The sequence below is a fragment of the Schistocerca nitens genome, chromosome 3 (genome assembly GCF_023898315.1).
Source record: "Schistocerca nitens isolate TAMUIC-IGC-003100 chromosome 3, iqSchNite1.1, whole genome shotgun sequence".
NCBI lineage: Eukaryota > Metazoa > Arthropoda > Insecta > Orthoptera > Acrididae > Schistocerca > Schistocerca nitens.
Genome location: NC_064616.1, coordinates 584480243 through 584768600, shown reverse-complemented (window position 1 = coordinate 584768600; position 288358 = coordinate 584480243). Strand labels below are relative to the sequence as shown.

The 288358-nt window shown below is 41.3% G+C and overlaps 1 protein-coding gene and 1 pseudogene across 1 annotated transcript; one reads left to right on the top strand and one right to left on the bottom strand.

The window, feature by feature from the left end:
* Nucleotides 1–69576: 69576 nt before the first annotated feature.
* Nucleotides 69577–199108, top strand: LOC126249666 (elongation of very long chain fatty acids protein 7). The gene is made up of 8 exons (XM_049951347.1): nucleotides 69577–69598; nucleotides 88306–88369; nucleotides 142800–142990; nucleotides 156964–157044; nucleotides 157246–157302; nucleotides 176262–176367; nucleotides 194421–194557; nucleotides 198232–199108. Exons 2-8 carry the CDS (start codon nucleotides 88309–88311, stop codon nucleotides 198385–198387), a joined length of 789 nt encoding a protein of 262 aa, XP_049807304.1. The 5' UTR covers nucleotides 69577–69598; nucleotides 88306–88308; the 3' UTR covers nucleotides 198388–199108.
* Nucleotides 178237–178354, bottom strand: LOC126250058 (5S ribosomal RNA; annotated as a pseudogene).
* Nucleotides 199109–288358: the final 89250 nt, after the last annotated feature.

Below are 288358 nucleotides of genomic sequence, written 5' to 3'. Positions count from 1 at the left end.
CTACGAGTAGACGATCATATTCCACTCGAGCACAGAATCCGCGTCAGCAATTTATCTGTAGCTGGAGCCAGGCGTGTACAATGTACAGCAGCTGGTCACGTGATGCCGGTTTCCTATCTGAAACTTCAACGCAGCCAGGCGTTTTACTGGCGCGATACACTCGCCTCGCCAGGTGAAACGAGGTTCGAAAATCGATGCCCTCCTAATCCCCAAGCCTTTGGGTGCCGCCGCAGCTGGGCGCTAGACAGCCCCCGCGCCACCAGCGTAACAACACAATGCCGCCTCATCTGACGCAGCAAGTCGAAGAGTGCCGACGACGCAAAGCCTTGGCACTACTGCCTCGTGACACCACTTCGCACCGCTCTGGGCCGCGGGATCGACGCCTGACCCCACCCACGGAACATGGACGTTCTGGGTTTTGTTCTAGATCTTTATTTCGATGTGCTGCGTGTCTGTGTTAAAGGAATTCATGAATGGGCAGTTGACGGTGGTGTGAAAAATTAGTCAAAGCCATATTTACACTAAAGTTGGGAAAGATCATTGGGCGCTTATGTAAAGAAGATATTCAAATGCCGTCTACCAGATATTACTCTAGAATTGGAAGGAGAATCAACATTGGTCGTATTTTTTTGCTTTATTATCCGCAAAATCGATTTTCGGTCACTTAGTGACCATCCTCAGTCATGTAATATACAATTAAAATTGGTAGGCACTGGTATCAACAAGCTTAGAGCGATGTGATACCAGCTGATACCAGTGCCTACCAATTTTAATTGTATATTACAGCACTGAGGATGGTCACTAAGTGACCGAAAATCGATTTTGCGTATAATAAAACAAAAAAAAAATACGACCAATGCTGATTCTCCTTACAATTCTATCCACTATTTGGTCGTGGTGCACAGAACACTCCATGGAGTCGCCAATCAATAAAGATATTACTCTGCTCGGTAACTTGGGGTTACTGAATTACACTATAAACAGAGGGCGTCTATATGTGCGACAACAAACCCACTCATTGCTCAAAAGCTAAAATAATCTCACATTCGTTATTTACATCTGTTATTTGAATATTTTTCCTAATCTATGTTTCTCAACTCATGTAATGGATATGGAATGTTTTCATTTTTTCCGTTAGCTAAGGAAAGACAAAAAGTATTAGTACTGACAGTTTTGTTTATGGGGGTGAGGGGGGTTGTAAGTACAGTTGAGTACTGCTTGTGAAATTTGTAAAACCTACATTTACATCTATACCGTACAAGTCACCTTACGGCGTGTGGTGGAGGGCACTTTGCGAACCACTGTCATTTCCCCCAGTCAATGTTCCAGTCGCGAATGGTTCACGGGAAGAACAATTATAGGTAAGCCTCCGTGTGACCACGAACCTCTCTAATTTTACGTTCATGGTCTTTTTGCGAGATATATGTAGGATGAAGCAATATATTGCTCAAATCTTCTAGAAACGTTCTCTCACATAATTGTAAAAGAAAACCACACGGCGATGCACGGCGTCCCACCTGCAGTGTCTGCCACTGGAGTCGCCTGAGCACTTCCGTGACGCTTTCGCGTTTGCTAAACGATCCTGTAACGAAACGCGCTACTATTCTTAGGATCTTCTCCATTTTCTCTGTCACTCCTATCAGATATGGATCCCAATATTAAAGTAATGGCCGAACAAAGGCTCTGTACCCGTGTATACACTGCGGAATGGTCATGTAACACCCCCTTGTTCCACGCCCGAAGTTACTTCTAGGTCTGAAGGCATCTGTTGGTTGAGAATGTTGTGGCCTGTTTACTACAAACTCTTCAGTCCAATCACACCCACTCTAATATTCCGCATTCTTTTATTTTGTTCGTTAGGCGTTAGCACGGAACTGTATCGAACGTTTTCCGTAGGTGAAGGAACACATCAACTAACGCGACGGTATCTACCGCTTTCTGGTTCTCGTGGACGAACGGAACGAGCTAGGTTTCACGGGACTGCTGTTTTCGTAATCCACGCTGGTTCCTCCAGAGCAGATTTTCGGTCTCCAGAAATGTCGTAATACACGAAAGAAGGAAAATTAGGGTTCAACGCCCCGTTAAGAACGCGGTCATTAGAGACGAAGCACAAGCTCGTATTACGAAAGAACGAGCAAGGAAATCGGACTTGACCTTTTCAGAGAAACCATTCCAATATTTGTCTCAAGTGGTTTAAGGAAATCAAGGAAAACGGAAATATTGATGGCCGGACGGGGATTTGAACCGTCTTCCCCATTGCGCCACCTGCTCGTAACGAGCATTAAACATGTTCCAACGTTCTACAATTCTACCACGATGTTATTACGCAAATGATACCAAGTAAATTACATACCGAAGGAGATGGCGTATCAGTTAAGCGACTTGACTCCGTATTCGGGAGGAGCAACATTCCAATCTCCATCCGCCCATCTCAATCAATTAAAGACAAAGCCGAGATGGTTCCCCTGAAAAGGACACGGCAGATTTTCTTCCCCACCCCTGCTCTATCCAGTCTTGTGCGCCGTCTCGCATGTGCATTTCGTCGACGGGCACTGAATCCTAATTTTCCTTATTGAAAGTTGCTACCTATTCGAAACAGGTTATGACATGATGTTAGAATTATGGAGTGTTAGGTCGAAGATATGAGTGCAATCCACTTGAGCTCTTTCGTTAAATTTATCTGTAATGTACTATGTAGGAACATTTGACGGTTTGCATGGTTCCCTGTAGGCGCAAACTATAGTATGAAAGGTCACTGCTGGTCCTTAACACCAAATAGCGTTACAGAGTTGGGCTTCACGCAGAATGTGAGAATTCGCAACTAGTTTCTTCCGTAACTATAACTGCTGCTACAGTGATGTCGAAGACCTGGGTAGGCTAAATCATAAACCAGGGAATGAATCATGAAATTTGGCAGAGCTTCATGTCGCTTGTTGGAACGTCACTGCTATAACTGCGCTACTGCCTGTCCGCGGAGTTAAGAAGTGTCTCCTGTGGTCTGGTATGCTTTCCACTAGATACCCCGGATGGCTGTGCCAAGGACTCTTGTCCCCACTCTAGGCTTTTTGGTGTGTTGTTTAGGATAAACTGTGTTTTCTGACTATTATAGCTTTAATTTAGATCGTCATCGTAGTCGAGGAACCACTTGAAGCTCGTGAGATATACATCGTCATTTAGGGCCATTCATACAACGCCATATAGCACAAAGCTAAATGAAATTCTGTTCCTCGAGGATATGCAGTGGTGTGTAAAACTTAAGGGTGAAAGTAACTTTCGCATTATGTGTCTCTGCCAAATAACGTAGCTCGACGAATCTTGGACAATAATTATTACACTGAAGTCACCGCGGTTCGTGCTCGTCCTCTGGACAATGTAAAAGGCGGGACGTGGTTCTTAATAGGATGTGTGATCACCGTGGCCGTGGCGTACATGCTCTGCAACGTGCTCCTACGCTGGCCACGAGGTGGGTAACGAGCTCTTGTGGTAGGGCGTTCCGTTCCTACACCAGCTCGGTTGACAACTGCTGGATGGTCGTAACGCATCCCATACGTGCTCGATGGGATTAAATCCGGGGGAAGAGAGCTCCTTCACCTGTGCAGTTCGATGCGGTCGCGCCTTGTCATCTATAGAAATGAAGTCAAGGCCGAATGCCCCCCACAAAAAATGCACATGGGGAAGGAGTACGGTGTCACAATGACATTGATAGAGGAGTGTACCCTCGCTGTATTATGCCTGCTCACACCACATCTAGTCCGATTATGTTCGACGATGTCCCTGTTTGCATTACGCGTCCCCGCCTCTCGCCATATGAGGGCACACAAGGCGCGATCGCATCGAAATGCGGAGGTGGGAGAGCTCTTGGAACAAAATTGTTTGGCAAAGGGACTGGCCTGCCCGTTCTCCCTACTTAAATCCCATCGAGCAGGCGTGGGTCGCACTGGAGAGACATACTGCAGCACGTCTATGTGCACAACCACCGTCCGGTTGTTGTCAGCCTCGCTGGTGGAATAATGGGAAGTCCTACCACAAGAAGTCTTTACCAACCTAGTGGCCAGAATGTAATGTACAGTGGACTTCAGTGTAATTATTGTCTTCAATTAAAAGTATCATTCCTGTTCGTCTGCGTATTTCTTTGAGTTACTTTCTGTACTATACTGCAGCAATTCTTTCTATGTATTTTTCAAGTTACATCGCTCTATGTGTCCGCCCCTAGTAGCTGAGTGGCCAGCCGGCACGATAGCTGAGCGTGTTCGATCAGACGTTAGCTACCCTCTGTATATATATATATAAAAAAAAAAAAAAAAACACTAAGTGAACGAATCAAAAAAAAAAAAAAAAAACACTAAGTGAACGAATCAACGAACAACCTGAACGGGTGTCATGAGACATCCGCCCCGAACATATACAACGAACAAAATGAGATCAATAAAGAATTAAAGAAAAAAAGTCAGCGCGTTGGAATGTCATACCTAACGGCCCGGGTTCGATTCCCCGATGGGTCGGAGATTTTCTCCGCCCAGGGACAGGGTGTTGTGTTGTCCTTATCATCATTATTTTATCCCCATCGACGCGCAAGTCGCCGAAGTGGCGTCAAATCGGAAAACTTGCGCACGGCGAAGGGTCTACCCGACGGGAGGCCCTAGTCACACGACATTTACATTTTACTACTCCGAGGATATTCGTCCACGGTATGAAAGTCTGCACGAACAGTAGCACGGATCGTTACAGACAAAGGTGTTTTCGCTTGAATATAACCTGGCGTTGCTCAATACGGAAAAATTCCAGCACGCAAAAACTAGCAGTAACAAATAATAATATTGGTCAGGCACTGTGTACACTTACGCACATATACACAAGATACACAGTTTATTTTCCTCCTGATAGCCTGTCAACGACTCAAACTTCTAGCTGAAGAAAGTGTAACACCGCTGGAGAGAGAAAACCAAGAAAGAAAGAGAGTCAGACAGCAGTGAAGTTCAGCATCGGATTATTTCTTGCTTACTAATAATGTAAAATGCCCAATACATATTAAAACTTCGACAAAAACCAGGAATCGGTGCAAAATGTTCGTAATGTATGTTCAGCAGGTGGCATGACAGATGCCGTCACTGCTGTTTCATCCACTTATTATCTATAATAATAGCAATGAGATCTATTGTACTCAAATATTTTCTAATTGGAATCTAATTGGAAAATTAAGGCGAAGTTGGAATAAGGTGAGTCATTCATTTGCGCCTTCCATTCGAATTTCTCTAGATAATTCTCAGTGCACGAGGCATTGCGTTGATGAAGGTGTAAGTTTCCTTGTGTGAAATCATTTCGCACTGGAATGTTTGTTTCCCATGCTAGTATGGATCGGTTGCTGAAGGAGTAAGGATTCTATCAGGATTTCAGTTGAGACACTAATTTTAGGTACTTTATTTGAGGCCATCTCTATCTGAGTTTGGCCATCTTCCTCTCTTTACCGCAGCTCACGTTTTCAAACAGATAGCGCATTCAAAATGCAACGCCTCCCATTTGCATTTGCTAGTTTTGTGCTGTACTCCTGTGATACCAATGCAGCCTATTATAATTTCGTGCCAGTTGCTTCGTTTTCCCCATTCCTCAAATATTGCTGCTCTTGTGCTATCCATAGTTCAAGGAAAATAGTGAAGTTTACTAATGTGATCTAGAAATTTCTTTTATGCAGCGGAGTTGTGTTACTGGGACATGCCACTGGATTACTACAACTTTACTCACTAACAACGAGAGCCTTACTAACAAATATCAGTATATCAGTACATGCTGTCATCACCACTTCTTGGATACCAGTACAGTTACCCATAACCTTTACATTACTTGCCGTGGATCATACTTCACATATCAGTAACGAATACGACAAAACAAGTCATAAATCTATAATATTGGAGCCATTGACATCAAAAATCATCTGTATCTAGATTTACACATCCTTATACACAACCACCAATCTTTGTTAATAAATTCTAATTACATAATACTGAAAAAGCAGGAGCACTACTAAAAGTTTAATATGGACTGAGAAACAATATAGACCAAGAAACTACGTCTTTACGAAGCTGAGAGATAATCTAAAAGAAACAACATACCGGAGTGACGCGTGAGAGACGTGCAAGACGCCCATTTTCGACTTCCACTTGACGTGATGGAGAGCTTAGTATCGAAGGGGAATTGATGTCATTAGTACAGTCTATGTGATTCCTGTGACTTAGTGCTCCAAGATTTATCAAAACAACAGATAAAAATGTAAATAGAATTGTGTGACAGTTATAGAACAGAATACATTACAGAAGTAATCGTAACAGTGAGCAATAGAAATTATACATTACGTAATTAATGGTGTACATTGACGGTGTAGTGTAAGTAACTGTGCTTTCTGAACTTCTGCCATGTGCGAATGGATTTGCTGGAGGTGTCAGAAGTGCGCAAAAATCGCTTTTACCAGTGGGAAAAACGCATGGTTCCAATAATAAAGCATTTGAAAACGTAAAATCTGATATAGGCTACATGTGAAAATTATATATGTGGACACTTTGCAAAACTTGGTGTGCACCATCAAGCCCAAACGACCAGGAACGACATTTTTTTTAAATTTATTGGCTTTTGGAACATGCACACACAGCCGTCTCAACAGTGTAAATGCTACGTTATAGATTACAGCTTGTTTTGACAATTCAAAGTACACATTAGTTTACGTCGTATTACGGTACGGAGTTACCTAGGCTGAACGAAGGAGTGATTCGGACATAAAACAAGTTTTACAACCATAGTACACTGAATCGAATAAATAAGACGAAAATGTAACACTGGATACTAGAGGTAGTATGCTATAAAAATTCTACTGGTAATACAATAAGAAATGATAAATCGCCGTTGGTACACATTTGGGATATTCCCAATTCAATCCATAATATTGATTCTATATCTAAACTAACAATAAAATACTCTTTTGTGTGTCCTGCACGAACTATTTCAAAACCTGTGAATAGAGAATAGAATATTTGTGCGAGTCTATAAGTACCACCAAGATACAAAAAGTGTACTGTTTTCAGACTTGCGCATTACGGCCATACGTATAGTTACACCAGTAATCAGACACACTCAAATATAGGAGATACGTAGTGACATACATCTAGTGGCTGAGCTTTCCACATTCCGTTGAGAATCACGTGGCCCAGGAAAATTGACGGACGGCATCATTCTGTTGTAGGATGATGCACGCCCACATGTTGCCCAGGTTGTTTCGACCACGCCGTAGTCCCTGGGAAGCCCTTACACGTCTTTCATACAGTTCCGATCCCTCCCCATACGATTTACATATTGTCTGGAACTCTGAAGAAAGACATTCGTGGCCGTCGATTTGTTTCGTACGAGGAGCACGTCTGGTTCCGTCGGCAAACGCAAACATGAAACCAGTGACCGTCTTCTCTCAGTGGGATAGATATATTAACAGTTATGACAGTTCCTTTTTAAATAATAAACAGTTTACTTACTTTTTTCCATATGCCCCGTTTTCATTTGATTACCTCATAAACAATTGGGCGTTACAGATACATGTTTTGAACAAATGACAATCGGATGGGAACCAAATGTCGAGCGTTGTTATGTATTATTAGTTGCATGTCATCATTACCATTATTCTGTTTCGTCCACTTTTAGATGAATGTAGCTTCCCGGAATTTTTGCGTGTTAGTCTACTCAGCTTTACGCTTGCAAGGTTGTCCTGCATATTTCTTATGTTTGTTACCCATATTCGACTGGTTCTTTGTCTAGGTAGTTTTCTACTGTGAAAAGTGCAACAAAAATATCCTTAGCTTGTTTTCAATCAGTTTGTACGAATAAAGTACAACATGCACAATAACATCTTTAGATACCGTTTATTTTTCCTTACCATACACATTTGCCTTCTCGTTACTCTCGCTATTCCCTAAATATTTCTATCGTGACCCAGTTTTCTATTCCCTTACACCCTGTCCATATATGGTTCGTGTATCACAAATTAATTTTTCGAGATAGCACTAAATTACCGAAATAGTGTTGTAACAATTTGTATTCGACTGTGTACTTCTGCCAGTGCTCAACCACTCGTTCTTGCCCCCCACGACACGAACTCCCTACTTCGATCACAGTATTACTAACTTTCATTTTCTTTGTGTCGGCAGTAATTAATTTTCATACATCCTCTCATAGTTCATCAATAAATTCTTCCACTACTTTTTATACATTTTTGTTGTCGAAGTAGGTAAAATAATCTCATTTGGATATTTACTCCAATTTTGTAACTTGACGATGTTGTTCCTAGGATAAGGAAAATTGTAACAAGGAGTCGACTGACATGACTAATTTTTCAATTCAGACTTTTGAAATAATGACAAAGAACTTGTCAAAATCAATACCTCCCCGACTAGCACTTTCAGCTTCTTTCTACACCCTTTTTTATAGTTTAAACATGGTGCAGTGTACAGTACCCACTTCTAAAATCAGTATGTTCCTTTTCTTCGTCAATCAATAATGCGTTCTTTGTTTCTCACTAGACGTCTGTTGACAGTTTCATTGAAAATCTTGTGTAATGCCGGTGAATAACTAACGGCCCTTCTTATATAATTATATTTTAACTTTTCCTTTTCTTGTGATAGGTAGTAATTTCAGTAATCATGCATCGTTTTCGCATGCGGACGCGCTGAAAAGTATTCTGCTAGTTTCACTTGCAGCTGAGTACCTGTACAGCATCTCTTTTATTAGTAATTCGTTTCTCTTTTTTGTCAGTTATCGGATTTTCTCTGGCATTTTACTGTACTTGATCGCCTAGATACCCACTAATGTTAACATAAACGCTAACTGCAAACTATATTACTACCTTTTTACAACTACAAATAAAATAAATAAGAAACCAGACAGCTGATGTAAAGCAGGTGCATTACCCTGAATGGCTTCCATGAATACAATAACATTTCTCCTGAGGCTTCACAGCACTAGTTGACGTTTCAGGTCACTTTGCTTTCCGCAGTATGGCATATATCCAGTGCCCGGATATTACTACAGTCACTCGGAATATTTATGTCACGCAGTCTTACCGATATGCGATACACCTCATCAAAATGCACCCACTTTCACCTAACAGTTTCACTACTAGCGGACGCAGAATTGTGTAACTAATTTCGCATGCGCCTCAACAATTTATTCCACTTCCCACGACAGTTGTCACGTGTTAAGAGGTGTAAACGCTTCCTTAGTTCTCAGTGTAACTTGCGCGAATCTCCTGTCGTCAAACAGACATTTCTACGCTTACGTAGCACACCGTTTATAACTCGATGTACTACGTGACAGATGTTCCACATTATCACGAACTGTTAATTTTGAGGAGAAAGAGAAAAATAAGTTAAATATAGACATCAAAGCCAACAGACATGAACCGAAAACTCTGTTGGACCCAGCTAAGAAATTTCACGGAATTACTCTGGTATTCACCTAAAAAGATTTAGGGCATCCACAATAAACCAACTGCACAAGACGCACGTAATTTAATTTTCGAATATTTCAGAGTCAATTAGATCTAATGAATCCAACTGGAAGCCACTTTTATCACAGTCTAGATACCCCTCCCCTTTAGAAATAAACAGGTTGCTTCAAGGGAAACGATAAAACATCTTTTTTTATTACTGACTCAGAACGATGAATTTCTTCACAATATTACAACACTATTTTCTACACCCGGTCGTGTGAATTATGCTGTATTCTCATAAATTTCAAGAACTAAGCCTGTTGCCCTCCTTACTTTCAGAATTTCTCACAAAATTTTTTCATAGGACACTATGTATCCAGATTTCATTTGGGACGCCTTTCATGATTCTATTTTCTAATGTAATTCCTTATAATACCTATAGGTGGTACAACCTTAAGTTCTTGTCTGAATTTTTTTGGTCGAGGAAAGAGTATCTTATGTAACGGTGGGAACCAAAAGCAAGGACTCGCTGTCACACGAGAGGCACTTGTCTTAATACGTTGGCGTGGCATTACGCCACGCTGCCCACGTGGGTACCGCAACCATAACCACGAACGCTTTACAAGTTTGTATACGTGTATTCGTGGTGGCCGCTCGACAATAAACTCGCTGAAAACAATTCTGCAAATTTCAATTGCAGATGAGCACCTGTTACAGCGTTTCTGTAAATAACGCGGCAGTTAATCTGGCCAGACTGAGCACAGAATCAACGAGAGATTGCGTCGGCGGCCGCTGTAGCGTGGACTTTTACATCTACACACATACTCCACAAGTCGCAGTACGGGGCGTGGCGGAGGATAGGTTGCGCCACTACTAGTGATATCTTTTCCTGCTCCACTCGCAAACAGAGCGAAAGAAAAACGATTGTCTGTATTCATCCGTACAAGATCTAATTTCTCTTCTCTTATGTTGCAAATGCCAGTTCTCTAAATCTTCTCAGTAGCGTTCCTCGTAAATAACGTCGCCTTCCCTCCAGGGATTCCCATTTGAGTTCCTGCAGTATCTCTGTAATACTTGTGTGTTGGTCGAATCTACCTGTGACAAATATAGCAGCCCGCCACTGAATTGCTTCGGTGTCTTCCTTTAATCCGACCTGTTGGGAACCCCAAACAATCCAGCAGTTCTCAAGACTGGGTCGCACTAGTGTTCTATAAGCGATTTCCTTTACAGGTGGATCACACTTTCCTAAAACTCTCCAAATAGACGGAAGTCGACCATTAGCCTTTGCCACTAAAATCCCTGCATGATGGTTGCATTTTATACTGCTTTGCAATGTTACGCCCAGATATTTAATCGACTTGTCTGTATCAAGTAGCATATGATTAATGATTCGTTCGAATACTACAGGATTATTTTTTCTACTCATCTGCGTTACCTTAAATTTTTCCACACTCAGAGCTACTTGGCAATCATCAGAGCAACTGGAAATTTTGTCTAAGTCATTTCGTATCCGCCTACAGTCACTCAATGTCGACATCTTTCTGTACATCATAACATCACCAGCAAACAACCACAGATGTCTGCTCGTCCTGTCCGTCAGATCACGTATGTATATAGAGAAAAATAGTGGTCCTATCACACTTTCCTGGGACACTCCTGATGACACCCTTGCCTCTGATGAACAATCGCCGTCGAGGACAACAAACTAGATTCTATTACTTCAGAAGACCTGGCGCCACTCACTTATGTGGGAACCGATTCCGTGTGTTCGTACCTTCGTTAACTCTGCAATGGGGCACCGTGTCAAAACCTTTTCGGAAATCTAGGAATATGAAATCCGTCTGTTGCCCTTCATGAGTAATTCGCAGATATTATGTGAGCAAGTTTCGCGATACTATTTAAAATTGTGCTTATTTGTGGACAGAAGCTTTTTCATCTCACGGAACATTATTATATTGGAATTAAAAATATGTTCAAGAATTCTGCAACAAATCGATGTTAACGATATTTTTCTGTATCTTTTCGGTTCAGTTCTTTTTCCCTTCTTATATACAGGCGTCACCTGCGCTTTTTTTCCAGTCGCTTGGAACGTTGCGCTGGACGAGAGATTCGCGATAAATGCAAGCTAAGTAAGGGGCAACTGCCATAGAGTACTCTTTGCAAAACCGAACTGGAATTCCATGCGGACACAGAGGCTTATTTGTTTTCAATCCTTCAGCTGCTTCTCTAGGCCACGGATGCCTGTTACTTATGTCCTCCATACAGGAGTCCGTGCGATGTTCAAATGAGGCCGCCATTGCTCAACCGTCGTTCTGACAGGACCGTCTGCTGGCGGTCCAGCCTCAGCACTGGTGGTCCTAGAGACAAACTGAGGCCTTCCCTGTCAGTAAACCACTGGGTATCTCCCAGCACCAAATGCTACCAGTCAGACACCGGACAGGGGTTCGCACCTGGACACCTACGTACCAATCACTCGCCAGGATTAGGGCACGCAGCCAGTGCGTCGTGCATTCAGCGTAGACACTGAATCTACCGCGCCAGCTCCTGAAGCAGTTCAGCTGCCCGGCTAGGAATGATAGCGCCGGGAAAGTCGGCTCACCATCGAACTGGGTGTTGCTGCTACTGGCGTCTTCACTACAACGCGTCGCCGGAGAAGGCTTTGGGTTAGATGCTCAACACCCAGTTCCTGCATGATGCCGACGTGAATTATTAATTCAAACCTTTGGGAAGAAAATAACAGACTTCTACTGTCATCGGGCTGCAGATGAATCACTCTGTCCCCCCAACCTCCAACAGATAATCCCCACCCTCTACACATATTACATCATGGAGGAATCTCAGTTCAGCTCACGGACTCGTCGTAATTGGTTGAACATTGCATTCCAACACTCAAATTCATGCTGCAGAACCGCAGAACGATAGCCTTTTAAAAATTAAGCAGGGTGTCGTGTTGAATGCTGTCTTTCAGTTTTCGTCACACTGAATCATAGAAATCCTTTCAGTCCTACATCACGTGCTTAAAATGATATCATAGAAGTAGAGAGGATATAAAATGCAGTCTGACAATAGTGAGAAAAGAATTTCTGAAAAAGAGGAATTTATTAACATCTAATACAAAGCTTAAGGGTTAGAAAGACTTTATTGAAGATATTTGTCTGGAGTGTAGACTTGTTTGGATGGGGAACGTGGACGATAAGTCGTTCAGACGAGAAAAGAACAGAAGCTTTTGAAATGTCGTGTTACATAACAATCCGAAAGATCGGATGGGTAGACCGAGTAACTAACAAGGAGGTACTTAATCGAACTGGAGAAAAAAGAAAATTATGGCACAACTAAAAGAAGATATCAGTTCATAGGACACATCTTGAGGCATTGAGGAAGTATCAATTACGCAAAAGAAGGAAGTATCGGAGGTAAAAATTGTAGAAGAAGACCAAGACATGAATACAGTAAGCAGGTTAAAATGGATATAGGGTCCAACAGATAATCAGAGATGAAGAGGTTTGCACAGGATACACTAGCGTAGAGAGCTGTGCCAGACCAGTCTTTGGACTGAAGCCACAAGAAGTGCTACAATTCATTAGTAAATTGAATAATCTGTCTATTTATAAAGTTCTTAGAGGAGACAGTTCCAAATTTCCATCAGGTTAATTTTAGTTGTTGACATTATCATTACACATTAGGATCAGTATGGTTTATGCATTTTTTGTTTCAAATACTTAATCTTATACGGATACTGTGCTGTGAATTGATCATGTGAATTTGTGGGTTTTGCAAATACCGGAAGAATGCGTCAGTGATTTTTAATTCATTATATGTAGCAAAGCATAGAGTGTTTGCTCATTGTAACTGAAGGTGATTTACGCTACTTTTCTACGGGGTTATTACCCACTTTAGCGTTTAAATAGCCCAGTAACAGAAAATAATAATTTTTTATTGAAATGAATCAGTGCAATTGCCAATTATGTTGATGTTTTATTCAAACAAACAGCTGCGACTCTGTTTTGAGTCACATTCGCCTGAAAATGAATCGTAACTGCGTGTAAACTGACTGTATGAAGGAAAAAAAACATAATTTTCAACATGGAAGTTTAATTTCAATAAGGATGGAATCAACAGTTGCAGAATAACTCAAGGGCTTCGAGGAATGGCAACTCGAACACTTTTTCGTAAGACAGTAATAAATCTTTATTAATTTTAAATACTGTTCTTTGAAGCCGCTGACAAACTTCTTTAGTGAATAGTATTATGTCTTCTTGTGGGACATAGATGGATGATAATGAGTCATATACACTATCGCCTTTAAACTTTAGCATTATCATCGCCGTCAACTATCTGGCATCCAATCCTGGCTGCAGGCTTCCTTCAGATCTCTCCACGAATTACTCTCTTCAGCTATACGCAGCCATGTTACTTGTACTATGACTGCAGTTCTGCATTGTGACATTCTTACTGCAAACCATGTATGATTATTTAATTGTATCACTTTGAATGAATCAGCGACGTGCAAAAATTATTCTCGTGCCCTAAATCCCATGGTCTTTCTGTTACAAAGTTTGTAATTATCCGTCTTCTGCACTTGAAGAGACTGTTTCCAGGGCATGCCAATAAGGTGGTCTCTTTTACCTGCAACGTGGTGGTGAGACCTGGCAGATTGTGCAGCTGCTTTCATGTAGACGTTTTGTGGGAAGACCATTAAATTAAATATTAAATCCACAGTTGGTCGTTTTGAGTTGTAAATTATTATTGTTCACTTTGCTTTTTCGGCGCCAATTGTTAGTATACTAAACTAGTACCAACTGTAGGAGAAAACAGGGTAAGATCTACAACTACATCTGCTTCACTTTACTTTTTCGGCGCAAATTGTTAGTATACAAAACTAGTACCAACTGTAGGAGAAAGCAGAGTGGGATCTACATGTACATCTACATCCATACTCCGCAAGCCACCTGACGGTGTGTGGCGGAGGGTACTTTGAGTACCTCTATCCGTTATTCCTTATATTCCAGTCTCGTATTGTAAAGAAAGATTGTCGGTATACCTCTGTGTGGGCTGTAATCTCTCTGATTTTATCCTCATGGTCTCTCCACCAGATACACGTAGGAGGGAGCAATATACTGCGTGACTCCTCGGTGAAGGTATGTTCTCGAAACTTCAACAAAAGCCCGTACCGAGCTACTGAGCGTCTCTCCTGCAGAGTCTTCTACTCCAGTTTATCTATCATCTCCGTAACGCTTTCGCGATTACTAAATGATCCTGTAACGAAGCGCGCTGCTCTCCGTTGAATCTTCTCTATCTCTTTTATCAACCCTGTCTGGTACGGATACCACACCGGTGAGCAATACTCAAGCAGTGGGCGAACAAGTGTACTGTAACCTACTTCCTTTGTTTTCGGATTGCATTTCCTTAGGATTCTTCCAATGAATCTCTGTCTGGCATCTGCTTTACCGACGATCAACTTTATACGATCATTCCATTTTAAATCACTCCTAATGCGTACTCCCAGATAATTTATGGAATTAACTGCTTCCAGTTGCTGACCTGCTATATTGTAGCTAAATGGTAAAGGATCTTTCTTTCTATATATTCGCAGCACATTACACTTGTCTACATTGAGATTCAATTGCCATTCCCTGCACCATGCGTCACTTCGTTGCAGATCCTCCTGCATTTCAGTACAATTTTCCATTGTTACAACCTCTCGATATACCACAGCATCATCCGCAAAAAGCCTCAGTGAACTTCCACTGTTATCCACAAGGTCATTTATGTATGTTGTGGACAGCAACGGTCCTACGACACTCCCCTACTGCACACCTGAAATCACTCTTACTTCGGAAGACTTCTCTCCATTGAGAATGACATGCTGCGTTCTTTTATCTAGAAACTCTTCAATCCAATCACACAATAATCTGGTAGCTAATACTCCAGTGCCCTTTGGAGCTAAACTGTTTAACCTAGAGATTTTCAGATTTAGTAAAAATAATCATTGTTTAATTGGATACAATATATTATTACTGAATACTCATAGCTTCAGTAATCTTTTAATGAGAGGTTATTTTACAGGAAAAATCAAATTACCTGGTCTTGCCTAACTAGTGGGTTAAGAGTTGGTACATATATTAACTTTATAGGATTATAGAAAACAATATTTTCAATGAAAAGTAGTAGAAAATCTTTATTGAAGAATAATTTAATTAAAAATATTATTCACAAATTCGCATGTAAAGTAAAACTCATCGTCTGCTCCATTACAGCTTTCTCGTGGGCCCAACAAAGACATTTTCCGCATTGAATCCACCCTTCTTCTTCCTCTTCTTCTGATACTGTGAATATGTCGTCACAATAGAAGCAATTGACATCTGATTTGTTTTTATTGACTTCGTCCATAAACTCTTTGTCAAGGGATTGTGAATTTTATGATAACACTCCTTTTTATGTTGGTTTGTCATATGCATCTCTTTTTGCTTGATTTGCTTTCATGATGTCTCTTTCAGCTTTTCTGAGTCTCCAAAAAAAAATAATTTTCTCTTCCTTGAGGAGACCATTACAATACAGTTTTATATAGTAAGACTGTTGTGCCTTTGTTTCTGTTTTCTTGTTTGCAACTCGAGGTGTTGGCGTTATACCATTTGGTGATATAACAAACACCGACGATGTAATCGAGTTGTCACTCCCGGAAGCTTGTGCCAAATGTTTAGAGCAGCAGGGCTCTTGGGTTCTAAAGGACACCGAGGCATGACTAGATTTCAAGGTTTATTCTTTCCTTCTGGTAAAGGATTTTCTGCTGCAGCTAGGTCCTCTTATGGAATGATATTGACCTGTGGAGGCAGGTTTATCTTCTAGAGCAGGGTTTTCTTCTAGAAGTAGGATCTCTCCTGGATTAGTAGTTACATCTGGAGGATCAGGTCTGTCTTCCATCTGGAAAAATAGTTTTGTTGAGTGGATACATTCCATTTATTGCAGTTTGTAATCCTGCTGCTTTCAGGAAGCAGCACCACACAATCTGGCTACCTGATGTATGGTCACAGCTCCTCCAGGATGCCGGCCGGAGTGGCCGTGCGGTTCTGGGCGCTCCATTCTGGAACCGCGAGACCGCTACGGTCGCAGGTTCGAATCCTGCCTCGGGCATGGATGTGTGTGATGTCCTTAGGTTAGTTAGGTTTAAGTAGTTCTAAGTTCTAGGGGATTGATGACCTCAGCGGTTAAGTCCCATAGTGCTCAGAGCCATTTGAACCATTTCCTCCAGGATGTGTTGCAAGCCATTGCTGTCGCTAAAAGTTGTTCAAAGAAACCATGAACGTCGAGTCAGCGGCTGCATTCTGTGGGAACTATGTGGCGGCAAGCACAATAAAGGAACATTGTTTTCTATGGCCAAGCTGGTCAGATCGAGGCTCTTCGTATGTGTGGCGTGCCCGTCCAAAATCAAGAGACCTTGTTTATCTGCAAATGGGTAGGAAAATGCAAGAAACTTTCGAAACCAATGCACATCAATTTCAGTTTGTATCCATCCAGAAGAATGATACTGAGCAAAGTTACCTTGTGGTGCTTCATAAATGAGCAAGGGGTTTCCGTCTTTCCAGAGAAAATAACCGTTGTTGGCCTAAAAAGTCCAACTGCGCTCGTACAAATTTTAGGGGTTATTAAAGTACCACGCTCAGTTGATGCCGGTGATCCATTCTGTTTTTTCCCTTGTAAATAAGAACTTGTGATGACTTGCTGGAAATTGAGGTTATTCCTGTTTCATCGACGATGTGTATATCACGAGGAGAAAATTTATGCTTCTCATATACATATTTTAACAACTCAAAAAAATTGTTACCAGACTGTTTACTGAAACCCATGGCTCTTGATATCGAAGTATTTTATGGAAATAATAAAGAATGATTGAAACTTGCAAAATTAGTTGCAGAATGTTTGCGGAAGGAGACAGTTCACCAAGAATGGAGGAGTACTGTAAATTTTAGCCTTCACTGCATAAGACATGAAAAAACTATAGATTTATCAATTTCCCCTGTGCAACGTTCGAGTTATTGGCAGACATTATCACTGACCGAAGAGGAAAAAACAACGATTTTGATTTTGATCAAGCTGGAGAACAAGCCGGCTTTAGAAATCTATGTAGCACAGTGGACAATCTGAAAGTGGTTAATGAAGTTACAGAACGATGCACTTAGTATTATTTAGCCTAGTGGAACTGTCTCCCTAGTTAATCCAATCAGCATAACTGGAAGTCTGGATAATGCCCATGTTCACGTAAAAAGGGGAAGTGTCCCACAGAAAATGTACGTGATGAAATGTTTGTCCCCGTGTGTTAGGATAATTTAAGTACAAAGGAACAATACACTTCCAGCGTGCGAACAACCCTGATCAGCCAGAAAATTATGACCCCGACATACTTCCGACGCAGACCCGTCCAGGTGATAGCAAAGTCACCTGGAGTGGAATGACTGCTAGTCAGCGTGCTGTTCGTTTGTATAATGGGGCTCTGAGTTTGACCGAGGGCAGGTTGTCATGGCGCAGAGTCTCGGCACGAACATTTTAGAAACTGCACGATTTGTCGATAGTTTGGCGACTGCTGTGGTGAGTGTCTTCAACATGTGGCGAAACCAAGGTGAAACCACGTCCAGACGTCGTCGATTTGGGCGGCCGCCCCTCATTACAGATGTTGGACGTTGTAGGCTGGGCAGACTGGTAAAACAAACAGGTGGTGAAACTAACATCAGACCTTAATGTTGGGCAGATTACAAGTGTGTCTGAACGAACAGTGCACAGAGCATTGTATGGTCTGAGGAATCCCGATACCTTCTTCATCATGCCACTGGGAGGGTGCGAATCCGTCGTCTTCCAGGGGAGCAGCTCCTTGACACCTGTACTGCGGGACAGAGACAAGCTGGCGGTGGCTCCATTATGCTCTAGTGAACATTCACGTGGACATCCATGGCTCTAGTGGAACTCGTGCAAGGCATCATGACAGCCAAGGAGTATGGTACATTGATTGCAGACCACGTACAGCCCTTCATGACGACCGTGCTTCCTGACAGCAGTGACATTTTTCAGCAAGATAATGCGCCATGTCACAAGGCCAGAAGTGCGATGGAGTGGTTCAAGGAACACAGTGGCAAGTTCCAGTTGATGCGCTGGTTCCCCAACTTGCCACATCTGAACCCAGTCGATCTGGGATGTGACTGAACGTGCCGTCAGAGCTCATCGCCTCCCTCCGCGAAATTTACGGAATTTACGTGACTTGTGTGTGCAGCAACCTACCAAGGCCTCAGTGCCTTCATGCCGCGAAGAATCGGCGCTGTTATCGTGCCAAAGGTTGACATACCAGCTATTAGGTAGGTAGTCGTAATGTTCTGCCTAATCAATGTATATTCGTTGTACCACTTTCAAAGTCGTGTAGGCCCATCGCAGTCATGGAATGAGTGTAGGGGAGCAAATAGAGAAAATATGCATCGCCGTTCTAGGTAAGGTCCTAAGGAAGATGGTTTGCCGTTGCATTCCTCCGACCTGTTATGAAGTCTAAAATGTGTACATTTGACTGGATGACAGTGATGCAGGATTAGGTTTCTGTTGTTATGGTTGAATGGAAAGGAGAGGACGAAACCCGGTGTTGACACACAGCCAACTCTTCTCAAATAGCGCCAATGGGGTTACCGAGCCTAGTGTCCTTATACCACGGACGGATCACCATCAACAGTGTCATATGCCGTCACTTCATGAAACACTGCAGAGATGTCTGGAATTTAACCCAGGACACTGACGCAAAGACTGGCGATCAGGAACTTTATGGTACCAGCCCTCCTCCCCTAGCTAGCTAAATACTGGCAGTGAAACTTTTCTACCACTAGGGCTCAAACTGGCATACATCCGAGACGAGTGTAAGCGCACAAGCGCGCGTTAGAGACCTTCATATGTCGGTTTAAGAAACCATATAACCTGCTCGTTACAGCCATCTTCGTTTTATCGTTGAATTTATGCTTCAAATTATATATATATATATATATATATATATATATATATATATATATATATATATATATTTGCAAGATCGTACGCTAATCGTGGGACATCTGTCAAAGTTAAAGCAAAACGCCTCTTCTCTAGCATTAACATATGATCGACTAATTTTCTGAATTGTTGTTCTGAAAACAGAAATGGTCATGACGTCAGTTGTCCTTTAATTGCCGCTTCCTCAGAAGTTAGGTGATTTGCCTTTGTCTTTTATAACCTCTGCACTCGGGGTAAGACCAGGTATGTTGAGTGGAGGCAAGACCAGGCAGTACCCGGACTTGCCCCACCATATAATATCGCACAACAAACTTTTATTGTTTTTTTCTTTTTTTTCCAGTGTCAAATACACCGAGAATTTACTATAGAAAGACAAACGGGCAGTTATGGAGCTAAGAGAGCGTGGAAGGGAAGTTCACACTGAAAAAAAAAGAAAAAAACAATTAAAATTTGTTGTGAAATATTATATGGTGGGGCAAGTAAGGGTACTGCCTCGTCTTGCCCCCACTCAACATACCCTGTCTTACCTCGAGTGCAGAGATTACAGATACGAAACAAAAGCATGATGTTGTTGAAGCAAATCCCTATAGTTTGCTAATTTACTAATCATGTAATATTGCTGACTAGCGTTTTATAAGTGTAATGGTTATGGAATATTCGCTGTTTAAAAACAATGCAGCGTTATTCAGTTGAAGCCGTAAAACAAACTTACCTTCACAATCGTGGTGAACTGAACAGCAACAACACGTCAATATGGTCGCCGTTTCTTCTCGATTAGTGGAGTGTAATTCTGCATCTCTCTACTAGAAGACATAAATAGTGATTTCAGAAACACAGTAACCGGTTTCAGCCCACTACCTGGTCTTACCCCACTTTGCCTAAAACCTTGATTGATTATATTAGAGACTGCCACGGTGGCCGAGCGGTTCTAAGCGCTTTTGTCCGGAACCACGCGACTGCTACGTTCGCAGGTTCGAATCCTGCCTCTGGCATGAATGTGTTTGATGTCCTTAGGTCAGTTTGGTTTAAGTAGTTCTAAGTTCTAGGCCACTGATGACCTCAGATATTAAGTCCCATAGTGCTCAGAGCCATTTTTGATTATATTAGACACTTTTTCTGAGATCACTTCTGTACTTGTTTCATTGTTTTGCCTAAAATACTCGCTCCTGTCTTGCACCCTCGATATTCTGTCCCACATGTTAATTTTATCCATACTTTTCACGCACTCTCAGGTCATTTGTCATCATACTCTTCACTGCTAACGTCCGACTCACACTGACTTAGTGTCCATTCCGCCGGGTGCGTTTACTTCTGTCACGCAGATTACAAAAGTGCGCCGCATAGAGAATCGATCTCGAGACCTTTGCCTTTCCGGGGCAAGTATTCTACCTATTTTATTTTATTTTGCTATTGTTCGTTGTATTTGGACAAGCAGACGTCACATGACATCCGTTGAAGTTCGTTGTTGATCCCTCCAACAGCTTTATTATCACAGACACCAGCCAGTTCTCTGACCGAACAAGCTGAGCTACCGTGCCGACTCCAACTGCGCTATCCAAGCGTACCTCACGACCCATCTTCACAGCTATACATCCGCCAGTACCTCATCTCCTACCTTCCAAACTTGTGCTAACAGTTCTTTAAACGTCTAGACGCTTACACACACATCACAAAAAGTTTTGCTCCACCCACGTTCCCAGAACTCCTGACGATAGACGTTGACTGTGGATATTGTATCACAGACACAGTCCCTTTGACCGCTCAGATATGTCACTAAACCCGCCCAAAGATGTAAACAACTATGCATATGCAGCGCCTATTAGACGGAGGGCGTCCGACGGCCGATCAGTTCCAGTCATTCCACCAGTAAGGAGGTACAAGGCTCGTGTTGTCTGCAGTTCAACGATGCCTAGACGGTCAATACCCCGGCTCGATCGCGTCCGCATTATTACTTTTTGCCAGGAAGGGCTCTCAACGAGTGAAGTTTCCAGGCGTCTCGGAGTGGGCCGCCCAAGGGCTACTCCTGCAGTGGATGACCGCTACCTACGGATTATGGCTCGGAGGAACCCTCAAAGCAATGCCACCATGATGAATAATGCTTTTCGTGCAGCCACAGGATCGTGTTATGCCACATACTGTGCCCAGTAGGCTGAATGATGCGCAACTTCACTTCCGACGTCCATGGCGAGGTCCATATTTGCAACCACGACACCATGAAGCGCGGTACAGATGGGTCCAACAACATGCCGAATGGACCGCTCAGGATTAGCATCATGTTCTCTTCATCGATGAGTGTCGCATATTCCTTCAACCAGACAATCGTCGGAGACGTGTTTGGAGGTAACCCCGTCAGGTTGAACGCGTTAGACACACTATCGAGCGAGTGCAGCAAGGTGGAGGTTCACTGATGTTTTGGGTGGCATTAAGTGGAGCCGACGTACGCCGCTGGTGGTCATGGAAGGCGCCGTAACGGCTGTACGATACGTGAATGCCATCCTCCTACCGATAATGGAACCGTATCGGCAGCATATTGGCGAGGCATTCGTCTTCATGGACGACAATTCGGAACCCCATCGTACACATCTTATGAATTACTATCTTCAAGATAACGATATGGCTCGACTAGAATGGTTCAAATGGCTCTGAGCACTATGGGACTCAACTTCTGAGGTCATTAGTCCCCTAGAACTTAGAACTAGTTAAACCTAACTAACCTAAGGACATCACACACATCCATGCCCGAGGTAGGATTCGAACCTGCGACCGTAGCGGTCTCGCGGTTCCAGACTGCAGTGCCTAGAACCACACGGCCACTTCGGCCGGCCGGGCTCGACTAGAGTGGCCAGCATGTTCTCCAGACATGAACCCTATTGAACATGCCTGGGATTGATTGAAAAGGGCTGTTGATGGACGACGTGACCCACCAACCAGTCTGAGGAATCTACGACGAATCGCCGTTGAGGTAGGGGACAATCTGGGCCAAAAGTGCCTTGAAGAACTTGTAGATAGTATGCCACGACGAATACAGGCATGCATCAGTGCAAGAGGACGTGCTACTGGGTATTAGAGTTACAGCAATCTATACCACCGCCTCTGAAGGTCTCGCTGTATGGTGGTACAACATGCAATGTGTGGTTTTCATGGGCTATAAAAAGGGCGGAAATGATGTTTATGCTGATCTCTATTCCAATTTTCTGTTCAGGTTCCAGAACTCTCGGAATCGAGGTGATGCAAAACTTTTTTGTTGTGTGTATATATTTGCCTCTGTTGTTAATTATTACGTCATCTGCCGTATTAAGTTCTGATATATGATGTCTGCCCAATATAAGGTCTTACTATTTATACAAATTCTGTTTTGAATCTCGTTTCGAATTTCCTTTTTCCCATCTCTCGCCGCGTAGCAGACATTTACAAAGTTTTGTTTAGCTCGCAGTCTCTTATTATTTACTACTGTCGTTTACTCCGAACCATCGTCTTCTCAGTAGCAGTTACCTAGTAGCATTCGAAAGTTTCTGTTTTTTTCCTGCTTTCTTCGAACCTGCAACGTTTTATATTCACATTAATTTGATATGGTAGAACTCAGTTTTCTTCAACAAATTATCGTAACCTACATTTCTGACACCCTTCATGAAGTATTTATGCGTTCCTAATATTGCGTCTATCCTCGCCATGGATGTTATAACTCTATGATTATTCAAATATCCTCATAGTGTTTTAAGACCGTCACATCCAGAACAATGTCCGAAAGTCGGGCATCCTGCGTACCGAGACCACCTAAGTGCAGTTGCAGGACGGTACGAAAGCACTAAAAAAATCATAAATCATAAGTAGAGAGAAATAGTGATTTAATCTCACTAAACGCGTAATAGCTAATATTTTAGATCTGGTAGCCACGAACAGACCAGACCTCATCGACGGTGTCAGTGTTGAGACAGGGATTAGTGATCATAATGTTGTCATTACGACTATGGTTACGAAAGTTAAATAGTCGGTCAAGAAGGCTAGGAGGGTATTCTTACTAGAAAGAGCAGATAAGCAGTTGTTAGCATCCCACTCAGTAAATGAATCGACTTCATTTACTTCCGGTACGATGGACGTGGAAGAATTATGGGCAAATTTTAAACACATTGTAAATCACGCATTGGACAAGTATGTGCCGAAAATGTGGGTTACGGATGGAAAAGACCCACCGTGGTTTAACAGCGCAATTCGGAGAATGCTCAGGAAGCAAAGGCAGTTGCACTCGCGGTACAACAAAGATCGGGAGAATGAGGACAGGCAAAAGTTAGTAGAGATTCGTGCTGCTGTAAAAAGAGCGATGCGCGAAGCATTCAACCACTACCACCGTCATACCTCAGCAAAAGATCTTACTGAAAACCCAAGGAAATTCTGGTATTACGTAAAATCGATCAGCGGGTCGAAGGCTTCCATCCAGTCACTCACTGATCAGTCTGGCCTGGCAATGGAAGACAGCAAAACGAAAGCTGAAATTTTAAATTTAGCATTTGAGAAATCTTTCACGCAGGAGGATCGTACAAACATACCGCCGTTTGAGTCTCGTACAGATTCCCGTAAGGACGACATAGTGATAGACATCCCTGGGGTTGTGAAGCAGATGAATGGGTTGAAAATAAATAAATCGCCAGGTCCTAATGGGATTCCAATTAGGTTTTACAGAGAGTACTCTACTGCATTGGCTCCTTACTTAGCTTGCATTTATCGCGAATCTCTTGCCCAACGTAAAGTCCCGAGCGACTGGAAAAAAGCGCAGGTGTCGCCTGTATACAAGAAGGGTAGAAGGACGGATCCTCAAAATTACAGACCAATATCCTTAACATCGGTTTTTTGCAGGATTCTCGAACATATTTTCAGTTCGAATATAATGAAGTTCCTTGAGACAGAGAAGTTGCTGTCCATGCATCAGCACGGCTTTAGAAAGCATCGCTCCTGCGAAACGCAACTCGCCCTTTTTTCACATGATATCTTGCAAACCGTGGATGAAGGGAATCAGACGGATGCCATATTCCTTGACTTCCAGAAAGCGTTTGACTCGGTGCCCCAATGCAGACTCCTAACTAAGGTACGAGCATATGGGATTGGTTCCAAAGTATGTGAGTGGCTCGAAGACTTCTTAAGTAATAGAACCCAGTACGTTGTCCTCGATGATGAGTGCTCATCGGAGGTGAGGGTATCATCTGGAGTGCCCCAGGGAAGTGTCGTAGGTCCACTGTTGCTTTCTATCTACTTAAATGATCTTTTGGATAGGGTGGATAGCAACGTGCGGCTGTTTGCTGATGATGCTGTGGTGTACGGGAAGGTGTCGTCGTTGAGTAACTGTAGGAGGATACAAGATGGCTTGGACAGGATTTGTGATTGGTGTAAAAAATGGCAGCTAACTCTAAATGTAGATAAATGTAAATTAATGCAGATGAATAGGAAAAAGAATCCTGTAATGTTTGAATACTCCATTAGTAGTGTAGCGCTTGACACAGTCACGTCGATTAAATATTTGGGCGTAACATTGAAGAGCGATATGAAGTGGGACAAGCGCGTAATGGCAGTTGTGGGGAAGGCGGATAGTAGTCTTCGGTTCGTTGGTAGAATGTTGGGAAGATGTGCTTCATCTGTGAAGGAGACCGCTTATAAAACACTAATACGACCTATTCTTGAGTACTGCTCGAGCGTTTGGGAATTCTATGAGGTCGGATTGAGGGAGGACATAGAAGCAATTCAGAGGCGGGCTGCTACTCGTAGATTTGTTACTGGTAGGTTTGATCATCACGCGAGTGTTACGGAAATGCTTCAGGAACTCGGGTGGGAGTCTCTAGAGGATAGGAGGCGTTCTTTTCGTGATTCGCTACTGAGGAAATTTAGAGAACCAGCATTTGGGGCCGTCCGGAGTGGCCGAGCGGTTCTAGGCGCTACAGTCTGGAACCGCGCGACCGCTACGGTCGCATGTTCGAATCCTGCCTCGGGCATGGATGTGTGTGATGTCCTAAGGTTAGTTAGGTTTAAGTAATTCTAAGTTCTAGGGGATTGATGACCACAGCAGTTAAGTCCCATAGTGCTGAGAGCCATTTGAACCATTTTGAAGCATTTGGGACTGACTGCAGTACAATTTTACTGCCGCCAACTTACATTTCGCGGAAAGACCACAAGGATAAGATAAGAGAGATTAGGGCTCGTACAGAGGCATATAGGCAGTCATTTTTCCCTAGTTCTGTTTGGGAGTGGAACAGGGAGAGAAGATGCTAGTTGTGGTACGAGGTACCCTCCGCCACGCACCGTATGATGGATTGCGGAGTATGTATGTAGATGTAGATGAACTTGTGCTACAGATGTTTTTTACCGCTTAACAACAAGAAAATAACAACAATTGTACTGTAGTAACAAATCTGTCATTATTACGTTGAAACATGTACTACAGGCCACTGAAGATGTTTCACAAATAAACAGAAGCAAACTGCGTATGGCACAATACAAACAGCCTTTCATTTAATTGCATTAGACGAATCACATCTCCAAGTATGATGTTCTTATTGTTTGATAATTCTAAGTTGACTTCATTGTTAGTTCCATTCCATCCTTTCGAACTTAATTTCTTACTTTTTATATTTCGTAGGTATGAGCTAATGACAGACAGTCGTGCTTCTTGGCAAATTCTAGTAGAGTATGAACTTTATTATTTCTAGTATGATGCCTAAGCTGTACTAGTGAATAATCATTCTTTAATTTCTGTCCTACTTTGCATGAAAGTATCCGACTGTCGTGTTATGTTAGGAATGGCTGTCACTTAACAATTTTGTATCCGTAGTGGATAACCATAATTTCTGTAACGATTTGTACAAGTCTTTTATCTCTTTATCAAAGATTCTTGCATGTTCTTGAATATTTCCATTCAGTATATTTTCTTTATTGCTGTTCTGTCTGATGTTCCTTCAATCCTGTAATACTGTCCTAAATTTTCTTGTTTACAATAAAACCAACTTCTGAATTTTCTTCCTGTAATAAGGTACATGACATTAAGTTCATTCTCTTTTGTGTTAGTTTTTATGTGCCATTTTGGTAACCCTACTGCAAAGTCCCTAGGGCTCTGCTAACATATAATCAGCATGCTAACTGGCCGCACTGGTTCCAGGCTCAGGTTCGTATGTACTCACGCTTGACCTGCGGCTGCTGCGATGATTGATCTATTGAGATTTAGCGCTATACACGTGTCTTGATAAACTCTTCAATCTGTGCTATGGTAGTGTACTGTAGGGTTGTCAGAGGTTTAAGTACAACGTTGATACAACGCCCCTAGTGGAACAACATTGGAAGTAGTGGACTGAAGGAATTCATTCAATGACTTCAGGCCACAGGATACGCCCTGCTAATTCTACGACATTAATTTGGTAGATGAACTTTTGCTAAAGAGAGAGTAATACGACGTTATAAACGCAACTGCTTCTGGCATTTTTTTTTTATTTTAGGACAATAAGTAGCAAACCTTCAGGTTCCGATGGTTAGTTAGTGAAGAGGAAAGAGAAGTTTGATAAGATTTCATTATTCTGTCGTTCACAAAATGATAGGAACGTGTGCTACTCTTCAGGTTTTCCTTATCCAACAGACACTTACGCAGAACAACTACGTTGCTGTGGTATCATTATACAGGATGGTCAGAAACAGCCTGAAAAATTTTTAAGGGTAGTGCAAGGTAGGTTATGATGCGAAACAGTTGTTACGGAAGAAAATTCAATAGCTTCCGTCCTACATCTTCATCTACATTTATACTCCGCAAGCCACCCAACGGTGTGTGGCGCAGGGCACTTTACGTGCCACTGTCATTACCTCCCTTTTCTATTCCAGTCGCGTATGGTTCGCGGGAAGAACGACTGTCTGAAAGCCTCCGTGCGCGCTCGAATCTCTCTAATTTTACATTCGTGATCTCCTCGGGAGGTATAAGTAGGGGGAAGCAATATATTCGATACCCCATCGAGAAACGCACCCTCTCGAAACCTGGACAGCAAGCTACACCGCGATGCAGAGCGCCTCTCTTGCAGAGTCTGCCACTTGAGTTTGCTAAACATTTCCGTAACGCTATCACGGTTACCAAATAACCCTGTGACGAAACGCGCCGCTCTTCTTTGGATCTTCTCTATCTCCTCCGTCAACCCGATCTGATACGGATCCCACACTGATGAGCAATACTCAAGTATAGGTCGAACGAGTGTTTTGTAAGCCACCTCCTTTGTTGATGGACTACATTTTCTAAGGACTATCCCAATGAATCTCAACCTGGTACCCGCCTTACCAAAAATTAATTTTATATGATCATTCCACTTCAAATCGTTCCGCACGCATACTCCCAGATATTTTACAGAAGTAACTGCTACCAGTGTTTGTTCCGCTATCATATAATCATACAATAAAGGATCCTTCTTTCCATGTATTCGCAATACATTACATTTGTCTATGTTAAGGGTCAGTTGCCACTCCCTGCACCAAGTGCCTATCTGCTGCAGATCTTCCTGCATTTCGCTGCAATTTTCTAATGCTGCAACTTCTCTGTATACTACAGCATCATCCGCGAAAAGCAGCATGGAACTTCCGACACTATCTACCAGGTCATTTATATATATTGTGAAAAGCAATAATCCCTCCTGTGGCACGCCAGAGGTTACTTTAACGTTTGTAGACGTCTCTCCATTGAGAACAACATGCTGTGTTCTGTTTGCTAAAAACTCTTCAATCCAGCCACACAGCTGGTCTGATATTCCGTAGGCTCTTACTTTGTTTATCAGGCAACAGTGTGGAACTGTATCGAACGCCTTCCGGAAGTCGAGGAAAATGGCATCTACCTGAGAGCCTGTATCTAATATTTTCTGGGTCTCATGAACAAATAAAGCGAGTTGGGTCTCACACGATCACTGTTTCCGGAATCCATGTTGATTCCTACAGAGTAGGTTCTGGGTTTCCAGAAATGACATGATACGCCAGCAAAAAACATGTTCTAAAATTCTACAACAGATCGACGTCAGAGATATAGGTCTATAGTTTTGCGCATCTGCTCGACGACCCTTCTTGAAGACTGGGACTACCTGTGCTCTTTTCCAATCATTTGGAACCTTCCGTTCCTCTAGAGACTTGCGGTACACGGCTGTTAGAAGGGGGGCAAGTTCTTTCGCGTACTCTGTGTAGAAACGAATTGGTATCCCGTCAGGTCCAGTGGACTTTCCTCTGTTGAGTGATTCCAGTTGCTTTTCTATTCCTTGGACACTTATTTCGATGTAGCCATTTTTTCGTTTGTGCGAGGGTTTAGAGAAGGAACTGCAGTGCGGTCTTCCTCTGTGAAACAGCTTTGGAAAAAGATGTTAAGTATTTCAGGTTTACGCGTGTCATCCTCTGTTTCAATGCCATCATCATCCCGGAGTGTCTGGATATTCTGTTTCGAGCCACTTACTGATTTAACGTAAGACCAGAACTTCCTAGGATTTTCTGTCAAGGCGGTACATAGAATTTTACTTTCGAATTCACTGAACGCTTCACGCATAGCCCTCCTTACGCTAACTTTGACATCGTTTAGCTTCTGTTTGTCTGAGAGGTTTTGGCTGCGTTTAAACTTAGAGTGAAGCTTTCTTTGCTTTCGCAGTAGTTTCCTAACTTTGTTGTTGAACCACGGTGGGTTTTTTCCGTCCCTCACAGTTGTACTCGGCACGTACCTGTCTAAAACGCATTTTACGATTGCCTTGAACTTTTTCCATAAACACTCAACATTGTCAGTGTCGGAACAGAAATTTTCGTTTTGATCTGTTAGGTAGTCTGAAATCTGCCTTCTATTACTCTTGCTAAACAGATAAACCTTCCTCCCTTTTTTTTATATTCCTATTAACTTCCGTATTCAGGGATGCTGCAACGGCCTTATGATCACTGATTCCCTGTTCTGCACTTACAGAGTCGAAAAGTTCGGGTCTGTTTGTTATCAGTAGGTCCAAGATGTTATCTCCACGAGTCGGTTCTCTGTTTAATTGCTGGAGGTAATTTTCGGATAGTGCACTCAGTATAATGTCACTCGATGCTCTGTCCCTACCACCCGTCCTATACATCTGAGTGTCCCAGCCTATATCTGGTAAATTGAAATCTCCACCTAAGACTATAACATGCTGAGAAAATTTATGTGAAATGTATTCCAAATTTTCTCTCAGTTGTTCTGCCACAAATGTTGCTGAGTCGGGAGGTCGGTAAAAGGAGCCAATTATTAACCTAGCTCGGTTGTTGAGTGTAACCTCCACCCATAATAATTCACAGGAACTATCCAATTCTACTTCACTACAGGATAAAGTACTACTAACAGCGACAAACACGCCACCACCAGTTGCATGCAATCTATCTTTTCTAAGCACCGTCTGTTCCCGAGTTAATTAGCATTGAAGTTAGCCAATCAGTCCGTTGCTCCTTCCTTTCGTTTCCTAAAACCGGGCAAGAGAGCAAAACAAAAACTAAATATAAGACGGTAGTAAAATTCTAACCTGGGCCAAAGGCTAAGCAGTCTCGAGCGCTATCACCTACGCTATGAGAACAACCGACACTAATGGTATATTGCTGGCCGCTTGAATTTGCGCTCGCAACGGCTTGTTGACTAACTTCAATGCTAATTAACTAGGAAACACCGTAACGACTCGAATTTTTTCGTAACAACTATTTCTCAGCACAACCTCCCCTGCAACACACTTACAAGGTTTTCAGACTGTTTCTGAACACACTGTAAATATTTGCTATTACTTTGATCCTTGTTATTTCTTTTTCGTTTTTCCAAAAGCTGCAGTTTCAGTCTTAGTGGTGACTGTCCGTCACTTTATCGAAGCCGAAGACATTTTTATTTCTCTTACAGGACACCGCTCTTGAATGTACCGAATTCGTTTTCTTTCTTCTCCGCAATAATCCCGTTTAGTGGGGGGTCCACTGCACTCAGAATTTGGCAGAATACATTTTATTTAACTTTGCAATGGGCTTCCATTACTGACGGAGAGTCGTCCGTTACCTGAGGGAGGGAAATCGTGTGAGCCACCTGTCTCTGAATTATGTAAACTTTTTTTTTTTTGTGCGAACTGATTTTAGTTGTTGTGTTTCGTATTTTCTGAGGGGCACACTGGCGACAACCAAGTATTCGCCTAAACGAGCGTGAAAAACTGTCTACACACCAGTCAGACCGATCGGTGCACCAGCCACGGTCGTTAATCCACCGTGAGAATTAGATCCTGGTCCGGCTCACCTTCCTGTCTGGCAAGCTAGTGCTCTGCGCGTTACGCTTTACGAGCAGCTCTTGATTGTACCACTGCCTCAGTAAGTGTAATTTACTTGATGTGTAGTTAAAGAGTATATTACTTACAATAGCTGTCACTACGTCTCAACATTCAGCGTTAAACGTAAGTCCACTGTTGGACAGTTCGAAACTGAGAGCTTCAAACAAAGGGTAAAAATAATTGGCGCAGAAAGTCAGGCCACTGTATTTGCGACTTAACAGATGAGTAACGATAGCAATGATGCTCCACCTTGGTGATAACTGTCACGGGAACAATGTTTTAAGATTGCCTGTTCTGACGTAGTGAGCTTCGTAAAATTGTCACTATTCATCCTAAAACGTGATTATAAAATAGGGTATACTGTAGTTACACAGAGATTCTTCATACATGTGTTGTACAGATATTGCTTAAAGTTGTACACATTAGTTTATTTAGTGTCATCATACTGCAGCCATTAGAATATCTGTTAATTCATACAAATAATGCACATGTAAGACTTTCATAATGTAAGGGGTGATCAAAATGTTTCCTTTCGAAGGCCGTACGGTGCAAAATCGGTGTAACAATCAGGCAACATCGCCGTGAACATTGAGGAAACAATCCCACCGGCGCAGCAGGTTGAAGGTATCCGTTTGGCAAAACACTGTGTCCTCCTGCGTGAAAAGGTCCGTAACTGCCTGCTGCACATCATCATCTGACAGCACTCGTCGACCCTTCAAGGCCTTTTTTAAGTGACCGAACTCGTTATAATCGCATGCGGAGAGATAAGTAGTACACGGCGGGTGCTCGAGTGTATCCCACTTGTGTTGGCGTAACTTTTGCGCTATGACATTTGCGATATGGGCACGTGTGTTTTCATGAACTTGGCGCACCATTCCACAACGGTGGTTTTCGGCAGACATTCTACCCCATACATGCTCTTCATTGTCCGATGGATGTCTACCGGTGTTTATCCTTCGGTAGACAGGAAATACAAAATTAGCGCGTTGGTCCTGTTTGTACGCATTTGATAATAACGTCGCCATAGTTCAAGTTTCCGTATTTACCGCACGTACGTTGGAAAGACACGAATGCCACACTAATTCCTTGCCTAAACGTCGGTGCTTATACACCCACATCGGAGTCGCGCTACGTTTCATATACGCTGCAGCAAAGTACTCAAACGGAAAATTTTCGGTCGCCCCTTTTAATAATATAGTTAGTTATAAGAGAAGCGTGCACCAAGAAAGAATGTGACATTGCTGCCAAACTAGACAGACAGTTACTTCATATCCAACAGTCAATCAGTTAGTGTAGTGTAGTAGAAGATACAACAATAAACACATCGAGACGTTGCGAATGCGGTGCAACCATGAAGGCTCCCGAAGGGGACTGAAGTGTAGTGGAGATCTTTCACAATTTGTGTTGAAATCTTAGGACGCACAAGATGGAACTGACGAATGTTCGTCCAATTAACTTGAAATCAGAGAGGATGTATTTATGGCCGGCCGAAGTGGCCGTGCGGTTAAAGGCGCTGCAGTCTGGAACCACAAGACCGCTACGGTCGCAGGTTCGAATCCTGCCTCGGGCATGGATGTTTGTGATGTCCTTAGGTTAGTTAGGTTTAACTAGTTCTAAGTTCTAGGGGACTAATAACCTCAGCAGTTGAGTCCCATAGTGCTCAGAGCCATGTATTTATGGACAGTTTGACGTTGTTACCTAGGTCCCTCATATCGGTCTCTTCACACGTGTTGGACTGAGTTAGAAGCGCTGTGAAAGACACTTGACTGGTAATAGTGTACACAGCAGTTTAGATGCCATCCAGCCATCCAGATTTAGGTTTTCCGTGATTTCCCTATATTGCTTAAGGCGAATGCTGGGATGGTTCCTTTGAGACGTAACTGGCAATTTATTTTCTAATCTTTCCAAAGCTGATCTTGTGCGCTATCTGTAATGAGCTTTTCGATGACGGGACGGTAAAATTCAGTCTTCCTTTAATTAGACATTTTGGGGTCTGTCAGTCCATAGCTCCAGGAAAACGCGGCGGTCAGGTCGAAATGCCCTCGCCAAGCCATTTCAACGGAGGAAATCTGTTGCCTATCGTCCCAGCACTCAGTGGCGACAACGAAGTACTTCGTTGCCGCGAATGCGTCACGGGAATATCTACTTTTTCAAGATCGACCGACTTGGGCTAATTGAATACCTAAGAAATGAAACTAGCGTATGGCATCGTTGGCCGGGAAGTTCCCAATCGGGGATGTTCCGCCACCAAGTGTGTGAGTTAACGAGCATTGCGCTCTCATTTAAAAATATGGCTGAAAGAGTCAGCCTACAGGAATTGTGAAACGAACCCTGTCGTCCAGTACCGCGTGCCACAAAGGGCGTAGATTCATAACGAGATGGGAAAATTCACAGGCGTCTATTATCTACTGAAGCCTAAGCATTGTAGTGTGCGAGTGAGACAGACGAGAACCTACGTCATAGGGAAAACAAGGCTTTTGTGGCTGAGGAGACGTAGCAGTGTTAAATATGGCGGACCTAAGATCGGCCATAAAGGGAAACATGTATGAAAACTATTTGATTCTGTAGTAATGCAGGAAATCAAGCCACAGTAATTTTAATCTACCATCCCCCATAAATTTTCATGGTGATCCCAATAAAACTTGAATATTGATCATATCTATAATAGTTTAGGATTTACTGTTAAAGTGAAAATACAGAGTTTTGTAACAAAGAGCTAAATGCTAGAGTCTGAACGCTTTGGTCGATCGTAACGACCGATATTTCATACCGAAGAGCATCATTAAAATGGCAAACGTTGTAAATATCAACTCTGTAACTTTGTTTGTTTAAAAGATATAGTAAACATAAATTATCAGTATTTCCAGTGAAGCATCAGGTCATCATTTCCTGCACACAAAACACACTGAACGAGGACAGCATGACACCTTATTGAATAATTAGGTAATAGAATATTTGTTGTAAAGTGTAATGCATAATAGGTACTTTTGTTCTTTATTTATTTATCAGAAAGCACATTGGTGCAAGGCTACTGGCCGTGACATTCATAGTTAAGAAGGAAATTGTATTGGTTTTATGTAAAAGAATTTAACGTTTATTATGTAATGGATATTATTGGTATTTTAATTAGAGCGTGAAAGTGGCCAAGCTCTGATTATTTAAATATGTTAAAATGTAAAGCAATGTAGAATAAGCTGTAGCCAATCAGATGGACGGCTTCAGGAAAGGGAACTGCGCTAGTCAGTTGAGCGAAGATGTTCGGCACGCGGGAAACGCGGTCGGAGACGAGAGGGGGACAGTTCTGTTCTAGACACCAAAGAGTACAGTTCGGCTGGAGACTCCAAAGGGTACAGTTTAGATTGAGACGCGAAAGCGGACAGTCGATCTTTAGGCAGCTAGCAAGTGAAACGACTTAGAAAATGTCGCGTTGTGTGGTATCATGGGACTTAGTCTCTGAGCGGTGAGCAACCGCGCGCCTGATGTGAACTCTAACTTTTCGTGTAAATAACGAGGTGGAGTATTGGACTTGGGTTTCGTGATGAGATTGTAAATGATCGAACTGCAACAAATGGATATGCGCTCGGGTGTAACAGTAACTCTAAATACGACCACTTTCGCTATTAGTTTGCATTTTGAATAAACATTATTCCAACCAAATCGCAACTGTGTGGCCTACATCATTTATGGGTCGTTAATTTAGTTCCCGATATAATTATTACTATTAACGTTGTATTTCGCAAACTTGCCATCAGCCAGACAATTTAACCAAAGGGTCACAATTGTCTAATTTAGGGCGTGTAATACCACACGTGCGGTTCAACCCATAGACGAGTTTGAGCCAAGACATTTCGACGCAGAGTAACCGCATGTGAGCCCAAACATCTTCGGGATGTTAGCTTGCAAGTGCAAGTCTTATTTCATTCGACGCCACATTGGGCGACTTACGCGCCGGTGATGAGGATGAAATGATGATGAGGACAACACGACACCCAGTCCACGAGCGGAGAAAATCTCCAGCCCGGCCAGGAATAGAACCCGGGTCCGCTGCACGGGAGGCAAGCACGTTACCAACCAGCTAAGCAACACCTAAGAGATAACTATCCATCCAGCTACAGCAGTTTTGTACTGTCGCAGGTAACCGTCGAGACTCGTGAGTTACTTCCTGTGTCCAATGTAGTGGTGTCTCATCGTGGCGGTAGACGCACTAAAACCAAGTCCTCCTGCAGGGCAACTGGCGATTACGACCGTTAGTGTTCGCAGCCAAATTGTTCTTGCAAGGTGTGCATTACGCTACTTCTCATTTTCGTTAAATCAGTATTCGTATCAAACGTATTTAATCTTGCGATAGAAATGATAATAATATTACTATCGGTAGTATCAACCCGTCACTCATTCTGCATTCATGTAGCTGCCTCACGAGCGGAGCTCAATGATCTGAACGTTTACATCCTAAGACATCATTTCTTCAGAAATGGCTACAAACTATATATATTGGAGAATAGGTGCTACTATAAGGTTTCAGTATTCAGGGGATGACGTTACCGGCAGTAGGTTTTATACAAAAAATGATCAGGGAACGGAAGGTTTAACTGAGCGATATGTGGCTGGCGAGTTGCAGTGTAATGGCCGGGCTGGAGAGATGAGCAAGAGCTGTCGCGCTGTCTGAGGGGCCGCACTGAGGCGAGCGGGATGTAAGTACTCCAAGCAGGTACTGACACGTCAGTAAGCAGAGGGGTGAAACTGAGCCGCGGCATCGATATGGACAATGAGTGGCATGGCGAGATTCTGAATGTGTCAAAAACTAAATCATATACATTCACCAAAAACACTGAAATCGTATCCAATAGAGCTACAAAAAATCTAATGATAACACTGCAATCGCAGGAAAGAGGCGAGTTCAGTAAAATTATAGCCAGGTTTGTACAATAAACATTCACAAAGGTATTGACGTTTATACGTGAAATTGTTGGTAATGACAGTAACAAAAGCTACAAACACGCTACAGTTGCGTATGACACGCTACCTAATAGCGCGTGGAGTCAGCTATAAAATGAGTGGGCTATATTCGTTGCAGTACAGAAAAGACTAAGAAATTATTATAAACAAATTGTTTAATAATTTACTTCCCACTGCAGAAAAATGAGTTTTCCACATTTACACTAAAAATCAAGAGCAACATTAATAATTTACCTTATAATCCTAATTTATTTATATGTATTTAATGTGAAAATATGATAATATCACACTGTAAGAATTTCAGTTGATTAGAGCGGTACTGTAGGGCGTGAAGGATAAAGATGTGAACTTGACTACCTTCCTGCAGTTGCGATTTACAGCTTAAAACAGTTATCCATAAACATGATTTCAGCTATATATAAAATTAATATGTTTGTTAATGGGACGCATATGAGTTGTAAGGATATTTTTTATTTGTTTAAGAATGGAATATGTTAAAAATTATGTTAATTCGAATGGTGGTCTGGAACTTAAGAGCTGACATGACAACAATGGTGGACACATGACGGAGTTGAGGAGGGAGCAGGCAGTGTGTCTTGGGGGTCTTTTAGTCGCTGTTCTTGGTGAGGAAAGGTGGTAACGTCTGGTGCGGCATATGAACCGCGAGTTTAAGCGATAGCGTGGTGTGCAGCAAGTTAGGACATAGTCATTTCGGCGCAACAATTAGCAACTTTGGGAATGCTATTTAAAGAATAAGTTATTGCACATACCCTGGAATGAACTGGTCAGACGTTAAGAATTTGTTCAGATTTACGATTTGAGGCACTAACACTGTCTTTGGCATACATCAGTTGTCGCCTGCGTACACTCGACTTGCTCTTTTAGGACAGTTATTTCAGATTTCATTTATAGTAGTGTGTGTAATATTATCCTTTGTAGGGTCATCATTCAAAGTAAATATGTGTCTTCTGTGAAGAAAATTTCAGCAAAGTCATATCGTGTTGTTAGTCTAGATTAATAGCCTGAGGGCTCACAACCTCTGTTTCCCTTTTCACTGAACCACTATTTTATTCATGCCTGTTTCCTTAGACCCCGCAGAGAATCATTAAATTCTTTCCTAAGGGCGCAATGCAACGGTGCACAATCAGATCCCTGGATTAGCAGTCGAGCCACTAAATTAACAGCCGGCCGGAGTGGTCGAGCGGTTCTAGGCGCTACACTCCGGAAACGCGCGACCGCTACGGTCGCAGGTTTGAATCCCGCCTCGGGCATGGATGTGTGTGATGTCCTTAGGTTAGTTAGGTTTAAGTAGTTCTAACTTCTAGGGGACTGATGACCTCAGAAGTTAAGTCCCATAGTGCTCAGAGCCATTTGAACATTTTTTAAACTAAATTATCATATGGTTACGTTCTCGCCCTCCAGTGGTTAGGTGCAACAAATTAGTATTATCTGACAGTTTCACGCTGTAAGTTTGTTACCGTAAACCATTCCAGGCGTTGCAGTCGAGTTGGCTCGTCTGGGATAGGCTTTAATTTGCATTCCATTTCAATATTTGTTTCGGGATCGGGTCTCACAACAATTTTTTAGGCCTCTGGGCAGTTAGTGTGAGCAGTGAACTAAAATACCACTCCAATACGTTTCGTAAGAACAGTTATACAAAGAATGAGCACCAAGCTATCCATGCAGAAGAGAAATAGAGGTATTGTAAATGCAAGGTTACAACTAATACAATTCTGTCGGAATTATTTACGAATAAGACCTAATCACCTACATTACTGAAAACAATATAAACTACAAAGAAACCGCATTTCGCCAGTCCACCATGTACTCCTCTCTATCAGACGGAGACAGATGTAAATGAGTAATTATTGGCCCCCCTAAACACCAAAATTCTAGCTTAGATTTAAGGAACGATCTGTTAAAAATAAATCGTCAAACACATAGCTGCCCAAAGGAAATTTATTTGCGGAAACTCAGGCACTGATGAAAGCTGATCAGGATGAGCTGCTCTCAGAAGAAACCACTCATATTCATTCATGAAATTCTAAATTTTCACGTTTCAGTTGTTGAAAATTCCGTGTTGCATATGAAACTGTTGGTCTCTTATGGATAAAAATACACTGACGGAAATGGAAAGTCTGAAACGATGAAGCACCATTCCGAAATTTATCAGCCTGTGGAGATGTTCATCACATAATTGGTATTAAATTATTAAACTTTCATTCCGCTCCAAACTGATGTCAACCATTAACATCAGCATAAGATGTGAGCCTCACGGGCACGAATACACCCCTATATTCGTTGTTATGTGGAAACATACACTCTCAGAATGTCATCCAGCGCAATTTGTCATGTCTGAAACGACAGTTCATCAAGACTGCTGGCTGAAGGCTGATATGATAGTCTACACTACCATCCCATCCCAGACGTGCTCCATAGTTGGCAAATCAAGAGACTAGGATAACCAGTCAAGGTATTGTAAATTCTTCAAGCCGTTTGTGAAGTAAACTGCAGTGTGAGGTGTTGCATTATCCTCCTGGAATGTGCCAGCTGCTACTCTAGTCATAAATGGTTTGACAACATGGTTTACCGTTTTTGCTGGATACTGGCTAAAATTGAGCCTCCCTTCAACAATTACCAAATCAGTCCTGTTGTTGTATCGAATAGTTCCCGACATCATAATTCCAGGAGACGGAAAGGTATATATCTCGACAATTGCTGCTTTCAGGTCATCTAGGGACAAGCTACCGTTGATCTAACAGCCACAAACAGAAGCGATACTCACCGCTGATTACCACGGAATACTACTCGCTATCCCAGTTGACTCTGACTTTTGCCCCGAGAGTCCTTCTGGTTGTGCAGTCATAGCACTACAGCCAGCTGTCTGTGCGGTCTGTAGATATGGTGCTCCTATGTCCCTCATGCCAATGATTCGACCATTCTTGAAGTCCGAAAAATGGCGATCGGCTGCACGTGTTTGTCCTGTGGACACGCTGTGTTGCGATCTCAACATGGAGAGTTCGAGTAACGTTAGACAGACCAAATAACCACCATGTACTCACACAACTTTTGTCTGTAGCAACAGCTTTTTCTCTGCACTAAAAATACTCAATATATAGATTAAATATTAATCAATATATCCTACAGGCAGATGATTATTGTAATACAGGTTTGATAGCGGTCGATAAGCTGTGGCTATACGACCGTCTAGAGCATATAACCACTTCATTTATACCACAGGTCATGTATTGTCGTTAAATCACGCATGTCAAGAAATTAGTAATCTTTGAGATACTCTCCCCGGAACTGTTCAGAGCTTCTGCAGTTATGTTACTCCATTTCTCGTTCAGTACGATTTGAAGATCACACTGATAGTTTGCGGAAAACAACTCCTGGGAGTGTCCCGTATATACTGTTTGGAGTTGAGATGTGGGGAACACATCGGCTCCTGGGTGCGCCCCATGTTCTCCCTATATGGATGTATGCGTGTGGGCTGCCATCCCACTGAACAAGGGAACAGTCGAATATATTCCTCCATCACCTTGAGAGTTTTCATTAACTCTGTTTGACTGTCTATGGTGCAGAGCGGTGAAGAGATATGCAGTGAAGTTATCGCACTATCGTGATGCTCATATAGGTTATCATTCCAGGCCCATCGTAATTCTCGTGGTTTGGATTTGGCAACGCGTTCCTCGTCCTCTCCACGCAGACTACGCTGATGCTGTACTCATCTGAGAACAATGGCTCAATCGCTATATCTCCTACACCACTGAAAGCAGTCACGGTGGAAGGTGGAAGTCAGTGAAATGCAGTATGAAGGTCTTCATGCAGGCAATCCGACAAGGTGTGGTAATCATGTAATGGTTCATGGAAACTTGTGGTTGCCTGGAAACTAAAAACGTCTGAAGCTACTTCCGCAACAGTATCATGCCTGGTTAATTTCGACATTATGGCTATAACACGATCTTCATTGTCTTGTAAATATTCCATGAATTTCACAGTCACCATATTATCCTCTGGTAACATCAGCTTTCTCTAATCCAGATATCACACTTTTTGACACATCTCTCGCACTCGCGAAGGTAATGACTTTCTGAAAGGACTCCAGCCGACGTATTATCCTTTCGTAATCAGCCTGGTGCCACTTTCCAACAGAGATATTAATCTAATGGAGCACTAACACACTAGGACTGATCGGTTAAGCTTTTGCGTTTTCCTGGGTTTACTGCATACCGACTGGCTGCCTCAGGATTGTTTTGAAACGTGATCTCTGTTATATCTGCTGCGCGAATGACACAAACAGGCTGCTTGTCAATAGCTTAACGCATATATGTCTCTCTCATCTATTAGGTATTAAGGAAAGTCAATTCTTCCCGAGGGGGAGGGAGGTGGAGGAGGGGAAGGGGCGCTCAATGGCGAGATTATCAGCATAATTGTTTCCAATAAGCTACCGAGCAGCACGCACGGATAAATCGTTAAGTCTTTAGCGATGGAGCATCGAATCGAGTCACGTGCTAGACCGCAGGTGCACTGCCTCTACGTGAGCATAAGTAAGTAGCGATCAGTGAGACATTTACGTTTCAAGTGGACATTGTATGTAAACGTGAGTAAATTTAAGGTCGTGACTGGGTGGCACAAAGGGGCAATCGTATTTGGCCGTGCCTATGGCCATACGGCGTGTGAAGTTACTGGCTTTGCTGGTGTTTTGCGGCGGACTGTTCAAAGTGTCTACAAGCAGTGGTGTAACAAACGCGGTCAAGAAACACGATCTCAGATTGGTGTTCAGAAAAGATCCTGACTGAGCGGGATCGGAGACGCGTTTCACGGCTTGTGAAGTAAAATCGCTTCCAGACCCAACATAACTGCTGCAGAAAGTGAAGGAAGGTCCATCCCAACCTGTTCACGAGTGAACATTACGATGGAAACGGCGTGCAATGAACATTTGGAGACTGTCTCCTCGCAAGAGACTATTGCTCACACAGGCACATAAAGACGACAACAGCAAAGTTCATCGTGCACGAAGGATAAGCGACTGGTTTCCTAAACACTTTCGATTTCTATTGGTTTGCAAAAAATCAACTGACTTTGAGACATGGTGGAAAAACGGCTAAAACTCCAACATCAGCATCCCCACAATTTCGTGGAACTGCGCGATCAAATCCTAAGCGAATGGCTTCATCGGGACGTGACGTAACAGCACAACTTTGTGGACTCACTTCCTAACCGAATACAGGCGGGAATTGCACATTATTAAATGATGGATGTAATGATTTCTCTACAGATGGTTAATTTTTTGTTCGGTGAGCTTAGTATTCTTAATTAAATTACTCGCCCACACAGATTCCCAGTCACCTTTGCAGGTAGCTGTGACTTTGCCAAGTGTAAGACAACTGGGATAATCCTCCAAGCCGTACATTTCTACGACAACATCATTACTCCGCAAGCCACCTTAATTTCCCCCCTCTCTGTTACATTCCCGATTGGAGGGTGGGAAGAACGGCTGCCAATAAAGTTCCGTATGAGCATCAATTGCTCTTATTTTTTTCGTCGTAGTCATTTCGCAAGACATATGTGGGAGGAAGAAGTATGTTGTATGAAACATTCTCGGACTTCTTGTCGCGGCAATTCAGGGTCGTCGCATTGAGCAACGATTGTAACGTGGAACGTAAGCATGATGCGCAATTAACAATATGGATATTAAAATGTGTTTCTTTCACTGGATTGTCGGCCGGAGTGGCCAAGCGGTTCTAGGCGCTACAGTCTGGAACCGCGAGACCGCTACGGTCGCAGGTTCGAATCCTGCCTGGGGCATGGATGTGTGTGATGTCTTTAGGTTAGTTAGGTTTAAGTAGTTCTAAGTTCTAGGGAACTGATGACCTCAGAAGTTAAGTCCCATAGTGCTCAGAGCCACTTGAACCATTTCACTGGATTGTTCATTACTTCTCTTCCGCATGTCCCTACAAATGTTTCCACAAAGTTTCATCGTCCTACGATCACTAATTTCTCATGGGGGATCCCTCAAGTAGAAAAAGTTTAATTATAACCAGCCTGTATTTTAGAACAATCATAGACTGGTGTGGCAGCTGTAAACTCTTGCAACTCACAAGCAAGTGTAAAGGTTGCGCTCATCTAGACTAAATTCCGGTGTATTATATGAATTCGCGATTGAATCAGTGACCTAATTTAAACGTTCTGAGGTGGCCGTTAGGAAAATCATGAAAAATATGTGTATAGTACATTGGGAAAGGCAAACGTTAGACAGAAATTTATATGGAGAATTTCAGTAAATTCAGTAAATTTCAGAAGCTCGCGATAAAAGCTGTCCGATTCCACGTAAATTATTCCAGCCGGACATCATTACAGTTCCTCGGCTGCCGTCATACAAGTAGGTAGGAGATGAGGTGGGTGACTGAGGATAGTGGAACGCTCCTGCACTCTATGGGCAGACAGTGACCGTTCCAGGCTCGTTAAAGAAGAGATGAGCTGCTAATGGTAAAGCAATTTAAAACAGGGAAAGAATATAGTGGGGCAAATTTTTATCAGTTGTGGTGATGGTTGTGTCCCGGCGTCACAGTGACAAACTGTCACAGTCCCAACAAAGATCTAGAACATATGGATCGATCACGTTTGAAAATTTGATTTGTCCTTTCTATAAAGGCGAGGAACTTCTACATAAGAAACAGATGAATGGAAAATCCCTTTGATGTCGGGAACAAAAGTGTATCCAAGAGTCACTGTCCATTACAATGGAAAGAAAACAACGTTTGAATACCAGATAGAAGCAAGATCTCATCAAATTGCATTCTTGTAGGCACACCGACAGCTCACAAAAGCAGAAAATATACATTAATAGGCTGTCAAACTTTCTGTTTGCATCTGCATTTAAATGAAGTAAATACCTGATTTATATCCTGACCTTCGATTACTTCTACGATGTATGACTACAGGCCACACGCAATCTGTTTATAACTCCACACGGAAGCAAGTGACTCCTCATCCACGAGAAATCCTGCTTGCATTACGAAATGTCTAGTATAATGTGTTTCCGCGTATCGCCTTTAAATACCGGATGTCGGACCTAATAGGAATGAGGCTACAAGACCACAACAACGTATCTTCACGGTGATATTTCTGTGTCATCACTTCCGGAAGATTCTTACTGCCATTTTTAACGAAGACTGTAAAGGTAATTTTCGGAGTACTCCAAGAAAGTGTGACAGGACCGTTACTGTTTATAATGTATATAAATGATCTAGTAGAAAGCGTCGGATGCTCTTTAAGACTGTTCAAAGATGACGCGGTTGTCTATAATAAAGTAGCAACATCAGAAGACAGTATCTATTTGCAATTGACCTGAAGTAGGCTGATGAACGGTGCAGGCTCTGGTAGTTGACCCTGAACGTAAATAAACGCAACATATTGCTAATACATAAGGAAAGAAATCCACTAATGTACATCTACACTATTCATGACACACAAACTGCTGAAACAGTATCTACCATAAAAATGTAGGAGTAACTATCCAGAGCAACCTTAAGTGAAATGATCACATAAAACAAGCAGTAGTAGCAGATACCAGTCTGAGATTCATAGGAATTATCTTAAGGAAATTCAACTCATCCACGATGGAACTGACTTACAAGGTGCTCATTCGACCGATTCTTGAGTATTGTTCACCAATAAGGCGACCGTACCAGGTAGGCCCGATAGAAGAGGTACAGAAGATTCGACAAAGAGCGGCGCGTTTCGTCACGGGATCGTACAGTAGGCGCGAAAGTTCTACCGAGATGCTCAAAAAACTTCACTGGCAGACGTTACAAGAGACGCATTGTGCACCACGGAGAGGTTTGCCATTGAAAATTCCATAGAGCACTTTCCGGAAAGAGTCGGACAACGTATTACCTCCTCCCACATTCATCTCTGGAAAATTCGAGCCATTACAGATGCTTCCCACGCGCCATTAGCAAGTGGAACAGGGTAGGGGGAATCAGTTAGTGGTTCCAGAAGTACCCTCCGCCACACACCATTAGGTGGCTTCCGGTATATGGCGTAGATTTAGGTGCAGGACCTTTATCTATATTTCCGACGTGGAAACATTTTCCTCGCCTAGAATACAAAAGATGGCTCTGCTCGTTAAGATGGCCTGTTATCTTGGAAATGTTCGATAATAATTCCATTAATAATAACAATAATAACATTATTTATAATAATTTCAATAGTAAAAATGACAAGCGTAACAACGTTGAATTCATATTCCAATATGGAAACCACTTCTCGATATACGAAGGTGACTTATTGCGGTATTTATGGTGAAAGGGTGCATCCTAGCTGGTGATTCATTCCATACATTGTGTCCTTTAATGTTCTAAAAAAAATGGTTCAAATGGCTCTGAGCACTATGCGACTTAACTTCTGAGGTCATCAGTCGCCTAGAGCTTAGAACTAATTAAACCTAACTAACCTAAGGACATCACACACATCCATGCCCGAGGCAGGATTCGAACCTGCGACCGTAGCGGTCGCTCGGCTCCAGACTGTAGTGCCGAGAACCGCACGGCCACTCCGGCCGGCTTTAATGTTCTAAACAACTTGTTGTGCATATCTCAGCCGGCCGAAGTGGCCGTGCGGTTAAAGGCGCTGCAGTCTGGAACCGCAAGACCGCTACGGTCGCAGGTTCGAATCCTGCCTCGGGCATGGATGTTTGTGATGTTCTTAGGTTAGTTAGGTTTAACTAGTTCTAAGTTCTAGGGGACTAATGACCTCAGCAGTTGAGTCCCATAGTGCTCAGAGCCATTTGAACCATTTTTTTGCATATCTCAATTCCTTCCTTCTCCTACAGTTTTTGTCCTCTACGGTTCTACCTACGACTGCGTAAATTATTCCCTGATGTCTTAATCTGCATCTACAAATACGTACAGGAGATGGAAAGAATATGGAAACACCAAAAACACAACACTTCGATGTCTAATACGATGTAGGAAAACAGTTGGCATTCGAAACAGTTTCCAGCCGTCTCGGAATATATAAATACATGTCTTGTATTTTGTCATGTGAACTTACGCAAGAATAGTGGTAAGTGCAGGTAAAGACCATGCAGGTGAATAATGATCACGCACCCTTTTCTCCACAGTAGACCACAAAGACAAAATAATATTGAGATCTTATGGCTATGATGGCCATGGTAAGTGCGACAATTCCTCCTCTTGCTCACAAAACCAGTCCTGGACGATGTAAGCTTTGTGAACAGGGGCCCTGCCGCCTTCGAACACCGTATCACCATTTGCGAACAACCATTGTACCGTGGGATGGACCCGATCAGCCAGAATGGCCTCATAACTCTTGGCAGCAATACTGCCATGCAGATTATTCATGGGGCCTATGGAGTATCGCAATATGGATGCCCAATTCATCACCGAACTTATGCCACCTTTCACTCTTGGCAGCAAGCGGTGTACATTGCAGGCTTGGGAAGGTGTACGCCAGACATAAACTGGGCCAGTAGTTGGAAACAGTGTGAAATAAGCATCATCCGACCAAATAACTTTATTCCATTTCTCCATGACTTTGGCATAATGTTTTCCTGTAATGGGCATTTTCATCACTGGTGTGTTGTTTTGGAATTCCTGCTCGTCTTGCAATTCCCTGCTTATGGAGCTTCTTTGTGCTGCTTTGTTGCTGGCAGGCTTCGCGAGAGCGACACTCGATTCCGCAGTGAGTTTTGCAGTTGTCGTCCTCTTATTTTTCACCACAGTCATCTCCAATGATCGTCCTTTACTCTCACTCAATACACCCTTTTGCCCGCGTTCTGACTTAGAGGATGATGTTTTTCCGCTTTCTTCGTATATGGTTTAAATTTTCTTCGTATGTGATTTAAATCTTCGATACGGAACTTTTTGAAACACCGAACACTTTGGTACCCAACATACGAGCACCAAAAATTTGACCAAGTTGGAATTCACTTTGCTACGACATAATGCACCCACAACTACCCAGTACACTTTTGTGACCGCGACTAACACTTGAAATATATTGAGGGCATTGCACAGGTGTCGTTCGTGGTTAAATTCAACAACGCAACTTGCAGGCTTGGATGATATCTGCATTGATGTTCAAGCATACATTCTCGCGGTGTTTCCATAATTTTGTCGAACACCTGCACAAACACCGCAAGCCATCATGCGGTGCATGGCGGAGGGTACCACTGCTAGTCATTCCCTCACAAATGGAGCTAGGGAAAAATGATTGCCTATATCCTTTTGTAGTAGCCTTGATTTCCCTCGTCTTGTCAAAAAAAATGGTTCAAATGGCTCTGAGCACTATGGGACTTAACTTCTGAGGTCATCAGTCCCCTAGAACTTAGAACTACTTAAACCTAACTAAGCTAAGGACATCACACACATCCATGCCCGGGCGGTCGCGCGGTTCCAGACTGTAGTGCCTAGAACCGCTCGGCCACCCCGGCCAGCTCTCATCTTGTCTTCGCGGTCTTTATGCGAGATTTACGTTGAATGCAGAAGAATCATCTCACAGTCGACCGGTCGTAAATACCTGATCTCTAAATTTTCTCCATAGTGTTTCGCGAAATACGTTTTCTCTCTTGGAATTCCCATTTGAGTTGACAGAGCATGTCCATTATACTGGCGTGTTGGTAGAACATACCACTAACACATGTGGCAGCACGCCTCTGAATTCCTTCGATGTCTTTCTTTAATCCTATCTGGTGGGGATTCCAAACACTCGAACGGCACTCGAGAATATGCCACAGAAGTGTTCTGCTCGAGGTCTCCTTTATATATGAGCTATACTTTCCTAAAATTCTCCTAGTAAACCGAAATCGACCATTCGCCTTCCCTACAACCGACCATACGTGCCTGTTCCATTTCATGTCACTTTTCAAACTTATGCCTAGGCATTTAATAGTCGTGGCTACGTCATCAGCACACCACTGATACCGTATTTGAACAATACAGTACCGTTTTTCACACTTATCTGCACTAAGTTACAATTTTTCCTCATTTAGAGCAGGCTGCGATTCATCAAACCAAACAAAAATGTTGTCCAAATCATCCCGTACCCTCCTACAGTCACTCAACGACGTACTAGCAAAAACTCGAGTATTGACTACCACCCTGTACGTAAGATGACTATATGTATACAGAAAACAAAAGTAGTCGTGTCACATTCTCCTAGGGCACTCCTGACGATACCTTTATCTCTGATGGGCACTCGCCCACCATGACTATGTACTGGGTTATATTACGTAAAAAGTCTTTCAGCTACTCGTGTATCTGAGAACCTTAGTGTTAACACATATCCCATTATCTGGCTCGTTCTTATAGTTAGTCTTCTTCTTCTTCTTTTTCTTCTGCACCTTTCCCCTTGTCCTACGCCACCGCTGTAAGTTGTCTTGCGGATTATACATATAGATGGAGACGTAACGTCCTTCAGCCGACCTCAAGAGTGAGACAATTTACAATTTTACTTCCATCAGAGTTAAAAAATATTTTAGTTACCCATGACGATATCTGATTCATGCAGTGAAGTCTTTGTTAGTGACTTAATCACTGTAATATTCGTATAGAATTTATTATTTTACGTAAAAAACAAATAACTCATTTTCTTGGCATTTACACATCACACTGTTTCAGTTGTACAGAGGCAAATACTACGCAGTACATAACCAGCGAAAAACGTTCCTACTGGAGCACAAAAAGGCGAATATGCTCCTGTTTAAAGCACACTGACTGAAAAGTGGGGAAACAATTTCCTCATTCTACCTTCCTCAGCACGTTTAAAAATTTTCTCAAAAATTTTGACATGCAATCATATTCGCGATATTTTAACATACACTCCTGGAAATTGAAATAAGAACACCGTGAATTCATTGTCCCAGGAAGGGGAAACTTTATTGACACATTCCTGGGGTCAGATACATCACATGATCACACTGACAGAACCACAGGCACATAGACACAGGCAACAGAGCATGCACAATGTCGGCACTAGTACAGTGTATATCCACCTTTCGCAGCAATGCAGGCTGCTATTCTCCCATGGAGACGATCGTAGAGATGCTGGATGTAGTCCTGTGGAACGGCTTGCCATGCCATTTCCACCTGGCGCCTCAGTTGGACCAGCGTTCGTGCTGGACGTGCAGACCGCGTGAGACGACGCTTCATCCAGTCCCAAACATGCTCAATGGGGGACAGATCCGGAGATCTTGCTGGCCAGGGTAGTTGACTTACACCTTCTAGAGCACGTTGGGTGCGGACGTGCATTGTCCTGTTGGAACAGCAAGTTCCCTTGCCGGTCTAGGAATGGTAGAACGATGGGTTCGATGACGGTTTGGATGTACCGTGCACTATTCAGTGTCCCCTCGACGATCACCAGTGGTGTACGGCCAGTGTAGGAGATCGCTCCCCACACCATGATGCCGGGTGTTGGCCCTGTGTGCCTCGGTCGTATGCAGTCCTGATTGTGGCGCTCACCTGCACGGCGCCAAACACGCATACGACCATCATTGGCACCAAGGCAGAAGCGACTCTCATCGCTGAAGACGACACGTCTCCATTCGTCCCTCCATTCACGCCTGTCGCGACACCACTGGAGGCGGGCTGCACGATGTTGGGGCGTGAGCGGAAGACGGCCTAACGGTGTGCGGGACCGTAGCCCAGCTTCATGGAGACGGTTGCGAATGGTCCTCGCCGATACCCCAGGAGCAACAGTGTCCCTAATTTGCTGGGAAGTGGCGGTGCGGTCCCCTACGGCACTGCGTAGGATCCTACGGTCTTGGCGTGCATCCGTGCGTCGCTGCGGTCCGGTCCCAGGTCGACGGGCACGTGCACCTTCCGCCGACCACTGGCGACAACATCGATGTACTGTGGAGACCTCACGCCCCACGTGTTGAGCAATTCGGCGGTACGTCCACCCGGCCTCCCGCATGCCCACTATACGCCCTCGCTCAAAGTCCGTCAACTGCACATACGGTTCACGTCCACGCTGTCGCGGCATGCTACCAGTGTTAAAGACTGCGATGGAGCTCCGTATGCCACGGCAAACTGGCTGACACTGACGGCGGCGGTGCACAAATGCTGCGCAGCTAGCGCCATTCGACGGCCAACACCGCGGTTCCTGGTGTGTCCGCTGTGCCGTGCGTGTGATCATTGCTTGTACAGCCCTCTCGCAGTGTCCGGAGCAAGTATGGTGGGTCTGACACACCGGTGTCAATGTGTTCATTTTTCCATTTCCAGGAGTGTACAACTCACCTCTCAATTCCACAAGCTCCCCTAACTGTAACTTGCTCACGCCCACTAGCCCATCGCATTAAGTTGCTCATACTCAGCCACTCCCACTCCCCCATTCTCGCACTCTCATTCAGCCCAATTGGAGATTGGAGGACAATGACTGTTCGCGTCCGTGACATTCCTTAAGTCATACGTGTCCTCTGGGTGGTGCTGAAGAACAGTCACTTCAAGGTAAATATCTAAAGCCAAGAAGAAGAGGCAACCAGGTAACCTCAAAGATCTCCTGGCTAAAATGAATTTGTCGCAAGACATGGATTCACACGGTTCTTCTCAGGACCTTCCAGCTATAAACTTTGGACCTCTTATCAAGATATGTCAGATCAATCTTGAAGGCATAAGTAACTCAAAATGCCAAGTCTTACACAAGAATTTATCGAAATATAACATCGATATTGTTGGTGTTCAGGAAACACATACCGAAAATAAAGAGCAAATGAATCAGAAAGGGAAAATGGCAGGCTTTAACTTACTACGAGCAACGTACCTCCGTACTTATGGAGTGGCAACATACGTACGATCGTCAGTCAAAAATGCATATCTATGCTCTGTGTCGAATCTCAATGATATCCACGATGTTTTAGTAGAAATTGGAGAACTAATAGTAATTGACATATACAAATCTCCAGCTAACTCTTGGTCTCCACGGGTCACCTCTGTATCACACCCCGCTACATATTTAGGAGATTATAAAGTCACCAACTCAACTGAAGTGTAAGGAAAGGGATGAAAATCGTGAAACCGTCGCGAAATTGGCAGAAAACAATAGCTTGTATTTGGTGGTTGATGCAAAGGATAAAGGAACGTTTGTATCGGAAGCTTGGAGACAGGAGTATAATCGTGATCTATGATGTGTAACAACTACTGAGAATAAATTACCTCTTTAGAGCTCACGGTCCGTATTACAAGACTTCCCACACAACCAACACCGCCCAATCTTGATTGAAATAGGGACACGTATCCCGCTGACATCATCCTTTCCACAACCTAGTTGGACCTTTAGAAAAACAAGGTGGGATGTATTTACTATAAATCTGGACAAATGTCTAGGAATCCCCAAAAGCAAAAAACTATGAGAGGCTAGTTGGAGCTATGATAAGTACAGCAAAGGAGGCAGTCCCTAGGTGATTCCAGAAGCAATATATTCCAGGATGGAATAAAACTAATGAGAAATAATACGACGAGTTTCTGAAATTCAATGACCCGGGAATAGCGGATAGCATACTTCATAATCTCGATACAGCAAGACGTTCCAGGTAGACAGAGACTGTTCAGTCACTCAGTTTTCAAACATCAAGTAAAAAAGTATGGTCATTATTAATGAAGTACGGTGGAAATAAAATTAAAGTAAGAGATAACATTCATTTATCAGCTAATAGGATTAGGTCTTACTTACTGTCCACATTAAGGGCACCAAAGGATAAAACTCATAAAAGATACACCACACGCAAACTTCCATTGATCAAAAATAACACTAATGAATAATCTGAGTTCTCGAGAACTTCCTCTGTATCTGAAATTTCTGATGCTCTTAAAACTCTAAAACCTAGAAAGACACCGGGAAATGATTAAATCCGTCCAGAATTTCTTCTGCATAGTGGGAACTATGCAAAAAGTTGTCTGACGGATTTTTTTCTCTGACATTATATCTGATTCAATGCCACAAAAAATGAAGCAATCAAAAATCATAGCAATACTCAAGCCAGGAAAGGTATCAGATCAGCCTATGAACTATCTCCCAGTCGCACTATTGAGCACTATTTGTAAATTCCATAAGGAATTCTATACAACCGGATTAGTCCAGTGATCTTTCAGAACCTTCCTATCGAACAAGCTGGATTCTGACTAGAATGGAGTTGCGCTGATCAGGTCTTATCTTGAACAACATTTATTGAAGCTGGATACCAAGTGAAGTAGAAAACATTAGCTGCTTTCCTTGAGCTAAGTGCAGCATATGACATGGTTTGGAGGCATGGACTGCTTTGTAAGTTATTACAACGTGTCCTATGCAGACAGACAACACAACTAACGGACAACATGTTGGCTGGAAGGACATTTACAGTAACTATAGCAAAGACACTAGCTGTCCAAATGCATTGAATAATGGCTTACCACAGTGATCCGTCCTTGCTCCTCTCTTATTTAATTTATATATATCCGATATACCTCAAACACAGTCTACAAAATTTGGCTGTGCCGACGACTGGACAATAGCCACCCAACACAAAACCTTTGACACAACTGAGCCAGACTTCTTAAGTCAATATTCTCATAAATGGAGGTTACAACAAAGCTCAGATAGAACAGAAGTTGCACATTTTCATCTGTCCAGTAGACTGGCAGCATAGCTCTAGATGTCTCTTTTGACAGGCCGGTGTGGCCGAGCGGTTCTAGGCGCTACAGTCTGGAACCGCGCGACCGCTACGGTCGCAGGTTCGAATCCTGCCTCGGGCATGGATGTGTGTGATGTCCTTAGGTTAGTTAGGTTTAAGTAGTTCTTAGTTCTAGGGGACTGATGACCTCAGAAGTTAAGTCCCATAGTGCTCAGAGCCATTTGAACCTTTTTTTCCACCACTCAATCATTTGGGGTTACACTCGTCTGGTATGAGACGTTCCCGGGGGCGTCCACTGGGGGCCGAACCGCACAATAACCCTGGGTTCGGTGTGCGGCGGTGTGGGGTGAGTAGACTGCTGTAGCCTGTTGAGGGCTACGACGGGGATGAAGCCTCTCCGTCCTTCACAATAACTGTTGCCATTTGTTCTATTTTACGTTAGAGAGCTGTGTTTAAATGTTGACATGTAGTATTTTTTTAATCTTTGTATAAGTGTTGCCTTAGGATAAATAAATTAACCCAAATCATTGTCATTATCGTTTTGTGTCTCTCCAACTGTCACTATCTCGTGTCTCACAGCCACAGACTCCTTCGTTCTGTCATACTACTACTGCCTCCTCTCACTGTCACTGTCTCCATCTTACTGTCTCATTCATTCGTTTCCACTGCTGCCGTATTTTCTCACTGTCACTCGCACACTCTCCCTCTCTTTCTCTCTCTCTTCCTCATTCTAATTCTCATAGACTGTCTCTCTCATTATCACTGGCTCTCATGCACTTCCACTTTCTCCAGCTGTTTATTCTTCTCCCATTGGCGCTGTCTCCTTCACTCTTTTCCTAGTATTGTTCTCATTGCTGTCCCGCTGCCACTGTGTCCCTCTCTTTCTCTCACACTGACACTGTCTTATTCGCTGTTTCTATACTACAGCCCCTGTCTACGTTTTCCAAGTATTTATTACTTTTCCGTCTCTATCTCACTTTCTCCTTCTCGCTCAGCATTAAAAAGCGCGAATACGTTCACAGGCCAAAATGTTTGGAAAAATTTCTAAAAGCACTGAGTAGGGTAGAATGAGACAACTGATACCCCTCCTGTCAAACAGTCTTTTAAACAGGACGATATGCGCCTGTTTTGTCCTCCGATAGGAGCACTTTTCGCAGGTTCACTTCTCTCCCCTGCTACAGCAGTGCATGTCACTCATGTGAAAAGAACTTTAAGGATCAGTAAAATTTTGATAGTTTACTTACGCGAGATTGAAATAAGTCAAAACTATTTTTAGACCGGATTTAGATCGGATTTTACTTGCACAAAAATTTCGCATGTGCTTCAACACTACAAAATGGGGTTTTTAGAATCCATCTGATGATAACTGAGACACTTTACAGCATATTTCGCCGTGATACATCACTTTATAGACTCCATTTTTGCCTCATACCTCATTTGACCTGCGTATTTTACGGGTACAAGTACGGTAACTTAGAACCTTTGTGTCTCGAAAACGGAGAAAGATATTAAGCAAAGTTTCAAGGTTGTTCTTTATCGGGCTCTTAGGAATACGTCGCAAAAATTACAGAATTTTGCTGTGCATAGCCGTCTTGGAAACCTCTGCTCGGTTTTGGTACCCAAAACTTGTTTTTGGGGTGTTTCTCGAAAACGGATAAAAATTTTTGAAAACGGAAAGATGGCTCTTCTAGATGAATGCATAGAGAATATTCCGTTGAAATTTGATCAATTTTCTGTGGTTAAGTGTTTAGATATCCGCTGCTGACGCCGAAAAATGGTGCCTCAACAAGCCCCTTAAGGCGCACCATAGACCACATCTTACGCAACAAGAACCAACCGATTTGCTCCATTTCCCTAAGCTGGAGAAAGCGTGCAATATTTAAACTGCGACTTGTTTTGTAGGGTATTTACAATAAGACGATTCTTCTGTTGGATATAAAAATGGTTCCTAGCCATGGGCTATCCAAAACACTTTACACTTGACCCTACCTTTCTATCACCAATAGAACCCGTTTGTATGCGCGGCAGCTTGGAACATGTTGCTATCGCGTGCTGTCGCATGCATATCGATCCAGGAAGTGAATGAATCAAAAGAATGTGAGCAGAACATCAGGAAGAGACTATTATATGTCATTATACTACTTTTGCTGAGCTCTGTAAAGAGTATGCCCAAAGGTAGATGCATTTGCAATACAACACACTTGTAGATGCTGCGTCATTATGGAACTCAGTGCTCTCAACAAATCTGAAGTACTTGAAATAACGCATTTCAAACCATAACTTTATTCCTCTACCGGTTTTGGTTTCACTGTAAAGAAAGGTGGACGTTGGTGATTTACACAAGCTTTACTATAAGCTTGTGTTTGTCTTGGCTCACATAATATTTGCTAATCATTACAGAAACCTGTGTTAAAATACCACGATCAAAAACTTGATATTCTTACGTAAGCTGCTGTAACGATTAGCAAATGTTCTATGAGCCAGGACAGAAGCAAGTTTACAACGTGATTCTTCAATTTCTCCAGGCGTATTTTATGACGAAATAAATCTCGGGTGAATAGCCTGGCTGATCACTCGAGATTTATTTCATCAAGTTTACAACGAGTTACCGTTGAACTGATATGTATGTGTAAATTACCAATGTCCCGCTTTCCCTCCATTGATGATGGTTTTGTGAATCGAAACCGGTAGAGGATTAAAGTTGCGGCAGAACAGCTGGTGATTTGCAGTGTATTATTTCAAATACAGGTGTAGGTTATTGCTCCTAAGAAAATTATAGATGTGAAATACTTATTTTACATATAGCAGTCGTTACTTCACTGTTTAATACCCTCCACAGTGTTTAGAACCTCATCGAAGATGAAATGTCTTACATGCTCCGAGTGTGAAAAGTATAGCAACGTCATATTAGCTGATCATGCCATAAATTTCTGGATAGGATTGGCACTTGCCTTTTCAGAAATGAGCAGTTTAATGCACCTCTTGCTACTGAACAGATATGAGCAGCACATCCATAATGTTGGAACCAAATCTATTGACGAATATTAAAAAGGTAATTTTCTAATAATAAGGTTAAAATACTTAGCAATATACCATCAGCAAAGTGATGGCTGATCACATATTGCTTAGTGATATTGTTTCATTTTCTGCTAATGTTACTTGGTTATTTGATCGAGAGTACTGGACATGTGGCCGTGGGAGGAAGGCTTTACGTCTTTTGCACTGCGAAGGTGCGTTCTATGGTCTCAGGTTCCTGTTGTCGGCAGAAGGCAGTCAGTGAATGTCCTTAGGAGAGGCGAGCCTCGCCAGGGAGATAGGTGGTTTTGGCGGAAGTGACGTTGCATCCTGCTTCGTGCTTTTGTGGGCAGAGCCAGCACCTGCCCTCTCCATTTCATAATGATTGCCCCCTGACTTTGAGCTCACATTCGTATCACATCGCATGACGAACATCGATGTGTTATATCTTGTCGAAATTGTGGAAATGTCTGCTTTTATGTGGTGAATGAATATTACATTTTAGTTGAAAAGAGGATGGCATACGTTATAATATTTCAGAGAAAGCGAGTTCTTTTTCGTCCATTTTTTGACGTGTGACAAATTTGAGAAGTTATAGAAGTCAGACCGCAATTAGGAGAAACATTTCCTTTGCGCAGTTTAAAGATACAAACATACTCAACTTCCAGACGAATTGTTGTTGCTTTCCAGTAAGATGTTTTGTCCTAATAATGGTGGGCGTAAATTGCTGCAATTCGTCTAACAGTGATATACATTAAAACGACGAAAACTGTAAATGCAAACAAGCTTTCACAGCTGTTATGTTTTTATGCACTTTAATCTACATAAAGAGCTAATATCACATCTTTAACTTATTTGCTTTTGCGTTTCTATGCGCTGCGTGGGTGCCGGACCTCTGAACAGTACTTCCACTTCATTGTTCCTTGTTGCAGTGTTTACATCTCGGCCTCCCGTCAGATAGGAAACGCTCGAGCTCCCATTCGTTGGCCGGCCGAAGTGGCCGTGCGGTTAAAGGCGCTGCAGTCTGGAACCGCGAGACCGCTACGGTCGCAGGTTCGAATCCTGCCTCGGGCATGGATGTTTGTGATGTCCTTAGGTTAGTTAGGTTTAACTAGTTCTAAGTTCTAGGTGACTAATGACCTCAGCAGTTGAGTCCCATAGTGCTCAGAGCCATTTGAACCATCCCATTCGTTGTTGTGCATTCGTGTGAGGCACTGCTCCTAATATAATTAGTTTCCTTGTACTTGGTTGAAACCATGCATCGTTTACTAAGTTGTGAGAAGTCTATGGCCATCAGTGCGCGTGCTTTCTCTGAGGTTGAAAAAGAACAGGGCGCTAGCAGTTCCATATCACAGCCAGTAAAGAGAACTAAATATCTCGGTATTAGTGAAAGTACAGTGAAGAGAATTTCGAGAGAATATAGAGAAACTTCATGTCTTTTATCACTAAAAAAGTGTTCTGGAAGAGACAGAAGTTTGTATCGGACGAGTTTACAAAGTGAGTCATAAGAAGAAAAATCCACGACTTTAATATGGGACAACAATTTTCATCAGTGGCAGCCGTGTTGCAGAAGTTGAAGACTGAAGTGGAAGAGTTTTCTGAAATGAGTGAAAGATCCCTTAGGCGTGCTATTCGAAAATTGGGCTTCAGATACAAAAAAATCAACAAAAATCTGTGCTGAAGAGAAATAACCGAGTAGCAGGAAAAAGAGACGAGTTCTTGCGGGAAACAGACATATGCACAACACTGGATGGAGTATTTATTACACTGATAATAGTTGGTGTAGTACAGATCAGGTTGGCAGGAACAAAAAATGCCTTATGCATCATAAAATGGTTACGAATATCACAGAGGAAGTTTTCAAGAGTGGAATGGCTGATAGGAGGTATTCAAATGCAGTCCGGTTCTGAAAAAAGGATTGCGTGCCACATGGGGAATGAAGATGATTTGCCGGCCGGAGTGGCCGTGCGGTTCTAGGCGCAACAGTCTGGAACCGAGCGACCGCTACGGTCGCAGGTTCGAATCCTGTCTCGAGCATGGATGTGTGATGGTCTTAGGTTAGTTAGGTTTAATTAGTTCTAAGTTCTAAGCGACTGATGACCTCAGAAGTTAAGTCGCATAGTGCTCAGAGCCATTTTTGAAGATGGTTTCGTGCAAAATGCTGGTTTATATTTTATTGAGCATAAAGGAGGTGCAGATTATCAATCTGAAATGAATGCCAGCCACTACGAAGAATTGTTTAGGAGCGTTCTCGAAAACTTACCAAACAGATCTGCGATAGTTTTAGATTCGACTCCATTTCACGCGATGATAATCCCAGTAACACAAAGTGCATCAACGAAATGGAGAAAGGACTCTATTACTGAATGGATGCAAAGCAATAATGTCGAGCTTCCATTTAATGCCACATCATGTGAGTAGTTTACTGAAGCTGTCTTACTGCAACATGCGCGACCGCACTTCAGGGCGCTGTCGCTCGGTGTAGCCGCGTGGTCCAGGGGCCACTTGCCACGGTTCGCGCGGCTTTCCCCGTCGGAGGTTCGAGGCCTCCTTCGGGCATGGGTGTGTGTGTTGTCCTTAGCGTAAGGTAGTTTAAGTTAAATTAAGTAGTGTGTAAGCTTAGGGAGTGATAACCTCAGCAGTTTGGTCCCATAGAAACTTACCACTAACTTCCAAATTTCCAAATCGCAGGAATACCTTTTGCAAAGTATGTTGCGATCAGTGAACACGGAAATTAAACTTCTGTGGTTGCCTGCACCGCACTGCGGATTGAGTGCCATTAATCTTATTTGGGCATTTGTCAAGAATAAGGTAGCAAAAGAGAACAAGAATTTTAAAATAAATGATACTTTACAGTTGTGTCGCTCCGCTCTGGAATGTGTTCCCCAAAGTGTCTGGAGGAATTCAGTGAGTCATGCACACAAACTTCAAAGCAGTTACTCCCAAAGAGCCCACTGTCTTGACATTGCAATAGAACCGTTGCTGATCCAAACAGACGAGTGCAATAACAGCAGCGAAACCTCAGCCAACAGCGAAAGCGATTAAGGTAGGTTTTATTTCCGTTATCATTCTACACTGCAAAATTTATTCGAGCTAACAGACTTTTCCATTTACTCTTGAAATGTGCTATAAAAGTGATCATTTATCGTCAGCTGCTTGCATATCGAGCATTTATTTGCAATTTCCGATATCATTTCCCTCTACTAGCAACAAAAACAGAACGCGGCAGTGCTGAACTGGGTCGGCCGGTGTGGCCGAGCGGTTCTTGGCGCTACAGTCTGGAACCGCGCGACCGCTATGGTCGCAGGTTGGAATCCTGCCTCGGGTATGGATGTGTGTGATGTCCTTAGGTTAGTTAGGTTTAAGTAGTTCTAAGTTCTACAGAACTGGTAACCTCAGAAGTGCTCAGAACCATTTGAACCATTTTGCTGAACTGGAAGAGCGATATTCTTGTCTGTCACATTGACAACAGCATTGAGTCATCACCTCCATGTAGAGCGAGGTGGCGCGCACTGGACTCGCATTCGGGAGGACGACTGTTCAATCCCTCGTCTGGCCATCCAGATTTAGGTTTTCCGTGATTTCCCTAAATCGCTTCAGACAAACGCCGGGATGGTTCCTTTGAAAGGGCACGGCCGACTTCCTTCCCAGTCCTTCCCTAATGCGATGAGAATGATGACCTCGCTGTTTGATTCCTTCCCCCCGAAACAATCTAATCCAATTCTTCTCGTAGAGTTCTTAGAAATTAGAGAGCTGAGGGAGAAGTAAGTTTCGTGGTATTCGTGTTCCAGCCACGGTTTATTTTGTTCCTAGTCGCCATCTGGTGCTGATTTTAGGGAAATGTAAGTTCCGCAGTCCACAGTAGCCTAATCCATACTTCAGCAGCTCTCTACTTACTTATTCTGGCACGCAACTTGAATTGCCCATTTGATTACAATTTGTGACTGTGTCTCATTTACGTTCAATCTGTGAGTTGCCCAGATAAGGACAACATGTTGCTTTTTCTCCATGTAGAGTTCCATGTAATTTGATAGCTCTCCACAGTGTTAGCATCAGTTTGTGTGAATTCAATCCAGATTTTTAGAAAACTTTCCTTTCTGTTATTTGCTTGTGTATTGTGTTCAATAATGAGAGCCAATAAAAATCTGCTTGACTTGATTTAAATTACAAGATCCTTTATATTCTTCTCCAACTTTTATATGGATAGGCGATCCACTAATAATAAATACAACATGTTGCACACCTAAGCTTGTTGTTCTCACTGTGACAGTATTATAATTGTGCAAAGTGACCAAACTCAACGATCATTCTCTTATGATTCAGTGAAGGTAATGAGCATGGCACTCGCTTCTCTTTTTTGATTATAGGTCTGTTTATTGACTGAAGAGAGCTAGGATTATAAGTTTATTTTATGTTGTTTCCTGACTAATTGGCTAACGATCTTGCACTGTTCAGAAATAGGCTAATAAGCAACAACATTTTATTGTAACGTAATAGCATAACGCGGGTCCTGGGTCACCACCCACGCTAACAGCTTAAACCTACAACATGCTGCCCGACTAAGCCGCACTAAACTCGCCCTCTCCACTGTCGTTGGTTGAACATCTGACGAAGTCAATGTCCGTTTCCTGTTGACCACTAATGCATGTATAGGAAATTTACATTCCCATGCTTTATTGAAGAGGCCTCATAAGTAAACAGTGTTTTGTCCACAAAATTGTAATCTTGCTGGAAAGCGCAACGACTGTACTGCAAACGATGTTGAAAGACTCCCGTGAAGCCCTTGATGTAGGAAAATATCAAACGGACTATACTTACGCTAATGAAAGATACACAGAACGGTTCTTTGGAAGCTAAAAATCTCTCCTTGTATTTGGCAACAACCAGTATGTGGATTTATAGCAGTACTTGCAGAAAAACTGCTCTTTCTCTGGTATAATTTCTCACTCGAATAGTTTTCTTTGAGCGTTCCTTCTAGTCTTATGGTGATATTAACCCTAGTTTATCCAATAGTTAATTGTAGTTATAGGGTCTCTTACGGTAAATCACATACAAAAGAAGTACAAAATACCCAGTTTTAAGCCGGCCGTTGTGGCCGAGCGGTTCTAGGCGCTTCAGTCTGGAACCGCGCGACCGCTACGTTCATACGTTCGAATCCTGCCTCGGACATGGATGTGTGTGATGTTAGTTAGTTTAAGTAGTTCTAAGTCTAGGGGACTGGTGACCTCAGATGTTAAGTCCCATAGTGCTCAGAGCCATTTGAACCATTTGAACCCAGTTTTACACCTTATAATGACAATACCAGATTGGCGGGAATCGCTAATTGGTACTAACTGCAATCTTAAATTTTAGGAGTAGGAGTAAGAAAGGACAGCGTGTACATGGGAACAGTTCTGCATACAGTGTCGTTGCTCTTGGTACACAGTGGTGATACAGTCTGGAGCCGCGAGACCGCTACGGTCGCAGGTTCGAATCCTGCCTCGGGCATGGATGTGTGTGATGTCCTTAGGTTAGTTAGGTTTAACTAGTTCTAAGTTCTAGGGGACTAATGACCTCAGCAGTTGAGTCCCATAGTGCTCAGAGCCATTTGAACCATTACACAGTGGTGACATTTGCTTCAAATTGAGACCATAGCTACCAATTTTTCAAGAGTAAAGAGCATGCTACTTCTGAAAACTATTTATACAATATCAACAATTAGAATAAGTGTTTTACAGGCAAAACACTGCAAAGGAATTGCAGTGTTCCTCATAAGAAACCTAAACTACTGCAATTCAGTCTTTTCCGTTAGAGTTGTAATAAAGTATCTCATGTCTCGACAACGCAGTTTCCCGCCGAGTGTGACGTAAACATCACATATCACTTGCCTCGGTGGTGCCAGTTTCCGTCGTGCGTATGGTTAACTTCTGGGCTGTGAAACATCCAAACGCACAAAAATCATGTACTCGTAAATCAATCTAGTTTCATGCCATAATTCCCTGTTCCACTTAAAAATAGTTATTTCACTAAATTTGCCTCATACACATCTTCTATTATGGTGCAAAAAATAAACTGTTAATGTCTGTATCTCGGTGACTAATGAAGCTGTGAAACCACGTAGGTATTTGTTTCGTTAGGGCTTCATCATTGTTCGTCTGGATGAAAATAGGTTGCAAATATACTTGACGAATCAACGTAATTGGAGGTGTATACTGTTTTATGTGTTACTTTATTATGTGTAACCACTTAATATTTTACGCGGTGGTTTCCTTGTTTTTTCGGCCGAACGGCGTTGAGACAGTCAACCGCTCAGAAATGCTGCGAATGAATGTGTAAGATTTCTAAGTGCTTATACATGAAAAACGCTAACCCTGTATATAATTACAGTATTTCAGTGAACCGTTTTAGTTATTATGAATAATTCACTCAGACTTCAGGTACAAGAGTCGAAGGACATGAAGAAGTAGTGAGAAAAAGCGGGATAAGAGTTTAACATCCAGTCGACAGCAAGTAGCTGAGAAGGAACTGAGATAGGGATGCAGTCTATCCATGACGTTTTTCAATGAGCTGTACATTGAGCAAGTAATAACGAATAGAAAGCAAAAGCAAATTTTGAAAGGGAAAGATTTGCCTATGGCATGATTCTGTCAAAGACGGTAGAGGACTTGGAGTAACAGTTGAGCGGAATCAATAGTATCTTCACAAGGAATTATAAGATACATATCAACAGAAGTAAAACACGTGTAATGGAATCTAATTGAATCAGATAAGACGATTCTGATGGTATTAGATTTGGAAATAAGTCACTAAAGATAGTAGATGAGTTTTGTTATTTCGGCAGCAGAATAGCTGATGGCCTAAGCAGAGAAGATATAAAACGTAGACTGGGAATAGCATTTCTGAAACAGAGGAGGTTATTAACACCCAATATAAATTTAAGTGTTAGGAAATCGGTTTTGAGGATTTTTTGTCTGGACTGTGACCCTGTATGGAAGTGAAACTTGGATGATAGGCAATTCAGACAATGAGAAGACAGAAGCTTCTGAAATTCATGGAAAATCTTGATTAAAAGGAGGGGTCGGTTGATAGGATACATCCTGCAGCATGAACTATTATTCCATAAATAGTGATTACTGAAAAGTCCTTTGGTGTTGCGTAACGTGTTCCTGTAAAATTTTCTTTCGGTGTGGGAATCGTGCGTCAGGAAAAATTAATCTCTGCAGAATGTATCAGTGAAGAAAGACACAGTAAAATGTAATTGCTGTACACGACTGATTCTAAGACGCCTGTCAGACACTAGAAAGTGACAACACAGCGGGATGCCCTTCGGCAAGTGATACGGATGAACGTCTCTTCTGTACCGCTGAATATGCTGAAAGACTGGTGGGTAGCACCGTGAACTGTAACTGAGCAATCAAATAAGCGTGTATCAAAACCATTTGCATCATTCTTGTAGAGGAGTCGGCCAAACGAAAAGTGTGTGAACGCTTTGTTCCACAAAAAAATGGTTCAAATGGCTCTGAGCACTATGGGACTCAACTGCTGTGGTCATAAGTCCCCTAGAACTTAGAACTACTTAAACCTAACTAACCTAAGGACATCACACACATCCATGCCCGAGGCAGGATTCGAACCTACGACCGTAGCAGTCGCACGGTTCCGGACTGCGCGCCTAGAACCGCGAGACCACCGCGGCCGGCTTTGTTCCACATATCTTTTCCTTATGCCAACAGGAACAGGAGGGTAGCAACCGGAAACATTTTTGAATTCGTTAATTCAGATCTAAACTTTATGAGGAGATATATCTGAGATGACGAATAACTGTGACATCAATGTGAACCGTCCGCAAAATGTTGTCTCCGAACTAATTTATTGTAAGACCATGAAGAAAGAGATACACATGGTGCTTTACGATCCTGATGGCTTAATCCATCGCAAATCTTATCTCAAGGACAGACTTCCTACATCTACATCAATATCCCGCAATCTACCTGACGGTGTATGGTGGCGGATGTTTCTAGTACCACTAGCTAATTCCCCTTACCCGCTCCTTTCGCAAATGGCGTGTGGGAAGAATGATTGTCGGTAAGTCTCTATACTGACTCTAATTTATCGAATTTTCTCGTAGTGGTCATTTCGCGAGATGTGTGTTTGAGGAAGTAATATGTTGCACGACTCTTTCCGGAAAGTGCTCCGTCGAAATTTCGATAGTAAACCTCTTCGTGATGCACAGCGGCTCTGTTGTAGTCTGGCACTGGTGTTTACTAGGTATGTCGGTAAATGCCAACGGCCTTCGCCTAGCGATGTCATGGAGCGATAGCTGAAGCACATTCAACATGTTAAAATACAATCCCGCTGCTTAGTTAACTTACCTGCTACGCGATCACTCGCACACTCATGACAAACCCAGCGTCACAATTTCAGTCAGTCAGGGAAAAAGGCTGGTTTAAATTGACTCTGGCATAGAAAAGTGCGAATTACGTAACTACGAAGATATTCAGCACGATTTGGAGATGTTCAGGGGAAAACAAAATCAATTTCTGGGAAGCTCTTGTAGACAGCGATATGTTATTTAGCGACTTCAGGATCTACATCTCTTCTAAACGAGCACAAGAATATTCAAAACGCAAAGAAAATGCTATGAATGTGGCGACAGTACTTTAAGTCGAAAAGTGAAATCCACAGTAAAATAGAAATACTAACCATCCTTATTTACGGTGAAATGTGTAGAGGGTGTGGGTATATCCTGGTGGAGGATGGTGGATAAGGTTGAGTTAGAAGCCGCTCGAATGTAGCACAGCCCCTTCATTAATTCACTACAAGCTCAGGCCCTCATCTGGCGTGTCATTATACATAACAACGTTCCCATTTTTGACAGTTTCAGATATCTGTAACACGGAAACCACTGAGAATAAACCATAAGTCTGTAGGATGTTTCGCCATCATTGTAGACCACGTCCTTTTCATCTCAAAACATCCTACACGAGACAATACATTCTATTAGCAAATCTTTTAGCACGTTGCCTATTACAGAGAAACATCGCTATCATGACCCGAAGAAAATGAAATCGATTAACAAACTATCTCATTCTTCCATCCAACTCTTTCGGTAGATCTGGCACCACTAAGCTTATCAGCACGGAAAGTGAAAATAACTATGGAGGCGAAGAGATGCCGCAACTATCTGATCTGCTTATTTTCTATGACACGGACGCTGGATACAGATTCAGTTGATGATTATGGAAAGGCCTTTTAATAATTGAAAAGCGGCTCTTATGCATAAAAAATAACTGTATTTGATGGTATTGGCTATTGTAGATTCCTATATATTTCAGAACTTACTGGAATTACGAGGGAAGGTGAAAGGTGGCTACACTGAGCCACAGCGCCAGAGATCGCTAGAGAGCATTGTTCCGCCGCCTCCACTGGCAGTGATTATTGAGATGTCGTAGTGGTCAGTGCTTGGGGAGAGCTCGTGGTAGTCAGTGCTTGTTAAGAACTCGTAGCAGAGAGTGTTTGTTGAGATGTGCTAGTAGGGAGTGCTTACTGAGATGTGATACTGAAAAGTTCTTGTTGAGATGTGGTAATAGCGAGTCGGTGTGGAGATATATTGTAATGATTAGAGTGATTTTGGTCAATATATGAAGGTAACGAAACTTGATTTATTTTTCATTATTTAATGTCGTAAATAATGCTTCATTACAGGTTCAGTCAACAAAGCATCTGGCTTGTGTTCTTGTATTAGAGTGTAATTCTGGTTTTCTTGAGTAATTATGGTATTTCTATTTTCTTTAATTAATTCAGTATAAATGATATTTAAAATTTCTTGTGTTATTGAAGAAGAACCGTGGCAGATGCATACGTTGAGTCATACTTCCACACACAGAACAGTTACACTTGTGCTTTGGTTTCGTAGGTTTTATAGTTGCTGGGGACTTAATTAATTAATTGTGTTAATGAAAATTTCCATTTCATTCTTTGTCATTGTTCTATGCAGTCAGATTGCAATAATAACAGTCAGGGCCAACCGTTTACGAGACATAGCGTAATCGGACAAACAGCTACTAAAGCAAAAATTAAAATTATTTGCATTATATAATAACTAAGCCCCCATGCAAAGGTCAATGGTGGTTCTGAACTATGTAGAAAAAACGAAGCGTATACTTACTCTCAAATGTCCACAGAGAAGGTACAAGTAAAAATCTAACAGAGATGGTATTAAGTGGGTTTGTATTATAGAGTTATGTAGGTCAAGGGTGGTTCTGAACTACGTAGAAAAAACGAAGCGTATATTTACACTCATATGTCCACAGAGAAGGTACAAGTCAAAATCTAACAGAGATGGTATTAAGTGGGTGTGTATTATAGAGTTATGTACTCGGCTCTGGTTTTCTTAATATAATTTCTTTAATATATTGTTGGAGACTAAACGAGTTTATTGTGTAATATAACACAAATTACCTATCAAAGAGTGTGTGGGTAACTTTAGATTATGCCTTACGGGAAACTATTGCTTTCCTACAGCAAAATGAAGCGCATTTACTTTCGGACGCTGTACTCTTGTAAATGCGTCATTTCAGTGAAACAAAATGAAGAAACAGTCAGGGTATTTTTAATATCTAGGACTTAATGTAGATGCCAGCCCTACTTGTGGGTTTCACATTATGAAACTTTTCACCATGAGTATGATATCTATCAGTCACTGATACTGATACACAAGTGATTGTGAACTTAGTTTACATTCATGTTCATTCTATTGCGTTCTTTGCTATCATATTCTCGGTAAATTTTGTACATTCTCGAAGAATATTCTTAGTTATAAAGGTATTGTTACAATTTTATGTCCACGAACGTCTTGTAGGTTGAAATTTACATGATTTGCACTTGGATAACAGTCCCTTAGGTATTGTACAGAATGGACTACGCTTTTCAGCAGGTTCGATTTTCAATAGTCTCCCATCAGAATTAAGAAACGTAAGGAATGAAATTCATATTTTCAAATCTTAGTCGAAAGCTTTGCAGAAACACGATACTTTTACTGTGAACAAGGAAAAAATCTAAGGCTAGGATTCAACGCATAGTCAACATTAAGGTCGTTTGATGCAGACCTCTAGCTTGAGGAGAAGTGGAGAGGAAATCGACAGCAACCTTGTTGAAGGAACTATTCCGGCATTCACTTCAAATATTTAAAGAAATCGCAAATAAATGACTGGTCCAGGTTCATTTGAACCCGCTGCTCCGGAATATATTTGCTGTGCCATAGACACTGCGTCATCTCTCTCGAGATTTTTTACTGACCTCCTCATAAAATCCATTCCGCCAGCCTCTATTACATGAACTAACCTAAGGACATCACACACATCAATGGCCGAGGCAGGATTCGAACCTGCGACATTAGCAGCAGCTCGGTTCCGGACTGAAGCGCCTAGAACCGCTCGGCCACAACGGTCGCCTATTGACGATGGAATTTACAGGGTGTTTCAAAAATGACCGGTATATTTAAACGGCAATAAAAAATAAACGAGCAGCGATAGAAATACACCGTTTGTTGCAATATGCTTGGGACAACAGTACATTTTCAGGCGGACAAACTTTCGAAATTACAGTAGTTACAATTTTCAACAACAGATGGCGCTACAAGTGATGTGAAAGATATAGAAGACAACGCAGTTTGTGGGTGCGCCATTCTGTACGTCGTCTTTCTGCTGTAAGCGTGTGCTGTTCACAACGTGCAAGTGTGCTGTAGACAACATGGTGTATTCCTTAGAACAGAGGATTTTTCTGGTGTTGGAATTCCACCGCCTAGAACACAGTGTTGTTGCAACAAGACGAAGTTTTCAACGGAGGTTTAATGTAACCAAAGGACCGAAAAGCGATACAATAAAGGATCTGTTTGAAAAATTTCAACGGACTGGGAACGTGACGGATGAACGTGCTGGAAAGGTAGGGCGACCGCGTACGGCAACCACAGAGGGCAACGCGCAGCTAGTGCAGCAGGTGATCTAACAGCGGCCTCGGGTTTCCGTTCGCCGTGTTGCAGCTGCGGTCCAAATGACGCCAACGTCCACGTATCGTCTCATGCACCAGAGTTTACACCTCTATCCATACAAAATTCAAACGCGGCAACCCCTCAGCGCCGCTACCATTGTTGCACGAGAGACATTCGCTAACGATATAGTGCACAGGATTGATGACGGCGATATGCATGTGGGCAGCATTTGGTTTACTGACGAAGCTTATTTTTACCTGGACGGCTTCGTCAATAAACAGAACTGGCGCATATGGGGAACCGAAAAGCCCCATGTTGCAGTCCCATCGTCCCTGCATCCTCAACAAGTACTGGTCTGGGCCGCCATGTCTTCCAAAGGAATCATTGGCCCATTTTTCAGATCCGAAACGATTACTGCATCACGCTATCTGGACATTCTTCGTGAATTTGTGGCGGTACAAACTGCCTTAGACGACACTGCGAACACCTCGTGGTTTATGCAAGATGGTGCCCGGCCACATCGCACGGCCGACGTCTTTAATTTCCTGAACGAATATTTCGATGATCGTGTGATTGCTTTGGGCTATCCGAAACATACAGGAGGCGGCGTGGATTGGCCTCCCTATTCGCCAGACATGAACCCCTGTGACTTCTATCTGTGGGGAAACTTGAAAGACCAGGTGTACCGCCAGAATCCGGAAACAATTGAACAGCTGAAGCAGTACATCTCATCTCCATGTGAAGCCATTCCGCCAGACACGTTGTCAAAGGTTTCGGGTAATTTCATTCAGTGACTACGCCATATTATTGCTACGCATGGTGGATATGTGGAAAATATCGTACTATAGAGTTTCCCAGACCGCAGCGCCATCTGTTGTTGAAAATTGTAACTACTGTAATTTCGAAAGTTTGTCTGCCTGAAAATGTACTGTTGTCCCAAGCATATTGCAACAAACGGTGTATTTCTATCGCTGCTCGTTTAGTTTTTATTGCCGTTTCAAATATACCGGTCATTTTTGAAACACCCTGTAGCTCAATTTTAATTCTTACACTCATAGTAGAAATTTAAAATTGTCAAAAATTTGTGTCAATGTTTTCTTGTATCTGATGGTTTGTTACTTCTACTTCGACTGTAAATTTGAAAGTGTAGCTAAAGCCTTTTGTAAAAATAATATACTATATTTGATTTATTTGGAATTGTAGTATGTAAATATTTTCCTGTTATCATTGTAACTACCAACAAAAGGCAAGACTGATGAAAAGGCGGCGTTTTAGTATAAAGCGAAAACGTGTATGGTTTCATCTCCCGCGCAATTGTCGGAAATGTATTCAGACTTTTAAACAAATGCGCGCCCGCTGAAGATGAAACTGTTGTTGTTTTGGTCTTTAGTCCGAAGACTAGTTTGATGCATACGATACTGCAGTGTCTGTGTTATTATGAGTACGATGCAAAGTTCCTTTGCACATGCATGCACGTCCAAAGGAACAGACACTGCGCCGACCACATATGTTACGAAACACATCAAATGAATTCGCAGTTGCGTATAAGGATTATCATCAGCTGTAGAATGGAATGACGACAATGAAAATGAAACCGTATATACCGCTTATCGCGAGCTATCCCCTTACTATTTGGCTATCCGTGCACGATTTACGGCAAGACTCAAACTTCCATACGTCGTCAGCCATGCGTCTACGGCCTGCACTCGTATATCCATCATCTTTAATCCCGTACATCCAAACGTTGTACTTCAAAGTCGCTAGCCCGGTATCGGCAGATAAATACGATATTGCAGCGCCCGTGTTGTTCTGTATACGATGCAAAGTTCATTTGGACATGCATGCATGCAAGCGGTCTGGCCGTGAGTCGTGCACGGATAACCAAACGATAAGGCGACCGTTCGCGGCTAGTGGTAAATCCGGGTTCGGGTCCCCGTCCGGCACAATTTTGCATTGTCGCCATTCCATTGTACAGGATGATTCAAAAAGAATAACACAACTTTAGGAATTTAAAACTCTGCAACGACAAAAGGCAGAGCTAAGCACTATCTGTCGGCGAATTAAGGGAGCTATAAAGTTTCATTTAGTTGTACATTTGTTCGCTTGAGGCGCTGTTGACTAGGCGTCAGCGTCAGTTGATGCTAAGATGGCGACCGCTCAACAGAAAGCTTTTTGTGTTATTGAGTACGGCAGAAGTGAATCGACGACAGTTGTTCAGCGTGCATTTCGAACGAAGTATGGTGTTAAACCTCCTGATAGGTGGTGTATTAAACGTTGGTATAAACAGTTTACAGAGGATGGGTGTTTGTGCAAAGGGAAAAGTTCTGGACGGCCGAGAACGAGTGATGAAAATGTAGCACGCCTCCAAGAAGCCCTGATCTTACCCCCTGCGATTTTTTCTTATGGGGGTATGTTAAGGATATGGTGTTTCAGCCACCTCTCCCAGCCACCATTGATGATTTGAAACGAGAAATAACAGCAGCTATCCAAACTGTTACGCCTGATATGCTACAGAGAGTGTGGAACGAGTTGGAGTATCGGGTTGATATTGCTCGAGTGTCTGGAGGGGGCCATATTGAACATCTCTGAACTTGTTTTTGAGTGAAAAAAAAACCTTTTTAAATACTCTTTGTAATGATGTATAACAGAAGGTTATATTATGTTTCTTTCATTAAATACACATTTTTAAAGTTGTGGTATTCTTTTTGAATCACCCTGTATAACTGATGGTAGTCCTTATTCGCAGTCGCGAATTCATTTGATGTAGTTTGACGCAGTTCTCCAAGCTAGTCTGTCCTGTGCACACCTCTTTGTTTCTGCATAACCACTGCTACCTAGGTCCGTTTAAACCTGGTTTTTGTTCCTAGCACTTACCTCCACACCAAATTGACGATTCCTGGATGGATATGTCCTCTACAGCGTCGAAGCATGTTTGCACCATAAGAAGGTAAATACACGTATTTTGCAAGGTGAACCTCTACGAATACATCTTATTGTTGTACTCGCAGATCATAGGTTATCATCAAAACAGGCGCCCGGTTTTGGTGTGGGAAGCGGAGCAGTCACCCCGCGGTGGCCTGTGGGAGAAAGTGGTGTCCTAAATTTGGGCAGAAAGGGTAGCAGCAGAAGGCTGTGATGCGGTTTCCCAACAGCGCGGTGAAATGCACCTCCCCTCCCTGTGAGCCGACGCCGGCCGGCGCCGCGGCTGTTGGCTGGCGGCTGTGCGCATTAAGCTGCGTGCCGGCCCCGCGGACACCTCGCGCCGCCCGGTGAGTAGCCGCGCGCTAATCCGCCCACACGCCGATCCCGGCTTTTGCTTACCGCTCCACCTGCAACTAGCCGCGATCTTTCACCTTTAATTGCTGGCGACGTTCCCTGTGTCCTAAAGGCAATGAAATCATTTTTTTAATTTTTTTTATTCATTTCTCGGGATTTCACGTTTGTTGACAACGGAGACATTAATCACATATATGTTCCGTTGCTCCATCCTAGGATTTATCTATCACTTATCACTTTAGCCACCTCTGGCAATGTATATTGATGTGAAAAATGCCTAGTTGCACCGTGGTTCGGAATCTGCATAAAACTGTAGGTCCCCCTGTAACTAGCAGGGTAGGTCAGCTTCAATGGTCGGAGGACGTAAACGGCATACAACCTTCAACAGGACCTTGCCCACTGTGTTGTTTAAAACAATCTTCGCCGGCCGTTGTGGCCGGGCGGTTCTAGGCACTTCAGTCCGGAACCACGCGGCTGCTACGGTCGCAGGTTCGAATCCTGCATCGGGCACGGATGTGTGTGATGTCCTTAGGTTAGTTAGGTTTAAGTAGTTCTTAGGGGGCTGATGACATCAGATGTTATGTCCCATAGTGCTTAGAGCCATTTGAACCATAAAACAATCTTCGGATTGGTGACTACGTTACTTTTTACTCCATCCTAATGAATGGAAATAGCAGGCTCAATTTGTTTCGATAGGAAAGACACCTCAAAAAACAGATTTGTTGGGGAGCCGATTGAGGTGGCGGAATTCTTCGTGCACAGGAGCGATATTCCAGAATAGCAGGGTTCGAATTTCCTTGTGATCACCCTGTTTCAGCTTCTCATGCTCGCCCAAGGTAGCATTAGACGAATCCTGGGCACGGTTGCTTTATATTGGTCGTGACTGGCATCTGCTCAGTACTCGAAACTGTAAGACCTTGAAGTCCAGAGGACGACCGTGATCACCATTCCTCTCCCTAATCTGCTAGAAACTGATACAACTGAATTCTTCGAACATGTTGGGTAATTTACTTCGTTATCCTTGATGTTTATGAAACACTGGCGAAAGACGGCGACTGTGTCATATGTTTGATCAATCAGAAATACTTTAGCCGGTAATGTTTTTATTCTCGCCATTTTTCATCAACGACGCGTTTCGAAAAGGTCTTATCCTATCTTCCAATGGGCAACAATGTTTTTACATTCACTTTCCGACATCTGAGTGTATAGAATTTCTCGACCCGTGTCATTTGTGTCGATATCGTTGCCAGAAAAGTCGTTCTATTTATTGCGAGCTAACACACACACAACACACACACACACACAGGCATCCGTGCTCTCACGCGTGAGACATGGTTCGTTTCAGAGATTCCATACATGCAGAAATCGCAAGTCGAATGCAAGGTAAATATGGCCCACCTGAAGAAGATTAAAAATCTTTTCTAAATGGGAATAATAAACTTCATTAGGATGATAAATTTTCAGTGATCAAAAGTAAGTTAGAGATTTAAGATATTTCAAACAACCTTCCATACGCCCATCCCATTTCATCATATTAAACTCCGTACTAAGCAGGATAATTGTAGGTAAATTTTTACGAACCTGTAGACATGGATGTCATAGAGCCACCACACAATCTAAGTAGGAACGTGCCTTGTTGATGGAACTATTCCTTTATTCAGCTGAAAAATTATTTAGAAAAATGTCAGCATCATAACCGGATGAGCAACTGAACCCTGCTCATCCACATTGTAAGTCACCTCTTCATCTTTGCGCCCCGTTGGCCTGTAAACAAACAACTTCTTCACTTCACTTTTTTTAAGAACCTTGCGCCATTTCACTGTAAATTACAGTTCATTGATCCCACACAATCATGATATCGGCTTTATAGCTATTCCCAAGTTCTAGTTGAAATATTACATAATGTCTGACATGCCAAAGTGACAAGTCATCGTCGAAGTCACATATATCTGGTCTTATAAACTAGTCGTCCTATTACAGGATATGACTGCACATCAAAGATACATAATAAGGCTTGCATTGTTCACAGCGAATAAACATTAACAAACTGCGAGGCATGTTTGACAGTCAATGTACTGCTGTGACCTGCATTCATAAATCAACTCTGTGATGTATGGACGTGATGAATTCAGGTCATAGCAATGTATTGGCTCTCAAATACGCATTACAGATCGTTAATGTTTGTTCGCTGTGCTCAATGCCAGCCTTATTATGTATCTTTGATATGTACGCATATCCTGTAATACGACGACTGGTTTTTAAGAGCATATATATGTTACTTCGACGATGACATGCAATATAGGTACGTCGGTCATTTTGTGTTACATCAACTTGCACTTGAAAATAGCTATAAAGCCGAAATCACGATTGTGTGAAGTAAATGGATGGTAATTTACAGTCAAATGGCGCAAATTTCTTTCAGACAGTTTCGTCATGACTGTAATACCCGACGAAGGAAAAATCATTCTTCAGTTTAGGATCAGCATTAGTAAAACCATTCGATAGTGAACGGAAATAACTTGATATCGTTGAAGACAACGTAGTAGCACAGATTTATAAAACACAGTACAAAAATCCTAAGTTTCATTTTGAGTACCTAACACCGTTTATTGAAATCTGGTTCCTCTTTATGTATTTATCTGCAGAGTAAACGAGGTTTAGCTTTAATATGAATCCATCACTGGAAGCAGTCGTCCTGGAGATATAAAATGAGAAGCATATTTGCACTGAGAAGCTCCTAGGTATCCCCTCCCTTAAGAATGTCATTGTCATAACATATATGTCCCGGGTCAATAACTTCAAGGATACTTGGTCACTTTATCTGGATTGACGCTCGGTTGCCGCCCTGTAGAAGAAAGTCACCGTTGCAAAAATTTAGGAGAACTATGCACTATGTAAACCAAAACGGCTGGCTCAGAATCTTAACCCAAACCTTTTCAGTACGAGTAACATTACTCCACCGCTTCACTAGCTTACTGCAGTACTTGAGAGCTGCGTACGGTCACCTCTGTGCTTTATACCATCAACAACTGTGGTCACAAATTTTGACTATCAAAATTTTATAAAAATCTGCCCAAGCAACTGGGGTGTTATACTGAAGCGCTTTTGTAAACCACAGTCTGCTTCGGACTAACTCATAATTTGATGCAGTGATCGAACTCCGGGAATCATTTCTTTGTCAAACTAGAGTTACTACACAGAACTCATGTTCGTCAGGGACGGAAGTCTTGATTTAGATTCTCCAAGACTCTCCTAAATCTTTGCGGGCAGTCGTCGGGTGGATTCCTCGGACAACACGACGCCCTGTTTCCGTACTCAGCCTTGACCACTTCTAACAACGGCACCGTCAAGTACACTCGTTGATAACAAAACGATAAATTTAGATATTCCTAACCAAATTCCAGCCAGACCGTAGGGTAGAAATTCTGAAAAAAGTAGAAATTCGGCTTTGCAACTCATTGTGAGCTGTGGGTAAGAAAGAAAAAGAGTCCGTAACAAAGATACACAATAAACACTGAGAGGAATCAGATCTAGAGAGTGACGTAACCTCATAGTTTCTGTGGACAGCTGTTTCAGTGCCACACAATGTTCATCACATCAGTGCGCAACAACTATTTGAGAGGAAACTGTGTGTGTTGAACTCCGTATTGACATATGGACTCCATACTGCCTTACATAATACGATATCTGAATTAATTCAGAGTTATTCATAAACTTCTAAAATGCTTATAGTAATACCCAGTGGAAAACTAACAACACAAAGTAAATTGCATAAATAATTTCAACAACACAATGACGCATCGGTAAAATTTCAGTATCCCGTGAACTTATTCTATCGGTAAGAAAGGATACTGCGAGAACGTATCTCGTTTTTTAGAGGAGCGTATCGCACATTACGATCGAACCATCGTGACTGGAATTTTCTATCGTTTCCATGAATCATTTAGGGTGAATGCCTTAACGGTCATTCAGCCACGTCTAATTCCCTCCCACACCCTTTTCCATTTCTAATGATGGTTCAAATGGCTCTGAGCACTATGGGACTTAACTACTGTGGCCATCAGTCCCCTAGAGCTTAGAACTACTTAAAGCTAACTAACCTAAGGACACCACACACATCCATGCCCGAGGCAAGATTCGAACCTGCGACCGTAGCGGTCGCGTGGTTCCAGACTGTAGCGCCTAGAACCGCTCGGTCACTCCGGGCGGCTCTCTAATGATGCTCAGTCTCCAGTGACCTCCATATGAACGGGTGTAAAAATTTGGGTCTCTGGAAACTGATGTTTCGTGATTTAATTGGGTACTTTTATAGCGTGCGGCTCGCTGACAGAGTCGAATAGCATCAGATTATTGGAAATTGGAGATTTGTGGTAAGGTCTTATGGGACCAAACTGCTGAGGTCATCGGTCCCTAAGCTTACACACTACTTAATCTAAATTAAACTAACTTACGCTAAGGACGACACACACCCTTGCCCGAGGGCGGACTCGAACCTCCGACGGGGGGATCCGCGCGCACCGTGACAAGACGCCTAAGACCACGCGGCGCATCATATTACAAATCTACATTTGTTCCCCGCTTGGTGTTCTAGTTCTTTCTAGCACTTGTGATTTGTTTCACCTCTGGCAATGATTTGTACAGGTAAAAAATATCAAGTTCTTCGCGATTCGGAATCCACGGTAAACTATAGGTTCAACACTAACTGGCCGGGTATGGTAGTTCAAAGGTCAGAGGAAGCCAGAGGGCCGGCCAGAGTGGCCGAGTGGTTCTAGTCGCTACATACTGGAACCGCGCGACCGCTACGGTCGCAGGTTCGAATCCTGCCTCGGGCATGGATGTGTGTGATGTCCTTATGTGAGTTAGGTTCAAGTAGTTCTAAGTTCTAAAGGGCTGATGACCTCAGAAGTTAAGTCCCATAGTGCTCAGAGCCATTTGAACCATTTGAAGCCAGAGGTTCAAATGGTTCAAATGGCTCTGAGCACTATGGGACTTAACATCTGAGGTCATCAGTCCCCTAGAACTTCGAACTACTTAAACCTAACTAACCGAAGGACATCACACACATCCATGCCCGAGGCAGGATTCGAACCTGCGACCGTAGCGGTCGCGCGGTTCCAGACTGAAGCGCCTAGAACCGCTCGGCCACATCGGCCGGCGAAGCCAGAGGCGTACTGGCTCTAGTTGGTTGGCTGGTTGATTTGATCAGCGAGATCATCGGTCCCATCGGATTAGGGAAGAATGGGGAAGGAAATCGGCCGTGTCCTTTCAGAGGAACCATCGCGGCATTTGCCTAAAGTGATTTAAAGAAATCACGGAAAACCTAAATCAGGATGTCTGGACGCGAGTTTGAACCGTCGTCCTCTCGAATTCGAGTCCAGTGTGCCGACTCCAGTAAATCCAAGTTTAGTAAAAGGTATTTTGAAGTTTAAATCAGCCCTAGTACTGAGATAGCTTTAACTTACTTACTTTTGTAGAAAGAAGGTAATATTAATATTGGGTCCTCAAAGTGCAATAGTTTGCTAGAGTGATCGTACTAACCCATTAGCTGCCGTGATTTCCATTTGGGGATTACATACTGTAACAGGCCCAGTAACGCTATCTGTGTGTCTAGGACCAAAACTGAATGTTCTCTGCTTCCAGAGGTTGTCGTGTGTCGCAGCGAACTTAAAGTGATTACGTGCGTGCTTTATGTTGAGGACGCTTTCTCTTTTCAACCTCCACTGACTTCTTCCTACGACAAATGAGTGAATTTTGAAGTCAAATCAGACTTTACATTTCGAGGCTTATTTTGCTCATCGTGATTTTTTTTCTCGATTGCTGGTGGATGTTGATTACTATAGTAACACTGATTTTCATGTCGACATAATTTTCGTGGCTACGGTGGACACAAATCTCCATTTGGGGGCTTGACTAAAATAACAAAATTATCAAAAAATTTGGCTGCAATACCGGAAAAGAGGTGTCTTACTATTTGTGTATAAAACAATAGTAATAAAGGAAAAAAATTTTAAAAATTATAATTTGTAGTTAATGAGTTAACATAGAGGTATCAACATAGCTAGTTCTCCTTTTAACTTGTCGCACAAGACACAAGGGCTGTCCGAACGACCATGTCTTTGTTTGATCGTTCAAGTTTTCATGCTTAGGAAAGTCCTAGAAGTACTATTTAATGATGGCTATACTTTAGAGCATGTGTCGTCACCAACTGATTTCGACCCAGTAGTCTTGTACTGTCTTACCCACCATAGCTTTGAAGACACATAGGAAAGTACAAACGTCAACAGCCTCACGAAACATAAAGATACAATGAATGATAGAAATTTTATGTTTCAATATGAGACATAAAAGTTGATTGTAATAATTTTTGTTGATTACGATTTCCATTTGATATTTAATTTGTGAGGAAAAGCAAAATAATGAGCTATTACGAACTTTCGATACATTTCATCGCCTCTTGGTGGATATTTTTGCAATTCTCTGTTGCTGTTGATTTCATTATTACTCTTGTTCTCATTCTTATACTTGTCTCCTTGCAGACTCAACGGCCATCATTGTCTTGAAAATACAAATATGTATCACGCGGATTTATACTTACACAGAAATTAATGGAATATTTTTAGTTAGAATTTGAGCTGGTCAGCCTAAATAAATGTATTATCGAACAAGTTTGCGCAAATAAATAATAGGGTTTGAATGACACTAAATATCCACAAAGCAATTTGTGCATCTAAAAATCGAGCAGCAGTAGGACAAAATAGCAGCAAGAGAAAGCATCTGAGGAACCAGACAGAAACATACTTACACCACCAGCTTTTCTTCCGCTATGTGCGTTCCATCATTTTCAAAATGATAAGCAACTTCTAGCCACGTACTTTGTAGACAAGAAAGCATTCGTATAAGAATTACCCTGTTCAGTCATTGCTGCACAGACAGTCCGATCTAGCAGGCTTTGTTGGTGAGTGTGGCATACGTATGTATAAAATTCCACGACGTTCTCTTCTCTATTTCATGCGACACTAGAACTTAAACTTTCGTAAACATTAAATAATTATTGGTCTTCTTAAACTCTATAATTAGTGCAGGCGCTACTGAATAAAATGTAATAACTTAGTCAATTTTCTCTATGTACTTAGCGTAGCGATTTTCAAAGAGTGTTGCTCGTTTCTGATGCGAATTCCAGTATTCGTGCAAGTTTAAGTCGCGTCTTCTACTCTTCGTATTTTTCTTATTAAACTGTTTCACTTTGTCCGTATTGTCTTCTCGGTATATTTATCTTGATCGCTGATTCTGCAGCGTCCCGGCTACTCAGTTATAGAACCCCTAAGCTTACCTGTATTTTTATTCTACTCTTTGTTTTTCAGTCTTCGAAATATGTAGTTTTCCTTGAAAGCGTTATCAAACCATCGCAGTGAAAGTGACGTCTGAAATTGTCGTCGTGTTGACATAATTGATCACTGGTACTGCATCCAGGAAATGTGCAGTCACAGTTTGTTTTCCGTGGTTTGTTAAGTAAACAATGGAAAATTATTGTTGCTTGTGAATGTCAGTATGGCTCGTTAAAGAACGCTAGTGTTAAGTCTGTCGTCTATTTTCCTCGAGAGTAGCTAACGATTGGTCTCTAAAGTTCTTATTGTTTCCTCCTTCTCCAGGAATTGTGAACGAAGATATTCCTGGCTTCCTCGGTGTAAAACAGAAAAAAGTAGGATGGTGTGGAGACTTGCCTGAATATCAAGGAAAGCAACCAGAACGTCATGGCATGGCATAAAGGCCACTAGAAAGTGGTATAAATCAAATATAGCTATACTTAACTTTATAGTCGAACAGAACGTGCCAAAATCTGAACGCCTTGTTCTTCGTAACGAATGGCCCTAAAGCCATTCTACTAAAGACGATTTTCCCTTTGGCTTTGGTAAACTTGATTGTACACTTGCAGTTGTTTGCCATTAAAACAATTATTTTTAAACTCTGGGAGTTACTCCGAGTTGATAGAGTGACGTCCCCCATTTGGTTTTCGTCTTGAGCCTCGTTTCCTGTTTAGTAAACGACAATTATTCTCTGCGTTGCTGCGTTAGAGAACTGTTCTGTTATTTAGAGCAACAGAGTGCTGACTGCGGGGGAGAGGGGCAAGTCTGGTGAAAAGGAGAGTGCGGGTGTTTATAAGAGTGTGGCAGTGGTTGGGTGGAAGGCCACGGTTTGTGGTGACGCGGAGTGGCGCATCGTTTCGCCACCCCGTGTTTCTTGTTTCTCGACCGGCCGCCGCTGCCCGCTGTCGCACAGTAGCGAGTACGTAGCGGCGCCTTCCACATCGCGCGACAACCCGCTGCCCGAATGATGGACTCGCTGCTCCTCCACCTTGTCCCCACTATTGTCGACCAGGTAACAATACTGCTTTTGATTTTTAAATAGACTTCTTTCCCGTAAAGTTCAACATAAAATTTAAGTACTGTATTTAAAAATAAAAATGAAATTTTATTTCGTTCTTCGGTGGCGTTCTCTCCAAATTTCGTTTACTAAAAAAATATCCAGAGAAAAACTGCGACACTATCTTGAGAAAATGTTTCTGTTTTATATTTTTGTGTATTGTGACGATTTCTTCTAAGAATTGTTTCTCGTTTTTTGGCTCATCAGTTTTCGACATTTTGTGTGACATGGAGACAAGATTCTTATATGAGATTTTCATTGAAGTTGTGTAATTGAGAGAACGCATCATTGCTGTCACTCAAGATTTATTAATTCAACTATAAATTTTTAAAAACATTTTTCTTGAGTTTGAAGAATTACTTTTAGATAGAAACGGCTAAGAAGAGTATAGCTAGTCGAGATACCTATGGAAATTGCCCTTGAATGTGTTCCAAATCTGTTTTGCTGCTCATCACAGAATTTTAGCAGATGGTCGATTTCCAGCCACCTCGCGGGGTTCTCACCGAGTGTAGAAAGCCTCTCCCGCCACTTCTGTACAATCTAATAAGTACTAATTTGTAAGCAGAAATAGATTACTGTGACATTTTATTTCTTAGAGTTTCTATTTAGCCCTCTAATTCATATCTAAAACGATGCCGAACAACACATTTCATATCGACTTGTTGCATCCTGGAGGAGCTGCAGCAAACCAATTGTCTCCACAAACTACGTCGTGCTCTAAGTACCTTAGAGAACCACCGACATTGCATGCTAAGTCATAATGTTATGTCATCGCTTCACGTTTCCGTTAGATGCTTACAACGATACGTTTGCATCTGGAGTTGCTCGGGACATTTGTTTCCACGAAAACTGTCCCTCTACCTAAGATCCATTATGAAACATTGTCAATAGACGGAAAGTAGTATCGAACTGCCTAAATAAAGATTTGCTCTAGCAACAAGTACAACTGAAAGTTGACCTAAATGGCTCATCGGCTGTAGCTAATTATGAGTCTTTTTCTTTGAACGTTTTTTAAATATTAGTCACATTTATTGGCGATCTGGTTTCATCAATAGGTTACCACTAAATAATCTATATTTTAAGTTGTTGTTCTTAATGGTGACATTTATATGCGACTGAGCTATGGTAAATCATTGATTTTGGAATAAAGAGGACGTTATTTCAATCTCATTCCATCAATTCTGGTTCAAATTAACAGAGGCTTTCATAAAGACAAGTGAAACAAATTAGCCCTCGGTCACAATTTTTTAGTCTTATTAATCAGGTTTCAACACTTCTAAGAGTGCCTTCATCAGAATTTATACATTTTAAGTGGTCTATAAAATAAGTACAAATTTGTGGGAAGACTCTCCGAGAAATCCGTTGCAACTTGTTGCTGTACAGGTATGAGCAGCCCTTAGAGGCTCGCCTTCACACATTCCGTTTAAATATTTTGTGACTAAAGCCCTTCTGGCCTGTTATTTATTTTATACGTGACATGTAGGTACTGTCTCTGTCTTGTATTGTTAGTCAGTACTTACACGTTTTTATATAAAAATATTTTTTCTTCCCACAAATTCGTAATTATGTTATAGACCACTTTTTTTAAATGTCTAAATTCTGATGAAGGCACTCTTACAATTGTTGAAACCTGGTTAATAAGACTAAAAAATTGTGACCGAGGCCAATTTGTTTCAATTTTAATTGAAACAGCCATGTTCAAAACTTTGCGTTTCATAAAGACGTTCACATTAATACCTTGTCGGATCAGAGAAAGCTCCCCATCAGTAAAGACCTCGCTCTCAGTGGAGGACTAAACTAGATATAATTAAAAAAAGATAGTCAAAATATTACAAAAAAATAGAGTTTAGGTTACTGATTCAAAAGTATTTCAGACTGGAACTCTGTTGAAAATTATTTGTTCAATTCGTGTCAGGATAGGAAGAAAGTATGTGTTTTAATATAATTTCTTCGAAATTTCTGTCAGTTTACGCTTTATACAAGAACATACTCTTTTCTTCTCAACTTAGCCTTCTAAGACAAACTGGTATCATCTAGATTTCTTCTCTCACGAGTAATAAGAATTTATAAAATTTTATGCGATATGAGAGTAACGCTTCATGGGAGTGACGACAAAGTCAGATCGATACGAAGTATTCAAATTTTATGAAATGGAAAATAAAATTGGTATTGTTTTTTCTTCGAAATCTGCGATCTCTGTACGAGAATACGAGAACAAGGAATCAAATGTAACCTTACAAATAAGTTCAATGGCAGATGCAATCTGCCACTGGAATTAATGTCATACCATAACCAAATTTTGAGTTGCGGTAACTGTAAGTCTGAGTTCAGTTACCTATCGATGTGAGAGAGAGAGATTCAGCAAGCAGAGAAAGGTCCGAGTATTATGTGTGGTGTACTGTACGAAAAAGCACAGTCGTCAGGTAACAAAAGTAGTGTTTGGAAAGAGAATTATCATTCCCTAAGGCACCAAAGTTTATATATTTGGCTCGACCTGTGAATTGTTTTTAACACCACTACCTCACTGTTGAGTTTTCTCGATACGTAAATTTTGTACTACCTGGAAACACGAAGGAAACAAATTTTACTGCAGTCAAATAAAAAAAGTTTTGACCACAGTACGACTGCTGACGAGAGCGAGCTGGAGAAGAGCAGTTTACGAGGGCTGTGAAGCACGTTGCGCAGTCCTTGTTGACGGAAAGGGCCGGGCAAGTGCGAGACATCCTTGAATATGCGCCCCACCCGCGCAACCAAGGACGCAAGCGCCAGTCCTGGCCCCGCTTCCGCCTTCTAAAACCCTTACCTGTGAAATCTGACAACCTTCACCATCTGGTTCTTGCTGTAAAGCAGAAAATGTTTCGGAATCCTTACTTACCACTCCTCAAATGTGCTAAGGTTTCCTTTCTAGGAATAGCGATCTATTATACTTCGACCACACGGAAACTTGTTTCTGTTTCTTTCATCAAGTTTCTTTCTGTTATTTGTCTTATACTCCACGTCCCAAAAAAAAACAGTTATCACAGACTATGAATCTGCGTAACTGTGAATTGGAGAAGAGGGAGGATTTCAGTCGCATAATGTAGGAAATTTACACCATACTGATATCAGAATGGTTGGACATGTGTCTAAGCTATAGTCTTCTCTGGTGCAAGTTCATTGGTTTGTCAAACTACCAGTGCCCTTGGCCGTCACTAACAGTGTGGTGCGTAGTGAGCCAATAGTCTGATCTACTAAATGATGAGTCCATCTTCACCTACAACTTACATAATAGACTTGTTTCTATTGATGGTCAGTTTCTCTTGTCCGATTAAACTTCTGAATGCGGGTGTTAATCGTCTCATCCCAACATTCTGAATCTTCAGTTTACATGTACCGCTTACTCCAACTGCTTGTAAATTTCAGTAGGTTTTCAATACAATGACATATACGAAGTGCGCTGTCCATATCTCGTTGTCGATACGAAACCTTATTCACCGTTAGTCGTCTTCCGACTTGGTAATTCCGCAGCATCTACTAAATGCACATTTTAACGCTCAATTCATTTAATGTATGAGGATACATAATTACTAGTGTTATAGTGTGATATTTAGCTACCAAAAAAGTCGTTTCGTTAAAAAGTGTTACCACACATCCTTTATTTAAAAAAACACACACGATAGTGATACAAAAGTATGAATGAAATCTTTAAAATAAAGAAGTGAGGCGTAACAGGTAAATATACAAAATAAGTGGCTCCATCCTTGCACAGGATCAGCCGGAATCATATTAATGTAAATGAGCTACTGAGATAACTTTAGACATTTCCCGCGAATCGGCTGCTGGGAAAGATGGTACGCCTGAGTTATTAGGGACAGCTGAGATTTGTCTTAAATTCAGAGATAACAAAAAGATGTAAAATGAAAGTGATGTTGAATGCTAGAGAAGATTACCAACAAAAAAGGGCAGTTTTGGTGCAACAGAGACAATTTGATTCTCACTTTTTTGGTCCAGTCACACATTACGAAGATGGTGTATGAAATTTCTGTTATTTCATAATCTTGCAAAATAGTTACATTTCATAAATAAAATAGACGAATATTCGTTTGTATTTTGGTCAAAGAAACGTATGAAATAAATACTGATCTCAATAAGGGAGTTCTGTTTCGACTTCTAGATTCAGTTTTTCACATTGAGTATCTGCGCTCCAAAACTGAAAATAACCATCTTAATACAGTTATGGTCGCTGATATTGGATTAGATCAAGCCAACGTTTGAAATAGCTGGCTACAAGATAAAATAATAGACTTTCAGTATTGCAATGAAAAATTTTTGAGACAAGTGTCTATTAATGGTTTTAACTTTTACGTTTTGGACCTTTTAATATTTGACAATTTATTGAACTTAACATATTTTATGGAAAAGATATTCTGCAACATTATTTATTACAATTAATTTTTACTAAGAAGTTAAATAGTTACTTTACTTCATTTATGTACAGCATTACTCTTATTTCGCAACAAAACTAAGTTACTGAAATTACTGGTCGAAAGTATTTGAAATCTATTCGGAAGGAAATCACTTTGATATCTTTTGACACCCTTGAGAAGACTTGACATTGATTCACGGACACGACCTGGGCATAGTGATTCATTGCTTATTCAGTGAAAAATTAAATCGAATAAGGGAGAATTCAATTACTGTCTGAGGTCAATGAACTGTATAGCAGATGCAGCCAGAGGGCAGGGCATCGTTTTCATGAGATCACCCGATATTAGTCACGGAAGTATGTTACGTGAGGACAGGAAGATTTCTCAGGAAGTAGTAACTTTGAAAAGACTTAAAAAAAAGTGTTTCGAGTACAAATTCTTATTTTTTTTAAGTCTCTTGATGTTAAGAGCAGCAGACGATGCAATAAGATAGTGCATAGATCATCACTGTACAAACACTAACCACACAAAAGGGCTGAAGACGGTCACTGTACTATTACGATTTCAAATATATTACATTTCGATATGTGTACACACCCAAATAGCAACAGGTGCAATACCATTACCAATTTAAAATATTTTGGAGGATATTAATGTACGCTACCAACAACGTCTGTAACACATTAAACAATTGTTAATCCACCTTTACATAAGCATTGTATTGCCTAATATGTTTAATAATTGTTACTTTATTCTCAAATCTGTTGTAACAGATTTCGACTGCTAGGCTTGGGTAAAAATTACTTATATATTTTGTGAAACTTTTGGAATTATTCAAGTAGAACAACTCATCTGTGTAGTAAGTCTTTAGATTCCTTTTGTCACAGAGAAGAGTTCAGATACTGACGTGGTTATTTTGCTGTACTTATGATTTAAATGGTTTTCTTAAACTGGTTCCAAATAAGTTATGGCTGGTTAGTTCACAAAGACTAAGGTCAATAATTACCCCTTCATTTTTTTTCAAGAGTAGTTGCTACTATGCCTAGAAGGATCACACCGACTAGAGAACGATAGACCTAGTTCTTTTTTACATCTACATCTGCGTTCATACTCTGCAAACATTTATGAAGTTCAAGACGGAGATTGCTTCCCATTGTAGCAGTTGTTAGGGCCTCTTCCCATTCTATTCAAGGAGCACGGGAAGAATGATTGCTTAAACGCCTTTGTGCACACTGTAATTAGTCTAATCTTGTCTTCACAGTTTCTAAGAAAGTCATATGTATGGGGTCGAAGTATACTCCTAGATTCCTCACTTAAAACTGCTAAGATCTTAAGTATGCTTCTAAGAGATAGTCTGCATCTATCTCAGAGTGTCACCGCTTCAGATTTGTCGACATCTGTGTCACTCCCTCCCACAGGCGAAACAGATCCGTAATTATTCATGTTGCCCTTCTCTGTATACGTTCATTACCCCCTGTTACCCATATCTGCTGCGTGTCCCACACAATTGAGAAATATTCTAAGATGGGTCCCACGAATGATTTTTAAGCATCCTGCTTTGTAGACTGATGTCATTTCCCTAGTATTATACCAATAAAAAGAAGTCTGCTCTCTGCTTTACTTGCGTCTGAGTCAATGCAATAGTTTCATTTCATACCCTTGTATGTATTGTATTGTATGCTAACCGGGACCCAGAAACGACGGAGACGCTCCGTCCCCGCCGCAGCCGCAGTGGTCCACAAACCCACGACGACTTTTCATACCCTTGCAGCGTGTTACACACAAGAACTTGCATGAATTGACCGAGTCCAGCTGTGACTGGTGGATACTATAGTCACAAGGAACTACATTTTTTCGTTTTGTGAAGTGTACAGTTCCACTTGGAAAGCTTATCAAGATCTGACCAAACATCAATGCCCTAACCCATTTTCCTGGGGCAACCAGATGTTGCTTCGGCCTCTGTGCTGGCTCTCGATCCGAGATAACATGTTGATTCCTTCCTACCAAAATATCCTCAGTCCAGTCACAAATTTCTCTTGATATCCCATTCAATCATACTTTCGACAATAAGCGTACATGTGGTACTGAGTCAAATAATTTTCGGAAATCGAGTAATACTGCATCTACCTGATTGGCTAGGATCTGTGCTTTCGTCCAGCAGCCGGGAACGGTATTTTTTTCGAGGGATTTACGGTAGATATTAGTTAAAAGAGGAGCGAACTAGGCCGAAAATTCGGTACATAATCTGCTGACGATTCCATCGGGCCCTGGAACTTCGTTCGATTTTAGCGGGTCGGCCGCTGTGGCCGAGCGGCTCTGGGCGCTTCAGTCCGGAACCGCGCTGCTGCTACGGTCGCAGGTTCGAATTCTGCATCGGCCATGGATGTATGTGATGTCCTTAGGGGAACCGCGCTGATGCTACGGTCGCAGGTTCGAATCCTGCCTCGGGCATGGATGTATGTGATGTCCTTAGGCTAGTTAGGTTTAAGTAGTTCTAAGTCTAGGGGACTGAGGACCTCAGATGTTAAGCCCCATAGTGCTTAGAGCCATTTGAACGATGACTAGTGAACTTAGATTTTCTCTAACGTTTTCTGTTACATCAAGAGGTGAGTCTGGTGGTTGATAGGAAGTTCCGATTATAAATTTACGTTCACCCTGGGTACTGAATCTTGCCCAGATAATCCAGCATGCAATTTCAGTTTCTATTTCGCGATATTTGAGTTTCTTTTTTACTGTGACAAATAGACCACCTAGATTTGTAATTAGCCTATCCTTTCGATATACGCTTAAATTTTCCCCAAAAATCTTCCTGCTTTCAATTTCGCCTTTTAATCATCCTTTTATTGCTGGTATTAACTGAGTTACACGGCGTTTTCGGAGCGCTTCGAACTCGGTACTTTGTTGCGAATGCTTCGGCTGTGAATCACTGGAATTTTAAAAATCTCCCTGCAGGGGTATTTCTCCGGATCTTATACTGACACAGATGAGTGCCCTACAACTATTGTTGTCTGCACTGGAGGGAGAGTCGCCAAATCTAAGACACCCTTGAGTGCAACCCACATACAGCAGTCCGTGATGTGTAATGCACACCTGACCCCTTAGGGAGTTCCTACATTTCTCAACCTTATGGGACAAGTCCAAGTAGCCGCAGCCTAGCTCGCCATAGTACATACGAAGTTTTGGCTCAGTCCTCCCACTCGGCTCAAACCCAGGCTGCCACCGCCAGTTCTGGCGACAGTGCTACAAATTGTGAAACTTGTTGAAACTCTGCGTGCAGGGCTGGTCTTCATACCTTCCTCTGCCGGTCTCTGGAATGATCTAAATGCGACCTCCGAGCTCAGATGACAGATATCGTAAGTTGCAACATGCGCCTCAATCTGCAGTTGTTCGCACCCCGTTCCCTAAATGGCTGAATCAGGTCCCCAGGCATACACACTGAGTGCGCCTGGCGTTCCTTCCCATTAGTGGACCATTAATCGCTGTACGTTTGAGCTACCGACGATTAATAGACCCCACCATTTTGCGTTTGCCTCCTCTTGACACAGAATGCAGCAGGTTTCCCATCAGGCGAAGTGAGTCTCACTGATTTAGTTTCGCTTCCAGTGGATGACAGCACCTCGAACATGTTCGTTAGGAGGATCAGTATAACACTCTGAGTCCTCCTTGATCCCTGTCCCCCCTACACAGGACGCCTAGCCCTACCACTGAGACGCCACTCACAGTCAAGTGGACGAGTTGCGACAGATCTGTTACTTCCTCTAGAGGAGACATGATGCATAGGAGGGGATAGTACAACAGGTATCTCTGGTATCTTCATGATACATGACTCTCGGATGCTCTCTCAACACATCCACTCGCAGCAACTTCCAGTCGTTTGCAATATTCAGGCCTATTTCCATCTGCTTGCGAACATCAACTGACTCATACCATATTCGAGAAAAGCGTTCACAGGGGGCTGCATTGTGCCTGGGGAATGTTCTAGGGAACAATAAACAGATAACTTAAAAATAAGCCTGTAGAATCTCTTTTAAATTCTGGACCTGTTAAGCTAAAGGTATTGATATAATTCCGTTTATGAAATCAAGAGATTCGTCCGCAAAACGAGATATGTATTAAGGCAAATGAAAACCCTGCGATAAAAGTTACTAATATCATGAAACTTTTTTGAGGTTGTAGTCGCTAATAAACTAGAAAATAGTGTTAATTTATGATAAATGGAGACAATATACACTTGAAAGGGAAAACTAATTGTAACACAATATGTGCACAGTTACTAAATCACAAACGTGAAAACTGTTGCCAAAAGTTTCTGAAAAACACAATTTAAGTTCACAAATGACGATATAGTACGAGATTTTCGCCACACTCGGAAATTTTCGGAAGCACACAGTATAACAAGAAACACATAGGTATTGAGACAATCATTAAAAGGTTATGAGAAAACAACGCTTAGAATATTACAATCTAAAATTTCGTATCAGCACTTGAATCTGGCACATGCTATCTCACACAAAGGAAAATCCAGAAATCGGCTTATATATGCAAATAAAGGTGCAAATTGTTTGTATTTTTTACTTAGCTGAATTTGTGACACCTTCCACACTGTCGTACCACAGATGAATTCTGCAGAGTCAGTTTGTTGCAGTCAGAATAGCGAAAATTCTACAGCAGCAAAGCATGTTATCCACGTGCTACGGCTAACAATGAATTCCTTTTTAAACTCTTTGGTTTTCTGTATCCACTCACTACTACGTCACCAGAACCCTATCATGTGACTTAATTAGCCATCAAAATAAGTATTTATCAGATATCAACCTAATTAAAGAAAAATTTAATGCAAATCTTATACTGTTTTTTTCTATCGTAATCTGATTCATTAATGACCAGAAAGCTGTACTACTGCAAGGCCAGATGTAAATATTACCCACAATGCGAGACCCTTTTTGTTTTGATTGTGCTTTGGAATCAGTTAAAAATCCTATCCTGAACAGCGTCATGAATTCAGTCTTTATAAAAGAAATGGTATTATTTAGCTGTCAAGATGAGGATGAAAATTCAACAAGTACAATAAGTTCTTGCACGATCTCACGCATCTAATTAAAACCAGGAAGCTCTCACCGAAACAAAATAACATTGACTTGGTAATTTTAGAAAGCGGTAATGTTATTAACATACAAACAGGACCAGTATAGGAAATGTCGTTGGGTTCTATCGACATGCTATTTCAACGACGGCCGCAACTTTCGTTTAACTTTGTATGGATTTATGCTACGCCTTCTTTCTGACACAGCGTCAACCGATTTCCGCAGATGAAGCCTATATTTGCGCAGTAACATAATCTTCTAAAATTACGTCATGTATATCTAAGATTACAATAAACAGAAATACTTTAACTATGGATTCGTTAAAAATATTCTTGAGACACAGCGAATCCCATATTGTCCCAAACACATCGATGAAGAAAAAGGCTGTAGATATATCAAAAACAGTCCGAAAAAAGAAAGATTTATCATTCGATGATGATTAAAAATTTGAATATTCATTGGCAATAGGTGTCTAAAGACAAATCCGTGATTTCACAAGAAAAATAAACTTCTTTGCAATTTGTATCAAGGATTGTTGCCCTCATTTGAACTAGGAAAATATTCTTCTCTTCCGATATGCTCCAACTTCATATTGTTAAACTGATGTGCTGATGTATAAAGAAGCAAATGAAAAAATTATGTTACATAAAATGCTAAAAGTATAAAAGTAAGAGTGAAAATAGTATAGTTCATTGTGGAACACTTTCAGTTGTATATTTTTATACTGGACTAAAAAATGTTATTGGAGTAAGACTGTCAAAAATAATATTTATCTTTATTGTGTTTCAGAAAATGGCTAGCCTGATGCACCTGGTCGTCCACAATTACAATGAACTCATACAACATAAAAAACGTAAGTAGCGCTATAAATTAAATAAGAGTTATATTTGGCGTCAAAAGCTGGTGCACTTTCTTCTTCATTAACACTGACAGAGTACTTAGCTTTGGAATTAAGAACAGTAAACATATAATACTAGTACCGCATTAAGCTTCTAAAGAATCACTTTGCGTTCTTCTAGTATAAAACTTCTTTTCCGAGTAATTTATGATAAAAAGAGATAGGAATTTTGAAAAAGTCAATGATTTCCATTGTATTCATTGGGCTTAATTTCCTACTGGCCTTACCGCTACGCTTTGCAATGTACGGAAGGTCCAGGAGCAATAACTTACATAATGAAATCAACGTGCTATGTCACCATGTACGTGCAATCTTCGTGACGTTTGTTTTGAAAAAGATTCATAAAATTCTGGGTCAACTCGTCTTGTAGCAAAAATAAATTATGCAAATCGTAAGCTTAAGGTTTCTCAATTTTAGTTATAATTTCATTTCCTAAACTAATATGGTTCTTACTGACAAGTTGGACATTGACAATTGTCCCTCTCTTTACCACCATCGGCCGGCCGCGGTGGTCTCGCGGTTCTAGGCGCGCAGTCCGGAACCGTGCGACTGCTACGGTCGCAGGTTCGAATCCTGCCTCGGGCATGGATGTGTGTGATGTCCTTAGGTTAGTTAGGTTTAAGTAGTTCTAAGTTCTAGGGGACTTATGACCACAGCAGTTGAGTCCCATAGTGCTCAGAGCCATTTGAACCATTTTACCACCATCGTTCCTTCCAGTCTTAAAAATTACTTCATTGGGATGTACTTACTGAGATAATTTATCAGATTCAGACGTCACCTTAATTTTCACAATGGATCAAAATCCGGGTAACAATTAGTAACATAAATTTATGTGTATTATGTGTAATATTAAAAATAAAGTGTTTTCGTCCATACTAGAGGATTCTGTGGTTGATATTCTTCCCACCTCCTTAATACTACTACTTACAGCGAAAGTGTGATGAGTAAGCAGTCATACCATGTCGATGCAATAAACGCAAATCTACGGATGGATGATCACGATGACGTCGTAGCAAAAATTATGCTTTTGAAGTCAATTACTGAGTACTGTGAACGTATACCGTACCGTACATTCAGATTATGTCAGGTTTTAGTGACGTTGGCGTCTTTCTTCGGCCTGTGAATGACGTGAAATGCATGGATAGGTAAACGTCGTAATTAATTTTGCAGTTTAAAACTGTATGTGCTCTATTTTGGAATGATATGAAAATATAAAAGATACAGAACATGGGTCCCGGTTTCGGTACGTAGCACACTACTCCCCTATCACGTCAAGGCGTTACAACCCTCGATTTGTCAGCCTAATTCCACCGATGAAAATATTTTTTACTACAAACACTAGTGACAGCTTAACCTTACCCGAACACCCCCACCCCCCACCCCCCTCGCGTTAATAGGTTTTATTCAACTCTGTCATGAAGGCTGTTGCATAGCGAATTACCTCATTTGAGAGAGAGAGAGAGAGAGAGAGAGAGAGAGAGTGAGAGAGAGAGAGGGGGGGGGGGCGTATTACGGATAAACAGGTGTTAAATAGAGTCACAGAGATCATGAAAACAGAGATGCGAGAGAGAGCAAAGTTCTGTCTACAGGAGTATCAAAGAACTGCACGTAGTTTTAGTCATATGCGGAACCAGTAATTACATAAAATTCTCTTTTCAGTCCGCCGTAGTACTTAGAATAAAGGAGTTTTCTTTCACCAATGTACTGGTATCATTCTTCTCGATCAATGTACTGACGCGAATATTAAAACCACAGAATATAACAGAAACTAAAAGCAAGGCGTTCGGATCACGTTAAATTTTTGGTTGAGTAGGTTACAAAGCCGTCATCAAGTTAAGAAATAGCTTTCGGGAGGGCTCTCGAGCCACTACGAGTATCACGTGAACAGAAGAAATGGAAGACAGGTAAAAATACTGGCATATTCAAAAATTTTCAAATTATTTATTGTCCGTCGCAGTCTCGGGTGGGAGTGAATCACGGAATCTGTCTCAATGGCTCAGGATAGCCGGTGACAGACGAAACCGGTAATTTGATTGTGAAATTGTTCTCCTTGTATCGAATAATAAATCATATTCAAAACAAGCACTCACTGGCTATCCAGTACGACTTAAATTTCATTTTTTTTCCCCCAAAACATTCAAACAATGTCAGTAACAACTGGACACTTAGTCTCCATTTGGCTGTAGAGTTCGAGAACAAATTTTTACTTGAAAATGACAGCTTTCTTTGAATCTAGTCAAATACTCTTCCGTAATAACCGCAGATTTGTGATGCAATAATGTTTTGAAGTCCAGCTCGAGCCCAGTACTCACGAGATCCATAACGAATATCCGTAGGAATATTCATGCGGATGCCATGTTTATTTACTTTCATGCTGTTCGATTAATCAACAATGAGCACGCTTACAGAACGGATGATGTAGCAATATATTGACAATTTATTTAAGAACTCAGCATGTAGGTGTAGACAACGAACCACTTTCGGTAACGAAGGTTAGTGTCTTGTTTTTGATAAGTGTTTTAAGAACGCTTATACATATAATGCTCGGTTAATCATTCATTCCGCTCTTATGTTAGATATTGAAGGAAATGACATCTCGACATAAAACTTTTATGTCGACTGACTCTGGCCGCGGAAGCCTACGCAACGAAATGACATCTGTTCAAGGTATGAAATCCAAATTTACTTACAGGTTTTTAAAAATGCAAATATAAGATACAAGTTATAAAGCAAAATCTCTTAAAAATTTCGTTTTTAAAGTTAATATTAATGTACCACAAACCTTGATTACATACATTATTTTTAGTTTTCGCGCAAGAATAAATAGGAGCGCTAGGGGTGTCTTAACGGCACAGTACTTTTTGCTGGATAGTGAGCCATACATGTGCCACGTTTAGTTGCAATTTCCTCCATGTGTTTCAGAGTTGTGCTTACCTGTCACTTCCTTCTATCCCTTATCCCACAGTCACCGCGGTATTTTTTATCGATTTGATAAGTAATGTATGTATCAAGCCTAGTCGACATTGATGATTCATGGCAGAGTGGTACTTACATGTCACCACTTTTCCACTTCCACCACAAATATGCGATGGCTGTCTTACCCCAACGGCAATTATGTCGTGGTACTAGATCATATATATAGCAAGATTGACTGAATTTGCCCCAGAAATTCATAGCTGAGCTGGAACACAGATAAAAACACACAGATTGCTGTCGTGATAATCACCGGTCGAGATGGTGCAGTTGTAGGACACTGGACACGCATTCGGAAGGACGGTGGTTCAAATCCTCGTCCGACTACCAGTATATAGGGTTCTCCGTTGTTTGGTTGAGGCACTTAATACAAATGTCAGGGCGATTCCTTTCAAAACGACAGTTATGATTTCGTTTCTCAGTCCAAGCCCGTGCTCCGTCTGCAATAGCCTCGTCGTCGACGGGACGTCAATACATAATCTTCCTCCCGTCCTTTCCTTCTCATGATAATGATACCAGTTTCGAAATTTTAAGAAAATCTGGATTTGGTGCAGAGAAAGATAAGTAATTACGTTGTAACTTACAGAAATTATTGTATTGTGATTTCTGAGTCTTTTCCGGCGTGATTATTAGAATATACGAGTACTTCCAGGTGTCCAGTCGGTTTTATTATTCCGTTTTCCTGCATAGTATTTAGACTACTGATTGTAGGTCACTGTCAGATGCTGCAAGCAATTATTTTTGACGTGCTTCATATCTAAACTTCAACCAGACTGTATCCCGACATCGACTCGCAAACGCGTCTTTCATTCGTATATATTTCTGTTCCTTGTACAGCATAAGTGTAGAAATAGCAAACTTTCATTAGGGTCAATGACATAGTTCAGATGCACAGGAATGACAAAGAAAAGCGATGTATAATGGGTCGACATTGTGACTGAAACAATATTAATGAGGGGCTCTTACGAGCAGCAATCTGCATGACATCAGAGAAGGCCAATGTTGAATATACTTCACCTGTCTAATAGCACTATCAAGTCTATAACACTGATTGATTAGAAAAAGGTGTATGATTCGCAGTGGCTTTATTTGCTCTGAATGAAACTCTTATACAGTTGCTCAATAAGTTCCAACGGCAAACTTTACGAGAATGATATCGTTTATTTCACGAAGTAATACAATCCAAAATCAACGAATCTTTCTTCACAGAAAAGACATCTTAGTCTCTCCTGAACATATATTCCACAAAAAAAGATCGCAGTATGTATACAATATAAATTACGATACACACACAGATATATATAAAACAGTGAAAACAATCTTAATGTCAGAAAGAAGTGCTCACTGCCCTATATCGTACGGTTAGGCCGGCCTTAGTGGCCGAGCGGTTCTAGGCGCTACAGTCTAGAACCGCGAGACCGCTACGGTCGTAGGTTCGAATCCTGCCTCGGGCATGGATGTGTGTGATGTCCTTAGGTTAGTTAGGTTTAAGTAGTTCTAAGTTCTAGGGGACTGATGACCTCAGAAGTTAAGTCCCATAGTGCTCAGAGCCATTTGAACCAATTTTTTATTTATTTAAGACGTCTACGGTGGTAGCAATATTGTCTGATTTCCGCTTATTTCTGAAACTGTCATCTCTCTGCACATTTTCGACGATTTGGCACTGCTTTTAGTCATATTTCTCCTTAGCTTGCAGCATTACACATTTCCTTCACGTACAACACGATAAAACGACGACTTTCATTCAGCTTGTGGTTCTGGAGAATATGAGCACGAATTTCTTGAATTTCTTTGAGTTATGTTAGCTAATGAAGACCAAATTCATCTCTTTCATTCCAGACACTTTCCTCACTGTTATAAAATTGCACTGTTACCAATTTGTGTAAAAAAAAAAGAAGAAAAAGAATCAGCAGATAGTGTGCCAGTTGCTCGCTTTATAGAGTGTCTGTTCACATCTATTTAATAGGATGCTAAATACCAACGAAAATTATGTAAGTTGCAGAAACATTTCCTGAATTCTGAGATTTGATACGTCGAGAAAAATGATTACACGACAGTAAAAACAACAGTTCTACAATGAAAAGCGGAAGCCTGCACGAAAGCAAGAAAATTGCAACTAAATTTATGCGTCCGTTGTTCTGGTCAAACAGTGTATCAGCAAGTTATGAGACACACACTCGGGCTTTTCTTCCCAGCACAGTTCTCAACAGGTAATTTATAAGTTTCGTTTCTAATGTGACTACTTCTTATTACGTTACAGTACAGAATTTGCGACGTGAGAATGAGCTCCGCGTTACATTTTCAAATTCTTTGCTTTTTCGAAATTGATGAATGTTTTTAATATCTTTGTAACACCACAGCCCTATAATATTGCATAATACGTCTTAGTCATAATTTTTGACAGAAAGTAAATATCTTTTTCAATTGCTTTTTATTTATTTATTTCAATGTTTCCAATCTAACGTAAAAGAAAAAGAGAAAAATACTATAGAGAGACTATAAAATTCTTGAAGATGCAAGTGGAAAAACTGAATCGTGGACCACTATTATTTTTCTGACTTGTAAACTACATGCACAAAAAAATCTATGAGCTGTGCATGTCAACACACTTCTTTCAGGGCAACTATTAACATGAATTTTTTATGAAATTTAAAATTCTCTTAAAAAGCTGTAACAGTGACAGCTCGGCACTATGCGATTCCTTCTCAAAGAAGGAAACATTTTTAAGCGTTCTGTGCTGTGTAACTTCGTTCGAGATCCGGGAACCCTAAAGCAGGGAGCAACACTTTCCGATGTGGGAATTCCGGGCGACGTGATGTTTGTGGGGAACACCGTCAACAACCGTTACTCGCACAGCGACGATATCTTCGCACTTTCATTGCGAGCGGCGGTCAGCCAACGTTCAACAGCTTTCATGCCATAGTGACCACTGCGATGCGATCTCCACGCGGGATCAGAAACCAGCCAGACACTCCCTTCCCTCCTTTTTCTGCTTTACCCAAAATAATTTTAAGAAAACGCTAAATCTTTAAGAGCATCCGGTTTCCCTCAGAATCTTCTGTTCACTTTTGCTTACTAGCTATTGACATAGGCTGACAAAAAAGCTTTTGTATACAATAGATCTAAATAAAACTACTATTCCGGCAGCTGACGCAAACATTTCCCAAAAACTTAATGACCAGCTTTTCCAAAAACCAGCACTCGGATCAGTTCCAGATATGTTCACAAGTGCCATTATTTTGTGACCTGCAAAGAAATGAAAATAGTGTTGAGAATGCAAACAGTCAGAATAAATTATTAAAGCCTTTCAAGAAGTTAATTTCGTCTTCCAGGGTGACAGTCACGGTTTGCAGAGCACCAATTAGTAACTGTCCAGTTATTGTTAGAGTTACTGTTCCTCATTTCAGGACAGGTACTTCAGTGGACTGCCATATAATTTCCAAATAGCTTCACTGTCGCATTCAAGCTGTAGGAAGAGTAAATGAATAGCAATATGAAAATCAAGTGAAAGAACTTCTGAGTTATACGGATCGAACAAGGACTCCATCGACAAAATTTAGGAAGTCGTTCAGGAATATTTTATCAGTAATTCGGTAGGAGGGTCACGTGACATCCGGTGGCTCGTTATAGAGTAATAACGAAATTATGATTTATTTGGCTTTGTTATCAAAATTTTCGTTGTTTCTGTGAAAATACTTTCATAACATGAAAAACCTGTCTTACCCAGTCACCCAAACGTAGTAACACGAAAGGATCCGATTTTTCTTGGGCGCTTATGTTCAGATGCAAAAGGACTGTGATGTGGTTGCCGTCGCTTCGGGAATAGCTGACACATGTGATTATACTGTCGTCATGCTGCTACCCCATTGGATTCAGTGAACTCGTACACGAGCTGCATATTGGTCGACTTATTATCGGTTACTTACGTTCTACTGTGTATCACCGTTAACAACACCGTCCAAAAAAAGCGAAACCCGAGACATAACCGAACAGTGTTGAATGCAAGCTTGAGGACCGACAGTGAAGTAGACATTGCTGTTGCTAATAAGTGGGTGAATAGAACACGTTTGTTTCCAGGCAATACACACTGCGCATACTGTCGACATTTGTAATTTTGTGTAGATATTTTTAATGTAATCCTGATACAAAGGGTAAGAAACCAAGAAACAAGTAATTATCTCTGTAACGAGCCACCGCGGACCCTGGGGCCATTGTACCAAAAATTCGGAAAATATCCCTGAAAATCCTGTGAAATTTTATCGATGGAGTTCTGATTTACACTATATAAGGGTGAATATGGCTCAACACCCAATCCTATGTAACAAATATAAATTTTTTATTGTTTTCCAAGACGAAAATCCTTCGATGGTTCTTTTAGTAGCGTCGCAGCCCATTCCTTTTACTATCCTCGTTCAAATTAATTCGTGCTCCGTCATACTGGCACAAACAAAATTTTAAAAATTAACTGTTACTACTTTTTTAAATTGACAACAACGGATAAGTACTTAGGAAAATTATACTTCTGTGCAGAATTGAAAAACGGCAAATTTTTCATGACTGGCGCGAAACGTTCAGACGAGAACGAGGAAAAGAATATAGATTGGCTTATATTTGAATTCCACAGCAGAGGTTTTTATTGACATAATTGAATGTATTTGTGTAAATTTCATACTCATAAAAGACGTGTCATTAAAATTAAATTACTGGAAGAATTTAAAAAAGCTAAATATGTTTCGTAGTTGGACTGGTAACTTTTAGCTATTAAACACTCTCTCTACCCTTCTTATGTTGTTATCAAACAAGACGAAGTTTAAAAACATGGCAAAAGTAGAACTGTTGTGTCTCTATCGAGCTAAGTGTGACAGTAACACACACTACGTTTTATAGCGGTTCACCTCCTGCAATCCGAATTTTCTAAAACAAATAAGTATTCTATGTTTGAGAGATAGTACACGCTCATTATGAGTTTGAAAAAACTTTGAGAGAAAGTTATGTTGACTCTTTAGTACCGTTGACGGTTATTAAACAGGAAAGCAGAAGATGAAACTGAGTTTGAGGGTAATCAATTACGATTTTTTCTACACCTTCGTACGAGAACAGAATGTAATTTGGGTGCGAGAGGCTCCTGCGGCATCAGGTGCCAATGCATAGATTATTAGATTCGGTCTATTATTTAGTTTTTTTTTCATTTTGTTTTCCCGACAAGGAAAATAATCATCGTTCTATGAACATATATCTGTCACAACATATCTGTTAACAGTTAAACTCATATAAAGGCAGAATTAATACGAAAATTTGCAATAAAATAGTAGTCAACATCATGAATTATGAACTTAATTGTGTTTTAGACTAAACAAATTTAAACATTCTGCACAATGCGCAAGTTCCAATGAACACTGCCTCTACTTCAAATCATGGTCTCTATAGGTTTAGTTTTCTTGTATTCACACAATTTCAGCGAGGAGAACGTGAGAAGTGGGCTTATTCTCTTTCTGGTATAAGTGACTGCTTCGTAACAATGCAGCCTTCGGAGAATGTGTGTGTCTGCGGCAGAAATGTTGTGATGGGTTCAGCATAATGCTTCCTGCTGACGTAAGCCGTCTCTCAACACGTGCCGACGATGCTGCCGTGCGCGGCGTAAACTAAAACTTGCACCTTTGCTAAAGACTGGAAGAGAAAAAGAAATGTTATGTAGTCCTATTAACTGCCAATGTATAAGTAGCGTGCTGTACACAAAACTTGACGTTCTGTACCGGTGTACCTCCCGCAATCTTAATTTTTTTAACTAATGCGTATTCTGTGTTTGAGAGATAGTATACGTGCATTGATGAACGAAAGTAGCTACTATACAGCGGAGTTTGAGGTATTTCCGTTCGTTTATTTTTGTTAGATAATTCTTGTCCATCACTAAAATTTGCGAGTAAATTCCGAAAAATAATGTTGAACTAAAGTAATTATTATGTTTGTGAGTCATACATTTTGATGTTTTATTACAAACTACAACTGTGTGAGCATGTTGAATCAGATACTAAGATCTCCAAGAAGCATGCGCCTCGTTTCCACTCCTAGCACCACTTACTCCATAAATATGAAATTTACCAAGCAACAATGATTTCATGAAACTAGTTTTCGCTAGTTTGTTTGGTGACCACATAGTGTGTAAATTTTTGTGCAGCAGACAATTATCTGAATCCTTTAGCGCCTTTGCCCAAAGTACCATTGTAATAAAATGGACTGAGGTATTTTAACACCATCTTTTCAATTTCATTTTAAAAAATGGAACGTACTTCTACTTTTCACTGATATCGATCCTCCTGATACATGAAATGTGTGTACCATACTGCAATTTTAAAGTAGAATATCTGTGTACTGGAATACTGCAAGTCTGAATCGGTTGGTAGAGTTACCATCGAAAGGTAAAGGCTGGTGTTAGAATTTTAGTGTAGTGTGTCGTCTAATGTAAAATCAGCTATGTCAATACCAGTTGACACTCTTTTGGGGAGAGAAAGCTTCAGCTAAGAAGACAGTGTCAGACTTTGTAAAAACACATTCGACATCCTATTATTTTTCCGGGGAAATAAATTTGGGTCAGGAACACGCGATCTGCTGACTCCATATGAAAATTACCACATCTAGATATTGCAACAGAAATGAAACAGGTTGCAAATAATTCAAGGCAGAGCCAGTTGATACGAAATGCATTCAAGTTCTGTGAGCCTGAGAGAAAATTATCAGCAAACAGCAGAAGTATATTGATTAAAAAATCGCTGAGTGTTAAGTTTCAAGTCAAAAGCCATTGTTCCAAATATAGGGTAAATGTACCAAAGAGTGCGCAGTCCCTTAGAGAGTGCAACTTGTGTTTCTGACAGTTGACTTAACTGATCGGCTCGCCGCCGACGTGTCTGTGTACAGACTGGTATCAGAAACACCTTGTTGAAGTTGTGTGAAGAAACCCTGTGTTTCGGAAGTGAAACAGGTAAAAATCACTTTTCAGCTTTCCTGATGCAGTTCTGGTACTCTGTTGCATAAGTTATACACAGAATACTCGATCAATAGCCTTTAATTCTTGACTGCAGTTAGAAATGTTGACTTGACTGCAGTTAGAAATGTTGACTTGCGGTCTACAATACAGCATCCACATATTTTGGAAATGTGAAGTGTGCTGCCATCTATTGACTTCGCTTGGAATCATTGTTTCTGCACGAAAGAGAGCGCTTATAGCGTCCCCAAAGAGTGCCTGCGATCTCTTTAGGGCCCAAATGCAGATTTGTGGTGGTGGTGGTGGTGGTGGTTGTTGGGATGTTTAAGGGGGACTAAACAGCAGATTTGTGCTTCTTGAATGTGTTGTGGACTCCGAAGTGCAGGTTTTATTTCTGAATGACTTCAAATTAGGCTGCTGCTGCTCTTGGTACGAAGGAATCTGCTTTAAGGAAAAGACTGAAAGCTATGAGTAGAGAACATAGATTTTGGTGTTTCCAGAGGACTGGATCCAATGCATTAAGTGTGGGAGATGGTGGCACGAAGAGTTCTCTTTATTTGAGGGTGATATTGCGTTCATTTGCGACATTTGCTAAATGCGTACTCTTTGGGCATGTTTTGTGTACTGTTAAGCGCAGGTGAAGGAAAGCGTGCGCATTTCCCGTTTTTTATTTTTGAAAAGTTCAATAAAAGTATTACCTCTTTGCTGTTGTAATTTTCTGAACATGTAGATTTTGTGTTAATAGATGTAAATCTAAAATGATTTTGTTTTCCTGCTGATAATAACCCAGACATTTACGGCTATTCCTTAACAGCGCACTCTTAATGTGGTTCCATTTGTTACCACAGATCGAAACTAACACAGATTATAATAATTTCCTGTACATATTTACGTCTATGCAGAAAGCATAACGGTGAAAGTTCTTTCCTTCCTGTTATACTGTAAAGGCTGTGTTGTCTTTAACAACAAATGTGTTTGAAAACACTGTGAATACTTGTGACATACTGCTGTCGGAACCGTCACGCTCTTATGTGACGCCTGGGATAATGTTTTACAACTGAACCTACTTTTGCACGTGCTTTGCGCAACTAAATCCTTCGTGTGTTCAGCTGCTTGTAGCCAAGTGTCGTTACAAGAATTACGTGCAATGAGTGGATCTCCTAACTGTATCTTGACACTATGCGTAATAGATTTCTTACAATCAGTGGTTAACACATCAAATGCTAGTGCAGTCATGATTTTGTTCGTCTGTTTGACTGGCTCCGTCAGTACTGTCCAGAGACCGTATTTTTACGGTATTAAGAAAGTGTTCTGTAAACCGACAAGAATCCTACGTCAAATACACTCACGTTCAGAGAAAAAGGAACTCCTTGAAAGACTAGAGGCAGGAAGTTCATATCTGCAGGCCGTGTACATTAGCATGTTCTGCAGAAACGATTAGCATTGGAACCATGTCGGTCCTCGGGTTCAGGGTCAAGATCGATATCGCGGCTGCAACGCCACCTACTGGTAAAATGTGCCTGCAGCTCTCATTGTCGCTTTAAACGGAAGGTAATGGATCAGTGTGACTTGAGCAGGCGTGCAAGATGCCCCGCAAACGTATGCGCGAACCGTACCATCAAATCGGTGAGTTTGAAAGAGGGCGCGTTATTGGCAGAATGGTTCACGGAAGACCGTAGAACACGACGAGATGGATCAAGTCGTACCACCCAGCTCAACTCCCGAGGAGATCAGCACCTCGCCCGAACGTCCATGCAGGACAGATCTGTATCTTCCTTGGCTCTGGCCCAACAGTGGAATTGTGTACCACATTATATACTATCATAGGTGACAGACGGTCTCCGTTTATTGCGGAACGAGTTACGTGGGCCTCATCTACTTCTGCGCCTACCTTCGACTAATGTGCAGAAACATGCTAGACGGCAATGGGGCAATGGTGTATGGAACGTCAACACTGGGGATGGGAGTGGCATCAGATAATGTTTTTGGACGAACCCAGGTTCTGTTCGTTTGAAAATGGTGGCTACATTTTGGTTCGGCGCAGTCAGGGGGAGCGGCGTTACAGTGACTGCATTTGCACAAGACATCGGCGCCAACTCGAGGCCTTTTGATGTGGGGTGCTATTGGGTACAACCTGCGTGTGCAGGATACTGTGACCCGTTTGACCCACGTGAGTGACATCCTGCGACCCGTAGCCATACCGTTTCTTCACGACAACCCAGACGCCATTTCTTAGCAAGACAAGGCATGGGCACATGTTGCTGCACGAACATGTGCCTTCTTCATGTCACAGGATGTCAGCCTTTTGCCCTCGACCGCCAGATCACGAGACTTGCCGCCAATCGAAAATGTCTGCGAAATAGTGGAACGACGGGTGCAGCTCTGTGACCCAGTGGCAACAACCACAGATGAAAATTGGAACCAGGTGAATGTATCATGGGTGGCTATACCACAGGACTCCATTCTCGCTTTATATGCGTCGATGTCATAACGCATGAAATAAGTTATCAGGGCCTATGGCGGATCCTGTGCCTACTAGGCAACAGCACACGTACTGAACCTAGGTGACTGAAATGCTAATCATTTCTTCAGAATATAATAATGTACATGTCCTGTGAATATGAACTTCCTATCTCTAGTCTTTCAAGGTGTTCTGTAGTTCTGAACATGAGCGTAATATTACTTGATAAAGCATAAGTACAGACATGCAGAACAGGTTAGTACTATTTATAAAGAAACATAAGGTATTTAAAAATGAAGCACCTGAAGCATTTGCACGACAAGGACGTAATAAAGTGATCCGCCATCAGCTTATTTCAAATACTATGTAGACCACGCTCATCCAAGGATTGCGCCCGGCGGGCGCGCCCGCGCCCCGCGGGTGCAAGGCAGTTTAGTTCAGCGGCCCGTCCGCGACCGTGTGTCGCTAGTGTCGCCATAGGAGCTGCGCTGTCCTGGACTGTCCCGCAGTCATATCCAACGTAAACAAAGTAACAGAGGAAGCCCACCTCTGTAAAAGAGGTCGATGAGCGGTAAAAAAAGCAAACCATTTACTTTTTAGGTAACAACTAGCGTTCGTGTGGCAGAATTACAACGCAAAGCTTTAGAAAACGATATCCAAAACAAGAATCGAAGAACATCTGAGTTGTTTTCTCACCCACAGGTTCATTCTAATAGTTCTGCACATGCACACTCGTCATTATGTACAATAGGCGTCTTCTGAAAAATATATCAGTTTCTTAAATGAACTAGAGTCATAAATATTCTATTTTAGAAATAATTTCATGTAAGGGATATAGAGTCTCATTCTTACTGTTAGCAGTTACAAGTAAATATTTTTTGTTTTACTTCGGGCTACACCTTTTTGTATCCCTTTTCAGAGTTTAGAAATCGGATCCTTAGTTTGCTGTTTTGTACGTAATAATTTTAACCGACCAAGTTTGAATACTTATTAAAAATAGAATTAAGGTTATAAAGCTCGATAATTCTCACAATCAACATTGTTAAAGTAGACAATTACGTACGAAGCGCGCGTACAGCGGCATGGCGAGGCTCGGCGGGCGGTCCGCACGGCCAGCTAAGCGACACGGCTCTGCCACCGCGACAACAAACGAATTCGCCCGGGGCGCTGGCGCTAGCGCCCCAGGGGCACAGTTTGGACGAGCCTGATGTACACCAATGTTGTTCAACAAGATAAATAAGGCTACACAATTACAGTTAATAATGCAAAGCTCCCTTACACTGTTGTCCGACTCCTTAGCTGAGTGGTAAGCACGGCTAACTGTCATGCGGGGGACTCGTGTTGGATTCCCGGTGCTGCCAGTGTTTTTTCCTCGGTGGGAGGAATCCTTGCGGGATGAACTCAGCTCATGAGCCCAACTGATGAGCTACTCGACCTATTAGTAGTGGTTCCAAGGTCAAGAAACCCGACAACGACGGAGCGAACGGTGTGCTGAAATCATGCCCCTCTATGCTGTATCTGATGACTCTATTGGCAGAGGATGACACGGCGAGCGGTAGGGCCCGACTGGCCCGTCTAGGGCCAGAAGGCGCAGTTTCACCCCCCCCCCTTTTCCCATACACTCTTGTCTTTCTAAAATGCCATGGATTTGTGTTTTCGTATCTGAAGCGAAAAGGTAAATCAGAATATACATTCTGCGACCAAAACAGTCATGTCAGATTTGTAGTATGTTCTCTTAGTCCGCCACATTGCAGTGGTTGAGTTGTTATATGTTCTTCTATCCGCCCTTACACAGCTATTAATCCCTTCTAAAGATCCACTTCAGGTTGGCACCACATCTCGTTACTCCAGCGCACTGCCCATACTTGTTGATGCGTCTTGCTAACTCACACAGACTGATCAGCGAAGATCAAAAACGTACGCAAGATTCGCATACAGTACTGTAACCAGATATTATGGGAGGGAGTGAGGGGCATGCTAATACCGTCACATCTAGAGAGGTTTCATAAAGTCATTCTCACACTATTCGTGGAGCTGGAGCTCAGTCTTGGATCGTACAAAGGCGAAGAAGAAGGTCGGCAGTGGCGTTTCTAAAGGAACCATTAGTACATCTGCTCACGTGATGTAGGAAAAACCACGACTAACCTAAATCAGTATGGTCGGACGATGGACTGAACACTGGTTTTCCCAAATGCAAAAAACTCTCAGGAGCGATGGGGCGTTGTAGACTCTCTGGTCTTATAGCTTTCTAGCAAAGAGCTAAATGAGTACGAAAGAAAAACACTAACTCATGACAGGTCCCTGTGGTGGACCATGGCAGTTGTAAACATTTTATTATATCCCGAGAGTAGTCTCACGGACTTTAACTGTACACCACTAAAGAAAGGTATGACTTACTTCGTGGTTTTTGTAAATTCGTGTATATATATATATCCATCAAGGTAAACAGATATTCATCACATCTCGTCAGTTCAAGGCGAGCTTGTTCCTTACTTCGAGTGCCAAATTACGGTGTTTCTGCACTCATCCTAAATTCTAAATTCTGTGCTCTCTGACTTTCTGTTATCCATAACAAGCGTGGAATAGTGTGGTCTCTGTACTCTATACCCAAGAGATAAGTATGGATGGCACACCCACTCATATGTAGAAAGGACATTAGGCTTAATATCCCGTCGACATTAATAACGACCAATCACAAGCTGACACTGGAGTAGGTAGCGATGCAATAGAAAACTTAAATCTGGATGATTGGACGGGAATTGTAACCCTGTTCTTCTCGAATCCTAGTCCGGTATTTACATCACTGCACCAAGTATGAAGTCGTCGACCAGCATGGGAATGTAATGTAGTTTGGTGCACCATGTGGCTATATTAAAAGTCAGTGCAAAGCTTACATATTTCGCCGTCACTGAAAGCAGAAATGTAAAAGCAGTCGGTAAATAAGTCCTTGAATACAAATCATACCTCCCGTATATTACTCGTTTCATGTTACTATAAAGCCTTGTTTTCTAATAGCTGTCTATCCTTAATTTCTCACAATCTGTAATAACATAAGAAATATTTTCTTTCCTACTTCCCCTCTCCTCCTCCGCCACTTTTTACCTTTTCCTCTTTTCCTTATGCTCCGTCGGTTCCGCTTCTGACTTTCTGGTTGAAAACACATTCTAGCGTCAATGAGGCAATACAGTTATTCGTAATCTCACCTCTGATCTAATATGTGAACTGCTTGTACTCCTTTTTTGTCATTTTTACTGATTACGAAGAAGGTAGCACAAGGTAAAGACACAGAAGACGTCCGAACCGGATTCATTGCGATAGCGGAAATATCTCCTAAATACTCACTTCTGGACATTCATCCAGACGTGAGGAATACGTCGTCTCAGAGCACATTTGCCTATCGTTGCTACGATATTATCAGCGGTCTAACGACTGTTTAATGGACAGAAAAGCCAAAACAGAAGGCTCTTTCAGCACAGAATCGGGACTGTGAGGACGAACTTCTGATTTTTCTTTCTGAAAGCAGACGTTGGTAACAGCACGTTGCAATATTGAATGACTTACAAACTTTGTGGGTATTTTGCTGCTTTGCAGATCTAAGTGCGTTTATTCTTTATTTATTAAAACAGACTACGATTTAGGGAAATATGATGAAGTGAAATGATAGCTTAAATGATGTTTATCCGGGTTATTGTCTCTTATCGCCAATTATTTTGACTACAGTTTTCTGGGAGATTACGAGTTGTGCATGTCAGTCGAATTACAATTTGATTCTTCTCTGTTGAAATAATGTCCGGGCAGGGAAAGACCTGTGAGGGTGAGACAGTGATGGATTACCATTTTTCTTGTTTGTGCAGGAAATACATACCTAATCAACTGCATCCTTTTATGCGAATTTGTAATAAAGGTAAGGATCCAAAGTCCCGTCAATGATAGGGTCATTACATGTGCATCACAAGCTTAAAACAGCTATGTCAATTTCAAACAACCATCCCTGTTTCCGCCCTTTAATCTGATTAAGGGAACAATTGATAAAGTAAATCAGGGTGACTGGGCTAAGATATGAACCTCACTACTCCGATTGAGAGTCCAGTGTCTAGCCGTTGCGTCACCTCGCATTGTGTTATAATCTGACAGAGCATTCCCTCGAGGCAATTACATGAAATTGTGGAAAGTCCATTCCAATAGTTTCATTTCAAATTAGACTTTGGGATACCTTGAACGTATTGCTAATATTATCCAGAAACCTTCTTCCAATTTCTGCCTCAAAATTTATGATAGAATTTAGCAGTTGTTATATGATAATGTTAGACAGAGCTCCATCGTTATCTGTCAACGACTATCGAGTGTTACAAAAAAACTGAGTAATATGGTACTATATCGACGGCATGAACCGTTGTCGTTGGTCGTCACTTTTTTTCGTGAATACAATTTTCCACATGATTATTCCCAACGTATTGCGCGTATATCTTTCGCGTGAGTATAATGCCACAGTTTCACAAAAACTGGAGGCAAGGTGCCAGAGGTGGTTAATAAGCAATGCAACACGTTTTTTTGTGTAAGCAGATTGATTTTATTGAGGATTCCAAAACACCATATTATTCCACACTCGTTTGGCTACAAAACCCTATTTTATAACATAATCTCCGTCCAATACGACCGCCTTACGCCACCTTAGTGGGAGGGCCCGTATGCCCGCATTGTACCACTCCTGGTCGACGTCGGAGCCAACGCCTTGCTCCATCAATAACCTCCCCATCATCAACGTACTGCTTCCCACGGAGTACATCGTTCATTGGGCTACACACATGGAAGTCGGAAGATGCGAGACTCGTTCTGTAGGGTAGATGAGGAAGAACATTCCCATAAAGTTTTGTGGGCTCCTCTCGGGTGCACAAACTTTTGTGAAGCGTTGTCATGAAGCAGGAGAATTTCGTTTGCATTTTTGTGGTGCCGAACACGCTGAAATCGTTTCTTCTATTTCGTGAGGGTAGCACAATACAATTCCGAGTAGGTCGTTGCACCATGAGGGAGGATATCAAACAGAATAACCCCTTCAGAATCCCAACATCGTCGCAATGACTTTACCGGCTAAGGTTGAGGCATTAAACTTTTTATTCGGAGGCGAGGTGATGTGATGCCACTCCATGGATTACAGTTTCGTTTCCAGTTCGAAGTGGTGAATCCATGTTTCATAGCCTGTGACGATGTTCGATAAAAAATTGTCACGATCAGCCTCGTAACGTTCAAGCAATTCCGCGCAGATGGCCCTTCGTTGTCCTACGTTAGGCGATGAGGAACTCAGCAGGCACACACCTTTGAGTACCCCAACTGGTGGACGAGCATGTCAGCACTACCAACAGAGACGTCCAGTTGTGCAGCGAGGTGTTTGATCGTGATCCGTCGATCACCTCGTATGAGAGTGTTCGCACGTTCCAACACTACAACAGCCTAGCTGTGTGCAGCCAGCTGGCACGAGCTGAGATCGGGCAGGTTTGCGCGGCCTTGTTGCGATGACATGCACCTTGCCCAACGACTCACCATGCTCTTGTTCACTTCCAGGTCTCCCAAGCGGCTATGCATATCTGCCACACTCTGGTTTTCTGCAAAACTCAATGACAGGTCTCTGCTTGGAACACACCTCCATTACAAACGCCATATTGAACGATACGTACATCGCCGCCACCTACATCTATGTCTACATTTATACTCCGCAAGCCACCCAACGGTGTGTGGTGGAGGGCACTTTACGTGCCACTGTCTTTACCTCCTTTTTCTGTTCCAGTCGCGTATGGTTCACGGGAAGAACGACTGTCTGAAAGCCTCCGTGCACGCTCGAATCTCTCTAATTTTACATTCGTGATCTCCTCGGGAGGTATAAGTAGGGGGAAGCAATATATTCGATACCTCATCCAGAAACGCAACCTCTCGAAACCTGGCGAGCAAGCTACACCGCGATGCAGAGCGCCTCTCTTGCAGAGTCTGCCACTTCAGTTTGCTAAACATCTCCGTAACGCTATCACGGTTACCAAATAACCCTGTGACGAAACGCGCCGCTCTTCTTTGGATTTTCTCTATCTAAAAATGGCTCTGAGCACTACGGGACTTAGCCGGCCGAAGTGGCCGTGCGGTTAAAGGCGCTGCAGTCTGGAACCGCAAGACCGCTACGGTCGCAGGTTCGAATCCTGCCTCGGGCATGGATGTTTGTGATCTCCTTAGGTTAGTTAGGTTTAACTAGTTCTAAGTTCTAGGGGACTAATGACCTCAGCAGTTGAGTCCCATAGTGCTCAGAGCCATTTGAACCATTTTGAACTACGGGACTTAACATCGATGGTCATCAGTCACCTAGAACTACTTAAACCTAACTAACCTAAGGACAGCACACAACACCCAGTCATCACGAGGCAGAGAAAATCCCTGACCCCGCCGGGAATCGAACCCGGGACGTGGGCGTGGGAAGCGAGAACGCTACCGCACGACCACGAGCTGCGGACTTTTCTGTATCTCCTCCGTCAACCCGATCTGGTACGGATCCCACACTGATGAGAAATACTCAAGTATAGGTCGAACGAGTGTTTTGTAAGCCACCTCCTTTGTTGATGGACTACATTGTCTAAGGACTCGCCCAATGAATCTCAACCTGGAACCCGCCTTAGCAACAATTAATTTTGTATGATCATTCCACTTCAAATCGTTCCGCACGCATACTCCAAGATATTTTACAGAAGTAACTGCTACCAGTGTTTGTTCCGCTATCATATAATCATACAATAAAGGATCCTTCTTTCTATGTATTCGCAATACATTACATTTGTCTATGTTAAGGGTCAGTTGCCACTCCCTGCACCAAGCGCCTATCCGCTGCAGATCTTCCTGCATTTCGCTACAATTTTCTAATGCTGCAACTTCTCTGTATACTACAGCATCATCTGCGAAAAGCCGCATGGAACTTCCGACACTATCTACTAGGTCATTTCTATATATTGTGAAAAGCAATGGTCCCATAACACTCCCCTGTGGCACGCCAGAGGTTACTTTAACGTCTGTAGACGTCTCTCCATTGATAACAACATGCTGTGTTCTGTTTGCTAAAAACTCTTCAATCCAGCCACACAGCTGGTCTGATATCCCGTAGGCTCTTACTTTGTTTATCAGGCGACAGTGCGGAACTGTATCGAACGCCTTCCGGAAGTCAAGGAAAATAGCATCTACCTGGGAGCCTGTATCTAATATTTTCTGGGTCTCATGAACAAATAAAGCGAGTTGGGTCTCACACGATCGCTGTTTCCGGAATCCATGTTGATTCCTACAGAGTAGATTCTGGGTTTCCAAAAATGACATTATACGCGAGCAAAAAACATGTTCTAAAATTCTACAACAGATCGACGTCAGAGATATAGGTCTACAGTTTTGCGCATCTGCTCGACGACCCTTCTTGAAGACTGGGGCTACCTGTGCTCTTTTCCAATCATTTGGAACCTTCCGTTCCTCTAGAGACTTGCGGTACACGGCTGTTAGAAGGGGGGCAAGTTCTTTCGCCTTGCTTTTCTATTCCTTGGACACTTATTTCGATGTCAGGCATTTTTTCGTTTGTGCGAGGATTTAGAGAAGAAACTGCAGTGCGGTCTTCCTCTGTGAAACAGCTTTGGAAAAAGGTGTTTAGTATTTCAGCTTTACGCGTGTCATCCTCTGTTTCAATGCCATCATCATCCCGGAGTGTCTGGATATGCTGTTTCGAGCCACTTTCTGATTTAACGTAAGACCAGAACTTCCTAGGATTTTCTGTCAAGTCGGTACATAGAATTTTACTTTCGAATTTACCTAGCGGAACTTCATGAAACTACAGGGAATGAGGCGTGAATATTCCAGTATGTCACACTACAAATTGTGCATTTTCTTAGCCAAAATTTCCCGAACAAGAAAAATGTTGTATCACTTATTGAAAGCCCCTCAAATATCGCGCCGAGTGAATGAAGCCTTAGCGCCGACGGCTAGCGACGCTTACGTGTTTGTGGCTTGACATTTTGGCGTGCGCCACGCTCCAAAAGGATACAAAAATCTTGGCGATATATTCCGTGTATCTGTATAACACATCAGTTGCTGTTTGTTCTAATGCTGTGTATAAGATGTAAATAATGTAATCTACAGGACTTTTCTCTATGCAGATTTGACTGGGTGTTGTGTGATGTCCTTAGGTTAGATAGATTTAAGTGGTTCTAAGTTCTAGGGGACTGATGGCTGGCTAAATGGCTCTGAGCACTATGGGACTCAACTGCTGAGGTCATTAGGCCCCTAGAACTTAGAACTAGTTAAACCTAACTAACCTAAGGACATCACAAACATCCATGCCCGAGGCAGGATTCGAACCTGCGACCGTAGCGGTCTTGCGGTTCCAGACTGCAGCGCCTTTAACCGCACGGCCACTTCGGCCGGCAGGGGACTGATGACCATGGATGTTAGTCCCATAGTGCTCAGAGCCATTTTTTTTCTCTATGCAGATTGTGCAAGTGCTTTTTGGTTTCTTGTTGATTAGTGGTGAATCTGTTATACGCATTCCTGTAACAGCTTAATAATTGTTGCAGCTCCTCTGGTGTGAGTGTCGTCTCTGAACAACAAACTTCAACTCTCAATTGTTGCTTCCTTTCTGCAAAACGAAAGCCTTCTCTGCAGGAATCAACATGGATTCTGCAAACGGCTGTCTTGTGAATCTCAAGTTCCTAAGTACGCCCATGCCGATTTCCTTTGACTCCTAAAGATATTCAGAACAATTCCGCATTGTCGCCTAGTGAACAACACACGAATTTACGGAACGTCGTAATGGCTTTGTGGCTTCGTGCTTCTTGTCAAGTAGAACGCAACACTCCAGGATTAATTCACGGATGTAAAATTAAGTTACCCAAAGAAGTTTTATACGCTCGTTAACGGTATAAATAAATAAACTAGTGAATAGCATCAGAAGCTTCATGAGGCTGTTCGCGGGTTATCAATTTGTATACAGACAAGTCGCAAAACCAAAGACGGGAAGACAATCAGCGCTTGAAGCGGGGGACTTAACGTTCAGCACAAAAATTTAACGTATTGCCCATAATTAGGTGAAAAGACCTATTATTATTTGGTTACAAAATTGGCAGTCAGTCACTGGAAGCAATCACGACCGTTAAATACCTAGGACTATGCGTGCGAACAGTCCAACGTAGAACGGCCACATTAAGCTAGTTGTAGGAAAATACCACGACTTAGATTCACTGGAAGAATTCTAAGGAAATGTAAGTGACCTACTAAAGATCCGGTTTATATAACCCTCGGTCGGTTATTGGTAATAATCTTCAGTGTGGGACTGTTAGGAGGTAGGATTAATTGATGAGGTACAGAAGATCCATAGAAGAACAGCAAGTTTTCCCATGTGGTCGTTTACTGAGAACTGGCTGTCACAGAGGAGCTACTGCTAGAAGTCTGGCAGCTGACTCTACAACTAAGACGTTGTGCATCACGGAGAGATTTACTACTCAAATTCCAATAGCATGCGTTCTAAGAAGTGTCGCGCTATATATATTACTTCCTTCCACATAAATCTTGCGAAATGAGATAAATTTGATCTCATTCGAAGGCTTAGCCATCGTCATAACTTAACGTAAAACAGTTCGCGATTTTAACAGAAGAGTGGATCATTGACGTACCTATAAGTTCTCTCCGCCACTGACCGAAAGGTCACTTGCGGACACAGAAGTAAAAGAAAATGTAGAATATTGGAGAACTTAGTCTACGTACATCTTGGTACTAACAGTTTGCGATGGACAGCAATTAGTGCCAAATACACACATCAAAAAAAGTTTTGCATCACTCCGGTTCCCAGAACTCCTGAAGATAGACGTTGACTGTGGATTTTGTATCACAGATACAGTCCCTTTGACTGTTCAGAGATGTCACTAGACCCGCCCAAAGATGTAAACAACCATGCACGAGCAGCGCCTATTAGATGGAGGGATCCGACAGCCGATCAGTTCCAATCATTCCACTAGGAAGGAGGTACACGGCTCGTGTTGTATGTAGTTCAACCATGCCTAGACGGTCTGCGAGGTGCCGGGGCTAGTAGTGTATTTATCACTAAATTCTACTAGAATCCACATGTGTAAATCATGCTCTAAGCCCCCCCTATTCTAACTCCGACTTTTGCTGTTGCACAAGGATAAAAAAAATACGCGAACTGACTCTAATCAACCCTGCTAGTGGAGTAGAAGAGAGTTTGGCACCTGCAATAATTTAATTTGATACATAAGTTAAATAAACAAAGGTTTCATTAGCATAGTGAGGAATGATAGGGTTGCTCTATCGATTAACAGAATGAAAGTTCTGTTCAAAATAACAATATGATTTATTAAGCTTAAACACAGAATAGTAAAAGAAACACAGGAAATTTATAAATCATCAAATTGGCTAAAATTGGAGATTCATACAAACACTATAAAGGTGAAGTTGTCCCTAACTTAGATCCTGAGGTTTAAGACGAAGTGGTATGTGGAGCCAATTCCTTTCCACTCAAATCTCAAGAGAGACACACAGCTAACCCAATAGTAATTGCTGTTACTCGAAACTGAACACAGTTAGAAAAGGATGAACAGGCGCGCTCTGCTGAGCTCTGATTATCACCTAGGAAAAATCCCTATCTGCCGGTGCTGCGGACGTACATTACCAACAGTCTTCTTATCTCCCAGAACACGATCTGGCGTACCGCAGGCGAGGGCTGGCTGCTTCGACGTCCTCGACCGAAAGGCGACTGCCGACTACTCAGAGCACCCGTACAGGCCGAACACCGAACATTCCCGCCCCCACGACAGTGGCCGTGGTTACGTTCCAATCAGCAACTCGAAAACCGGCGGAAATTCCACTCCATTGCCGGAGCACTACCATTCCACCAATGGAGATTCTTGGCGCCAATTTCTGTGCTGATTTTGCAGAAAGTGCGGGAATTTTCCCGCCACAACTGCGTGGGTACACAAGTCATTCCCACGCCTCGCTGGTAGCCCGCCAGAAAGTGTTTTCGCAAAGTTTCTCTGAAGTAACGGAACCTCTAGCCCAGCCGCTACTTCACACCCCAGCGGGCGTGTCTCTTGACAATGTCGGCGTCTGAAAAGCATTCACTCGACTGCCTCACACACGTCGGCTTAACTCTCTCCAGTTCCACCGAGCCCGCCTGTCACCGGCCCACCCGGGTGACGAGAGACGCTGCGTGGGAAGTACGCGTGTTAAGGAAAAGCAACCCTCCACCGCATGCAACTAGAGAGGAGAATCGTAAGATAGAAATATGAGAGGGGGCTCATGCCACCTCTCATTGCCCCTACGCCATTTTAGATTGTAATTGGTGAGCGGTTGGCTCACTTAGGAGCAAGGTAGTGAGTCAATCGCCCAAGAACAATCTTACAAAGTGACTCCACATACCGCACTCTATAAAAAAGATCATTGCAACTGAAAAATGCAACTCATAGAGGGAGGATTATTTATGATGTAGCCAACTTCACCTTCTTAATATGGAACACTAACACTCACATCACACATCCATACCCAGGGAGCCCCTTCCGAACACCGATTCACGCAGACATTCACGCTCTAAACATGGCCCGGGCATCTGAGCCAAATATGGAGCAGTTTATTCTTTACAATCAGAGTTGGAGTGCTCCGCAATTAAATGCCCAAGATGTTACAACAATTTTAATCATTAAACTAACCTGACCTCACTCACACATGATAATATTTAAGTTAACAATCTCTTTGTGAGTTTTCAGAATCTAGTTACAACCTCCGATTCATTCTGTCTCCCTGCAGCAAGAATAACCTTTACAAAATGTTCCCTGAACTGATGGTCCATTCACAATGACAGTGGTGGTATCTGCTTCAGTTTATGGGGACTTCAGGCACACTGTTAGCATACACACAACAATAAACACAAAATACAAAAAAAACATGATGTGGAGAACAATACAGTAATCTGTAATAAGAATTACAGTGTAAAACACAAACGCATACAAGGTATAACATACATTACAGAAACAACATAAGAGAAAGAAATTTAAGAAAAACAAAAAAAACAAGGTTCATGGGGCATCAAATTGTGCGTGCACATTGCACAAAGTTCACGACTGTGCTGAGAATGAGGCACTAAATCACATTGTTAGAAATATCCGTGGCACTTCACTGATTCCACTGTACTGACATCACATAAGGCTAAACGTCGGTTGTAGTTGCTACGTTGTGGCAACAGCAATAGGGAGTTCTGGAGTGTCTGCAGTACGCTGTTGAGATTGTAGTCAGACCCACGCATATGATCACGGCCGTATGGTAGGAAGACACAGTGATAGGCTCTCCTCACGTCGATTAATTGTCTCTGAGGTCTACTCGTTGGGATACATCACTAGTCTAGGTCTCTTCTCTCGCTGGACAGAACTTTATGTTTCCCAATATTGCAGTTCGACGAGGGATGATGGCACGTGGAGTGACTCCACAAGTGTGTGAGGTCATCCATACAGGATCGAACTAGGAGCGACTATTGTTAAAAACTGCTCTCTAATAGAGAGGAGAAGTAAGGCATGAGACCATACATTTGTTAGTGTGGCACGATACTGCTTTGTGTATGCAGATCGGCCAATGCTAGTGAGTTGTAAAAACCCAAACAGGTGAGTATAGAGCGTCCCTTTCTGTCCTGAGGCACATGAGGCGCAGGTTCTGACACGATATGTGATCTTCTTCGTGTACTCACGACAACGTGGTCTGCCGCAGGGAATCCCTCCAAGCGGCTGCCGCGTCCGGAGAGCTAGCAGGCTGTCGCGTGTCAGGGTCAACGGCCAGCCCCACTTTCGCTTGTGGCGGGGCAAGGGTCCCGTGTAATCCCTCAGGTAGGCAGCCGGGTGACTGTCAGCGTGTAGGACGGGACGCTCGCCCTCTAGCAGGTAGCCGAAGACCTCTTGTTTTTGCGCTGGCTGGCCTCTGCATTGCCACGTTCCTCGTCATCTGTACAATTCTTACAAAAGTCTTATGCCTAACTTTTTCCCATGACCTTCTATGTTATAATAAATTTACCTAATGAAACATTGATGGTCTGTCATTTCAGACACTCTTATTTTACTTTTATAGTTATTAATCTATGGCAATCATTATAACATCTAATCTAGACATGGAAATAATTTATTTTGATATACGTGTAGAGACCGATCTCAGTAAGTACATGGTGTGTGATAACTGATGCTTTGTAGTGGATGAACAACTAAATGTGCGGGCCCGCACTAATATTACTATTAATTATATAGATCGACAGTAGACATGCTTCAAGAATTAACTACCATATCCCAACGATCTACATTCTACGTCTTTTAATTAAATTATGTTGTTATGCAGGTCTAAGTTTTACTGTGCTATAAAGAACATGCAACTACGCTACTTTCGCTCGCCCGTCGTCCCTCCATCTCGGGTCTGTGGTTTGGTGACCTGAAAAATAGCAACTCAACAGGCGCGCGCCACACTTGTGGTAGAAAACCCCCACAATATTAATCTAGTTATTGTTAAATCCTACAGTTTAACTTATCCTAGTATCGTACTTTCCCTTTTATTTATTTATTTATTTATTTTATTTTATTTATTTATTTATTTATTTATTTATTTATTTTTTTATTTACCTTATACAATACCCTTACATAGTTCCTGTTACGCTGAGATGTCTTGCTGCTCGCCGCTATTGACGACAGTGATGTGCGCGCCGTACGACATGACCTCCGAGTTTTCATTACGCCTCACTGAAACTCCAGAGACTGGGTTAGCCATGGCTATACACGACAATAAATTTATAGTTGCAACTTCCTTCTCTATGTGAAGCGGTTTTCGCGATCGAAGTACACCTTTCCAGAAGCAATGTAATATGACCAAGCCAGGACTGGTTCCTGTTGAGGATTCAGACACCCAACACACGCCAGCTACACAGTATGTCACGAATATCCAAGTACAATTCCTTGGTGATTCATCTGTGACAAAAACGAGCAGCACGCTAAATCCCCAACCAGCACATTAGCATGGTAGGCTTTTATGCCCTCATTTCTCTCGTCTAGGGCACCATTAGAGTCAAATGCTCACAGGTTCACCCCGACTTGCAAGACAACGATACCGGCGCAGCTCTGCAAAAACTATACTGCCCATATTCACCCTCGAAATCGCGCAATATACCACAATCGTACAGTGCACTGACGCGTGCCTGCAAGCATTGGTATGAACGTCTCACGAACTGGTTGTGGCCGCTATGGAGCGTATCACGACCTCTCAGAACGCTTCTAAGAGCACGTTCTTGTATGCGCCCGTTTGTGCGACGTCTCGTCACTCATCCTTATCCCTTAACATGGACACCAGATAGGAAAGGACAAAAACATTGCTCATGAAAAGGTAGTGTCTCCTACTCCATCGACATTGGAGATCGCAAACATAAACAAAAAGAGGATAGCAGCAGTAAATTCTTATGCAAGACAACGCAGCGTGTTAATACTTTAGCAATCTTAATCTATTAATGTAACGATTATTGTTCCCCGAACAAAGGTTCATATATTTGCCTATTCTACTATGTACATTTCTTACACTACTACTATTCTACGAACTCCTTTATGTGAGATATGTGGTGGAGTCCTATGGACTTCTTTCCTTTCAGCGTCTCCAATTCATAAGCATTGTGGTGAGCTGCTCTCCTTATACGGTACGGGCCGTTGTAAACAGAATAGAATTTTTGGCATTTCATTTTTTGTTTGTTCGAAAGTCGGAAAGACTTAACGAGCACCTTTTGTCCAATTTGGAAGTGTCGTAGACGAGCTCCCCTGTCGGCACGTCTCTTCCTGACCTCTGCTGCAGCCCGTATCCTCTTGAGAGCCAAATCCACTATGGCTTGGTGCTGCGTTCGCGCCCTTGGTGGGAAGTTTACGACCTTGGTTATCAAGTCCTTAGGAATCCGGTTTTTCAGTACTGTAATGGGTGCCAATTTTGTTATCCCATGGGGTGCCTCATTGATCACCTCCTGGAAGTCTTTAAGGAAAACGTCCCATGTCGTGTGCTGTTTGTTACAGTACAACCGGCACAAGTTTCCGAGTTCTTTGATAACCCGTTCTGCAGCATTCGAGCTCGGATGGTGTGAAGATATAAAAATGGGATCAATTTTACATCGACGCAACATCTCCTTCCATGTTTTTGACTTAAACTGTGGCCCGTTATCAGAAATGATTCTACTCACATGACCAACCTGTGGTAGGAAATCCCGGATGAGGGCTCGTGATACAGTTCGTCCTGTCGCCCTCTTCAGTGGCGTAAAGGTAACGTATTTGGACGTTAGTTCAACAAACACTAATACGTAAGTATATCCTCTTCTTGTTCTTGGCAAAGGTCCCATCAAATCTGTTGCTGCTAATTGTCTTAATTTGGTCGGTACGATTGGGTATAATGGTGCCTGCATGCTCACAGTGGTGTGCTTAGCCTTTTGGCAGTCTTTACACACCGACAGTACCCTCCGAATTCGACGCTCCATGTTTCGAAAGTAACACATGGTCCTTAGCTTGAGATTGCACTTGCGTGGTCCGAAGTGTCCATAGCTAAGGTGAGTATGCCATATAACCTTGTTTATTAGGTGTTCAGGGATGCATACCCCCCATTCAGTGTCATTGGTATAATTTCGGTGGAAAATTATGCCTTTACGCAAGAGGTAGAACTGCCTGATGGTGGCGTGTCTTCTGTCTATCCATTTCTGCTTCAATAACACTAGGGCAGGGTCCTTGTCTTGCTCCTTCTTGATGTCCTGCATACTACAGGTAATAAAATTCTCAAAGGCTACTTTCTGCATATAGTAAAGGCAGTAGTGATTTTCCTCTAGATCTTCTTCCATGTTGTGCTCAAATCCGATCGGTGACCGTGATAAGGCGTCTGCAATAATGTTCTGACTGCCGGGGATATATTCTATCGAAAAGTTGTACTGCTGTAGATATGATGCCCACCTAATGAGCCGCCTGTGATTAAGCTTTGCAGTCATCAAGAACTCGAGTGCCTTGTGGTCTGTGTAGACTTTCGTCTGGCGACCAAACAGAAGGTATCTGAATTTTTCAAACGCCCATACAATAGCCAGCGCCTCTAACTCGGTTACTGAGTAATTCCTCTCACTCTTGGCTAGTACTCTGCTAGCAAACGCAATTGTCTTCCACACCCTGTTTCCTTCATGTACATAGTCTTGGAACACCATGACACCCAGACCGGAGTATGAACTGTCCGTTACTATGCAAAGCTCTTCAGCTAAATTAGGGTGTGATAGGATGGGTGCTTGTAATAATGCGAATTTTAATGTTTTCCATTCGGATTCGGCCGCCTCATCCCATTCCCAAGGAATCTTCTTTCCTGTAAGTTGATGCAACCGAGGACTGCTCTGAGTTTTGACATGTATAAAGCGGTTGTAAAAATTTATGATCCCCAAGAACCCCCTTAACTGCTTCTTTGTCGTAGGAATGGGAAACTTTTCAATCGCTTCGATCTTTTCGGGATTTGGCGCAATGCCCTCACCCGTGATGATATGTCCTAGAAATTTCACAGAGGACGTCCCAAAATTCGATTTTTCGATATTGATAGTCACACCGTATTCCTTGAATGTCGCTAGGAGTTCACCGAGGACCGCATTGTGCTCTCCCCAAGATTTCTCCGCGATCAGCAAATCGTCCACATAGCTGGTGACATGACGTTTCAAATTATCGCTTAGTATGCCGTCCAGCCCCCGAATGAATGCGGCAGATGAAACGTTCAAACCAAATGGTAGACGACGAAACCGGTAACATCTTCCAAATGCTAAAAAGGCTGTGTACTGTCTGCAATTTGGATGGAGCTCGATCTGCCAGAAACTCGATTTTAGATCAACTGATGAGAAGATTGATATTCCATGGAAGTTTTGTAAGAGTTCCTCTAATCGTTCCGGTCTGTCTGTTTCGGGTTCTATTATGGTATTAATTTGTCGCGAGTCCAAGACTAAACGAATACTACCATCTGCCTTCTCGACTACTCTTAACGGGTTATTATAGGCTGAAGCCGTAGGTTCTATTATTCCTTCACTCAGCATTCGCGTAATTTCAGCTGCTACTTTCTGTCGATATGCCAAGGGGATTGGATAGGGTGGCACACGAAACTGGTTGTGCGGACGTACACGAAATTCATATTGGAAGTTCTTTATTGATCCTGTCTTGGGAAGGAAGACCTCCGCATGTTCTACTAGTAATTTATGAAGTTCTTTGCGGTGTTCGCCCCTTATATTCTTTATTGCTTCCACTTTTTCTCCTATTTTCTCCTTTATTTCTCCCATTATTCCGACTTCATTCTCATCCGTGTCCTCTCCCCTATCCGCAACGTCGTCCTGTTCTTCCTTTCTGTCTTTCAGACACGCATAGTTTATCCGAACACAGTTAGACGGTAGTTGAGCTGGGATCAGCTGATCGTCGAACTTAATGTGGACGGGATTCCCTTTCCTCAAAACCACTTCACCTCGTCCTAGATCAACTATCGCTTCATGTTCATTTAGGAAGTCCGTTCCTATTATCATGTCGATCGCCAGATTTGGCACGATCCAGAAGTTAGACTCTATTTTGTGTCCTTGGCAGGAGAATTCCAGTCTTGTTTGTTGGGTGACCTCCGTACATTTACCCGCTAATGCCCCTTTTATTTTGGTTTTCTTAACCGATAGGACAGGCCAGTCCATCTCCTGAGAGCACCTCTTGTATGCTGCCTCAGATATTGCTGTTATGTAGCTTCCACTATCTATTATCGCATTCAGACTCTTTTCAGCTATTGCTACTGTGATAAGAGGCTGCCGATCATGTCGAGGAGTTGCTTTATGTTCCTCGAGCAGGATTTCTGATAAATCTTCGTAATGTATCATCCGTAGTTGGCCAGGTCCGAGATTACGTGCGAAATTCCGGCGGCCTGTGTTCGCACTAGTCTGGCGTCAATCCCTAGTTAGGCTCCCCCTCCTCTGACGTGCATTAGGATTTGCGGGTCTGGTTTTAATCTCCTGGTTCCACCGTTGTCCTTGGTTTCGCTCTCTCCAATTACGGTCGCTTTGCCGTTCGTTATTCCTTCTATCCCAGATTCCTTGTCTAGATTGACCCTGCTCCCTGACGTTCTGGTTTCCGTGTCTTTGGTTTCCATAACCTTGAATAGCGTAACCTTGACTTCCGTAACCCTGGTTTCCTAACTGACCAGTGCGATTATGCAATCTGCTGTCGTCTTCTGTTCCTGGCCGGTGGTATTTGTTACTTTGCCCCTTCTTCCTGTCCTTTGCGTCTTGTTTATCAAAGACTACTTCGAGTTCGCGCAATAGAATCTTGAATGCTTCTATGTCAGCTCCACACTTGCCGACAAGTGTCTGTTGGTACCTAACTGGCAATTTGGAAAAGCAAAATTTAATGATTTCTCCGTTACTATATGGACTATCTAAAAATTGATTCTTCTTGAGTAAATCATCAAGAAATTTGGTTGCGCTCCTATGCCCGGACACTTCCAGTTCAGGACAAAATATTATTTCCTCTTTAATCCTATCTTGCGTTTCCTTTGACCAGTAGGTCCGCAGGAATGCACCAACAAATTCCTGATAAGTCCGACACGTCACTGCCACACCCCGCATCTTTTCCGCGGCTTGGCCTTCGATGTGTCCACACATGAATTCTAATTTTGCCTGGGTTGGCCATGATGCCGGTAATGAATTTGTAAACTGCATCACCCAGCTCTTCGGATGCATCGACCCTCCATTTTCTTTGAACTTCTGGAATTTCAGTATCGACAGGAAGTGATTGTGATCAAAATCCTGTCTGATCCTCGCACTGGTGTTGTCACTCGTTTCCGATACTTGCACGTCTGCTGAGTGTCCTGTTCTATCTTGCTGATAACTGTGATGTGCAACCTCTGTATCACAGTGGAAGTGGCACTCAGAATTCACTCTCCTAAGTGGGCTATAATTATTGGAGCTATTACTTGCTGTTTCTGCGTGTGCATTGTTAGTTCCGCACTCTGTCACTGGGCTAGAGCACGGCGGGCTTTTCCTCGGAGACACAATTCTGTGTACTCCATCATGGGTATCCGAACGCGCAGTGCTCGTGTGCCCGTTTTGCTCTAGTTTTGCTATCCGACTCTCTACTTCTTCCATTCGTTTCGTGGAGTTCGCAACCGCGATATTACCTTGAGTTTTTAAGAATGCTAGGGATTTTGAGTGGGATTGTGTTGTACGTCGCAAGCGCCCTGCGAGTTTAGAAGTTGCTTCCGCGACTTTCATTGCCCCTGTTGCTGCAGTTTTGGCAAGGCCTGCTACTTTTTGTGCTACCGTTGACATTTGTTTTGCTTCTCCACATTCTTTCTTTATTGTTAATAATTCCCCACGAATTTCCCCTATATGCGAAATTATTGCCTCCGTGTCCTTCTTACGCTGTTCGTCAGCTTCTTCCTTCTCCTTCTTACGTTGTTTCTCCTCTTCTTCCTTCTCCCTCTTACGCTGTTCGTCAGCTTCTTCCTGCTTCTTACGCTGTTCGTCAGCTTCTTCTTTCATTGATCGTAGGAAGCTCAGTATTGGGTTTACGTCATCTTCTTGATCCTCTTCAAACATGGGCGATGTAACTCTGGACACCTGGGCGCTAGAGCTCTGACGTGACCGAGCTGGCCTCTGTCTGCACTCGTTCGTTTGACTATAAACTTCTGCTACCGTCTCGACCTGTGTGCCTGTCTCTGTTTCATCCTCTACTTCACTATCATAATCACGGCCGCAACGCTGCTCTGAGATCGCGTCCAAATCACCTTCCTCATCAATGCCCCTGGCGTCCTGTCCTGCTAAAAATGTGCCCATCTCATCTCCGAACCTATTCCCGTCAGTAAACTGCCCCTTATCCATTATGCTATCCTCTTTTGTTTTAGCTTCGCCCGATAATAGTCGTGCCTTACTTCTCGTTATCATTCATAAAAACAAATTCATCTAAAATGCACAATAAAATTAATCTACTCCATATATTTTTTACACATAAACATAAAATTTCAACAACGCTGTTCCAACGCTGTAATCACAAACACAATTTGATGTGGTACAGAAACCGCACACAAATCCGACAAAGTGCGATGCGGTACAGACACCACATCAGCGAAACACACAAAAAAAACAATGAACAAAAAATATATACACTGAAAACAAAAACTGTAGTCATGCGCCGCTACTTAAAACTAAACGCGGAACTACCAAAAAAAACTTGGGTATTAATCATTAAAAAAAATAGAGAGAAAAAAAATTGAATGTTCCTACTAAGAATCCTGTTTGTTTATCAGAGATTCACAGGAAAGATCCGAGGCCAAGGGTCGCCATATTATGCGAGGTGCCGGGGCTAGTAGTGTATTTATCACTAAATTCTACTAGAATCCACATGTGTAAATCATGCTCTAAGCCCCCCCTATTCTAACTCCGACTTTTGCTGTTGCACAAGGATAAAAAAAATACGCGAACTGACTCTAATCAACCCTGCTAGTGGAGTAGAAGAGAGTTTGGCACCTGCAATAATTTAATTTGATACATAAGTTAAATAAACAAAGGTTTCATTAGCATAGTGAGGAATGATAGGGTTGCTCTATCGATTAACAGAATGAAAGTTCTGTTCAAAATAACAATATGATTTATTAAGCTTAAACACAGAATAGTAAAAGAAACACAGGAAATTTATAAATCATCAAATTGGCTAAAATTGGAGATTATACAAACACTATAAAGGTGAAGTTGTCCCTAACTTAGATCCTGAGGTTTAAGACGAAGTGGTATGTGGAGCCAATTCCTTTCCACTCAAATCTCAAGAGAGACACACAGCTAACCCAATAGTAATTGCTGTTACTCGAAACTGAACACAGTTAGAAAAGGATGAACAGGCGCGCTCTGCTGAGCTCTGATTATCACCTAGGAAAAATCCCTATCTGCCGGTGCTGCGGACGTACATTACCAACAGTCTTCTTATCTCCCAGAACACGATCTGGCGTACCGCAGGCGAGGGCTGGCTGCTTCGACGTCCTCGACCGAAAGGCGACTGCCGACTACTCAGAGCACCCGTACAGGCCGAACACCGAACATTCCCGCCCCCACGACAGTGGCCGTGGTTACGTTCCAATCAGCAACTCGAAAACCGGCGGAAATTCCACTCCATTGCCGGAGCACTACCATTCCACCAATGGAGATTCTTGGCGCCAATTTCTGTGCTGATTTTGCAGAAAGTGCGGGAATTTTCCCGCCACAACTGCGTGGGTACACAAGTCATTCCCACGCCTCGCTGGTAGCCCGCCAGAAAGTGTTTTCGCAAAGTTTCTCTGAAGTAACGGAACCTCTAGCCCAGCCGCTACTTCACACCCCAGCGGGCGTGTCTCTTGACAATGTCGGCGTCTGAAAAGCATTCACTCGACTGCCTCACACACGTCGGCTTAACTCTCTCCAGTTCCACCGAGCCCGCCTGTCACCGGCCCACCCGGGTGACGAGAGACGCTGCGTGGGAAGTACGCGTGTTAAGGAAAAGCAACCCTCCACCGCATGCAACTAGAGAGGAGAATCGTAAGATAGAAATATGAGAGGGGGCTCATGCCACCTCTCAGGTCAATACCGCTGTTCGATAGCATCCGCATTGTTACTTTGTGCTGGTCCCGGCAGAGGTTCGTGTCCTCCCTCGGGCATGGGTGTGTGTGTTTGTCCTTAAGATAATTTAGGTTAAGTAGTGTGTAAGCTTAGGGACTGATGACCTTAGCAGTTAAGTCCCACAAGATTTCACACACATTTGAACATTTTTTTGTGACTTTGTGCGAGGAAGGGCTCTCAACAAGAGAAGTGTCCAGGCGTCTCCGAGTGAACCAAAGCGACATTGTTCGCACATGGAGGGGATACAGAGAGACAGAAACTGTCGATTACATGCCTCGCTCAGGCCGCCCAAGGGCTACTACTCTAGTGGATGACCGCTACCTACGGATTATGGCTCGGAGGAACCCTAACAGCAACATCACCATGTTGAATAATGCTTTACGTGCAGCCACAGGACGTCGTGTTACGACTCAAACTGTGCACAACAGGCTGCATGATGCGCAACTTCACTCCCGACGTCCATGGCGATATTCATCTTTGCAACCACGACACCGTGCACCACGGTACAGATGGGCCCAACAACATGCCGAATGGAACTCTCAGGATTGGCATCACGTTCTCTTCACCGATCAGTGTTGTATATGCCTTCAATCAGACAATCGTTGGAGTCATGTTTGGAGGCAACCCGGTTAGGCTGAACGCCTTAGACACACTGTCCAGCGAGTGCAGCAAGGTGGAGGTTCCCTGCTGTTTTTGGGTGGCATTATGTGGGGCCGACGTTCGCCGCTGGTGGTCATGGAAGGCGCCGTAACGGCTGTACGATATGTGAATGCCATCCTCCGACCGACAGTGCAACCATATCGGCAACATATTGGCGAGGCTTTCGTCTTCATGAACGACAATTCGCGCTCCCATCTACATCTACATGACTACTCTGCAATTCACATTTAAGTGCTTGGCAGAGGGTTCGTCGAACCACAATCGTACTATCTCTCTACCATTCCACTCCAGAACAGCGCGCGGGAAAAACGAACACCTAAACCTTTCTGTTCGAGCTCTGATTTCTCTTATTTTATTTTGATGATCATTCCTACCTATGTAGGTTGGGCTCAACAAAATATTTTCGCATTCGGAAGACCCAGCAGATTACCTATTTTGATCTTAATGGTGGGACCTTCGCATCGTGCACATCTTGTCAACGACTATCTTCAGAATAATGACATCGCCCGACCAGAGTGGCCAGCATGTTCTCCAGACATGAACCCTACCGAACATGCCTGGGATGGATTGAAAAGGGCTGTTTATGGACGACGTGACCCACCAACCACTCTGAGGGATCTACGACGAATCGCCATGGAGGATTGGGACAATCTGGACCAACAGTGCCTTGATGAAATTGTGAATAGAATGCCACGACGAATACAGGCATGCATCAATGCAAGAGGACGTGTTACAGGGTATTAGAGGTACCGGTGTGTACAGCAATCTGAAGCACCACCTCTGAAGGTCTCGCTGTATGGTGGTGCAACATGCAATGTGTGGTTTTCATGAACAATAAAAAGAGTGGATATGATGTTTATGTTGATCTCTATTCCAATTTTCGGTAAAGGTTCTGGAACTCTCGGAACCGAGGTGATGCAAAACATTTTTTGACTTGTCTATATCTAAGTCTTCTTCATCTTCCTTTTCCTGGCCTTATCCAGTATCCGCTGAAGGATAGAAAGTTAATCTGGATGTGATCATGTTAGTGGCAGAACGTGGCCCCCGCTCTGCAAAGAAATTTGTGTACCCCATGGGTCAGCATCTAGTGTTATCCCAAGTGAAAGTGTGTGAACGAATTTCGAAATGATTAAGAATCGCATGAGCGACGTGGGACGTGGGTATTAGTCCCGTATTCAACTTGTAGGATGTGAAAAACCGACCAAAACACCACATCAAGGTTAAAAATCACACATAGACCAAGAATCACATCTTGGCTGGTCGGCACACCAGTCCTCGTTATCAATCCGCCTAGTGGATTGGACCTGCGGCCGGCACGCCTGCCCGATGTCGCAAGAGGCGTCCTAACGCGCATATATCTGGGCGTGTCCAAATATATCCAAGCTGTAACCTACCATAATAGCTAAAACAAATTTATCTTGTAGAAGATAAGACAAAATTTCGATTTTGGAAATGATGGTGCAAATATTGGCTTTCCTCAACAAATTATACTAACTACGTGAAAGAATGGCAGGAAAGAAAATAATTTCCTTACCCTTATCGTGCGTGATGACAGTAGACTAACAAATATTTGACACATACATTTTGAAAATTTTGCATTTTTAAAAAGTTAAAATAAAATAATTATAGATCCGCTTCAAAACGTTAAGAACGTAAAAATAATACTAAAAGGTTACAATGTGAGATTATTTGCAAAAATCGTAAGGTGCTCGTTTACTCGTTATGTGCCCACGTTTCACGCTGGGAACACATCACTTCAAAGTCTCCCACTGAATCTTCAGATTAAAGACATTACAAAAAATGTAACACGCGTTCTTGTTGTTTGTGATATCTTCTTCCGTATCTCAGTCTCTCTTTCACAGTCATCCCTCGGAACATGTGATTGTTTGAAATAATTTTCAGAATCTGTAGGTTCTACGATGCATTTTGAAGATTTTTCCTGTTAATTTTGTTTTTCTAATGTACCTAGTCTTCATCTTCATCTTGTGCTAGCTTAGTACACTGAAAAGTTCTTCGTTTCTCCTTAGTATCCTACTTATCGTCAGACTTGAGTTTTTCTTGCTGTTATTGAGTGTAGTTATTTCAAGTGATGCAGGCAGAGCTTCATTGTATAGTGTCCTGTGATAAAAGAAGACCCAGCAGATTACCGATTTTGATCTTAATGGTGTAACCTTCAAAGATCTTGCAAAGACTGACTGTTAGGGCAGTTTCGGCTTCAGAATGCTGCAGAGATGTATGGGAAGTCTGAGCTGTAGAGATTAGAAGGTATACAAAGTTCTCTTTGACTGACATGTATGATATTTAGTGGTGTGTTACGTGCCTTCTGAACTTCAATCTCAGAAGCTTCGTTACCACTGCCAAAGAAAATACTTTTGTTCAGAGAAAATACTCCAGTATTTCTAAATCCGCTGACTATTATATGACTAATCTGCACTTCGAGGTACGCGTTTTCAAACAGTTCTACGATGTCAAATGCTATAGCTGGTCTCTGAAACTGTCGTATCCATTTTCGTAAGTCTTCAGTCTAAAGCAGTATCAATAGACCCGTGAAGTTTTTATCTTCAAGCCTCAGCATCGCCAGGCAGCACTGTCATTGGTCACGGTGCATGCACGGTAGACTCCTCTACGGCTGCCGGTAGGACACTCTTAGCGCAATTGTAGTCAAACTGCAAGAGATCTTCCGCGACTGAGTGATCCCTGTTCATGACCACAATAAATCTCGACGTCAGCGCGCAACTATCATGAGCTGCGTCATGTAGTAGTAGTAACTACCGTGACCTAAAGATGTCGAAGAAATAGTGTTTGAGGTACATAATGCCATCCGGCGGCAAACCCGAGAAGTGTAGTTGCAATATATGTGCGAGGAAAGCCTGAGAAGTCACAGCAGTCTTTTTATTTGTAATGGTTGAAGGTTGCATTGAAGAGAAAGTGAAATAAGTCATTTGACTGTCTCTAGCAATATCAACAGCATCTACATTCCGAACACGGCTATAACGTCCATCCAAAATAAGTCGGACAAAATAATTTTTTACCATAATTCTTGCAGGAAATGAGTGAACGTTTCTTTGCACCTATTCTGATGGGTGGGCTTTGTCAATCTATTACTCATTTCTTCATTACCATTTGGCCCATGTTCGTCTGCGTGAAAATTAAAAATGGAGGGTTCAGGAACTAGTTCTCTGTTGTCGGCTTTAGCTAGTTTTGCGAAAAAAATTTCAACATTTTCCTATGTGAAGCCCAATGTTCCACAAGTTATACGAAAAGATGAGTCTTGTGCAGTTGGATAAAAAGACTTACCCAAAATCTTCCAGTTTCATACTCTTTGAAAGTAGTTTGCAGACTATTCCTAAGTGATAGCTTATAGGCCATGTGACGCTAGTCACCCTAGTGCCCAGAAACAATTTTTTTCCATAAATAACAAATATGAAACTAACTGTTCCTCTACAGCTGTATCCACATTTTTGTTGTGTGTTTTTTCCAGCGTAAAGCATGCTGTTTCAGTTGGAACAAGGCCAAGATGTTGCCTAAAAAAAACTGTTATGTACCTAGTACAACCACTCAGAGTTCAACAATTCCCGTTTCTTACTCTTAACGAGACTAATAACCTTTTCCATATTCATTTCTTTCCAACTTTTGCTTACCCCTATAGAATGTATACAGGAGTGCTTTTGGGCAGCGGTTTTAATAGTTTTAAAGAAGTGGTTTTAATATGGGCCAGCCTATATTCAGAGCACAGTATATAGCCTGTAAGTAGACCAAAAAGCATGATGTTTAAAGGGGTACCAGCCATTTGCAAGCTACAATATTCCGTCAAAAATGCATGCTTCCAAATACCCTGGATGTCTGTAATGACACACTTACTACGAAATGGCATCTACTTGAACAGATTTTCTAACAAGAAATAGACTGAATATACCTCCAAGAAGTTTCAGTATGGAAAAACACACAATATAGTGCACTTTGAAACACTGCACGTGTACTTCAATTCCCTATTATTTCTCAACTGTTATTAATCACTCCCTGCGTGCCAGAGTTTTGATGTCAAATGGTACCTACCACACCAGTCTGTAGCACCAAATCGTGCCACCACTCCTTATAGCTTATGTTTAAACCATACACTACAATGCAAAAAAGTATGGTTCACACCCACATTTCTGTTTTAACCCATGAATAATATCAAATGATTCAGACATGTTATGGCCCCACCACGCCTTCACAGGGGCTCCAGAGATTCATCCAAAGCGCTTATAACAGTTATCCAAACCGAATCAGTAATCACATAAGTACGCATTTAAAAACAGGACAGATTTACGTTTGCATGTAATTCAGCTGCTTAACGATTAAATGTCTTATTTTCCTTCTGATACCGCAAACTTTCAGCATAAGGTGCCTGTGCATATCTGTGTTTTCCCATGGCTTTCGTTATCCACCACACAGATTAAATTTCTTAAGTATTATTGCAAAGTGGCCATCTGCTGTCCCATGTATAACAGTCCACATTTTTGAGTTACATTTCCTAGTCTCTGTACATTGTACTTTGTGACTATCAGCGTTTGCCATTCAACTTTCAGTTATAATCAGACTGACGTGACAGGCATTTCTCACTGTAGATCTGAGGTCCATCGTTGTAAGCATACGTCCATCACATATCGTTTACTCCCACAAAACACGCAAAAGAGTGCTGAATAGAGTTACTGTCTTGCTTAGAGCTGCTACCATATTACAACTGTTTCGCCTTCACTAACGTCAATTTTCGCGTGTCAAATGATATCCGGCGAAGCAGTGACAACATAATCAAGTCTGTCAATGGAAGTATATGAAAAACTGACAAAGTGATGGGTGAAGGTGTTTCGGCCTATGAATCTGCAGCACGCTATGAATTAGTAAGAAATAATAAACAAACGTCGCTTCCTGTTGGTTGATTCGTGGGAGGGAACCAAATAGCGATGTCGTTGGTCCCATCGGATTAGGTCAGTATGGGGAAGGAAAACGGCCGTGTCCTTTCAAAGGAACCATCCCGGCGTTTGCGTGAAGAGATTTAGGGAAATGACGGAGAACGCGAATCAGGATGGCCAGACGCGGGTTTGAACCGTTGTCCTCCCGAATGCGAGTTCAGTGTGCTACCCATTGCCCCACCTCGCTCGGTCAATGCCATTTCTTTCTGATTATGGTGGTCGAATATTGAAGCGGTTTGCTACGATCAAGTGACGTCAGAAATCATTAGGCAACTCTAAAAACTTATTTCCGCCACGGAAGTCACGCGTGGGCTGATACACATTTCCATCCGCGGTCGATAACGTCCGCCCCTGCACTGCCAATCGGACGAAAGCTACGCTTCAGTGATTTGGTTAGGAAACATTGCAACATCCTCCATACAGCATGGACCGTTCACCGTGTGATTTACACATGGTTAGCGACCTGAAAATAGGCATGCGTTGACGACGGTTTCAATGGGACGACGCCGTTGCTGTACAGCGGGTTAGTGATATTTCTAACAAAATCAACAGCCTCGCATTGCAAGGTTTTTATGAGTGCTGCATAAGCTTAGATACTTACAAAAATGTTGCGGGCATTAATTCATAGCGTAAAACTGTGAATACTGGTCAATGTAGTGGCAGCCTTTCTTTCCTATCGTTTATACCATAGTAAAAAGTCCGCAGTTTTTCATCGCTAGTCAAATTTATTTGATTTAATTTTGGGGCCAGATGCCATCCCTAAGGCCACAGTCGTGTGCGACATCTTTGTGTAAACTTTGTTCTATGTGTTACCGTATTTTAAATGTTTCTGTAACGTATTTTCTGATGCAGAGACTGGTGGCTAGCACAGCATTTGATTAGAAGAACGTGGAAAATCCCCTTAGGACCACACTCAGACTGTTACTGTACCATACCAATGGCGGTTAATCCGTTACCATCAGTCTATATTGTGACAGTAGCTCACAAGGATAGACGCTGTGCCCCGTTAACAAACACATCTATACTGCGTGCCGAATTTCAGTTCGAAGGATCGAAGAAAGATTAGGGTTTAATGTGCCGTCGATGACGACGTCATTAGAGACGGAGCACTAGTTTAGATTGGGGAAAGATGGAGAAGAAAAGTAGCAGTTTTCTTTCCAAGGCATCGTGGCATTTGCCTTAGGAGATGTAGTGAAACGCGGAAAATATAAGCCCTAATGGCTATAACCGTATTTCACCTTTTGTCCACCGTAAAATAGATAGTATCTTACCAACGAGCCACCTCTACAGTTAATCTAAAATCTGAGCAACATAGATGTCTGGAATTAAAGTTGCACTCTTATGGTGTTTTATATGATAGAAATTTAACAAGTTTGGCTACTTAAATGGCAAGGCAAGGCAAGAAGATGTTCAAGGACAATGTGATATCACCCCAACATCTTCTCCTGGACTAAAACCACGCAAAATAAATAACATAATTCTCTTGTGGTTTTCTTTTATGAATCTTCACTAAGTAATTGATATAAACGCCTTGAAATTAAGTGCTTCATTGATCCGAACTTGGCACATCACTGTGTATATCTGTCATACACAGAGGTGACAAAAGTCATTAGATACCTCCTAATATCGTGTTGGACTTCCTTTTGCCCGGATTAGTGTAGCGACTTGACGTGGCATGGTCTCAAAAAGTTGTTGGAAGTCCCCTGCAGAAATATTGAGCCATGCTGACTCTATAGACGTCCATAATTGTGAAAATCTTGCGGGAGCACGATTTTGTGCACGAACTGATCTCTCTATTACGTCCTATAAATGTTTTATCTGGTTCCTGTCGGGTGATCTGGATGACCAAATCATTCGCCCGAATTGTCCAGAATGTTCTTCAAACCAATCGCGAACAACTGTGGCCCGGTGACATGTCACATTGTCATTATTACTGGGTATAGATTCCGTCTTTTATGCAAAAACACTGTTTTTTCTTGTTACCCAAACACGTTTCGGTACCTTTGTGCCATCATCAGTGGGTTTTGTTTACTGAAAACTGTAAAAAGTGAGAATATTTTAGGTTGTATTAATCTAAGAAAGTGAAACCTAGAGAAAGTTTCTGTTCGTTTTTCTTCTTACCGTGATTTTACATTATATGGTTTTGCAGGACCATCTTTATGGTGTCCCGCACTGATATCTTGCCATCTGCAAAAGGCGGAACCTATAACCTATAATTAACTACAAACACGGAGAGAAAGACTAGAGCTGCAGATCCAAAAGATTAACACATTGTCATCCATAACAATTCCCCCGTTGATTGGATGAAAATGGTCTCCAGGTAGCCAAACATAGCCATGTCCAGTCAGTAATCGATTCAGCTGGACAAGAGGGCCCAGTCTATTCCATGCAAACATAGCCCACATCATTATTGAGCCACCAGCAGCTTACACAGTGGATTGTTGACAACCTGGAACCACGGCCTAATGGCATTTACGCCATACAAGAACTCTATCATCCGCTATTACGAACTGAAATCTGGACTTATCTGAGCAGGCCACGGTTTTCCAGTCGTCTAGGATCCAACCGCTATGGTCACAAGCCCAGGAGAGGCGCTCCAAGTGATGTCGTGCTACGGTCGCTGGTTCGAATCCTGCCTCGGGCATGAATGTGTGTGATGTCCTTAGCTTAGTTAGGTTTAAGTAGTTCTAAGTTCTAGGGGACTGATGACCATAGATGTTAAGTCCCATAGTGCTCAGAGCCATTTGAACCATTTTGATGTCGTGCTATTAGCAAAGGAACTCGCGTAGCTCGTGTGCTGCCATAACCTACTAAGGCCAAATTTCGCGCACTGTCCTAACTGATACGTTCTTCGTACTTCCTACGTTGACTTCTGCTGTTATTTCACGCAATGTTGCTTGCTGTTAGCACTGACAATTGTACGCAAACGCCGTTGCTCTCGGTAGTTGGCCGTCGGCCACTGTGTTCGCGGTGAGATGTTATTCCTGAAATTTGGTGTTCTCGCCACACTCTTGACACTGTGGATCTCGGAATATTGAATTCCCTAATTATTTCCGAAATGTGGTGTCTCGTGCATCTAGTTCCAACTACCATTCCGTGTTAAAAGCATGTTAATTCCCTTCGTGGGGCCATAATCACGCCGGAAACCACTTCATATGAATCACACGAGCAAAAATGACAGCTCCGCCAACGAACTGTCCTTATATACCTTGTGTAAGCGATACTACCGCCATCTGTAAATGGGCAGATCGCTGTCCCATGACTTTTGTCATCTCAGTGTAAATTTGTAGTCTAATAGAAAACAGTTCAGGAACTCAGTGTTTTGATTGTAGATTTTCTCTGTTTTATTTTGCACGTCGTGTTGGGCACGTTGATGTAATGTTTTTACATTTCATGTAACTTAACTGCTCGTCACTTCCTACGGAATCACTGTAACCTTCCCCACTACAAAAAGAATGCGCCTTCTACAATTTTCTGAGTTTCTCCATTTATCAGCTTTGAGGTACAAGATTAGCTGCTGTTATGACGAATATACTGGCTGTAAGAGAGGTTATTATCAGGACTTTGCACATTAAAAAAAAAATGGCTCTGAGCACTATGGGACTCAACTGCTGAGGTCATTAGTCCCCTAGAACTTAGAACTAGTTAAACCTAACTAACCTAAGGACATCACACACATCCATGCCCGAGGCAGGATTCGAACCTGCGACCGTAGCGGTCTCGCGGTTCCAGACTGCAGCGCCAGAACCGCGCGGCCACTTCGACCGGCTTTGCACATTAAATTTGTTTCCTATGTTTAGACTTGTCCTCTGAACAATTCCAATAGCTCATGATTATCAACTCTGGGATCTGGGTACCAACTGTGGGATAATCTGGATCTATACTACAATGTGATTCAGTTTAAAAACAAATATACCGAAACAAGGCAAAAAAAGAAAGAGTAAAGCAGGCAGGTAGGTAGAGAGATAAATAGGTAGACAGACAGATTAGAGTACCCTACACAATAATAAACATCTAAATTAAGACATTCTCGCGCTGTGAAATCGTGAAAGTTACATGAAGTTCCAGCCGTCTACTGTCTCTATATAAAGAAACATCTGCAATTTAGTCTACAGTATAATTATTTGAAGTAAATCACAAGCTAGGAATATAGTGCAGGCAGTTTCTATAGTTGAGATTTACTTCTAACACTCACGTGTTTGTATCAGTGCCTGTGTGTCATTTGAGTTCATCTAGATTTTCATCAAAGAGTCTTTCTGCGTAACTTACTGTTTATGACCGTTCTTCAGTCTTAGTGGTAGAAGACCCACCACCTCCGTAGTCTATTGTCTCCAGGTAATGGAAGGTCTTCATCCCGTAGGACCAAGTCCAATCTCCAACTCACAATCACAAATTCTTTTTTCTTCGTCATTAGTTATAACTGTGACATTTGTAATGGGATGTATTAGTCAGGTGGTTTTGCTGTTTTCCTGATGTTCCTGACGGACGCTGCCGTTGATTTCACTAACGCTAAAGCCTCTGCGCTGTCTTTCCTACTATCTTGAATTTCATTACCGATGTCATTTTTTTTCAGCTTCCTCCTTCAGTTCAGTAACTCCCGCATCTTGACTCACAATCATATTTCATCACGTCTTAACAGATAGTTTTACAGCTCATTACGCGATATAATATTCATTACTTGATGATTAGCCCACTTTACGCAAATCCTTAAGCACGTGACACGTTGGATTGTTGGGGACCTCAACGTGGAAAACACTGAATGTAATCGTATGACACATATTCCGACTAATACGTTTTCTTAACCCAGTGCTACCGGTATACCTTCCTTCTACGTACTCTTTAGATGCTAATGGGAGTGAAACTGCTCTAAAAGGGCAGACTTGTTATTCGCATTCAGAACATATTCTGGTTTAATGGAAATTTCCGTCTTACTTTTTTATGAAGCATTGTATCAAAATAATCTGGATGTACAATAGTTCTCTAACCCCAATAAAGAGTACAACAATTAAAACACAATTAATTCACTGTCTCAGAGGATATAATATACACACATCAAAAAAAATTTTACATCACCTCCGAGAGTTCCGGAACCTGTACAGAAAATTGGAATAGAGATCAACATCAACGTCATCTCCGCCCTTTTTATTGATCATGAAAACCGCACATACATGTATTACCACCATACAGTGAGACCTTCAGAGGTGGTGCTCCTGATTGCTGTACACACCGGTACCTCTAATACCCAGTAACACGTCCTCCTTTATTGATTCTTGCCTGTATGCGTCGTGGCATTCTATCCAAAATTTTATCAAGGCACTGTTGGTCCAGGTTGTCCCACTACTCAATGGCGATTCGTCATAGATCCCTCAGTGTGGTTGCTGGGTCACGTCGTCCATAAACCGCCCTTCTCAATCTATCCCAGGTATTTTCGATAGGGTTCATGTCTTGAGAATATGCTGGCCACTCTAGTCGAGCGATGTCGTGATCTTGAAGGAAGTTATTCACAAGATGTGCACGATGGGGGCGCGAATTGTTATCCACGAAGACGAATGCCTCCCCAATATGCTGCCGATATGGTTGCACTATCGGTCGGGGGATGGACGGCACTCACGTACCGTACAGCTGTTACGGCGCCTTCCATGACCACCAGCGGCGTACATCGGCCCCACATAATGCCATCCCAAAACGGCAGGGAAGTTCCACCTTGCTGCACTCGCTGGACAGTGTGTCTAAGGCGTTCAGCCTGACCGGATTGCCTCCAGACACGTCTCCGACGATTGTCAGGTTGAAGGCTTATGGACACTCATCGGTGAAGAGAACGTAATGCCAATCCTGAGAGTTCCATTCGGCATGTTGTTGGGCCCATATGTACCGCGCTGCATGATTTCGTGGTTGCAAAGATGGACCTCGCCATGGATGTCGGGAGTGAATTTGCGCATAATACAGCCTATTGCACACAGTTTGAGTCGTAATACGACGTCCTGTGGCTGCACGAAAAGCATTATTCAACATGGTGGCGTTACTATCAGGGTTCTTCCGGGCCATAATCCATAGCTAGCGGTCATTGACTGCAGTGGTAGCACTTGGGTGGCCTGAGTGAGGCATGTCATCGACAGTTCCTGTCTCTCTGTATCTCCTTCAAGTGCGAACAACATCGCTTTGGTTCACTCCGAGACGCCTGGACACTTCCCTTATTGAGAGCCCTTCCTGACTCAAAGTAACAATGCAGACGCGATCGTACCGCGGTATTGTCCGTCTAGGCATAGTTTAACTACAGACAACACGAGCCGTGTACCTTCTTCCTGATGGAATGACTGGAACTGATTGGCTGTCGGATCCCCTCCGTCTAATAGGCGCTGCTCATTCATCGTTGTTTACAACTTTGGGCGGGTATAGTGGCCGCTGTGGCCGAACGGTTCTAGGCGCTTCAGTCCGGAACCGCGCTGCTGCTTCGGTCGCAGGTTCGAATCCCGCCTCGTACATGGATGTGTGTGATGTCCTTAGGTTAGTTACGTTTAAGTAGTTCTAAGTGTAGGGGACTGATGACCTCAGATGGTAAGTCCCGTAGTGTTTGGAACCAAAAGGCGGGTTTAGTGACATCTCTGAACAGTCAAAGGGACTGAGTCTGTGATACAATATCTACAGTCAACGTTTATCTTCAGGAGTTCTGTGAACTGTGGTGATGCAAAACTTTTTTTGATGTGTGTATGTAGTCTTCATCGCGCAATAAATTACATACAGTAACTTGGGTACATATTGCATTTCAAATAAAAAGTGATCGTATGGCATTCATGGCTGGGAGTCCCCACCTGGGGAAGTTCAGCCGTCGACTGGTATTCTTCCCAGTTGATGCCACTTTGGGCGACTTGCGTGCCGATGATGATTAGGACAACACAACACCCAGCACCTGAGAGGAGAAAATCTCCGACCTGATCGGAAACCAAACCCGAGCCCCCTGCAGGGCAGTCAGAAACACTGACCACTCAGTTAAGGAGGCGGCTTGAACCAAAAAAATATCACATGAGATTTTACAATACAGTTTTAGTCCTAGGATTATTGCATTGCAATGCGAGTACTCCTTGACCGTGTCAACGGTCGTTTAGGACCATGGAAATCATAGAAACAATTCGTCGGCATGCGTCATGGAAAAATTAATGTTAACTCATCAGCAATGTACCCTCATTTTGTACACCACTCTATCCGCAGTTATCAATCACTGTACCTCTTGCGGTCATGAAATGGATTACAGCAACATGGGAATGCTTTTCCAAACGTCGGGCCTCCCATGCTGTCACTGAAGAGACGTAGAAATCGTTTGTGACATAACCTTGTCGGACTTCATGGCTAAGTAAAGCGTGGGATGTACTCGTCTCAGTAGCAAGGACGGACGTCGACTTCAATTGTGATCGCGTTCGCCTTACTGGGTGAGGCTCATCAAGAAGTCATTACATTACTAAAATTCCGCGCATAATATCTGACTGTTCTATTGTTCCTCCTCGAAGGCCACGGCCGATTCCCTTTTCAGCCCTTGCTAGGCTAGTGTTAAGGCTTGTCACTAATAACCTTGACATTGCGGGATGTTAACCTCCAGATTTTTTCAACAAATTTTGCTGTCCATCTAGGTTTAATTCACTTGCTGGGCAGTAAAATTTGTCGTACGAAAACTGACTGCGCGTTTCTCCCCCAAAAACGCAATATGTCAATTTTTTTAACCTTTTTACTGACTTTCATATCCAGTAATACCAGAACAGTTTGTAGCAATTTTCCATTAATATGTTACAAAGTCAGAACGATTTTAGGTGCACATTTAAGAAAATGTATCTGCTGGAAACAAGAGCAGACCACCGGGCGTAGCACCGCGTTGATTCAGACAGCGATCTCATTATGAGACCGATCCAAGGGGCACAGAGGTTAAAACACTGAACTTACATTAAGGAAGAACAGGTTTCAATTTTTCGTCAGATAATCTAGTTTTAGGTATTGAACAGTTTTCCTAAATCATTTGAGGCAAATGCCTGAATGCCTTTGAAATGGGCCCAGCCGATTTTCTTCCACATCCTTCTCCATTCTGTGTTTGTACTCCGTCTAAAATAACCTTATCGTCGGCGGATCTTTAAACTGTAATCTTACTTCCTTCGTTTTTACGTCCAGAAGGAGTGGCGTTCAAATTTCCTTCCAGCATTTCTGATTTCGGTATACGTGACATTCTTGAATCATTGAAGGATTTATTGAAAACGGTCAGGACCTATTCATTCCCAGATCTTTTTTTAGCAAATGTATATCTAAGTCTCTAATGATTTAGATGTTGATGGTATCGAGAAGATTTAAGTAATGATATTTCCTGGAAGATGGAAATTGTGTGTCGATTTCGAAGCCTTGCTTTTCGAACGCCTTACCTTTACGCCGAACATATCCGGCCGCGTTGTACGAGGGCTATGTTTCTTTATTATTATTATTATTGTTATTATTGTTGTTATTATTATTTATTTTTCAACTCTCCAATCGGTGGTGAAATTGAAAGCACAGTGAAAATCAAACATTTTTATTTGAAACATTGAGACACACCTTGGATGAGAATTCCGCCTTATGCAAGAAACCTTTCGAGTTTTGTTTTACCCAGACATGTTACAGCACTTTTTGTGCTATCTTCAGTGGGTTACTTCATTTCCTTCCTATAAAACAGTTGTTACATATTAAAGTTTAGAGAAAACATTTGGTACAAAATATTTACATCTGTAATTAAGTGACTTGTCATATATTATACATGGTTTGTTTACAGTTCACTGTTGAGATATGTATTACTGGGCTGATGCGTTGTACGTCGTTTATTACAATATGTCTAAAGTTCTAGTTTTATAGCCTATTTGCAAACGGGGGTGGATGTATGCATTAGTTTATACACCTTACCTGAAGCTGTTGAATGTTTATGTTGGTAGCTATGAGGCCGCTACACAGTCTACAACCTGTCATCTGCAAATAGCAAATCGTAATTTTTATTTTTGTTTATTATACATTTCCTAACGAAAAGCCGTAAGTAACACGCAATACATAATAAACAAAAATAAAAATTATATTTTGCTGTTTGCAGATGAAAAGTTGTAGATTTTGTAGCAGACCCACAGCTCCACCATGAACATTGAACAGCTTCAGGTAAGGTATCTAAACTTATGCATACATCCATACTTTTTTCCAAATAAGCTATAAAACTAGAACTTTAGTCATATTCCAATAAACAAGCTACAATGCATCAGCCCAGTAATACGTATATCAACTGTGAACTGTAAACAAACAATGTATAATATTTGATAACAATCACTTCATTCACAAATGTAAATATTTTGTAACATATGTTTTTTCTAGACGTTAATATGTAATAACTGCTTTACAGAAAGGAACTAAAGTAACCCACTGAAGATAGCACAAAAATTGCCGAAACATGCTGTTTTTTAGCAAGCACGGAAATAAGAAGAACTGCAACACCATTAAATGATTACTGAGATACAGCTTCCAGCTACTTCTCTTCGTAGGCGCCACTCCTATTTAGACATTTATCGCAACATGGCCCAACCTTGCCAGTACCCTCGCCATAGACGGCAGCCACCTGTGCTTCCTGGCAATTTCCTACGCTGGTCTGCAGCTCGCTGTCTGTACCAAAATGCTGTCCTTGTAGCCAGCGTTTCATGTGAGTGAAGAGATGAAAATCAGAGGGAGCGAAGTCCGAACTGTATAGCGGGTGACCATGCACGTCCCGTCAAAAGCTCTGCATAGCGTCTTCGTTGCACCTTCTTTGTGCGGCTGTGCGTTGTCATGAAGATGGAATTGCATGACAGTTATGTTATATAGGTTGCGTGAAATGAGGCGAAAACCCTCAGCAGGAACTTCACACTTTCGGTAGACACTACTATGCTAAGCATCTTACGGGCTCACTGTTCTCAGAATTGAAAAGTGCGACATGACGTGATCGACGGGCATACTAGAGACATTGCGCAACACATCTGTGCAAAGTTGCATTGGATTTTCACTAATTTCGCGCCCGACTGGAGATTGAGAAATCCTGCTGTTATCTCTCTCCTGTTACTCGAATCATACAGAAGCTTTCCAGTATCCTGTTGAGCTGGTGTAGTATATCTTTGCCCGGAAAAGTTAAGAGTTCAGATTTGTGCCCTGGTGCTACATACTATTTTATTCTGTCAAGTATTTTCGAAGCAGGTTACACTTTGCTGTAGTGCGAAAGATTTAATCTGCAATTATAACTGGTTATTAATTTCTGCTGGATCCGCCTCGGTAGCTGAGTCGTCAGCTGCCATGTGGGGGACCCGTGATCGATTCCCGGTACTCCCAAGCAGTTTTCCTTGGTGAGAGGAATGCTGCGGGGTGCACTCAGCCTCTTGATGCCAACTAAGGAGATACTTGAAAGAGAAGTAGCGGCTCCACGCTGCAGGAGCTCGATGTGCTGACCTCATGCCCCTCCATATTGCATCCGCGTGAGACCGCGAGCCAGAGGATAATACGGCGGCCGGTCGAAATCCCTTGGGCCTTCACTGCCTGGACGAGGAGCTTATTACATTCTGGTGATCGTTGTCACCGAGGTGATCGATTTATGTAATTTCCTAAAGATCTAATTATGAATAAAATGGTTCAAATGGCTCTGAGCACTATGGGACTCAACTGCTGTGGTCATAAGTCCCCTAGAACTTAGAACTACTTAAACCTAACTAACTTAAGGACATCACACACATCCATGCCCGAGGCAGGATTCGAACCTGCGACAGTAGCGGTCGTGCGGGATTATGAATACTTAGTGATAGTTATATGTATTTTTAATATAAACTGAAGAACCAAAGAAACTGGTATACTTACCTAATATCGAGTAGAGCCCCAGCGAGCACGCAGAATTGCCACAGCACGAGGTGGCATTGACTCGACTAATGTCTGAAGTAGTGCTGGAGGGATTTGACACCATGAATCCTGCAGGGCTGTCCATAAATCCGTAAGAGTACCAGGGAGTGGAGATCTCTTCTGAGCAGTACGTTCCAAGGCATCCCAGATATGCTCAATAATGTTCCTGTCAGGAGGGTTTGGTGGCCAGCGGAAGTGTTTAAACTCCGAAGAGTGTTCTGGGAGCCACACTGTAGCAATTCTGAATTTGTCGGGTGTCGCATTGTCCTGCGGGAATTGCGCAAGTCCGTCGGAATGCACAGTGGACATGAATGGATGCAGGTGATCAGACAAGATGCTTAGGTACGTGTCACCTATCAGAGTCGTATAGAGACGTATCAGGGGTCCCATATCGATGATGTTTCGTTCAATGGTTCTCACGCTGACACTTGTTGATGGCCCAGCATCGAAATGTGCAGCAATTTGCGGAATGGTTGCACTTCTGTAACGTTGAACGATTCTCTTCAATCGTCGCCTGTCCAGTTCTTGCACGATCTTTTTCCGTGCGCAGCGATGTCGGAGATTTGATGTGTTACCCGATTCCTGCCATTCACGGTACACTTGTGAAATGGTCGTACAGGAAAATCCCCACTTCATCGCTACCTCGGATATGCTGCGTCTCATGTTTCATGCTCCGACTATAAAACCACGTTCAAACTCGCTTAAATCTTGATAACCTGCCATTGTAACAGCAGTAACCGATCTAACAACTGCGCCAGACACCTTTTGTCTTATATAGTCGCTGCCGACCGCAGTGTCGTATTCTTCATGTTTAAATGTCTCTGTATTCAAACACGCAAGCCTATACCAGTTTCTTTGGCGTTTCAGTGTACATGGATTTCTTTTTTTCGTATGGCAAGCCTATCATAATCTTGTTAAGCCTGTGATTTTCTAAGAACGTTCTTGGCATGGAAAAGTGCTATCTCCCAACCATTCTAAGCATTTTAACAATCACATTGCATTCATATATTCGTTCTGGAGTTTGTGGATAATGATGAGGACACATAAAAAAGAACTACAGAAACCATTAAGCAAAGGTTTGAAAGAAAAGTGAATTGTTCTTATACACACCGTCCTTTAAAATCTTACAAATAAGGATACATTTCTCTGCTGGTTCTATTTTCTATATACATACTCAGATGGTTCTACGGAACCTGAGGCACATTATGGTAAAATGGCTCTGAGCACTATGGGACTTAACTTCTGAGGTCATCAGTCCCCTGTAACTTAGAACTACTTAAACCTAACTAACCTAAGGACATCACTCACATCCATGCCCGACGCAGGATTCGAACCTGCGACCGTAGCGGTCGCGCGGTTCCAGACTGTAGCGCCTAGAACCGCTCGGCCACTCCGGTCGACTGAGGCACATTAACAATCAAAATAATCATAATCAGTAAACGATCCATTTCTAATGCCCATTGGACATAGTTTCTTGATTAACTGATGAACTACAGCTGCGAGCCACTTTTAGGTACTTAATTTCGCTGTGGCACCTTCTACGACTTCGCTCAACTGCAGCTAGTGAAATCCAGAAATGCGCCATAGTAAAATATAGTACAAAAAGTGGTATGGCTTTGTATGTCTTCAACTGACTGAATCCACTGTTGCGGTTCTCAGACAGCGCCCGCATGAATGTAACAGTAATTATTTCTTTTGTGCTCCTGGCGTTTCTGTACTTAATTACGAGACGTCCAGTTCAAAAAAAAATGGTTCAAATGGGTCTGAGCACTATGGTACTCAACTGCTGAGGTCATTAGTCCCCTAGAACTTAGAACTAGTTAAACCTAACTAACCTAAGGACATCACAAACATCCATGCCCGAGGCAGGATTCGAACCTGCGACCGTAGCGGTCTTGCGGTTCCAGACTGCAGCGCCTTTAACCGCACGGCCACTTCGGTCGGCCCGAGAGGTCCAGTGAAATAGGTTTACTTCGATAGTAAATCATTAATTTTATACTTACAAGGGGAGGCCGCCAATTGTGAAATTCAGATTCCATTCATACTGAGCATAATAAAAGCTCATGGCCAGAGGTGTAATGTGGCAAAGCACCAAGATACACTTCTCAGCCGTTGTCGAGAAAATCGACAGTTAAAAGAAACCGTTGCGGTGAAATACTTTCTACGATTAATTATTTTCTACAGCGTCGTGGCGCGGCGGTAAGCGCTCGGGTCTGTAATCCGAAGGTCGCCGGATCGAATCTCGCGCTATGCAATTTTTTATTATTGGTTTTTTGTAATTCAAATATATATATATACAGGAGGCGGCGTGGATTGGCCTCCCTATTCGCCAGGCATGAACCCCTGTGACTTCTTTCTGTGGGGACACTTGAAAGACCGGGTGTACCGCCAGAATCCAGAAACAATTGAACAGCTGAAGCAGTACATCTCATCTGCATGTGAAGCCATTCCGCCAGACACGTTGTCAAAGGTTTCGGGTAATTTCATTCAGAGACTACGCCATATTATTGTTACGCATGGTGGATATGTGGAAAATATCGTACTATAGAGTTTCCCAGACCGCAGCGCCATCTGTTGTTGACAATTGTAACTACTGTAATTTCGAAAGTTTGTCTGCCTGAAAATGTACTGTTGTCCCAAGCATATTGCAACAAACGGTGTATTTCTATCGCTGCTCGTTTAGTTTTTATTGCCGTTTCAAATATACCGGTCATTTTTGAAACACCCTGTATATACTATTAATGAATTGCTTATGCATGTTGGTGAAGGCGAATCGCTCTCCAATTGTACCGCCTCCATTTTTACGTTTTTTTAACAGGGTGTACCAAAGCTCTCCCGTCCGCACTGATTTTCGACGATGTTATAAGTTGCGCTAGGGACCGCATCTACCTTCTTTCGAAGTTAGCAGGCAACTGCGCTGTTATACGGCGACTCGTTTTGGCCCATTCAACATCTGTCCTTCAAGTGTAACGAGCGAGTAACTGAGTTTATATTTCATACCTGCCACAGTAAATTTGTGTTCGTGGGGTTTCTATTCTAATTCGAACGTTTGACTTACGCTATACGTATTCGTTTCGGAATATCGTTTCTACGTCTTCCGTTAACTATACGTGGTTAACATTATGAAGACAATTAATAACATTTGTGAAATACAACTTTGTTTGCGGAAAACATAATGATGTTCGAAGTCGCCAGTTTTTCCACGACAAACGACTTTCAACAACTTATTATATGCATAATTGTTGCAACTGATTGCCGGGAATTATATATATATATATATATATATATATATATATATATATATATATATATATATATATATATATATATATATATATATATATATTTGAATTACAAAAAACAAATACTAAAAAAAAAGGTTGCATGGCGTGAGATTCGATCCGGCGACCGTCGGATTACGAACGCGAGCGCTTACCGCTGCACCACGACGCTGTAGAAAACTATTAATCGTAGAGAGTATTTCACCGCAACGGTTTCTTTTAACTGTCGATTTTCTCGACAACGGCTGAGAAGTGCATCTTGGTGCTTTGCCACATTACACCTCTGGCCATGAGCTTTTATTATGCGCAGTATGAATCGAATCTGAATTTCACAATTGGCGGCCTCCCCTTGTTAGATACGAACAATGATTTCCTTGGTTAAGTTTGATATTCCTAATCCACATCTAATGCGAGCAGATTGCTAACAAATGGCACGGCTTAAGCAGGCAATTTACTTGCGATAAAGAGAGACGTAAAGTAATGCGCGAGTGTTTGCAGACCCCCTGGTGGACCAGTGGCTGCTGATGGACTCCCCGGTGCCACTGCTGCTCATCCTGGGCTTCTACCTCTACTTCGTGCTGAAGCTGGGGCCCGCGCTCATGGCCCACCGCAAGCCCTTCGAGCTGCAGAAAGTGCTCATCTTCTACAACGCCTACCAGGTCGTCTTCAGCGTGTGGCTGTGCCTAATGGTAAGTAGTGTGCTAACTTTCGCTTGTCCTACCCACGTGCTACTCTAAGACATAAGGAAATTTCTTAGCAGACGATCCCTTCCAGGGTTTTTTTTTTTTTCCTTCATGAAATCAAGCTCTGTCTCTGAACTTTTCACCATTGTAGCAACAACACATCAGGTCTTTCCTTTTTGAATGTATATAGCTATAATTATACTGAAGGAGGCCAAAGGGACACATCTCTCCTTACCTGATGTACTAAGTGCCATAGTTGTTTTGGCTTGGCGAGAACAATGAACATTTCGTCATGGAAACAGAAAGATAGCATCTACCGGTTTCTCATGTTCTTGGTTGCACTAACATACACTCTAATTTGTGGATGTGCCAGCCATAAGACGAAATGAAGCTTGGCATTTACATTACGTTTTCTTATATCTAACAGAGAGGTACTTCGAAATTGATAACTATTTTCAGAGCATACTATGACAGCCCAAAATGTTACTAATCTCCTGTGTTCATTAAAAAACATAAAGCAATTTCTTTCCAACAGTTAACAAAGAAAAATATAAATAATCAACATATCACATTAAAGGTAATTCAGACTAAGAAACATTATCTGAAAGAGAACTTTGATGAAACAGAGAAGTTGCATAAAAAATTATGTTATCTTTGGAGTTTATTAAAGATTAATAAAATTACAGGAACGGGAGAAAGGAAAAAGCCTAGTTTAAATCACAAATAAACAAGGAAACTTAATTCTGGATATTTCCCAGAAACTTAGAAAAGGGAAAGAATACAAAAAAGAACATTTTGAAGATCACAGACACGAGATGAAAGACGAGGTAGCAGTATATCATCTACCCAATACAAAAATCTAAGTGGAATAAGCACTGAAATGCGCAAAGAATGGAATGAAATATAGTAGAACTCATAAAGCGGACAGAAAATGACGAACTACAAATGGTTTATTCAATACTGTATACATAATAGGACGCATCCCAGCATAGCTAAATGACACCGAAAAGATAGAACGATGGGCTTGATGTCGAATACTCTAAAAGCTATATTCAAAATCATTCACAATCTAATATACGAAAAAAATTAATAATATGAGTGAAAAACAGTTTGGATTTAGTAACCGCATGGTTACCAGAGAAGCCCGATTTGCAGTGAAAATTTTGATATAAAAACTCCTACGTATGGATAAGAATGTAGTGCTGTAGTTCACCGTGAGAGATGATAAACTGGTGATTCTATTAGAAGAAAGTGAAATCGGCCAGCGATATATTAGAATAATTAAAAACATGTACTGGCAACAGACCGCTATTATCAACTGCGACGGTCAGACGTCAGCTGAATGGAAGGAGTAAGACAACCGTATGTACTGTCTGCACTCCTATTTAACTATTATTCGGAGACAATATACAGGTAAGCTATATAAAACATAGAAATAGAAATGAAAGTCAGTGGAAAAGTGATTAGCAAAAGACACTATGCTGATGACGCCGCACTAGTACTGCAAACCGTTTAACACAGCTAAAGACACTATTTGAAAAAAAAAAAAAAAATTGTTGAGTGAACAATGATTTTCACCTCAAAAAGGAATTTAGTAAAACCAAATACATGATTATTAGCAAAACTACAAAAATCTCCTCCGGTGTTACTATTTACACCACACCAATTGAAGGAGTACCAAAACACACTGCCGGCCACGGTGGCCGAGCGGCTCTAGGCGCTTCAGTCCGGAACCGCGCGACTGCTGCGGTCGCAGGTGCGAATCCTGCCTCGGGCATGGATGTGTGAGATGTCCTTAGGTTAGTTAGGTTTAAGTAGTTCTAAGTTCTAGGGGACTGATGACCTCAGATGTTAAGTCCCATAGTGCTCAGAGCCATCTGAAGCATTTGAACCAAAACACACTCTGACGGAAAAAAAAAAAAAATCGTAATACCAACATGGAGTTGTGCAACATAAACAAAAGTTGGTAGGATGTTTCTTCACCTGAAAGAGGATTTATATTAAAATTTCGCACCAGCCGCATTAGACGAAAACCGATTTCACTTTCTTCCAATAGGATCATTATGCGGATGCAAATCACGCTGTAACGATCGTGAATGTTAGTTACCTTTGAGATTGGACGTGACGAGCTTATGCTGGTCAAGAATGCCTTTAAGGCGACAAAGACATTATCAACGCCTTACTGAGTAAGGGGTACGAGAAGCTGGATGTTCCTTCTACAATAGTGCAGAAAGCCTTGACAGGAATGTAGCCACTGAACATGATTGCTGGTAATGATGGTCATGAGAATGTACAGTCGCAAGAAGACGGATTCCAGACGGCCACGTGGCACTACCGAGAGGGAAGACCATAGTGTTCGGCGTATGGATCTAGTGCATCGCACTACATCTGCAGCACCAATTTGAGCAGCAGTTGGTATCACAGTAACACAATGAACTGTTACAAATCAGTTACTTCAAGGACAACTCCGAGCAACACGCTCTATAGTATGCATTCCACTGACCCCAAACCACCACCATTTGGGACTTGTCAAGTGAAAGCTCGTTTCAGGGCAGGGTGGAGGTCTGTTGTGTTTTCTAACGATGAAGATTGCGTTATTAGAAATGTGGCTAGATCTAGAAGTGTTAAAAATATCCTGGACACAAAGAATTACCGGTGAAGAAGTTCTAAGGAGAATCAATAAGAGTAAGAAACTCAGGAACACAATCAAAACCAGAAAACTACAATCATTTGGCCATATTATGAGGAGAAAGGTGCAGTATTCTGAGATTGATAAAGGAAGGAAAAATTGCAGGGAAAGCATCAGTAGGAAGAAGACGAAAATGGTGGCTGCAGAATCTGAGAGAGTGCTTCGGATGGCCTCCCGATAACTGTTTAGACAGTCAAAGTCAAAGAAAAAAATATTTGCCATAATGACTACCAACCACCGAAAAGAGATAGTTCCAGCAGTAGTTATTAAACGATACAACATCAACTGTACGCATGCAACATCACACGCTAACAATACGTTCTAAAACGCCACGCATAAAAACGGGATTTATCCAGGACTCACACCTCGGGTTTTGTTGGTGATAGTAAGGTAGGGTCAAGTGTTTTGGATAGCGCCTGAGCTAGCGAAGCCGGCCGGTGTGGCCGTGCGGTTCTAGGCGCTACAGTCTGGAACCGCGTGACCGCTACGGTATCAGGTTCGAATCCTGCCTCGGGCGTGGATGTGTGTGATGTCCTTAGGTTAGTTAGGTTCAAGTAGTTCTGAGTTCTAGGGGACTGATGACCTCAGATGTTAAGTCCCATAGTGCTCAGAGCCATTTGAACCATTTTTTGAGCTAGCGACCATTTGTTTACCCAACAGAAGGATCGTCTGAATCTATCCTACAATACAGGGTCAAAGTATGAAAGTTACACACTTCCTCCTGCTTAGGCAAATGAAGATAATGGGTTGGTTCTTTTTGCACTGGATGTCGTCTACGGTATGCCTTAAGGAATTATGGAGGCACCATTTAGTTCATTGGCAGTTCCTGAGAAAACCCAGAAAAAAGGGTTTTTCACCATTTTTACGCGATCAGCAGCGGATATCTAAATAAATAACGGCCTAAAATTGCTCAAATTTCAACGGTCTATTCTCTAGGCACTTATTTAGAATTGCCATGTTCCCGTTTTCAGGAATCTTTGCCTCTTATCGAGAAACACCTCAAAAACATGGTCTCTGGGTACCAAAACCGAGCCGCAGATTCCAAGACGGCTATGGACAGCAAATAGCTGAAATTTTTGCTATATATTCCTAATATAACTATCTCAAAGACCTTGAAAATTTTCTTGATATCCCTATCCGTTTCCGAGATACAGAGTTAGAAAGTTACCCTACCTGTACACGTAATCGGTATGAGGGGCAAACGTGATTTATAAAGTGACGTAGTACGGAGAAATATACGGTAAGGTGTCTTCATCATCAGCAGAAGGGTTTGGGGACCACATTTTGTGGTACTGAAGCACATGCAAAACTTTGTTGCACGTAAAATTCGATCTGATGTATAAAATTAATTCTGAGTTTTTTTGTTTCACCTAAGTAAATCACCAACATTTTACTGACCCATAAAATTCTTTTCATATGAGTGATATGTCACGCTGTAGCAGAAAAAAGAACGGAACCAGCGGAAAAATGCTCCTATCAGAGCACAAAAAGGCGAATACATACCTGTGTAAAAGAGTGACTGAAAAGCGGGATTCCAGTTGCCTCATTCTGCCTTCTTCAGCACATTTAAAAATTTCTCAGAGATTCTGGCATGCGAACGCATTCTCGTTTTTATCCTGAGAGAGAAGGAGACAGTGGCAGTGGGAAAGAGACGGGAAAGTAATAAATACTGGAAGATAGTAGATAATCATTGTGGCATAGAAAGAGCTACGGAGAAAATGGCAGCGTGAGAGAAAGAGAAGGACAGAGTGGCAGTGGAACAGTGACAGGACAGTACCAGGGAAAGGGTTAAGGAGACAGTACCAGTGGGACAGGGGTAAAGAGAAGGAGAAAGTGGAAGTGGGTGAGAGCTAGTGATAATGAGAGACAGTCTATGACAGTGAGAACGAGGAAGAAGGTAACAGCTGTAATTTAAAGCAAAAGGGAGAAGGTAACACTGAGAGGAGACAGTAGGAGTAGGACAGAACGAAGGAGACTGTGCCTGTGAGACCGGTGACATGACAGAGAAACACAAAGAGATAATGACAGTGATCTGGGCGGAAAGAGTGAGTGTGAATGAGCAAGTGGGAGTGGGTGGGTATGGGCATGTAAATGGTTCAAATGGCTCTAAGCACTATGGGACTTAACATCTGAGGTCATCAGTCCCCTAGACTTAGAGCTACCTAGACCTACATCACACACATCCATGCCCGAGGCAGAACGCAAACCTGCGACCGTAGTAGCAGCGCGGTTCCGGACTGAAGCGCCTAGAACCGCTCGGTCACATCGGCCGGCTTGGGCATGCACAGCGATGGATTAGTGGGTGTGAGGCAATTGTAGAAAGGGGGAGCTTGTGGGAGTGAGAGGTGAGTTACATGTTAAAACGAGCACAAATATGTTCGCATGACAAAATATTTAGGAAAATTTTTCAAGATGCTGAGGAAGGCAGAATGAGGCAGCTGGTACCCCAGTTCTCAGTCTGTCATTTAAACAGAAGCATATTCGCTTCTATCGGAGGATTTTTCCTCTGCTTTCTGTACAAAACTAGTTTATTTTTAAGGAAGTTCGATGGAAAGTGGATAGTTGGGGTTGGGTTGTTTGGGGAAGGAGACCAGACAGCGCGGTCATCGGTCTCATCGGGTTAGGGAAGGACGGGGAAGGAAGTCGGCCGTGCCCTTTCAAAGGAACCATCCCGGCATTTGCCTGGAGCGATTTAGGGCAATCACGGAAAACCTAAATCAGGATGGCCGGACGCGGGATTGAACCGTCGTCCTCCCGAATGCGACTCCAGTGTCTAACCACTGCGCCGCCTCGCTCGGTCGAAAGTGGATAGTCCTTTCATAAAAAGCAGAGTGTAGGAAGGAGAGCTACAGCAACTGCATGTTTATCACTTCGTCTAATTGTACTAAGAGGGATGTTTGAGGACAATGGTTCCTTCGCTTTCTAAGAATTATTAGCAAATGGTCCAGACGCAAGATCTGACGTATGAAACTTCCTCTGGATGAAAATGTGAGGAACACATGTTGCTGACTGTCTACTGCCAGACGATATGGCGATGTAAGACAAGGAATACCATCAATATCTTCACTCTGAATTGGTCGAGCAGTTTGTGAATAATCGAACTGTGAGTGCATGTGACCAAGAGGAAGTCAGGCTGGAAACATGGCAGTTAAAGGAAATCACTTTGGCCAGACAGAATTATCGCTGAAGTGCTGCCTTACTTAGTATACTACATTATTCCATATCTGACAAAGTTATTAAAATCATATCTTTTGCAGGAATGGGTATCCAGAGTTAGGAAGATCTCGAATATCATTATACCAAAAACAGGGAGAATACAAAGTCCTAAGAAAAATGTAATACTACAGTCCGATTTGTTTGGTAAATGCTCTAAACAAAATACAGGAAAAGCTCTTATGCAGCCATCGGAGGTATCCCTGACAGCTTGTTGCCATGAGTCCACTGCAGAACGATTTCAAGTTAGAGTCAGCGCTTTGGTTAGTTGATTGATTCGGGGGATGGGAGCAAACAGCGAGGTCATCGGTCCCATGGGATTAGTGAAAGATGAGGAAGGAAGGCGGCCGTGCCCTTTCAAAGGAACCATTCCGGCATCTGCCTGAAGTGATTTGGGGAAGTCACGGAAAACCTAAATCAGGATGGCCGGACGCGGGTTGGAACCGTCGTCCTCTCGAATGAGAGTCCAGTGTGCTAACCACTGCGCCTCCTCGCTCGGTGTAAGCGCTTTAGACGACAATTAGATGATAACGATCGATATAGCTATCGCGTTCGATAAATCAGTGCAACAGCGAAAATATAAATTGCATGCAACCAGTTAATTCTTATCAGTTCCACTGCACTGATGACGATGTTGATGTTTGGTTTGTGGGGTGCTCAACTGCACGGTCATCAGCACCCGTACAAAGTCCCAATTTTTACACAGTCCTAATTTTTTCACAGTCCAGTCTAGTCGCTGTCACGAATGATGACGATAAAATGATTAGGACAACACAAACACCCAGTCCCGAGGCAGAGAAAATCCCCAACCCGTCCGGGAATCGGACCCGGGAGCTCGTGATTCAGAGGCAGCAATGCTAACCGCCAGACCACGAGCTGCGGACTGCGCTGATGACGAATGTCACGAAGGAAACTGAAACTTATTTCTCGTTTTTGTTCTACGAAGGTTTTCATCCAGAAAAGAAAATACAGGACATGTATTGGCAAATTGTGTATGTTTGTTACATATTAGAAGAATGAAATAATATAACAAAGCTATTATTAAATGCTCATTTCAGACAAGTTCATTACTTACTTCAGTGAGTATTGCAGGTAGTTGCGATTGTAATTTTTCCCTGTTTTCTAATCAAGTGGTCTTTATATAACCAATGAAAAATTTTGTAAAGAAAATAAATCAAGAAGGTGAGGCCTGTATGCAGGAGAGAATACAAAATCAAAGGGGCTATATTCGTTGGCCCACAGATTCTAGAGCTTTTCGGAGACAAGCAATTCGATGAAATTATACATGACGATGAGAAATCTGCCTGGGAAAGTTTTAAAGTGTTTGTTTCTCTTTCTTAGAAAATAAGAGCATAAAATTATAAGACGCATGTGGGTGAACTGTTGCCATTTTCCGAAAAGCTTGGCTGTAACATGTCTCTGAAAATACACTTCCTTCGTGTCCACCTTCACTTCTTGCCTGAAAATAGCGGAGCAGTTCCTGATGAAGATGGTGAGAAGAAGTATGCAGGCAAGTGACCTCAGGCTGGTTTCGCCAACTCTTGCTAGAGATGCTCCAGAGGTAACATATAAACGCCAAGTCAAGCAGGCACACGCAGCCGATTTACAGATAATTCAAAAATCCTTCAAAATGTAAGATAAAAACACTGTTGATGGTAAAAGTGTTTGTAGTACTAAATATTATGTTATGTTCTTTATTCTTCATAAATCAATGTATTTTTGTTTGTGTATTTTTGATAATTTATGTAAGAAACTACTCAAACCAAGGAAAATTCTTCGGTTTCTTTTGGTTGTGTATAAAAGTTTTGTGAGGTAATGTTAATGTTTATCGAATTTTATCAGTTCAAGTATAATATAGTACTGTTAAGTGAATATAGCCATGAGGTGAAAGAAATGTACCAGAAAATAGACAACTGTGCGCGGAGGGTTGGGCTAAAAGTGAATCAAGACAAAACAGAGTTCATGCAACAGCGGAGGAATGAACAGCAAGGAAAGAATAGCTGTGGGAATGAAATACACGTATTCCCTCAGAGTCAATATCAGCGAGCATTAAGATGAGAATCAATGACATTGTGATATGTCCAGCAGCCATGTACGGTTCAGAATCCTGTGGCATTACCAAATGAGAAAAGGAAAAACTCTTAACATTAGAAAGTAGAGTAGTGAGGAAGATACAGGGACCGGTCTCACATAAAGGAGAATGGAAAAGAAGGAAGGACGAAAAAATCTACCTCTTGATGCAGCAACCAACAATCCTACAGAAGCTGCAGAGCAGAAGAATCCAGTGGGCGGAAATAAAAAGGCATGCTTTGAGAGAGTATAGCAAGTAACTGGGGACAGGTAGAAAAGGGAGAGAACCTACCAGGTACTTCCTTGTATAAGAGAAAGAGCAAGACTATCGTACTTCTCGTGGACCAAGGGAGTAATACATTACCTACCGGGACTTGGTACATGTCCCCCCTATATGCCAAAAATACGCCAATACATCACAGACACCTGGGAATGTTCACCAATACGCACCCTGGACTACATCGTCTGAGAGTGTTTTAATAGACAAGATGTTACAGGTCAGGACAGGAACATCTCTGATAATTAAACAGACTATAGTATAGTAAGGGATGTCGAGATGTAGCACAGGCCGAACATGTTTATAGTAAAAAATTGGGTTACAAACCGCTAGCCTACCAGACCGAGAAGCTGATAAGAAGAAGACACGAGACGCACCAAGGCAAAATACCCAACCACAACGTCCTTCAGCCGGCTGGTGTGGTCGAGAGGTTCTAGGCGCTTCAGTCTGGAACTACGCAACCACTAAGGTTGCAGGTTCGAATCCTGCCTCGGACATGGATGTGTGTGATGTCCTTAGGTTGGTTAGGTTTAAGTAGTTCTAAGTTCTAGGGGACTGATGACCTCAGATGTTAAGTCCCATAGTGCTCAGAGCCTTTTGAACCCTTTGAATGTCCTTCCAGAAGCAACGAGGAGATGAGCTCTGAGAATGACAAGGAAGGGTTTCCTGAAGCCATGACAGCTATCTGACTCCCAATCTCTACACCCCGTCAGACGTGGCAGCACAGTCCACGTGAACGATTTTTGCTTCATATTTGGAAATTTGTGGTAAGATCTTATGGGACCAAATTGCTGAGGTCATCAGTCTCTAAGCTTACACACTACTTAATCTAACTTAAAATAACTTGTGCTAAGAACAACACACCCATGCCTGAGGGAGGACTCGAACCACCGACAGATGGAGCCGCGCTAACTGTGATAAGACGCCCCAGACCACGCTGCTACCAAGCACGGCTTTGCTTCCTATACCTATTACAGTGATGTATTTATCATATTTCAGTGTAGTTCTGATTAGTGTACTGCAGTGCAGAATTATAATTTACAACGTGTATTTTGTAATAGTGGGTTCAATACAGTAGTGCAGTAGCATGCGCCTTTTCGCTCTTAACACGTACGAGGGCTATCCACAAAGTACGTTACGTTCTGGAATTATAAATAAATAAAGTGTAGGAAAAATTTTTTATTATATACAGATGAAAGCCACACTTAAATACTACTTTTCTACATAGTTGCCATTTAAATTAAGGTACTTATCGTAGCGATGGACGAGCTTGGAAATTCATTCGTCTTAAAATTCGGCCGCCTGCGCCTTCAACCACGTGGTTACCTCTTCTTGAAGTTGTGTGTCGTCATCAAAACGCTGCATAGACAACCACTTCTTCACTGCTGGGAATAAGTGGAAGTCGCTCGGTGCCAGGTCGGGACTGTACGGCGGATGAGGAAACAACTCCCACTTAAAAGATTCGAGAACTTCACGAGTGGCATTTGCCGTGTGGGCCCGGGCGTCGTCGTGAATCAGCAAGATCTTTGAGCCCAACTTTCCCCTGCGCTTGTTTTGTATTGCTCTTCTGAGGTTGTGCAGAGTTTGGCAATACCTTTGAGAGTTTATTGTAGTACCTCTTTCCAGGAAATCCACAAAAATCTCACCTTTTCTGTCCCAAAAGACAGTCGCCATCACCTTCCTTGCCGACATTGTCTGCATGCATTTCTTGGGTTTTTGGGGGGAATTTGTATGCCCCCACTGCATTGACTGCAATTTTGTCTCGCAGTTCACATGCTTAACCCATGTTTCGTCACCAGTAACGATGCGATCGAGTAATGAGTCGCCATCTTTCTCGTAAGCGTCCAAAAACGTTAACGCTGCAGCCATTCGCTGATTTTTGTGAATCTCTGTCAAGATTTTTGGTATCCATCTTGCACCAAACTTGTGGTAACCAAGCTTTTCGGTAATGATTTCGTGCAACAAACTTCGTGAAATTTATGGAAAACTCATAGAGAGTTCCGTTATTGTGAAATTACGGTTTTCACGGACCGCGGCATCGACTTCTTCGACAAGTTCGGCAGTCACTATGTTGGGTCTTCCACTTTGCTCTTCGTCGTGAACGTTAGTTCGGCCATTTTTAAATTTTATGACCCATTGATGCACTCCACCTTCAGTGATTATGTTGTCCCCATACACTTCACAAAGCTGCCGATAGATTTCTATCGGTGTACAGTTTTTTGCAGTTAGAAACCTTATTACAGCACGCACTTCACACTTCGCGGCATCTTCATTTAACGCTGACATTTCAAACTGTCACAGTAACTCAAAGGAATACAGCACGAACCTCTCACTAGCACGGCAGGATGCCGACTGAGCGGCGGAATGCCATGACACCAAGATGGCCGCGCTAGCCCTGCCCCTAACGGACACAAACGAAAACGTAATGTGCTTTGTGGATAGCCCTCGTATTTACTCTTCCCTTCGTCCTCTTTTCCTCTCTCTCTCTCTCTCTCTCTCTCTCTCTATCTCTCTAGATTTCACTTCTTTCTTACTTATGTAACATTTCTCCGTTAAAATTCTTGACAGTGAGATACATCAATATGGTCTTAATTTCATATTAATATCTTAAATGTTATACTCGTACACAACTATATGTGCAACAAATGGTCTGTTTTAGAATTTTGATAACAGTCTAAAAGAAAACAGAGAAAAAGTTATATATAAACCCCAAAGCCATTGGTCTTTTTCCCACGGAATATTTAAAGTATTACCGTCAAACATTTCTTTCATTAAATTAAGATCTTGTGCTCACCATAAGAAAATATATACACTCCTGGAAATGGAAAAAAGAACACATTGACACCGGTGTGTCAGACCCACCATACTTGCTCCGGACACTGCGAGAGGGCTGTACAAGCAATGATCACACGCACGGCACAGCGGACACACCAGGAACCGCGGTGTTGGCCGTCGAATGGCGCTAGCTGCGCAGCATTTGTGCACCGCCGCCGTCAGTGTCAGCCAGTTTGCCGTGGCATACGGAGCTCCATCGCAGTCTTTAACACTGGTAGCATGCCGCGACAGCGTGGACGTGAACCGTATGTGCAGTTGACGGACTTTGAGCGAGGGCGTATAGTGGGCATGCGGGAGGCCGGGTGGACGTACCGCCGAATTGCTCAACACGTGGGGCGTGAGGTCTCCACAGTACATCGATGTTGTCGCCAGTGGTCGGCGGAAGGTGCACGTGCCCGTCGACCTGGGACCGGACCGCAGCGACGCACGGATGCACGCCAAGACCGTAGGATCCTACGCAGTGCCGTAGGGGACCGCACCGCCACTTCCCAGCAAATTAGGGACACTGTTGCTCCTGGGGTATCGGCGAGGACCATTCGCAACCGTCTCCATGAAGCTGGGCTACGGTCCCGCACACCGTTAGGCCGTCTTCCGCTCACGCCCCAACATCGTGCAGCCCGCCTCCAGTGGTGTCGCGACAGGCGTGAATGGAGGGACGAATGGAGACGTGTCGTCTTCAGCGATGAGAGTCGCTTCTGCCTTGGTGCCAATGATGGTCGTATGCGTGTTTGGCGCCGTGCAGGTGAGCGCCACAATCAGGACTGCATACGACCGAGGCACACAGGGCCAACACCCGGCATCATGGTGTGGGGAGCGATCTCCTACACTGGCCGTACACCACTGGTGATCGTCGAGGGGACACTGAATAGTGCACGGTACATCCAAACCGTCATCGAACCCATCGTTCTACCATTCCTAGACCGGCAAGGGAACTTGCTGTTCCAACAGCACAATGCACGTCCGCATGTATCCCGTGCCACCCAACGTGCTCTAGAAGGTGTAAGTCAACTACCCTGGCCAGCAAGATCTCCGGATCTGTCCCCCATTGAGCATGTTTGGAACTGGATGAAGTGTCGTCTCACGCGGTCTGCACGTCCAGCACGAACGCTGGTCCAACTGAGGCGCCAGGTGGAAATGGCATGGCAAGCCGTTCCACAGGACTACATCCAGCATCTCTACGATCGTCTCCATGGGAGAATAGCAGCCAGCATTGCTGCGAAAGGTGGATATACACTGTACTAGTACCGACATTGTGCATGCTCTGTTGCCTGTGTCTATGTGCCTGTGGTTCTGTCAGTGTGATCATGTGATGTATCTGACCCCAGGAATGTGTCAATAAAGTTTCCCCTTCCTGGGACAATGAATTCACGGTGTTCTTATTTCAATTTCCAGGAGTGTATATGCTGTACACAATTAGTGCCACCACGCAACCAAAGATAACCAATACCAGGCGTTCTCGACAGCGGTTGAGCAAGTACAGCTATCTCTGTCCTTCTGTTGTTTGGCCAGGAGGAGAGCAGGATTCCAAGCGGAATTTAAGCAGAAACTGCCGTCCTTATTAATACAGTCACTTGCAAATTTTTGCCGCCCCGAGTGGCCGCGCGGCTTGAGGCGCCATGTCACGGATTGCGCGGCCCCTCCCGCCGGAGGTTCGAGTCCTCCCTCGGGCATGGGTGTGTGTGTTGTTCTTAGCGTAAGTTAGTTTAAGTAGTGTGCAAGTCCAGGGACCGATGACCTCAGCAGTCTGGTCCCTTAGGAATTCACACACACATTTGCTAATTTAATCTCAACTTCGTCCTTAATAACACTAACCAAGTAACTAGAAATGCATGTCAGAATGTGTTGTATTTCATTGTATGACCGGCACCAAGGTATTGTTGTGCAGTCGCAGATTTGCTTGGTGGTTGTTTCTGCCTGGAACCCTGCTCTCTCTCTCTCTCTCTCTCTCTCTCTCTCTGCTCAGTTGACGCAGGGACACAGCGTTATTTTCTCACCTGTCGTTAATTCATATTTCGCTATCGTTAACGTCTGGTGTTGGTTATCTCTGGTCTTGTTTTGGCGCTACTTGTTGACAGCCTGTGTTTTCTGTTGGCATACGCCATCTTTTCTTTCTGAATGACACAGCTTACAACCGAGGTTTTAAGTTATGCACAGTGATCTCTCGTTTCACTTGTATCATGAAAATTGCGTGTTGTTCACCTATGGAAATATCAGCGGTTGTTGAGAACATTACCCGGTTGCATTCCGCTTAAGTTATTTGAACATTCGATACGCTGGGAGAAGCTCTAATTTCACATATGAAGGTACTGATCGATTAAACTAGTAAAAACTTAAACATGTCTAAACAAACCTTTCCTTCGTGACAGTTTATTGAGACCTGAGCAAAACTTTCAAATATATTTCAGAAAGGACACTTGTTTTTCGATGGAAAAAAAAACATGTAGTTCAGCCAGGACCAATATTTTCTATCCACTTAATTTCGTCATCTTGCGTATCAATAACTGCACATATCTTTATGTGTGAGCCGCTAATTACACTAACGATGCTATAAGAACACTCCTACTGACATCACTGTCATTGTAGAATGGGAGAAGGTAACGGAGAGACAACACTAATCCACCAACAGAAAAGAAAAAAATAGCACTGGCAGAAAGAAGTCACGTGTTCGTTCCTTAGATATTGCCTAACGAGTTTTAAGTTCTGACAGTTCCTTTTGAGTCTCGTTTTTCGCTCGAACTTTGCTGTGTCATTGTAGGTTTACGGAATCGATAACGCCTTTGCTGGGCTTCCTTGTGTTAAAACATATCTGACACATGTTTAAAACTTATTGTGACCGGTAATCTTAATGTAAGTGAAATAACACCAACAGTACTTACACTCACTTTCTTGTTGCAGCCAGTTCGAGTGGGAGCGATGGATTATCTTTTTAAGCATGTCTGTCAACCAATGGAACACAGAAATCCATTTGCGTACCAGGTAAGACCGATATAGTACCAAAAACTTCATTCAGTTAAAAATTGCTTCGTAAGTAGAAAAATTTCGTGTAATACTTCTCAGTATGTTTCATTTAGAATGTGCAATGAAATCTGAGAAGAAGCTTACGTTTATGTCATGAACGGAAATTTTATATTACAATCTCTCAGTGGCAGTAAAAAAAGTCATCATCTTTTCCCTTAGGTGTCGAGTGGGGCCTGGTGGTACTTCTTCTCAAAAATTATTGAGCTTCTAGATACGGTAAGTGCGAGAATATGAAAGTTGTTCTGCACACTCCTCACACATCCTTCCTTTCTCATTTTACTCAAGAGAATTATTTCACATGTTTATTAAATGAATATTTGTTCGTTGACGCATTCTGTGTTTCAGAATCTCTTCCTGTGTGTAAGGGGTTCCAAATACGGAATGTATCCCTAATTAATGAATTCAGTGTTGAAACGAAAAAAATTCGTTTCATAAACAAAAAATTACTGTGTGTCCAACACATTAATACAGAAGAGGTAGCTTTGTAACTAATTTTCATAGAACTCACATCGAATTTTCCTAGACCTTATGCATAAGCAATTTATAATTTAATAATTTCAACTAACATTAGTACAAGAATACGCCGGACGTCTGCAAATACTTATTTACTTCAATATGTTTCGTTTCCTTTTCTGAAAATAAACTTTATTGTAGAAATTTTCTAGATCACTGACTCCAGGTCAATTCATGAACATACACCTGGTGTGATAATGAGCTCCATTGGCTCTCCTTTTAATGCTGGTTAAGATATCTTTCTTGAATATAAATATGTCTTAAGTGCATGTACGTGAAATTCCTGATTTGAAATTCGCATTGTGAAATTATGCATATCATAGACTTTTCAAAATTTCACCTTTGTGTCAGACTCGACTAAATCACAAAGACGTGGTAGGTCTTGATAATAAAGTCTTTGTTGCGAATATAAATGATGTAATTTCCGAGACCGTTATTTGTCAGGGTACACACTATCTGATCAAAAGTATCTGGACAGTCCTATGTAATGCAGAAATGACCACTAGATATAACGAGAGGTGGAGACACCAGTATCAAGTGTATAATCGAAATTCCGAAAAAGAAGAAACTGGAAGCATTGGAAATGTGGTGCTGTCGAATAATGTTAAAAAATTAAGTGAGCAGATAAAGCATGAAATGAAAAAGTACAAAAACTACCAGAATCGCTTTTTGGTCAGTAGTACATTCGGAAAAGACTATGCTTCTTTGGCGTTAATTAGCGTGAAACTTTTAGCAGGTGCTGCGTTTGTGAACAACATAAAAATTCGATTAAAGAAAAAAAGTCTAAGCGAGCTAAGCAGCAGGTGCCAAGCTAGTTATGTATATACACTAGACAGTTCAGTCATAGCTTTTGATAAGTAAGCGAACGAGCATCAAAATATGTGGCATAAAAAATTTTATACAGTGCCAAGTGACCATAGACCTTAGTATATACCATAAATTTCAACTTGATACCTCCACCATTTCGGGGACAGAGGGATCTTAACAGACCGATAGAAAGACAATGGACAAAATAACGGCAAAAAATATTTTTTTGATGTGATATAATTACAAACTAACAATTTTCGGATTTTTTTCTTTACTTTTACTGTAAAACCTTGCTTCCTGCCAAATTTCATACTGCTACCAACGAAAAGCTACCTAGAGGTTTTGATGAGTGAATTTGTAAGTATCAAAATATATGACATAAATGGCGGTCTCTTTAGATTGCATTGAGTTAGAAGCTTAAATTTTGCACACCGCCAAGAGACCGTAGACCTTGCTATTTGGCAAAAATTTCAACTTAATACCTCTACCTATTCCTGAGAAAGAGAGATCATTACAAACGGACAAAGAAGTGATCCCGTAAGAGTTCCGTTTTTACCGATTAAGGTACGGAATACTAAATAGAAGATTTTGCAGCTTGCATTTTCTAACTAACTGACTATACTTTATTCCCTCTTAAATGTCACACCACACCATATTATCTTACTGATTATGACCAAAAGTTTATTTTTGCTGTTTTTCCATCGATTATGGATATTAATCGCTGTCTTCTTGTTACTTTTAGGGAGAGCTAAATTATATACCAGCACCACGACAATACTTAGAGAACAATTAGCTTAACAAGAACGGAAAAATCTCAGGTGCCGTGTATAATTAAGAATTTGACATTATGCAGAGTTATTCCGTGATGATGTTACAAACTTCCAGCGATGATGGAGAAGGATAAATGTTTCAATTTGAGATACGGGGCCCTGGTCCGGAAACGACCAAGTCGAAAGCTATACGCTAAAATCGTTCTGATACCTCTGACAGTGGAACATATATACCGGTACAAAATGGTTCAAATGGCTCTGAGCACTATGGGACTTAACATCTATGGTCATCAGTCCCCTAGAACTTAGAACTACTTAAACCTAACTGACCTAAGGACATCACACAACACCCAGCCATCACGAGGCAGAGAAAATCCCTGACCCCGCCGGGAATCGAACCCGGGAACCCGGGCGTGGGAAGCGAGAACGCTACCGCACGACCACGAGATGCGGGCATACCGGTACAGTTGTTGCTACGATTGTGGGGTAGATGACTTTTAGAGGTTCTAGAATGGACCAAACAAAAAAAATCTAGTAAACTTGAGCTCTAAAACACGTATCTTAAGAGCTATGGGCACCTATTCAGTAGAAGAGACGAATTTCACAGTGACGAAGATGAACAAATGCTCATAGCTCTTACGGTACACATTTTGGAGCACATGTTTACTAGACTTATTTTCTTGTTTTCATCCATACTGAGACTTCTGAAGTTGCCTACCCCACAGACTTAGCAACAGTGGTACCAGTCAATGTATTCCACTGTCAAAGGGCTCAGATCTTCGCTTATATTTTGAACTCGGTCGTTACCGGACCAGAGTCCCTTACCTCAAAATGATACATTTGTCCTACTCGATCATCCCTGGAAATCCATCATCATCACGGAATCACCCTGTATTTTTACTGAATGCAGGCAACGACAAATCTTCTACCTTATCCTGACACAGAACATAAATGTACGATGCTCTGAATAAGTGTAAACGCCGATTAGATTTTGTTTTTCCAAGTATGGATTCCTGGTGCATTAGATTTCAGTTAAGTTTAAGTTACTGGTTCTCCTCCCCGCCTATGTGCATTATGAAGCTGCCAAAATATACTTCAGTTGTACTTTTACAGCAGATTAGGTTAAATCCCGAAACCTTTAAGCAGTAAGGTAACGACTGAGGTATTACCAAAATTGCAGGGGACTGATGACCTCAGATGTTAAGTCCCTTGGTGCTCAGAGCCATTTTAACCATTACCAAAATTGCACACAGTTGTGGAAAATATGGCATAAATTAACATGTTTATGTGCAAGCGCCGGACATAACAGACGTATTGGGAACTACCTGTACAGCCACATGCAGGAAAACTTTTTCTGTTGTAGGCAAATTTGTGCTAAAACCTTAAGCATGTATAGGAGTATTTTTAGTTGGAAATCATTTATCGGCAGCAACCACTACATCGTCAGTAATTTTAACTGATAATTTTCTTCTACACGCCCGTTTTGTACTTAAGTGCTTAAATTTTTCCCCCACAACGGTTGCTTCCGATTCACCGTTGCTCCAGTCTCCCTAGGTACTTCGGTTTCTCATACAGATTCAGTAAGGGGCACTAAATTTTAAATCTCCTCTTTTCTATACTTTCAGATTATGTCCATTTGCTTCATGCTGTTATTCCACTTACAGCTACCAGGAGTAAGGCAACACCAAAAGTATTTCTACTTTCAATGTTTAGCAGTTTCACACATTGTGAAGCCTTTTCCAATTATTTAACATTATCCCTTGTAGTAAATAATCATGAATTTGAAACTAGGAATTGTATAGTGAAATAGTTTTTGTGATGCATCAGATAATTTTCTGTTCTATAATTTTTTATGGCATGGCCATTGGTTTCTATCTCTATTTATATACATACTTCGTGTTTCCAGCAATTATTTGTTCATTTTAACAGCATTTTTCATACTGTTTTAAGTAATATCTCTGTCAAAACTCAAATTTTACCTTATACTATACACTTCAATTAGAGTTGCCGTCATTTTGTAACCGAATCTCTGCGTTCCAAAAATAATATTTGCTGTTCCAGAATAACTCTGTTCCTTTCTTAATAAATGCTTTGTAATCAAGTAATTTCATATGTTTCTAGTCTCCTTTGTTCCTTATCTTGATCTGAATATTCAGTTTAACAGTCATTTGATATGTGCTACGCTTTTCTTTATGGCTGTTCTTCCTTTGTCTTTATTTCAACAGCTCAGAGATCTCATTTAAACTCTGGTGTAACAATATATCTTTCTGTATTGTAAAATGTCATAAATAAATTTGAGTACACTATACCATGATACTGTTCTAATTTTTAAGATCACCTCCGTTGTTAAAGATCATAAGTTACTACACCAACATTTGTTAACAGTATAATTATGATCTATGATTGATTATTCACTCAAGTTATTCAAATAAACAATAATTAATTGTATATGAGGGATATATATGTCTTCTGTTATTTGAAAGAGAGCAGAAATTCCTTTTGTTGTACCCTGTACACTTATTATTAAATTATGATTGAATTTATGTATTTATCCAATATAGTATACAGTTATCTTTTCTATAAAAACATAAATGCCATGTCGACCACAACTATAAACCCCTGTCTGCGTCTACTTCTACATCTGCACTCCAGAGATGACAGTATGGTTTGTGGCAGAGGATAGGTTGTATGCCAGCATCATGTTACGTTGTACCTTTTCCATTTACAGATGGCTTTTGCCATTCTAACGAACTGAACTAGTCTTCCTGTTTCTAACATATTTTACCTTACAATACTTTTCTTGTTCAGATCTTTGCACAAGCAGAGTCAAGAGTGGTTGTTGATCAAACATACCTGCAGTAGCGAAATTTAAAAAAAATTGTTGATATCACGAGATCTATTTTATTGGCTGCTTGCAGATCTACAAACCTCATTCCTTTCTTAAGTCATATGATAAAAAATAGTAAGGGATTCATTATGACTGACCAAAACAATATTAACTTTCAATAGATTTTTGCCACTGCAGTCATTAATATACCAGTACAAATATTCGGAAACCCTCATGTTTTCAACTAAGTATTAGTAGTTCATGTACCTTTATTGGAGCAGAGTTTTTAACATTTTCTGGAAAAAACTCAATAAACTGGATTTGTATGTTTAACTACAGCTAAGTGTGTACTATGCACTCTGCTTAGGCATGGATGCTTCACCTGTTTTCAGTCTTGAAGCATATGTCTTCCTCGTTTTCTTCCTTGTTTGGTAAGTCACAGAATCAGCTCCGTTCATGGCCTTCCATGCAGTTGGGTCATGTCTCAGATGCAGTACTTCCCTTTTCCCTTTTTTCTCACTCTTTTTGCTCCAGACGTCTTCGTGAGTTATAACACACCATCTTAACTGAGTAAAGTATTATGCGTGAAAGAAGTCATAAACTGAATTTATTTTTTACGGATTCTCATTGCAAAAGTAATTAGAAGCTTTCTAGCTAGTTTTTGGGCAAATCATTGTTTGTGTTACTGCTCTCTTATGTGTTTACCAACATGAGTAGTGAAATACAGCCATATACTAAAAGTGACCATCTTGAAAGGTATCATTACACATTATTTTATCTTCGTTTGGTAGCTATAAATAAGGTTTGCAGTTTGCAGCAGACGTTGTTGTTGCTGCAGTCTTCATTCTCAAGACTTATCTGTTGCACCTCTCGACATTTGTCTATCTTGTGCAAGTTTCTTCATCTCCGTATAAGTACTGCGAACTGCTTTCATTCGATCCCAATTACTGCATTCAGTCTTACAATTTTTACTCTTACTCATACAAGTACTTTACTTCTACTCATACTTCCCTGCATAACCAAATTACCTACTCCTTGATGCCTCATGCTCAATAGTATCAACTAATCCCTTCAGTGTTCAGGTTGTGCATAAAACTCATTTTCCACTGTTGGATTCTGCACCTCTTCATTAGTTATCCGATCTGCCCAACATATCTATAGCATTCTTCTGTAATACCTCACTTCGGAAGCATTTATTCTCTTCATGCTTGTAAATTTCATCATCCTCATAAGGCTACAGTCCAGACAAATACTTCCAGGACCTGCTTACTGTGATGTTGAGATCATTACATTCTTCTTCAAGTCTAAAGGTACTTCGCTTGGCTCATATATCAACCAGGTTAATGATAATTGTGAGGGAATGTCATCCACTACAGGTATCTTGTTTTTACATGGGTATTTCACAGCTCTGTCAAATTATTCTCGCGGTACTTCATCCTCCACTCCCTCTTCCTTTCCGATAATATTATTCTCATTTGTCTTTCCTTCATATAGTCCTATAATTTTTTCCTGTATTTCAGCCTTGTCTTCTTTGCTAAAACTGATTTGCCATTTGAGCTCTTCATGTTTATATAGCTGTCTTTCTTTTCTCCATACGTTTCTTTAATTGTCCTTTAAGTGGCTCCTCTCCTGTCTGCAGTCGTGTATGGATCTGCAGCTTTGCATTTCTCGTGCATACATTCATGCTGTACCACTTTGCAGTTTCTGCCAGTCTCATTTTCAGGTGATTCTATTTCCTTTTAGCTATTCCATTTCTTGTATTTTTATATTTTCTTCTTTCATCAATTAAATTTAATCCCAGTCCTTCTGCTACATTTTGTACTTTGCCGCGTTTTTCCTCTGCTGCCGCTACATCGTAATTCAAAGCTACCCACCTGTCTTCTACCGAATTCTCTTCCTGTGTTTTTGCTAGTGATAGCCTCATGAAACTTTTAAAAATTCTCAAAAAACTCTGTTACTTTCAACTTATTCAGCTCTCCCTTGTTAATGTCTTACGTTTAACAATTTCTACAGCTTTAGTCTGCAATCCACAATTAATAAATTATGGTCAGAATGAGCATGTGATCCTGCAAATGTTTCTCAATACAAATATTAGTCCTTTGTTACTATATTGTAATTCTCACGTCTATGGCAATAAAACTGTTATGGGCGTGTAGATAGACTTTAACTTGAATATATCTTTAAGTTATATCTTTAACTATTATAAAAGAGTATATACAAAGTAACTGTGGTAGTTAATCATATTTATATCCGGTGTATTATCATTCGTAGAATGATTTTTAATTTCATCTGCATTTGCAGTTGTGACTGTACTGGTTGCACGGGAAGTACAATAACTGTGTACATAATTAGCTAAATTACGAGTTCTGCTGAAGATAGAAACAAAATCTCTTAAAAGAAAGTTAGCCATATGTCGACGTTAACTGGGAGGCCATGGTTCAAATGGCTCTAAGCACTATGGGACTTAACATCTGAGGTCATCAGTCCCCTAGACTTAGAACTACTTAAACCTAACTAACCTAAGGACATCACACACATCCATGCCCGAGGCTGGATTCGAACCTCCGACCGTAGCAGCAGCGCGGTTCCGGACTGAAGCGCCTAGAACAGCTCGGCCACAGCGGCCGGCGGGAGGCCATGAAGGCTAGGTTCAGTCACCTCGTTAGAAATGTTTCCATCTGTGTTGCCAAGCTATGTCTAACGCCTATCTATTGAGTATGGTGACGCTAATGATTACATACAAAGACTGCTGTTATGATTATGTTCTTGTTGAAAATGAGAGACGAGAGAGGGTGACATCTAGTTCCAGCAAATAGCCCACTCATTTGAATAGCACATAGCTTGCCGTCGAGCTTCATTTTGCCATCCAGCGGACAGACCACCTCGAAAAGTGTTTCATATCCTCAGTCCATGTTGCAGTGCAAAAAGGTTTGGTATTTTACCCAGGACATTGGCGCAAGGTTTGATGATCTGGAACTTCGTTCCACAGCCTCTCCCCTCTTTTGAAGCCAAATGCTAGTGCAGATTTTTTTGTGAGACTGAGATTGGGAACAGCACTGGAGTGTTAAAGTAGCTGTGGAAGCAGGTATACGACATCCTTTATGAGGGATAAATTACATAAGAACTACATGCATTCATTAATTTGTGTACACTGGTGAACCGCGATATTATGATCACATCCTTGAAAAGAGAATGTCCTGATTACGTAGGGGACAAATGATGCAGTGCACTGCATGTATAGAATAGGCATTATGTATACAGAGATACTCACGTAATAAGTATTTGTATCTGGATGTTGACCATTTAAGAACAGATGATAATGAAACACTCCCACTCTGCTATTCAACCTGCCATTCTCATGATTTAGAAACCAATAGAAGAAAATTTTGATTTTTTTAAAAAATAAGTCTGGTTACTGTCAGCCATTATATTGTATACTATAGTTTAGCCGAGAATTTTGTGACAATCTAGTCCTCTCGCTAGTCTATTAACGTAGTTCTTCCATCGTGGCATCACTTGAATCACACTCTAATGCAAAAAAAATTGGGCGGAAATCGGTAGATGGGATGTAAATGTACAGACAAATAAACGATTACATTTTCAAAAAAAAGAATGATTTACTAAAGACAAAAGGCTTCAGCAATTGAACAAGTCACTAACACGTTGATCCACCTCTGGCCCTTATGCAGGCAATTATTTGGCTTAGCACTGACTGACAGAATTGTGAATGTTCTCCTGAAGAATATCGTGCCAAATTCTGTCCAATTGTCGCGTTAGATCGTCAAAATCCCGAGATGGTTGCAGAACGCTGCCCATAATGATCCTAACGCCAAGCTAGGATTTGATAAGCATGAACAAAAGGAGCAGAAATTCTCGTCATGTGCGGGCGGGTATTATCTTGTTGAAATGTAAGAAGTGGTCCCGCTACGAAATTTAATGGCATCCCAGACCATTACTCCAAGTTGCCGGGCCGTATGGCAGGTAATAGTTATGTTGGTATCCGATCACTGTCCGGGCGTCTCCAGACACATCTTCGCTGGCAATCGGAAATCAGTTCGGTACGGGACTCGTTGCTGAAGACAATTATGCTGCATTTAACTAGATTCCAGTCCGAAGAAGTCCAGAGACGTCTTCGACTAGAATCTCACTGGCTGCAGTAGAATTGTCTTCATTTGTGTGTCCTGCTCCGAACTAATCCCTTATGACTAGCGAAGACATGTCTGGAGATGCCTCGGACAGTGTTTGGGGACCAACCTGCCTGTAGCTCGCCATACGGCCCGACAACCGGGAGCGATGGTCTGAGGTCCCATTTCTTTTCGTAGGAGGAACACTTTGGTTGTCAACAACGGCACTCTTACGCTCGTTTTGTTGCCCTTCATAACAAGTCATCCTGGGCTTCAATTTAAGCAAGATAATGCCCACCCGCACATGACGAATGTTTCTGCTGCTGATCTTCGTGCTTCTCAAATCCTACCTTGGTGTTTGGATTATTATGAACAGGGCTCTGCAACCATCTCGGGATTTTGATGATCTAACGCGACAATTGGACAGAATTTGGCACGATATTCTTCAGGAGGACATCCAGCAACTCTATCACTCAGTGCTAAGCCGAATAACTGCTTGCATAAGGGCCAGAGATAGATCAACGCGTTATTTACTGAGTTTGATAAGTTCTTTCTCTTTAATAAATCATTCAGTTTTTATGAAACTGTAATTTTTGCTTGTCTGTGCATTTACGTCACGTCTACCTATTTCCGTGCAGTTCGGATAATTCCTTCGTGGTGCATCGTTTTTTTTTTTTTTTCCTTTTATCTTGGAGTGTATCTGATTCACCTTATTGTACGTAACTTCTGAAAAAATATGACGAAAGTTCATATTTCAAGCGGTTATTCTAATGAAAGTGGAAAATTGGAGCACAATAAGGCTTGTTAGAGGCATTTGAGGCACTTCCAGTTCGCCTCTCTTCGATCTTCTTAAAATTCCAATAATACTGTTGATGATGGTTTATAATTTTTGCAAACTGGAGATGTGTGTGGTCAGATAATGTTGGCTGTCCCCTGCCGTGTTTTCTTTCTCTATGTGAAGGGTAATCTTAGGAACCTATGTTGAAATTCTGATACGGTTTTCAAAAAATGGTTCAAATGGCTCTGAGCACTATGGGACTCAACTGCTGTGGTCATAAGTCCCCTAGAACTTAGAACTACTTAAACCTAACTAACCTAAGGACATCACACACATCCATGCCCGAGGCAGGATTCGAACCTGCGACCGTAGCGGTCGTGCGGTTCCATACGGTTTTCACTAATAGACTGATTCACAAGGACGATTTATTTATATCGCTACATATCATAAACAAGTCCTCCGGCCGTATGTACTTCATGCTACCAGTGCGATGCCAGGGCGGGTCGCTAGTTTTCCATAAATTTCTGCTCACTAAGACCGAGCGAGGTGGCTCAGTGGTTAGCACACTGGACTCGCATTCGGGAGGACGACGGTTCAAACCCGCTTCCGGCCATCCTGATTTAGGTTTCCTGTGATTACCCTAAATCGCTTCAGGCAAATTTCGGGATTGTTCCATTTGAAAGGGCACGGCCAACTTCCTTTCCCATCCTTCCCTAATCCCATGGGACCGATGACCTCGCTGTTTGGTCCCCTCTCCCATATCAACTAACCACCAACCAACTCGTTAAGAAAACTTGGAAGATTATGTCTGGGATGGAAATCTACCGAGTCCTTTTGAAAAAAACCAACCCTGAGTTCACCTCACATGCTGTAGGAAACCACGGGAAAACTATGTGTCAATGGCGGGCAGTTTTTGAACCTCGATCCCCAAAACGCTAGTCCAATCCGATAACAATAGTTTCGGTTGTACTCCCTATTTCATTCTGAGATTTACGAAATATTTAGATCATTAAATTTTCCAAACCATCAACTATTATTTTGAAGACAAACTACTTGATACTTCAATTTCAGATAAAGAAGTAGACTACCTTCTGCGTCTCCCGACATACGCACAAGTTGTTAATACAACAGTATGTGCCCCTTTACGTCTGCCTCAATCTTCATATTTTCTGCCTAGCCCTGGTCGCAACATTTCGGTGGCAGCAGGTATACCATATCGTGTATATCTAACAGACTAGACGGTTATCGAGGCTCTCATGTAAAGACGAGGTTTAGTTATTGAAACTTAGCATATGTGGCCTGTTATAAGACCTGGCAGCTTTTCTTAGTCGTCCTTGCCACTGTGAAGCAGTCAGGCGTACTTGAACTCCGACCTACGTAATGTATGAGCAGACAGTGCTCGTTTCCTGCAACCTATATTCCTGACGTAGAGCGGGACGCATCTGCGGTCACTAGGGTCATCGCTTCCATTGTAACGTCATCGTACGGAAGCCTTCTCCTGCTAATGAATTCCGTCCCCCTACACAAGCACGTACCAAGCGAAGTGGCGCAATGGTGAACATACTGGACTCGTATACGGGAGGATGCTGATTCTAACCGCCGTTCCGCCATCCGGATTTAAGTTTTCCTTGCTTCGTAAATCTTCTGGGTGCCGTTTGGAAAGCACACTGCCAATTTCGTAGCACATACTTGTCCAGTCCCAGTTCCTACTCCGTGAATTATGACCTAAATGTTAAACCTCAGTTTCATTTTTTATTTGATTATTTGTTTAGCCTCGTCTGATTAGGCCATCAGGCTCTCTCTTACATCGGACCAGGGTTTCACACATTGAGTCGCTATTACATCATAGTTACCCAAGAAATAACACCTTTAATATAGCACCTAGTATTAATATTATTTGAGTGTCTGAAACGACAGTGTGAGTAAATTATACTGATTATGAAATAGTAAAACTTAATATTGGCAGTATCTGTACTACTGCAGCTACTGCCATTAATAGTGATAGTAAGAACAATAATAATAATAATAATGACAATAACTACGACATTAATAACAATAATCCTAGTGACAGATATAAGAATTTATGGGTGTTCAAAATAGATGTTTTCTGATGCAGCGAGTTCTGGGAAGCGGAAAATTTAAGGAGACTCCGTCGACTAAGAATACTGGGAAACGTGGGAGATCAGGTTGGAAAGGTAACGAGTACATACAGAGACAATGGTATTCTTTATTTTTGCTTTAGTAGATATGTCATTACCTGTCTTCTGAAGCTGGAGATGTTATTAAGATCTCTGATACAATGAGGGAGGTTGTTCCAGAGACACGTTCCTGCTACTGAGAAGAACATCGAGAAGATGGCGTAAACGATGGTGTGGAACAGAAGGGATTTTTCTCTGATGGGAACGGGTGTTTCTTCTATGTTGTTCAGACAAGAACGTTGACGTCAAGGAGAAACATGAGGGACAATGTTAAGTGATAGCTGGCCGCTGTGGCCGAGCGGTTCTAGGCGCTTCAGTCCGGAACCGCGCTGCTGCTACGGTTGCAAGTTCGAATCCTGCCTCAGGCATGGATGTGTGTGATGTCCTTAGGTTAGTTAGGTTTAAGTAGTTCTACGTCTAGGGGACTGATGGCCTCAGATGTTAAGTCCCATAGTGCTTAGAGCCTTTTGAACCATTTTTTGTTAAGTGATAAGACAGTAGAGAAGACAGAGGGGATGCAAATCTCTGGACTTGCATGCATGCAACCAGGATAGCTGTGCATGTAATGGTTAAATGTGATCGAAAATTCTAACATCACAAATATAACGAACAGCGGCATTCGTAACCAGTTACAGGCGCCGCGAGCATACCTTCGAAAGGTCTTGGAGGATAACATCGCTGTAATCAATAACTAGAAGTGTAAGTGTTCGTACAAGTTTCTTTTCCAGATCAAGAGGAAACAGTTTTTATAGGGCATGGGAAGATCCTGATGCCTTTTTGCACACTGCTGTTACGTGCTCAGTCCAATTTAGATTTTCATATATTATTGCTTCTAGACTCTTTTCTGAAGGAGAGAAGTTGATATTTGCTGCATTTAGGGTTATAGATGGTAGGGATTCTTGATGTTTTCGGCTAATGAGCCTAGACTGTCCAACCAGCACCGCTTGGGTTTTGCATGGGTTATGATTTAACCTGATAAGCTGCGCCCATTTTTATAGTTCGCCGGCCGGAGTGGCCGAGTGGTTCTAGGCGCTACAGTCTGGAACCGCGCGACCGCTACGGTCGCAGGTTCGAATCCTGCCTCGGGCATGGATGTTTGTGAAGTCCTTAGGTTAGTTTGGTTTAAGTAGTTCTAAGTTCTAGGGGATTGATGACCACAGAAGTTAAGTCCCACAGTGCTCAGAGCCTTTTGAACCATTTTACAGTTCACACAGATCTGAACAGCTGTCTTCAGGGTGACTGATTTTGCACTTGGATAAAACTAGTGGTCGTCAGTTTACATGTGATATTTCCAGTAGGACAAAACGGATGACAGATCATTTACGTACAAAATATTATAGGTCCTAATACCGAACCTTGGGGGATGCCTGATACTGCCTGTCGCCATTGTGACTTTATGGTGCCAGAAATGACGCTTTGCTGGCGAAACAACAGGTATGAGCGAAACCTTTGCACTGCACATGGAGAGAGATTTAGGTTTATAAGTTTGGCAAGCAAAATGTCAGTGGTCCTTCATCTTTCCCTGCAAGTTTCCATCGATGGTGACACTCGTCTGTCTACACCTACAGTTTCGAAACACTCTAAACTCAAACATACTACTGACGCTAGTTATTGTATTGTAGTTTGAATATTCATCTGTAACGGGAATATCTGCACTTGCAATGAAAATTGCGCTTAACTCGGTCTTTTTTTTTTCCATTACTAAATACTTATATTGGAAACCCAATGTATGTAGGCTTCTGCAATCAACTGCCAATTGTGAGTGCGAAACTGTCTTCAGTTTCTTGCGCAAAACTACATCTGGTTCTGTACTTGAGTCTGTAACGTTCGCGTATTTAGGCGAGTTAATCGACAGCCCAGAATACGACGCAAGATGTATTTGTTGTATGGCTGAACGCTAACGAGTTCACGTCTCAGGACGCGCCGCGGTAGTTCCGGCTTCCGGCTCGGCAACGCTCCAGGCAGCCCAGGTGCAAGGGCATCAACATAGGACCGGATGTGGGTAAATACGAAGCGTCGATCGCTTAGGAGGACCAGCTATGCTCCCAGTAATGGTGGACTTTGAGACAATCTTAAAGATCGCCAACTTACAGCTCTTTGACATTCGGCAGTAACTCACATCAAATATAATACAAATCCGAATGCATCTGTGATCTCAGAAAAGTGAGGTACGTCCAATGACACAACAGTATCTCAGTACCTTTAAAACTAGAGAAGTTAATATTTTACACTGAATAAACATTTACACAATGAACCTCCGCATTAATAATATTTAATCGCTTCATGCGATTTCAAAAAGTATTATCTTAGATGATAACATTGTCCTATAGCTATCATCCCTGAAGGTTACGTATCTGTGTCTGTTTTATATATTGATTTACGACACCTTTTATATCTGTTTCATTATGCATATGTTTTTCAGAACATCGTATCCGCCACAATTACACAGTAAATGAATACATCTCCAACACTTCGTATAGTCATACTTGTGTTTTACGCTGAAGAGCCAAAGAAACTGGTACACCTGTCTAATATGGTGTAGGGCCCCCACGAGCACGCAGAAGTACCGCAACACGACGTGACATGGACTCGGCTAATGACTGAAGTGTGCTGGAGGGAACTGACACCATGAATCCTACAAGGCTGTCCATAAATCCGTAAGAGTACGAGGGGGTGAAGATCTCTTCTGAACAGCACATTATTAGGCATCCCAGATATGCTTAATAATGTGCGTGTCTGGCGAGTTTGATGGCCAGAGGAAGTGTTTAAACTCATAAGAGTGTTCCTAGACCCATTCTGTAGTAATTCTGGACGTGTGGATTGTCGCATTGTCCTGCTGGAATTGAACAAGTCCGTCGGAATGCACAATGGTCATGAATGGATGCAGGTGATCAGACAGGATGCCTACGAACGTGTCACCTGTCAAAGACATATCTAGACGTATCAGGGGCTCCACACGACTCCAACTGCTCACGCCCAACACCCTTACAGAGCCTCCACCAACTTGAACAATCCCCTGTTAACATGCAGGGTCCATGGATTCATGAGGTTGTCTCGATACCCGTACACGTCCATCCACTCGATACAATTTGAAATGAGACTAGTCCGACAAGACAACATGTTTCCAGTCATCAATAGTCCAGTGTCTGTGTTGACGGGCCCAGGCGAGGCGTAAAGCTTTGTGCCGTGAGTCATCAAGGGTACACGAGTGGGCCTTCGGCACAAAAAGACCATATCGATGATGTTTCGTTGAATGGCTCGCACGCTGACACTTGTTGATGGCCCAGCATTGAAATCTTCAGCAATTTGCGGAATGGCTGCAATTCTGTCGCGTTGAGCGATTCTCTTCAGTCGCCGTTGGGCCCGTTCTTGGAGGATCTTTTTCCGCCCGCAGCGATGTCGGAGATTTGATGTTTTACCGGATTTCTGATATTCGCTGTACACTCGTGAACTGGTCGTATGGAAAAGTCCTCACTTCATCGCTACCTCGGAGATGCTGTGTCCCATCGCTCGTGCGCCGACTGTAAAATTACGTTCAGACTCACTTAAATTTGATAACGTGCCATTTTAACAGCAGTGACCGATCTGACAACTGCACCAGATACTTGTTGTCTTATATAGGCGTTGCCGTATTCTGCCTGTTTACATCTCTGTATTTGGACATGCATGCCTATACCAGTTTCTAGAGTGCATCAGTGTATTTAATGAAGAGTTTACTATTTTGCCAGTGACTTTATTTAAATGTTGATTGCAAGTGCTATTAAAAAACTGTGCTAATTTATACGGGGTCAATCGCATGTGTTAGCGACACCACAGTTGAAAAGAGAAAAGAAGAGACTTCTGTCAAGAAGTCATAAATAATTATTCAAACAGCCTTAAAGGACTCTGTTGATCCATTGTGGGCCTGGGACAGTGGCTGTTCAAATATTTAACAATGAAATCCCCCAAACTGACGTGCAAATTGAGAAGTTCTTTTATTTTATTTTCGCTACCAGTTTCGGCAGTTTATTATACCATCCTCAGGCCCCATATGTACCTCTCAAAAAAAATCGATAATGGCATACTGGGGCTACATGTTTCTGAATGTCTTGAATTCTCAAGTGCTTTCTTCGAAGACTTGACTTGAGTTGCAGTCAAGTCTTCGAAGGAAGCACTTGAGAATTCAGGACATCCAGGAACGTATGGCCCCAGTGTGCCAGTATGGATTATTTTTGAGAGGTGCATATGAGGCTTGAAGGTGGCATAATGAATTAACGAAACTGGTAGCGAAAATAAGATGGAAGAACTTTTCAGTTGGCACGGCTGTTTAGCGAATTCTTTTGTTAATTATTAAAGGCCATTCTGTTGACATTTATCGTGAGCACACTTGCGCAAGAGTGCTGGCTTATTTATTTATGAACCAACCATTACTTATATTTACTGTAAATGACGTAAGTGTAGCCAAATGTTTATGCATTTATTTATTTAAATATCGTTGTAATACATTAGTTTAGCCCTGAAAGTGGTCAGAAACTGACTCAAATGATGTCTTCAGCATGTAACGACGATGCATTTTTGTGGGGATAGCTGTCAGTCAGACCAGCGGCGTTGCTGCAGTGGTAACACCGGTTCCCGTCAAATTGTTGAAGTTAAGCGCTGTCGGGCCAGGCTAATACTTGGATGAGTGACCATCTGGTCTGCGGAGCGCTGTTGGCAAGCGGGGTGCATTCAGCTCTTTTGGGGCAAACTGAAGAGCTGCTTGATTGAGAAGTAGCGGCTCCGGTCTCGTAAACCGACATACGGCCGGAACAGCGGTGTGCTGGCACCATGCCCCTCCATATTCGCATCCAGTGACGCCTGTAGGCTGAGGATGACACTGTGGCCCGTCGGTACTATTGGGCCTTCATGGCCTGTTCGGGCGGAGTTTTATAGCCATCAGCCAATGGAAAATCTGTCAGTAGCGGAACACTATAGGAGTCAAGTGGAGACTGGGACTTTTCGGGTGAAGAGCTCAAGGGAGCCCTTCTGCACACTTTGTGTCGAGTGCTAGAGAAGGCAGACCTACCTATGCTAACGTGCGTCATTCAGTAGTATAGGTGATTGATTCTGAGCGGTTGATGGCCGCTACAATAGTCTAACCTCTGAAGGGACTCTCACTCACGAGAGCTGTGAATGTGCTCCAGATTAGGACTCTAACTTTTTCCTCTTGCAATACGGAACTGAGGACAGACAGAGTAAGAGTAACTGTTCTTCACATCTTGTGTGTTCATATGTGTATCGCCATATTGAACTCTGGACTGTCCTGAGCTGGTGAATGTTGCGTGTATTGTGATAACGAAATGGACTTAATTTTCGCATATCTTTGATGACTATTTAGTCTGACTATTTTGCTACCATTCTCATAACGCTCTCAACGTAACCCTACTGCTTTTCACGAGGGTATTTTCTGTCTGTTTTTCACTGAATATCATAGGTCAACTTCCCGTTCGTCTGAGATTTCCTTTCTTGAATAAACATTATTCAACAAAATTCTCTATCGTCTACATCAATTACAGACATTAGGACAAACCCTTTCTATTCAATTATTCATTTATCTTCTATTCTGTATTCTGTATTTTACTCACCTGCAAATTCTAGCCATTGCCTAGACTATTTGACCGCAAGATCACAACTACAGTTTATTATTTGCAGCGACTTACCTGCTGGGCATGAAAGCAGACGTGCGCGGCTTGACCCTATGACTACATCGACCTATTCTTTTTAAACATTGCCGTGCATAACCTAGGTACCTGAAGTACGAGTAACCACAGGTAAAAATGAAAGTGGTTCGCTCGTATAGGATGCTTAAAAACCATTCACCAGCCAAGATCGCATAAAATATTTTTTTTATGTAATACAACCGGTTTCAAAATACTACGTTGTCATCTTCAGGTCTTAAAATCTTTTGTTGTAAGACATGATAATTTTACCCCAACCACACGCATGAGATGTCAAGTGGGTAAAAATAGCACATTATAAAAGATTTCTCATCCTTCAAATATTTAAAAACATAAAGCACTTTCTGCAGCAGGCTATGTCCACATACATGTCGCTCACACTTACAACAAAACATTTTAAAATCTGACGATGATAGCATAGTCTGCTGAAACCGGTTGTCTTAAACTAAAAAAAATATTTTACGCGATCTTGGCTCGTGAATTGGTTTTAACAATTAAACAAATCGCCCATCAGTTATCTGAAAACGATAAAATTAAATCAGTGTGTGAAGCTGTTTAAAAGAGCAACTACACAGCAGTAACCGTTAGGTACCGTTGCACGTTCTGCAGATCACTCTAAAGTACCTGCCAAGGTGCACAGTTTACTCTGTTCAGTAGTAAGAGTTCTTCACATTCCATTTACGAAATGAGTACGAGACCTACTTTTACGCGCTGTTATTGCTCCAATTTTATTTGCAATATTTCTACGTGAGAGATATATCGGCAGCTGCAGAATATTCGTAGATTTTGATATAAAACCGGTTCGTGGAATTCCGTAAGTAGTTTTAGCAGGACATTACATGAGTTTCTACAAGTGCCGTTTATCCACAGCGTGCCCGCCTTGAGCGTGGTGGACTCAAGGGAGTATGAGCGAGCAAAACACCCTATTTGCAGACGTCTACACGACATACCATAAAGCAAGCAACTTCCTTCGCTTCAGTAACAGCGACGATCAATGTGCTTGAGTAATCGACGTTTCCACCTTTCAAAAGGAGTTTGTTACGTAAAATAGCTTTTACAATATTTTGATAAGCATCTGTAATTAGAGTCAGATGAGGAACAACTAACGAAATATATGACGCTGTTTGGGAGAATGAGTCCTTCTTTACAATACATTAGTGATGTCCTGTTACGATGCCAAATAAGGAGAAGGACACGTAGTTCTGTATCCCTCATTCTGTCAGTGAATTTTAAGTGAAACTAAATCTCTAAGTATTAAAAGAGCAGTCGGGATGCATTTTAACAAAAAATCAAACAATAAAATGGTCAAAGTGTAAGAGTTGAAACACTGGATATGTAAATAACTAATAACTAAAACGAAAGTTCGTAATAAACGTAATTGGGAATGAGTCTCTTCCAGAAGAAAATGCCTTCCCAGTACTTTTCTCAGGTGGTAGTTACAGCACGTGTTTCTCTTTTACAGGTATTCTTTGTACTACGGAAGAAACAAAGCCAAGTGACTTTCCTGCACGTGTATCACCACACAATTACTGCACTTTTCTCTTGGGGATACCTCAAGTTTCTGCCAGGTAAGCGTCTTGTTTCTAAACAAGTGTTATTACGAGTAGCCATGCAACGTGATTTTTTTTTCCTTTTATCAAAGTCTGTTGTTCAAGCTTTTTCTTCCACCACTTTAGGTATAACTGCGACTTTAAGCTTACAACAGAACTGCGGATCTTTGACCATATTATCTGCAGAAGTATGTTATTTGCATGATTAACCTATCTTTCCTATTTTTCTGTTGCATCTTAAACTGTGGAGAGAACCGAGGGTTTCGTTGAATAGCGACTGCGATTAGTAGTGAAATAATTTTCCTCAGCGAGACATCCGTAAACTAATTAATCTGATACATCGTTTATATAATTTCCCATCATTCTGTTAATCTGTCAAACCAAGACCATTTACTAAGATAACAGATCTCCATATTTCCGAAGAACTAGTATGTTGTTCAAATTATCAGTTATTTTATATAGCACAGACCTCATCTGTTCCAGTTAAAAAATAATAAATAATTTTAGGCTTGCTTGTCTGACACCATCGAGTGAAATTATTTTCTAATAGTTAATTGTATCACCTAAAGCAAAGTCAAATTTAGCTTTAATCTCGTCTGTGTAAGTTTGCGGAGTATTTTACTTTGTCATACGTTTCACCAGGTACAAATACATATAGCGTAAGAGCCACTAGATAAATAGATTTTAACATAAATTCCAGTATCAATAATTATACGTGCTCTTCTACGGAGGTGTAGGAAAACCGTTTTGAAGCACAAAAAATAGGTAATAACTAATAAGTATTATCACCCGCAGCGCGCATATCAGTTGAACAACATAAGGCTTTCATATTTCTTCTCTGCAAGTACCATTAATGCAGTGCAAAAAAGTTTACAAATACAAACTACGCAAGTTGTAATGAAGGTTTCACTGCGGAATATTTCGTCTTCAGAGAGCTTTCTGTAATAATGAAAATCATAACATTTATTAATAGCCGGCCGGAGTGGCCATGCGGTTCTAGGCGCTACAGTCTGGAACCGAGCGACCGCTACGGTCGCAGGTTCGAATCCTGCCTCGGGCATGGATGTGTGTCATGTCCTTAGGTTAGTTAGGTTTAATTAGTTCTAAGTTCTAGTCGACTGATGACCTGAGAAGTTAAGTCGCATAGTGCTCAAAGCCAGCCATTTGTTAATAACAAGCAATGCAATGACTCAGAGGCTAAGTTCTTGTGATATAATTTCGTAATCGATTACGAAGCAAAGTCAATCGCAACACCTAGCAACAAACTAATTGACCCTAACGTAAATGTCCATTTTTTATATGTAAGAGATATTTAGGACAGCTGCACAACATTGGTCATTTCTTGCTGATTCCATAGATAACACACAACCCTTCTGAAGCTGCATTTTAAGATGTTAATTCATCACCCCATATCTTGGTACAATGTGTTGATGATTTACAACAACATAACTGGATAATGCTGTGACTGGTCATTTAGTGCTGCAGTATAGTTAATTTCTGTGAATGCCATCTAAGTGTTGGGTGGTAACAGTGCATAAGCTTGTCGATTGTCCACGAAACTGAACTGTCTTGTAGGTCCTCTGCTCTCTTTTCGGTATAGTCGTTTGACTATACAAAATGGTTACTGCAATAGATCACAAGACACAACTGCTCTGTATGGCAATCCAGATGCAAGTTAATACCAAGCACTCTGTCATCAAGCCACAAGTGGCCTATCGGGACCATCCGACCGCCGTGTCATCCTCAGGTGAGGATGCAGATAGGAGGGGCGTGTGGTCAGCACACCGCTCTCCCGGTCGTTACGATGGGTTTCTTTGACCGGAGCCGCTACTATTCGGTCGAGTAGCTCCTCAGTTGGCATCACGAGGCTGAGTGCACCCCGAAAAATGGCAACAGCACATGGCGGCCCGGATGGTCACCCATCCAAGTGCCGGCCACGCCCGACAGCGCTTAACTTCGGTGATCTGACGGGAACCGGTGTATCCACTGCGGCAAGGCCGTTGCCATAAGTTAATACCAGGATAACACAAATATCATGAAACAGCTTATTAGAGGTGACACTGCCATTACGCTTGTAAACTCAAATTTATTACAATAAATGGCATTTCAAAACGCAAATTTCACCTTGAAATTACATGACGAAAATTTTTGTACTGAACTGGGACTCGGGACTCTAATCTACTAACTGTTGTTGCTGTTCACTAACCACGAAAGATGTTGCATATGGTTTCAGTCACAAGTAACAAAGAATGCGCACATTTAAACTTGAAATGTCATGGCATTCGGTTTTGTTTTGGACGTAGATTCGAAAGCAACACGTAGTCGGAGTGTTAACTAAGCACAATAAAATGTTTAAAATAGTAATTTTTCACAAGTAGTCAGATGATTGAAGCTGAAACGAAGGAACGAGAAAATTTTGCCTTACTGGGATTCGAACCCAGAGCCTATCATCGTTGACTTCTAGTCACCAACAGATGTTACAAAATAGCGAGATGTGCAAATGTTTGAACAGGAAATGACATGAAAGAAACTTCTACGCTGACTGGAAATCGAATCCTAGACCTATCATTGTTGTTGACTACACAGGAAGAGACATTGAATATCGAATAGCTTTTCACTCGTAATTACGAGTGGCATTTTTGAACTTTAAATGATATGACTAAAAGTTCTGTGTCTGACTAGGAGTCGAAACCAGTATCCATCGTTATTGTTGACAAAGCGATGATAGGTGTTAAAAATCATAATAATTTAGCACCTGTAGTTTATGCTACAACTGGAAATGGATAGCAACTTTTGTCCCAGACCAGATTTCGAACCCAGACACACACGATTCGTGAAGATTCTTAGTAGTTTCGAATCGTGAGGAAACAGTGAAACGGTGGAAATGTATCATGTCAAAGGGGTCAAACTCAGCCATAGGGGAGATGTGAGTGCGAGTGTAGACCAGCATCAGTCTTTTCAAAATCTCATGGTCCAATACAATAAGGTGTAAGCGCCCTGTGCCTTTATATTCCATAATCTGTAATTCATTTGTATAAGAACAGAGCATATTTTACGGCGTTTCTCGTTGGTTTATGGAATATAACAGAAAAGCACAAGAGAGAAATTAATCAGCATCAATACATTCCCTCCACTCATTAACTAAAAATGTATGACCATGGTCAGGCAGTTTTTGGATTCCACGCCCGTAGGGAGCAGCTCGTTTGAAAATCAAGAAGTCGATAATCCAAGTGTAAAGTATATTTCCGTCCATAAATAAATGTTCTTTATAGTTGTTCGATAAGGAGCGAGAAAGATAATCGCTTGGGGCCGCTAAATCTAAAGATTTATTGCGCAAGGAATTTCTTTACAGCCAAACACCTGGACAGTTTCTTTTGTGAAACCAACAGACTGTAGATGGGCATTCTCGTACAGTAGCAACACTAGTTTCAGTTTGGTCGCTTTTCGAACGTTGTGGCCCCATGGCGTTTCCGTTGGTGACAATTGATCGCAACTACGATGGACACATAACCTGGGATGCAGTTCTTGACATTATATACATAACGGAACATTCTGAGGACTCACCCTGGCCTTTGCTTCGGATACTTTGTTATTGGCTAACTACCGATTTCTTGTTATGAAGTTAATGCAAAGTGGTTCAAATCTCCGTCTCACCATCCTCATTTAGGGTTTCCGACATTTCCTTAAATCGATGAAGGCAAATGGTGGGATCTTTCTGCAAACGGGCAAAGTTGATTTCCTTGCTCAGCCTTTCCAATCGTAGCTTCTGATTTCTCTCTAATGACCTTATAGCTGAAAGGACGTTTAATCTTAAGCTTCCTCTCTTTCCATTTTCACCCGATATTGAGTGCATATGTCCCACGGAGGTTAAATGGTCGCAGTCATCACAAGTGCCAGTAATTGGGTATTCCATATTGGTAAACCATAAAAACGTCATTCATCAAAGCCTGTTCCTGTTGTTGAATGTGGCGAATATTTCACGTCAAACCGATTCTACTTGAAATGAGTAAACAATTTTTTGACGTGTGTTGGTCTATGCACTTATCTTATACACGGCAAAATCTTTCTATCTGCCTCCGCTGCGTGCAACCGTCTATTAAATCCTAAGACAACAAAATATCACAACTATTAGTCTTTTTCTCATTTCACGCTCCTTTTTCTAACGCTTAATCCACAATCCTCGTAACCTTCAACTAGGCAAGATTCAATAAGTTATGGCAAGAACAATTTAGTAAAAAATGACAACTCATAAATATATTAACAACAAGCTAAACAAAATCTCCATTAGGTTACGCACCAACCTATTTTTGTCAGGTAAATTTGGCCTTCGTGTATCATAAACATCAACATATAGAATGCTGCATGAGAAAACGTCACTACCCCTTTGCCAATGCAATTACATGAGACGAAATGCAGTTTAGAAACGTAAAGATTAGGATGTGCGAGATAGCTTGCCTTTGCGTTTACACTGCGTCATAGATACATCAGTACAGAATCGCAAATGGTAAGCAACACTACCTGCAGAAATTTCCCCATCCTACCGAGTTGCCAGTTCGTTCAGCTGTCTGCTACGTGATTTTGTTTCAGTGATTGTAAAATCAGGTCCAAAGCATGCACTGGGTAGCCAAGGCAGCTAGTGAATAAACGAACAAGGAAATTAATGTTTCGACAAGTTGTATTCAACCTCCAGGGACTCAGAATTCTCTTTCAGTGTGGGGCATCCTTCTTTACGATACATCCATGGACCGATGCCCTGTAGGTTGGTGGCCTGTTGGAAAGATTCTAGTTACGTATGCTTAAGGTTTAGATTCGATTCTCACATCAGACAATCGTTTATAACAACATTTATAACCCACATCCCCCCTTCTGTTGGGTTTCAAACCTTTGAGATGATGCATTTCCACCGTTTCATTGTTTCCCCATGATTCCGATCTATTGAGGATCTCCACGAACGGCTCGTCTGGGTTCGAACCCTGTTCTGGCACAAAAGTTGCTACCTGTCATTTCTGGTTGTAGCATAAACATGTGATAAATTACTATGATTTTCAACGCCTCTCCGCACTTTGTCAGCAATAACGATGGGTACTTGTTTCGTCTCCCAGTCAGACACAGAACTTTCCGTAATATCATTTCAAGTTCAAAAATGCCACTCCTAGTTAATGGTGATAAACTATTCGATATTCCCGTCACCACATAAGTTTTTGTCGCATTATTGCCAGTTCAGACCTGTGCACATCTCGCTGCTGGTGAAATAAACCTATGTTGTAAGGTCTATTAATGACTAGAAGTCAACCATGATAGATACTGGGTTTGAATCCTGGTAAGGCAAAATTTTTTCGTCATGTCGTTTCAAGTTGAATCATCTGACTACTGATGAAAAACTACGATTTTTAACATTTGATTGTGCTTAATTAATAATCCTATTACGTGTTGCTTTCGGATCTCCGTCCAACACAAAACTGTATGCTATGTCATTTCATGTTTAAATGTTCACACAATTTGTTACTTGTGATTGAATCCATATTTAAGGTCTTTCGTGGCTAGTTAACTCGAACAATAGTTGATGGAGTCCCGAATTACAGTCCAGTACAAAAATTTTCGTCATACAGTTTCTAGGAAAAATTTACTTTTTGAAATGTCATTTATTGTAATAAGTTTGAGTTTACAAGCGTAATAGCAGTGTCACCTGTTATAATCTGTTTTCTAATATTTATATTATCGGGGCATTAATTTGCATCTGGACTGAAAGCCGTACAGAGGAGTTAATTCTTGTGGTCTCTTGCAGTAAACATCTTGTATAGTCAAATTACCGAACTGTATTGAAAAAAAAGTGCAGATGACCTGCAAGGCAGGTGCATTTTGTGCGTTGCATGCACAGCAGGCGAAACGTAATTCAGATCGTTCGGGTACTTTTGAGGATGATAGTAACTCTGGGACCAGCAACTGGGGATTGACTGAAGGCATTAAAATGCATCACATTAAAACGATCCTACACATCTTTATTCTATTCATAATTATGGGGTACGCTTGTTATCTTTTAGCCAACAGCCTTGCAGCGGTGGTGACAGCGGTTCCCGTCCGATCACCGAAGTTAAGCGCTGTCGGGCTTGGCTAGGAGGTGGGTGGGTCACCGTCCGGGTTTGCCGAGTGCTGTTGGCAAGTGGGTTGGACTCATCCCCTGTCAGGCCAATTGAGGGGCTACTTGACTGAGAAGTTGCGGCTCCGGTCTCGAAAACACAACGGCCGAGAGCGCGGTGTGCTAACAACGTGCTCCTCTCTATGCGCATCCGGTGACGCCTCAGTGTGAGGAGGACAGGGCGGCCGGTCGGTACCGTTGGTCCTTGAAGGCCTGTTCTGACGGTGTTTGTTTTTCTCTTCATTTATTACGAGCAGTTGACCACGCCTACAAAACAGTGTGACCTCGCTACGATCTTGAGTGGCTGTTTTGGGGGGTGAGTGGGTGTTTTGACTTTAACTGAACTCCCTTACCAATCTTAACTGAATGTAAACCTGTTTAAATAATTTTTGGGTATAGTATTTTTCCCGGACGGAGTGGTGGCAAATTCTGGGATCCTTCTATCCAAAAATTAAGTTTAACATTTCACTACACTCCTTACCATTAACTATCATTTTGATAATTAAGGGTCTCAATAAAAAAGACTGCCAGCCATCAACCATTATACTCACCTTGAGAGCTTTCCTTCTGAAAATAAATAATTCTGCCCTCTAATACCAGTAGTCAGTCTTGATAGGGCGAATGTTGAAAATAATTCTGTTCATCACACTTGAAACATTTAATATTTTTTTCTTTACATCTATGTAATTTTAGCTTTTAATGCTAGAATCAAATTCACAGGATGTTTAACGACTTCCTTTTCAACAATCACTTCACGAATCTTTTCAAATAGGAATGAAGTTATTTATTCTTTCCAGATTGGATCTACTTTAGTCTTGAGAATCTAAGCAAATGAACTTAATCAAGTGCTGTTACAAAGTTGCGTGTCTCCACTTTCTTACGTAAATGAACCACATAAACCTTGCATTAGGTGCATTTATTTTTGCCCTTAGCAAATAACAATTTGAAGAGGCCTTTTAAGTGAAGTAAATAGAAGGTACTTGAAATAAGAAATGGCTCTGAGCACTATGGGACTCAACTTCTGAGGTCATTAGTCCCCTAGAACTTAGAACTAGTTAAACCTAACTAACCTAAGGACATCACAAACATCCATGCCCGAGGCAGGATTCGAACCTGCGACCGTAGCGGTCTTGCGGTTCCAGACTGCAGCGCCTTTAACCTCACGGCCACTTCGGCCGGCTTGAAATAAGAAGGTAAAACTTTTGAGAATAATTAAATATTATTGTATTAAACCCAAAAACAAAAGAACCACTGTTTCTGTTAACAGAAGTCTGACTTTCCTGTTACATTTCTAATAAACGTAATAAATTGTCAGTAGCATGTCTTGTCAGAAGCACGAATTGGAGCTCTATAATTTTGAATGGAAATATCGTGCTACAATTTAAACGACTTATTACAGCCAAAATACTAAATTGCACCAGTGTTAGCACAAAATATTAAACTCTAGAAGTTCGCACTATTACGTGAACTCACTCAATCACTTCTAGCTGGCTATTTGTTCCTTTTCAGTCTGGCTGCCGTACTCTTCTTTCCAAAGAAAAGGCGTTCAAAAAACGAAAACGACACGTCCGCCTGCTAGTCCTATAACGACGTTATCTAATAGGTCAGCCTAATGCGCATTTCTCCGGTACAAAACGTGTACCTGAAACAGAAACGACACGTAAAAAGTCTTGACATTTGAAAGACCCTGTAGATTCCCAGAATCGTTAGCTGAATACCGCTCTCTAAGGCAAATTACTGTTTTCTCAGGAAGATACCAGGCTTCACAAATATGACTAATTTAAATGCACGGCTGGAAATGTCAAAATTAATCAAATGATCCAGGATATTATGCGGTGGTCCCATTTAAAGCCAAGGTTTCGTCCCCATCTGCGGAGGATAGTGGATCCTAGCTTCTTTCAGTGTCCGACTCACGTCCTGGCTCACTACTGACTGCAGCAAAATTCCGTTGACGCGTGCTTCGGTGCCCACGCAGTGGCTTGACGTCACATGTATTGAATACCCGAGCGCAGTTGGCCGTTGTCGACTGTCGTCGTCCACCCCATTGTGGAAAACTGGTACACATTTTGTTTAGCACCAGAATCCAGATGTCATTCAGTTCCATGCCCTCCTCCTATATATTGAGTGTTTCAAAATTTCTATGGACTCTCAAGAAAGAAGATGGTAGTTTAGGCCACACGGTTCACCGAAAACCCACACACACAGACCGTTACCTACACCGGGATTCGAACCACCACCCACTACAAAAGCGGGGCATCATAAAAACGATGCATTGCTCAAGAATGGTGATTTGTCAGCTGAGGTCAAAAGAGCGTTAAGACTACCGCCCAGAAATCATAGCGATACCAAATGCCTGTGAAATCGAAAGTTTTCCTGCCCTTCATTAAGGACGTTGCTGACGGCACAGGGAAAAAAAAAAAACACGAAACACCGCGGCAATCCACAGACCCATCCCGAAGCTACAAAATCACCTAAAGCTGGCCAAGGATGTATGCCAAACGCTGGAAAAAGCAGGGTTTTACAGGATTCCATGTAGTTGTGGGGTGATGCACATGGGTACTACAATAAGAACGGTCAAAAAAAGACTAGAAGAGCACAAGGACAATTGAAGAAGCGGGGGTATTGACAAATCAGCTGTTGCGGAACATGTTTTGCAGCCAGAAGACCACCACATCATTTTTATAGAGTTCAGGTACTGGCAACCACAAGCGGATACCATGAAACACTATACAGAAAAGCCATAAAGATTGTAAAACACACCAAGAATTTCAGAAAGAAGGGGGGAGGTTTGTAATTGAATGACATTTGGATTCTGGTGCTGAAGAAGATGTGTACCACCCCCCCCCCCCCCCCCCCCCCACAATGAGGTGATAGCAACAGCGGATGACGGCAGTCAACGGCCAATAGCATTGTGCTCGGGCACCGGTGTTTAAAACATGTGACGTCGTGTCACTGCACGGAAGGTTGCGGAAGCAGAATTCTGCTGCAGTCAGTAGCAAGCAAGGATGTGAATCGGACACTCAAAGAAGCTACGATCTCCCCTGAAAATGTCCTTCGCAGATGGGGACGACAAGTTGGGTTTAAATGTGAAATCCGCTCGACCACGGCATAATAGCCCGTAGAATTTTATGAACTGTGAGTGAAATAAAGTGCTCAATTGCTAACTGCAGCATACTTTTATAATCATCTTGTGGTATTTTTCTCCCCATATTCATATTGAAATAATCATAAATAAGTTATAAGTTATCTGATTTATCGACAACACACCACGGAAATGTAAATGTAACGCTGTTGCGTTGCAGCATGACGTTGATGAAATCCCCAAGTTGGATTTGTGACAAGATTTAATGGCAGATCAGTATTTATTTTTATCAACCACCAAGCATGACGCAAGTCACATGGTATACTGAAAATGTAAAGGTTTTGGATTCAATTCCAAGTCGGTCTTAGGATTCTTTTGTCACTTTTCGCTTCTTTCGCCTCTGGCAATGATTTATTAATAGGAAAAACGTAAGAATGCACTTTGATTCTCAGTCCACCTTAAATGCTAGGTAAGTCGGTTCATAGGTAGGCCATTGCATACCATTTCCTGTAGTATAATAGTTAGTTAAACCTTGGTGCGTCCACACCAACTTAGAGCCCGGTGAAAGCTTTACTTTTATCTTTTTGCCGTAAAAATCGGTCAGCTGGCGTGAAAGATTGCGTCGCAGTTCGGTAAGCAATAGTCGCTACCTCACATCATTCTCCTTTCGCCATAGCGACCACAGCTCCGTCACGGCAGTTACCGAAGTTCAGATCAGTTCAAATAAAATGGCCCGGAGAACGGAGTTCCAGGATACAAAGAGACACAGCAGAGAAAACGAAATACAGTACTAACCTGATTGTAGCAAATGTTTAAAGTGACCACCATTCATCCTTTAGCACTTTTGGGCCCTGTTCAGCAAGCTACTGGAGGCGGGTCGAAACTGGACTGCTGGAATTCCTTCAGTCTCATCAGAAATGCTCTGCTGCAGATCTTGCAGACTATGAGGGTTGTTGCGATACACCTTAGACTTGAGGGCTCCTCATACAAAGTAATCGCACACCGACAGGTCAGATGACCTGGGTGGCCAGTTGGGGCCGTGACCACACTGACCTCTGCTAACAACCTCATCAGGCGTGAAGATCGTGCAAACGTGCTCTATCCTGTTGGAAGTAGCTGTAGGTCTTTTCCTCCTCCGTTAATGCTGCCACAAATGGTCGGGACCGCTTTTATTTATCCCACCCTGTATAAAAAGTTTTATAGACGCGCAGGACAGCAGCGAGAGGACTGCGGAAAACACTCGATGCCGTCGTAGAAGGAAAAGCACAAAAAATGGCTCTGAGCACTATGGGACTTAACTTCTGAGGTCATCAGTCCCCTAGAACTTAGAACTACTTAAACCTAATTAACTTAAGGACATCACACACATCCATGCCCGAGGCAGGATTCCAACCTGAGACCGTAGCGGCAGCGCGGTTCCAGACTGTAGCGCCTAGAACCGCTCGGCCACCCCTGCCGGCAGCAAAATGACATTTTTCTGTGTCAGAGAGAACAGAATCTGTGGCTTTGTCGTATATCAACTTCAAATTATGGACAAGTGGCTTCTTAGGAGGTGGAAGAGAGCAACGGATAGGAATATAACATCAGTTTTCAGCATGGATAGGAATGTATCCCGAAATCCAAACAGTTCGTTTCATTCCAATGGCTTACTTTTCCAAGGGTTACAATGTAAGCAGTAGTTTAAATTAACTAAAATGATTTTTCATTTACATCAGATGCACAAATGAAAATTACAGTAGAGACAAGAAACAGAATAGAAATCGTAAAATAAAAAGGAGTCCGGTGCTGATGACACGAAAGTAATTCATGTCTAACATTTAAAAGAACACTGAATTTAAACAGTAAAATTAAATAATATTTGCTAAGCATTGGTTCACGTTTACAGCGTCTTCCAATGACACAGTGGATTCAATTCTAATGCAGAACGAGGTTCACCATACGCTTTGGAGCATGTACGTGGGTTTTTGTGAAGTCTAGCAGTCGCGGAAGATTGATTCTGTAGAGCACTAGTAGAGAATGTGTTCAAGTCGTTTTTGAGTCTGCAAGCCCTTGCACCCTACCTCAACCTCCATCCAAGGTTGATCATGCCACGCGATAAACATTTCCGAGTTGGCACCTCCCGGATTGCCTGTCATAGGTGTGGCGCGAACTGGGGCTACCCACAGATATCGGTGAAAGAGAGCTCAAGAAGTTGTTCCTAGATTTCAATATTGATCCGAAAGGTTGGTGCCCATGTAGTGAATAAGTCAACATCAGTAGCATCATCATAGCTGCATCTTTACATCTATAAGTTCGACAATGCTATAAACAGTGGTGCCCATGTTCTATGAGTTTTGTAAGACATTTGATACATTCCACACTATCGCCTAGGTAACAAAATTTGAGGTTAAGAATTATCGGACCAGCTTTCTAATTGCTTTAGAGTTAGCTCTTTGTGCTGGTCCAAACCATCTTCTAAGTAGTTTTATTCTTCATTCTTTAGTTTTGGTGTAGGTCCCCCATATTTTTATATTTTTCTCCTTTTTTTTAGCATTTTGTTTCATATGCCTGTTTCTTCTTTATCACTTGAGAGACTTTAGGCTTCCTCCCTAACACACGTTAAACACAAAAGCTTTTCGTAATTTCCCTTTCGTCTGCATCCGATTTCATCGAAGTTAATTGCTGTATCTTCTTCTGTACCACTTTTGGATTCTGTGTGAATTCTTGTGTGTCTTATATCGTTTGTCATGTCGAGGAAAAGGAAACCATTTTAGAGCACTAACATTTTTATTACTTGAATTTTTCTATCGATGTGTGCGATATTATTTCAGTTAAATCAACTTCTACAGGTTATGTAACATAACGTTTGTTAGCACCGTTCATGACTCTATTACAGTTTATACTTCTCTTTCTCTATACACATGCAAAGAAGCACTCCTGAAATCGGGGAAGCTAATGAACTAGAGATAGAATTTAAGAGCAGCTGAACCAAAAACAAATAGGTGGTTGCGTACAGCAGTACCTTTTGTACTATGAATGACGACAGCTGCACGAGATACATTAAGCATTGGAGAGTTGGAGAGGAATAATCTCTCTGATACTGTGCACAACTAAAAGATACTGGTCGTGTTTATGTTGCTTTTGAGTCTGCAAGCCCTTGCACCCTACCACAACTTCCATATAAGGTAAGGCTGATCATGCCAGAAGTTCTCAATTGATCTGAGGTCTAGTTAATCTGAGAGGCGCACAAGTACTCTCATATTAGTAGAATGTTAAACTTCCTGGCAGATTAAAACTGTGTGCCGGACCGAGACTCGAACTAGGGATCTTTGCCTTTCGCGGGCAAGTGCTCTACCAGCTGAGCTACCCAAGCACAACTTACGCGCCGTCCTCGCTGCTGTACTTCTGCCAGTTCCTCGTCTCCTACCGTCCAAACTTCACAGAAACTCTCCTGCGAAACTGTTCTGCAAGTTTCTCAGGAGAGCTTCTGCGAAGTTTGGAAGGTAGGAGACGAGATACTGGCAGAAATAAAGCTGTGAGGACGGGGCGTGAGTCGTGCTTGGGTAGCTCAGCTGGTAGAGAACTTGCCCGCGAAAGGCAAAGATCCCGAGTTGGAGTCTCGGTCTGGCACACAGTTTTAATCTGCCAGGAAGTTTCACATCAGCGCACACTCCGCTGCAGAGTGAAAATCTCATTCTAGCAGAATGTTCCTCAAATAATTCTGACACAATGTGAGGACAGTGGATGGTAACTGGTCCGTTTGAAGATTCAGGGCAGCTTCAATATCCTGTAGCTTTACAGACAGACGCACGTCATCGGACGATATGTTAGGGGCGAGAGCTGTACCTAGAGGGTACTGTACCTGCATGAAGGAATGCGACTAGAGACCGCCGTAAGCAGTTTGGACAAATTTCTACAGTTTTTCATGTTGCTAGATGTGAGGAAGTGTTTTGTGCATCATTTGCAAATATTTAAAGTTTTACACTTTGAAAAGCTGTACAAAACATTAAAGCTATTTGGAATAGATTGTCAATTCTTCAGTTACAGAATTTTACGGCGAGTGAAATTCTACGTATTTTTAAGACTAGTTATATAACACGTGGACTGTTAAACCACATTTCGTTGGTCGTGCACCATCATGCACTTTGAAACAAAGGAGGATCTTTTACCATGGAACATACAAGATTTTCAGATTAACTGAATTTCGGTAACGTCTTAACAATTTTACCTGTCTTGAAAATGGAAATTTGTGTTAATATCCAATAACTTCTATTTCATAATATATTTAGCTTGTAACTGGTTTTTAATAATACTTCTACTTAAATTCATTTCACTTACGGATTATTGGAGTGAATTAGCGCAATAATGTAACAGACAGACGACTAAATACTGTACTGATAAGATTTTCTCTGTTGCAATGCTATTAAAATTCAATAGAATATTTGTTCTTCAGTACATGATCGTGTTGTACCTTGGAACATGTTTTCACATATGAAAAAAACAACTTAATTTTCTGGCGTAATTTCTGTAATTTCAGAAAACGTTAATGTCATCATTTGCTACAGGTCTACAGGCGAAAGTCTGAAAGATGTTTCATGTTACAACACTTTCCCCAACAGTATGGTTCTTTGGCTGGAGACAAAGATATATCAGACAATCCTTTCCATGTCCATATCGAAATACCTCATATATTGTTTCATGTGATTTTCGACGTACGCGTACCCTGTTGTTGAAGTATAGCAGTGTGCACCTCTCCTTATCAGTTTGGGCGACCTTTTTCCGTGCTTCCAGAGTCCAATAGTGGTGTCATTGCACCAATGATAATCTCTGTTTCTTGTAACATGGGGTGAAAAAGATGTACCTGTGGGGATATTGGTTTCTGTAGCCCAAAGCGAGGAGTTGTTTATGGATGGCATCCTTTCTCATCGGTTGCTATTGTCGGCACTGAATTGACGAGAGATTTGCCTTGTATTCGCTGTGACAGTCTACGACCTTCCGTCGACACGTCGTTTCCCACAGTAACTGACTCTGGCGACGACGGTTTTCCCCGGATCGAGCTTCTCACGATACATTCTCTACACAGTGCCACATGAAAAGCCTAGTTTCTTCAAAACCTAGGAAATAGTGTCCACTGTGTCGTGCACACACGATCTGGTCTCGATTCCATGCGCTAATGTCGCGCGTCCTACCTATCCAGTCACGACGTTGGCCAGTACTAAATCAGACGACACCCCCGCCACTTTACGCGGCGAACTAGTCGATTTGCCTCAGTAAGACTGTACCTATACGATCCATTCATATCAATATGACCACCGCCTATGTTCGTCGTCAATGTGCAATACCCATTCACAGACACCAGGCGGCAGCACTAGCAATGGAAGGTATATAAAGTGCGTCGGGGGGACGCGGAAAACAGTGCAGTCGTTAGAATGAGATTTTCACTCTGCAGCGGAGTGTGCGCTGATATGAAACTTCCTGGCAGATTAAAACTGTGTGCCCTACCGAGACTCGGTCGGGCACACAGTTTTAATCTGCCAGGAAGTTTCAGTGCAGCCGTTGTTGTAATGCGGAAACAGAACACTTTATCCCACGTCCAAAAGGGCATGATCATTGACTTTTGGGCGAGGGATAGAACCATTTCCGAAACAGCTAAGTTTGTAAACTGTTCGCGTGCCACCTTGGTCAAAGTATATCGTATATGGCAAAATGGCGTTACTTAAAACTGGCAACGAGGCAACTGGAGCACCACGGGCCATAGATGACAGGGGTGAACGACGGCTGCGGCATTGTATACACGCGAATAGACGTGCAACTGCTGAGGAACTGACCGCCCAGACGAACCCAGGCGCTGCCAACAGTGTCTCCTCAATGACCGTTCAACGAACGTTGCTGCATATGGCCTTCCGCAGCAGGCACCTGGTTCGTGCACCCATGCTGACTGCTGTCATTGGAGTCGACATGACTGGAGATTTCTGTCGGTACCTTCCAGAACCTCACTGACTCTACTCCAGCACGCCTCACAGCCGTCCGCACAGCAAATGGTGATCATTCAGGCTTCTGACAGGTGATAACATTAATGTGACTCGACAGTGCGTCTCCATAGCAACTGGTCATAAATGGGTCTGTCGTAGAACTCTTCGCTACAAACATTATACTGATGATCCAAAACATCACAACGAGCTGTTCAGTAGCATCTTGATCCACCTTCTGAATGCAATACAGCAACGATCCTGCTTGACATGGATGCGACAAGTGCTTGGTAGGTCTATGCAGGCACAGATGTCTACACATAAGTCACGCAACTCTTGTAAATTACGGGCCGGTGGTTCGTGGGCGCGGAGTTTGCGCCCGATAGCATCACAGACGTGTACTGTCAAGTTCAGGTAAGGCGAATTTGGTGGCCAAGACACCAAGGCGGGCTCACTGTCATGCTCCTAAAACCACTGTAGAACGATTCTGAGTTTGTGACACGAACAGTGATCCTACTGGAAGATTCCATCGTAGTCGGGAAAGACATCAAGGACGAAGTAATCTACAGGTCCCTTGGAAGCCTGCGCGAATCTTCCGACCTCCACGTTCGGTGGTGGGCCATGGACGTTCAACAACATGTCGCCTGCTTGTAATTTCATAGTCTTTCAACCACCATCCATAGACGCTTACGGCAATACCAGGCAAACAGCTGATGAGGTTCTGAAACACTCGTTCCAAGTCTTTGCCAAAACCGCAAATGTCAGTGGACTTACTCATCTGCATCTGAGACCTGGGGTCGCATTCAATTTCGCGCTGGACAGTTGTCATAATGTTTCGATTCATCAGTGAATACTAAGTATTACTCAGCAAATAGCTTGAAGAAAACGGCAGTAATTGCTATCAGCGTTTCAACAGATCGTGCAATTGATCTACTGTCAAGTTTTGCGTATTTGATATTTATGGTTACGTTCGTTTCCATACATCTAGTCTCTGCCAATTTTATTCCTGTACTTACTGATACAATTCAATTTCTAAAATTGTTCTTCATTTTTTTCCTCGACATTCCTCCCTCTGAAATAATAGATATTTTATTTTATTTCATTTAATGCCTACTACAACAGCTGTCAATTATTTTAGCATCAAGTTCAGACTGTGCCTTGAATATTTTTGTCGTATACAATCTGTACTTGATTCAATGAAAACTACTCAAAACCTCTTACTTGTGCCTTCTTTAGACTGGAGTTCACTGGCTATGTCCAGCTGATTTTCATCCCAGTTTTTAACAAACAAATAGCTTTGTCGTACGTTTGTTAATGGTATCAAAGCTTACTTTTGAGTCAAATAGCCATTCTTGTTATCCTTCATATTTCTTATTATTACGTTATAAAATTCCCTATCTGCGCTTTGCTTCCGTTTTCAAGCTATTTAATGAACGCCATCTACTTAACTACTTACCAGTTGTGCAACATTCAGTAATGTCTAAAGCATTTTCTTCTTCCTCTCCACAAATTTGTTTTTACCTTAAAACATCCCTCATAATACTGCTATATAATCGCTACTTACTACTTACGTCTTAGTCAAGGGTTAAATTCACAGTATTAGATTCATCTGTGTCGATTTTTCCGTAGTCGTAATCCTCATATCAGTATCAGACTCAAAGATGTTGTACTTCTTACGTTGTGAAAGCATATGGCGTATAATTGCGACGTCCAAAATTTCTTTTTTTGTTTCCTGTTTCTCGAATTTGTATATGATAGTTACACTTTCATCCCGTAACATTTACTTCATTGACCTCTCGTCAACGCTTATTACAGTACTATCGATGGTAGGGAGGGGCTACGGTACGCAACTTTTTTCCGAGGAACACTGTCGATTACTGAGAAAAGCTATAAAATACTAGAAAATATTTTGTACTCTGTCACTGAGTGTCTACTGAACTACTTCGACAGAGCAGTAACGTGTTGCCATTACATCGAAAGTTAACATGGTGAGAATAATGGGTACCTTGTTAAACTGTACAGGGAAAATTTTTCCTTTAACCTCGATGCGTAATTTTTATGAACAATAATTTCTTATATGGTTTGATTAAGAAGATTACTGATACATATTATGACGGTTAGTTTCACCTTCTCGTCTGGTACGCAATACCATTGTCATCGGAATTTGGATTTAAAAGATCTGTAAAACAGTGACCCATTCATCATATATAAAAGCAACAAAAGTGAGATTCCTTTTTCCTCACGATTTTATGTTGTAAGCACACTCCGCAATTTGTATGTTCTGCAGTGGTCCTGAAGCTCAGACACTGGTAGTACTGTAAAAAGGTAAAAGCCATCTGGAGGAAAGGATAGTCATTGGAAATGAAACAAATGTTCAGTTTAGAGACAGTATGGGGACATATTAGCAGTATTACTCTCACAGTGTGACGTGTATGAACTTTAATTTGAGAGTAGCTTGTCTAAATTTACGATCACGGCTGGCGTTCTGTTTTACATATTCTGTGTATTACCTTACATCATTAATTTTTCAACTGCATGCTGGAGGGTCCCCCATGGATGTCTAAGCTAATCCTCCGCATCTGATGGGCATCCTGTAGACGGAATGCTAAATACAGAGTAAAAATGTAGATTTCACAATTACTGCTTCCAAATTTGTTCAGAATTTCGTCAATCCTACCATTCAAAGTAATTGTAGTATTTCTCCTCGTTATTATACCTTCCTTACCTTACTTTTTTGTTCCAAATGAGAAACATTGTCACATGATATTATATGACACGAATTATAATAACAATAAAAGTAATACTTTCAGTCACACACTTTCTGATGATAACTTTATTTGGTCTTTTCAATGTTTTGTGTAGTAATTAACTGTTTATTGGTTCAACCTACGGATTGCTTTCGCAGGTGAACAAGGCGTCGTTATTGGAGTGCTCAATTCTTTTGTGCACGTGTTCATGTACACATACTACTTGCTGGCAGCCCTCGGCCCCCGCTATCAGAAGTACCTTTGGTGGAAAAAGTACATGACTTGGATCCAGCTCGTAAGTACTTTCATATTACACTCCTAAAAATAATTATCAAACATTTGTTGCTAAAAACAGTTCCTAACAAGATGTACGACAAGATATTATTTCCTCTCTTTGAAGCTTACGTCTGAAGTCAAAAAACTTTATAGTAACGTTTGATGGTCTGCTTGTAGCGGGTAATTGACTTAATAATAAAGATAATTGTCTTAGAGGTGTTTTCAGATTAACTGCTGTAGCACTTAAGCTGGATGGCTCCTATAAACGTACAGATGTGTCTCCATTCTTGAGCTAGGTGGCAAATCATATTAGATATTTAGGCAAGTGTTGCGTTTTCAGAAGAAAAGAATTAATACAGAGCTATGATCATATTAGTCACCAATACATAAGTTTAAAGAACACTATTTGTACAATAGCAAACTAAATATATGGAAGATTTTGAAACAATTCCATAAAACAGAAACAGTATGCACAATCAATGAAGAGAACACTAATTATCAGATACACTACATTTGAGCTATAAGATTTCTACATCCACATTTATAGCTATTAATATTTTAAGGGAATCACTATGAAGTACTTATAGGAGGTACACTAAACTGTATTGTATGTGAAGGTTGCTTTTCATTCGACCCATGGACGGAGCGTGGGGAGAATAATTATTTAAATGCCACTCACAGTTTCTGTCCTGAAATTCGGTTCTTAGAAACCTATAAGTATGCTTATGAGGTCTTGTTGCTTTCTAGCATTTCTATGACACATAGGCAAGGCTACTACCATTGAAAGTTTCCTGAAAATAGGAGTGATATATATGTTTCTAAATTCAAGGATAGTTGCCATTCTTTGCTTGAGGTTAGTGTTATTTTTTCGATGCCTGACTAGATATAACTACATTTTTTACGGAAAAATCGTTTCCACATAGTCTGCTATAAGCCTGAAATAGCATATTTGGAAAGAAAAACGTTGCAAGGACCCAGTTCAGGTGAACAGGGAGCCTGTGGATTCCGTGATGGAAGTGGCTGTGTGACATGGAGCGTTGGAATGAAGCAGCATCCACTTGTCTACAATGTCCAGTCTCACTCAATTCACACTATTCCTGACACTTTCAAGGACATGTTTGTGAAACGCTTGGTATTGTTAAACGTCGGTCTGATCTCACAAGAGCACACACACGTTCGACGTTTTCATCGGTTTCTGAAGTTGAATGTTTCCCTGAGCGGATTCATATTCAACAAGTTCTCGGCATTCCAAAAATGATTTGTGCCAGCGAAAAACTTGTGCTCTTGGTACAGAATGTTCTCCATAGGCCCGTTTCAGCTTTTCAAACGTCACACTCGCGAGTTCCCCAAGTTTAACACAAAACTTGATGGCATAACGTTGGTCTAGAATCCGCTGTTCCATTTTCGTTACACACAGTTGAAACAAAACGTCACTGATGGCGCTTTCAAAAATCACGTGAAGGCTGTAGGAAGCTGAAGCTCGGACTGAGCGGCTGGAAGGAATCAACACACCGGTGTACACAAGTGGAACAGCGCAGCATTGCCAAATTGCTTGCAGTGTTGTCAGTCTTATTACTTTTCTCACACTGCTCGTAATTTAAGAGAAATTCGCCGCCTAAGCGTAGAGATACCCGAGAATCTAGCAGCGACCTATCGAATCAATTCCACGTAGAATCGCTGCTGCACTCCATTCCAGATTTGGAGCAAAACGCTGTTAAGCGTGTGACGATAATGTCTTAGCTCATGAGTGTATGTAAAACCTAAACCCTAATGCAGTAGAAACGACCAGCATGCTGTGAAGTAAGTGTCTGTTGAGCATGAAGTACACTCCTGGAAATGGAAAAAAGAACACATTGACACCGGTGTGTCAGACCCACCATACTTGCTCCGGACACTGCGAGAGGGCTGTACAAGCAATGATCACACGCACGGCACAGCGGACACACCAGGAACCGCGGTGTTGGCCGTCGAATGGCGCTAGCTGCGCAGCATTTGTGCACCGCCGCCGTCAGTGTCAGCAAGTTTGCCGTGGCATACGGAGCTCCATCGCAGTCTTTAACACTGGTAGCATGCCGCGACAGCGTGGACGTGAACCGTATGTGCAGTTGACGGACTTTGAGCGAGGGCGTATAGTGGGCATGCGGGAGGCCGGGTGGACGTACCGCCGAATTGCTCAACACGTGGGGCGTGAGGTCTCCACAGTACATCGATGTTGTCGCCAGTGGTCGGCGGAAGGTGCACGTGCCCGTCGACCTGGGACCGGACCGCAGCGACGCACGGATGCACGCCAAGACCGTAGGATCCTACGCAGTGCCGTAGGGGACCGCACCGCCACTTCCCAGCAAATTGGGGACACTGTTGCTCCTGGGGTATCGGCGAGGACCATTCGCAACCGCCTCCATGAAGCTGGGCTACGGTCCCGCACACCGTTAGGCCGTCTTCCGCTCACGCCCCAACATCGTGCAGCCCGCCTCCAGTGGTGTCGCGACAGGCGTGAATGGAGGGACGAATGGAGACGTGTCGTCTTCAGCGATGAGAGTCGCTTCTGCCTTGGTGCCAATGATGGTCGGATGCGTGTTTGGCGCCGTGCAGGTGAGCGCCACAATCAGGACTGCATACGACCGAGGCACACAGGGCCAACACCCGGCATCATGGTGTGGGGAGCGATCTCCTACACTGGCCGTACACCACTGGTGATCATCGAGGGGACACTGAATAGTGCACGGTACATCCAAACCGTCATCGAACCCATCGTTCTACCATTCCTAGACCGGCAAGGGAACTTGCTGTTCCAACAGGACAATGCACGTCCGCATGTATCCCGTGCCACCCAACGTGCTCTAGAGGGTGTAAGTCAACTACCCTGGCCAGCAAGATCTCCGGATCTGTCCCCCATTGAGCATGTTTGGGACTGGATGAAGCGTCGTCTCACGCGGTCTGCACGTCCAGCACGAACGCTGGTCCAACTGAGGCGCCAGGTGGAAATGGCATGGCAAGCCGTTCCACAGGACTACATCCAGCATCTCTACGATCGTCTCCATGGGAGAATAGCAGCCTGCATTGCTGCGAAAGGTGGATATACACTGTACTAGTGCCGGCCGCGGTGGTCTAGCGGTTCTAGGCGCTCAGTCAGGAAACGCGCGACTGCTACGGTCGCAGGTTCAAATCCTGCCTCGGGCATGGATGTGTGTGATGTCCTTAGGTTAGTTAGGTTTAAGTAGTTCTAAGTTCTAGGGGACTGATGACCACAGATGTTAAGTCCCATAGTGCTCAGAGCCATTTGAATCACTGTACTAGTGCCGACATTGCGCATGCTCTGTTGCCTGTGTCTATGTGCCTGTGGTTCTGTCAGTGTGATCATGTGATGTATCTGACCCCAGGAATGTGTCAATAAAGTTTCCCCTTCCTGGGACAATGAATTCACGGTGTTCTTATTTCAATTTCCAGGACTGTATGTTGAGAAGAATGCATGCACAGTACAAAAGGTATAAAGCGATATATGTTGCTTAGTACAAGACCGAGTAAACACTGAAATTGTATTACTTGTCTATTAATGGACGATAAAATAAAGAAATTGTATTTTTCCGAGTTTCGATCATTTTCATGTCAGCTAGTATGTATCTATAGAAATAAATTCTTGGAGTTTAGCATTGGACAATATAAGTGTCACATTTTTTCTTTTCTTGTTTTCAGGGGCAGTTTTGCATCATGTTAATGTACCTGCTATTCCTTTTGGCCTACGACTGTGAGTTCCCGAAGGCGCTGACATTCTTCTTCGTAGGAAACGTGGTGATCTTCCTGTACCTGTTCTTCGACTTCTACAGAAATGCATACAAGAAACGCGCCTGACATTTTAGTCCACACAGCGCATAAGCTTCACAGACGCCAGCTTTAAGCAAACTTGAGAAGTGTGCTGTATCTCCCATTGTAAATAGTGCCATCGCATGTGTATCGGTTAGAAGCTAAGTACGAATCACTCTCACCTCTGCTATACTGATTCATTTCTCTGTTAACATTCGGTCAGTATACAGAACACTCATTTCTTTAAGTGTGCCGTATTTATTGCTATCGGCTTTCGTAGGAACTGGTTCACAGAATGTGTTTTACGCCTTATATATATTTCTTCTACTATCAGTAATCTTTCACACGTCTCACGTCTGAGAATTGAGAGGTTGATAAGTGAAAGGATACATGTCATTTATCTGGACAGCAATTGTAGCCTCTGTGGTATGAAGATGTTCTGTCTCTCGGAAGAGTGTCAGTGCCGTGTTACAAACACAAGAATAAACGAAGACAATGAAAACATTGATGGTACTTGGTTGTACGTCTTTCAGCTTATACACACAACCACTGGTTCCGAAACTTATTTTTAAACATAAGATTAAAAATTCTAAATCTTTATTCAGCAACATTTCTGATGATCTGAATGAGAGAGCGGAACGTTCATTTCCGTTATTCATTTTAGTTGTGAACAACGGATAAGCTTACATGTTCTGAGACAAACACTTCTAGAAAATAATATGACCCTGAAGAGAACGTAGTGTTGCATAAACACACACGTATTTATTGTGTCTGACAGATTCTCATGTTAATAAATAATTTATTGTTGCTGATTTCATATGATTGCTATCATATTAATTTGACACTTGTTCATATAAGTTCATTATGAAGAGTATGTATGAGAAGTTCGTTGTTTCCGACATTTGCAACAGAACTGTTTCTATGCCAGAGCTATTAAATTTTTGAAAGTATTTAATTTTTTCAAACTTCATGTGTATCTCATTTCATATAATGTACAACAAATAAAATATTAAAAGCGTGAAACCTAAACCATTTCTCGTATTTCTTTCAAATTCTCAGCACTAAAATGAAACAATATCCGCCTGACATCGTGTGAGGTCCATTCCTGCATGATGAACTGAGAGGTTCCAGTGGAGAAAAACAGAGCTTTTCGTTCCAGTGGTTATCGCCACCTCCATGGTATACAGCGTAATTAAGCTGCCCCTACCGATGTCGTTTTATGCAACCCGCAATGCTATATCTAGCCTTAAAAACCAAGCACGAGATTTTCGTATTCTCTCGCTCGCAATGCGCAGACTATTAGTCCTACAGAAAAAAATGAATAGGACATTTTTGTCGGAAATTTAATGTAGTTCAATTTCTACTGGGATACGTTTTCGCTAGGTGGCACAGTTTTTGAGTTATTTAGGGTAAACGTACAAAAGTCACCTTAAAACGCTCCCGCACTCCCACACTCAGCCCCCACCAGTCACGATTTCTAATATATTGTTCATGGCACTCCATCTTACCAATGTACAAAAGTTACCGACTACACGAACTATTCCCGATATTCGACATTCTTGGTCTCTATTGACTGAGCTATTATGCCACCAGCATAGTCAGCTGTTTAGTTAACATAATCAATTGATACGTGCCCTTGAGGGTAAAGAAAGGAAAACATCACGCTAAAACTAATTACATTGACAGTTCAGTTCAAACTTAACCCTTACGAGCACGGTAGTTTCGTAGTCAGATGGGCTGGCGAATACAACGACCTAATTGTTTATTTCATGCTATTAATATTCACAAAATTTTTAGGTAAAATTTACACAAACGCCAATTTTACAATTTGTGACTGTCCCACTAAGCCGATGGTTTAATAAGGCCAGTCAGTGAAAAGGTCGAATGTGGGAAATAATTCGTGTAGATGCAAATTTTTGTTCAGTGTCATGAACAACATGCTAGAAATCCTGACCGTTTGGGGTTGAGCTTGGGAGTTGAGGTGCGTTTGAAGGTCACTTTTGTACGTTTTTCTTTAATAACTCTACAACTACAGCCTCTAGCGAAAACATACCCCAGAACAAAATTTAACTACATTAAATTTCTTACAAAAAGGTCCTGTAGGACTAACAGTTCGCGCCTAGCGAGTGAGAGAATGTGAAGATCCCGCGCGTGGTTTTTGAAGGTCAGAATAACATCACAGCTGCATGAAACATCAGTAGGGACAGCCGAATCACCCTGTATATGAAAGAATTCTCTACTGCCTGAAGTAGTCTTCACTCTCTCTCTCTTCCAGTGCCTTTTATCCAGCCAATGCCTATTCCGACCAGTATGTTACTGCTCCAGTTCCGAGGTTAACCAACCGTACTGGTATAGAGGCTGTTATTACGATTATTTTAAAGCTATTGCCAGATCCCTTTAGTCATATGCTGCCCATCGGACCCTCGGCATTTGGAGACCGGCCGTGGTCGTCTACTGTCATTCAGTATTTAAACCAGACAACTGTTCTGAGTGAAGTAGACACTTCTATTCCAAACTTGTCTTGTTTTCAGGAACGTCTGTTGTCTAGGTGCAGCCTAAGTGGAGCTATTTGTTCTGAGCACCTGTCGGTTAAGTATTACAAAACTTAGTGGTATCAAATTGGAAATTGTGTCGAAACCATGCTACGTCACACACCAAGGAGAAAGCATAAACTTGTTGACATGTAAATTGCATTATACGCGTATGCAAGTATGTTGTAAGTGCATAAGACATAACGTGTCCATTTACCCAGAGTTCGCTGTGCTAAGTGTAGAATAAACCTAAAAATCTGCCCTCACTTCCTCACAAATAAGGTGAAGGTAGCACTGCTGTTGATATAGGTCGTCTTGTGGTAGATGGATATAAACCCCAACCAAACTGAATCACAGTTTCATGTAACTCATTTTTATGCATTATCTAATGTGAACTATAAACATCTAAGAATACCTCTGTAGATGCTAGACAAGTACTGAGGACACTGTTCCTGCCACGTCAAGTAAATGTAAAAATAATTTGTAGGATGACTTACTGCACCAAATGACAGCTGGCCAAAAAAAAACGCTAAAAAAGCCACAGAAATGTTCATCAACCTCAAGGGGTAATGAAAGGAACGTGGAGAACTGAAGGTAATCAGATGCCTGGAGCTTAATTATACTCAGATACCAAATTACATTAAATAATAGAATGAAGTTAATGTTGCAGACTAATCGTTATGTAACTAGTAAACGTTAGTGCATGTTGAGGAGCACGTGTGTGTGTGTGTGTGTGTGTGTGTGTAACGTTTCTTACACCTCTGAACCTTCAAGTTCAATACTTTTAGTCGTAGGAAAATAGGCATTACTGGTGTTCTCGCTGGACATAACGAAATTCAAAAACTGGAAACTACCAGCGCTAGAATGTTACACAAAATTAATACCATATAGGTTAACATTTGTGAAAATTCCAGCTACAGGTAAGATACACGTGACAAACCGACTTTATGGCTCGGCTAAGGTACAGGACAATGTATAAATACTCAGGGATATTCTCATTTTGATAATTCAGTACGATATAAAGCCCCGACGAGCTGCAGTCACACTCAAAATCTCGTTGCATGGAATAAACGAGGGTTTGGATATACACTACTTGAACAAAAGTATGTGGACATCAACCACTGGACATTAATGTGGGGTGTGTCCATTCCTTGTCTTTATGAATGCTTGATCTACGCTGGGGGTACTTTGAAAAAAGATGGCTGAATGTCTGTGGAGGAAAACGGCTAATTCTTCCTCAAGAGCCGAAATCAGCGAAGGTAGTGATGTTTGACGCTGGGGTCTGGAGCGTATTCGACGTTTTAACTCATCCCAGAGGTGTTCATTGGGTCCATGTCTGGTTCTGAGCAGACCAGACCGCTTCAGGAGTGTTACTGTCCGCAAATCACTGTTTCACACAGTACACACTGCATTGTCACGCTGATACAAACAATTATCGTCTCCGATCTGTTCCTCTACTGTACGCAGTACACAATACTGTAGAACGTGTTCGTATCATTACGCATTTAGAAGTTTTCTTAAGCACCCACTTAAAACATGTCCATACTGTAACACCACCTCCCACATACTTCACTGTTTGTACTACACATGATGGCAGGCAACGTTCTCGAGACATTGGCCAAACCGAAACCTTTCCATAGGATTGCCACAGAGTATAGCGTGATTAATCACTCCAAATTCCTCGTTACCAGCCATACACTGTCCAGTGACATTTACACCGCCTCAAGTGTCGCTAACCGTTCCATTGACGACAGAAATGTGTGGCTTGTGAGGAACTGCCCTACCTTTTTGTCCCATTTTTAATCTCATTACGCGTGGCCATTGTGCTAGCTGTGCTGCTGGGAGCACGAGTGATTCCTTCTGCTGATTTCACATGCTTTCTTACAACAAAACTCTGCAGTGCTTGACAGTCACTGTCAGTCAAGTACTTAAGGTCTGCTTGGGCATAGTTTAGCTGTTATTGTTCCTTCGCGTTTATACTTCACTATCACTTCACCAACAATAGACTTGGGCAGTTTTACAAGGGTTGAAATGTCCCTGATGCACTTGTTGCTCAGGTGACTCCAGCGGTTAGTCAACGTCAGAAGTCACTAAGCTCTCCATGCTGCTGTTAATGCTTCTCTTGTGACAACACAAGACTCTCTGGCTGATTTTATGCTGGTGAGTTCGCCTTTTCTGACATCTAGTGGTCAACTCCGAATTACATAGGAGTCTCTCGATTCTTTTGATCAGATAGTGTGTTCCTCGGAAACCACCCTACTCGTGGATTGTTCACCAGTCCAGGAGGCATTAACGGTGATTTCTGACGGACTGTGACAAACAGTCTACAAGCCAGACATTTTCCACACCAGTTCGAAAGGGAAAGTATGAGGTGAACGTGTAGGTCAGGAAAGGGGTAACTAGTATCTATCATGTTGCCAAGGTGGCTTTTACGTTCCTCATTATATGCAGACAAGCATTGCCCTGCTGTTATATGGCATGTGGAATGTCATGAAAACGGGACAGAACCTCGAGCTCTAAAACCTCCCTGATGTACAGATTACTGTTCAGACTACCTTTAATATGTAGAAGTCGATATCGTATGTTGTATTCACTGAAGCCCCCAAACGATCCAACATCTCGTTTGCCCGCTATGAAGCTTAAAAATGTAAGCTGCCACACTGTGGTAACTGCGGTAGCATATAAAAAGACTACGGCCATCGACTGCAGAAGACGTTGAAGCGAGACTCCTTTTGAAAACATTACATTTCGCCAGTCAGCATACCAGTGACGACGTTGATGTGACCATAGTACTGAGAGGCATTTCTGGTTTCTGTGCAACTGCAAGTCAACAGAGTGGCTTGTGTGAGACCAGTCCTATCTGCAGACGAACTTTCAACGCGGACGCTTCCACGCCTGTTTCCACGCTTTTTCGTGTAGTTAACTGTGACGCAGGTGTACGATCCGTCGTGGTCATGTTGACAAGACGGCAGTCTTTCCAGCGGTGGTACATAGCCTTGTCCAGTGCTCGTTCGTCACTGTGTATGACTCTCTTTTGTCCGGTGGTTTCATACACACGTCACTGTCATGGAAACACACCCTATACGATCTGAAATGACATGGTGCGACAAAACCGTTTCCTGAAGACCGATTACTCAGCCTCGCCAGTTTTCCTGCATGTTTCCACTTAATCTGACGGTTTCTCAATGACTTCTCCCGAAATCGGAAAGACCTACATGTGCACAACTTTGGAGCTAGAGGACACAGAGAGCCACGATGGGCTGTTCTGGATCAAATCCACTGAGCTGTTTGTTACGCATTCCATGTGTAACTGGCACTCGAGGCCGAGTACCGAGTCTGGCGATATAACAGTCGCTTGCCACACAGAGCTTACTTATTCACATACACAATAGGTCCACGAACCTAAATTAAATTACTTATAAGAAGTGGATCTACTGTGCTGTGCTTACTACTTTGGTACATTTCCTGGCTTCTGAAATCTAATATCCTTTGAACTTCGATGGTTCAAATGGCTCTGAGCACTATGCGACTTAACTTCTGAGGTCATCAGTCGCCTAGAACTTAGAACTAATTAAACCTAACTAACCTAAGGACATCACGCACATCCATGCCCGAGGCAGGATTCGAGCCTGCGAGCGTAGCGGCCGCTCGGCTCCAGACTGTAGCGCCTAGAACCGCACGGCCACTCTGGCCGGCTTTTGAACTTCGATGATTTATCACTATCTTCACAGCCTTGATTGTGTTTCTGATGGAATAATGCTGTTAACAATATTCTCTTACAGTGGTGTTAATAGTTCTCATGGTATCTGTCCGGGTGCAGCACTACAAGCGGTCATATCAGGTGTTCTGCACGCTGGAACAACGCTGTATTCCGGAAGCATGACTGACAGCAGCAACGACAGTTTCACGTCTAGTAAAATAAAACGTTTGAATAACGTAAGAAGAGAAGGTAATTGACAATAACCAGGATAAAGACTCCGGAGAAGGTTTGGAGCACATATCAAGGAAAGGGAAGTTAGTCCCTCCAATAAAGGTGAGTCGGAAATGCTTTTTGTATAAGCATTTGGTATAATTTAGTATACTGATGCTGCGTGCATTATAAAGAACACAGTCTATCCCTAATGACAGACATGTAGATCACGAACTCGAACGTAACAGTAATAAAGAACTACAATAAAACAGGCATAAGCAAAGCGAATATTTTATGGGTAACAATTACACGTGATATAAGATCATGTAAACTTCTTCGTGAGCATGAGAAATAGCGAAATAACTCATATCATTTTCAAAACTCGCTTGAAATCTTATTTCCGTATCCAGGATAGAGTCTGTATCCCAGTTGATACTTCAAAAGTGATGGTAAAGACATATAGCTTGGAGCCAAGTTGAAGTTCTGCTGGGAATATCACAGTTTGACTTGATGAGCAGCTTGGTGGTTTCATAAAGTTGTAAAGAACCTACCGACAGTTTTCAGTATATAAAGTCTGCGACATGAACTAACACTATAAAACTAATGCTTTGCAACAATATTCCAAAATAAAAAAACAAAAAACTTTGATAAAAATCTTAGAATCCACTATTAGTTCCACGACTACTTCTTTACACCAGACTTTCACAGAAGACGCTGTTATCTATAATGAAACACTGACTGAAAAAAGTTGCACACACATTCAGCCAGATCTTGATATTATTTCATTGTTGTTCAACGGTTATCATCATACCTTTAGTGTTCAGAAATGTAAAAATGTGCACTTCACAAAACGAAAAATATAGTATCCTATGACGAGAATATCAATGAGCCACAACTGCAATCTGTGAACTAATCCAAAAACCTGGTTATAACACTTTTTAATGATATGAATTGGAGCGATTACGTAGGTTCAGTCATAGGTAAGTAGGTGGCAGACTGCGTTTCTTTAGTGGAATACAAGGGAAGTATAACCACTCTGCAAAAGAGATTGCTTACGAAAAATGCGCTCCATCCTAGAATATCGCTCAACCTTAGTACTTACTAAATAGGACTAGCAGCGAATATTTAACGGACACAAAGAAGTGCAGCAGCCGGTCGGGGTGGCCAAGCGGTTCTAGGCGCTACAGTCTGGAACCGCGCGACCGCTACGGTCGCAGGTTCGAATCCTGCCTCGCGCATGTATGTGTTATGTCCTTAGGTTGGTTAGGTATAAGTAGTTCTAAGTTCTAGGGGACTGATGACCTCAGAAGTCAAGTCCCATAGTGCTCAGAGCCATTTGAATCATTTGAAGGGCAGCAAGAATGGTAACGGGTTTGTTCGACCCATTAGAGAGTGTCACGAAGATGCTGAAAGAACTGAACTTGTAGACGCTTGAAGAGGGAAGTGAATCATCCTGTCGAAACCTACTTAGAAAGTTTTTGGAACCAACTTTAAGGGATGGATCTCGGATTATGTTACAGCCCTCTACATATCGTTCCGAACAGGGTCGCGAAGACAAGATTAAACTAATTGCAGCATGCACAGAGATATTTAAGCTAGCATTGTTCCCCACCTCCATTACAATGGGACTTACCTTCTTCCATGTACTTGCCAGTGGTTTGCAGAGTATAGAAATAAAAGTAGATAGAGAATTACAATACTTACAAAGAAACTGTTAATTACTTGTTTTGTCATTATTTTTCGGTACCTAGCGCCTGTTTTTCCTTTTCTGTAAATTAGCTGAAATGTGCCGTGTAGCGTTCTTCACCCACACGACGCAAATGACACTAATTTTTGTTTAGTAATACTGATAAGTGTGTGCAGACCACATGCTACATAAAGAGAGTGTCTAATAACTGATTGTTTGGGTCATAGAGTCTACTGCAGGGAGAGCTAAGCGACTACAGTGTAATAAAGAGCGTATGATACTAAAGAAGGATAGAAAAATAGGAGAAATTGTGGAATAAATTCTTTGTAAGTCTTTGATAAGTGACCTCCAAGGGTTGTAGAAAACAGCAACTGGATTAAAACGTAAACTGTTAAACCTTAGTACGTTTTCTTTATTCAAGATTTGCTTGACCTTTTAGGCACATTGGCTGTGACACTACTATAACTGAGTACAATTTATTCCTCAAAGTCCTTATGTAAATACTACAAATATCCTCGTAGATTACTCGTAGATTTGTTTATATTGGAGTGATTAATTTTTAGTGAGAAATAATATGCAGCTTCGGAATTCTGAATTCATATTTTATTGCTAATATAAATAATGAAGTCAACTCGTCACAAGTGTTTACGTCTGTGACTTTTCAGCGATTTAATGAAACATATTCTGAAATATTTAATACGCTTTCAAAACTGTAGATGGGAAATTTTGTTTTAACAAATGATGACGTAGAATTCAAAATGTGTCACAAAATTTTAAACAAATGAAGAGAGAAAATTGAATGATAGCTTGCTGTTTGGGTACAGAGATTTAAGACACATAAAAAGAAACACACCACAAACATATCGAATCTGAGAGATCAAATTTGTGAACTTGAGACTGAAAACAGGAAACACAAGAAATTATAAACAGGAACACCAGCATAGGTGTTGTGCTGTCTGGTTACACGCAAAATTCAAAAAAAGGTGTATGGTTCACCACCCAGATCCAGTTGTGACTAATACTATGTTCTGTATTTCACATAACCAACTATGAGTAGACAAACGTTATTCCAAAATCGTTCACAACGAGGAACATAACCAAACCCTGGCCACTCATTATTTCAAGAAGCTCTTAGAAAATAACTGAATCGCTGCAACATATCAACCGCCGGCTTCATAAGGCTCATCCTTAATCAGCTTTCCCTTCAACTTTGTAAATCTGTACGGTTGTTATTAACGTAATTTAAATACAAAAGCCACCCTTTAAAATTACAATCGTAATCATCTCCGTCATCATATCATCACAGAATGATGTACGTAATTCCTTAAAAAGAACATTACAATTTAAACATTCGAGTCTATCTCTACATAAAATCGAAGCACTAATAAATCGAAACAAATTAAATGAATTAGAAAAATCGCGACCTAAAGTCATAAAAGATAATACCAACACGAAGAAAAAAAATCGTAAAAGGTAATGCAGTAACATTCGAAGATTAGAGTAAATTACTTCGACGCAGGAGTTAGCGAAGTCGAGGACGGTACATCCTACGGGCACCAGTTATTTATAGTGTAAATGCATCCAATGAAAAATAAGAAGAAGAAGAAAAATACCCCCTCTAGATTGTGGTCCAGAAAGGTTTGATCAGTTCGCAACGAAATTAATAAAAAACACTCTTAAGATACACAAGCAAATAAAAGGTTGTGTCGAAATTTTCAAACTATATAGTCTTTTAAACCACGGAAACTCGTAACACAACATTTCAGTGGATTCTTGATCTCAACTTGGCCAAAAGGTTTCATGCTTACTAATGAAAAGAGAAATTGCGAATGCTCTTCAGCACTAGTGAAGTATATACGAAATGGTCGAGAACGAAAGGGTATATAGGTTTCCTCGTATCGTTTATTTGCAGTCATTAATTCATTATGACGAAATATTTAGGCAATTAAAGTCGTACGTTCGAAATATTTACCGAGTAATGTGTATGGTATGGACAACGTATTTTATCATCTGAAAGTCTCAGTAAATAATTAGAAACCCTGCGTATTGTTGCAGTTTAGAACCGCCCTATTTTCCTAAGGACTGAATGCTGGAAGCATTGTATACGGTATTACTTTACGGCATTTACACTTCATGTATTTATTCACAGTTACAGAAAAAAAGGTGGCTCTTGAAGACAGTACTCATCTCGCGACGCTATACTGATTTCACAACGACTGTTTAAAGACCCAGTGAACAAAATAAAGCGACACACATAATATTCACAAACTCTGAGCTGGTTGTTAGTATAATGTTACGTGTAAGGTTTGGATAAATACTGACTCGTTCACCTCTTACATGAGAAAATAAAATTTGAGTCCTCATGAACGTGATGTGAATGCTATCCACCACAAAAACGCTGCCTTTCATGGGCAGTGCTCTATCACCCGAGCACGGCACAGGGAAGACCTAAAACCTACATCCTGCTTGTGTTTCCTATAGCATCTAATAATCACGTCCACACTGTGATAAGCAGCTAAAATTGTAAACGTAAAACGATTTGCAACTCAATTTATTTACGTCGTAGTCGTTCCGTTAAACTGACCTCTCACTGGTATTTACTAGCAAAAACTCTAAAAACGGGAAACTATGGAATAAAAATCATGATGAATATCTGAACGAAACAGAAACAGTGTTTTTATTTAATTCTGATAATCACTCGATTCAATTTCTTGTTTACAACACTATAGTAAAACAATGTGTTATATTTAAGCTTCATGTTGCAGCTTGACTGATGAGTATAAAAGTAGCGTACGAACTGTAAACACACGCTAGTTCATCGCTTCAGATGTTCATAAGCGCTTATAACTAACTGATAAAAGCATAATCTGCCTCAGACACAAAATTTGGAAATTAGTTAACGACAGTAGTTTCACAAAGTATATTACGCAGTCCCCTTACACCCACACCCCTCTTCCCCCTCCCATCCCTCCCCCCCCCCCACCTACCACCTCCACCTCCACACACACACACACACACACACACACACACACAGTGTGACATTTTGAAATAAGATATTACAGAAACTACCGCAACTAAAGTTAAAAGGTATAATCTGACCTCTTTTGAGCTTAAAATCCAGCTGATGTCTGGATCTTTCTGGATGGATTCGAAGCTCGTGAAAGAACCGACTTTCAGATCACGTGCAGAGTGGTACCAAAAAAAAGCAACAGAAAGCTAAAATGACAACAAATGCGCCCGTGATCGAATTCAGTTTTTCGTGTTACGAGTCCCGCAGCAGCACTGAACTGTTTCAAACTGTTGGAGAGGAATCTCACTGCTGTTATTACACAACGACAGAACGACTACTCATGGACGTGTTTTCCGTCGATCTTAGCCTTCAAAACGAATACCATGGGTGCGGCGCAAATAACCTATCACCACCAGCCCAAGAAAGGAAAATGCTTGCAGCGTCAGCAGGAAGCCCGGTTTCAATACTTTTGTAATGCGGAAAACTATTTCGCTGTGATTGACAAACTGATTATGGATATATATTTTTGTAACAAGTCAGATGTTGTGAACATTCACCATACTAAATATCCTGTACAAACAGAACGACTGAAATGGACAGAATAAAGACACTCTTCCTGGGCACCTTTAAAAAGCTAGAGTTTCTCCCTAGCAAAATTGTAAGTTAATCAATCGTGTTAGTAAGGAAATGAAGGCTCTCCGTTCAAAGCCAAGTGCAATTCATGTTTTTCGGATTTCTATAGTTTTCTTCAATTACTAGGTCGTATTATAGGAGGACTGCCTGTACAAAATCTGGCTCCAGTCCTCCAGCAATCTTTCACTAACCTGAGCTACAGGATCACCCTAAACCAACAAAGAGACCCCATGCCATATTACAGCTCGCAAAGAAAACTTCCTACATAAAACCGAAAAGTCTCGCATCATTATTTTTTAAACATTTCCTGTTTCCAGTATAATTTCCCCTCGGTGATTTTATCGCAAAATCAATGTACTGTAGAACAAAGTAGCTTTCGTTGGCTTGAACCGTGACGGAGTTCCGCAAAAGTCTTCTGTCACCACAACATTCTTTTAGAAATAAATGTAGCTAATGGTATGAGAGTAGCACATAGTTGTACTTTAAATATATTCCTGTTATTTTTTAAATTAAAATAACCGCAGTCTCAAGTACTAGTGCTTCTTCGCGGCTCATTGGTAAAGTACCAGAACACAAATCCACAGGCACATGGTCTTAGGATTTTTCCTGGCCGTAACGCTTCTTTTGCTTCTATCAGTGGTTTGTCTGTGTGATAAACGCCAAGCTTCAACGTGATGTGGAGTCCATATTAAACCGTACTGGGTGGTAAGTCACAAGGGCACACCACCTCCAATTGGAGCATCCTTAGAAAGCACTGCCATCTCCAAGTTAACTTACTTCGGTTGAAAGACATCTTTTCATACGTGTAGAATACTGACTTCGTCTGAGGAAAATAGTGACCTCTTACAAAAAAGCTTTTTCTCCATAAATTCAGAACTGATTCAACAGAATTCTGTGGCTATTTGATATTATCTTTTATGAAATTGCAGTAATTTAGTCAATCAGAAGCTTTTACCTAAATATTCCAAAAAGACACGGAGCTTTTAAACGAACGCGTTTCGGGGGCAGTTGGTTTTATTGACATGAACACGGAGATAAAAACGACAGCTGTCCTAGCCCACTATAAACAGCACCGAAACATAGTTTATTGTGCCGTTTCACTCCTGTGCTTCTAACAAAGTTAACCGGTACCCTTAAAAATAGCAGGAGGCTCTTTACCAGTTTTTTTATTCGACACAGTTTCTTCAGGACTTGATCACTCGAATATTCTGTGCACCTTTGATATCCAGCGGTACGAATTGGAAGACAAGGTGTGTTACGGATTCGTCACTTTCATCACGCAGTCTACACCTAGAGGCTTCTTGTTCCATACGCATCGTGTGCAGGTGTTTCTTAAAGTTCCCATGGCCTGTCATTAATCCTAACGAGAGTCTAGTCTGTGTCTTGTTCAAGCCAAGGATTACAGAATTTCTCTTAAAACATGGCTCTGGTATATTTAGTTTGTCAAGTTTTTATTTTTGTATCACAGTTCAATAATCTTCATGTTGCCTTCTGATCCAGTTTCGTAGTTCTGATTTAACCATCACCATAGTGATGATTAGGGAAGATTCTAGGACACCTTCCGTGGCCAGCCTGTCAGCTAGTTCATTGCCACTGATTCATGGGTGACCAGAAATCGACAGCAGGTTTATCCTGTGGCTTTCCGCTAGTCTTACAAGAGCTTTGTGGCATTCTGCAACGATCTTTGATCTCGTTACAGGGGCTCATAGATGCTTCAGAGCTCCTTGGCTGTCTGAATGAACGTAGATGCTACGATCAGTGTAGCACTCCGTCTTCAGGCCACAAGTGGCCCATAGGGGCCATCCGACCGCGGTGTCATCCTCAGCTGAGGATGCGGATAGTAGGGTCGTGTGGTCAGCACACCGCTCTCCCGGTCGTTACGATGGTCTTCTGTGACCAGAACAGCTACTATTCGGTAGAGTAGCTCGTCAATTGGCATCACGAAGCTGAGTGCACCCCGAAAAACGGCAACAGCCCATGGCGGCCAAGATGGTCACCCATATAAGTGCCGGCCACACCCGACAGCGCTTAACTTCGGTGATCTGACGGGAACCGGTGTATCCACTGCGATAAAGCATTGTAGCACCTACGTAAATTATCCTCCGCACGCATCCTGATAACGGCCTAGGATACCGTGGTCTGCCTCCCTAAAGAGATACTTCGGGGACAAAGTGCACATTGACGCGAACTGTTATCGATTAGGTGAGTAGAGCGAACTGGAACTCTATGGGTCCCTCTGTAAGCAATCTATCATGCCTCGAGGTTTCAACTAAAAAGCAATATTTTCACAACACTCTTCTTTTAATTTTCTAAATTCTCCACTCACAGTAGCCCATCAGCCAGTCCGCAACAATTAGTAAGTTAGAAAATCATTGTAATGTTTATCGTGGCAGAGCTACTGTGGTTTACAGGATACTGAAGAACCGAACAGAGCTAGATGAAATATGTGAATCGGACCACGAGATATTCCCAGGTAGCTCTTTGGAATAACAACAACACTGAAAACAATAGATTTCTGACTGAGTCATACCCTGGAACAGTTTCAACCGACAACAGTCAATAATTGTCGAAGAACAGTCCCTCGAATCACAAACTAAAACGAACAGTTAACATTGTATACAGCGTGCGTATTTCATATGAAAATGCCAGTCAGAAGAATTTGGATGTTTTTCGTATCTGAATATTCAATCATTGTCTCATTTTTCTGTCCCAGTTGTCGTTGAGGTATTTAATAAGAAGAAGAAAAAATTAAAAGAATCAATTTTTTATTCATATTTTCATCATAGCACTAAAACACATTCGATGTGGGCACCTCATTTCTATCTGCTTCTGAGCACTAATGCAAAAAAAATTTCCAAACGATCAAAAGTTTTTGTTGATCTTATGGAAACTTCACAAAAACACTAGTCGCAACGACACTTTAGAAAAGCACACACTGCAAGACTACTACAGAGTGACAATACGTCTCTCCAATGCAATCAGTTATAAGCTTAAAAGCTGGCTACACGTGAAAAGCTCTTTGTTAGGTGTGATGCTTTAGAAACTGATTTAATGAACTTTTGGACACTTGAAAACATAGTCTGTGAGAAACAACATGGATTCCGGGAACAGAGATCTTGTCAGTTTCAGCTCGTTGTGTTCATCCATGTCATTAACAAGGCCGCAGATAGCGACTGAGCCGAATTCCTTGACATTGGGAAGGCGTTCGTTAGAATTCCGCATTGTCTCCTAATGAACAGGGTATGAGCTTACTGAATATACACTGAAGAGCCAAAGAAACTGGCACGCAGAAGTGCCGAAACACGACGTGGCATGGACTCGATTAATATCTGAAGTAGTGCTGGAAGGAACTGACACTATGGATCCTGCAGAGTTGTCCATAAATCCCTAAGAGTACGAGTGACTGGAGATCTCTTCTGAACACCACGTTGAAAGGAATTCCAGGTAAGCTCACTAATGTACATATTACGAGAGGCTGGTGGCCAGCAGAAGTTTATGAACTCAGAAGAGTGTTCCTGGACTCACTCTGTGGCAATTCTGGTCGTGTGAGGTGTCGCGTTGTTCTCCTGGAATTGCTCAAGTTCTTCGGACTGCACAAAGGACATGAATGGATGCAAGTGATCAGACAGGATGCTTACGTAGGTGTCACCTGTCAGAGTCGTATCTAGACGTATCAGAGGTCCCATATCACTTCAACTGCACACTTCCCACACCATTAGAGAGCCTCCACCAGGTTGAACAATCTCCTGTTAATATGCAGGGTCCATGGATTCGTGAAGTTGCCTCCTTACCAGTACTCGTCCATCCGCTCGATAAAATCTGAAACGAGACTCCAATGTCGGTGTTGATGGGCGCACGCGATGCGTAAAGCTTTGTGCCGTGTAGTCATCAAGGCTACACAAGTGGGCCTTCGGCTCCGAAAGCCCATATCGATGGTTTCTTTGAATGGTTCGCGCGCTGACACTTGTTGATGCCCCAGCATTGAAATCTGCAGCAATTTTCGGAAATGTTGCACGTTCTGAAACGTTGAACGAATCTCTTCAGTCGTCGTTATTCCCGTTCTCGCAAAATCGTTTTCCGGCCGAAGCGATGTCGGAGATTTTACGTTTTACCAGATTCCTGAGATTCACAGTACATTCGTGAAATGGTCGTACGGAAAAATCCCCACTTCATCGCTAACTCGGAGATGCTTTGTTCCATCGCTCGTGCGCCGACTATAACAGCACGTTCAAACTCACTTAAATCTGGATAACTTGCCATTTTAGCTTCAGTAACCGATCTAACAAATGCGCCAGACGCTTCTTCTCTTACACAGGCGTTACCGTCCGCAGAGCCATATTCTGCCTATTTACATCTCTCTGTATTTGGATACTCATGGCTATACCAGTTTCTTTGGCGCTTCAGTGTAGAACGAGCGTTGTGATTCCACTGATAAAATAACTCGTCACATCGATCTCGAGTGGGAGAAATTTTCAGATGCAGAACCAACTGTTTCCGTACCCCAAGTCATTGTTATGGTGCCGTGACTTTCACGATATGTAAAATACCTGATGAATAATTCGGATGCTACATGAGACTGTCCCCGAGTGATGCAGTTGTATCCTTAATTGAAGCCACAATGCGAGATAATTGTAGGGTAACGCAGGACGCCGCTTCGTTCAAGGATTGGCAGTTGATCCACAACATAAGCCAACGGAACGTACTGAGCATAAACATATGGACAGTCAACTATTAATCGAGAACATGGTTGGTTATGACCCACTGGATATAGTCACAATATTAAATTATCTAGGGGAAGTAGTCGGGAGCGAATTAAATTTTAACGACCACACGAAACTACATTCAAGCGCCAAACTAACTGATACAGGCATGGGTATTGGCTCAAATCGCTCTAAGCATTATGGGGCTTAACATCTGAGGTCATCAGTCTCCTAGAGTTAGAACTACTTAAACCTAACTAACCTAAGGACATCACACACATCCATGCCCGAAGAAGGATTCGAACCTGCAACCGTAGCAGCAGCGCGGTTCCGGACTGTGAAGCGCCTAGAACCGCTCTGCCACAGCGGCCGGCACATGCGTATTCACATACAGAGGTATGTAAACAGGCAGAATACGGCCCTGGGGTCGGCAGCTCTTATATAAGACAACAAGTGTCTCAAAAATGGATCAAATGGCTCTGAGCACTATAGAACTTAACATCTATGGTCATCAGTCCCCTAGAACTTAGAACTACTTAAACCTAACTAACCTAAGGACAGCACACAACACCCAGTCATCACGAGGCAGAGAAATCCCTGACCCCGCCGGGAATCGAACCCGGGAACCCGGGCGCGGGAAGCGAGAAACAAGTGTCTGACGCAGTTCTTAGATCGCTTACTGCTACTACAAAGGTAGGTCACCAAGATTTAAGTGAGTTCGAACGCGGTGTTACAGTCGGCGCACGTGCGATGCGACACAGCATGTCCGTGGTAGCGATGAAGTGGGGATTTTCCCGTACGACAATTTCACAAGTGTACCATGAATATCAGGAACCTGATAAAACATCAAATCTCCGACATGCGGCCGGAAAAAGCTTCTGCAAGAACTGGATCAACGACGACTGAAGAGAATCGTTCAACGTGACAGAAGCGCAACCTTTCCGCAAATTGCTGCAGATTTCAATGCTGGGGCATCAACAAGTGTCAGCGTGCGAACCATTCAAAGAAACGTCATCGATATGGGTACTCCTTGTGACTGCGCGACACAAATCTTTACGCCTCGCCTAGGCCGGTCAACACCGACATTGGACTGTTGATAACTGGAAACACGATATCTGGTCGGACGAGTCTCGTTTGGAATTGTAGCGAGCGGATGGACGTTTACGGGCATGGAGGCAACCTCACGAATCCATGGACCCTGCATGTTAGTGGGGGACTGTTCAAGCTGGTGGAATGTCTGTAATGGTGTGGGGCGTGTGCAGTTGGAGTGATATGGAACCCCAGATATGTCTAGATACGACTCTGACAGGTGACACGTATGTAAGCATCCTGTCTGATCACCTGCATCGGTTCATGTCCATTGTGCATTCCGACGGACTTGGACAATTCCATCAGGACAATGAGGACCCCACACGTCCAAAATTGCTACAGAGTGGCTCCAGGAACAATCTTCTGAATTTAAACACTTCCGCTGGCCACCAAACGCCCCAGATATGAACATTATTGAGCATCTCTGGTATGTCTTGCAACGTGGTGTTGAGAAGAGATCTCGTCCCCCTCGTAATCTTACGGATTTATGGATAGCCCTGCAGGATTAATTCCCTCCAGCACTACTTTAGACATTAATCGAGTCCATGCCACGTCGTGTTGCGGCACTTCTGCGTGCCCGCGGAGGGGCCCTACAAGATTTTGTGCAGGTGTACCAGTTTCTTTGGCTCTTCGGTGTAGTTCAACGAAAAGCAGATACCACACTGAAATTCACTATAAGAATCCTGACAAAGAATATTTCTCCCAAGACTGAAGCGGCGTTCAATACGCTCGTTCATCTGATTCTTGTGTGTCACTCGTTAGTCTTGAATCCATACCAGATTTTAACGATAGAAGACGGGGAGAACATCCAGCGAAAAACAGCATGACTCATCACGGTTTCGCTTAGGTAGCTCGAGAGCGTTCAGGAGATGGTCATCAAATTACAGTGGTGGATATTGCAAGAGTTAAGTTTTGAAACGTGGAGTGCAATCCTGCCGGAGGAATTTCCACAACTGAGCATTATATTAGAGATGAAAATACCGCTTCAGTTATAGGTTCTTTTTTAATTTTTCATTGTTCGTACCACGACCAGTTTCGGGCTACTACATGCATATCATCAGGTGCGATACTGAAAATAAACAAGAGACCGAAGTTCATAAAAATTTTACATGCAGTAGTACACATGAGAAAGAAAAAAAGTACCATATAACATTAAAAAAAACATCGGCCAGGCTGTGTGTGCCAAAGCGACGCCGGACAATAAAACAGACTACTGCCTGAATAAAAAAGTAAGGAGTGAACACCTGGGCACTTCTCGTACACTCTGTGCTGCGACCCTGAGCTCCGCAATGGAGATTATAGGACGCCGTGTACCACCAGCGAGCGCAGAGCAAGGAGCAGCGTACGCGAAGGAGGAAGTAAACTGATAAATCACATTGGCAAAAGTACTGCCGTTTGTTGATTGCAAGAATGACACAGTGCCAACTAGCCCGGTTGTTCATAATTTGAATTAGTAAAAAAGGAAAAAATATTATGAGTGGTGCAGAAACATATCGAAATAGGGGCAGTACAGAACTGTAGTAAAATTCATAACTGGCAGCTGGTGACTTAAAACTTATGTATTAACCGTAACACAATGAAATTTTTTCCTTTTCCATGAGTGGTGTGCAAATTTTGATTTAGTGTGGGCACACATGGCGACGTGGAATAAACTGCCGTAGTCACGAGATAAAACAACGTAAACATGTGCCACCCCTTCTAAAAAAACAACATGTAACTAAACAAAATAGAAGGTAGCTAAATCTTGCATCCTCAATGTCAAAAATCCTTGTACTGCTTAATAGCTACCAACAATAGCAATAAAGGGACACACCGAAAATAGGAGTTATACAGCAATGTAATTAAACTCCTAACTAAAAGCCGGAAACTCAAGAAGGCTAAGTAAGACAAGACATGAGGCAAGCTTTACATCATGAACGAAGGGCAAATTTTAATTTAATGAGGACGCAGATAACTACGAACAATTAAGCGCCGCAGTCATCGGCTAAAAACTAAAATTATGCGCACTTTCATTACGGGAGGACATTTTACAGTCATGCAAGACAGAAACTGGGTGAACCATTAAGTTCTCGCCGTGGGAAATAGGCATATGGCGTTTAGTAAACCGTAATTAAGGGTAATATTGAAGCAACACGAAACTAGAGAAGACAATCGCTACGCGCAGTCGGGTGTCTGTCGCATCCAGTGTAGTGAGTGTCCTTCCGCCTCATAGGCCAAATTGGCCGCTCCTTTAGCATGCGGTTCAGAGAGCGTCAGGACATAAGCAATTCTAAATCCGCTCTCACCAATCACTTGAAAGATCATAATTACTCTATCTTAGATATAAACACGGATTGTAGCAATTTATATATTCAACATAAGGACCATGTTTTAAATATTTTAGAAGAAATAGGAATTATCCGCAGCTCTAACCATGGTCCGGCCTGCATTTTGAATAAACGAACTCCGTTTAAGCATGCAGCCCTTTTGAACAACTTTTCTTTTTTGAAGCAGCATCCAGCCTAATTTACTTCTGATTATTATACTTTACACATGTATACTTCTTAACTGAGTTAACCTTTTCGACATAGGTTTGATTCTTGGCTACTAAATAGTATATGCCTGTTTCCCATGGTGAGAACTTCAAGGTTCACTTACTTTAAATTTTACATAGCTGTAAAATGTCCTCTCTTAATAGAAGTTAGAATATTTTTGGTTTTTTAGCCTATGGGAACGGCGCCTAATTATGCGTTATTATCTGCATCCTCATTAAATTAAGTTTGCCTGTCATTCATGACATAAAATTTTTCTTACGTCTTGTCTTACTTAAGCCTTGTTGAGTCGCCGGCTTTTAGTTTGGAGTTTTATTAGCTAGCTGCATTGCTCCTGTTTTCAGTTATCCCTTTATCGCTGTTGCTGATAACTATTAAATAGTACAGGTGTTTTTGACAGTGAAGACTGTAAAGTTTAGCTACCTTCCATTTTGCTTAGTTGCAAGCTATTTTTTAATAGGAGTGGCACATGTTTATGTTCTTGAAGCTCATGACTACGGCACATTATTTTACGTCGCCATGTGCGTCCCCACTAAATTAATATTTGCATGCCACTCATGGAAAAGGAAACAATTTCATTGTGATAAGTCGCCGGCTTCCAGTTAGGAGTTTTATTACAGTTCTGCACTGCCCATGTTTCAATATTATCCTTTACTACGTAAACCACGTCTTGTTCGTCACGCCTTTGACGTAGAACAAAGTTTGCGCTACCGGACTACCTCACTACCTGACTAATAATTTCCTTGATGTTTTTATAAAAAGAAACATTAGTGTAGGTTACACCAATAGACTAATTAACAAGGCAAAGTATATTACATCTTCCTTTTAATGGGACAAATAAATATATAAACAAGAGACTTAAGTTGCTTCATGCTGAGTTCTGATTTCTCTAAGCTAACATTCACTAAAAAGTCTTCATTGACATCAACAACCTATCTAGCATCTCTTTATGATTTACTCAACCTTTCTCCGTGATATAACATCGCTATGCACTTCCTTAAATCAGCAAGTAAAATGCTGTTGAAACTTCTAACAAAAGCACCTGAGCTCGCTATAAATCCTAGAAGTAGCTTGATAACAAGAACCATAAGCCAAAGATGTCGTATATCTTCGACGTGAGGGATTCATTCCAGTATGCCAGTAACTTTCTCTCTACTCAGTAAATGACAGAACACTGACTTCATGAATTTTTTGTAAAACTTCATCCAATCTCAGAGGCATATCATTTTTAATAGAATAATAGTATTTATCTGTCATAAGTCCTATAAAAGTCGAATATCATCAGCTTCTCTCGCTACAATCAATACTCGATTATCATTGAACTAATGATGGCTTCTATGACATTCGGTTTTATCATCTTTTCAATTTCTACTCTCTATTTATAAATTAATGGTATTGGATAAGGGTTTGGCAAAGAATTTAATGTGCTCCTTGACTGTAAACTGATAAGAAGAAGCTCTAAAGGTACTTCTATATTCTGAAAATACTGAAGAATGAAATAGAAAAATATTAAATAATTCCTGCTTAATTGTTTCATCATTTCCTCAACGTAACTTACATGATATTGTATTTCTTCGGGAGTGCACGCATCTGTTTGGTGATCCAACAAAAAGGTTTCCTCAGAACTACTCTCACTTCCAACAAATTTTGGATCAAGTGACAACACAGGTCTACTGATAAACTTGAAACAATGGTTTGAATTCTTTTCCCTCACTAGACACTCCTCAAATAAAAACTTAATCGTAGACACACTCTCCATCAAACTCACTTCACTGTAACCGAAGTTAAGCATGCTTGATGTGGCAGCAAAAAATTCATACCTGAAATTGCTTCAGTCGTTAACCTTTGCACAATAACAACATTCAAAAGAAACCTGTATCCTCGTACGCTTGTCTCTTCTTCTCTACACTTCTCTGATGATTTCCACGTTCACCTTCGTCCATTGTAAAGATAGAAATGATCAAAAACTTACCCCTTCACACCTCTGAAAAGCAGGCTTCCTCAATACTGACACCTGACTACCTGTGTGCAGAACACATGCCAAAATAACTGCATTTGCCTATATTACAAGCAGCGGATTTACTACTGATTTGATATTTTCTTGTTCTCACTTAACAAACAGTCCCCTCACATCCTCAAAATTTAGCGTATTTGACTGTTTTGTTTACCCTTTCTGCAGCTACCATATCAGCTTTCACAGTTGTCATTCTCTAGGGGCAGACTCTGCGATGGGGATTGTTCTTTGGGTCAGTTGATCATACCTCAATGATTCACAGACATGAATCTCTGTTTTGCCATTGACCATCATCACTGTTCCGTCGTCTACCCCAGTTGCAACCAAACCTCCTTTGATTCCAGTTGCCCTGTCCTCTCTCAGCTCTTAAAATTTTCACCATTAACTCAATCAGATACATCCTCCTGATGCTCCATCTGCCATTCCCATACCTATGTCTGCAAGAATCGTGGTGCCCAGAATCATAGTTACGACGATGATATAGCCTGGGATCCAGATATTTAAAATGATTTTCCACTCTCTTATCATGTTCAGGCTCCAGAAATAGACTTTGAACTCTTTTGAGGTCATCTTTGCGACATCTGGCAAAAATTATCTGCTGCAAACATGAAGGTAATTTCTGTAGTCTGATACAAACCTGTTCAGCTTGGCTGTAAGGATTATATAGAAACTGATTTTATAAAAGCATATCGTCAAAGTATTATTCTGGGTTTGCAAAATCAGATTGATTAAAAGTCTTATCTTTATTGTTCCATGTTTTACACAATCTTCATCCACTTCAGACCAGTGTGCAAAAGAGAATGAACGACAGAATTCCTAGTATGATCAATTTCTAGTTAATGTATGCATATGCATTGTAGGTTTCCCCTCTGAATATCCACAAATTGATTCAGATTTATGGCAGCTGGCCATGGGAGAGGAAGAGAAACATCTAATTGTTGCAACCAGGCAAGAGGATGAATGTTATTTGATATATTACAAAAGATTTGAAAAACAATCGTTCACAATTTCCAGATTAAATTATTTTACCTTCATGAGGCCATGAGCTTTTTCTGGGTCAGTTCTTCTTCATGACCTAAATCAAACTCTTCACTGGACACCTGATTTCTGGCAACTTCTTCGCCCAGCTTTGAAGAAGAGGTGGGTGAAGGAGTTGGCAGGAATCATTGTTACATCAGAAGTCAAATGCATGATGAAGAATTTAATCCAGACCTTTAATTTCTGTCTTGTAGTTCACAACCTAACTCTCGTCTCCTCCTGTTGGTTTCCAATTGCCCCTCTTTAAACCTTAAAAGCGATCTGACTTCCTCTGAATCATCGACATTGGTTGGAACTGAGGCGTCTGTGTACTGCATGACATTAACAGGCACTCTGCTACAGCAGCTGCAACTTCATCAAACTTTGTAACAGCCTTCTACACCCCCTCCTTATTTTCTGAAATCCCCTTTTTGGTTCTGACTTGTAATGCTTCTATCCCTTGTTAAAGATTTTGCAAAATTGTATGTAAGTAGTTACTCAGTCCTTAACTTGACTCAAAATTTACTGGGTTGGAAGAGCATCCAATCTACGCACATCAAAAAAAGTTTTGCATGACCTCGATTCCAAGCGTTCCGGAACCTGTACAGAAAATTGGAATAGAGATCAACATAAACATCATTTCCGCCCTTTTTATTTCTCGTGAAAACCACACATTGCACGTGGCACCACCTTACAGAGAGACCTTCAGATATGGTGGTCCAGATTGCTGTACACATCGGTACCTCTAATACCCAGTAGCACGTCCTCTTGCATTGATGCATGCCTGTATCCGTCGTGGCATACTATCCACAAGTTCATCAAGGCACTGTTGGTCCAGATTGTCCCACTCCTCAACAGCGATTCGTCATAGATTTCTCAGAGTGGTTGGTGGGTCACATCGTCCATAATCAGCCTTTTTCAGTCTATCCCAGGTCTGTTCGATAGGGTTCATGTTTGGAGAACACGCTGGCCACTCAACACGAGCCCTGTCGTTATCCTGATGGAAGTCATTCACAAGATGTGCACGATGGGGGCACGAACTGTCGTCCATGAAGATGAATGCCTCGCCAATGCACTATCGGTCATAGGATGGCATTCAAGTACCGCAAAGGCGTTACGGTGCCTTCCATGACCACCAGCGGCGTATGTCGGCCCCATAATGCCACCCGAAAACAGCAGGGAACCTCCACCTACCTGCACTCGCTGGACAGTGTGTCTAAGGCTTTCAGCCTGACCGTGTTGTCTCCAAACACGTCACCGTCGATTGTCTGGTAGAAGGCATATGCAACACTCATCGGTGAAGAGAACATGATGCCAGTCCTGAGCGGTCCATTTTGCATGTTGTTGGGCCCATCTGTACCGCGCTGCATGGTGTCGTGGTTGCAAGGATGGACCTCGCCATGGACGTCAGGAGTGAAGTTGCCCATCATGCAGCCTATTGCGCACTGTTTGAGTCGTAACACGACGTCCTGTGGCTGCGCGAAAATCATTATTCAACATGTTGGCGTTGCTGTCAGGGTTCCTCCGAGCCATAATCCGTAGGTAGCGGTCATTTACTGCAGTAGTAGCCCTTGGGCGGCCTGAGTGAGGCATGTCATCGACATTTCCTGTCTCTCTGTATCTCCTCCATGTCCGAACAACATCGCTTTGGTTCACTCCGAGACCCCTGGACACATCCCTCGCTGATCGCCCTTCCTGGCACAAAGTAACAATGCGGACGCGATTGAACCGCGCTATTGACCGTCTAGGCATGGTTGAACTACAGACAACACGAGCCGTGTACCTCCTTCCTGGTGAAATGACTGGAAGTGATCGGCTGTCGGACGCCCTCCGTCTGAATGGTTCAAATGGCTCTGAGCACTATGGGACTCAACTGCTGAGGTCATTAGTCCCCTAGAACTTAGAACTAGTTAAACCTAACTAACCTAAGGACATCACAAACATCCATGCCCGAGGCAGGATTCGAACCTGCGACCGTAGCGGTCTTGCGGTTCCAGACTGCAGCGCCTTTAACCGCACGGCCACTTCGGCCGGCCTCCCTCCGTCTAATAGGTGCTGCTCATGCATGGTTGTTTACATCTTTGGGCGGGTTTAGTGACATCTCTGAACGGTGAAAGGGACTGTGTCTGTGATACAATATCGACAGTCAATGTCTGTCTTCAGGAGTTCTGGGAACCGCAGTGATGCAAAACTTTTTTATAATGTGTGTATTTGAAATCTCTGCTTTATTTTTTGCATGTTACTCTCGCAAGGCATTGAAATCCCCTTGCAGTGATTTATTCTGATCCTCCATATCTTCCCTTAACTTAACCTGATTTTCTTCCACTGTGACAAGTTTGGTCAACAGTTGTGATTCATCCATCAAATTCAGGCTGTAGCTCTCCCCTCACGTGACTAGTGAGTGCATTAAACCTATTCGAAATATTCCCTCTAATAGTTTCAATTTGTTTTCCAAATTTTGGAGTCGTTCCTTCATGTGTTTTAAATTAATCCTTCCCTCCTTTCATATCTCTCTCTGCTGTTCTGTGGGGCGGCGAGTAAGAAGAAGGGAAATATTGTTGTTGCACAAATGTTTGTTTTGTTGAATCAGTTTTTGGCTATTAGAATATTGTTAATGCTGTCTTTCGCCGTTCTCAACACTGGCTCTCTATTTACTTGATAGGCCCCCAGAAAGTGATTTAACGAAAACGTGAAGCCTGTACGTAGAGTTCCTAGTGCCCACTTCATCTGAGAAATCTATCACAGCTGCAGCTTGTAGCTCTGAGGAATTAGGAGATTGTCCGGAATTTATAATCAAACACGATTTTTCAAAATAGTTGAGTATATTCTCAAATTCACAAAATGAAAAACACTAATATCCCTACAACCTAACTAACAGAGCAGTTCAGAGTCTAATGCGCTGATGCAACTATAAATGTCCGAATTAAATGTTAAAAAGAATGCTCGCCATAATTTGATGGAAGTATTTCATCAAACGCCACGCTAAATTATTGGTAGAATGTCTGTCCCGCGACGGCACGTGAAAATACGACAATACGCAAACTGAAACTAGAAAATGAAAATCACTTGAAACGATTTCATGGTTACGCGCATCTCGAGTAACTGAATACGGCACCCGAGGCTGTTAGTAGCAGTGATACCGACGCGGCGCGACTGCCGACCCAGATGGCGTGTCATTCAGCGTCTGGAGAGAACTGGGGCCTTGCTTCCTTGCGCAGCGCTCTTATATATAAATCCGCGGTGCGGACGGCTGAGGGAACGCCTGATCAAATCGGCAGTCCCGACTAGCCGCTGGTATAGTAACGCATCACTTCAAGTTACATAATAAATTATAGCTTCTCTTGCTGATGGCCGAATAAGCTCTTAATTTAACTGTGCATTCAGCACGCAGGTAAGTATTGATAATAAAATTTTGACGTGGCTAAGTTAGGTATTGTGGGCGAGAGAATTAATTTAATTGCACTGCACGCAGCAGATGAGCTCTGAACTGTCCCTTTTGAGATCCGCTATTGCTAGAATTTTATAGGTATTCAAAAGAAACTTCACACATCTTCATAGTCATAGCGGACCTCCAACCTATTTAAATCTAAACATCCTAACCTTAATTACTAGCCTACTTAATCTATCTTGCTTCCTTCAGTTTTGAGATGAAATCCAGAAAATCATGAATTTCCATTAAAATCTTAATTTGTGAAATCCAAAGTACAGTTTTTATTAAATCATTATGAAAGCTGAATCTAAATATAAATTTTGAAATCTCTAGCTCTTTTCTGTTGCGCCAATTATTTTTGCAGAAAAACGTCCAAATTTCGGAAATGGCTTAAGTTATCGAACTGATATTTAACTCACATTAATTTATCATTATTCCTGACATGCTATAAAAGTTTTAGGTAATTTGCTTGATTTTTAAGGTATTGCGCAACATTTATGACGTCAGAGCTAGTTACATGACTGGCTGGCACACAATGGAAAGACTGATATGCATTTACTACAGCGTGAGTAGGCTGCTTCCCTACATCACCCTCTACTTAAATTTTTTGTTTATGAATGTTAATGAATGAAAAAAAAATTTAATTACAAAAAGGGAAGCAAGAGTACAGTTTAACTCCCTATGAAAAATCAAAAATTGAAATATGAACATGTAGAAACATTAAAAGAAAACTGATTACCTACATTAATTATTTAAATTGTGGGCATGTTCACTGCCTTTTAAACAATGTCATTACTCAAAATTTTAAGCAAAGTCAATGAAATATTTTGGCATACATATTGCCTTAGACAAACAAACACATGCAAATTGAAAAATTATGAAAATCTTAACTCCATTAAATACATTTTTACATACACAAATTCAAAGAAAATAACATGATACATAAACAGATGATTATCTCTTAGCAGTCTTTTCTAAACCTGAAAGAAAAGTTCACACATATGATTTTTACACTCGTGGTTGTAGCCGCTTTGGCTGGCGTCCTACACTTCCATTCACAAGGGTAGAGGAGGGGAAGTTGCTATGGTGTGCGTCCTTCACGTTCCCTCTAAATTACATGGGGAAAGGGGAGGGGTCACTGTGAGTTGTGTCCAAGTCACTCCACGCTTTCACGCAGCTACCAGGCTGCCATTATCTGGTTTGTCCTGTAGAACAAACAAAAAGAGTGCCTCAGACTCTGTTCACTTAATATCTAAGGGTGGGTCACAATGAAATGGGGATATATACATGTTATCCTTTAATAAGCTGCTGGAACAAAGTTAACAGACTTTTTCTATTTTACTCTCGCGGTTACTTAATTGTCATAAAATCGGTAAACAAATGGCTTAAAACGCCTTTAGTCATGTACTCGAGAAAATTTATGCTCAAGGCATATAATCATAAATCATATTTAATCTGAATTTATTATTTCTGGGTCGGAACACTGAACCAATGCTCGGTACATTTACTGACACCTTTGTATTTTATTCACTTAGTTGACTCATCTTTGATTAACTTATTCTTAGAGATAGTATGAGTATATTTGATTAGTAGTTTTCTCAGCTTCTTTGTACATATGAGTAACTTTTGGTAATAGTACAGTTGTGAGTGTTCAAAACACACTACGTTTGGTTGACTACTAAATCCATTTATTGGTCCTCTGCTGTTGTCAGTTCCACATCTGCAATTAGGTACTTACTTACTTTGAAGTGTATTTATGCTGAGCTAAAATAATGTTTTACGTCTGCCATTATGTTATTTAATTATGTTGCTAGTGTATGTACTCATTTAACACTCACTCTATTAATATTTAAAGCATAGGATAGCACATTTATTTCATATTCATAGTGTATTGCAGCTGATTAGTTTGCTCACGTGGCAATCCATTTCCACTCAATCGGACGCTGAAACCACAGGTAGTCTCTCTCAGACCTACCACTAAAATGCATCAAATAATTATGGACGAGCGTAATGCTAATTTCCTTAAACCTATAGGACACCATGAGCTTCTCTGTCTCATCTAACATAAGGGTACCTATGGTCGCATTCACTCCTCCAACTCATAACCTCAATACGTGTAGGTGTATCCTGTCACACACTACACCAAAATAATGGCCAGCTCCAACCTTATAAATACTTCAGGGACGTGTCCTTCACGTCTCAACCACAAACACTGCTCAATTCTATTACACTGCCTTTCCTTGCTACACAAGGTGAGTTTATTCTTACAACTTATCTGCATATTTTACATAACACTATGCAATTTCTTTCTTACTATTTCTTAGTTAGCTCTAATGCATACACTAGGTTTCACTACCACTTCACATCTTGCTTGTACATGAATTTGTCCATCTTTTTTTTAAAAAATATTATTGTGGGACCATTTCCACTAAAACAACACTTTGTACTTACAATATTACCAGGGTACTATACATAATTGTTACTCAAATACATTTTATCTTAATTACGTCATACTTCTCTATCGTTTGTCACTATTAGGTTTGTCATATCAGGTATTTTGTTTCTCTAATCGGTGGATAGAATAGTTACAGAACACATGGCTGGATAGCCATGACGGAAAATTTTGTGTTGGAAAGAAGAGATCAAAATTTTTGGGGACAGGAAAGATGAAGAATGAGTGAGACCTGAAAGGGAAAGAAGATCTCACACAGCTGGGACCGAGCCGGCCGAAGTGGCCGTGCGGTTAAAGGCGCTGCAGTCTGGAACCGCAAGACCGCTACGGTCGCAGGTTCGAATCCTGCCTCGGGCATGGATGTTTGTGATGTCCTTAGGTTAGTTAGGTTTAACTAGTTCTAAGTTCTAGGGGACTAATGACCTCAGCAGTTGAGTCCCATAGTGCTCAGAGCCATTTGAACCATTTTGAACAGCTGGGACCGCACAGCTGCCACACTGTGTAGAGGTTACAGAACAACCTCCTCCCTACAGCATTCATTAATTGAATGCTGTATTGATAACCATAACGGAAAATTTTAGTATTTGGAAAGAAAAAGCCGAAATTTTTGTGGATAGGAAAGAGGAAGAATGAGTGAGACCTGAAACGGGAAAGAAGATCTCACACAGCTGGGACTGCACAGCTGCCACACTGTGTAGAGGTTACAGAACAACCTCCTCCCTACAGCATTCATTAATTGAATGCTGTATTGATAACCATAACGGAAAATTTTAGTATTTGGAAAGAAAAAGCCGAAATTTTTGTGGATAGGAAAGAGGAAGAATGAGTGAGACCTGAAACGGGAAAGAAGATCTCACACAGCTGGGACTGCACAGCTGCCACACTGTGTAGCGGTTACAGAACAACCTCCTCCCTACAGCATTCATTGGCTGCCTATGAACACGCCACGTTGATCTGAAAATACTTTATGATGCCTTTTTAGAACCTGTCTCAGTTCTTCCTTCTGATTGGCTGAAATCTTATCGATTTCCTGCAATTTAGCTTCTATTTTGTCTAAAATAATTGCTTCTTCTTCTTTTTCTGTGTTCAGCTTACTGTTACTAAGATTAACACCATCGTCCCAATATCTCCTATTTTTCAAAACTCGTATAGGCAGCTCCCAAGTTTCATCATCAGTTACTACATGTTTATCACTAAAAGGTACTGTAATTACTCCGGTTATTGGCAAGACCATTTTTAACTGGCTTCTTTCAAAGTCAACAACACTCTGATATTTTGACAAGAAATCTACGCCAATTAAAACCTCAATACTGAGATTGTTTACAATTAAACATGGATGATCAATTAAATTGCCATTAACGTTAAAGGGCAGCAAAGCTTCTTGCTTTACTGTTTTTGACAACTTGCCAGTAGCACCAATTATTCTTAGTCCTGATACCCTCATTACTGTAAGCTTGTCTTTACCAGGTAATGAATCAAAGAAGGACTGAGATATTGCACTCACCTCACTTCCACTGTCTAAGAGACAACGTACATTGATACCCAACATATTCACTATTATTATAGGGTGGCTTATTCTAGGTTGAACAGGTGGTTCCTAAAATTCATCTAATAGTTCCTTTTGGATTTGTCTCCAACTAAAGTGATCAACATCTGTCTTCATTACATTTAGGTCACAGTGTGTAGGGGTTTCCTGAATTACATTTTCAGCTGCCTCTTCCAGTCGGTCTATTAATTTTAAATCGAAACACTGCACGACTTCATTACATTTAGTTTGCTGAACATGACCCAAATTACTGTAGTCTGAGCGATTCTGCGCCTCCAGACCGGGCATAACCTTAGTTACAGCTAAACCACTTTTACCATTATCGTCGGTTTCCTTCTCAAGTGACAACTGGTCACAGCTACTGGGTTCATCGACCCTCAACAGCCTACCCTCTACATTCTCACTTATCTCCTGTCCTAAATCTATTAGTACATTATCAACATCCTGCACAGGCACTTTAGATAAGAGCACATCATCTTCATCGTAAATATAAGCATGAATTTCTTCTGCTTCTTCACCTGACAATTCAATATTTTGTAGCTCCTCCCTATCATTACACTGCTGCGCCTTCTCTTTCTCTTCCCACTTAGAAAACGTCTCTAACACGGTATCTATCAAATATTGTGAGTGATCTAATATTTCTGTTGTATCCTTAGGTGCTACCGACTCTTCATCTACATGTTCAGTTTGAGTATTCTGATCTGTCTTACCAATTCCCTTAACTACTGGCTTAGGAAAAGTAACCGCCTGGTGAGCGCCAGTGTCCTCATAGACGGGAACTAGTTTTCCTGCCTCGGCCTACTGCTGTTTCCTTTAGTTTCATTATAGTTAGCTGGCATAGCATTGCTTTCCGTACTGTTGTTTACATGCATATTTCTGTTTGGAATAACATTACTGTCATTTGGATGCCATTGTTGGTTCTGATAATTATTTCCCCAATTCCTACCTCTCTTAGGATGGCGAACCCCTACTGTTCTAATGTTTACATTGCCATTTTGCTCGTTCCTAAAATTACTACTATTGTTATTAGCATTTCTGTTATTACGTGCTTGCTCCTCATTGGCAGCAACACGTTCTACACGTTCCAGATATTCAATGAAACGATCCAGATTATCCCTAGGGGCAGATATAATTCTAGTTTGCCAATACCATGGCAGTTTGGCTTCAAGACCTAGTATAATCATTTCCGGTTTTAGCTTTTCGTCCAAATGTGACAAACGTGAGATCCATGACCTAGCAAACTCTTGAATTGATTCCTTGCCTGCATTGAAGCGTTTTCCACTCCAAAATTCTCTTAACACTTCATTTTGCTTGTTGCTAGACCAATACTCATTAATGAAAGCTATTTTAAACTCCGCTAATGTTTTACACTTTAACATAACATCAGCTGACCAACGCATGGCGTCACCTGCTAAATGGCTTCTAATAAATGAGATTTTCTCTCGTTCCGACCAAGTTGGTGGAATCACCTCTTCAAAATCGTTCCAGAAATCTAGCGGGTGGATATTTTTATCTGGATCGAACCGCAAGAACTGCCGACACCCGATAAAAGCGGCGTTTGCAGCTACAACTTGTTGTACACTACCATTACCAGAAGCTACTGAAGCTACTTTACTCTCAAGGTTAGCAATGTTAGTACTGATATTTTCTATTTTCATTTCCACATTATCTACTCTTTGTACAATATGAGTAGTATCGGTTTTGATTGCATCTATGTCAGCTTGACATATGTTTACCTTTATATTAACATCTTTAAATCTATCTGAGCACAGTTCAGATTCTGCCTCGATCTTTTCTGTTAACTTTTGCTCCAGCTTCGCATCTTCCATTTGGAAGTCTTTGCGAACCTCAGCAACTTCGGATTTTAATGTTTTATACATTTCAGAAAACTGTTGAGCAACCTTTTTCTTAATATCCTCATGATTGTAATCAATTTTATAATTCAAACTATCTAGATCCTCTTTCAACTTATTGCAGCTAGCCTTGAAGGAATTTTCTAATTCAGCTTTATTGGATTCTAATTTATTGTCCATTGCTTCAAATCGTTTATTAAAATTAGTTTGACTGGCCACAATCCTGTTATTTACCTCAATTATATCAGATTTTAAATCAGCAGTCATTTGAGCATTACTGGCAGCTATTGCTTGTAATATAACATTTAGATCAACAGCCCCAGCATCTTTGGGTTGCTTACTAACTGGCTTTTTATCACACTCAGGTGATGAAAAACTAGCTCCAATACCAGAATCATTAAAACTAAATGAAACTTCAGATTGATTAGTCATATCTACTTCTCCTGTTTAAATTCTACCATCTCTGATGACGGTTTCATTATTAATGCATCAGAGAAACTATCATCCAATAAATTTACAATTTCTGCTTTCTGCTTAACTACAGGGGTCTCTATTATTGAATCATTGCCCCTTCGCACACTACTGTCAGGAGACAATACTTCATATTTCACTTTAACATTACTACTTTCATGCATATTTACACTTGAACCGTTGTCTGAATTTACAGTTCCCTCAACAGACATAGGTTCCAATTTAATTTTAAACTCAGTTTCTTTTGGCGGTTCCATCGCCGACAGTCTTTTAGTGCAGGTTAGTAAAATTTTTAACAGCTTTTCACTTAACTTAGTTCCTTCTGCACGACGTTGTCGGCGTGGCGTACCAGGATTACTGATGCGACGTAGCACGTTGAACTGCAGACTGCACTCCGACGGCTGTTGTGTGTTAGCGTGGCCCGTAACTACAGGCTCGGCTCCGGCTGCTGCGGCTGACGACTGCGGTGCGGCGAAACTGGCTACTCGCGATGCCGGCAGCACCGCTAGACTCAGTGCCAGCTCCGTCAATCCAGAAGCGTTGTTAATCCAATTGCGTCGTCCACATGCACACGTAATACTTCCACTGTTCTATTACTCAGTTGCGTGTCGCATTTCACTCGCGAATCCGAATAGTTAAAAAATCACTTTCACTTAGTATATTTCCCGGCCGATGCACCATATGTGGGGCGGCGAGTAAGAAGAAGGGAAATATTGTTGTTGCACAAATGTTTGTTTTGTTGAATCAGTTTTTGGCTATTAGAATATTGTCAATGCTGTCTTTCGCCGTTCTCAACACTGGCTCTCTATTTACTTGATAGGCCCCCAGAAAGTGATTTAACGAAAACGTGAAGCCTGTACGTAGAGTTCCTAGTGCCCACTTCATCTGAGAAATCTATCACAGCTGCAGCTTGTAGCTCTGAGGAATTAGGAGATTGTCCGGAATTTATAATCAAACACGATTTTTCAAAATAGTTGAGTATATTCTCAAATTCACAAAATGAAAAACACTAATATCCCTACAACCTAACTAACAGAGCAGTTCAGAGTCTAATGCGCTGATGCAACTATAAATGTCCGAATTAAATGTTAAAAAGAATGCTCGCCATAATTTGATGGAAGTATTTCATCAAACGCCACGCTAAATTATTGGTAGAATGTCTGTCCCGCGACGGCACGTGAAAATGCGACAATACGCAAACTGAAACTAGAAAATGAAAATCACTTGAAATGATTTCATGGTTACGCGCATCTCGAGTAACTGAATACGGCACCCGAGGCTGTTAGTAGCAGTGATACCGACGCGGCGCGACTGCCGACCCAGATGGCGTGTCATTCAGCGTCTGGAGAGAACTGGGGCCTTGCTTCCTTGCGCAGCGCTCTTATATATAAATCCGCGGTGCGGACGGCTGAGGGAACGCCTGATCAAATCGGCAGTCCCGACTAGCCGCTGGGATAGTAACGCACCACTTCAAGTTACATAATAAATTATAGCTTCTCTTGCTGATGGCCGAATAAGCTCTTAATTTAACTGTGCATTCAGCACGCAGGTAAGTATTGATAATAAAATTTTGACGTGGCTAAGTTAGGTATTGTGGGCGAGAGAATTAATTTAATTGCACTGCACGCAGCAGATGAGCTCTGAACTGTCCCTTTTGAGATCCGCTATTGCTAGAATTTTATAGGTATTCAAAAGAAACTTCACACATCTTCATAGTCATAGCGGACCTCCAACCTATTTAAATCTAAACATCCTAACCTTAATTACTAGCCTACTTAATCTATCTTGCTTCCTTCAGTTTTGAGACGAAATCCAGAAAATCATGAATTTCCATTAAAATCTTAATTTGTGAAATCCAAAGTACAGTTTTTATTAAATCATTATGAAAGCTGAATCTAAATATAAATTTTGAAATCTCTAGCTCTTTTCTGTTGCGCCAATTATTTTTGCAGAAAAACGTCCAAATTTCGGAAATGGCTTAAGTTATCGAACTGATATTTAACTCACATTAATTTATCATTATTCCTGACATGCTATAAAAGTTTTAGGTAATTTGCTTGATTTTTAAGGTATTGCGCAACATTTATGACGTCAGAGCTAGTTACATGACTGGCTGGCACACAATGGAAAGACTGATATGCATTTACTACAGCGTGAGTAGGCTGCTTCCCTACAGTTCCTTTAATTCTTCTGTACTAGCCTCTATCTTCTCCCCTAAAATACCACTAACACATTCAACTGCTCCTGATCAGGAATACCTTTACGTGTTGAAAGAACGGTCTGGTGTAGACTTGAACAACGTAGGTACTTTTTTCCTGATTTACAGCACCAGCACAACTTATATGGAAATTTTACTCTTGATTATCCAACACTACCACTAAACAAAATACTAGAACTACTAAACATAATACAACACTAGTTCCACTTGTAATCTCCCCCCTCCTTCCTAATTCCATCTGTTGTCCTCATTAGTCTTTTATGAAGATTTGAGAGGAGCGAAGATTACAATAAACTTTGTTGTTTACTTAGCTTTTCATGTAGAGTTGGCTCCAGTTCTTCTTAGCTAGGGGTCTGATTCTTGAAAGTGAAAATGTCACATTTTAAGTCCTCATGGTTGGATTGATCTAAATAAATTTGAAAATCTTGCAGAATTTTTGTTTTTATGTTAATATATTTTTTCATATTTTAGTATATCATACAGTCTTTTGATTTTTTACATTAACAAAGCTAAAATTACATTGTTCACACAAAATACAAAAATAGTCTGATCACATCAGAGACATGCTCACGACTCTCACACTCTGCGGAAATAACCATAGTCCAAAGGGTTTACAATTTTTATCAAAAGATTAATTTCTACTAGTCTTGTTACAGTATTACTTTCGATTATTATTTCACAAATGAATCCATAAATAAACATAGTAACCAGTACAGTATTGCATAATCAATAATAGAAATTTTAAGTGTACCAATAACTCGTAATTTCAAATGTTTCTAAATAAATAATTTTAACTGTACATTGAAAACTAGTACTTATCGATTATAACATCGAGACTAAAACTTTTATAAAGTTATTCATTTTCATAAATTTTAGCTTGAAATATAACATACTGTCTATAAAATTATAGGAAAGTTTTCAGAAAAGCAACTGAGAGAATACTGACCCGTCCAAAACTCGAGAAATAATACTGGTATCAACAACTACTGGTAAGAAAAAGTACTCCTAGAGGAGGTTGTCCCCTTACATACTCCACTTTGGCTGTCTGATGGAGCAATCGTTTACGAATATTTTTGAATGGAAACAGTCTTGGTTGCAAATTTTTTTATTGATAACAGTTACCCGTTTCCCCCTTATAAAGCATCATCAGATTATGTAAAAATGTTGTGTGATAAGCTTCATTCGTCAGCTGTCACTGAAGGACATTAAGTAAAAATAAGAAGCGTCTGAATATAACATCTGGTTGTCAAATGTCTTATCAGATATGTAAGGGATCTTACATGTACTAAAGCACGCTCAGCATGCTGTGCACTTTATGTATAAGGCATTTGACGACCGGATGTTATATCCAGATGTTTCTTATTCTTATCCTACTGCATTTTTGCATGATTTGATGATGCCTTAAAGGGGCGAAACGCGTAACTGTTACTACAAAAATAATTTTGCGACTGAGACTGTTTTCATTCAAAAATATACATAATGTTTTTACTATCACGAGTTTCAGAGGAAAACAGAATATCACTACTGCGTGCATGTGCTATAGGCCTAGATTATTCATTCCTATCAGCACATCTACCTATTGAGTACAATACTCCCAGTCTCTATGGTTTGCAACAGTCCTTTCCGTCTTCCAATAAATGAAAAGAAAACAGACAGACTTCTCTGACCCACACGCAAAGGTAGTAACTGTGACTCAAGCAGCTGACATTGAGGAAATAATGTGCCACTGCGCCACCATATATTCTGTACAACACCACAAAGCAGAAATATAAAACAACAGAATTAAGTGTTGTTCCTCAAGACCCAGTAGTATGTTCAAGGACCCAGAATGAACTCATACCAGAATTCCGAGTCAAAGTTTTCCACGGTTACAGAAAGATTCCAATAACACTACATACCTCATCCAATCACAAAGTTTATCAAGTGAAACATACTGCTTCAGGGTTAATAAATCAGGAAAAATCACTAAGAATCAGTAATTCCAGTGTCTTGAGCATCCACAAGATGTATCAAAATGATTATAAGCCCCACTGTAGAAGAACTTTATTCAAGACTAACAGTTGGGGGGGGGGGGGGGGGGCTGATCACTTTCAGTACACTACTAAGACTGCCAATTACACCCCATCACTAATCATTACTATGTAACTGAAAATCACAACTTGCATTACCATTCCACAGTTATAGTACCACTTGTTGCAGTAAGCCACGTGAACATCAAAAGTGTACTTCTTCAAAAAGATTCAAACTACCAGTTGGCAACAGATACACTGCATAGCCACATGAGTAGTCGATAGCATAGGCAAAGCCCCAATCAACTAACTATTTACAAATACAAATCCCAGACTAAATATGTATTAAATTCAAAGCAATACGTATAATATCAACTCAATAATGAGCATATAGATAAACTTCAGTATCAGCCTTGCTTTCCTACACAAAAACCTCATCGACAGCTTCAATCATGTAAGTTCCATGCCAAGAGAATACTGTTACACAACCCAGAATAAAATTAAACTGTTGTCCGCTTGACAACGGTGTAAAGCACATGCAACGTCAACAGTATTGTCGAAAACAGTGAATTACCTCACAAAAACGACAATTTTCAATTTGTGTGTTCATGTAACATTATCACTGCAAAATACTAACAAATTCATCAAATTGTTCAAACTTCCTAGCATTCCACTTCGACAAAAGTATCCATGTACACCACGAATCCTCATTAATATTGCAAAGCAATTTCAACATAAATGCACATGATTTTCAGTCTGCATCTGCCAAGTCCTGAACGTCAACTACACCCTGAGCAGCTTCTACAGCTAAAACACATAAAAACTGCTAAGTCTGAGTATTCCAGTGAAGAAAACATGAAATGCTAAGGAACAAGCTTATTCTAGTATGAAGGCTTTCACGACCGGATGACATATCTTCTGGAATATTCAAAACTTGTATTAAAAGCTACCCTCTTCGTCCAGGATTTCAGTTCTGTCCTGACTGCACGTTGGTGTTCATCCTCCAAAATGAAACTCCAAGCTATTATGCAACGATTCCCAGAGCAATCTCAGTCTGTATGTGCCGTATCACAGACACAAGTGTCAAATTATCCCCATAATTTTCAAGGAACACAAATTAATTATGAAACCTGTTAAAGTCAATACTAATATGAACAGAACACGCTCCCCACGTAACTAGAAATATCATATCAGCACAAAGTATTAATTAACATTACGACCTGACTGGAATTCACTGAATCTACAAGTTCCTGTAATATAATAAAATGAATAAATCATGACTTTGAAGGGACACAGTTGTAAGCCTATTACCACAGTAACGCAGGCAACAGAATTTTCAACACGAACAACAGTCACTGCGCCAAGCGAAAATTCTCCTGTGGGGAGAAACATATCTCATAAACTTCCTCTTGCATTACGCAATTAACTTTAACCTATCACACCCTTTAATAAAATATTGCAATACACAAGAATTTTCATTGAAGTTCGTCAATGAACTGCCCACAGCTACGCAGAAATCTTACCATTACTTAACTGAAATGCATATAAAGACAGAATGACCTGAACACAGCCTACACCACTAATCACACACCAGCAAAACAGTCTGCAGCATATATCAACCTCACAAAATTCCCAGAAGTACATTTTTAGCAACTTGAAACTCCCATATTGTGAAGTTTCTATAGGACCGCAAAATTACATTTAAGAGAAACCTAAAGTGTCTGAATATTTTCAGCATGCGTAAGTTTAGTAGCAGCACACTTGTTTAACAAATCACTTATAAAATTACGCACACAGAAATGGAAGTTAATTATCAGATAACGTCCAACAGCTGATCTGAAATGCTTACACTGACAGGGTAAAACAGTAATAATTAGATAACCGGAACTAAATCGAATAACGTGCCTACACATGAATATTGAAAAGCACCAAAAGTCATAATCCTGGCAGGGTAAGGTATAGGAAAGCATTTACTTCTTCTTATGATTTAACCAATGAGTGCATAGCAGATACGTCTTCGACATAAATGTCCCAAACATACTCCCCTTTTTGTGTAAAATTTGACTCATGATTGAATATCAACACTACCTGAATACTGTTAATGAAATATGGTATAGTAAATAACCTTCATGGCGTAATGGGCTGTGGTGGATGAGGAGAGGGGTCTCTCCTCCCACACCTCGGCCCCTCCCGAGTAGCAACAGATGACGGCGCGGACGCGGCCAGCAGATCACGGGCCCCACCTTTTACGGCGACACTGACGGCAGCCCCCACCGCAGGAGACGATCTACAAACCTATCGCTTGTCGACCATCAACATTAACACCATTCGGACACGTACGAAGTTGTCGCTGCTCCAAGACATGCTCAATGCAGCAGACGTTGACATTGTCTTTCTCCAAGAAGTCTTCGTCGCCGATTTCCCGGGTATGTATGGTTATACGGCTCATGTGTCCCACGCCTCGCCAACTAACAGTGGAGTCGCCATCCTCCTCAGAGAGGGCCTCGAGGCGGACGAAGTCCGATATCTCCCCGACGCTAGAGGAATGGCCGTAACGGTGCAAGGCGTCCGGTTTATCAATGTGTACGCCCCTTCCGGAACGAATCGCCGTCGTGACCGATCGCTCTTCTTCGCAGAAGGAATAGCACCGCTTTTTCAGGGCAGGCACGATGACTTGATAATAGGGGGCGATTTCAATTGCACCCAAGCACCTAAAGATCAGCTGCCACGCCATTCACCGTGCCCCGAACTTGGGACACTCATCGGCGATCTCCAGCTAGTAGATACATGGGAACATGTCCGAGGAAATAGACCGGGATACACCCATTTCACGAGTCACTCGTCTAGTCGCATCGATAGGATTTACGTCTCCCGTTCTCTCGCGGCAACGGTGAGTGACGCGGAGGTGTGGCCAGTAGCCTTTTCTGATCACGAGGCCTATATATGTGCCGTCACCCTTCGTCGCCAACGGGTGTGGCGCAGCCGACATCCCTGGAAATTAAACCTTGCTCATCTCGCTTCTCCGGATTGTCGACGCGCCATCGAAGACACGTGGAGTTTGTGCATCCGCCGCCTCCCAACGTATCCTACGTCGATTAGTTGGTGGTTAACCTGCGCCAAGCCGGCCCTACGGCGAACCTTTATTACGTATGGTCGTGAGACTGCTGCTTGGAGGCGGCAGACCCTTGATTTTTATTTCACCGTCCTTCGCGAATGCGCCTCCTTGCCACCCACACCGGAACGACAGCTGACAGTTCAGCGTGCGAAAGCACAGATCGTAGCCCATATGCGCCGACACCTCGAAGGGACGATCGTCCGAGCGCGGACACAAGACAGACTCGCAACGGAACGACCCACCATGTACCACGTCATCCGAGAACGTACACTGCGAAGACGGGCGCTGATACATGCCATCACCACTGAGGACGGGCATCATCACACCACACAACGCGATATTGCTGCAGCCTTCTTCGACCATTACGCACGACTTTATTCTGCTCAATGTTCCGACCCGACGACGGTGACAGCAGTCTCACAACTGGTTTCCGGCATTGTCCCACAGGATTTACAAACTGAATTATTGAACGACATTACGGAAGACGAAGTTATCGACGCCATCGGTAAAGGAGCGGCGAATAAGTCTCCTGGCCCCGACGGGCTCCCTGTGGAGTTTTATAGAACTTTCCAGTATTTACTGGCTCCCAAGTTAACAGACATCTGTCGGGAGCTTATGTCCCCCGCGGTGCCGCTCCCTGCGACCTTCGTAGAAGGAATAATTATACCGGTTCACAAGCCTAAAGGTGGGGCTCGAATACAAGATTACCGCCCGCTAACACTCGTCAACTGCGACATGAAGATATTCACCAGACTATTAGCAAACCGTCTACGACCGACCCTACCTTACGTCATCTCGTCAGATCAGACTTCCCTAGGGGGTATCAACAACATCCACACAGCACTGTGTCGATACCGTGACTTAATAGCCCTAGCCAGGGCACGCCGCATCCCGGGAGCGCTGGCATCACTAGATTTTAGCCAAGCTTTTGATCGAGTGGATCACGCGTACCTAACGTCCGTTCTCCAGCACATGCAGTACCCACAGCAATTCACAGACGTCGTGATGCGCCTACTCCGAGGGGCGACTTCCAAAGTGCTCGTTAACGGGCGTCTCTCGCAGTCCCTCCAGATTTTCCGCTCCGTCCGTCAAGGCTGCCCCTTGTCGACGTTACTATATGCTCTGGCACTGGAACCGCTCCTCTGTGGTCTCCGTCAACGCCTCACCGGTCTTACCCTACGTGACGTCACATTTCGCTGTACAGCATATGCAGACGACCTGGTTCTCGTGTTCCGCAATCGCGACGATGTCAACAGAGCACTAGAATGGATTACCACGTACGGTGTGGCTTCCGGCAGCTGTCTCAACGTCGCCAAATCGGTCGCCATGGCCATAGGAGACGGGTTGACCCCAGCGTGTGTCGAACCCCTACAGCTTCGTGGCACTATCAAATGTCTCGGAATAGAGTTTCACGACGACATACGGCGCATCGCGGCTCTTAACTACCGCCGCTTATTACAACAAATTCGGGTCCAGATCTTCAACCTTCGTCTACGGACCCTCGACATTCTCCAAAGGACACACTTCGTCAATGTTTACCTCGCATCGCGCCTTCCACACATAGCGCATGTTCTCCCAATACCGTTACTGATGGCTCGACGTCTATTAGCGGCATTCGGAGCCTACGTCAGTACAGGCATGCTCTTCAAAGTCAGTTATGAGTCACTGACCCTTCCCCCAGAAAGGGGAGGTCTTGGTCTAGTCCATGTCCACGACAGAGCTGTGGCCCTGTATGTCAGCTCACACATCAAGCTGTGGCGCCACCACCCGGAAAGTTTGACAGGTTTGCTGTTGGAGTCCTTAGCTCCGCCCTCCATTATGCCCCCACTGACGACGCAAGACATACCCCCACCCTTCTACTACTTCGGGAACTTTTACATTGAACACAGCTATGTCCGTATCGCAGTACCACCGACGAAACAGGCGTCGGCGCGGGATATATATCATGTCCTACAGCAGAGGCGCCCACCAAACATCGTGGAGACCAAAAGCCCTCAGGTTAATTGGAAGGTGGTGTGGAAGACGATTCACGCGATTCCACTGGACACAGCCGTCCGATCCACATGGTACATCACAGTCAATGGTAAACAGATCACCCGATCACGCCTCCACAAGATAAACATGGCGGAATCGCCTCTCTGCGTAGACTGCAGGATACCAGACACGGACGAACACCGTCTCACATGTGGCGCGGCAGAAGACGTATGGCGCTTGGTGCGACAAATTTTGTCGTATTTTCTACGAGTGACTCCGGAACACATTACACCTCGGTTTCTACTATTTCCGGATCAACAGTATTTCCCGCGCGCCAAGACCAACGCTGTCACGTGGATCCGTGCGCATGCGGTACACTACTTATTTCACGATGGACCTAAAGATGTATTAGACTTTTGGAACTACCTACAAGAACGTCATTGCCAGATCGTACGGAACCCAAAATACAGACAGTATTTTTCTAATTACTTAGGGAGTGCCCTACGCGACCCTCCCCGCATCTGGATCATCAACAGGTAGGAGAAGATACCCATTGCGTGAGCTGACATGACTAAGTTCGATTCTCGGTGGAACAGCATGATATACGTGAAGACGTACCTGGATGATGAAGCGTAAGGAGAGTAGCGACAGACCCTTCTGCATCCTGTATGAAGCACTTTTTTTTCGTTTTCCCCATATACATTACCTCGGTGTAAGAACGTGCCGAGATATTGTTTTCTTTTTCTCAGAGCACGATGCAGTGCTAGATACATTTATTTTTGTTGTGGTATAAAGTAAAACCACATTAAGAATGTATTAAAACAGTAAATAAAAACAGATAAATAAATAATAATTCCCACAAAAGATTTCCCCTTCCCATCCCTGATTCCTTGACGGACGGGGGGGACACTGCGACCAGGCCTCGGGTTACGACCCCTGATCGCTCTGCCTTCCCCGCCCTCCCCCACCTCCTTAAAAACAAAAAAACAAAAAAAAGTCCTTGGTTCAAATCTTAAAAAAAAAAAAAAAAGTCGTGGGTGTCTGTGTGACTGATGCAAGGTTTATCTTGTCATAGTCCGGTAACACGAGGAGCAGAGTTTTGAGTACCATAAGTGGCTGCCACAGATAATGTGTTAATATTATATAGCAGCTGAAGCAAATAACATGCAAGCGGACAACGCAAAGAGAAACTCGAAGCACTTCTGACTAGGGAGAAGGAAATATCGTTTCACAATTCTCTGGAGTATACTGAAGAGAGGCAGAGAAGTCTCGACGACTGGTAGATTGAAAACAGATGTTTGGAGGTTAGCAACTGGAAGATTTTGGAGAAGATCGAAAGAAGGGAAAGGGAGGAAGGAAAAAGCTGAAAGGGGAAGAACAGGTTTGTGTCTTTTTCACATGTTCCCACAAGATGTCCAGCTACCGTTGGTGCAATTAAGCATGTCAGTCCTGGGAACCTGACGATTGGTGGGGCAATCTTATAGTTAATGAAGACGATACTGGCATCAAAAAATTCCGTGTGTACACTGTACGCAGAGTACTAATGTTGCGGATGTTACAAGGAATAACAGCTTCAGTATCGCGTGGAATTGTGGAATCTGAGTTAGCTGTAGAGGCGGATAGTGTAAGTGTGGGCTATACCGACGCAGTAAGTCTGTGGTTCTAATGTGGGTGATTTAAGTGCAATAGTATCTACTAGGGCCATTAATAAAATTTCGATGTATCGAAATTATACCTACAAAATATCGATATTTATCGGTGAGGGTTTCCTCCATGATATATCGATAGATGTAATAACAGGATTTCCAATGTAAAGAAATAGTGCACGAGTTGCATTCAAAAAATTAACGCAACTAGTGTGCTGTTTGTTCACATTGGCATTCTTCAAAAACAACTGCTGAAAATGATGAGCAAAAATCTGAATGACCAGATTGGTCTTTGCGGCGGTTGGAGACGTGTGAGGGGTAATCTTGACGTAATAAACGCTCGGCACTATCAACATAAACTGCAACGTTCTTAACTTCATCAGGCAATTTTATAACATCAGCTCGCAAAAAGGTCTGTTTCGACGTGTAGCTAATGATAGATTAAGAAAATAAGGTACGAGAGGTTAATTGGAATGCAATATTCCTAAGACAATGCAAAATATACACAGTTGTTAATTAGCAACACAACAGTCGACGAAAAAAGTATTGTAATAAAAGTTTTTCATCTGTACATATCATCATCGAGACGCAATTCGCCGAAGTGGCATCAACTAAAAATACTTGGACCGGCGACCGGTCTACCGTATGGGTGGACCTCGCCACACATTTCATTTAATTTCATCTACACGAAGTCCCATTACTAACTTACAAATTTTCAGATTAAGTGTTGTTCTTTCAATTCTGGCTCTAATGGGGATAGGTAGGCTGCTACCTTGTTGATGTACATAATATATGATAATAAATCAATGATAAATCAAAACTCTAAAACTGGCAGTATATTTAGAATGTGCAGCCAACAGTTTATAGGTCGATATGTCGATACATATTTCCTTTGATACATCGATACTGCTCGTCGCTATATAGAGGACCATAATGATACTTTTTAAATATCTATATATCGGATTCCCGATTTTTTTAAATAAATATCAACAGTCCATCTCATCAGGTGATAATGGATATTGCATAGAGGCCATGGAGAATGCACCTGACGTACAGGGAAGAGCATGCGCCACTGTTTGTTGTGTCATGCAGAGTGGAACTTCAGACAATGATGTTATTATAGACAGTATGGGGAATGCAGAGGAAGTTGCTGATGTTGATAGCTGTGTTGCAGATGTTGTGGCAAAAGCGGTACAGAGGCATATAGAGGATGAAATGGGTAAACGAGTATAAGTGCAATTATTTTTATATGTGGACGTTCATATGTGCATACATCAGTGTATTAGTTCTTTTCATTCTGTGTCGAAGTCATCCCACAAATACTTCACAAACTTTACGACCTGATGTTTTCTGCACGATCACAGCTGCACCACTAAGTGGACTACACCTGTCAGTATAGACTAGCCGTTTTTGTCCATCCGTCGACACTTCAACAACTGACCTACTGCCAAAGGGAAAATAAGCATTAATGGCTTCCTCTTGCTAACTGTAGGGGAAGCTGGGGCAGCACGCAACCAGATGTCAGGACAGAACTAGGTGTTTACTTTGGCTGCAGAGTGGTGCACTCTAGAATCACTTTCAGAGACTATTATCCAAGTGACAAGCGTGGTGAGAAGCGGCTGCAGAAGAAGCTGTTCTGGCAGTCCCTGTCACCATGGGGCCGCTCCGCCGCAAGAACAAGGTGGTGCAATGCTTCAGGTGTCAGGGACAGGATCACATAGCCACCCACTGCCAGATGCCTATGCGCCGTAGAAAATGCGCCGAACCCCACGACACCTGGACTTGCACAATAAAACACATGGACTCGCATCGTAAGGTGCGCACTGTGTGTGAAAAACCATACGGCAGGGTACCATGGCTGCGAGGTCCACAAAAAACACACACAGAAGGCAAAGGGTGCAAAGGCCGCCCCCCCCCCCCCCACACACACACACACACACGAAAACAAGACACTGCCACCCCATCAAACCACACAGAGAGACAAAACAGGACAGCACACACAGACAAAACTTGGGTAAAACCAAGGCCTGACACTCCAAGGGCAACATATGCAAAAGTGGTCTCTCCACAAAAGAACGAAAACGTCGAGAAATCGACGCAAGCCGTCACCACAAAACCAGACACACACGCAAGAACAACACCAGGAAAAACACAACAACGACCAGGTCCACCAAGACAGAGGAAGCTCTAGGGGAACACCACACTCACTCCACCCCCTCGGATCAATTGTTAGGCATTATGGTCCAGACCATGAACCTCGTCATGGAAATTATGAAGGAATTCAGGGAGGTCCAGAAGCAGAACACTCAGATCCTCATTGCCTGTCAGGCAGCAGTCCAGCAGTCGCTCCTCTCTGCAACTTCTTCAGTAGTTACAAAACCCCATCATGGATAGATGACCAAATATCCAAGGTCTGACAATGCGCATCTTTAACGTAGATGGCATTGTTAATCAAGAGTTCGAGTTCAGAGAACTCATGAAGGAGTTCTCCATCGACAGATGCATGATGGGGGAAACACACCTAAAACCAGGAATAAAAGCGACAGTCCCCAACTATGTTAGCTACCATAAAGTTAGGCCAACCCAAGGCGGAGGAGTGGCCATATACATAAAAAGAGGGATCCCACACCACAACGTATTCATACTAGCTACCAATAAAATCGAAAACTCATAATAGGGGGCGACTGCAATGCCAAACACCCCAACTGGAACTCTAGAGCAACCTCCAGAGCAGGCGCCAAACTGCAACGACTAGCGCGCAACCACCACTTCGAAACATGGGATCCAGTCGAGCCCACACATTTTCCAAAAAATGGAGGTAGGCCCGATGTGTTAGACATAGCCCTCACTAGGAGGATTGCGGGGTTTGTGAGCGCAAGGACAATCAACAGAATGTCCTCCGATTACAACCCAGTGATTCTAGAGGTCGATGTAGGAGAATGGGTAGCACTCCCACGGTACCAGACGTCCGACAAACGTACAGACTGGGAGCGATAGAGAAACTGTCGCCACTGATATCGTTCGCGCCCCGCCACCTACTGCCGAAACAGTAGAACAAGCGCTACAAGACCTAACAGGAGCCATCTTGCAGGCAGCGGAAGATGCCACTCCCCCACAAAGGGATGGTCCGCCCCCACAAGGACAACTCCCAGAACATTTACTAGCCACAAGAACAGAGTGGTAAAAGAGTGGAATATCACCAGAAATCAGACCACCAGGAGGCTGCTCAATCGTCTACAGTGAGAGCTGAAGGTAGCGCTCAATGAGCACAGAAACCAGCAATGGCAAAACTGCCTCTCCGCCCTCAAAGTAGACGATCACACACTATGGCAAGCAACCAAACAATTTACCAAAAGACGTGCTAGATTGCCGCCACTGCTCGGCGAGACAGGTCTCGCCTAGAGCCATGCTGAAAAGGCCAACGCCCTCGCCGACACCCTTGAGAAGCAGTTTCAAGCGGCAGAACCCCAGGATGAAAAACATGGAGAGGTAGTCCGTCGTCAACTGGCTTTCTTCCTCAATGCTGAGGAGGACCCAGAGGACGAACCTCCACTTTTCGCCCCCTAAGACGTGGCAAAAATAATTAGGTCCCTCCCTACAAAAAAGGCGCCAGGACACGACAGTGTCACCAACCAGCTAGTTAAAATCCTACCGTCCTTGGCTACCGAGCACCTCGCGAACATCTTCAACGAGATTACTCATACCCGCGAGTTCCCAGCATACTGGAAACATGCGGAAGTGGTCGCAATACACAAACCAGGGAAAGACCCGTTATTCCCGCAGCACTACAGGCCAATTAACCTCGTGACAAGTCTCAGCAAGATCTACGACCACCTCCTGTTTATTCCCATACGAGACCACATCACCAACGAGCGACTTTTGCTGGATTTCCAATTCGGATTCCGACAGGAGCACTCCGCCCCACAGCAGATCATGAGACTGGTGGAAGCAGCCACAGATGGCTTCAACCACAGAGGCTACTGCAGGATAGTGCTACTTGATGTATCCAAAGCCTTCGACTCAGTATGGCATAAAGGGCTACTATACAAATTATACACACTGGGGTTCCCTGGGAGCATAGTCAGGTTAATCAAAAGCTATCTCACGAATAGAACCTTCTCTGTCAAGGTAGAAATAGCCACCTCCACCAAAAGACGTATTCATGCTGGGGTGCCACAGGGATCGGTCCTGGGGCCTGTTTTGTACAGTCTGTACACTGCAGACACTCCCACAGCCCCCCTGGTGCACACCGCACAGTACACTGACGACACCGACTTTTACACTCATAATGTGAATAAGGACTTGGTCATTCGTAGGCTACAAAGGGTTTTAGATAACACAGAAACCTGGGTCCGTCGCTGGCGCATCACCATCAGTCCTGAAAAGACACAGGGTATGCTGATCACCCGGAGACTCGGGAGATGCAGACCCCCCAACGCCCCCCCCCCCCTTTTCACCTGCACCTACATGGATCTCGACTCCCCTGGTGCAGATCTGCTAAGTACCTTGGCGTAACCTTGGACTCGAGACTAACATGCAAACCCATATAGACGAAATCCACAGGAAGGTCTGCGCCAGAATGTCCATCCTATATCCAGTCCTCAACACAACCAGCTCCCTTGCCTGCTCTGTAGGACTAAACGTCTATCAGGCCCTTATACAGCCAGTAATGGAGTATGCGTGCACGGTCTGGGGATATGCGGCAAAGCAGCACCTGGACGAACTCCAAAGGCTGCAGAACCACGTCCTCAGAAGGGCACTGCACCTACCCATGGGATTCCCCACCGACGATCTGCAAGCCGCACCCGAAATCCCCAAAAATGAGATGATTCTCGTGGGTGTGGAACACATCAGAAAGTATAACACAGAAATCATAAAATATCTGAATATAATCGGCCCTACTCACTACTCTGATCATTTGTCAGGAAATTGTCAAAATAGGTGACTACATCACAGTGAACTGGAACTGCTACTATATACAGAATTAACCCACTGTCAGAATGAAACATAGTTATGTACTTTTAATATATTTATTATATATAAAATACCTCATTTTGACTTTTGTAAGCAAGTGCTGTCGAAACTGAAATCTAGCAGACAGTTTTACTCAAGCTGGTCTAATAGTCCCTATTAAGATATTAATCTACAGCTTGCATTATGTACATTAAAATTTGCTTTCTGGCTGTCTGTTTTATCAATGTAAATGTCATGTTTGTTGTACTGCATCAGAAACGGTAGACTGCTGAGTTTATTAATGCTGCTGTGTAGTCAGACTGCCTTCTTTCTGGAGTACTGCCTACAAAACAAGGGACACAGTTGAGGGAAAATAGCTTCACAGCAGTTGTAACAAATATTGGAAACAGTCAAGTGAAATTACCGGTAGGTGCATCTTGAGATAGCAACTGTAGGAGGAATGGTTTAACATTGTTAACACATTCCTTAAGTGTCAATACTCCCAATCAGATGTAGGTGAGCTTTGCTGCCCCAGAGAAAAAATACACAATAAAATTGGCAGATGACATGCATTTTTATTCAAGATTTACGTCATGAACATCAGCTGCCTTGTAGAGATTCCCAGTTAACAAATCCCATTTACATTTAAATATTCCACTATAAACTTAATAATGTATTGTCACCTATCTATAACTGTTTTTTGTTTAGTTTTGTTTTGAGTACATAAATGTGTGTGTATTGAAACTACTTACAAGAACATCAGTGCCTATAGTGAGTGACAGAAATAAGTCTATTTAGCATTTCAGACATGCTTTAATTATTTTGGAAGAAGTAACATAATACATCATGGTTAATATGAATAAGTAATGTAGTGAATAATATCCCATAGCATTTGTAAACTTTTATATATTTGAGTTAAAGAGATTTTTACCATGTTTGGCACAGTGCTAAACATTGCAGAAATAGAGGAAACTGTAGATCAAAGACTAGGATAGGTGGAGAATGTTTGATGTAGTCATTGTAATTGTATGACCATGTTTAACATTGTATGTATCTCAGTTGAACTGACTGATGGATCACAGTGCCCTAGAGGAGAAGTTTGGAAACTCATTTTATACAGATGAATAAAGATATGAGGAACATAACTTCTGTTGATAGGCTATCTGTTATTACAGAGTGAAGTGTTTAAGAGGCTGTGAAAATTGTTTTATTTTGGGCAATGGACAGAGTGTTATTTATGTGAAAATTTGTAAGTATTTCATCAGATGGAAACAAGGTTTTGGTAGATGAATGCTCTCTTTCCAAGGTATATACTGTTATACTATATTTGTCATTTACAAACAAACAGGGACAAATAATTTGATTATTCTCTCACATTTAAATGAAAATAGCAAAGGAAGCTCTGGGTTTAGCCAGAATATTTCACATGTTAAATTTACTTTAATCTATAACAACTCTTCTAGTTGTCTTAAGTCCAGTCAATATTTAAGTCTTTCAAAAATTTAGCATCACCCTGAATACTGTCACACACACAATCAGAAAATTTAATTACAAAATTAATGGCAGGAATGGGTGCACACTTACAATGAAGAAAAACTAAGAAGTGGAAGCAACAATTCACAAAAATAGGTTCAGAATTCTGAATACTGTCAAAAGGCATTACAAAACTAACAGAAAGTAGATTTGCACAACCAAAGACCTACTTACCAAACCATTTTAGGTATAATTATACACAAAATGTTGCATAAATGCAACTTTTTGGAACCATTGGTTCCTCCAACCAGCATAATTGAGGAATGTGTGAAGGAACTATTGTTAAATAGTGATTTGCACTGTTTTTGTGGGAAGTGATCCAAAGCCAGAACAAGAGTGCCATGACATAGCTGCAATGCATAAGATTGGAAATTATTTAAATGAAAATGAATTTTTAATATACCTCATATTTAAATGAGATTAAGAAGTACAAAACAATTTCTCCTAATCCCATACAGAGTCCTAACCCCATACAGATAGTCCTGGAAATTTGTGAGTGATTTTTAATAGCAATGACAATATTTTCAAGATTTAAAATGAACAACATGGAATGTGTCAAACGGATAACAGTAAGTTGGTGAAATACTCGTGCATCAGTTAGTAAGCAGTGTAATAGTAAGGAGATGGATGATTCATGCATTATTGATGGATCAGTTACATATAGCATACACAGTAGTTTCATAGCTATTAAAAGTTCACACTCATGAATTTTCAGGACTGTGTGTATGGGGTTAGGAAAGAATGTGTATGGTGCCAGGAGAAATTATTTTATACTTTTTAGACCAATTTAACAATGTGGTATATTAAACATTCACTTTTATGTAAATAATTAGTTTGTGTTTTTAATCATATGTGTATGAAATTTTTCAGTTGATTTCCAACATTTCGATAATATTACCTCAGAAACATTGTAAATTTCAGGTTTATTTTAGTTCCTCTTCACTTGCCTCAGCCAATATATTGCTTCATGCTATGTATAACTTATTTGTGGTGAACAGGAAAAGAGGGAAATGGCAGTGGTACACAAAGTAACCTCTGTCACACACCAGACAAGAAAGTGAGTTAATATTCAACTGTTATCCACTCCTGAGCTATGATTAAAATTTCAAGTCTCTAGCTCATCAGTAATTTAGTTTAAAATCAATTGCTAAATTTGTACAGAAGAGACAAACAGAGTAAACAATGACATAGGCATAATAAAAATATGGTAAAATGAGGAGGCATAGGGGGTCATCAGGAAGGCACATTCTTGGGGATGGCAGTGAAAACACACTGACTTTACTAAAAATGAGCAAGAACAGATGAAAAGTGAACGAAAAAGCAACCTGTAGGAAATGTACAGTCAATGGATGATTACAGAAGATATGTCTCCATTGTGTAAGTATCACAGGCAGTAAGTATGAGTTTATTTCACCAAACGGCTGCTGCATACTGTATTTATAACATCTGTCCAAAAAGGATTTAAAATTATAACCCTAAATCATATGTAGAAGTTATCTTAATAAAATATTGAGCAGAGGGTGCCAATCCCCCCCCCCCCCCCCATAAAACATCAGGATATGATTACCTGTAAACTGTTCTACTGAAACTGCTCCTGTGTTGCATATGCAGCTTCAAGGTACTTTGGCATGCATGATTCATGATATAACATCAGGAGCAACCAATAAGGCTGTTATTAACAACTGAGTCCAACTGAAGCTCATCTTAGGAACTCATTCCTTACTGCAAATAAAAAATTTTGTGTAATGAAAACAGATGTACTTCCTTTGGCCTCAATTGCTGATAACAGTCTTCTTATTAATGGTCAAAACTTCCAAAGAGGTAATTTTGCTATCCAGGTACATAAGCTATACACACTATGCATTCATCTGAATCCACCTCTGAATTCTTTTTGTGATAAGAATGGAAAAACTCTACCAACATTACTCTCATCAGTATCACACTGTGTTGAAGTGACACTGTCACTGTTTACGCTGTATTTGTTGCAATACTGAGGTAGAGTATTTTGTTATCACTATTATTCTTTCTTCCATACCAGTAAGTTTTCTCACCACAGGAAACACGTACAATTATTTTGTTGTGTTACAAATAAGTAGAAAGTTTGAAAAAGAAATGTAAGAGGTTGATAATAAAAGCAGCACACTGCTTCTCACAATGAAAAGGCAGTCACTGAGGTTTGGATTTGCAAGTGCAGCATCATGTGCCTCATTTAACCCAAATTATCTCATTTTAGAGATTTCGAATAGAGATTTAGTCTGGAGGAGATAAAAATAAAAGTAAAAATTAATTTGCATAATGTGTTCACCTAAATTCAACATCAAAAACTTTTCCATATAGTGGAAATTCAGTAACATGAGGAAAAGCATTTTCGTCAACTTCCCAAATGTCATCTTCAAAGTTCATTGCAGCAGATAAAACTGAACTGAGAACATAGTGCAGATCTTCCAAAAGACATTGATGCTGGTACTATCTTCGTATACTTAATAGTTTGTGAATTTGAGCAAGTTGAATGAAATGTAAGATTATGCATGTGTTCTGCATGGGACTTGGCAATGCTGCTTTACAGTTTTAAGTGTTCCTGTCAAACTGTCAATCCTAAAGCAGTTCTCAGCAGGCTATAATGATGTCAGACGTTAATCCCTTTGTCCCACTTGTTTTTACACTTACTACCATTACACAATGAACATTTCTCATGGAGTGATACACAATTCTTTTTAAATTATTTACCAGGAACATATTAGCAAGACTAGTGGTTCCAGCTGTGTGCAGTATGAACCAATTCTGCGACTGTCACAATACTGGCAGTCATAAAGATATTCTTCATGAATGAATAATGTCCATAATTTTTGTCAGCACACTTTTGCTTATCTGAGGCAGTTTATGGCATCAGTAGTGTTCTCTAAAAAAGACAGTCTTACATGAAGACACTGTTCAAGGTCACACTGCTTTATCTGCTCACAGAAATTTTGGCAAATATGCAATTGAGTTTCCATTGCTCCCCTGCAGTCTCAATGGCCTAACTGATGTTACTATCATCAGTTCTACTACAGATAATATGAAACAGATTTTCTCACAATAATATGACACAACAAATTGATTCACTGAATGACAACAAATTAAAAATTTCTTGGAAAACCATACACAAATTATACACATTAATTAAGCAATGAACCACAGGTGTACAATATGATAGTGATTTACTGCATTAATCACTTGTTCAGGTTTTGCTACCCCTGTCTATACATTGTTGCATTTTTTTACTGTTACTTTCCTGGCTGAGTCATAGAAGACCTGAGAATGGGACTATTAAGACATGACTGTCAGCTGAATGAGCCTGAAGTACTTAACTATTATGACGAAGGTTGAAATCAAATAAACAAATGTACAATAACACATAAGTAATAAGGCTATGCTATACTTTCTAAATGTCGGTAGCTAATTTGTTTGTTTTGTGCAAACAGTTAATGTGCAGTTTCAAATAAATCACTAAATAATAATAATGTTTATTTACTAGATAGACAACACAGCACAAGGATGAAAATAGTGAAGGCTGAAGTGAGGAGGAAAAATAGAGCCTCACATTTTGTCGACGATGAGGTCAGTAATGATGGAGAACTAGCTCACAGACAAGAATGGGGAAGGAAATCAGTTGTTCCTCTTTTAAAACAGTCATCTTGGCATTAATGTGAGGTGTGTGTGTGTGTGTGTGTGTGTGTGTGTGTGTGTGTGTGTGTGTGTGTGTGTGTGTGTGTGTGTGTGCGTGCGTGTGTGTGTGTGTGTGTGTGCATATATATGTGTGTGTGTGTGTGTGTGTGTGTGTGTGTGCTTTTTTACTAGTATTATCAATCACATGAAATAATCATGAAATCTGTTACTAACATAACATTTGTGTCTGGCTTCAGTTATAACTGTCAACAAGCATACACGCAGTGTGTCCACCAATGTTCCACAGTAGTAAACTTAGAGTTCCTCCCATCCAACATCACATTAAAGTGGTTATGGCAAAATAGTGGGGTAACTGATCATGGAAAAGAAAGTCATTCAGGTCCCTCAACAGACAAAAGGTGACTAGATTCTGTATCAAATATATATATATATATATATATATATATATATATATATATATATATATATATATATATATATATTACACAGATAAACTTTATTTCCTTTAAACAATAATTTATTGTCGGCAGCTGGAGGAATGAAGCATTGCACAAGTGTAGAAAGAAGCAATGGTGATTGTAGTTTTCAAGAAGTCTTCACACAGTTTCAAATAATTACAGGCCAGAAAGATTAATGCCACACAAGTGGTAATCACTGGAAACAGACAATTACAGCAAGCTCCTGATTACCTGGATGTGGATTGTCCATCCACATTTTGGCAAACAAAATTAATACATTAAGTATTTAATTACAGTTGGAACTAATATTTTCATTTAGGAGTATAAATTTCTGGTTCTGTTGTTGCAAGTAACAAAAATATCAGTATTTGGTTAAGTAATGATGCATTTGACTCTGAATTTAAGCAGCTAAGTAACATGGATGTAGAGAACAACATGAGCTTGATAGAAGAATGTAGCGAAGATGAGGTGATCATGGAAGCCATTAACACTCGTACCAAGACACCAATATTAAATCATCTGTTATGAGTATGTAGGACAAAATTTGGAAACTGAAAATTATCATCAAGAAAAATGTGTGTGAAAAATACAAAAAAGGCAGAGTATTTCCCATAAATTAAAAAAAAGCAAGAGATACAAAATTTGTATTTTATTAACAATTTTATAAATAAGTTGTTGGTTTGTGGTAACATCTGAGTAATGCAGAGGGCTTCCAAATGTGACATGTAGCATGCTTTGTAAATACTGCAAATAGTTCCCTGCAGAAAAGAGTTTCGGATTACCATTGTTTTAAAGTTATATATACAATCCCAGATCCTTATTAAGCTGGATATTCACAGCTGTGCTGAATAAAATATCTAGAAGGAATACAAACAATGGATTTAAAGTAACCACTCACAGTATAGTTAATTTTTAGTGGTCAACAGGCATGTAAACTAGATTAAACCATCACCCAACTCTTAGACATTGTCCTTCCTCTGAGCTAAATGACTGACTAAACACATGTAGGCACTCCTGACATCTGGTATAAAGTAATGGGTAAGATTTTCCCCATATTCTCTGATCTCTGTATCAGAAACTGAACTGTGTTAGTCTGCTATGTATCAGTAAGATAATCTGACCATTACTGAGAAGGATTATTCTAAAAGCAGGTAATTGTCACAGAATTGTCTTGAGACAATGCATGCAGCATGAAGACAATTGCTGGGCTTTAGATTAAATTTTATTACTTTTTACTGACAGCTGAATATGATCTTGATGTTGTTTCCCAAGCTTTTGAATATTTTCTGATGTGTGGTGAAGTCATTCCTCAAAGAAACTGTATTGTTTCTACCATGCTGCTTTTGTGTCTGAAACTGCTCTGCTTACTAAAGTTTCAAGTTCACGATTACATTCTTCAGTCCCACTTCTAACAACTGAAGCATACAAAAAACTTCATTATATTTTAATTTTAAGGCTAATATCAGTCTTTAGGCATAAATTTACTTTTTGTTGTCCATTTTCTGCATTATTTATGCAATGACAGTCATATTTACACATACCTGAAGCAAATTCTATTTTACTCATATTAATTGTAAATAAGCAACTGAAAATGGCAAAAGTAATACACCTATATAAAAAAGGTGATCATCAATGTTTGGGTAACTATAGGCCTATGTCTCTATTGTCAGGGTTTTTGAAAAGTATTGAAAACGTGTTCCATTCAAAACTAATTACATTCTTTGACAAGAATAATATTATTTCTGAATGTCAACATAGCTTCAGACCACAGCGATCAATTAAAACTGCCACTTTCAGACTGATAAATCATGTCTTAAATGCAGTGGACAGCCACAGAAATATCTCAGGTTTATTCTTGGACCTAACAAAAGCTTTTGATGTGCTTGATCATTCTGTACTCCTGAGGAAGCTTGAATGGTATGGTGTAAGAGGTGTGCCAAATCAGTGGATGAAATCATATTTGGAATATTGCTCTCAGGTAACTGAAATTAAGTACATGGAAGGAAATGAATTCCAGGTACACCTTTCAGAACCATGTGCACTAAGTCATGGTGTTCCACAGGGCTCCATTTTAGGTCCCTTTCTGTTTTTGGTCTACATTAATGATTTCCCATCACACATTAGGGATTCTGAACCAGTACTGTTTGCAGATGACACCAATCTATTGATTGAAGGGAATAAAGAAGAAACTATTACTGCATCTGCAAAAGATATTACAAAAGGAGTGTCTGAATGGTTTACCAGAAACAGGCTAATAGTTAAATCCCAAAAAACGATACTCATGAATTTCCAAACTGATCAAAATAAAAATCTGGCACAACCTGTAATATGTACAGATAACCAAAACATTAGCGCTGTCAATGAAACTAAATTTCTTGGGATTCATATTCAGGAAAATCATAAATGGAGCACTCACATCACAGCCCTAAATTCAAAACTATCAAAAATGAGCTATGTAGTAAGAATTCTCTACAACAATACTAGTGTAGAAACAGTTAGGGCTGTATACTTTTATCGTGTACATTCAATACTGAAGTAGGGTATCATTTTTTGGGAAAACGTACACCAGGCCATAAAAGTTTTCAGGAAACAAAAGGCAATTATAAGAATAATGAAACATGTGAGCAGCAGAAAACCATGCAGACCTTTCTTTAAAGATCTATAGATCCTACCCTTTCCCTGCCTCATGATGACTGGGTGTTGTGTGATGTCCTTAGGTTAGTTAGGTTTAAGTAGTTCTAAGTTCTAGGGGTCTGATGACCATAGATGTTAAGTCCCATAGTGCTCAGAGCCATTTGAACCTTCCCTGCATTTATATACTGGAAGTATGCATGTCAAAAAAACATACTGAGAAAAGAAAACTTTTTTCCTCAAAACAAAAGTGTCCATGATTACAGTACCAGGTCAGACAGTGACATACATGTTAATCATTGTAACATCACATTATGCCAAAAAGGTGTATATCATGCAGGAACAAAACTTTACAACAGATTACCAAGACATATAAAATCTCTTCCTGAACTAGAAAGCTTTAAAAAGTCTGTGACATCCTACCTTCTGAAGTACTGCTACTATTAAATCTCACAGTACCTTAAGCAAGAAAAAATGTAATTTGTGTCTTTAATAGTAGAAATAAGTTATAAATAAACAGTATTTCAAAAATTTGTAATTATTAACTGTATAGATCCAATTTGTCATAAAAATTTAAATAATATATTTTTGACATTTGAAAAATCAATAGCTGAAAAGGTTTTCTGTCAAATATTCTGTGTACCATATATGTACTGAAAAAGAGATTTATATGGACAAATAAATAAATAAATAAATAAATACTGTAACATAATGTTTTTGTAGTTTGAAGAGTAAACATAGACCTGCATGTAAGTCACTACATTACTGAATATGCTTTTAGTAACAAAGGACAACACTAACATTACTAACAACTCAATGAAACAAGCAAACAGGATTCAAGGATACCTTAACATACAGATCTTTTATTTTACTATTGTTCAGTCTAAAAAAACTCCTATGCAAGCCATGTCCATGCAGACTCCCACAGGCAACACTACAGTGTCTTCCCAGCACCTAAACTGCTATCCTTCTCCTTCCTGTACCACACCTCTTCTGTACATCCACAACCCACCTAAGAGTTTGCTGCTCACCACAGTCACAGTCAGGCCTTAGTGCATGGAGATGACAGTGGACAATTTGTGTGTTCTGTATGTGAGAATGTGTGCATGTTTCATCTACATCTGATTAAGGACTTTGTCTGATAGCTGATAAAACCAAGCAATTTTCTTTCAATGTGCCTTTCAGCCACTCTGTGCCTCATCTACGTGCTGAGTAGCTATTAATCCTTTCTCATGTTGTTACAGTATATTGTGATCCACATGCAGAAGAATTTCCCAAGTTACATAGGAATTTTGTTGCAGTCATGTGTATGTTTGGGTTAGTATTTTGTTGTGAACTCATCTAGCATGAAGAGGATTAAAACATCAGAATGTTCCCAGCTTCATGTTGCATCTCTAAAAAACATTTTGCATCTTGCAGCAGCATAGTGTCCAACATCAAATATTTCAACATTTACAGATTAAAAATTCATGTTCCACAAATGGATTAAATGTTTGTGTAAAACACCTCACTCGCTGGTAGCATTGCATGCACAGTGCTGACATCCCATCTGAGTGCTGTTCACTGATCCCTGTCAGTGGGCAACATCTTCTCATGCATAGGCACTCAAGTTGGGAGAGCATAGTGTGTGTGCCAAAATTGCACAATTCTTCGGCATCTCCAGCTCTCTTATTTAAATCCACACAGTACTGGACAAGTCTCTTTGTGGAAATAATGAAGCAACTGACCAACAATTACCATATACATTAAATCAGAAAGTGCCCTTTCATTCTAATATATTTACATAAGATTTACAATACAAAACTTGTCCTTGTGTGATATTTTTTAAACTCTTCAGGCTGGATTGTTTCCATTGTCACTTCACTTTAATTTTTTACTAATGAATCACTGTCATAATCAAAATCATTGTCATGTACATCATTGTCACTCTTGTTTTCCCTTAGACATTCCTCACAAATCCCTACAGTCTCTTCCTCGGAAAGAAATGTGCATGACGAACTAGCCCTTTTGTGCTTACTAACTTGAACATAATTATTACAGCCTTTCACTCAACAAAACTGCTACATTTTGACACTGAGTTAACACAGACTTTCCTGGATGACAGCACTATGCAGTATTGATGCCTGATACAGTCAGATTCAAGAATGGATCATGACAGAGCTATGAAAAATATTGTTGAGTGAGTCTTGACATTGGAGTGGAAAACAAAATTCACAATGTCGAGCACCACTTGGCACTGGAGTGGAAAGAGTTAATCAATAAAGACAGCAATAATTACACACTGTACAACATATTGTATACAGACTGTACAAATAACTTTTTTGAGAGAAGTTTCCCACAGATCTAGTATAAGATCTAGAAGGCTATCTTTCAGATATTAACTTAACTGTGATGGAGAGTTCATTTCAATTTCGGTTTGCAAATTATTCTTTATTGATAATTTTGATTGTCTTTCAACATGCTGAAGCATCTCCAAAATACACTCACAGGTAAAAAGTTGCAGCACTAAAAATAATTAATGTAGAGTAATGAAATTTTGCCAATTATTTTGTCTAGGTAATATATTTAAGTGATTAGCATTGCAAGAGCATAGATTAACATAAGGGTGAGATAAACCACTGCAAATGTGAAATGCTGATACATTAATAACTTGTGTATCCACCAGAATGTTGAATGCAAGCTTGTAAACCTGCATGCAATGTGTTTTACATGTGCCAGCTGTCAGTTTATGGGATGGAATTCCATGCCTGTTGCACTTTGACGGTTTATGCTGTTTTATTAATGAAACTGGATTTATAATCTGATAAAGTCCTATATGTGCTCGGTTGGAGACAAATCTGATAATCAAGTATGCCAAGGTAACATGTCAACACACTGTAGAGCATGTTGGGTTACAACAGCAGTGTGTTATTCTGTTGGAAAACACCACCTGGAATACTATTCATGAATGGCCACACAATAGTTTGACTCACCAGACTGACATACAAATGTGGAGTCAGGATATATGGGATGAACACGAGAGTGCACCTTCTGTTATACAAAATTGCACCCCAGACCATAACTTGCGGTGCAGGTCCAATGTGTCTAGCACACAGACAGGTTCATTTCAGGCTCTCAACTGGCCTCTTTCTAACTGCCACACAGAGATCACTGGCATCAAGGCAGAAATAGCTTTCACCAGAAAACACAACAGCCCTTTATCCTGCCCTCCAATGAGCTCCTGCTTGGCATCACTGAAGTTGCAAATGGCTTGAGGTCAATGGAATGCATGCTACAAGGTGTCTTGCTCACGGCGGTCCTTGAAGTAACTGCTTCATAACAGTTTGTTGTGCAGTATAATGCACAAGAACCATATGCTGAACACAATAATCTTCCCTCTATTTAGTGTCAGGTGGCCATATGGAGCCCTGTCTTCTTGTGACTGTATATTCTGGAGACCACCACTGCCAGCAGTCATGTAAAGTGGCTACATTCCTACCAAGTCTTTCCACAATATAGCAGAAGGAACATCCAGCTTCTTATAGCCCTATTACATGACCACATTCAAACTCAGTGAGGTGTTGATAATGACATCTTTGTCATGTTAAAGGCATTCTTGACTAACATCAACACACCACATCCACATTACTCTACATTAATTATTTTTAGTGCTGCAACTTTTTACCTGTCAGGGTATTTTGGAGATGCTTCAGCATGTTGAAAAACAATCAAAATTATCAACAAAGTATAATTTGCAACCACACTGTGAATGTTTTCTTCCATACACTATTTCTACCCTATTAATCATAGCACTTCTGTCATTATTTTATTCAATGCTCACAACTGTCACAGCATGTATTTAAAACAAATCTGATTTGCGCCCACATAGTGGTGCTACTACTGCCACGTTTATGTGACTGGCTCAAAATTTGAATAGAAATCCTCTTTCAGGTGTAGAAACACACATCTCAATTTTCATATATGTCACACAACTCCTTCTTGGTGCTGCAATTTTTTTTCTGTCAGTGTCTATGTTCTTCAATATTGGATCAAGCAGCACTGATATGGCAAATATGTTCAGCTGGTAGTAAGTGCTTTTAGATTTCTGGTATGTTATTACTCTACATATTCTCTCCAATAGTCTGTATCAGTCGCACAACAGATATTTTGATTTTCAACATACTAGTTGTTAAGATTACTTTACTGCTTCTTACTTCTCTACACAAATTCCATGTGCAGCCACTTCTGTAGGCTGGAGAATGTCACAACTACCTGCCAGATCTACATCTTTGGTTGTTAGCATGGGTAGTGCACTAGCAAGGCTATTAATGATACAGTTAATTATTGGCTGCAGTTTCAAAAATCTCTCCGTCATATAGAACATTAAGTTGCGTCTAGCATATACTTCTTAAATTAGTTTGAGATCTGATTCTTTTCTTAGCTGATCACTTGTTACAGCATTTTATTCAACCCATGTTACTATCCTTCTCACAGCGGTAGTCACCTCAGGCAGGCTGTCAGTATTTTCAGCAGATTTTTTTTTTGCAACCACATTGTGCATGTTTTCTTCCATACACTATTTCTACCCTATTAATCATAGCACTTCTGTCATTATGAAACATGTTCAGAAAGAGATTTGTATAAATGATGAAAAAATTATTGACAACAGTAACAAGTAGCCTGAATTTTTTTGCCAGTATGAGAAGTCAATATTTTGTCATTGCCATCAATGTCAGAATATTAAAAGGACTTCAGTATTGATATTGAAACATCCATTTTTAGACTCCTGCCATCAATATTCTGTAAATATCTGTCATCATAGATTCCTACTTTAAATAATGTTATGGCAATATTATGAGATTTTTCATTTACAGCCCCACAAATTTCTTAAAAGAAATTAGTTTATGTACCTGAAATATTTCAGGGACAAATATAGACTGAAGTGACAGTAAAAAATTTAAAAAAGTGTTTTAATGCATAAAAACTTAGTCCTTGTTTTCACCACCTTCCACAAAACCTAACATATCAGCATCCTTGCATTGTAAAATATTATAGAATCCCTGTCACAATGGTCAATCTAAGTGCATTGATCTAAAGAAAAACAATTCATATCCAAGTATCACATTCTTTTGTATGCTGCTGCTGTCAGAAGATTACATTGTTTTTGTGCTAAAACACTATTAAAACTTCTCAAGATAAATATCTGCAGAAACATTATTTTCACTTCTGGGGATAAATCTGTTACAACAAGTTCTATAACAATTTGTCAGTTTCAGTTCAATAACTGTCTCCTGCATAAGAATTCAAATACTCACTTTCATGTTCCACCAGTACTGAGTTCTAACAAACATGTTACAATGTAATAATAATAATAATCTGCCTCTATAAACTAGCACAAAAACCTGTAGCAGGAATTACTTCAAGAAATAGAAATAAACAGTCAATTATCTGTACTGAACCTTTCAATAAATCCTTTGACTACCTTTGAAGTTTCACCCCATCCATCTCTACACTAGTACAAAGATCATAGCACTGCCTCTGTCCTGTTTCTCCAGCAGTAGATACCATAAGATTAGCTATATCTGTATTTTGCTAGATCAGCTTAAAATCATCATCTGCTCCTGATCCGTGACTTTTTTCTTCTGTAAGAAATTCTTTATTACTTCTCTTGGAATTTAAAACAAGTTCTATTAGTTTTTAAAAACCAAAGACCAGCTCCTGTAAAAACAAGGTAATACATTAATGTGCAGAAATGTCGGTAGCAACAGATATTATCTTCAAAGCCTTTATCTATCATATGACCTTCAAAAACAATTTAAAACAAAAGTTAACTGGAGCATTCTGAACAAGTGAAATGATTAACATTAAACTAAATCTAAAAATAGGCTCCCAGCTATCAGATCTGTTGTAACATTGTACAAACACAATATCAGAAGTAAAACCACATGAAGAGATCCACAATAACAATGAATGAAGTATACAATAGTACAAAGTCTCATACTACGGAACACATCAATATACGGTCTCATGGGTAAGCATACAACATCCAAGTAAAAAAATGGGGGGCTGAGGACCCAGTGTTGCAGACTTGTATTGTCAACACCTGACCAAATGACAATCTTTTCCTTAGAAGGATTCCTGTATCCAGTTGTGATGGCCAATGGCATACAGTTTTTGTCTCAATATTTTGAAGATTTTTGTACAAAGAGTGGCATCCGACACGTTATGACCCCTCCATTTCATCCCCACTCAAATGGAGAAGCAGAGCAGCTGGTCCGTAGATGCAAAGCCCAGGTGAAAAAATATATCTCTCAATCTTCTCCTGAGGAAGCCCTTGATAGCTCCTTGAATTTGTACAGGTTTGCTCCAGTTGGTGACCATAGCCCAGCAAAGCTATGGAGGTAAGAACCACTTACCAGTCACAGGGTTGGGGGTGCTGCTAAAAATTAGTGTAGCTCGCAATGCATGAATATTCAACCTTCCTTCATCCAGTATTTCAGAATAAGAGCACTTAGTGATTTGCAACTAACTTTATACATAATTTCAAGACTTTATTAAACCGTTTCTTGCTCACTACCCCCACAAAGCAATAAAAAGAAAAAAGTTTATCAAATCATTTTTGTTGTTCATGCAATAAAACTGCCATGTGAAACATGATGTAATTACATATACCAATGAATGCACCTGCAAATTTATATCTTTGTTTGACACAATTCAGTAGATATGATGTCATAAGCAATGAGCTTCATGAAAACAAAACTGCAAGGTGAACTTCACTAGAAGTGCATATGAAATATCTGTACAAATATGTGTGAGGTGTATTAACTATGTATGAAATACATCAGATATGCATATGTGGGCAAAGCACAACACTACTCAGTTTCAACCAAATTTGGTACTCATATTACATACTATCTGGAAAGAAATACTGTGATGGTAAGAACCAGCAGCCTCATACTGGGGTGGGGTTGATAACGTGAAGAGAAAAGAGGGAGGAAGAGATGGACAGATATAGGGAGAAGGAGTATATAGACACAAATATGGAGGAGGAGGAGATGGACAGAGAGGGGAGGACCAGATAGACAAAGAATGGGGAGAGGAGCAGATGGACAGAGAGGGAGAGAGAGGGGAGAAGGGAGTAGTAGATGGACAGAGAGGGAGGGGAGTAGCAGATGGAGAGAGAGAGGGAAGAGGAGCAGATGGACAGAGAGAGGGAGGTGGAGCAGATAGACCAAGAGAAGGGAGGAGCAGCTGGACAGGGAGAGAGACAGGAGTAGTAGATGGGCAGAGAGTTGGGCATGATGAACAGAGAAAGGGAAAAGGAGATGGACTAATAAAACTGGAATAAATAGACACACAGGCAATGCTGGGTACTCAGCTAGTAGTTGAATAAATATAAAAAATTAGATTTTCTAGATTCATCTGGCCAACTGGCATATAATAATAATAATAATAATAATAATAATAATAATAATAATGAAAAACAACAATGCAGATACTCTCAGAAATTTTCTACAAACTGCATCAGAAAACTCTGGAAATTAAGAAACATTTGAGACACCAATAAGCACAAGGTCCCAAAGCATAGACACAAAGTTTGGAGAAATATAGTTTTTGGTGAAAATCAAATTTGTGGGCAAACTACAAGACTCATAGGTTTGAACTGGTTTTTTTTTTTTTTTAAATAAAAAAAATAGGTGTGTGGATGCTACCAAAGGGCAGTGAAAGAGAGAGTGCTGTGTGTAGACTGTGGGTTGGAATTTTGCTGGGGTGACAATAGTGGGGAACTGAATGGGGAACACAACGTGGCTCTCTAATGGAACTGTAGCCTTTGCAAAATAGACAAGAGAATCTCTGAGCAGGAGGCAAAGATTTATGCCCTTCGGGCTGAATTTACATAAAATTCGAATTAGACAGGTTGAAGGGGGAAAAGATGTTGGAAACTGGGTAAACATAACAAGCACTGTGCAAAAGAAGAACAGCTCTTCAACTTCATCTACATTTGAGCTAACAATATTGCACAGATTTTACTTGTTACCTAAAGTACAAGAGGAAGCGCCTCATGCAGCTGTAGGTCACAGACTTCTAGCAAAGAAACTCAATGCAGGTCAGTACTGAAAGAAAATAGGAAGAAAAGAGTCTTGTTGCTAGGTAATAGTCATGGGAATGTTGTAGGCCAGATGGTACAGAACACATTAGGGACATGGCACCAGGTCACAAGTATTGTGAAGCCAAGTGCTAGCCTTAGCCAGGTGACAGAGGACACATGGAGTTTGTGCAAAGGTTTTAGCAGAGAGGATCAGGTTATTATAGTTGGTGGAGCAGGGAACACCCTGGCTGAGAACAGTAATTACAGCATTAGGAGTGATGAAATAGGAGTAACAACTATGCACACAAATGTGAGTTTTGTGGAGGTGCTATGACCAGGGCTGGGTAAACACTACTGTGAGCTGTGTGAACACTGAACTGAGCAGGCTGCTGCTGACTGAAATGAAATCTCATATGAGTATAGTGCCAATTGCTACAATTGGGAGATGGGAATACACTAGACATGGCCTGCACCTGAATAGGAAAGGAAAAAATAGGTTAGATGAGCTTCTTGCAGATAATATAGAGGGGCTGCCATTGCACACAGCAAGATCCCAGTGGTTACTAATGTCAGAGGGGCACCTTTTTAGGTAAGAATCTGGATTCAGGCGCCCTGTTTTGAAAGAAGTGAAAATAACGGAAGAGCCCCACAAAATGCTTAATAATACACAGAAAAGTAAGGTCAGCTTATTTCATCAAAATATTAAAGGACTCAGTGAGAAGACAGGAGTATTTCTTGTCTGATTGGAAAATTCAGAGAACTCTGAAAAGATACACATCCTGTGCATACCTGAGCACGACATAACCACAGGGTTAGATAAGTTACTTATAAAAGATTGTACTGTTACAGCTTACCCATGCAGAAATAACATGGGAAAAGGAGGAGCTGTTACATACTTTAAGACAGAACCCAAGTCCAAAAACATTGAGACTAGTAGATTTTGTAGTGGTTGGATAGAAGCATCTGCTTGTGAATCAATGCTGAAAAATAGTTCACTTTTAATTGTAACTGTATATATCCCCACTGGGAAATTCTGAACTATTTATGAGGATTCTGGATTCCTTACTGTGCTATCTATCAGATAGCGTCAAACAGTTAACAGTCTGTGGAGACTTCAGTGTAGATTTGATAAGGGATTCTGATAGGAAAAATGATCTGGAAACCTTATTTGGATCCCACAGTTTGGTGTCAATAATTAACTTTCCAATATGGGTGGATAAAGACAGTAGGATCTCAACTGATAATGTTTTCTTTGATGAGCTCAAAGCTTTCCCCAATGGAAATCATTAATGACTTCAGGACAAATGTTTTTAGGAATAGTTTACAGGAGATGACATGGGATGTAATTTATAATGAACCAAATGCTAACATAAATTTTAATCTATTCCGTGATAATTCATATCATTATTTGAAAATAGCTTTCTGCATAAGCTAATCAGAAAGGACACTAAATAGCCATGTAAAAAGCCATGGATCATGAGAGGGATTAAAGTATCTTGTGAAAGAAAAAGGGAAGTGTATCTTTTGGCAAGAACAAGTAGGAATCCTGCAGTAGTTCTACACTACAAAAACTACTCAAAATTACTTAGAAAGCTTATTAAAAAATCAAAGAACATGCACAAAGTGTCAGAAATCAGTACTTCCGACAACAGACTTAAGGCTATGTGGAATGTAGAGATATGAGAGACACGACAGCCAGTCACATAACAAGACATTACTATTAAACTTAATGGAAGGGCTATAAATGATGAGTCACAGGTAGCAAATGCATTTAATGATCATTTCTTAAATATAGTAGAAAGCATGGGGCCCAACAGTTCAAGAGCAAAATCACAGCAGTATGGTGAAAATGTAACTTTCATAAAATTCAATAATATGAATGTATCACAAACTTCTCATTCTGAAATTAAGGAAATTTTGCATTTTCTCAAAAGTAAAAGCTCATCTGGCTTTGATGTGTTTCCAATAGAGTACTAAAAATTTGTTCGTATGTAAGAAGTCCACTCTTATCTAAAATACGTAATGATCACCAACTCAAGGCATCTTTCCAGAAAGACAGAAATACACTATTGTTAAATCCTTCTATAAAAAATGTGATAAGAGATATCAATGAAGTACTGACCTGGTTCCCTGCTGATATCATTTTCCAAAATTTTTCAGAAGGTAATATATTTTAGAATAGTATCTCACCTTAGCAACCACAGTATCCACAGAAAATCATAGTTTGGGTTTCAGAATGGTTGCCCTACTAAGAATGATATTCACATGCTTACTCACCAGATTTTACAAGCATTAAATAACAAAAAGTCGCCAGTTGGTATTTTCTGCAATCTCTTTAAGGCACTTGCCTATGTTAATCACAGTATTCTCTTAGATAATTTGACATTTTATGGGATTGATCGCATTATCGATGAAAGGATAATGACATATTTAATCAGAAGAATTCAGAAAATTGTAGTTAAGTCAAGCAATATAGCCCAGGGATATAATTCTGACTAGGGAGAAATAATGTATGAGGGTTCCCCAAGGTTCAGTCTGAGGTCCACTTCTGCTCCTCACATACGTAAATGATCTTCCATGCAGTATACAACAAGCAGGTTTAGTTAATTTTGCAGATGACACTTGTATTGTAATCAACCTACACATATGTATGGAAACAGAATAAATGATAAACAAAGTTCTTAAAAGTGTCATTGACAGGTTTTCTGTGAATGGTCTCACCCTCAATTTTAAAAAGACCCAACATATTCAGTTCTGCACGTCTAGAGGTACTACACCAATGATAAGTGTGACAAAGTGAGGAAATAATAAACAGGTTGGGAACTTCAAAATTCTTGGGGTCCATGTTGATGAGAAGTTAAATTGGGAAAAACACATTTTGGAACTTCTAAAACAACTTAGCTCAATCATGTTGGTGCTTAGAATTATTGCAAATCTTGGGGAGAGAAAAATCAGTAAGTTGACATATTTTACAAATCTTCATTCAGTAATGTCATATGGTATAATGTTCTGGGCAACTCATCTTTAAGCAAGACAGTCTTGACTGCATAAAAATTTGCTGTAAGGATAATATGTGGTGCTCACCCACAATCATCTTGTAGACCTCTGTTTAAGGTTGGGAATTCTGACTACTGCTTTATTCCCTCATGAACTTTGTTGTAAATAATCCACTAGTGTTCAAAAGGAACAATAAGGTACATAATTACAGTACCAGAAGGAAAAATTACATTCATTACTCCACATTAAAGTTGTCTTTAGCACAAAATGGATGCACAATGTTCCAACAAAAATTTTTGATCACTTACCCGATTATATAAAATATCTGACAGACAGCAAAGTAAAATTTGATAACAAACTGAGAAAGTTTCTCCTTGATAACTCCTTCTATTCCGTAGAAAAATTTCTGTTATTGTAATGTGTAAAAAATGCTCTTCTAAATGTTCAGAATATAACCGTATATACAAATTAATTTATGATGTGTACACAAAATGACTTGTTCCATATCATTATGACCTATTATGCAAAGTGATCCATGGAACATTTAACTAAGTAACTAACTAAATAAGTGTCAATGGTTTATGTTTCCTAGGGAAAAATAAAATAACTGCATATAATAAAATATTAATATTTTAGATTAATAATAATAATGTTAATTTATAACATTTTCATATATGGGCTAGTGACAATAGTGTCTTTTTGACAGATGTAAAGTTTTGTAATAAATCAGAAACTAGAAACAGAACATAAAAAACAGATACTAAATGTAACTTACACACAACTAGGGTGACGTGTTCCAACACTTCATCGTCCTCAGTATCATCTTTCTTTAAGCACATTCTGTGACCTGAGGTACAGATAAAGCTGCCTGTTCACTTCAGGTGTGGAATTTAGTAGTTCTGAATTTAGTACTTTTGTTTAGTCTTTGTGTTTCAAGGTTCATATTTGCCTTTCACCTAAGTAATTAGGGCATCAGATTTTGCACAGCATCTACAAACTGTGGGGAAATAACAACCTGTCATCTTCCTTGATATGACTTTCAAAAAATGGTGGCCTCTCAGTACTCCAATGAAGAATATGTTACTTTAAATAACCTGTGTAAGATTTCATCATTGTAAAATTCGTGAAATGTACAGTATCACCATGGACATCAAATTTTGTTTTTGTAGCGAGGTCAGTAACATTCTCAAAGGTTCTGAAATACTCTATGTCCATTTACAGACTATAAAAGGTTTAGGTTGCCTTGCTTTCTGTACAACTTGACATCAACCATCAGTTGAGAAAACTGGAACAGTTTTATGTTTGCAGCCATAGATAATGATAGAGCAGCACAGAGCTACAAAATTATGTTTTGCACTTCATTCCCATATGGAACTAAATATTAGAGAAACTGGTGAGACAGCTTTTCATGAGTGTTCATATATGCAATGTGGGTCTATAGCAAAGATAGAACTGGTTCACCATAAGATCAACAGATGTCAGGAGCATGCATACATGTTACTAACTCAAAATCTATGGTGGTACACTTTGAAACCTTATGGTTCTCAGTGCCTCATTTAAAATAAGAGTTCTGCTTGTGGCATTCTCAGCTAGAATTCCCAGGTAAGATGGTTATCTTCTTATCAGCAATGAAATCTTTGTTTTGGAGTTTGTAGTCTGCCACTTGAACACTTTTGCTACAAGGTTGTGCATCATCTTGGTATGATTTCATCAATATAACTCTTCTGTCATACACAATGTGCATCAAACCAACACCAATTGCTGACAGAGGTTGCAGTAATACAAAGGCCAGCATTTAAGTTTTGACAGAAACAATCCAATAGAAACATTTTTGGTTCACTTACTTATACTATATTTTTGCAATGTTATTCTTTAAAAATTACATAATTTTGCATGATTTGAACCTATTCTAGAAACTTTTTCCTTTCTGACATTGGTACCTTAAAAATATGGTTTTGGAAGTATGATGAAAATTGCTGTCTATGTATTTGCTTGTTCTTCCTGATTTCTTTAATGATTCACAGCAATTTTAACTGTTTTTCAGTCCTATTAAAAATTGTCATGACATGTCCAATGTAACTGAAAAAAAGCAAGGATTGGTTGCGTCTTTCAATGTTCAGCTGAGTCATCATTTCCATTCTTTTTGCAATATTTCAATGACTGACACAGTATTTTTCAGGTTCTGCTATGCTATTATGTGTAGTCACTGCCTGAACTCCAAGCTTAATTAACTCCTGGAAGTCTCTCATTGCTATGTACAGCTGATTATGAGTTCAGCTCCTGACACCCACTACACCCTTTGATGATTGTTTCTCGTAGCCCTCACTGATATTCTGAAACACACACTCCCTTGTGTTCTCATACATATGGTGGTCAGCAAGATCTCAAATAAATTAAGTGTTTCATGCCAAACCTTATTTAATTGAAACCTCCATCCCAGTTTATTAGGTTTTCCAACAGACTCCTTATTACACTGTCCCAGAAACTTGGCTTTTGCACCATGAAACTAGTATCATTACATTTAATCTCAGATTATGTTGAAGACAGAGCCCAGCAATGGATGATTTGCTTGGTTCTTTCAGTTGGGTATCTCACTGATTTTCCTTTGCATCTCTCATTGACTGTTCTAATCATCTGCCTCATGTAACACATGCCACAATCACATGGAATATGACAGCTTTCAGGGACCTATATCATATTTAACATTGAGAACATTACTTTGCATCTTTGTTGATGGGAGGAAAATATATTGTATGCCATGTTTCCATAGAAGTCTACTAATCTCTCCAGGTACTGTCCCAGCATAAGGCAGATAAATCATTCTTGCTTCTCTCTCCATTTCAGTTTCAAATTTTTTTATGGGTTCTTGAGTTTGACAGAAATTCTTGCTCAGATTGATGATCTCAGTGCCCATCCCTTTGGGACAGTATTCATAGGTGTTATTGTTCTTCAGTGAGGCTCTGCTTGTCAAACTGCAAATTGTTCAAGCTCTATAGACCAGAGACTTAAACACTGGTGGCTCAAAGCATGGAGCAAATGTCACTGTGCATTGGCTTTCCAAGTACACTGACCCAGAGATCTGTCTGGTCTTCTCTTAACAATCATGTTGAGGAAAGGTAGTTGGCCCTCTTTTTACTAAGTTCCATCATGAATTTAATATTTTCATGGCTAGAGTTTAAATGTTTAACATACTGTTCAAGCTTTTTCATTCCATATGGCTACGCTAGAAATATGTCATCTATGTGACAATGGAAATATGATGGTTTGAACTTGGCAGATTCATTGTCTTTGCTTCAAAGTGTTGCATATATAGGTTCACTGCACCAACAATAACTGAACATCCATTGACATATAATCTGTTTATTCACAATATTTTCTGTTGAACAGGAAATGAGTTCACATCAGCACATGGCTTAAAATTTCAGTGAAACAGTCCTCAAATTTTGTCCTGATTGTTTCCAAGGAATCAGAAAGGGGGACTCATAAAGAGGGAGACTACATCAGAACTGACCATAATATTCATATCTCAGAGCTGCAGTTGACTGAGTTGGTTAACAAAGTGAATGGATTTATGATTGTGTATTTTCCAATTCCCCACATATTTGCTGAAAATGTGTTTCAAGTATTTTGCCAAGTGGTATCTCATTTCAGCAATATTATTGTGAGTCTTGTGGAACAACTTTCTCATGTGCCTTAGGGAAGTCACTTAGTCATGGTGGTGCAGTTGCTCATATTCTAAGACACTTAATGATGTTATGTGACAAATCTGGCTCACTGAGAGGGGTCATATTCCATTCCATTATATTCATAGGATTGATACTTATCTGTTTGTATGCAAAGTCATTAAAAATATCAAAAGTCATCTTATCTTTGTACACACATGACACTAGGATCATGATGTTGCTGTCACAGAATTATAGTTTCCTTTCCCTTCCATAGGTTTATCAATGCTACTTTTTCTTTCTTGGGGAAGTAGTAGTAGCTTTATTCATCCGTGGATCTCTTTTTACAAGTGTAAAGTATACGGGCACTTCTGACACCAATTGTAAATGTATATGATCCCACTTCTGGTATGAATTGTAAATGTATACAGAGTTAGGGAAAGGGGAGAGGCGGTTATTGCATATGCCTCGTGATGACAGAGTGTGGAGGAGGTCGAGCAGTCAGGATTAGAGAGTGGGCATCCAGGACTGCTGTTAAATGACAAATCAGGAAATTAGGTACAATAAAGAGGATGTATTTCAATGTACGGTGTACAAGGGGTTGTGCCTAGGGTCAGAAGTTACCAGGTTTAAGCCAGTCTAGGAAGTCGAACAATTAATTGAATTGGGCAATGGAAGGGGAAGCAGTTCATATTAACTTACATTGGTGGCCGGGAGTGAAAAGCAGGGCCAGAGGCTCTGCCTTCTGAAAAGACATCTGTTCTGCTTGAGGTCTGGATTACAATAGAGAGAAGCAACTGTGTTCTGCACCACAGAACACTCCAGCATCCACAAACGTGATCAGTATCCCGCGCACGCTATTCGCTGAAACCCATGGTGTGAATTTGGTAGCAGTTTGAGCAGCTTTAACCGGACAGAACTGCCTCTGTTTTGACAGACAAGTGACTTGTGTCACATAGGCATGGCGTAATTACTCAGGGAGAACACTTGTAAAGATTTGACTGGGTCTTTTAAATCAATTTTTTAAACCAATTCCCTAAGATATTAGTTAACTGGCTGCCACCATGCACATTCCTTCCCCCTTCCAGAGAAGTGGTCACATTAGGTTTGACCTAGTAGGGGCCTTAACACTATGGGAGGGATCTGTTACAATATTTCATTTAGTGTATGTAAGTGGGAGGGGATTTACATGCAGTCAAGTTTATCAAATTTCATCAGTTAAGAAAATAGTAAAATATTAACTATTCAAATTACAATACAGTATTTCCTGTAATAGTTGAAATAATCACTGTCCATATAATCAGATCTTAAAACATATGATGTTAAAATCATACCAGAAAGCTTTACAAAAGAGAAATAAACTATTTTGGTTTCTGTTATGTTGAGGGAAAAATCTGCTATTACAACAAAATACTTAATTCTATGGTAATCAAAATATTTGGGAAAAAACCTACTAAATCAGCTTAATGCAATCATTAGCATCTGACTTGGGTAAGAACTGGGTGAAGTACATTTAAAAAGAGTGATAAACATAAAATTGTGCTATATCCTCCACATATTAGTTATGGGTAATAGTTGCACAGTTTCACAGGCTACAAAATATTAACACATTTCAATAAATTGGAGGGTGCAGTTAGCAAGCTGAAGAGATGATGTTCCATAAATCATATGAAAATCTTTAACCACATTAACTCATGTTAAAATGTAAGGTACAAAATTTTCTTGTAAAATACTAGAATTATGGATGAATTCAGTGGATAACAAAGGCTACACAACAAAACCCATAAATATCTAATACCAAAATAGTACCTTCTCACTTTAAAATACCTCAAATTACTTTAAATAGCAATCATCCTTCAAAACATGGCTTACTGGAATACTCAGGAATACGCAGTAAGGGAGTGAAATAGTGAAAATTGCAGCTATGTCAAAATTACTCAGTAGTTTCAATTAGAAAAATTATAGCATAAAGTAACCAGAGCATTTGATGAGCTATCACTACCTCATCTTGGATACAACATTTAAATTGGCCAATATTGCCAAATGATAGTGAAAATCTCAGCAAAGCAAACAGAAGAAATATACCTATTCACAAAATTTCACATAAAAGAAGGAAAAGAATGCAGCGAGTTTATAATCAAATCATAAAATACGAAAAGATTCACAGTTAGAATGCAATTCTGTGTGACAGAAGAGCATGCATTGTTTATAAACAAAGTTTCGACTGACAGGAGAAGAGCACATTGTTTGTCCTGCGGGGAAGTGTCGATGTTGACAAACTTTTATTACCTGTGACGTAACACACGTCTTGCAGGAGGGGAAAGAGCAGGGAGGTAAGCGCAAAGGATGAGGAATGGTGAGAGGGGGGTAGGGGAGGGGGGGGAGGGGGAGGCAGTGTGTGCTTGCTAAGGCAATCTTGAAGCAAACGTTTTTTTAAGCACAGCTGGTGGCGTGTACATCATCTTTCAGATGTAGAAACATGCCTACCAAATTTCGTTTATGTTGCACAACTCCTTATTGGTGATGTGTGGTTCCCCCCCCCCCCCCCCCCCCCCCACATCAGGTTTTTCACGCAGGCGGGTTAGAATATCTGAAATAGTGGGGATTAGTGAAGTTCAGTGGAAGGATGAACAGGACTCCTGGTCAGCTGAGTAGAGGGTTATAAATACAAATTCAAATAGGGTTATTGCTGGAGTAAGTGTAATAAGGAATATGAAGCTATACAAATGTAAATAAACTACTATGAGCAACGTATTGTATACATTATCACAGCCAAGAGAGACACAAAGCCAACACACACCACAGTAGTACAAGTTTATATGCCAACTATCTCCACAGATGATGATGAGATTGAAAAAATATGTTTGATCAGATAAAAGAAATTATTGAGATAGTTAAGAGAGAGTAAAATTAATTGTGACAGGGGACTGGAATTTGACAGCAGGAAAAGTAAGAGAATTGTCACTAACTCTTGGGTTAAGACTCATGAAAGAAGAGATTCTAAATGTTTTCAGATTGATTACATGGTAAGACAGAGATTTTGGGGTCAATTTTTAAATGAAGATTTTTCCAGGGGCAGATGTGGACTCTGGCCACAATTTATTGGTTATGAACTGTAAATTAAAACCAGATAAATTTTGAAATGGTAGGAAATTAAGGAGATGGGATCTGTGTAAATTGAAAGAATGAGAGGTGGTTGAGAGCTTCAGATGGAGCATTAGGGAACAATTGACTAGAACAGGGGAAAGGAATACAGAAGATGATGAAAGGGTATCTCTGAGAGATGAAACAGTGAGTGCAACATAAGTTTAAATATGTAAAAAGACAAAACCTAGTAGAGATCCTTGGATATCACAAGAGTTATCAAATTTAACTGATGAAAGGAGAAAATACAAAATGCAGCAAATGGAGCAGGTGAAAGGGAATACAAAACATCTATGAAATGAGATTGACAGGAAGTGCAAAATGGCTTAGGCAGACTGGCTGGATGGCAAATTTAAAGGTATAGAAGCATATACATGGTGAGTCACTAACTATTGCCATCAAGAATAGCTCTGAAAGTATGATAGGAGCTGACAAGTTTGTGGGACCAAAGCTGCATAGGACAACAGGGGCCATAATATGACATTGGTTTTTTGTTGCTAGGTGGGGTCACTTCAGAGATATGAGGGTCAACTTCGTTTTTTTAAATGAGATGCTATAGTTTGGTTCTTATTTTATGACAGTGGCTATCAAGGTGAATACAATGATGTGTAACAGTAAGGTCTTTGGAGGTCCACAAAGGTGGCATAAACGTCTATTTACAGAAGGTGTTTGAAGTGATGACCATTGGTATCAATGCAGTGCTTCAATCTTCTTATCATGGATTGAGTGGTATTCCTTATCACATTGGCACTTATTGAAGCACATGCTCTGACAATTCTCTCTCACATATCTTCAGGTGTAGTTGGGAAGTCTTTATAAACAATGTCTGTTCCTGTTAGTGTTGTATTGCGAAACTGTCAAATGGTGTTTACATCTCAATGGCACGTTAGATGGATACACCGTATTCGGTGAATATTTACCATCTGCACAATATACGAGAGAGAATTGTCAGAGCATGTGCTTCAATAAGTGCCAAAGTGATAAGGAATATCACTCAATCCATGGTAAGAAGATTGCAGCACTGCAATGATACCAATCGTCATCACTTCAAACACCTTCTGTAAATGGACGGTCATGTCACCTTTGTGACCTTCGTTGACCTTCAAAGACCTTACTGTTACACATCATTGGATTTGTCTCAATAGCTGCTATCAGAAAATAAGTACCAAACTATGCATCCCATTAGGAAAACAAAGTTGACGTTCATATCTCTGACATGACCCCACCCAGTAGCAAAAAACCTGTTGTCCCATGCAACTTTTGTCCGACAAACTTGTCAGCTCCTATCATACTTTTGGAGTTATTCTAGGTGGCAATAGTTAGTGACTCACCCTGTATAATGGTGGTGGGAGGAGGGGGGGGGGGGCGAGAGAGATGGATGCTGCATTCAGGAAAATTAAAGAGGCCTCTGGGGAAAAGAGAACCAGTTGTATGAATATCAAGAGCGCAGATTAAAATCCAGTACTAAGCAAAGAAAGGAAGGGTGAAGGTGGAAGGAGTACAAAGAGAGGCTATACAATGGAGTTGAAACATTTGGCAATATTATAGAAAGTCAAGAGGATGTATGAGATTGGAGATATGATACTATGAAAATAATTTGACAGAACACTGAAAAACCTAAGTTAAAACAAGACCCCTGGAGTAGATGATATTCCATCAGAACTACTGATATCCTTTGGATAGCCAGCCATAGCAAAACAATTCAATCTGATGTGCAAAATGTATGAGACAGGCAAAGTACCCTCAGATTTCAAGAAGAATTTAATAATTCCAATTTGAAAGGAAGCAGTGCTGATAGATATGAATATTAATGAACTATCAGTTAGTAAGTCACAGATGCTAAATAATAACACAAATTATCTACAGCATAATGGAAAAACTAATCAAAGCCAACCTCAGGGAAGGTCAATTTGGACACTGGAGAAATGGAGGAACATGTGAGGCAATATTGACTTATCTTAGAAGATAGTTTAAGGAAAGGTAAACCTACATCTATAGTTTTCACAGATTTGGACAAAACTTTTGACACTGTAACTAGAATAGACACTTCGAAATTTTAAGGTGACAGTGGCAAAATACAGGGACCAAATGGTCAGTTCTAAGAGTTGAGGGGTGTGAAAGGAAAACAATGATTGAGAAGGGAGTGAGACAGATTTGTAGTCTATTCCTAGTGTTACTCAATTTGTACATTAAGCAAACAGTGAAGAAAACCAAAGAGAAATCTAGAGTTAAAATTAATAAAAACTTTGAGGTTCACCAATGACAATGTAATTCTATCATAGACAACAAAGCACTTGGAAGAGCAATTGAACAGTATGGACAGTGTCTTGAAAAATGCATGGTACATGTCCCCAATGTTCCTGCACACGTGTACTGACAGTCACTCTTTTTTTGGCTTGTTATTACTTTTCTGAGGTAGCCACTGCTTCTATTAATCTTTACTAATGTCTCACTTCTAATATTGATGAGTTCTCAGTCTCATCTATAAACACTGCAACATTTAACAGCTTCATCAAACTTCTCATGGTACATGGTGATGTATCAGCCAGCGATATCTGACATCCACCCATGACTCCCCACTACACTTGTCTCCCATGCCACCCATAATGGCTGGCAGCAAACCAAGCTTCTCGATCACTGGGGATTCCCCTGGTGGCAGAGCTGCTGTGCTACACTGCTATGTGTAAGCTACAGATATCAATACTGAATCTGTAACCTTACATCCACCAAATTAAATTTTTTCAAAATTTATTTTGAAAGTAAGAAAAGGGGAGAGGGAGGGGGTGGATTGGAAGTAAACTCCATGTCATCAAATGCTGAGGAATTTTCTACAATGGTACCCTGAGGAAGAATAGCCTTGTAAACATTAGCAAGAAAAAAATCATTCATCCCATCCTCATACTTCCTAACATTTGGAGAACATTTTACAATTATACATGAAATGTATCTGAAGAAAAATACAAAGGTATTTATTTCTCAGTTTCAAGAAATTTGAAAATATATCCATTTCACATAAACCAAAACCTGAAAAAAATACATCTCAATAGTCCAAAAATATATTCACAAATAACACAAACAATGTCCTATATATATGGTGATCCAAATAGTGAATAAGGTAAAATTATTAAAATATATGAATGTTATTGACACATACAAGTGAAAAGAATTATATGTGCATTGGAACTGTATTCATTAAGTTTTTTCAGAATTGTAAAATAATCGGCTTACTTTATAGCCATAGGTACTAATTATATGAAAGTTAACTAGACTATCAGTCTGTACACTACAGAAAATTTGAAATAGGTTATTCATAGAAATTAGAAACAGTTTATGTCTTACAAATGTAAATTTACTGAAAATTTGATTTAACTTCATATGGCAGTTATTTTTATTTTATTTTATTTATTTTCATTAAATTGAAGGTTATTACTTTTGTTGTACACAATTACAGTAAACAACTAAGCTAATAAATGTGTATATGTTTGCTATTTTCCGCATCAACATCTTCCGTATTTCTTATCATGACACACTAGGGTTTAATTGACCCATGGACATGTTTTGCAACATGGTACCACATGTGCCAATGTCATTTTCATGCATGCATCTAATAGTAGCAGCTACACAGTTAACAGCTTCACTCCACTAAACTATCCGGTGGGTTGGTCGCAGTCTCACCTCCAGTCTCCGCTGAACCCCGACCCCAATCTTCACTGAAACTCAAACTATGGCTGCTGGGTATCTGGCAGCCAGATGAGCTCATCGTTATTAAGGTTGTCACTCTGCTACTGTCTCCTGACTATGACTCTGCAACTAACTGTTTCTGTGCCCCTTCCAACTTCCAAGCACCACTGAAAAACTCTGAACTCACTGCTGCTGCACTGACGCCATCTTGTTGTTTGTGACTATTGATCTCTCTAGTGGTAACTCATGGGACTGTGGCTTCCTACCTTCCCAAGTGACTCTGAGTCATGCTGAATTGCCTACGTCGCCACCTCTCATAGTCAGTTGTAATGCGTCGCCACCATTATAGTATTTGTGATGCTCCTGCTCCTTCTGGCAACTAGTTGGACTGCTATCTGTCTTGTAACAAATGAGCAAGCACCATGTGCCACCTCAATATTCATTTGTTTCCAAGCCATTGTAAGCTAAATGATACATCACTTCGTAAAACATGTCAGCAAAATATTAGGCCACAACTTCAACTACTCTATCACAGTGCTGTTACACCCATTTAATTGTGCTAACTGTGCTGACTATGGGCATCCAACCCAAACTATTTGAGTGTTACATGGTCAGTAGTACTTCACTGAGTGTAATAAGAATTTCAGCCAAATGTATAACTTACATCATTCCTTGTCAGACATGGTTTCATGAACTCCACATGTTCACTTCCATGGAACTGCCCGCTGTGATATTCTTCCAACTCCAATGTGTTTATCCCATTTATTTCAATAACATGTCCTAAAAAATGTATTTCTTGTCTTCCAAACTACAATTTCTGAAAATTTAATTGAGCTCCTGTTGATGCACATCTCTCAAATACCTCCCTTAGCATTTTAAGTGTCCCTTCCAGTCTTTGATGGCTATTAGCAAATCAACATATACAGTTACTGTATTCAATAGTTCTTCACCAAATACCCTGTCCAATGTCCATATGAACACTGCAACCCAAAAGGTAACATTCAGTACTGGTAACAACATCCTTTGTATAAAAATGCTGTGAATGGTCTTGATTCAGGATGCACCAATACTTGATGACAGCCCAATGTCAAACTAGGCTTGTAAAAACTCTTCTCCTTAGAAATTTTTGAAGTGTCTTTTCCATATTTACAGGTCTGTCTCTTTCAGGTTCAAATAGCTTATTCACTTGTCTCGCATCTAAAATCAAGTAAACTTTCTCAGTCTTTTTAATTACTACCATCAAGGTGCTTTTAAGTTGACTCCTGGCTCGTTCTATTACTCCAGATGATAACGTCCTTTGGAGCTCCTTCTCATTGGCTTCCTTCCTTGCTTGAGGTATTTTATATGGAAGCACAAAACACGGTTTGTGTGGCTTTATTTTGAGCCAATAAGGTGGTCCTTTTCCTTGGTTTTTGACTGAATACCTCTTTATATTTTCCAATCAACTTCAACAATTTTTCTGCTTCATTGGGTAACAATATCACAACGCCATTAATTTTCAAACACACTTCATCTGGAATAACTTCATGTTTTTCTCCTGATTTCTCTAAATTTAATTTGTTTTGACCTCATGAGGCTCCAACACATCGTTTTCACATCCTTCTGTTTCAACTACCTGGTAGATTCACGAAAATTTCCTATCAACTGCCATCCTTTTTGTAAATTGAATTTCTTTAAGTCCACCATCTCTTATTATTCTTATCTCATTCCTTCCCTAATCAATTTCCACTCCCTGCTCAGTGAGCCAATCTGATCCAATAATAAATTTCTCCCTACCCATGTACCAGCATGGCATCCATTTGCTATGTATCTTCAGCTATTTTAACTTCTAATATGGATTGACAGCTACTGAACTTGCATAGGACCTACTGATGGCGGCAAACAACCTGCATCCCTTCACACTTCATGTCTTCCCCAATGGCGGTGTCATCTTTCAGCAGTATAACTGTCTGTGTCTTAGAGCCAGAACCATGCCACAGTGGTTTGAGGAGCATTATAGTGAACTCACATTGATGTCTCAGTGACCAAATTCATCTGATGTAAATTCTATGGAACCCATCTGGGTTGCTATTGGGCATCATCATCATGTATGTAAATCAGTGAACCATTATTTACACAAATTACATGATTTACACATAGACATCTAATGCCACATACCTTCTCAAACCTACCAATAAATGTTGGATACCTAATATGCAGAATAAGTGATGTACCTCATTCCAAAGATCGCCAAACAAGCTATTAAGCAGATGGCCATAATGTTTTGGCTCATCAGTGTATGTACTGAAAGCCCAAATTTATACAGAAAAGTAGAGCAGGTTGGCACCAGAAAAGAATCAGGGAATGAGGGTAGTTGTCTATGTCACTTCTGACTTGCAAGATCAGAGTATCATATGTGACAACTTCCTTACATCATACAATTTGGGACAGCTGCTCCTGAAAAAGAAATCAACAATGTTGTGAACTATGCAGAAAAAATAAGCCAGAGCTTCCACAAAATATCATCAACAAGGAAGTTCATAGGCGTTCATTTTACTTCACAAATGACACTCCTGTATTTAGTTATATTCCTAAGAGCAGAAACAATTTTGTACTAATGAGCACACTCCACTACGACATGAAATCAGTGACAGGGTTGATAAGATGCCAAAAATGAACATGGATTATAATTCAACAAAAGGGGCTGTAGACTCACTTCAACAGCTAACAGGTATGTATGCATGCAAGTGTGAAACCAATAGGTGGCCCATGATAATTTTCCAGAATATTCTTGTTATTTCTGCTCATAATGCACATGTTTTGTGGACTTTGATTGACCATAAATGTAATGCAAGAAATTTAATAATAGAATATTTTTAGAGGAACTTGGGAAGTTGCTTGTAGCAGAACACATTGCATCAAGGATGCATTTCGCAAGAAAAGAGGGTTCTCAGAGAATGCTCAGGTGCGTCTAAAACTCTGAATGTGTAGCAAGTGTGTCAGAATCAGTGAGAACAAGAAAACCTACTAAACATGCATAATGTAAATTATCACAATAAAAACCATTGTGTGGAAAATGTAATTAATACACATATTTGCAAAACATGTCACCTACTTGTCTCCAGACTGAATTAAGTAAAAACAGGAGTCAGAAAATAAAAGTTAATTCTGTCTAAAATAATTTCCTTTATTGCAAACTACTGATTCATGTTTATGATTTAGTTAGTGTTTATGTGGCTACTTGTGTGCAAACTTCAATGAGTAAAGCAATAAAAAGTAATGAAAGAAAAATAATGTAACACTTTCCAAGATGAATGTCTTATTGAAAACTGTTTTAAACTTACCATATGTGAATATTATAATAAGAAATTATCTATTATTATTATCATTATTATTATTATTTGCAAAAACATGTTGGAATACAAAAATGTCAAAAAGTCTGAAAAATTTGTATTAATGAAGTTGTTTGCAATATTTTAATGTTAGGTCACATTGACCCAAAGAGTGCATTTGTGTAGTACAAGTGACCAGAATAGCAGGGTCTAACACTCACTGTAAAACTACCTGGCCAATTTCTGAGTTGGCATTATTTTTTAACAATAATAAATTTTAAAACAGTAGTAGAATTACATTTCAGTAGCACCACCTAGTGGCAGTTTGTAAAAACTTATAATGTGATTCTCATTTAGGAGGCCTGCCTTCATCCCACTCCTTTCTTTCTCCCACAAGTTTTCAGAGACTGAGTTTTCCAAACATGAACTCTATCATCAGGTGGTGAGGTTTCTGATGTCAATACATTTTTAAGTAAGTATAGTTCCACAAACCTACATTGCCAAGAGCTGTTCTGCATGCAATGTAGAGTGGCAGTTAGCATCTTGGCTAGAAAGCTGCTGGACAACAGTTCAAATCTGACCACAAGAAAATAATTGTTATTTTGTATTAATCATTTCTAAAATGTTCTTGGATTTTCTTATGTCTGTAACATTTACATATTCTGGAATATTTGATGTCTGTGTAAATAGCAGCCCTTTTCAGCCTGGATGCAGTTCTTTTCTATCTGTACATTGGTGTCCATAATAAAAGTGCTTTCAGTGTTAAGTGTTATACTTATTTCATTTATGACATTGATTTTGTATTTGGACTTTATTGTGGTTACCATACTACAATATCAAAGTGCCATGTAAAAGTGAGTTGTCATAGTGGACATTTATTGGACGACAAAGATCATAGCTAAGTTGACTGAGTAATATCACAGACTGCAATCTTTTCAGGATACTGAAAAAGAAATGTAAAAGACTGGCAAAACTGCTGTTTAGACTAGAATATATTGACAGAGTCTGCTGTTAGACGATTTCCACCTTTAAGATAATTACACAAATATCATTCTGGCAAATCCAATTAGACACCCTTAAACGTAAACTCTGTGCACATTTCCTGGTGGGCCCATTCATACTGACTGACGTCTATATCATTCTCTGCCAGTAGCATCATTGGATGTGGTATGGAAGGGCATGGGGCAGCACACTGCTCACCCAGCCATTGTAGGTTTTGTAACCTGCAGTCACTGTTACCCAGTTAAGTAGCTCCTCAACTGGCATTGTTGTTGTAGTCTTCAGTCCTGAGACTGGTTTGATGCAGCTCTCCATGCTACTCTATCCTGTGCAAGCTTCTCCATCTCCCAGTACCTACTGCAACCTACATCCTTCTGAATCTGCTTAGTGTATTGATCTCTTGGTCTCCCTCTACGATTTTTACCCTCCACGCTGCCCTCCAATGCTAAATTTGTGATCCCTTGATGCCTCAAAACATGTCCTACCAACCGATCCCTTCTTCTAGTCAAGTTGTGCCACAAACTTCTCTTCTCCCCAATCCTATTCAATACCTCCTCATTAGTTACGTGATCTACCCACCTTATCTTCAGCATTCTTCAGTAGCACCACATTTCGAAAGCTTCTATTCTCTTCTTGTCCAAACTGGTTATCGTCCATGTTTCACTTCCATACATGGCTACACTCCATACAAATACTTTCAGAAACGACTTCCTGACACTTAAATCTATACTCGATGTTAACAAATTTCTCTTCTTCAGAAATGCTTTCCTTGCCATTGCCAGTCTACATTTTATATCCTCTCTACTTCGACCATCATCAGTTATTTTGCTCCGCAAATAGCAAAACTCCTTTACTGCTTTAAGTGTCTCATTTCCTAATCTAATTCCCTCAGCATCACCCGACTTAATTCGACTACATTCCATTATCCTCGTTTTGCTTTTGTTGATGTTCATCTTAATCCTCCTTCCAAGACACTATCCATTCCATTCAACTGCTCTTCCAAGTCCTTTGCTGTCTCTGACAGAATTACAATGTCATCGGCAAACCTCAAAGTTTTTATTTCTTCTCCATTTATTTCTTAATACCTACTCCGAATTTTTCTTTTGTTACCTTTACTGCTTGCTCAAGATACAGATTGAATAACATTGGGGATAGGCTACAACCCTGTCTCACTCCCTTCCCTTTCATGTCCCTCGACTCTTATAACTACCTTGTGGTTTCTGTACAATTTGTAAATAGCCTTTTGCTCCCTGTATTTTACCCCTGCCACCTTCAGAATTTGAAAGAGAGTATTCCAGTCAGCATTGTCAAAAGCTTTCTCTAAGTGTACAAATGCTAGAAACGTAGGTTTGCCTTTTCTTAATCTTTCTTCTAAGATAAGTTGTCAGATTACTATTGCCTCACGTGTTCCAAACTTTCTACGGAATCCAAACTGATCTTCCCCGAGGTCCGCTTCTACCAGTTTTTCCATTCGTCTGTAAAGAATTCGCGTTAGTATTTTGCAGCTGTGACTTGTTAAACTGATAGTTCGGTAATTTTCACATCTGTCAACACCTGCTTTCTTTGGTATTGGAATTATTATATTCTTCTTGAAGTCTGTGGGTATTTCGCCTGTCTCATATATCTTGCTCACCAGATGGTAGAGTTTTGTCATGACTGGCTCTCCCAAGGCCATCAGTAGTTCTAATGGAATGTTGTCTACTCCCAGGGCCTTGTTTCGACTCAGGTCTTTCAGTGCTCTGTCAAACTCTTCACGCGGTATCGTATCTCCCATTTCGTCTTCATCTACATCCTCTTCCATTTCCATAATACTGTCCTCAAGTACATCGCCCTTGTATAAACCCTCTATATACTCCTTCCACCTTTCTGCCTTCCCTTCTTTGCTTAGAACTGGGTTGCCATCTGAGCTCTTGATATTCATACAAGTGGTTCTCTTCTCTCCAAAGGTCTCTTTAATTTTCCTGTAGGCAGTATCTATCTTACCCCTAGTGAGACAAGCCTCTACATCCTTACATTTGTCCTCTAGCCATCCCTGCTTAGCCATTTTGCACTTTCTGTCGATCTCATTTTTGAGACGTTTGTATTCCCTTTTGCCTGCTTCATTTACTGCATTTTTATATTTTCTCCTTTCATCAATTAAATTCAATATTTCTTCTGTTACCCAAGGATTTCTATTAGCCCTCGTCTTTTTACCTACTTGATCCTCTGCTGCCTTCACTACTTCATCTCTCAGAGCTACCCATTCTTCTTCTACTGTATTTCTTTCCCCCATTCCTGTCAATTGTTCCCTTATGCTCTCCCTGAAACTCTCTACAACCTCTGGTTCTTTCACTTTATCCAAGTCCCATCTCCTTAAATTCCCACCTTTTTGCAGTTTCTTCAGTTTCAATCTGCAGTTCATAACCAATAGATTGTGGTCACAATCCACATCTACCCCTGGAAATGTCTTACAATTTAAAACCTGGTTCCTAAATCTCTGTCTTACCATTATATAATCTATCTGATACCTATTAGTATCTCCAGGATTCTTCCAGGTATACAACCTTCTTTTATGATTCTTGAACCAAGTGTTAGCTATGATTAAGTTATGCTCTGTGCAAAATTCTACAAGGCGGCTTCCTCTTTCATTTCTTCTCCCGAATCCATATTCACCTACTATGTTTCCTTCTCTCCCTTTTCCTAATGACGAATTCCAGTCACCCATGACTATTAAATTTTCGTCTCCCTTCACTACCTGAATAATTTCTTTTATCTCGTCATACATTTCATCAATTTCTTCATCATCTGCAGAGCTAGTTGGCATATAAACTTGTACTACTGTAGTAGGCATGGGCTTTGTGTCTATCTTGGCCACAATAATGCGTTCACTATGCTGTTTGTAGTAGCTAACCCGCACTCCTATTTTTTTATTCATTATTAAACCTACTCCTGCATTACCCCTATTTGATTTTGTATTTATAACCCTGTAATCACCTGACCAAAAGTCTTGTTCCTCCTGCCACCGAACTTCAGTAATTCCCACTACATCTAACTTTAACCTATCCATTTCCCTTTTTAAATTTTCTAACCTACCTGCCCGATTAAGGGATCTGACATTCCACGCTCCGATCCGTAGAATGCCAGTTTTCTTTCTCCTGATAACGACGTCCTCGAGTAGTCCCCACCCGGAGATCCGAATGGGGGACTATTTTACCTCCGGAATATTTTACCCAAGAGGACGCCATCATCATTTAATCATACAGTAAAGCTGCATGTCCTCGGGAAAAATTACGGCTGTAGTTTCCCCTTGCTTTCAGCCGTTCGCAGTACCAGCACAGCAAGGCCGTTTTGGTTAATGTTACAAGGCCAGATCAGTCAATCATCCAGACTGTTGCCCCTGCAACTACTGAAAAGGCTGCTGCCCCTCTTCAGGAACCACATGTTTGTCTGGCCTCCCAACAGATACCCGTCCATTGTGGTTGCACCTACGGTACGGCCATCTGTATCGCTGAGGCACGCAAGCCTCCCCACCAACAGCAAGGTCCATGGTTCATGGGGGAAGCTCAACTGGCATTATGAGGCTAAATGCACCCATTCCAGCCCCTCACCAAGAAAAATCTCTGGCAATACCAGTATTCAAATCCATATCCTCTTGAAAGACAGTCAGCTGCACTGACCACTCAGCTACAGAAGGAGACAAAAGTGAAGAATGCAGCAAGGAAGGAGCTGGAAACAATGTGAAAGTATGAGTCTACCAGTATGACATTTTACTCTCTTTGGCCTGGATGCATGCACCAGTTTGGTAAGAAAGGATGTCAGAGCAGTTACGTCCTCTCCTTAGGCAAGATAGCCTCAGCTGTTTTAACTGGTTGTTGGTACCCTGGATACTGGCACTGAGAATGGTACAAAGTGGGCATCCAAGCTGGTCCCACACAAGTTCAATTGGGGACAGATCTGGTGATTTTTCTGGTCTCAGAAGAACCTCAACTTCACAAAGGCAGTTCATAGAGGCACATTTCATGTGAACTAGCATTGTCCTGTTGAGAAATGGCACCATGATAGTGTTAAATAAGAGATAATCCTTGTGACAGCAGGATGTCCCTGATGTACTGTTGTGCCTCAGTTACTACCAGCCTTGAACTGAAGTCATATCTGATAGCTCCCCATGCCTTGATACCAGAAGTAACATCACTCTGCCCCTCCAAAACACTGTAAGAATGGGAACTCTTCTCAGGTAGCACCTTACTCACTGATGATGGTCATCTGGCGTAGTGTAGATACGCAATTCACTGCTGAACCCAATATGATGTCATTCACCCACACTTCCCAGTCACAGCACCACTTCAAATGCAGCTATTTGTGTTGTTGTGCCAACAGTAGCCTGTGCATGGGATGGTAACACCCAAGTCCAGCTGCTATTTGTCTCTGACCAAAGGAGTGGGCTGACACAGATTGTTGTTAGGAGTCCATTATTTGTTGTCTGATGGTAGGTGTAGATGTGAAGGGGTTACAGCGTGATTGGTGGCCAAAACTGTAATTCTACATTGTGGTAATGAGGCATGGTCAACAAGAGCCTTCACAATGAATATGCCAGTCCTGAACATTCACATTCAGTCTAACATTGGGCCACTGCCACACTCGAATGTCCCACAAATCTGAATATCGCACAATTCAACCAGCCCGCCAGCTGATAACACACTCTCAGATTAGTGCATAGCATCTCTGTGCTTTCATCATTCACATACCTGACAATGGTGGGTACATGAATGAAGTTACTGTGGCATCTGGCTATGTCTCCCGGGTGCTTTACATTTTTTGTCAGTCAGTTGTACAAATGTCTCCCGGGTGCTTCACGCTTTTTGTCAGTCAGTTGTACAAATGTCTTCTATGGAGCTAATAACCTTAAGGTCAGATAATCATTAACACAAATGAGAGAGAAGATGGACAATGATTATTGTTATTATAATTATGCCTTCTAATACCTCTGTTCCTATTCATATCAGGAACAGTTCTCACATCTTAACAATACCTTGATGACATAAATAGGCTTAGACTGAATTTTTAATGCAACATTAAAGAATCATTGGTACAGTATGTTTCACACAGTAACTACTCACCTGCTCTAGCATATGACACGCAAAACCATAATTTCCAGCTTTTGAGTAAAGAATGTGATGTAGATGTTTCAGGTTCGGGGGCAAAAATATTTCTGTTAACCAAGTGTGTACAACAGTCATATCTGTATCTGCTATCCTTCTTGTACCTTGGAGCAGACGTTGCTTATTTTATTGGACTGACAGGAGCACATTTTACAATTATAGCACAAGTGGTCTGAATAAACTGCACCTGATTTTTAGACAATGCTGTCTTGATTTTGGGCAAGTTTCACTTTACAGTGTACAGTTACAAACAACATGATACTGTGAACAACAACTTTGTGAAGTTTAAATGAGAAATTACTGGTGTTATTAAGATGGACCTTTCATCAAAGATGAAATAATGACCCATATTTGATGTCCGCAGAACCTGGTTCATTGTTTTCACCAGAAGAAGAGCCAGAGCTCAAACGCTATTTAATACTGAGTTTCATTACATGTTATCACACATCAGTCTGCTAAAGGTGCGTGGTTGCCTTTCCTTTACTTTATGTAATCTTCATTTTTGTGAATAGTGGTTTATTTGTCTCATTACATACATATTCTAAATCATTTGATTCAGATACAGGAGACATGTCAAATTGTGGTAAAATTTCACCATAAAAAAGGACAGCTGATGTTAGTTAGTTAGTTAGTTAGTTAGTGTCATAATAATAATACAGTTTTGTTATACACACATGCAATAAAATCTAACACTTTATTACCCCTTGCTCAAATTATCACTTCATCCTCTATGAATTCCTCTATTGAATAGTAGCATTTCTCCCACAGAACCTGCTTTAGCCTCATTTTTAAATTTTCCGACTTCATTTAAATATGTTTCTGCCCATTAACTTGTTGTGTATTGTCATCCCCATACACTGTGGAGTCTGTGTATGTAGTTTCAACTGATGTTTGGGTAGCATAAAATTATTTTTATTGCTTGTGTTGTATGTATGCTTAAAATGATTCTCCTCAAATAATTTTTGTCTGCTGTGTAGAAAATTATAATTTCACAAATGTATATGGAGTGAAGAGCTAGAATTTGTAATTTCCAAAATAATGGGCAATGAGGCTCTGTTTTCTGTGCAGTACACATGCATTGGACAATTTTCTTTTACAGTTTCAGTATTCGAGATACACTATGTGAACTTCCCCAGAAAATTATCTCATATCTAATGACAGATTCAAAATGACTGTGGTGATCCATTTTCTGTGTACTCAAGTCAATGGAATAGATAAGTATGGTTCTCAGGTAGGACAAACTTTATTGTCTGTAATATAACATACAGTCACCATTTATCTTTATTTTACAATTTCCATTACCAACTTTAGCCCATATAAACAGATACTCATCGGCATTTAGTTTCTTCTTCCTTCTACTACTCAACACAAATGGCATACTGGGAACAAGTGTACCATATGGAACTTTTGCTAAGAGTCCTGTTGTCTCTGCTATACTCCATGTCTTCCATGTAACAATATTTGCATCTGGGAAAGCTTCAAGGCCACCATAATCACAATGATTGCCCCATACTACAGCAAGTGTAAGCCATGTACTACCTCCAAACACGGCTTGTACATCACATGTAAAGTTCAAACGGAGTCCACGAAATACGTTTGGACCTCCAATTAATTGTTGTTTATTGAACTGTCCAGAAAGATCAATGTCTATCACCTTCAAAGTACGATACACAGGAACGCTGCGCCGCCAGCGACGACGGTAACCACGTCACCGAGGCATTGCTGTGGCACGTTAATACAGGTAAACGTAGCACTGAAATTGCAAAACTGCTTAGCTTATTTGATAGGAAATCAATATGTGTATTCCAGCATAAGTTCTTGACCACATTTAGTCCCAGGAATTTGACTATGTCTACTTCTCTCATAGGTTTAATTGTTATGTTGTATTTTAATTTCCACATATTTTGAAAGTTTGGTTTTGAAATGTACCATATGTAATCTG

What these genes read in the sequence shown, in the direction of transcription:
- LOC126249666 (XM_049951347.1), top strand. Translation starts at nt 88,309, where the DNA reads ATGGCTAGCCTGATGCACCTGGTCGTCCACAATTACAATGAACTCATA. An exon ending in ACTCATACAACATAAAAAAC is followed by an intron (nt 88,370 to 142,799) that starts GTAAGTAGCGCT and finishes GAGTGTTTGCAG; the next exon opens with ACCCCCTGGTGGACCAGTGG. An exon ending in GCGTGTGGCTGTGCCTAATG is followed by an intron (nt 142,991 to 156,963) that starts GTAAGTAGTGTG and finishes TTCTTGTTGCAG; the next exon opens with CCAGTTCGAGTGGGAGCGAT.